The 240595-nt window shown below is 39.8% G+C and overlaps 3 protein-coding genes across 5 annotated transcripts; 2 read left to right on the top strand and 1 right to left on the bottom strand.

Moving 5' to 3' along the window:
- Nucleotides 1–74095: 74095 nt before the first annotated feature.
- LOC105932638 (dedicator of cytokinesis protein 2) lies at nt 74096–201983 on the bottom strand. The gene is made up of 51 exons (XM_036127187.1): nt 201941–201983; nt 199616–199699; nt 197914–197954; nt 197734–197789; nt 197550–197646; nt 197279–197427; nt 196910–197045; nt 194496–194653; nt 191933–192014; nt 191621–191756; nt 190618–190693; nt 190318–190394; nt 187793–188043; nt 187433–187531; nt 187207–187279; nt 186823–186926; nt 182554–182752; nt 179268–179365; nt 179087–179176; nt 178740–178840; nt 175112–175246; nt 170767–170875; nt 170374–170444; nt 168455–168561; nt 149826–149968; nt 143259–143354; nt 104666–104764; nt 104463–104557; nt 101892–101970; nt 101660–101760; nt 101326–101384; nt 99762–99910; nt 99436–99521; nt 99058–99214; nt 91459–91499; nt 86656–86746; nt 85888–85998; nt 84849–84938; nt 83945–84049; nt 83615–83756; nt 81262–81343; nt 80997–81081; nt 80619–80705; nt 79938–80114; nt 78605–78688; nt 78363–78500; nt 77634–77761; nt 75888–76092; nt 75622–75727; nt 74894–75042; nt 74096–74667 (listed from the first exon to the last, which is right to left on the bottom strand). Exons 1-51 carry the CDS (start codon nt 201981–201983, stop codon nt 74605–74607), a joined length of 5520 nt encoding a protein of 1839 aa, XP_035983080.1. The 3' UTR covers nt 74096–74604.
- On the top strand, nt 113765–142741 carry LOC105932699 (protein INSYN2B). The gene is made up of 4 exons (XM_012871948.3): nt 113765–113910; nt 131325–133204; nt 135775–135849; nt 140832–142741. Exons 2-4 carry the CDS (start codon nt 131661–131663, stop codon nt 141013–141015), a joined length of 1803 nt encoding a protein of 600 aa, XP_012727402.2. The 5' UTR covers nt 113765–113910; nt 131325–131660; the 3' UTR covers nt 141016–142741.
- A 9727-nt stretch (nt 201984–211710) lies between the features above and the next one.
- Nucleotides 211711–227586, top strand: hrh2a (histamine receptor H2a). Of its 3 annotated transcripts, XR_004927922.1 has the most exons (6): nt 211711–211800; nt 222111–222151; nt 222464–223918; nt 224040–224211; nt 224370–224512; nt 227083–227586. XR_004927922.1 is itself a non-coding variant. In XM_036127775.1 (5 exons), exons 3-5 carry the CDS (start codon nt 222913–222915, stop codon nt 227158–227160), a joined length of 1239 nt encoding a protein of 412 aa, XP_035983668.1. In that variant the 5' UTR covers nt 211711–211800; nt 222111–222151; nt 222464–222912; the 3' UTR covers nt 227161–227586. The 3 variants fall into 3 exon arrangements, 2 of the variants coding, with proteins under 2 accessions (XP_035983668.1, XP_021176888.2); XM_036127775.1 differs by lacking the exon at nt 224370–224512 and having other exon boundaries at nt 224040–224194; XM_021321213.2 differs by lacking the exon at nt 224370–224512 and having other exon boundaries at nt 227083–227169.
- Nucleotides 227587–240595: the final 13009 nt, after the last annotated feature.

Below are 240595 nucleotides of genomic sequence, written 5' to 3'. Positions count from 1 at the left end.
ACCTTTTCTTTAAACTTTCCTTTTCTATACCTTTTTTGGGAGGGGTGGGGGTCGTTGTAACTTGTAATTTAATGGAATCCCCAAAAAACAGCTTCAATACACAGATCAGCCAAAAAGTTGAATGGTGCCCAGCCCAGAATGTGCTTTGGAAGCGAACTTGCCTATAAGGCCACTGTCCATTAGACACAAACCTGTATGGATTGACTGTGTGCACAATTGTGTATTTAAGGGATGTGGCAGCACCAGACTGGATGTTGAAATTGTTCACAGAGTTAAAAGCCACCTGATCAGCCCAACTATTGCGCCTCTTTTATGTAATTGACTCAAATGCACATAAAGGAGATGTACATTTCAAGTGTTTTTGTAAAATCCGAACTATCCCTACTTGATTACTCATCTGTTTTTATTGAATGTATACTTTACTATTTTTGGGAGAAAAAAATATCCTGAATTAAGTTTCAGGTGGAATGCTTTTTAATTTAAAGGCAAGCATTTTGAGAGTACAAACTTGGCCAGTAGCCCTCATTAGCACAGCTGTTTGTCACACTATTTTAAGTCAAAGCAAAATATTCATCGTTTTGTTGACCCGTTTCTAACATAAATCTCTGTTTAACCTAAGTGTTGCTTTTCACACAGCCGCACCGACTTTGGTGAGGGCAAAACAGAACACCATTTAAGGCTATTTTTATTGGAATTGAACAAGAAGATAATCCGTCGCTTGTATATCATCCTTTTTATGTGTGTGTGTTTGTGTCTGTGTGTATTAGTGTGTGTGTTCGGTCCTCTAATTAGAGGCGCAGACCCATTAGTCACGATGGAGACTTCCTGCACCCACACACAGACAATAACCAGTCCTGACCCAGCTCTTTGATCCGCTATTATGTTTATGCACCGGACGCATCCACTCGCAGCACCTGTTTTCATTGGTGATTACATGTGGGAAGAAAATCATTCACAAAACTCCCTGAAGTCTGAAGACTATTTGGCAAAGGAAAGCTTCATATAGTGCACATATTAAAATAAATGTTGCATTGACTGTGCGATTAGACTTTTTAAGCATTCAGTTACAAATTAAATACATACTTTTCCGTAAGTTTAAAAGCACAGATTATATATATATATATATATATATATATATATATATATATATATATATATATATATATATATATATATATTCTCTGAACATTATTTTTTCACAGTCCATGAGTTCCAAAGCTAACATGGAAGATTTGGAACTGCTTAACGACACAGTTCTTTCTACTAAACGCTTCAAGAAATTCTTGCCCCACATACTCTATTTCTTCTCCACCACAAGATAAGATTATGAGACTAATTCATTATGTCTGTGTATCCACAAGGTTTTTACATTAAAATGCTATAACATGTAAAATTAGTGAAGCAGCTCGACTGGATAGAATTTAAAAACAATAAAAATAAACATTTACTTGATACTGTTCAACCTTTTAACCTCATCTCTGTTATTTTTAACTTTGTAAAGAAATAATATTGGCAAAGCATCTTCAGCATCACCAAGGAATACACAAAATATGCTAATTATCAAACCAATGGTTGGCACAAGAGAAAAATCTGAACATTAAAAAATTAAATGTCTTTTTGTTACTTTAGAAGCAGCAATCAATAAAGTTTTAAACACAAGCATTTTTTCCAAACCTTTTTGCTATGACTCCCATCTTTAAGGTGCTAATTCTACCTGGCACACAAGAAAGTGATGATTTGTGTAAAATTGTGACAGCGTTAGCATCTTTGTCTATGAGAAAAATACACCACTTTATTTATAAGTGCATCATTTTCATATTTTCTGCTTTACAGTCTAATTTTAAGTGAAAATGTCCTGTTTAATTGCGTTGCTGTATCTCCCACTACCGTTAGTTAAAGCAATATATCCCCCCTTGATTTTGCACCACAGATTGAAACTGGAGTACCCAGAGAAAACTTTTAGATCCACAGAGAGAAAATGCAAAAACAACACAGAAAAGCCCGCATCTTGTTACTCTGAGGCCAAAGTGATGACAATTATGTCTCATGTATTCATTTACAACTAAGTTTTACTTTCACCTGCATTACCTGATGAGACAGTTTGATCCGGGTATTTATAGGAAGTGAATAAAGTTGATAAAAAGGTTTGTAAGCTTAAACTGACATTTTATGTAAACAGAAAAAAAAAATCCTAAAATAAGAAAATAAAACGGTAATAACACTATGACCCTAAGATCCCAAAGCAAACAATTCCCACCATAAAACTAAAACAAAAGAGTCAATTTAAAACGCTTATTAGATGCTACACATATCAGGCCTGATTCGAGCGTACATCACAAAGTCCAATATTGCCAATATTGAAAAACTAATCTTTATCCCGGGCACAATCTTGCTTATGAATGGGGATTAGCCTAATGTTTTTCAAGAGCTACATTGAAAGGCGCTCTTCTTGATGTAGCACTCTAAATACGCCTCCAAGGAAAACTCCTAAGCTTGCAAGCCTATAAAAAATAATCCACTTTGCCGTTGATTTCCATAACTTTGAATACTCCTATTGGTCACTTTCCCAGGAGGGCAAGTTAGGTTTATCTGTTGCTCGTGTAATAGTAGGTTGTGCAAAAGAGAGCTGCTTTGTATTTCAGCTGTTATTCGAGTTATTAGCATCAAGTAATCATTTCATGTTTTGAGCAACTAAAGTCCAGACTTAAATCAAGTATTAATTAAAAAAATCATCTTTTCATTCATTTCCTTCATCTTTTCTTTTTCATTCATGGCTCAAAATACTAATTGTATTAACAAATGTGACTTTCCCCAGTCAGTGGGAGTTGAAAGGTGATTTAGATTCATTCCAGTCAGAGAAGCGAGGTGCAGCACAGGATAAATGAACACGATGGACAGATTAGTGAGAGTTTATTCAACAGTGAAAAAGAAAACACAAGACAACAGAAAAAATACTTTAAAGGGGCCATGACAGCAATCTCATTTTCTGAGATTTTGGGGTTATGATATGATCTGTTGTACACTGACGTGTCAATGTCAAAAGTGAATCCCAAAGGACCTGCTCAGGGGCAGTCAGCATTGTTGCTTTGCTCAAAAACGGTCAGATCAGAAAACGGGGTTGTCTTTCTATGTAATGCCGGAGTATGTCGGAGGGTAAGAAAAATAGATAGAGGTTTCCACTCGCTTCAGACAGAAGAGTGGCCGAAGTTCATTTATGGAGACTTTACTGAGGACGGTTTCCTGTGGGGGAATTCAAATCGTGGTGTTTGAACTAAAGGATTTTGAAAAAAAACAACTTGTGTACCAACACGGAAGGTGGCGAAGACAACGCTGTCATTACCCACAAGTTTATTTCATTTCTAATTGCTGTCAAATGTAAGGAAGGTGTGTTCGTAACTAAAAAAACAGGTTGACGAGCCAAACTGCTGCCGGTTCCTGTCATGGCTGGGGAGCAGTGACTGTGCTGTCAGAGCGAGCTCCCCACCGCGCCACGGTCGATGTGGCTATGTATTTCAGTCCCACCCTGTTGAAGCCTTTGGTCAGTTTGACCTCACCTGTCTGTCATCCTGCAACACAAACACTTCTACTAGTCATAATGGATTTGTGATAGAGTATTGCCTTGAGAAGGGCGGTGTGGATGGAGGAGGAAAACAACAAACTGACATTATTTTTTAACTGAAATTCAAAAAAGTTATGAACAGAATCAGTGACAAAGGGCAACCTTGGCGGAGTCCAACTCTCACTGGAAACGAGTCCGACTTACTGCCGGCAATGCGGACCAGATTCTGACACCGGTCGTACAGAGACCTGACAGCCCTTATTAAAGGGTCCGGTACTCCATACTCCCGGAGTACCCCCCACAGGATCCCCCGGGGGACACAGTCGAATGCCTTCTCCAGATCCACAAAGCACATGTAGACTGGTTGGGCAAACTCCCATGCCCCCTCAAGAATCCTGCTGAGGGTATAGAGCTGGTCCAGTGTTCCACGGCCAGGACGAAAACCACACTGCTCTTCCTGAATCCGAGATTCGACTGTCCGACGGACCCTCCTTTCCAGAACCCCTGAATAGACCTTACCAGGGAGGCTTAAGAGTGTGATTCCTCTGTAGTTGGAACACACCTTCTGGTTCCCCTTTTTAAATAGGGGGACCACCACCCCAGTCTGCCAATCCAGGGGAACTGCCCCTGATGTCCACGCAATGCTGCAGAGCCGCGTTAACCAACACAGCCCCACAGCATCCAGAGCCTTAAGGTACTCAGGGCGAATCTTGGCCTTGCCACCGAGGAGCTTTTTAACAACCTCGGCAACCTCAGCACCAGAGATGGGAGAACCCGACCCAGAGTCCTCAGGCTCCGCTTCTGCAATGGAAGACGTGTTGGTGGGATTAAGGAGGTCTTCGAAGTATTCCGCCCACCGATGCACAACGTCCCGAGTCGAGGTCAGCAGCACACCACCCCCACTATAAACAGTGTTGGTACCGCACTCCTTCCCCCTCCTGAGACGCCGGATAGTGGACCAGAATCGCTTCAAAGCCGTACGGAGGTCTTTCTCCATGGCCTCTCCGAACTCTTCCCACGCCTGAGTTTTTGCCTCGGCGACCAGCCGAGCCGCCTGCCGCTTTGACTGCCGGTACACTACTGGCAGGATTCAGTATGTGAGGTAAATATGCACCTCATTTAAATATAGATAAAAAGATAGATATATGGCAACAACCAGAATGTAACACCTTGTTAACAGCACAAAAGTCACATAAAATTGACAAAATGTCCTCCTAGCGCTACCATTGCAACTCATTCTGGCAAAGAAGAGCCATGCTTCAAGATCATCTGCAGCATCATGAGGAGGAAACAAATTTAGAATGACAATTAAGATCGAAAATGAAAAGTTGAATTTATTGATCCCCATGTTCATTGCAGAAATGAGTTATTGTATATTTTGATATGGTGGTTATTCTGTACAATAAAGGATGGGTAATGTACCATCTCACCCCCACCACACACACACACACACACACACACACAGACACAGACACACATATGCACACTCCTATGCAGGATAATTTGCTAATGTTGAGTACATAGATGTTTGCACCACAGCATACCTTTAAACATGAGCCTGTTGAAATACCGCCTTGCTGTTCACATTTTGTGATGCCATAACCACAAACATAAGTAGATATGATTGGCATCTTGTAATAAACAAATGGTTAGTACATGATTGAGCTGTGAAATGAAGAAAAGCTACATGGATTTTAACTTTCATTGTCTTTTCTTTCATTTTAAAACAAACCTTTTGAGTGGTGAGTTGGCAAGTGTGTTGTATTCCTCTCAGTCTTAATAACCCTTTTACGGATTGTTTTCTACTTTGGCATTAAAACTTCAAATAGTCTGAATCTTTCACTTAGCCGCTTGCTTATTCTCTGAACATTATAATAATGGATGCCTAGAAGACGACGCTGAGAAATTGCTAGCTGCTTGTAATTGTCCTGATCACTGGGTTTAAGGGTTTTGTGTACCACTTTTGTTTTGTAGTGAACTACTTTGGTTTAATTTTTGATACTTGGAGTTCTCTGTACACAGTACGTCTTAGTTTTTTTTATTTTTAATCTTTTGTCAATTTTTTGTGCATGTGTTGGTTTAGATTCATACTTTATTGTTGGTCTTTACTTTTTGTTTTTATCAGATTCCTTTTTCTGTCCCATTAAATCCCACCACGGTTTTCCATGTGTTAATCGGACCTTTCCCTAAACTCATCTGTCAAGGTTCTCAACCAACTGCACCACAATTCACTGATTAGTCTTACTTGGTCCTCATGTCATTCATTCACCTCCCAAGCTGATAAAAGTCAGTCGGATTCTTCACTTGTAGGTTTTCTGCCATCAGTGCTTACCTGTCCTCCTGTTGCCACCTGTTCGCCTTTGTTCTCAAGCTCTCCTCGTGTCTCATCTGCAATTGTAAGTACTGTTATCAAGCAGAAATGATGGCCGTCATGCTGAAACCTGAGAGAACAGCACAAAAACTGAGGCAGTGCTTCCCAAAAAGTAACTTTTCCTCATTTCCATGTATCACATTTCATCCACAAATATCGATGCAGTTGGAGATTTTATGTGACAGGCCAACGCAAATGAGTCTAAACTTGAAAAGTAAGAAGTAAGCAAAGCAATTTATGGATCTGAAATACTTTTACAATTTAAAATCTGAATAGTGTGGCGTCCATTTGTATTTAAACATTTTTACTCTATTACCCCCAAATAAGATCATGTGTAACCACTTGGCCTAATGAGACTGATGAGGCCAAATGATTACTTATGATTTTAAATGGAGTCCACCTGTTTCTAATTTAAGTTCTATACAAATCCAGCTGTTCTGTGAAGGCCTCGGAGGGTTGCTAGAGATCACGAGTGAACAAACAGCAACACCAAGAGACCCATGGTAGTTCTGGAGGAGCAGCAGACATCCACAGGCCATGATGGAATATCTATTGACAGTACAACCATCAGTGGTGGACTCTACAAATCTGGCCTTTGAAGAAAAAGGGCTTCAAGAAGAAAGAAAGTCATGAAAAGTCATGTTGAAGTTTGCCACAAGCTGAGATTGGGCCACAGGCAAACTCGTACACTGATTAGAAAAGTGCAAGACTGAACTTTTTGGCCAACATCCACAGAGCACTATGTGGCAGAAAACTAAAGGCTCCCACATACTCGGGTGTAATGTGCGCATACTCTGAGCTGTGCGAACTCCGCACTGACTCTCCGCGGACGTTTTATCCTTCATAGCCGAGCGTATCCATTACTTACAGTTTTTGTGACACTTCCTACAAATCCCACTCTTTCTGTCAGTGGGTCGAAGCAGCGGAAAGGATGGTGAAATATTTTAGTAGCTAGTTGAGCACCCAGAGCTGTTTTCCAGCAGGCTCCTATAGCACACCTGTCAATGAGAACAGAGAGGGAGTGTCGTGCGACTGCCTGCTCGGAGCAGCTCAGTGTATCAAGCTCTGTGTTACATATAAAACAGTTTGATGTAAAGACTTCTTGCTGCCGAGCAGTTCTTAGTGTGTGACACCATGTATGCGGTCATATAAATTGAGCTCTGCACCTGCCTGTCTGCGTGGAGTGTGCCTTGAGTGTGCGCGGAGGCCTTAACACTGAACACCACTCTAAAACCCTGAGGCCCACAGTGAAACATGGTGGTGGAAGTATCATAATGCTGTGTGTATGTTATAATTTTTTTATCACCAAAGAACATGAAACAGGCCATGGTTTATTGAAAGAATTATGGAGCCCAATACATGAAGATAACTTCAAATGAGACCGCTGCAGCGAGTGGACCCTGAATACACAGCCAGAACTACAATATATTGGTCCAGCCAAAGTCCTGATCTTAATCAACTTGAGAAGACAAGTCTTAAAAATTGATACTCAAGCAAACTCTCTCCATCCAGTCTTAACAATGTTGAGGTATTTGGCAAATTACATCAGCAGTCTCATGATGATTCAGGTGACCAAGTCCTCCACTCACACCAAGCAATAGCTTCAAATGACCCAGGACAGTGGTGGGTGGATCATTGATTTGCATCTGACTTGCAATGTGTCTAGGAGGATGGACCTCCATGTCCCTAAAAACAGTAGCGCTCCAACTTTAGGTTGCTCATGTGCGAGCCGCCAGAATTGACAAAGTCTCCTGGATAGGTGTAGAAAAGTTTTCAGAAAGAAGTGAACGAAAGACCGTCTGCCTCCGATTTGAGCCTGATTGCTGTAGAATAATGGGGCATTTTCTTCATTACATTTTGAAATAGTAAAAAAAAAAAAAGTTTGAAGGCAGTTTCACAAGGAATGACCTTTCCTTTCACTTCAAAATGATGTGGCGCTTAGTGTTATTAATAACATTAAATCCATAATAAAAATATATAAAAGTTTGTATTTTAATAAGACAAAATGTCAAAAGGTTAAACAGATTTTTTTTAAGAAACTTACATGTGGCTAAAATAAAATAAATCACTGCCCTGTTCTTAAGAATCTACTAATTTGTGTTAGCCTTTTGAAATGTGGAGAACAATTATACCGTGTTTCATTATTCAAAGGGGTAACTCAGGTTTTGGATAATGTGAAGACTCCGTGTGTGTCTGAAATCTGGCCTCAACCCAATCACTTTGTCACAGTGGGGAGGTTTTATTGTCTATCACAAGTGGGAGCCCATACTGTGAAATCTCTGATTGGGTGATAATAGAAAACCAACAAGCTTGTGCAGAGCATTTTTCTGTCCAGTGTGATTTGGCGTGAAATTGCCATCATAAAAGACATTTTTAGATGAATACCCCTACTTATAAGGATTTATTACTCCTCAAACATTGCATTGCATGTTACTGAAGTTACAATTTTCCTTTAGTTTGGTTATAAATAAGACCGAATTTATATATGATCATATCAGCCATTATATATTTTTTTCTCAGCAGGATGACAACTTCTCATATTTATTATGAACACGGGGAGGCTATCTAAAATCGTTACTCACGCAAAACACAGTTTAACACACAAAAGAAGTAGGGGGCAATCTGCTGAGACCACGTCTAATTTTCAGTTTCACCTTTCTTCATTTGAATAAACCAAGTGAAAATTAGCCCCGGCACACACAATAATCCCTCATATGTGCAGCGCAGCCACTGCTTAGACTTGATTCCTACATTGTCAACAGCTAGCCGCCTGCAGCATCTGATGGAAAACCAAGCAGACGTTCCTCTCAGACAGTTAAGTCAGTTCAGTCTGTTGGACAGGTTGTCAGGGGGGGTTCCTTCCTCTTGTGTCAGTGAACAGCCGAATGGCCAGAGAGTTGATGTGAGTGATCACTTACTCTGGAATAAAGCTTCCAAGTCCTGGCTCCAAATCTGACAGTTGTTTTCCCTCCACAATCCTTTGGCATCCTTACAGAAAGCTCCACCAGAAACAACTGACAGATCATTAAGACTGGACTTGTTTGTGGTATTGGCAGGAGAAGGAAAGCTGCAATCCTGCGGTTCCAGCGCTGTCTTCAATCTCTTTTCTTTTCGTTTAAGTTTGTGAAAGGCTACAGGGCGTAACGGTGTTCTACTTCACTGGAAATGGAAAAGAGAAGTGGTTTTAAGGCTCTGATAAATTATTGTTTTGTTTTAAGGTTGTTTGGTGCAGAGGAAGCAGTGAGATGGTCCAAAAACTAGTAAAGGTTAAACATTTACAAAATAACAGAAAAAGAACAATGGGTTTTGTGTGAGGGAAAAATATTTAAATGTGATTAGAAACTTATTTGGTTTTACCTTTTAGCCATCATAAATGTGGTAGCAGATCCGTTGTGTGATATTTCCATTACATTTTATAGTTTTTATAAATATTAAATAAATTGTATGTTATACTAAATATATTCATTTAAGTCACTGCTGTTCTCCTAATGTTTGTATTTTCTTTAAAAGGGGGACATATCGTGCCTTTCAATTCATTCACATTGAAATCATTCAGTTGTGGTCTGTATAAGGTGGACCTGTAAATCTTTACTCTGAATGCCTTGTTATTTAAAGCCACATGGCCCCTTTTTGGCCGTGTTCTGAGGCCCGTCTGAGAGCAACTTGTTTTGGTGCCGTGTCTTTCGATCTAAAAGAAGTACTTCAGACCCCGGCCACCTCCCGGTTCCACTCCGCCCCGTTTCATCATTTATGCAGGATGCTGTCGTGAACAACTGATCATTTTCACTTATCAACTTGTAGCTTCAACATCCTTGAGCTTGGGCTACAAAATTGCTCCAAGAAATAAAAAACGATGCAATCGTTCAAAAAACATTATAGAGAAAAATACAACCCAAAAAAAATATAAAGACATTTATTTAACTCCTGGACAAACTACACTCAACTTTTCTGCATTCCTAGGGGCTCCAAGTACACTCATCATCAGCCAAGTACAATTTGAGTTACCTTTTTATTAGATTTTATCTACTTTTATTGTAGATTTTATTAAACACCTCTGTAGGGTATATTTCTTAACCTGCTTATTTTGTTTTGCAGCCTTTTCTTGAGATTTTTCATCCATTAATTTGTGTTACTATAGCAAGTATTCAAGACATCCACACAGCCATAAAGCATTTGCAATAACTAGCAATGAGTCTTTTTTTTTAATCACTTCAGAGCACGGCCCAAGGCAGCAGAGGTGTATATCTCTAAGGTGGCTCCCTGTAAAACCATCCCCAGTCTGTGCTTTTAAAACAGTCCAGTAATGTTCCAGGGAAGCCCCGACTCCATTCCTGTACTGTTCTCACAGGTGGTCTACTGTAAAGAAGTCAGCATCAAGGAAATGTGATCAGATGAGGCAAGATGTGGCAATGGTGCATCTTTGTATTTCCCTGGGATATTCGTACACACTTGATCCAGGATTTTGTCTCTGGTTGGGAAAGCCTACATTTTTATGGAGCTTGGGTAATACTGTTCTCAGATGTGAATGATTAAAATCTCCTGCAACAATCACAGCCCCTCCGTGATGAACATTATTCTAGATGGTAATAAAGCTATGCAGCTCTTCAAGTGCTATCTTATTCTTAGCTTGCAGTGATAAACAGCTATAAGATGAATAGCAGTAATCTTGTTGGCTTGGTGGAGTAAAAAGGGCCTGCATTTCACAGCCTTTTACTCCTAAAGCAGAGATAAGGGTTTCCCAACTACATTTATTACAGTTACTGTAGTACACAATCATTGTTGATATCCATACTAACTCAACCCTCTCTAGACTTGCAGGAGTCTTTAGTCCTTTCTGCCCTACGGACAATATGTCCAGCTAACCCAACAGCCTCGCTAAGTCTCCACGAACACAGTCACACAGCTATTCATGTTCCGCAACATAATCCTTAGCCCAATTTTGTCAATGTTGTTGGCAAGCAAACAGCAGTTGGCAAAAAAGAGGCTCGGCAGTGCTGGCCGGTGCAGGTTATCCCGGCGCTGTGGTCCCATATGAAGGAGATCAGCTCCTTCATAATATGTAAGAGCCTCAGCTTCCAACCTAAAATAGATACAAAACAACAACAAAAACATAAAAAATGCCAAACTAATCTGATTTAAATTCAGATGTTGTCTAGATCACTATATAATCTTCATTTTGTGCTTTGGTCATGGTGCGCTCTCATAGGGTTTTCTCCCCCTAAAACATTTTCCTTATTTAACCAAACAAATGCGTTTCAGTTTATCGTTGAAATCAGTGTGTTGAAAAAACCCTTGCTGAGTACTTTCGGATGGCTGGCCATCGCTCTGAGCGTTCACAGCGATTCCATGTTTTCTCCTTATGTGGATGTCATCTCTCACTGTGGTTGGTTTGCGTCTCAAAGCCTGAGAAATGGCTTTTAATCCCTTTCCAAACGAATTGCTGCTAATGACTTTGTTTCTCATCTGTTCTTGAATTTGTCTAGTTTGAGCAGAATGTGCTGCTTTTTGAGATGCGTCGACATACTTCACTAGTTTCTAAAAAGGTGTTTCTTGATTCAACAGGTACGGTTGCCAAATCCTTGAAAAATAAATAAAGGGATGCTTCTTGGCCAGGCATTCTCTTCCACCCTACTGACACGATTGATCTTTTTGAGCCTTTCCTTCTGTGTTGGAAATGATTTTGTTAACATTTGACTCAAACCTGAATTGCCTAGCACAAATTATCGGGTCAATAGCAAGGCTGTGGAGAACTTGACTACATATTGAGGAAGTAATTCTGCCATGTCATTCAGGTGTGTTAGACAAGGGACACATCTAAAGGTTCCAGGACGTTGGACCTTGAGGACAAGAACTGAAGACCCCTGTTCTAGATTGTGAATATTTTGATTGTGCTTCTGCAGCGGTTTCCTGAATTGTAGGCTTCCACCAGGATAAGGATATAATGATATTCAGATTTAATTTTTAACATTCATTTTTAACAAATTGTTTAACAGACTTTGTTATTGTTTCATATCATAATTTGTATTTCCTCTCTCTGCAAACTAGTCTTACTCTATATCAGCGGTTCTCAATTCCAGTTCTCAGGACCCACTGTCCTGCATAATTTTGGATGTGTCTCTGCTCCAGCACACCTGAAAAAAATGATTTCATTACTTCCTCAGCAGCCATGAAGGGCTGCAGAGGGCTCTTCATCGTCAGTTTCTTTAAGACGGGTGTGTGGAGGCATGCATATTGCATATTATATCAAGTTCTGTAAATAGGCTGGAGTTTTTTTTCACTGTTAAACTTCAACATTTAATTTTATTACCTGAGTGTGCCGTATTATCGATAATTGTGCAGTATTTGATATTTACTCTGGTATTTACTTTTTGATTTTTATTCTTGGCATTTCTTTAGAGCTAACTTAGATTAGCGAGGGGCGCTGGTGCCTATCTCCAGCTAAGATCACTGCTGTTCCTTATGCATCTTTCATTGGATGTTGGCAAATCAAATTTAAGAGTATGTAGACAGTGTTGACTTCACTGTTATTTTATTAGTCTCTTGATCATTTTTTTATCGCATCTGCAGGAGCCAGATTCCCCTAAAGGCTAAAGATTTGGTTCTGATTTGTGTTTCTAGTTTCATTTTCACAGACAGGACTTTATAGCAGGTAAAGACCATTATTCAAACACAATGTGTGCACGTCACTAGCAGACCACAATAGCAGGGCTGAAATACAGCAGATGTACATAATGTCTGCCTGCTGGATTTTGATTAATGACTTTTGACAGAGGTGACGATGAGATTTTCTACTAACTAGTCTTCATTAAATGCACAGGTGTCTGTGCCACGCACACAACACACCGTTTCATGCCACGCAGAAAGCAATCAAAACGAATGCAAATGAACACCGAGGGGAGAAAGGTTCTCTTGATCAGTGTTGTCTGTTATTACAGCCAAGGGTGATGCCGCAAAAACATTTTGATGTTATTTAAAAAAGAAAATATCACACTGAGGTGAGTAATGATTGGCAGTTATTATTTATAGCACTGGAAGACACAGAGCTTCGGTGCATTTGAAGCACTTTTATTAGCCAGTAAACAGCACATCCAGTGCCTTGAACCAGTGTGTTTTTTGACTCTGGTCCTCAGGGCAGACTACACTGCCTTGTAGGTTGTAGAGGTTTCTCTGCTTTAACTCACCTGATTCAGGTGATTTCACCTCTAGCCTGTTAATCAGCCATCACTTAAAATCAGGTGTGCTGAAGCAGGAAAACACCTAAAATGGGGTTATCTAACTCTGGTCCTCGAGGTCCGGTGTCCTTCAACTTTTATAAGTGTGTCTGCTTCATTACAGTTGAGTCAAATAATCAGCTCATCATCAGGACTCTGGAGAACTTGACTGCAGACTGAGGAAGTAATTCAGCCCTTTGATTCAGGCTTGTCGGACCAAGTGAAACATCTAAAACACCTCGAGGAATGGAGTTGCAGACCCCTGACCTAAAACATGCAGAGCAGGGTGCCTTGAGGGCCAGGGTAGAAAAAGACTGCCTTAAACTATTTACAGGGAGTAGCTGAACTAGATCAGTAATGTGCTATAAATAACTAATATTGCATCTATGAAAAATTTTATATTCTGTTTATTCATTCACATAAAGGACAACAGAAATAGTTTAATGGAATAAGACTCACTAAGAAGGTTTTTATTTATTTGTTTATTCTTAAAATCATGTCCAACCCAGTCTGTGGATATTTTCTCAAAACAGGGTAACATATCTATCTACAAGCAAAAAAATCATGTCTACACAAGCCCATTAAATCTTTTTGAACATCTGTTGAATCACAGGCCAATTTATTTTATTTTTTACAAGACTGAAACAAGCTTGATTTTTAGTATTTACATAAGTTTGAAAACAGAACATTTTGACAGTTTGAAGAAAAAAATAGAATCTTAAAACTGTTAAGATTGAAACTATAAAACAACCAGACTTTGACTCCTGCTCCTTGATGTTTCCTAAAATGTGACATTGAGAATGATATATTCTATTCAAATGTATAGCAGTAGGGTGAATCCCCTTTTTCCAACCCAAAACACTGCCTGTTTAGTAAATCAGGTTATAAACTAGTCCTTTGGCACACTTGCTTGTAGCCTTCATATAGAAAACCTAACACTATATGTTGTATATTGTTGTGGTAAATCAGCCCAGGCATAGATTTAATTATATTTAAAAACAGAACCGGTTTAGCAGATGGAGAAAAAACTAAAAATCAAACTGGGTTGAACATTTTGCAATTGTCTTAAAATTTTATACTGACGTTTAAAAATTTGACCGCACTGTTCGCAAGTACATTATCATGGCTTTATGGCAGTGGTGTGTGTTTAAGAGAGCTTCATTAAAAAAATATATATTTGAAAAAGAAAATCCTAAATATTTACCTTATTCTTGATATGAGGTAATCTTTTCAGTGCTACCCACAAAACATCCATTAAAAAGGAAACGCATTAGCTCCTAATGTAAGTACCCTGAAAACATGTAGAGAAGAGAAGCTCTATAGCAAATAACACAGTTGTCAATGGCCCAGCCAAAGGGAGGAGTATGGAATGGTAAATAGTAAATGGACTGAACTTATATAGTGCTTTTCCAGTCATACAAGACCACCCAAAGAGCTGTACACTAGAGCCACATTCACCCAATAACTCTCACTAACGCACACACATTCATACACCGATACGCAACTTGGTAGGCAACTTGTGATTTATTTATTTATAATAATATGATTTTTTGTCCTTTATAGTGCCTCTTTTTAAGTGTCTGTCACTCACTCCTGGTCTGGTCTTTGCATAATACAAAGATCTCATATTCAGGAGACTTAAGAGTATCTAAAGCTAAAGTTGAAAACACATTTTTCTGACATATTGGATCTGCAAACTTTAGGATCTAAAACATCTAGAGCTCTGTTATGGCTTTTGATTTCAGTGTGCTCTACCTCAAGATAATTATTAGCTCCCATCATGCCACCAGTTAGACATTTGTCTGGAGGCACAGAGTAGTATTGTTGTCAAACACTCTGATAAACATATTTCTGAAAAATGCCAATAGTAATTTTAATACATTCTGTATTTGTATTTTCAATGTCGTCATATTAGACATTGTTTTAATTTTTGCAGCGATATCCTTATTGGAAATAGTTATATTTGGATTCATGCTCTAACTTCTGTGCTCACTATTTAAAAGTGCAGTTTGGGACTTGTGACAAACTGCAACTATCCACCCATGCAAAGTGGGGCAATGCAGCTTCATTGCCACATGTGAAGCAGAACATTGAAACCTGGCATCAATTATCCCCACCAGTGGCCTTTACTGGGAGGATCAACTCTGGCCGTGGGTCCAAGGCTGCTCCCTCCGCTGGAGGACTGGATGCCACCGCTCTGTGGTCCGAAGAAGACAGATCCCCAACCAACAATCACCTCAGGCCAATATTATGTATTTGGAGTAATTTCAGAGTGTTTCCCTGGTGGCTTAAATGTCAATAGACAAAAGCAACTCAAGTAATGACATTCAAATCTCTGAGGAGGCGCAGATAAAAGCCCTCACAGACACGAACACAAACCAATACTTGATCTGGAGTTGCATTTTGAATATCCGCAGAGATTTCAATCTACTGCACTCGCTGAAATGCGCCACCTGTTGCATTTCATATTAACAGAACAAAATACCATCATTACAGCCTCTCCGGAGGAGCGTGAACAGAGTTATTTGGGTCCGTTAGGACCCTCAGTGTTGTTGCGTCCCAACCCACAGCCACATGCTGCTTCCCTCTGAACTGTGAATGACTCCACATTTCCAGCACAGTGCTGAACCCACAATAACCTCACATGTGGCTTGTTACACATCTGATTTCTCTGCCAAAACCCTTCATCTCAGTCTCACCCTTCTTTTGACAGCCATGGGAAATCCATGCTTCAAATTGAAAGAGGTCCAGAGAGACCAAAGTGGCAGGCTATAGATTTCCCTTTTGACAGAGCCGAGCGAAGACGAGACAATGACACAGGGCTTCGACGGATGTGAGAATTACCATGACAGCTGGACAGCAAGCTGCAAAAGGTTTTTAATTAAGAAGTAAATCCCACAAAAATAGGCATGACAAAAAAACAAAAAACAAAAACAAAGCTTAACTCTGATGGTAAAACATTTCTGATTGGTTTGCTTTAAAAAATTGAAGCTTTCTTTATTATTCTCAGAGTGAATGTTTTTGCACTAAGCATTCAGATACAGTTTGTATTGAAAGGAATTTCTTGGATTTAAAGCCTGATTATTCTGCTCTTAATAAATGAGTGATGTAATTGTTTCAGATTCTATTTAATTGATGGAAATGTGCTTTATTTGATGACATTGTTTAGCCAAGTTGGGTCTTTTTGAGGGCACATTTATTTTTATATATAAATTACCAATATTCCAATAATGTAAAGGCAATGCAACTTGTCCTATTTTATAAATACTCTCGAGGTTTTTAACAATTGAAACTAATAAATTATAAACGCGTCCACTGTCATCATGCCTGAACAATCCCTTTGTTAGCTTCAGAATATTTTTACTCACTTGCTTTTTATATACACTGTATTATGGAACTTGTGATCTGGAAATTTTCTCTGGTCATACTTTTGGAAATCTAATGCCGTTAAATAACTTATATGTAAATCAAATCCCCTTTAGCAACATAATTATCATATTTCTCCTCGGCTGCTCAAGCCATCCACTAAAGAAAGTTTAACAGCGCAAAGATGGACTGCTAAAAAAATGTTTCATTGTTACAGGAAGTTTCATTTTAGATATGAATCAAGTTAACTTCAATTATATACACTATCTGGAGCACAGTCAAATAATATGGGCTCATAGCCATGAGTTTTTCCACAACATAATTATAAAAGAATGAACCTGGTGTACTGTGACTGCTGAAGTTAAAAGGAGATTTCGCCCCAGCATTTCTGTCAGATGAAGTGTCATCATTACCCTAAAAAATGTAATTAAAAAGCCTCTCTAGTGATATATGCTGACTTTATGATTACACAAAAAGGGGTTCTCTCTGCAGAAGATTTTATTTAAACCGTCACTGTCTAATGGAAAAAAATCCAGACTCATTTCTTTAGCAGGACACCTCATGAAGGACGGGTTTGCCGTTTCGATTTTCCTCCCAACGTGAATTCAGAGTCTGGCACTGCAGCTGTACTCTTCATCCACCATGGGTTTGTTGGCATCAGTATGCAACATCAGCAAGAGCTGTTAACAAATGAACACATGATGATGAGGATGATAATGATAAGATCCAGCATGCATCAGTTGATTTTATATCAGTCTACAGCATCAAACATTTGCATCATAAGTCAATTTATTGTGTAAATGCACCTGCTTAGAAAGTAGGTAATGTTCACATAAGAAACTAAATGGTCAGGCAGGTTATGGAACATTTAATCTGTTGTTCTTAATGAAAACAAGGTTTAAAGTTGTTTTGAGCAATCTTGGTCTGAAAACACAGGGTAGAAAAGTACGCCAACGCTCCTAATTCACTGAGTCTTTTTCTCCATCTAACTTTAAATTATTCTTCTATTGATTCGTGAGAGGAAAGTCAAACTCTTTTTGGTACTTTAAATTCTCTTTGACAATTATACACCTCAATAACCACAACGTAACCTTTTACAACACACTGGGAACTTTTGGTCAGATAATACAATTCTGTTGTTTGTTTAAACAGATTTAGTAAAAGAAAACAAGCAAAAGATAAATAAATGAAAAGATCTTAAAAAAAATTAAACTAATGCACAGACTGCCAAACACAAAAAGATTGTAGAAAGATCAGTTCTTTAGAAACAGGATAACATTTAAACAACTCACTCTTGTCCAACCATAGGAAGTTTGGTTGGACAACACCTCTTATGCTGTTTTGTTATATAAAAAAAAAAATATATTTTTTTTTTTTGCTTTGTTACTTTTGCTTAGATACTGCCCTGAAAATTGGATCAACTTAATGTGTTAATTTATAAGCTGAATTTCCATTCAAAGTCAAATAAACACCAGCTGTTGTGGCTGTCGCAGATATTTCAACAGGACCTCGGGCATTTTTGTAAATATTTTTTTTCTAAGCTGTACATCAAGAGATGTTTTCTTCCTGAATAAATATTAGATGCTTTTATTTTTTTTTTAAAAATCTGTCTTTTTTTATTGCACCAATTTCTTCCTGATAGATGAGACGAATTATACCATGGTGAAGTACACATGCAAACACTGAACATGGCTGTTATCCACTGATGTGTTACCATATTTCTTAAAAAAAAAGAAAAAAAAAAAGACTGGAAGAATTGCACAAGCTAAAATGTATACAGCGTACCAAATAAAAAAAAAAAAAACTTATTTTGGTTTGTAGCGAGAGACAGAACAGACCAGGAATTGCACAGATATTTTAAATTTTATTTACACAAATGCAAAATCCCTAATTATCTATTAAAACACCTTTTCCCTTTACTGGTCGGTGTATCACCATCTTCTCTCAGAATAAGAAAATTATCTATAAGCAGAAGCTTTTTGCAAGTTTGATCTTTATGAAAACTAGTCTAAGTCAATATTTTTAGCAATATGAGGAAACAATGTATTTTCTTTTTTTATTTTGTGTAGGGCAGAATAGTTATTAATGACAGAAAAAAGTAATCATTTATGGAAAATCTTGGTTATGTAAGATTTGTCATACTGCTGGTCTGGGTGCAGGCCTGGTCTCTCTCTCTCTCTCTCTCCGCTGCAGGGTGTGACTGGCAGGTGTGTTGCATCTCGGCCAATTAAGGCTCGTACTTAAGGAGCTGAGACCAGGAGGAGGGCGTCAGTTCTTTCTCGCTTCCAGAGTGGTACTTGACCAACTTAAGCTAAGTTCCGAGTTTTTTCCGAGCCGATCCTAATTCTGTGTTCTGGTCTCTTATAGAGACTCAAAGAATCCGAGAAACCTTCAAGCCTGGACCCTCCTCGAAACCTGCAGCTCTCCTACCGTAAACCCACCTTGACCCTCCTCTTGGTGCTCACCTACCTGTCCACCCTCCAACACAAACAGCATCGCAGAGAGAACCACTGGAATACACCCGGACCCAGGACACCCCCCTCCCAGACTTCTGCCAAGCACTGCCTCTAACCCAGAACGAGCCAACCAGACGCACACCCCGTCCTTTGTTTAATAAAGACCATTTTTTTGACTCAACCTGACTGTCTCTGTGGTTGCTCTGATCCAGAGTCGTTCTGCTCAATTATGACAGAAAGAACTGACCAACCTGACTCTGGGGAGCAACTACGGAGCGCGGTCACACATCAAGGGCAGTTGTTGGGACAACATGAAACCCTTCTCCAATCCATGAGCCAACAACAGACCCAACTAATGCAGATGATGAGTGTCTTAACCCATGGGTTTCAGGACTTAAGAGCACAATTAGATGTGATTCGACCTACCTCCACTCCACCACCGGCAGCTCAGCCTCCCGCTGGTTCCTCCGTTGGTTCCCCCGCTGGTCCCGCGCTCAGTCCCCGGCGTCGGGGTCTCCACCCCCACTCCCGAACCCTTCTTCGGTGAGTTGAATAAATCCAGGGGTTTTTTATTGCAATGTTCCTTGGTGTTTAGCAGGGCTCCTCAGTCGTTTCCGGATGACGCCGGAAAGATCTTGTATATTGTCGGGCTTCTTCGTGGTAGAGCCCTGAGCTGGGCGGAGTCGTTTATTGACGAAACCAGCATTAACAGCCTAAGTTATTCTGATTTCCTCGCCAGTTTTAAAAGAACGTTCGCTTCCTCAATATCTGAGGAGGAGGCGGCTAAGAGACTATGGTCCTTGAAACAAGGAAGTAAATCAGTGGCCGATTACGCGGTCGACTTCCGAACCCTGGCGCCTCAGACCGGCTGGAACGCTATCGCTCTAAAAGCGGCGTTTTTAAACGGCCTGTCTGAGAAGGTTAAAGACGAACTTGCCAGCCGGGACAAGCCCGGGAATTTAGAGGATCTAATTGAGCTAGCCGTTAGACTAGATGATCGGCTCCGGGAAAGAGCTTGTGAGAGGCGGGGTCTGGCTCCACCCCCGACACCGCGGCTCTCAGTCCCCACTACGGTGACGTCACCCAGGCTTCGTCCGGTTTCCCCGGAGAGTCAACCGTCAGACGAACCTATGCAGCTAGGAAACACCAAATTGACCCCTGAAGAAAGGGAGAGGCGCATGGGGACAAAGTGATGTCTTTATTGTGGCGCTTTTGGGCACTTTAGATTAGCGTGTCCGGTTCGCCCAAAAGACTCCGCCCACCAGTAGCCCAGGGGATACTGGTGGGCACATGCTCTGAAAACCGGACCCCCTGGTTAACATTACAGTCTGTGATTAGTTTCCAAGACACTCAACACCCAGTGGTGGCCCTAGTTGATTCTGGCTCTGAACAGAGCCTTATTGATCCTAGTTTAGTTACTAAATTGCACATTCCCGTACGTCCTTTACCCTCTCCAATCTCAGTCACCGCCTTAGATGGCAGTCCCTTAGCCACGATTACCCACCAGATAATTCCCCTGAAGTTAATTTCTTCTGGTAACCACCACGAGAACATTGCCCTTTTTGTGTTTCCCACCAAACACTCACCTGTTGTTTTGGGGTACCCATGGTTGGCTGCTCACAACCCTCATATTAATTGGAAGGAGTCCCGCATTGAAACTTGGAGCACCAGTTGCCTGGCCTCGTGTTTACAGTCGGCCCTTCCTCGTTGCCCGGAGGGTCCTGTTTGTCCTGAAGCTTCCCCTGATCTCTCCCAGGTTCCCCCCGAGTATCATGACCTCCAGCGGGTATTCAGTAAGGATTTGGCCCTTAGTCTACCACCTCACCGCCCTTATGATTGTTCTATAAACCTTCTCCCTGGAGCTCCCTTGCCATCTGCACGACTTTATAAACTGTCTCAATCAGAACTGGGCGCTATGGAGAAGTACATTGCCGAGTCGCTGAAGGCGGGCATAATTCGCCCTTCATCCTCCCCTGTTGGGGCAGGTTTTTTTTTCGTTGCAAAGAAAGATGGGTCACTGCGTCCCTGTATAGATTATCGAGGGCTCAATCAAATAACAGTTAAAAACAAGTACTCTTTACCCCTTTTGGCTTCTGCGTTTGAGACTGTTAGGGGCGCCACTGTCTTCACCAAATTGGACCTTCGTAATGCCTACCATCTGGTTCGCATCCGTGAGGGAGACGAGTGGAAGACGGCCTTTAAGACCCCGCTCGGCCACTTCGAATACCTGGTCATGCCTTTCGGTCTTACCAATGCACCCGCTGTTTTTCAAGCTCTTATAAATGACATTCTGAGAGACTTCATCAACCACTTTGTTTTCGTTTATCTAGATGATATCCTTATTTTTTCTAAGGAACCCAGTAAGCACCAGCAGCATGTCCGTCAGGTCCTCCAGAGACTTCTCGAGAACCGTCTGTTCGTCAAGGCTGAAAAATGCGAATTCCATCGAAGGTCCATCAGTTTCCTTGGGTACGTTTTCGAGGGTGGACAGGTGAAGACCGATCCAGCCAAGATCAGAGCTGTGGAGGACTGGCCTACACCCAAGTCCCGGAAGGACCTCCAGCGCTTCTTGGGGTTTGCCAACTTTTATTGTGTCTTTATCAAAAACTTCAGTATTGTTGCCTCACCCCTCTCCGCCCTCACCTCCACAAAACAGACTTTTACCTGGACACCCGCTGCGGATCAGGCCTTCCACCTCCTCAAGGAAAGGTTCACCCAGGCCCCTATCCTCATCTATCCTGACCCAACGGCCCAGTTTACCCTGGAGGTCGACGCCTCTGATTCTGGAGCTGGAGCTATTCTCTCGCAAATGGCTTCCTCTGATGGGAAGCTTCATCCTTGTGCCTTCTTTTCTAGGCGTTTTTCCCCAGCCGAGAAGAATTATGATGTGGGAGACCGTGAACTTCTGGCCATCAAGCTGGCCCTGGAAGAGTGGCGTCACTGGCTGGAGGGCACTGAATTACCCATCATAATCTGGACAGACCACAAGAATCTTTCATACATTCAATCTGCCAAACGACTCAACTCCCGCCAAAGCCGCTGGGCATTGTTCTTCTCGCGCTTCCATTTCATTATTACTTATCGCCCAGGTTCCAAGAACATCAAGCCCGACGCCCTATCACGACAGTTCTCATCCACCTCTGAACCCATAGATCCTGAACCCATTGTTCCAACGTCCTGTATCGTTGGTGGTCTCACCTGGGAACTAGAGAGACAGGTCCGGCGGGCACAGGAGAGCGAGCCGGATCCTGGAGGCGGTCCCCCCCGACGACTGTACGTGCCGTCTGCAGTTCGTTCCCAAGTACTCAGGTGGGGGCACTCCTCCAAGTTCTCCATCGCGCTCCTCAGGCGATACTTCTGGTGGCCGTCTCTAAACAAGGATGTGTCCGAGTTTGTCTCGGCCTGCCACATTTGCGCCCGCAATAAGGGGTCCTATAAACCGCCAGCCGGTCTCCTCCAACCACTGTCCACACCCAGTCGGCCTTGGTCACATATTGCCCTAGATTTTGTCACCGGTCTCCCCCCGTCCAGCCACAAGACCGTTATCCTTTCTGTCATTGATAGGTTCTCCAAGGCCTGCCATCTGGTTGCACTCACCAAGCTCCCCTCTGCTCACCAGACAGCCAGGTTATTGGTCAACCACGTGTTCAGACTCCATGGCCTCCCTGTTGAAATCATCTCAGACCGGGGTCCGCAATTTATCTCCCAGGTCTGGCGTGATTTCTGCCAATGCTTAGGATTTAAAGCATCTCTCACCTCTGGTTTTCATCCCCAATCTAATGGACAGTGCGAGAGACTCAACCAGGAGATCGAGAACACCCTTCGCTGTCTCTGCTCCCACAACCCAACCACCTGGAGTCAGCATCTCGCCTGGGTAGAGTACTGCCACAATTCTCACGTCTCTGCTGCCACAGGGTTGTCCCCTTTTGAGGCGTCTGTCGGATTTCAGCCATCTCTCCTGCCCTCTTCCTTCCCAGATTCAGTCCTTCCATCCGTCCGGTCACACCTCCATCAATGCCGTAAAGTCTGGGACCAGACCAAAGCCGCCCTGGAACGCACCTCCACCCAAAACAAGAGGTACGCCGACCGCAAACGTTTACCGGCACCCACTTACACCCCCGGTCAGGAGGTATGGCTATCATCCAGAGACTTCCCGTTGAAGGCTGTGTCTAGGAAGCTTGGTCCCAAGTTCCTTGGCCCTTTCAAGGTCGACCGAATCATCAGCCCCACAGCAGTCCGGCTCAAGCTCCCACCTCACCTCCGTGTTCACCCTACCTTCCATGTTTCCCAGATTAAACCTGTTTCTTCTAGCCCCTTGTGCCCTCCTCCAAGGCCCCCTCCACCCGCCCGGATCGTGGACGGTCATCCCGCCTTTACGGTGGATCGTATTGTGGCGTCCAGGCCGCGTGGTCGCGGTCTCCAGTACCTGGTGGATTGGGCTGGTTACGGTCCTGAAGAACGTTCCTGGGTTCCACGTTCATTCATTTTGGACCCTGATCTCATCTCCGCCTTTGAGGCATCCTCCGGACGGCCGCCAGGGGGCGTCCGTTAGAGGGGGGGTGCTGTCATACTGCTGGTCTGGGTGCAGGCCTGGTCTCTCTCTCTCTCTCTCTCTCTCCGCTGCAGGGTGTGACTGGCAGGTGTGTTGCATCTCGGCCAATTAAGGCTCGTACTTAAGGAGCTGAGACCAGGAGGAGGGCGTCAGTTCTTTCTCGCTTCCAGAGTGGTACTTGACCAACTTAAGCTAAGTTCCGAGTTTTTTCCGAGCCGATCCTAATTCTGTGTTCTGGTCTCTTATAGAAACTCAAAGAATCCGAGAAACCTTCAAGCCTGGACCCTCCTCGAAACCTGCAGCTCTCCTACCGTAAACCCACCTTGACCCTCCTCTTGGTGCTCACCTGCCTGTCCACCCTCCAACACAAACAGCATCGCAGAGAGAACCACTGGAATACACCCGGACCCAGGACACCCCCCTCCCAGACTTCTGCCAAGCACTGCCTCTAACCCAGAACGAGCCAACCAGACGCACACCCCGTCCTTTGTTTAATAAAGACCATTTTTTTGACTCAACCTGACTGTCTCTGTGGTTGCTCTGATCCAGAGTCGTTCTGCTCAATTATGACAAGATTTGATTGAAACGATACCAGTTATTAAACCAAGTAGAAATTTGTCGTTCAACGTAGCAGTCAGTAGTTTCCATTTTTAAATTTCTCACTGAGACCTATTTGCAGCTACAGTAATCAGTTAAATTAATATATCTTCTTACACGGATGGAGACTGGTCAGAATTAGATACTTGATGAAGAATCTAAAAAACTAATAAGTTGGAAGACCAGATGTAAAGACACACAATAAATCTAATATAAAGCAAATATAAAGCAAACATCTCCACAAAAACAACATTTGTGCTGTTAACTCTGCCGACTTGATGGTCAGGTTAAAAGCCTTATCAAACAGGATTTGTAGTGTTGTTGGTATATCTGACTAGTGGTGAACAGAAGCTGAATTTCAATCGCCCATTGCTGCTGTCAGCTAGACACTTTCTTCTGACATCTAAAAAGGAAAAAGTTGAGGTTAAGTTACATGAATTGAAAGCATGCTTGAAATATGGCTCAGAACCACTCCAGCCTGAGGTATTGGCTTTAAAGCATTTGAAAGGTATATATCTGAGTTTGATTTATTTAAAGCAGTGATGAGCAAAATTTCTATATTTTAGATAGAAAGAACAAAATATGAATGATGTGAAGAACTAAAGGTGATATTTCAGATGGACTATGGTATGACGTCACACTGCAGCTCTCTGCGTTGTTGCCTCTTGTCTTCTGAACAGTGATGCTGTTTTTGCTGTGTTTTTATCCTTTACAAATATGCCCATAGAAGGTGACTCGTGAAAAGGGAAAGGAGGAGCTGAGTGGCATTCAGAGCCGAGCTAAAGAGAGGCACGGCTTGTCACACATCTTGTTTTGGTCTACAGACAGCGCTCAAGCACCGCCTAGTGGTGAAATATCAGCTAAACGCTCCCTTAATTATAACCTTTTGGTGGGGAACACATTGCTTACTCACAATGAATGTTTCATAGATCTGGTACTTCGTCAGATATCTACACGTTCAGTTCAAAGAAAAAGATTAAATTGCAAATACTGTATTTTAGACTGGAAAAATAAAATCTTGAAAATATGTATGAAAAACAAATATCACTATGTATGAATTTTTTTTTTCCCTCAAGTAATATTTCATAAATGGTGTCCAAAGTAAAAAAAAAAATAAAAAAAAATAAGAAACAACACAAAGCTGAGGGAGGCAAAGGCAATATAGCGTATGACTACCACACACAGCTTGACCCCAGCTTCTGCTGAGGGTACCATTTGTGAACATTGGGTTTATAAGGTAAGAACATACGTTCCTTTACCATTGTTTTTACATTTTACAAGTCCTCTATTAGTTCAACATATCTGCCTATGGCCCCGTTATTGAAAAAAACAATAACTGCTTTTACTGCATGTTTACCCATGATCATTGTCTCCAGCAACAATTAGTTTTTTTACTTTTTGTTTGAGCCAACTGAAGAAAGGTGGATGTCCTTAGGGTAATATTTGAAAGTTGCAGTTGAATCCAGTTGAGTAAGGATGTGTGGAAAAAAAAAAAGTGTGCAATGAGTGCATGGCTTCCTAATATCAAGTATTCTTGTCATGCTGTTTGGAAAAGCTGAAGGACTGACCCCCATTGGAATCAAAGTAATAATGCTATCCAGAATTGGAGCAGAAATTTCCACCTGAATGTTGCCAGAATGTTTTATTTTTTATTTTAATGAATTAAAATAATTAAAATACTTGCCACAAGCACTCATTCATCCCTGTTGTGAGACAAAGACTGGGCTAAAAACAGTATTTTCAGTCTTTTGGTACACTGCAAGCTACTGCTCTTAGCATTCCTCCAGATTTGGGCCTTGTTCACATGTCAGATATCTAGGACATTTTTTTTATTTTTATTTTTATAAAACAATTTATCTGAAAACCCGTATGTTTGATATTATTTCATATAAATGATCTGAGGCTACGAGGCTTGTCCTCCTCACTCAAAGGATGTTAAATATTTATGAACTAATATTTGAGCTGCAAACTACAACTACAACTAATGCTTTTGGTGGCCATTATGTCATGCATCGATGTCTGAGATCACTCTTTTGCAACTGTGTTCTTGGCTGGCCTGTGTCCACTTTTTCGCTTTCAATCTTTTCTACACATTTACTGATTTTGGATATGAAATAGCAGATAACGTTTGTGTAAAAAGAAGTTGTACTAAGTTGTACTAATCATATATATATATATATATATATATATATATATATATATATATATATATATATATATATGATTATATATATATATTAAAAATTAACTGTTTTTTCAACTTGTGATTCACATAATGCAAAATAACTATTGAACCATTTACTCAGAAGTTTCACCCTTTTTCTGATTCTCTTTATTTGAAGAGAGCTTAACGAATGAGGGTCTTCCATTTCTTAACTATAGACAAGGAATGGCTATTTTGAGTAATTAGGATCATTTGCTAGACCATAAAGAAAGAAGTTGTCCCCCAATGCAGTTGTCCATTTTAAGTCTTGACACTGTAGCTCAAAGTCAGGGTGTTTTGTTATATAAAAATTTCACTGCAAAAGGTCTCCATTGTGTGACACCAGACATCACAGGAATGTAGAGGTTGTGTGGGAGAGGAAGAATGTGAAAATAACTACCCAAGAATGTGAGGCTAATTTCATGGAGAAAAATAAAACAGGACCACAGCAGGACAGAACAAAGAATACAAATTAAACAAAAACGAGAGTAGGGATTTCAAAGCTAAAAATAAAAGCAACAGACTGCATAAGGGTGAAACCCTGCATTGATCACATAGCACTGATGAAATCCATTAAAACAGGGGTGCCCAACTCCCAGCATGGAGAGCTACTATCCTGCAACTTTTGCATCTTTAGAAAATGTACTGGCTTGACCAATTAAAGTATCAAATCTGGCAGGAAGGAAAGATGTGTGGAAAATATTTTATAGCTTACAATTAGGAAAATGTATCAAAGGAGGCTATATGACAGAAGTAAAGAACTGGCTTACCTGTCATGGTGCAGTGCTCTATGTTGTTCTCCAACTCTCATTTGCCTTTTCGTGGATTTTTCTTCAGTTTCATTTCTCTTTATTTTGATAGAAACTCTGAATGATGAATGTATGTGTAGTATTTGCATCTCTGATAACCCTTTTCAGGAATGTTTATTGCAATTGCCGTTGAAAATAAAAGGAAATCATGCAAAAAAGAAATAATGGCACAATTTTGCACCTTTCAGATATGATGCTATAGTGTTTAGATACTTAGCAACTTAAGAGAACGGGTGATTTAAATTATACTAAAAGGATTATGATCTGAAGATGTCCATATTTTTTTAAACTTTCTCTCTACCAAATATCTATATTTGTATATTTGTACAAAATAAACTGGACTTCTTAATAAACTTAAGTTTGTTCCTTTGTGCACACCATTTTGTCAGCAATTTTTGGCACTAATGTCCTTTATTAGACAGTAAGAATGACAGGAAACGGGATCAAGAGAGAAGACTAGCAGCTAAGGTCCACAGGATGGGACTCGATCCTGGGAAGGCCGTGTTGAGGACTGAGGCCTCAGAATATGGGTTACTTCTAAGATTTTCTACAAGTTTGATGCTCTACTTCAATACAGCGATAATAGAGTATTGCCACCCAAACAGAAAGTTCTGAGAAACAGAGTAAAGAACCTAAGTGTGTGGGTCAGCATATCTCCCAGCATTTCATGATCTTCAGAAGAATTAATCAGCAGACGGAGCTAAATCAGCAGGAAACCATAGTGTTGCTAACAAATAAATATATTGTGTCAGATAATTACTAAACCAATATAATCCACTCAAGGGAGAGGCCATGGGTTATTCATTTTAATAACAGTAAAACATATTTTTAATAAGTTTTTTGAAGGCTTATTTACCTTTAAAAAAAAAAAGGAAAATTGACGGGGTTTATGTCAGTGGTGAGCAAACAGTCTTCAAAAAGCTGCTCAAAGAATAAACAGTAGGTGACGCACGCTGCTATCCTTGCTGTTTGCCAGCAACAGTACAGGTTGTTGGTACTTTTTGTCCAAGTAAACAGATGTAAGGGGCAAGTCACGGTTCATTATGGCCTCTTGTGATTATGGATTACCTGGTGGACTCATTTACAGTAGCTTACGGTGCTTATCAAGAAAGATCCAACAAGCAGAGCGAGATTGTAACAGCTGTTTCCCTAGCTCTGCCTAAGCAATAAAGATAACAACCATGATGTTTGTTCTGCAAAAATTAGCTTTTTAAATTCTGCTTATGATTTTACACACTGTATATATATATATATATATATATATATATATATATATATATATATATATATATATATATATATATATATATATATATATATATATATATATATATATATATATATATAGTTGGTGCAGCTGGGGCTCATTTTCATTTTAGATCAAGTGAGAACATTATATAAATGTGTGCTTGACTGGGAGAGGACACAACGACAACAGCTAAAGAATTTAAATTTTCCTGCTTGGCAGAGCCCAATCCAGTTAATTAAAGTGTGGGACTTGTCTAACATAGTTTAAAATATTTATTAAGGCCATTGTTAAGAGGAAATGGGAACAGTCTTAAATATTCTCCTTTATTTCACCGTCCTGAGTCATTTGTGGACTTTTTCTATTATTCTAAGAATTGAATTTCACTTGCACTAGCAGATAATCTGTCAAACCACTACACACACACACACACACACACACACACACACACATATACACCCTTATGTACTTGTTTATCACAAAACCATGGAAAATTATAATAATAATGCTGTCAGTTATAATTATATCATAATTAACATCAACGAAATACCCTTTCAGTAACTGTCATCATATGTTTAACATTGAAAATAATATTTGCAATAAACTACCTCGACCAAAACATTAGCAGTAACAGTAAAAATGTTAATGTTTTCAACATCACCAAAACCATTTTTTAAATAAAATGAAAAGAAAATCATAATAGCGGATAGACATCACTGCCCCTCATTTTTGTACTTATTGAAGACCATTTTCTTATATTGTAACCTTTTATGTTGCTGAAATGAGTTGCTTTCCACATCGTTGATGCAGGAGAAAGTTTAGATTCAAAGGCATCTGATTTGAATGAACGATAAATAAATAAATTAGATAACTAAAGACATGTTCACAGGCCTTGCACATTGTGTATTCTGTATGATCTGAATGAGTTTTGAACAATGGGATCAAGTTATCAAGTTGACATATTCTGAACTCGGTTAAAGATGAAAGGCAGATGGTTCACGCTTAGTGCTTCCAAGAAGAGAGCTTCTCTCATTTTAAATGTCAGAAGTTTGATGTCCTACAGCGTACATATCTGGGAGTTATAATTGTTTGGCTACTACCTTCTCTGTAAATCAATACAGAGTGAAAATAACTCCTTGTGTGCACATGCACATTGCTGTCACTGCCAGCAGTCAAACATGGCAAAAACAGATTTTTTTTCTGTTTCTAGTTTTATTACTTAAAAAAAAAAAATCACCAAATCATCCCTTTTAAAAAGTAACAAAAGATAAAATGATTCAGTTTTAGTTTTAAAAAGATTCCAGAGATGACCCCGTTTATACAAGTAATTTTTTTTAACTCCTCCAGTTCATTAGCATTTATTATTTGTAAGCTGATGATATCTTGTTTGAGGCATTTTCCCCATTTGTCCCGCAGCTAGTTTTATCTTCTCACAGATTGTCTTAAGCAGGCGTCTCCTTTGACTTCTGTCTGGGTTTTTTTTTTTCAGCCGCCATCATGTTAGATAGTGTGTTTTGCATTTTTCTTCTCGCTCACATGTTAACCGTGGGCAAAATCTGTTGCGATAGCACAAAACCTAAGAATTCAAGTGAAGCTGGATCTTTATATACATTATGAAAAAAAAATTGTATAACTTCAGTTTAAATGGGCTATATTGTGCAAAAAACAACTTTGAGCTTTGAGCTAGGCAAGTTTATTTATATAGCACTTCAGTAACAAGACGATTCACAGTGCTGTACATGAACAGAAAAACATTTCATAGGAAAAAACAAATTACATTAACAAAGGAAGAAGCTAAGTAATTCCTTGATGACTTCTTTCATATATTAAATATACAGAAAGACTTTATGTTTCTATTCATAAGAAATAATCTAAGTATATCCTTGGGGATTCCTGATCTAAAGTAATTTTTCTAAAGTTACAACTAAATAATGTTTCATTGTTTCACTGGAACGAGGTTTCTCACTAAAAATTAAAAGCTTGATTGTTTCTGTTGATGCATTACTCAAATGTAGAGCTTTAGGTCTCTGATCTGAATTTTCTAAACCACAGCTAAAATGGGAGAATTGTTTCTATTCATAGTAAAGTTTCACTGGAACGAGCTTCATCACTAATTTGTTTCTATTCATAAAGCTACAACTTGAGGTTTCTGATATGACTTTCTGACACTACAGCTAAAACAGAAAGCAGCAGAGTAAGCAGGTGGTGTGTGTGTGCCAGTGTGTTTTGGTGTAATCATGTGTGTGTTAGTCTGGGAACTGTGGTAGAACGCTCCCGCAGCCAGAGTCGGATAGTGATGACGTTATCAGGCAGTTCAGTAGCGCTCTGTTCCAGGTCACAGAGCATCTTGTTCACCTAACATCCAGGAGAAAATAAGGTTGTTTGCCTTTTAAGTCTGACGCGGAGGCCAGATTCTGATAATAGCATTTGCTTTGGGCAGGCAGATTATTGTTTTTCTGCCTGCCTTAAAGTCTCAGTGGTACATCTCAATGGCAATTCCAACACAGCCAAAACTGTGGTCATTCTGCCAGGGTCCAGCTTCCAGCTTCCACCAAAATCATTTCCATTCTGCCAGAAAGTTCAGGAATCACAGCTGGCCTGCAGTTCTCCTTACACAGCATTTCAACCTGAGTGCTGGTGGTGGACATATCCCTCACATGGATCAGGCAGAAAAAGCTGCCGATGTTTTCAGAATTTCCCAATACTCCAGGTAACCGCCAGCTCCAAAAAGCAGAAATCCTTTGATCATAAATCCAATTTTGAACAGATTTTCAACATTCTCGACTGACAAAAGGACAGACACATGATCCTCCTCTCACCATGTATCCAGCTGCATATGTCCCGTCGGGCACAGGGGGGGGCTTTCTTTCGCCCATTATTCACATTGAGAAATGTTATCATTTGCTTTGAGAGTCCAGCTTACCAGATCCACTATTTACAATTAGGAATATACGTAAAAAGAGGCTCGAAAAAGATTAATAGAAGCAGGCAGGGAAACAGAGGAGGGAGAGGTGAGAGAAAGGAGAGAAAAGCTATTTTCTGATGCTATTCCTTCATCAGAATCATGCCCAAAGTGGTGTTTTGCTTTATTCATGCTCTCTGAGCAGCAACCCCTCCCTGTCCTGGAACATGGCCATGACCAGTCTACGTAGAGTGATTATCCGCTTCCTCCAGGAAGAACCTTCCTTGACCACACCACCCTTGCCCACTAAACAACATGCCCAAGACCAATGATGTGAGGCAGAGCACGACCATTTCTGCTTAAAGTTGAGACAAAGTGGCTTTTTTAGCACCTAATCAGCACAGCGACTGCTCTTTTTTTGATAGCATGCTGCAGCAACTCCAGGGCTACCCCACTTGGCAGGAGAGGCGTCACTGCAGTGAACTCCATCCAAGTTAGAAAAGTAGAACCAGAAAAAAACTAATATTTCATAGCAATTGAATACTTTGTTATACCAAAGGCAATATTTAATCATGTATATGCCTATAGTTAACTTTGGAAGGCTTGAAAAAGCATGATATAGAACCTTTAATCCATGTTTGACAGCAGTCTCACTGACATTTTTCTGCTTGTCCCTTAGGATTACTAAAATTATTTCTATTTTTCAAATTTATATTGGATTGATGAGAGAAAATTCTTTAAAGTCAGAAGTCTCCATGCATATAAGATATCCAATAGGAACTTCAGAAAGCACGTTATAATATGTTAGCTCCCGACATTTGAGCTTATTTGATTCACCACTGTGGATGCAATTTAAGGCAACACCTCAAACACACTGCTTCCGTGTGTGAAATAATGGGTAAATCAAAAGGAAAATAAGCCAAGATATCAGGAAGAGAACTGAGGACTTCCACATATCCAGTCTATCCATGTGTGCAGTTTGGAGATGCCTGAAGGTGCCATATTTATCGTTTGAAACAAATTACAAATATAAGCACGATAGGATGTCCAACCAGAAGTTGATGGTTTTGTGTAACAAGAGCAAATGTATGTGTGAAATGTGTCAATTCCAGAATAAAAGCAAAATATAAAGTGAAGATACTGACCTAAACTGGTATGTAAATTTATATATCCAGTCTTGTACAGATGGTGAAAGACTTCTCAGAAGAAGCCAAAACAGTTTGTGATTAGAGCTTAGGGCTTTAGAAGAAATACATAAATGCAATGCTAAGAATACGTGTATAATCAATCCTAAACTAGACAAACTCACTAACCTCCAGAATCTCTGGTAATTTATTTCCAACTGACTTTATCTCGGCACCGCACAGCATTTACTGTTTTGACCTCGGTATCGATATGTCAAAGTAAAAACGTACATGGAACATGATACCAAAATACAGCTGGTCCAGCCGCTTTTTCTGTTTGTTTTTACAAGCCCAGCTGCTCTAATACACTTTTATTTTGAAGGACTGACTGGCTGACATAGGTTTTAGCTTTGCGGTACACTGTCCCCTATGTGTCTGGCATGTTTAAAACAATGGCCAGTGGAAAATTCACGCAGGTTTGTGTGGATGAAAACTTTTCTAAAAACAATCCTGTGTTTATGGTATTGTTTTTAAAAACGATGTGGGAGATATATTTGTTTTTTATATATATTCGGCTCTGATATACAAGGCCTTGTATTCCTCCAATAACAATCACAGTCAAGTATATGCATATGGATTTACAATAATCACTCATGTTTACACCTTTATTAGAAGCCAGGCAGCTGTACTCACTGAACACACATCAGTTCAAACTTCTGCTGGGTAAAAGGGCTTCACCCATATTTCGAATGCGTTCATATCTTCAACAAGATAAGAATACAACACATTTTTGCTTTACAAACATAAAAAAAGATCTAAAAAAGAAAAATAATAGTCTTAGGATAATTTCCTTTAAGTACTGTTGTGTGGCATTGATGTACTTGCAACACTTCATCCTGATCATGAGTCCATTTAGTAGGAAGGAACAGGCAGGTGTAACATCTGAGAAAGATTTCTTAACACTGCATGTTTTGCATCAAAGACGGATTTGAAACTGTATTTGCACCAAACTGGGCTGTTCTTATGTTCCAGGACAGACAATTAGTAGGAGCTGTTGTGCTCAGTGACCAGGCTAGCAGTCAACAATGCAAATCCATGACAATGTCTTTGTATCCCTACTGTTTGACTAATTTAATAAGACACACAAAGCCAGAAAATTGCAAAAAAAACTTCTTACAGGCATGCCTTTCATAACCTTTAAGCATCTGGCAGTCATATTTGATTCTGATAAGAAATGTTACTATTACATAAACATGTGGGTGAGTCCTCAGATAGATAGCTAAAGCCACAACAGGTGACAACAAAAGCTTTCAGCATATTGGATTTTACTGTGCATTAAGTATGCATAACTAGATTTTAATTAGACTAACCAAGACAAAAAGAAATACCCAGTGCATTAAAAACGTGATGAAAACAGTGATCAAACATAAGTCAAAATCACTTAGAATTATTTTTACCTGGTTTAAAAAAAAAAAAAAACATAAAATATCATTCCTTTCATCAAACTAAATCAAAAAAAGAGGTACAATTTCTCAATTCAGAACATTTTTTTTTCTTCATGACATCCTAAAATTGTTCTGTAATCATGAAGTTATGACCTGAATGTTCATTAAATAAAAATTATAGCTTTGAAACTGCTTTTAAGCAATAGTTTGGTGTTTGAAGTACATTGAATGTGCCAACAACTCTTTGCAGACAATTTGCTTTAGTTAAGATAAAATGTTAGAGGCAAATTATCACATTTGTCAGGTTGTGATTCTGGAGTTGGGCCCCAAATGCAGACAAAGCAGCACAGTGAGATCAAGTTTTTTCATAAAAATAACAACAAAAACTTACTAGGCAGACAGGAGGGGAATGAGGCACGAGCAAAGAACAGGCACAGACTTGTGCAGGTGAGACACCAACAGGTGTTTAACGTAATGAGGGAAACAGGTGAGTGGCATCAGTGATAATGAGCAGATGAAGATGAACTGAATGAGCAGGAAAGCAGAGTGGCAGAGAATGGGAAACAGGGGGTTAGAGATGACTAAACATTGGATAAAAAGGACAGGAAACAGAAGAAAAATATATATTAAATATCTAGTAGAGATGTCACAGAAAAAAAACCTGAATAAAAAAAAAATACTAGAATAAACTCAATAAATAACCTCATAATGAAAATTCCAAACAAATAATAAGCACTGGAAAGTGAATAAAAGAAGGCAAGACTTTGCAAGGCAAAATAAACCGCCAGGAAAGAGACCAAATAATCCACCAAAAAAGAACAAAAATGCAGACCTCTAAATAATGACAAGACTTGTGAAACTCTCTTATGTCAGAGGGGAAAACTCTTCGTAATTGGCTAAATTCAGACTTCCCTTTGTTTAATATGAAGCAGCCCCCATGTTGGTAAAAAGTCCTCTTTAGATTGGCTGCTCACTCAGTCCCTCATGATGGTCGCCAGGAAGCTTCGCCTGACACGAAGGAGTGGTGTGTTTGAAGAAACACACAGAACCAACCTCTCAGAAAAGGTTTTCTGTCCATCAAAGCAGCAGGTTCTGGCCAAGTCATGAGGCCTGATCAGCCTCTGCAGACTGTAGTTTCATTAGATGATTGATTCACATCATATGCAATGCCAGATTGACTATTTATTTGTAAAGCTTTACTCTTTATTTGTTTTTCACATCTTAGATGTCTTCAGTTACCTTTTGAGTATACCATCTTTGCTCTAAACAACTCGGTTCTGAATCCAAGTATCTCTAGGACATCCAAAAAAAAAAAAAGAAAAAAAGCTTAACCAGAAGAAGTAAAGAAAACAGAACCGATAGTCCCTTCACCCAAGGGAGATATGGACCTGGAGGAACCCTAGAGCAGAAACCAGTGTAAATGTTGACTCAAAGAAAATAGACAGTTCTTCTGAACCACAATTCTGCTGGGCTTTGAAACTTTGGACCTACCTTATTTGATTTCCAGTCTCATTTAAACATATATAATAATTCATTAAAGAAACCACTGAGTAACACCAGCATTTAATTTTCTTTTGGCATCAATAAAGTATCTTTGAATTGAATTTTACTGGTCTGAACTTGGTTATACAAGTCTACATTAGATGCCAAAAATAAGATAAGATAAGATAGACTTTATTGATCTGACAGTGGAGAAATTCACATGTCACATCAGCTCAATAATCAAAAGAAGGTGCCAAAAGGAGGAAAAGGTGCATGAGGTATATACAGTGCGTCCACTTTTATACAGTAAATCGAGAAAAAAAAGAAAGAAATAAAGCAGAGATTTAAGATGGCTTATGTACATTTAAGGTGACTTATATACATATGGATTTGATTAATGTGTTGTCCATGATGGATGTGAGCTTGGACAGCACCCTCCTCTCAGCCACTTCCTCCACCGAGTCCAGAGTGCAGCCTAGGACAGAAGTGGCCTTCCTCACCAGCTTATTCAGCCTCATTCTGTCCCGCTCTGCGCTGCCAGGGGCCCAGCAGACGACAGCGTAGAGGAGAGCTGAGGCCACCACAGAGTCATAAAAAGTTTTAAGCAGGGGCCTGCTCACTCCAAAGGACCTCAGCCTCCTCAGGAGGTGGAGGTGGCTCTGGCCCATCTTGTACAGAGCGTCTGTGTTATAAGTCCAGTCCAGTTTATTGTTGACGTGAACACCCAGGTATTTGACACTCTCCACAGTTTCTATGTCCTGCCCCTGGATGTTCACAGGTGAGTGAGGTGGGGGTCTTCTCCTGAAGTCGATCACCATCTCCTTGGTCTTACTGGTGTTTAAGCACAGATGGTTTTTCTCACACCAGTCCACAAAGTTCATGATGACCGACCGGTACTCCAGCTCGTTCCCCTCAGACACACAGCCCAAAATGGCCGAGTCATTGGAGAACTTCTGAAGATGGCAGCTGTCCGTGTTGTAGGTGAAGTCCTAGGTGTAGAGGGTGAAAAGAAACGGAGACAGGATGGTGCCCTGCGGGGCCCCGGTGCTGTAGAGTGCCACCTCTGACTGACAGCTGTGCAGCCGCGCGTACTGAGGGCGGTCAGTGAGGTAGTCGATGGTCCAGTCAGCTAGATGTTTGTCCACTCCAGCGTCCTCCAGCTTCTCCCTCAGCAGCACCAGTCTGATGGTGTTGAAAGCGCTGGAGAAGTCAAAGAACATGACCCTCACTGCGCTCCCGGTGGTCTCCAAATAACCTTCCTGCTGATCTTTGGTCAACGAGTCTTGATAACTATTAGGTCTTTCTTCAACTCTGATTTTGACACAAAAATGTATATCTCTTGGTTACATATTCCTCACTAAAAGGTGTCTAAATGAGAATTTTCAAAATTTTCTTTCTTTAGTTTTAGTTCCAGATTAGTGGTTATATTATTTTGTTTATTATGGATGTGATGTTTCTGGGTATAATTTTTTGCTGATTCTATTCATAATTTTCAATCCCAAAAATACAACAAATTGAATCAAATTACCATGAGTGTAGAGAGTTGGAATTTCTGCTTCAACTGTTCTGTTGTTTCAACTTGATTTGCATGATTTGCATGGATTGCATTAATAAGTTGTTTTTTTTTTTTCAGCTTGTTTACTGAAACTTAGCTGTATTGCTTTTTTTGCATACTACTTTTTAAAAAGGTTGTTTAAAATATTTATACTAGAGAAATTAGCACAAATGTAAAGGTATACACACCAAAGCTATTCAATTTATTAATATGCTATACAAAGCCAGACATAAATTATTTGCATCCTGTTAAAAGCATCACAGTGGACTCTGGACTCTGATTTTAATTGGGTCAAATGATACAAAAAAACACTTTTGAGTCTCAGAGTTGATACACGGTGGATTTTCTCACACCAAACTAATCTTAGCTATCAGCTTTCACTGCTTTATAAATTTGCATAATAAAAGATAAAAAATAGGACAATATGTTGTGCACAGTTGAGTTCTGATTAACTTCTGAAATCACACAAAAATAATTGCTTGAGTAAATCTGAAATAGTTGGCGTTTGATAAGAAAGTGTTTCCTGTAAAACTAAGTATCTTTGTGAGGCGATGTGAGGTAAATTTTCCAACATTTATTTATTTTATTTATTTATTTATAAACATTTATTAGAGGATCAGCCCCATGAGATGAAGCATCTCGTATTCATGGGGGTCCTCAGTAACATATCCAAACAATGTAGAAAGGAAAACAACAAAGTAGATACAATATACAAGATACAAGAAAAAGACCACACCGCACTCGCGCGCACACACACACACACACACACACACACACACACACACACACACACACACACACACACACACAAGCTCTCACTAACCCCTCAACACAGAAAGAGTAAAGTAAATCACAGTAATTCCCAAACCGCAGTATTTATACCACTAAACAATAAAACCTTATATAATCTTAGACTCAGCATGATGGTGATCTGAAAGTCAAGCATTTCAGAAATGGTAATAAGTAGGGCATAATACTCCCAAATATAACTGACAGAGTTGACATTACTAGATACGTATATTTCTACAGATAAACACATTCATACAACCATAATTTATTGTTACTTTTTCCACTTACCCTTAATTTATTAAAGAAAGCAGGTAGCTAACAAACAGAGAGTTTTAGAAAAAAAAAAGGATATAATAGTGGGCTCCGAGAAATTTTCATAAGCTATTTGCACTAAAGGCTCTGTTCTCACAGCCAATTAAATTATTTCAAAGATGGGCTCGAAACTAATAAATAACTCATTGGTGGATATTAGAAAACCTTCCATCATTGTTGCCCCCTACTTGCCTCAATATCCGCTGGTCTTCAAAGAGAAAGACTGAGGGAAAGTGACAGAAACCGAAAGACTGAATGATAATGGTTTACAGGAAGTGAGAGGAGGACGAGAGAGGAATGACAATTGAGGCAGGCGTTTGCGGCTTCTTGTCTGCTGTCAAATCTTATTTTCAGCTAGAATTGTTTTTCATTAGCCTTCACCACAGATTTCTGATCTGCAGACACACACACACACACACACAACCTCTGCCGTACCTCTCCTCCATCGGTTGTCACGCTTTTGTTTCAGTATCACTGCCCCTCACACAAAGGGGGCCTCTTCCCTATGTTAATTAACACGGAGAAACGTACAGTCCCTCTTATGGGAGAGAGACAGAAATCCGTCAGGTTACAGTTTTATGTGGGAGCTCCAACACTCAATAACAACTGAGGTGAGAATGGACAAAAGACAGCTGGCAGCAGTTTATATATAGCATCATCCCGCTGAGGAGAAGCAGTTGGGAAACCACCTAAATAAGCAAGACAGAAAAAAAACCCCAATTTAAAGCAAAAGGAAAAATCCGAATGTCCTGGTTTCTGTGGCGATGAATATTGACCTGTTGGAGAGCAAACCCAGACCCTTATAACTGGACTAACAATGTTGACCGCTGCAGATCGATCGAACCTTCAAATTGAACAGTCCTTTAGGGTCTGTTTATGGCTGACACTTTTCAACCTGTGACAACAGATTGTGTTTCGTGGCAAACACACAGGACAACTTGAAGTAACCAGTAGTGATCAGGAAGACAAAAATAAGAAGAAATGCAAACAAATCCAATATGTTGACACTGAAGAGATACATATGATTACTGTTTTTATTTACTTCTCTGACAAAGACTGAATTGCACAGCTTGGAATCATAGTTAAGATAAGTTTCGACACTTTACCTTCTTGTCTGACGTCTGGTCACTCCAGCCTGGCATTGACGAATGTATCATCCACCACCTACATCGTTCCCTCTCTCACCAGGACAGCAGCAGGTCGTCAGCAGCACTGTGAGGATCCCATTTTTTTTTTTATTTCTCCAGTCCATTTAAACACCATCTGACCAACAATCCTAAGGGACATGCTGGAGTACCCAGGAGTGGACCACCACCTCGCCTAGATCCTGGACCAGATCACTAAACAAACACAATATATGAGAACTCAGTGCTGTGCATCAGGCAGGGTCGTCTGCAGTACAGGGGCACCACAGGGAATGGTTTTAGCAAGATCGTTTTCACCATCTACCCTGCTGAATTGCTCCACCAGCCTATTCTAATAAAAGTTCTCTAATAATAGTCGGCCTATTACTAATGGGGAAGACAAAGAGTATAGATAACTGACTCAGGACTTGTGCAAGCAGAACAACCTCTAGATCAATACTGGAATTCGATTTCCGCAGGGACAAACATCCTCCACTGCAACCACTGAACATCCAAGGTATGGACACTGAGGTTGTGGAGAGCAACAAGAACCTTGGAATGGACCCATAATATAAAAGCAGTCTACAAAAAAGGGCAGAGCAGGCTGTATTGGCTGCGGAGGCTCAGGTCTTTTCTGGCAGATCCAGAGGGCCAGCTCTATTTTAGGATGTTTTCTACACAGTGGTGGTGGTGGTGAGTGACAGGAGAGTGGTGGCTAAGCGGTCCTCCCTGTTGGACAACATCTCCCACCACATGCAGGGGACTCAGATGGCACTGAGCAGCTCCTTCAGTGGCAGGCCGCTACATCCACAGAGTGGGAGGAGAGATTCAGAAGGTCTCCCCTTCCATCTACTGTCAGACTCTTCATCAAAACAGAGATTAGCAAAGGCACATACGCAATACACATGGCAGTTTTCTGCTTAGGCGTAACATTTCTCTGAATGCAATTACGTTTAAATATAAGATAAGATAAGAAATTCCTTTGTTGTCCCGCACAATGGGGACACCCGGGCGTGACAGTGGCAAGGACACACATTTTATAGCAGTGCAAAAACAAACTAATCCAATCTAAAGCTAGTTCTAAAGGAAAAGCGCGTGAGCTTTATCAGAAATGTCAACAATATGCTTGTATATATATATATATATATATATATATATATATATATATATATATATATATATATATATATACATTTTGGTTGGAAAATCAAATCAACTTGGTGCCTTGTCAATGTATATGAAAAAGCATGCTTGGATCTATGACAGGTTAGTCTTATAAAAAGCAAATGGAGAGCCCTAGGTAGAACAAAATAGTTTAATATTGAACCCAATACAAAAAAAGCTGATAGTCATAACTGCTTGATGTAGAAAACGTAGGGTTCTGGTGGTTCACCCTGTTCCTGCAGCAGCTTTGAAGCAGATCCTAAGAAGGTGGTCAGGAGGTCCATGAAGACTGAACACACTCCTCTCTGCAAACAGGGGGAGGTGGTGAAGCGTGGACAGCATAAAGTTCCTGGATATTTTTCTCTGCCCTTTCCTGGACTGTGGACACCTCCCACCTGGTAAAGAAGGCCCAACAGTGTGGTATAGGAGCTGCACGGTGCAGGAGAGGAACGATTTAGCATGGATGGGGAGGACAGCACAGGGAATTGTGGGATGCTGCACAAGTCCAGAAAAGGGCCAGACATATTGCCACAGTACATTGTCCACCTGGGCATTGCACTGTTTCTCCCACTCCAATCAGGGAAACGATTCAGGAACATTAAAGCAAGAACTAAGAAACTTAAAAAGAGCTTATTTCCTAAAGCTGTGAAAGTCCCTGCAGAAAATCTACAAACCATCAGCTCAGTTCATAATCTGGTACATGTTACAAACACACTACTGGTCACAAAACACCATCCTTTTCAGAGAAATGTCTAACAATATAGGACAAAAACCTAAAACAATATATGCTAAGTAGTTGGTTTCACATGAAACACCATGATATTATTGTTATGCAAAATGTAATTGAAGCATACAATGCAAAAAAAAAAAGGATAGAATAAGTTCACATCCACTAACATTTCAACTGCAACAATACTACTTTTACTTTAAATTGTCATTGAAGATTGATTCTTTTTTTATGTAGTTGATTTTGACTTCGTAAATTCCCCTTCCGCTGCCTTGCCCAGTGGATTTCAGACACATCTAAATTTAAATTAAAGCTTTATATTAGCTCTTTTCACCTCAGCCATGAAGTAGAACACGTTAATAAAAATATATTTTATCCGCGGTGAAATTATTTTATCGGCTTGATTAGGCGTGGACTTCCTCGCTACGGCCAGCGGTGAAGGCCTGAGAGCATTGACAGAGACCAAGCTTCTGGATGGACACTTCAAAATCTTAACTACTTTCAATGTGATGAGAGAATGAGAGAAACCCTTCATAATACAGCTGGTCTGGGTATAGAAAGCTGAAGTGTCCTTTTTCTTTTCTTTTTTACCCTTTAGGTATGGTTCATGGTTTGAAAATAATAAAATGATATTTCGGTTTGACCCACTTTGTTCATAGTGGTCCTTAATATTAATGTTGCTCTTCAGTTTTTCTGGACTTCCTCGGAGAAAACCTTCTCATTTATCTTCACCCCACGGTCAGTCACTGAAAAGAAATGTGTTCACTCAAAACTCCTCTCGAGTCAGCTTGCTTTGGCCTTACTCTTCAGCAGAGCTGCAAAAACCTGGGCTGGCCCTGGTTAAAAACTGTTACTGAATCACTCAAAAGTGAGCGGACCTGCGGGGTGCGAGGCCAGTACGAGCCAGTGGAACTGGACCTTTTGTAGTTTCTCGCAACTGTTGAGACCCATGGAGAACATGTTAATGTTCGGTGGGCCCGTCTTTCTGCTGTGCCCAACCAAATAAAATGTAATACATTTTCTGGAATCCTGTGGTGGGACAATTGCAGTGCAGTCTTGCACAAAGCGCGTTACCTGGCCTGCAAATTCTCAGCAGCAAGGAGGAGGCACCTACTCAACACACACAGTAGCCAAAACCCATTTGACTGTGCGTGCATACAAGCAATACAAATTGTGACTAAGGTGCATCTGATGCTTAAGTTACAACTTCTTATTTAATGCTTCAGCACCTTATCTCTAATGGTTCCCTGAGCAACAACCAATATGGGCCAATTTAAAAAGAAGAAGTCACTGCTTGTCTTTTACTCATGATATGGCAGTAGAATACTGTGCAGTAACTACACAGGAAGGAAAGGACATCAGCAGATCATGAAATTCATTTTCAACTACAGTATATTAGCCTAAGCAATTTATTTTTAATCAAGTGTAATGAAATATTTCCCTTGGTGGGCAGAGCAAACACTGTTACAAGGGGACAGATCAAGCTTGCTTATAACTAACAGTAGCAGAGTAAAAGTTGCAAGCTGCCCCGGTGGTTCTGCCAAATTGAAGCCAAAGCTTGCTGGCAGCCAAAATTACCTTTACAATTTGAGCATGTACTACTTTTCCAAAAGTACTGTTTCATAGATGTATGACTGGGCGGCTCACTCAAGTACGAACCGCTAGAATTGACAAATACTCCTGGATTGGTGTTGAAACGTTTTTTTTAGAAAACTCGGAGAAAGTGTGGTGGCCTCTCATTTAAGCCTGTTAGCTGTTAATATGACCTGGATAACTTGAAATGTAGCAGACACTGATTAAAAACAAAGTAGCAAATCCTTGATCTTTTGATATGCTTAACGTTACCTTGGAAGCGTTTACTAATCAAGACACTCTCTAAGTGTTTGACTTTTGGTTTTCTTTTGTGTAATTGTGAAACTTCATAATTTCCTTGTTGTGTTCTTTGGCTCTTACTATATAGTTCATTCCTTTGTGTTTGATTCATTTGTTTATTCCTGTCTTCTGTTCACTCAGCTTTAGGGTTTACCTCTCTGAGATCAGTGTTAAATGAGCAATAAGCAAATTTTCAATATTTTAGATAGAAAGAACTAAAAAATAATGATATGAAGAACTAAAGGTAATAATTTAGATGGACTATGGTATGACGTCACACCGTAGCTCTCTGCAGTGTTCTCCAGTCTCTTGTTTACATGCCCGGGCCAGACCGTGCATGTACGTGCAAGTGCACGTACGTGCAAATGAACAGCTGCCACTCAGGGTTCAGCCCCTCCCAGCCCTAAAATATCACAGTCAAAGCAGTGCAGTGTTGGAGCAACATGGTGGCGAGCACCCCAGCAGATCAAAATGCTCCTCACCTTCCTCCGAAAGGTGATGCTGTTATGCTGTGTTTTTATACTTTAGGAATATGCCCATAGAAGGCGATGCCGTGATAGGGCTGAGAAATGGCTTCTTCTCAGTTTTACATTTCTCAGATTCAAGCGGACCAAACAAAGATGAAGAATTAGGGTGAAAATCGGTCGAGCTTTTGAGTGTTGGTGCCAACTTAAGGAAGCAAAGGGGCTCAGAAGCAACGCGGAGGTTGCCACTCTCCTTCTGGACAGGTAAGCTGAATGTTTGCTAATGCTAACCTAACAAATTGGTAAGTTTAATGGTTATATCTACCGCTCATCCACTGATTGGAGTAAACCTAATTCAATCTGACCAACAGCGCAAAACATGAAGAACAGTGGATAACATTGCTTTCTATTGCCATATGAACATGTCAAGTAAATTGCGGTATTTGAAAAACTTAATATTACCCACCTCTGCTTTGGCCACAGAAGATATAAAAGGAATCCCATAACAAAAATATTGATTTGCTAGCTAGTGAAGAAAACTTCTGACATTTTTAGGCTTACAAGGATTGTATATAGTCATGTGAATTTTTACTCTGCAAAGTACTTTTCAAACACTGGTCTACTGTGTGTAAGATGTAACTTTACAATTTGAGAACATAGGGGGATTTTTTTTAGATGCAGGTTGTTTAAGTTGCTGCATGTTCTACAATAATCTAGTCATAGCATGTTGGACACACTGTTTAGTTTGTCTGGGACTTTAAGAATACACCGTTACTGCAGTAATATTCTAACTATAACTGCCTTCTTCATACAAACTCATCTGCAACATCTCCACACCAGCAGATACCTCCCAATACAACTGGGACTCCCACAAATCTCTTAGTAAATCTAAAAGCTGTGGTTTATCTAATCTGATGTCAGCTTCTATCGCTTTAATTTGATTTACGTATTACTTAGACATGAGACACATGGAGCAGATACAATTTAAAATAGAAGATGAAAGGACTATGTGTCCTGATTTGAAAGAGACAAAGTGAACGACATCAGAGAACAGCAGCAGTTCAACGAGCAACACCCCCAGGCCTCATTTCCTAATCACCACTCTAATAAAGATGAATCTGTAGTCTGTGCGTGCTCACAGGCAAGCAGTTTTATTTTAGTAGGAGTATTCCTAAGCATCCTCTTTGAGTTATAACAGAAAAAAACAATAATTCATCATTACTCACTAGCGCCATTGTTTGCTGTTGCAACCTGATATCCATTCAATAGTCAACATAAGCAATGTCTCTGAGCATTGTCGGAAACATTTATCTTTGATTGATTTACACATGAATACAACTAATCTGCTGAACAAAAAAAAAAAAAAAACATTTGTAAAAACAAAGTTACACTACACCTTGCATGTTCACATTGATCATTTTATTTCTGAGAGCAAAACTAAATAACAGTGATAGTAAAATCTCAGTTGGTCAGGCCAGCTAAACAGCAAGGCATTAGCTGAGCTGTAGTTCTTGGGAAGCCTTGCGTGTTTTTAGATTCACTGCTCATTAGTTTGCTGCAGAGACACAAGGTAACAGCCGTATTATCACTGTCCAAAAGTGCAGAGCGTTTGGAGTTTCATAAATTGCATTTCAGTGTATGCTTTCTGCTTTGAATTTATAAACACGTAACACAAAATGGAACATGGACTATATATATATATATATATATATATATATATATATATATATGTATATATATATATATATATATATATATATATATATATATATATATATATATAATCACAAAGGCAATGGACTCGAGAAGAAAATAAGGCACTATTGGAATGCTACTACTCCAGTAACCCTAGTCCACGGGGCTTGATGAAAAGACTGTGGGAAACATGGATACTCCAATACCCACAGTCTAGACTCTAGACTAACATAGAAACAGCTAGTAACTCAGTGTTCCAACATCCACAAACAGTAAATGCTTTCACAACTAGAGATCCCAACAGATAGTTTCACAACTAGAGCAAGGGGGAACCAAGACATACAATCAAGAGGACAGGAGTTAACGTCAACACCCTAGAGTTTGGGTATCAAGCCCCAATGATGCAAGAACAACTGAATAGGAGAACATCTGACCTAAGAGATAAGATTGTGGCTAAATTAGGAGTGGAGTGCCTCCACAGGATGTCCTAGATGAAATAAAAATTGACAAAACAGGTCTTTACTGTGAAAAACAGAGCAGCGCTTCCATCATTTAGTTATTTTTTTTTCTCTGTTTTATGCTGCGGTTGTTTCCAGGGGTCTGCTGGCCACTTATTGGAATTTAATGCCAGTGCAAAATTTGGCTGGTGATATTACATGCATGACCTCTTGTTATACAAATTGGAGATGTAATAATTGGTTGCATCAGAATAGCTTGTAGAATGCTTTAATGACAGCATCCATCACTCCAAAGAAAATCACAAAGCAAATATGAGCAAACACATCAAGGAACAATTGAATGGGGTAAAGCAACTGAGTCATCCCACAATCCTCAGTATATAGACAATAAAAAATAACAGGTACTTACTCTGTAACTTATTACAGGTATCAGAACGCATCAAAGATATGTTACATTTTTATTCAAACACAAATGTGCACTTAGAGGTACACGCCTCACTGAAATAATCATACGTAAGTGCTCATAGAACCCCTGGAGGGGCATACCAGCTGATTAACCATCAGATTCTGTAAGGACCTCCTGGTAATTTATGAAAGCTATTATCACTGTCAGGTTTCAAGTGTGCACGATACAATCATATACACACAAACACACACTCTTAATAAAGAAAGTAGAAACATAAGAATGCTTAGATGTGTTAGTATGTTTATCAAAAAGGAAGCACGGAGAAAATCCAAGCAGATATTTCTCAGCAAGTTTGAAAATTAAACCCCAAATTTCTATTTAATTCTGTTTTTTGATAGTGTTTCCCTTTTTTCACGGTCTGCCTGTCAAGACCAGCAGCAGCGTAACAGAAACTCTATTAAAGTGCTGAATACCAGCTGTAATTTATGGTTTTGTGTGAGAAGCAGTTTATAGTGGAGTCTGGAGTGATTCAACTGAAATGCACTGATATTTGGGTTTTGTTAGAAAAACAAACAATGGGTTTGGTTTTCATTTCTTGGAAGCAATTATAATATGTTGACGTGAGCACAGCTGTTGCAATGCTAAACTGAGTGAGGGGAATGTGCATATTTTGTAAACCAGCCTTATTTGCAGTTATTTACAGAAATTCCCCCACGCAACCTGAGGTGGAAGTACCTCTTAGAATATTGTCATCTTCTGGTAAAGTCTGTCTCTGCCCGCATCGTCTGGTCAGTTGGTCCATCTTCACTCTTACCGTCAGCCACCACCAGCCACTCCAGTTATCAGCTGCTTAGGTTGCTTGTCACTCACCCATCTATTATAATAAACTTTTAAAACACAACTCAGTGTCGGGTTTGAATGTTGGGTTCGCTGCACTCTTTAACATTACACCATCTCTATCTTTTAACATTGCAATTTTAAAAGTAGTTTATCTCGTTACGTCCAGTGGCCTTTGTCTGTTTTGTTTTTCTTTCCTGGTGTATGTTTGCAGGTGTAGTTGCATCTTCCTGCCAGCTGGTGCCACTGTGGGAACTTCTCCTGTGTCTCTTCCTGGTTTGCCTTCAGTCACTCCCTGTTGCAATCATACTCATCTGGATTGGACATTGACCTGATTGCCCCACCAATCTGTGGAGAGACCTTCTTATTTAAACCCAGCTCTCCCACACAGACAAGGCATATTCCTGAACTAGGTGTATTTATGAAACAAAGAACATCTGACCATTTAGCTGTGTATATAGCAATACTCATGTCCTTACAGTGGGTAGAGCAAAATTATATTGAAAAGTTCTTATATGTTCAGATTCATTATCATCACTAATGTCTATTTTAAATGTCTCATCTGAAAGTCGTATGGAGTTGGTTTATGAAATTTATGAAGTTTTATTTAGAATGACACAAACTGAAACAAATATTAGGTTTATGTGGGTACCTGCTCATAAAGATATAGAAGGGAATGATATGGCAGATCATTTAGCTAAAGTGTCTTTAAAACAAAGTAGAATTATGGAAATAGCGTATTGTAAATCTGAAATAAAATCAATTATTAAGAGCAAAATTTAATCTGAATGGCAACAATCGTGAGAGGAAGGAACTAAAGGTCGTCATTTATTTCAAATACAAAAGAAAGTAGGGAATATGGGAATAATAGGAGAAAATCGAAAAGAACAAGTAGTAATGACAAGATTGCAGCTCGGACGTATTGGATTAAATAAAACTTTACATTTGATAGGTAAACATCCAACAGGTAGTTGTGAGTGTGTTATGGATATGGAAACAGTAGAACATGTAATAATTCATTGTGAAAAATATACAGTAAGTAGAGAGAAGCTAAAACAAGAAATAAGGAAATATGATATAGAGACATTAAAACTTAATAGGATATTAATTAAACATAAAATAAATAGAGCAGTTATTGATTTTTTTTTTTGAAGGAAACATGATTATATATAACAATTTAGATCAAAGAGTGATCCTCTGGTCCACACTCCAGCATAGTACATGGTAATAATACATCTTAACGTTAGATGTCACCCGCCAGTAAAAATCACAAAGAAGAAGAAGACAGACAAGGCAGCTGTGTTTTAGAGCAGCTCACCTCTTTGCTGGGTGGTTTAGCTTGTTGAGCCTTAAAACATTATTGTTTCGCTGTGACACTCTGTGAACCTGTTAACTGATGGTTGTGTTACTAGGTCTTGTTGAAGGTAGCTGTCTTTTGAAGTGGTGTATGCTTTGTTTATTTTGCTTTTTGCCTTCTTTGTTTTGCTTAAGTGTTGATGCTGTTTGGAGCATCAGGACTAGGTTTTGTGGCCTTAAGTCATTCTGGGTTTTTCCTTTATTTGAGTTGTGTTCCTTTTATTGTTTCAACCTATTTTGTTCATAACCCAAACTAGACAATAAATCATTTATTTTTTTTTAAGCCTTCCCTTGTTTGATTTAAATGTTACTACCTCTTCCCCCTAGATGAGTTGGGAGTTAACAACCTTTATTAGTTTTACCATTCTAAAAGTAAAACCAAGACTTCATAAAGGCTTGTTTTTACTTTTGGCTAAATCTGCTGTCCTACTTCTGTATTTTAGCGAATATTTATTTAGTTCATAGAGCAACCGTTGCATTCTGTATAGTCGTCGTGATAGTACTGTTACAGGGTTTACTCACAATAACAAATATATATATATATATATATATATATATATATATATATATATATATATATATATATATATATATATATATATATATATACCCATGACCTTAGCACATTATTTTATTTTAGATACATCATCTGACTGGAAGCAATATTAACTCGAGCTAGAGTCCTGACTTGAATCTAGTCGAAGATCTGTGGAGATTGTCAAAGTTTAGGGTGATGGCAAGGAGGCTCTCCACACACCTTTGGAAACATGCAAACAGCTTGTTAGCAACTACAGGAAGCAATAATGTTCTGCCATGACAAAAAATACTTTTTCACTGGTAAGTGAAATCCAACATGCATTTATTTGCTAAAAAGTAAATAAAATCATGTTGCATTGTTTTTGTGATAATTTTTCTCAACGTGTTACTGTTTCAATAGCTGCTAAATGTTCAGTAGTTTCCATCCAACCATTCTCTGCCTCTCTTTTTTTTTTCTCTCATGTTTGATCGAAGGCACGGACTGACCCAAGAACCTGACAGCTGGAAATATGAGATCTCCTCTTTTTGGATAACTTGTGGTTTGCGAGCCTTTATCACCATTTGAAACAGCAACACTCACATACAGTCTCCAGAAATGCTCCTTATCTGTTTTGGTTTTCTCACTACGCAAAATGCAGAGCCAGAACTGAATTTGTCTCAGCAATGTTGTCTGTCTGTCCATAGTCTACATACATAAACAAGCTAACCCGAAAACAGGGCGGACACAATCGCAAGCTTCAGCTGGACAAGAGGAAAGTAATTAACTACACAGCGTCCTCATGTGTACCAGCACAGATGTGCTCCAAATGTGGAAGCCGCAGATGTTTTTATATACCTGTCACACAGCAAGGAAAAATCTTTAGCAATCAGTTGCAATATCCCACTGAAACCTATCTCCACCTGCATGTTTTTTTTAAATTGATCAATACAGTTTAGAGGAAGAGCAGCTGTTGCACAATAAATTTGATTTTTGTCCCCCTAAAACAAGTGCATGAAAATGTTAGTCAAACATTTACACCCTTTGTTTGACCCCTCATTTTCAATGGTTATATGAAACATGAAATCTACAGTTGATAGACCCAAACCCTAATTTCATAAGAGACTTGTGCTTTATTCTCTAACCTCTAATCCCTGATTCATAACTTTGACTCTGAACTTTTATCAATTAACCTCTCAGTTTTCCATCTCTCCATCTCTATTCATTTGTCCCTCTTGCTGCCACGCTCTCCAGCTTCTAATAACATTGTTCCACTCGGGGTAGATAAGCACAGCTGCCATGATAAGGAGCTCGGCGAGGGAATGATGTAATCTGTCTCCATCTCCTCCCACAGTCAAAGCAGCTCAGATCCACAAGCAGATACAAATGGCGACCGAATGAATGTGCAGCACAATGTGGCCGGTATCTGTCTTTCACAGAGGGAAACAATGCTACGGACAACAGACGCTCTTCTTACTCCCTTAGTTATGATGGCTGCAGAATGGTGGTAAATAGAATGTAGTCTTTTGTTGTGCTGAATTAGCCCAGTCAGCTTCTTTTTGTTTCATTTATTTGAAGTAAACAAATTTTTCTTAGCAACCACGCATAATTTTTCTTTAGGAGTACATCAAAAGCCCCTCCTCCCCAGGCCTAGATCCAGGTGTGTGCGTGCGCCCTGGTGTACCTAATCCAGGCCAGGTTTGCTAATATCTGTGATCTTTTGCTGGTTGTTCACTATCAAGATCCTAAACTCACTGTTAATCTAATCTTTCCCTAAGGCTAATTGGCCATAGGGGACCCCCCCGGGGGTAAAATCCCATGACAGCATAGCCACTATCCAGTTTATTTCTTGAACCCATGATGCTTTGCGTGAATATGATTTAAGACTTTTGGATCAGTATTAAATAAAGGGTGTCCCACAGAGGAAATAAATTTGAGAATTTCATTTAGATTCATTTAGTGTAAATAGTAATATGGATGACTGACATTCTTGAAAGATTGCAAATTTCAAAAAGCTTTTCTTTAGCTAGCCTGTAGTTGCATTAAGATTTAACCTTCCAAAGATGATGATGTTATTTGTGTGACTTGTCGCAATTTAAACACATGAAGCCATACAAACACTTTTTGACTTACAATCAAGTTGTTGTGTTTTTGACTAATTCTTGCACACATGTCCGAAAATCATTTGATCTTCTGCCATTTTTAAACTTGCTTTCTGCTCCTCTCTTTTTCATCAGATTTTTTTGTTCTTCATCTCTCCAGCTTACTCGCAGATTTTTAAACTGTCAGCTCCCTCATGATGTAACCCCCCCCCCCCGCCATCATCCTGTTCACCTACATTATACGTGCCAGTTTTATGACCTTTTTCCCAGCAAACATTTTGTCACAATTAGAAAGACTTATACCAAAAAGTCAAACAAACAAAAATATATTGAAAAAAAGTGTTTCTCCACCAAAAACCATGCCAGATTCTTTGAAATCATTTGAGCAAATCCCAAATGGTTGCAGACAATTTGTATTTTGCCACTGCTATAATTATAGTTGTAATTGAATTTCAGGACAGCTGAACAAGCCAAAAGGAGATATATATATAAAAGTCTGATATTCGGCTTCTTTTCCAACCCGCTTTGGTCTGCGTGTATTCCTCTGGGAAATATCTGCCTCTTTAGTTGGGTAATGCCTCACAACAGACTACACTATCGTTGAAAACAGATGCTTGCTGCAAAGCCCCAGATGCGAGGAGCGAAAGAGTGCAAAAACAGTAAGGCGGAAAGACATGAAAAGAAAAAAACAACTAACAGCAGAGCAAGAGCCTGTGAGTAATCTCAGAGAAGTCAGTTCAAGCAACGGCATCTCTGAAAATGAAATGAAATAATTGATTTAGTTGTTTTCTTTTTAAGTCTTGTGTCCAGGAAAAGTCTTTCATGAAGTTATGTAAACATCACCTCTCCCTTCTGATAAGCAGGACCTGTTAATGCTCCGCCGCAGGGCAACACATCACCTCCAGCAAGAGACTTGAAGAAAACGGGGAAATTCTTTTGAGAAGTCTTCCCACTGATCTCCACATGAAGCACTTCTTTCAAAACATTGAGTGTTTAACCTTTGCCACATTCTTTCAGCTGTTCAATTTCACGCTTTTAATACACAACAATTTACTTCACTATGAGGCTGTGATGTTATTTTCCCAAGCCTCTTATCCTCAACAAGGCACCTATTGCCCCCTTAGTGTCTTAATGTGATTCCAGTACCTGAGTGCATATTTTTACATTACCTGTCACGGGAACATTTTGTTAAAGTCATTTTTCTAGATACAAATCACACTGCAAACATATTTTTTTTTTTATTTTGTGTGGGGATTGATGATATATTTACCTTCAGCATAATCTGTTTGTAATTAGATCATAAAATCAAAGTTTCACCAGCTGTTTGCTTGTTTTCTACCCTGTGAACAGAGGTTTCCCTTTCACTCTGTACCCACTGACAGCTTTTCATTACAACAGCGCAGGTTCGCTGTAAAATAACACATCTTAAGAAAATAGGAGAATCAAAAGTGTCACAAGGTACAAGAAAGGCCCTTTTTTCTAAAAAAAAAAAAAAAAGAAAAAAGAAAGAAAAAGAAAATCTTGTTACAATCAAGATAAAAGGATTTTTCTTTGCAGTATATGAATAATATAGACTCATCATGAGACATATTTGGACCAAATTCAGGTAACTTAAGTAATGTGGAAATGTATGCTCCCCACTGTTGTTTGTGTATCAAAAACAATAGTGCAACTTCTGACAGGCTTTAGCTCTTTATCTTATTTTTATGTTTTTTCATCCCGTCAGGCACATCCTGATTTGCAACTCATGTACATGATTGGCTCTCACTAAGCACACTGCAGATGGACAGCATGGCAAAGTGTGAAAGCATATTCATTTTAACATATGCATGGTTTAACATAGACACAGAAGGATGACTCATTTTATATTTTATAAGTGTCTGAAAGGATTCTGACAAACTATTGAACAGTTGTGTGTTAGGAATGTATTTCTTTTAGACTCTTACACTACCACTTGTTGTGCAGAGGTAGATTTCTTTCCTGCAGCAAAATAGAGAACAGGTGTGGGCATCATGCCCTGAAATTAGACACTTAAATGAAAAAAAAGGTAACTTTGCACTTTTTGATTGCAGGACCTGTGCTCTAGCACAACCCTACCTCGAAGGTCTCCAGATACTTTACACTGACCATGGAGGGCAGGTATGGATGACAATGTTTACCCTGCACAGGCTTGATTATTAAGGGGGCAGTAAGGCAAATGGGAATGTATGAATTCACTTTTATAACAGCCCATTTTATCACAATGCAGTGTTTTGTTGGGAAATCCTTAGACTCCTGTGGTAGCTGCCACAGTACCCAATGGCAGAGAGTTTTAGGTGTCCATCTGGCCTCTAATCATCAAAAAGGGTGCCCGGTCTTGTCTGATGGAAGTAAATCCACTTCTCCATCCATCCATCAGCCAATTGAAAGAGTTAAAGGATCAACAGCTGCCTTTACAATAGCAGACACTCAAAGATACTTGTGTCTTTGAGTGTCTTTGTCATTGTATGTAATGATGAAACAATGTTCATTTCAGGGGAGTTTTGTCAAAACCTTTTAGTAGTATTATTATTTTTTTTAAACCTAATTAAGCCTGAGTTGGAGTAGCACACTGAGGCTGACCTGAAGAAACTCTGGTAGTTACATTATATCAGTCACAGTGCAACCCGTAGTGAATTCAACATCATATTTGTTATTGGTGAGTTGAACATAGTGGTTTTAGTGCATATCAAAATGACAAATGCCTCATGATTGGTCGATGCCTACCGCTTCTTATCGGGACATTTTTATATATATTGTTAGTTATGAACAATGTAAGAAATGTGAAAATAAACCCAGATATTCATAAAAGAAGAAATGTGCTTTGTTCATCCTTAAAACCCAGACATTTTGCTCGGTGGCGGCACAGGGGTCTAGCGTGTGAACCATGTTCAGAGGCCTCAGTCCAACCCAAGTCCTGGCCCGTGGACATTTGCCACATGACTTTCCCCTTTGTCTCATCTCCATTTCCTGTCAGCTTACTGTCAAATAAATGCCACTAGTGCCAAAAAACAAAACTCAGGCATTATTATTATTATGCCTTGGAAAGTCTGAGTGGACAGAATCATTAAGGGCAAATATAGGGTAGCCTACTTAAATTAAATGAGCTGTACTAGTAGTTTACCTGATCTGATAAAATCTTGCTCTATCATTCAGTACAGTGGTCGTTAATGGCAGTCCAGAATTTTTTTTTAAAGAAACCGGCCAGTTGAGGAGTGACAAAATATGAAATTTTTTCACACTTTTGAAATACAGAAAGAATCAATTGACAAAAAAAGATCCTCTGAACATTTTTGCCTCAGTTACAGCCAATCTGGATTTCTAAGAAATCTTTGTAACCGGCTGGTGGCAACATATACGCATAACAATCCCGTTAAAAACTGCTAAAAGGACAATCTATTGTCCCCTAAAAGTGCTAGTAATGATTTTGCCAATGCACATGCAGTATTAACCAAAACCACCTTGAAGGAGTTATTTTATACAGTTTTTACATTAGGGAATAGCACTTCGTAGAAGCTTTTAGTCATCCCATCCCCATTTCGTCTAGACCTTTACAAGAACTTTTACAGTTTTCATGGAAGTTGTCTCCTTCTTTTCTTTTTCTTATTGGAAAAAGCAGTCTTCTGATTATGTCCACCTGCCTTAGTTTTTTTTAAGCCCTGGACTTAATCACTTATGCAGCGAGGGGATGACAGTAGGACTCAGAAAGCTTAGACAGAACTATCAACCAAGACCACCTTAAAAGATTTGAGGGATATTTGGTTAGTTGGAAGCAAAAGAGAAACCAATATGGAGGATTTCTTTTTTTATATTGCACACTACTGCACTTTATTCAAATGTTATATCACCCTCAAACTAAAACTGACCACTTTTTATAACATAAAATATCTTGATGCTGCTGACAATTTATTGACAGATGATCTCTGATACGAGCCAAATCCAGCTCAGATTTGTCGTTCTGATGTTTTCATTATGTTTTTTTCCCTCACATGACCATGCAACTCCTGAGGAAACCTGACCTGTTTTCCACCTCATATTCCCTCCATATTGTTCTATTTTCCCCCTTCAGCATTTTCTGAAACCTCGTCTCAGTCTGTCCAGAATTTGCAGACCACATAAATCGAGCAAAGGTGTGTTGAGTCCCTATAGATTTATAATTGGTAGTCATTCAGTACAAACCTCGCGGACCCACTCCAAGACAAAACACCCTTCATCTCCAGTCACATTTTCTCTAACATTTTTGAAAAGTTCAGTCTTTGCCCCCCTGCCAGGATTTTATTCAGCTGTGCACATTGTCTGCATCCTGGGTTGTGCAGGATTTGTTTTGAGTGAGTGAACCAGCCTGCCTCTTTTGCCTTTGTTGTTTTCTTGCTTGTATTTTTTTTTTTTTGCCTCCCTTTTATCTTTCTGGTCGTCTGATAACAGTCGGAGAGATGAGAGCTGGCTGTGCACTTGTGACTCAAACCTGAGAGAACTGGCCAAGATGGTGCCTGCACACTTTACATCAAAGAAGCACACGTACAAACACTCTATTCATATTAAAATGCAGCAGACCACCATCTGGATAAAAGAGGAACAACTAAAAAAAAACACAAGGGGGCACTATATCGTCCTTTGATTACATAACAGTGGTAATGTAAAGAGCTCACTTCCACGTGTGCTTGTACGATCCCGCCTGCTGATCTGTAACCTCCAGAGTGATTAATAAGGCCTGTTTGCATCACAGGGAGGGAAGTGGGAGGAGGAGAAAGAGGAGGGATGCCAATAAGAACGTTGTGTTTAATTAGACACATGCAGAGAAATGTCCATCTTGTGAAACCTGCAGGTCATCCATAATCTGTTAAACCGATTAACAATCTGCCGAGAAAAAAGAGAAATAGGCAGACAGAAAAAAATGGACAAATCTGTCAAAGCAACATGATTAGTGGATGATAGTATAGCACAGAGTTCTGGTCAGAGGTTTAGATTTACTTATTATGGGCGTAAAGGGGATACAAATGTTGTGCTTTTAATTAACAGTTTTTATTACAGCTGGGTGGGCATGTTTGAATTTATTGTGGCTTCTCCCTGATTCAAAAAGTGTAGAAAGTATACTTTATACACATGTCAGGGTTCAGTCTTTGGCCTGCCTCTCTCTGGACAGTTCTAGACTTTCCCACGTCAGATCATTTCCACCTGCTGCCTCTAATTAAGGTTACTCAATCCACCTGTCCACCAACCTACATAAACCCTCCTCAGTCTGATTCCTAAACCACTCTTTCACAATTTAAGCCCGATTTATCCTGGCATTGTCATCTCAGAATATGCCATGCCATCAGGGAAGAAAAAAAATCCATTGATGGAATAACCTGGTCGTTCAGTATATTAAAGTAGTCAGCTGATCTCATTCTTTAAGCACATATTGTTGCTGAACCTAGCCCTGACCAGCTGCAGGAATCCCAGATCATAGCACTGTCCCTACAGACCTGTACAGTAGACACTAGGCATCGCTTCACCTGCCTCTCTTCTTACACTGATGCACCCATCACTCAGGAACAGGGATGGGTTCCCGCTATCCTTACAGTTTTTAATAATGCATTGGACAGGTCTTAACCCAATTTGAGATGTTTTCTCCGCTTGATGCATGCCAATGATTTGACCTTTCTTAAACAGACTGACATCTTTTTCTACATGGTTGTTTAAGAAATAAGAAGCAACTAATTGCACCAATATGGGTTAAATAACTTGATCAATAACTGAAACATAATCGGCCATGCAATAATTATCCAATGGGAGGCTCGTGCCAATTTGCTTAGTTAAATCCAGGTGGTGAATTTTTTTTTTGGTCTGGCAGTGTATCAGTAGGATGCATGCATCACTTGTATAAATGAATAAAAATGATAATTGTGTGTAAATAATTGCTTTGTGTTTTAGCATCCATCACTTGCCCATCAGATTTGCTACTTTGCAACAATCTTTCCAGTTCTATGAGTTTCAGATCATTGTCACGAGGAAATAGGCTAAACCAACATTTTGGTGAAAAACATATGAAAACAGCTAAACAGCTGGACCGTGAGATAGGAAAATGATCTGCTATCCTCACATTTGGCGGCAGTTAGCGGTGACTCTCGGTCTGTCTCTCTGTGATACGGGCCCGGACAGAGCTCAGCATCCATCTGGCAGCCGAACAAGGGGGGGTACGATGGGGGAGGGGGGGTGGATTGCTTTGTCTAAGGTACCACCTCTCATGGATCTAGATGTCCAGGAGTTTTTGTTGGCAAGGTGCAATTCAGATCTCACCATGCGAAACAGCTTTCGGTATCTGCTTTAATTCATCGGTGTGTGTTGCTCGACTTAGACCAATCTTCCTGTCATCTCCACAGATCTGTGTGTTCTCCAGGACAAAAAGATTTTCTCTTACACTGATACGTTTAGGTGCAACTGAGAGGCCTTTCTATGGAAACAGCACCAGCAGCACCAAGTCAATTATCTGATTTATCCTATATTTGTCCAATGGTCTCACACATTGAGTTCTGTTATCTATTGTTTTTAGTTGTGAACAGGTTTTTAAGTCCTCAGTAATGTCACCAGAGAAACATACCTCTATTACGTTCCTTTGAAGCTTGTTCTTCCTTCATGCTGTTGTTAAAGTAGAACAACAGTGAAAGCAAAGTAACTGAACATAATACCAAACAGGTATTTAATAATGCTCACAGCAATAAAAAGAGGAAAACCTGTCTCATCCACTTGCCTTTAGCAGATTCTATACACATCAGGGCTGCAACGTTACTTTTTCCACACATTTTCACTAGAGCCCCTTTGGCTCAGACTTGTTTTAATCCTGTACGCCTGCAGAGCAGCAGTGTATGTTTCACCGTACATCTATAAAAACTGGCCCCATAACTAAACAATGAGAGCTCCCGGCTATCACTGAAGTTTACTATTTGGAAACATTAAAGTTCTTTATTCTGCCACATTGACGGTGCAGGTGAAAGGTGATCCGAAGCAAAAAGCTTTATGTTTTTCAACACAAATATGGCACATAGCTTGCTCTACATCAAAATGACCCACCTGGAACAACATTCAGCCCAACATCCAACACAGTAGAACCAGAGAAATCTGTTCAGTCCTAACCCAGATGTCTGCAACACTTAACCGCCTCTGAATAAAATGGGAGTCTTAATGGCAGCAGATATGTGCTGTATGGTATTGATAGACGTCTGTCCATCAGGGAAGGTTTTACCTGCTTGCTGTTTCATTAAAGAACCACTTTTACACTTAATGACTCCAGAGCCGCAGGTGGCTCTTTGGTCCTTCCACAATGGCTCCTAATAATTATGGCAGAAATGATAAAGAACCAACCAACCTTTTAAAATAGACATAATACAAATGCAAGTTTTAGCAGTTCTTTTTTCATGGAATAATTGCATTAAATGTTTACAACAAAATGACAAAAAGTACCAGTATTGTTATTTGTTTTTTTAGTCATGACGTTGGGAAATATGTCCTTTTTTATAATTTTCCATAAATTGTATTTATATAGCGCCAATTCGCAACACACGTCATCTCAATGCACTTTACAAAATCAAATTCAATCAAATCATCCAGACAGATTGGTTAAAAATATTCCTCTCTAAGGAAACCCAGCAGATTGGAGTCTTGACAAGCAGCATTTACTCCTGAAAGAGCGTAGAGCCACAGTGGACAGTTGTCTGCATTGTCCAAGGCTTTTCAGCAATCCCTCATACTGAGCACGCATGAAGCGACAGTGGAGAGAAAAACTCCAACAGAACCAGACTCAGTGTGAACGGTCATCTGCTACGGCCGACAAGAGGTTTGAGAAGACAGAGCAGAGACACGAAAAAGCACAGAATCACTGATCCAGCAATCCCTTCTATGTTGGTAATGGCAGATGATCTGTCCCCCTAGATGGTGTCACAGCTAACAGAATATCAACATCTTGTATCCAGCCTTTTTGGTAAATGTTTTATGTTTTACCTTTATTTAAAAACCTAAAAATAGAAATAAAATAGTGTTTTTTTTCCAATTGACAATAAATTTCCCATTGTAGATATTTATCTAAAAATAAGTTATCTTTCTTTTAAAAGAAATGATATAACATGCAGTGTTAAAAAAAAGTTTTATTTCTCTGAACAAAGCCCAAAAATTCTCTTTAGATTGATAAGTTTGCAGACCGCAGGTGTATAATTAAAAACAGAGGCACCCATTTATAATTATTAAATGTTTGGATGGTCTGGATGTTTCATAATTTAAATTCCTAAACCCCATTTTTAAGGGTTTTATGGCTGTATAACGATTTTATAAATTGACAAAATTAAAATAAATCCCCTGTCACTTATGTCAAATATTGGCACAAAATTTAAGCGTTCTTATTTCACAGTTGAATAGAGCTAAGATTAAACTGTACAATGCTCAGAGGAAGAAAAAAAACACATTGCATTTAACACTTAGCATGTTAAATGCAAAACATCATAAATGAATTACTACGGCTTGTATGAATGCGTTATCAGAAAAGAAAAGAACAATTTCGCTATGGTGCATCTGAGCAGATCAGGAGACTCTGAAGCTAAGATGTTTAGTGAAAATCACACACAGGACTTGTAGTTAATTTTAGCTGTTATGCAGGAAGGTGGAGGTTGGATGACATGCAGTTGTTTTACAGTCACAGACCGGGGCACCTTGATCTTAATTAGCCAGCCCATACGCTCTCACAATACAAGTTTTCGCTAATTCATGTGTGAAGTCATCCTTCTGACCGCTGAAGCATGGCTAAAATAATGTCATGCTGCAGGATGATAATCACAAGTATAGTCAATCTACAGGATAATGGCCTGGAAAACAAAACAATTAAACTGTAACTAATTGAAATCCTGAGGTGAAATCCTGAAGGGGCCACTGAACTAAACGTTCTCAAAAAGAAGTTGTACGAGTGTGTTACACTTCAGGCCCTTAACAACAAAACATGATGGTAGTTCTACGTTAAAATCTCACGTTATTTTTACGGAATAATACCAAAGCACCATGTGACATGCCTCATTGGTCTGAGCTTCATCTGACCTATAGTCCTATTTTAACAAAATATAAACTGAAAGAAACACTTTGGACACAATTGCAAGACAACAGAAACCAGAGCAAAAGAGACACTAGTGAGAGGAGGGGGGGGGGATTCTTAGTTGGCAGAGAAGGAAGAATAATGTGGGAATGTCTTATTTTCTGTCCGTTCAGTTTGGTCCTGACACACTTCAGCTGCTGCAACAGATTGGCATCACCAGGGAAAGCAATGGCCACCCAGGGTGACTGATAACACAACTGTCCCCATCCGCACGCTGTCAGTTCAAAAAAAAAAAAGAAAAGTGCAAAAGCACAGGCACAGCCAGAGCCGCTTCACAAGCATTTGTCCTTTTGGAAACAAAAAGAAAATTAGAGCATTTAAAAAGAGCAGAAACAGGGCAGATACTGAGAATCAGCAGGAAAGCGAACGAGACGGCGAAGTGACAGAGGACAGTTACTGTGGCAACCGGGCCTCTGGTGGCGACCGCCTAATCAGAGAGCAGACTGTCGGATACCCATGATAATTCCCCCCAGGACGTATGCTCATTTCGCCCGTGGATCACTGGAGCCATTTTACATTAATGACAGCTTGGAACTGCTTTCTAATGACAACCACATTTCCGCACAAACCTTTAAACACACATCTGGAGCGTCTCATCCCTACGTCGGACAAGTTCTTATTATTTATCAAAATAAAACAAATCAATGCTGTGGAGTTGCACCAAGTGGTTAGACCGCCCACCAGCAAACACAAGGGAGGCACGTTGGAAATACTTCAACCGCATGGGCTCGAAAAAAACAAAACAAAAAAAAAAAACGCTGACGGAAATCAATGAAAGCGGAATTACAACGAGGAAGATTACAAGCTTGACATGGGTTGGTAACAAGACGATCTGACAACGAACTGAGAGAAACAGTGGATGTGATTGCTGGATGACTGGGAGATGTGCTGATTACTGATGAATGGGAGGTGAGGGGAGCCGGCAACTGAGACAGCTATAAGGGAATCTAATGAGGGAGAATGGCAGGAGAAAACTTACAGAGCGAAACAAAACAAAGATGAAAACCCAAACAATATATCATAAAACACCATAAATCTCGCCATACCACAATACATCCATTAGAGAGTAAAAAAAAAAAAAAAAAAGTACAATCCAGAACTGGGTGGCTGGAAGGGTGGACCAGGGAGGCAGAACAATCTAAACTGCAAGAGCTGAATTTGGCAGAGGTGACGGTGGCCTGTCATTATTAATCCTCTCAGGGCATAGCACTGAAAGCGAGCTCGGGCTGCTGGGAGCTGAGTGTCCTGAAGGTGCGTCAAGTTCCCCAAAGGGTGACTCCTCGACTTCTGTATTTATGAGGCCATGCAGGCACTTCTAACCCCGATAAAATATATAAGACAGAAGGAGACAAACGGTTGTTATTCAGTGATTGCAGGTTAACCCCCCCCCCCCCCCTCCCTCCCGGGCTTCATCAAGTGGGAATCTCCAGCTCTCATTGGAGCATTTGCAGCCAAGAGTGTAGAAGCTGCCATGAAATGAAGATTAGTTTATCAACGTCTGAAGTCAATCAAACTTTGACATGGAAATTAGTCATTGCTCAGAGTGGAGTTGTTGAAGTTTTTGGGATTCCTGCACATAAGTGGAAACAGAACGGAGTCAGAGACTGAAACACGGAGCGGGACGGTTGAATGCAGACGCTGTGCTGGTTTGTGTCTGTCAAAAAACATCTGAGCCAAAAAAGGGGAAGCTTTAAAATTAATTTTGCTGTTTCATTCCTGACTTATGGCCGCAAGCTGTGGGTGGTGACAAAAATGGAATCGTGAAAACAAAGAGCTAAGACAAACCTTACTCTTCAGAAAAGCTGGACCAACACTTCGGAAAATGACGAAGGGCTCAGGTATTTAAAAAAAGCACAGAACAAAGCTACTGCTGCTGCTGCTGCTGCTCCTCTTCTTTGAGGGAAGGCCATTAAGCTGGTGTGGGCATCTGGTCAGGATCCTTTCTCGGGAAGGTATTAAGTTACTGCCCCTGCATCAAAATCTTAAAAAGGTTTTGATATGTGAAAATAAAAAAAGTGCACCAGCAGAAGGTATGGTCTTGTGATTTATAACTCACAATTTCCACAGATTCCCTCTAAATTCACAGTTATCCATCAGAAATCTGTGAATAAGTAATATCTATGAACAGAATTACAGGGGGGGGGATGGTAATTATCCACTCACTTAGGCAAAAGACAGATAAAATAATATTACACTAAATATTGTCTATACTTCAACCAGCTGTAAACTTTAGTCTCCTCAAGTCCCGATCTTAACTCGTCTTCACAGTTTTCAAGCACGAAGGAGCGTCGCTTGTGGCCGGGTTGACCATATCCCCTGATAGAGTAAGCAATCACAGGCCACGGCCTAGAAGGCCAGGCAATTTGCAGACCCAAAAACACAGCTGGTTCCAATATCTTGGAGATAAATCGAGCTGTACATAAATCTGATTTAATACTAGAAAGAGTAGAGAGAATATAAAAGCTTAGTGTGACATCCAGTCAGCAGCATTTCTTCATGTAAACTACAGCTGAAACCAGATATTTAAACGCATGTTTAACTCATACGATTTTTTTTACTCGTCCTGGAAACTTAACCCGTTTTGAGTCATTTAGTAATGCAAGGATTATTTATTTTATTATTTTCAGCCTTTTGGAGAAATCTTACACTGTCTTCAAATTAAGAAGTTGACAAATATTTCTTTAGCGTTTCACACAGTTGAATTCTGATCTAAATGATTTGGGTCAGATCTTTTGGGTATCATTCAATGAGGTTTCCACGATATTTTCCTTGGCAGTTGCTGGCAGGCCTCCTCAAACTTCACAGTTGGGGAATCAATTTTAGTTTTGTTGGGTCGACCGTCACCAAAAACTCTTTGTCCCCGAGAAACTGTACTTCTGGACCCTAGCCTAGCCTGGTCTACGGATTCCCTTTCTGCCTCAGTCCCTCTGTTTGCTCATTCTAGGAAGTAGTTTTCCCCACTGCAGGGAGCAGCTTGTCTGGAGGCCTCGGCATGCCCCTACAGGAACCACATCATCCCTGCTTTTAAAAAGGTTGGTGGCTTTCATACAGTGCTGTTGTCACCAGCCACTAACCTGTCTCTCTTCCCCTGCAGTGATTACTGAGGACGTCGGCTTGTTCTGCGCTTAAATAAAGGCTCTGATTCCACTCCTGTTTCCAGCTGAATAATTGGGTTTCAAATCCCTTTGTTCATTAGACATTTCAATGCAAGAATGTGTAATTCTAATTCCCCGAAAGAACAAACATTTAGTCTGATTTAACGTCAAACAATGAAGAAAAAAAAAAAATTACTTACACTTACAAAGTGTAAGTAAATATTTGGTCTCTCTGTCTTCCAAAAACATTTCCTTTTGTTTGCACCTCCGTCTTCTTCCGTCTCCATTTCCTCTTTTGCGGAGCCAGTGTTTGGCTGACACAAAGACCATCATCACGATGGGTCAGGGTGCCAAGCAGACATCTGATAGGAGATTTAGTGCCAAAGAGCCCACATACACACAAACAGATCCACTGTGGAATCTCCTCACTGCATCAGCTCACAGACAGTACAGCCATCGGCAATTACGCGGTCGATATCTAACCCACCGAAACCGCTCCGCTGCTGTCGGATCCCCGCTGCTACCTGTGAACGTCATGCTTGTTAGTTTCCCTGTAATGAAACGAATTTCAGGATGACACGGACTCTGCTTTCCACACTTTAATTTCAACCACCGGTGAGCTGTCCAATCAAAACTCGGAGGAAGGTGCTGACCTCACAGTGCTTGTCTTGTAGACAATAAGCGCGTTTTAGCTTTGGACAGCTGTTTCAGTTTTCAAATTAGGACTGAATTTAGGTTCAAATGTACCATATTAAAAAAAAAAAAAACTACAGTTGTAAAAAGAGCTTGGAAAAATATTGGACCGTAAATAATGGTAGCCGAATTCAGTTTTCCATACGCAATATTATCCATTATCTGTCTAACTAGTTAAGTGCTTTTCGTTATTTAAGGATACAAAAAGAAATACTGGGCAAAAATGGCCCGTCCCATATTTACCAAACAAACATCTGTATGGTCCTTAAGACATTTGGCTTAATATTATGTGCATTACCACGTTGTAAAGTATGTCATGTTGCCTGTTGTGTAAAACCAACATGTCAGTATAGAAGAACAATGTCATACCACCAGTCAAACATGTTGGTGGTAGTTTGATGATCAGACAGCGCTTTGCTGTTTTTTGATGGAGCTATCAGTTCTGCTCTCTACCAGTAAGTCCTGAAGGAAAAGGAAATGTCCTGAAGGTGTTTTGAGCGGCTAACCATGGAAACGGGAACTGTGGCTGACAACTTTGAAGCCGGTGAGCATCCTGGAAGGTTTTCTAAAAATTGAGGACATGACTTGTGGCTCAAGGTGAGTTGAAGGCATCAACTGCTTCTTGATTCCCAGGCAGCTTAATGATGTGTTTGCTGCCAGGTGTGGGTGGTGCAGCCTGCAGGAAAAAAGGTTTGCGTTTTTAGAAGGGAACACTTCAACCTATTATTTGCTGAACATATCTACCACCACTAATGCATATTTATTTATTATAGCAGGTGTGAGTTCAGCAAAATCCATCGTTACAGGTTGAAAGGGTCTGTCGGGTGGAGGGTGTGTTGCTTGAGAGGTGTGTGTTGCCTTGGCTGTTTTGTGTGTTGCACGGATCATACATTTTGTGCAGGTTAACTGAAACCTTTTGCTAACCCAGACCGAATCGGGTTAGCAGATGTACAGCAGCTTCCTCAGTATCTTGACTGGACCAGGACCGGAAAAGTCCCCATAACCTCGATTATAGGTGCAGTCAGCACAGCCCCTTGGGTCTTTCCATCCCCTTCTTTATTCTTATCGCTTTAAACACTTTGAATGCGATTTTGTAGTTACACTGGTTATGTTTGAAGTAAATATTCATTGGATGATCTGAAACGGTTAAGTAGATAAAATAAGCAGAAACAAGAAATCTGCGAGGGGGCAAAGACTTTTTCCAAGACTTTGCTTGGGGAAATTGGGATCTATTAAATCAAAATAGTTACTTGGAGCAACGCATTATGTTCACAGATTATGATTTCCATGGAACATTAGTTTAGCATATCGTTACTGTTAGAGAGAAAGCCTGTATCTGCAAAAATGAAAGGAAATGGTAATAAAGCAAAAATAAAACATTATAAAATAAAATGCCTTGCTTCTAAGCATAAATCCACACTGTTTGGAGAAACTTGAATGCTCTTTTGAATGATTTTCACTGGATATTTATTAATGGAGCCACAGACAGATGTGAAGTTTCATTGCCTGTGTTTTTACATCTGTTACAACACTAGCTCTAAGTCCTTCTTCAGTCTATTTAAAGATTCTTCTCTACACCATTACCATACTGGGCTATAGATTAATAGCTCTCCTGGGGCACGTACTGCACCTTTGCTTTGTGTAAATTTTAAATTTTGCAATCTAATAAAACAATGATTTACATTGAAAATAAAATCAATAGTTTCAGTTTCTGCCCAGCCTATGGTCCTACACTGTGAAGGAAAACAGATATCTAGCTGTGTGGATCACACATTTCTGTTTGTAAAAAGTCAGAAATTACATTTTGTAAATGATGTTTACACTTCTCAGTTATGGTCATTCCAGTGACACTACAGCATCAGGACTTTTTCTCAAATCCTGGTGCTGAAAATGCAACTTTCATGTGCATGTTATAAAAATTATGTTTGAAGGGCACACTGGAAGTCGACACAACAATAAACAATAAACTGCTTAAACGTAAACCCATCCACTGTAATAATAATAATAATAATAATAATAATAATAATAATAATAATAATAATAACTTTATTTATAAAGCGCTTTCATTCAAAGTGCTGAACTTTTGGAAAAAGCGAGCCACTAGAGCCGCAAGAAAATCCCCCCCCCAAAAAAAAAAAAAAAAGAAGAAATAAAACAATGCAATTTAAAAACAGATACAAACATAAGAACAAAAGGAAACACCAACATTAAAACAATATAATTTAGGCATTAAATTTGGCTGCATAAGATCGGGTGAACAACTGAGTCTTAAGCTTAGCTTTAAAAACCTCCACAGAACATGCCCGCCGAATGTCTTGAGGGAGATTGTTCCACAGAGATTGAGCAAGAAAGGAAAAAGCCTCTTCTGTATTGTCGTTGTCCAACATTGTCGTCTGAATGCTGTTTCGTTCCTATGCTTTTTGGTGAAGTCATTCTCAGTCATCCAGTTCACGATCAATCCAAAAAAAAAAAAAAAAGGTTGAAAAAAATAGAACAACTGGACCTCTATACCAAAGCTGAAGATGTTTCGCTTCTCATCCTGGAAGCTTCCTCAATTAAAAATGTCTGGAATAGTGTGGAGTTTAAAGCTTTACAGACCTCTCAGCGACTAACATGTAGATTAACCTGGAAGTGATCGCCCCTCACAATGGAGAGTCATTAGACTCGTTTGCCTGGCTCACAGGATGGAGGCGTGAATTGGGGTGAAACTTAGTAGGAATCAAACCTTCTGCTGTATTCTAAGTTTTTGAAAGTTGAAACCTAAGCCCTCCTCCTCTGTTTAAAGTTGTTTTTTCTTGTTTTACATATAGGGCTTCCTTCACCCCTCTCTCAAACAATCTGTCTTCTCTGTCCAAAATGCAAACATTTTGGTCCTCAAAAGAGTGTCCTTTGCCCTTGAGGGGCAGGTGGACGGCTGAGTCTTGTCCCGAAGAGGTAGCTCTCCTGTGTTGAGCAATGCGTCTGTGGAGAGGTTGTTTGGTTTCTCCAATATAAAGATCAGAACATTCCTCACTGCACTGAACTGCATACACCACTCCGCTCATGTTAGGTTTGGGATTTTGTCCTTAGGATGCACCAGCCTCTGTCTGAGGGTCCTGTTAGGTTTAAAATGTCCTGGGATCTTGTGTTTACAGAAAATCCTCCTGAGTTTTGCAGAGACTCCAGTAAAAATTAGATGACAATGTTTCTGCCCATCTTCAGCTTTTACTTTTTGTTCTCTCTTTTTTTTCTTCATAGTAGGTACACCTGGTCTAGCGTTCTGTTAGCTGTGACATCATCCAGCGAAGACAGATCACCGGCTATTACCATCTAATGTAGAACATATTACTGGATCAATGTGTGCTTCTGTGCTTTTTTGTCTCTCTTGTTGTGTCTCCCGTTAAAGGGGAGTTTTTCTTTCCACTGTTGCTTCATGCTTACTCAGTATGAAGGATTGCTGCAAAGCCATGTACAATGCAGACGACTCTACCTGTGGCTCTACGCTTCTCCAGGAGTGAATGCTGCTTGTCGGGACTTTGATGGAATCAACTGGTCCCCTTATACAGGAAATTTTTGACCAATCTGTATAATCTGTTTGAATTTGACTTGGTAAAGTACCTTGAGATGACATGTTTCATGAATTGGCGCTATATAAATAAAATTTAATTGAATTGAAATAGGATAGAATAGCTGATCATTCTTTTCATACTGCTTTATATCCTTTACCAGACACCTGAGTTGCTGAAACGTTCTCTGAAGGCTTTGGGCCGCCCTTTGCGTCTCACTATAGTGCTCTCATTTTAACAGTCAGGTTTGCACCAAACTTAAATATCGGAGGTTTAAAAAGGACATCCTTCACTTAAAAGGTGGAGTAACAATCTTCTAACAATCCAATCTGTCACATGCTACATGTTCCTTTGTTTGAGTTTAGTCGCCAGGGGCACTTTCACTAGTCTGATGGCCCCAAAGTGCTTTACACTACATCAGTCATTCATCATACATTCACACCCTTACAGTGGTGAGCAATGTTAGTAGCCACAGCTGTGCTGGGCAGGCTGACAGAAGCGAGGATACGTCGGCGCAACCCTGACCACTCTGGTGAAGTGTCAAGGACACAACGGGGGATCAAACCAGCAACCCTTCAATCGTAAGACAAATTCCCTAACTCCTGTGCCACTGTCGTCAAGAACTGCACCCATAAGAGAATCTTTAAGTATCCAGTTAAAACCCAGCATGAAGTCACATGGAAGCTAAAGGTTCAGGAACATATATACCTAATCATCTGGCCAATGCCTCTCAACATTAAGAATTATGAATTTAGACTTCCACACACAAAAATAACCTCAAACAAAACCAAAATGGAATGGGAATACTAGGCGCCCAACCCTGAGCGCCACTCTGATGCATGTACATGGAGCACAGATCGCAGGCACACATTACCGGGGTGTATTACTTCCATTCAACCTTCTGCATGATCCCTTAGTGAGGGAATGTAAGCAACATGGTCGTCCTTGATCAGCTGTCAGATAGCGGTTTATCTAGGAGCCCCATTAAATACACACTACTGTTCCCCTGCCTGCTTCCCTATCAGCTGTTTGTCAGAGAGAGCAGAAGGAGAATCACAGGAAAGGGCAAATGGGCAAAGGCGAGTCAAGGGAGGGGAAAAGAGTTGACAAAGGAAGAACCAGGCAATTACAGAGCGGCGTGGGGAGGAGAGTGAACTGACACTAAAGAAGTCCAGGACGAGGATCGTTGGACATGTTATCTGCCTTGATTTACAGAGTTCTGCAGGGTATTCAACGCTCTGTGCTCCAAACAAACTTCTGCTTGCCAAGCATTGATCAAGAGAGAATCCGTCGCTGGGATGTTTCAACACTGCACTCTAGAGGCTGAAGAGAAAATGTAAAATCTGACCACGGATACTAAGAGCACCAATATCAATTAACCCCTTTGAAGTGTTCTAAAAACAGATTATCATCGAAAGCAGAATTTAACCTCTCACCAATCTGGGAAAACGCATTTATAGTTTACTTACTCTGAAAAACAAGGACCAGGAGGTTGTGTGCTTCATTTGATAAAGGTTATGTTTCTCATCTGTTACCAAGGACAAAACGATATGATGCCACTGACCCAGAGTCCTCCGTTTCCCTGCTTCACAAACACTCAGAAGACTACCAGATTAGACTTTAAGACCTTGGCTGGAACAAGAGAGGCTTAATTGAAAATACTGCTGAGAAAAGCCAATCTGCAAGAGCAGCAATACTGCCCTTTATACACAAGTTTAACTTTGTTCTTGCCTCTTGACTATTAAACAGAAGCTGCAATGCATTTCATGTATAAAATATAAAGGATAGCACTGACTGTGCCCTTTGTTCTTTCCATTGTAGAAAGCAGAGCCACAAGCGGCAACATAAGTAGTTAGAGCTTGCAAGGTTGTTCAGTGGTCAGCAGTGGAGTAGTATTTAATTAATACAACAAATCCACAGACAAGTTCTCCTTTCATGATGGAGGTGATGTGTGGAAACTTGAAAAAAATGATGCTGGCTGGCTACGGAGGTGTGTTGAAATGTGTCCCGATGCAGGAGTAGATGCTGTTCTGTGGACGTAACCTCGGGTAGAAGTGAGAACTCGCTGAAGTTTTTATTCTCCAGGGACAGCAAGCATTCAAACTCTCTGGACAGGTAAAAAAAATCCACTTTTGTTTTGTTTATATCTAACACTCTTGTACCACATCACGAAGGGCATATTGGATCATCTATGTTTGTAATGTGTGAATATTTTCAGCGCTTTGTGCAGACGTTATTCAGATATTTTGAGAATTTCAATTTGTCCTTTATAAACTAAACACCGGCTTGTGGATGGTCTGAATAATTACCCGAAAGTCTGTAGCGATATTTTACTGCCCCCTTGTGGACACATATTGTAACTACTAGCCTTGACTTTCACTCATTCAATTATAACAAATAATTAGATATGTAAAGGTATAATCTTTAATTTTCTTGAAACAAGCTGTATTTTTACCAGGTGTCACTGCAACATATTTTTGCACCAATGTATTCAAATTAGAACCTTCTTTATTCTCCCATCGTAACATGGGGAACTGCTCAGCCATGTCACTCCTTTCTCCTGCTGCCAGGCTGTTACAACAAACAATACTGAATACTGGCGGCACTAAGGTTTATTACAGCTGTTCTCAGACATATAGAAAAATAGAAATTTATCATTTTTAACAACTTTACCATTAATATTTAGCTGTAACTAGACTGAAGTCTTTAGGCATGCAGGGATTGCTCCAAAATACCTTTTTTTTTTTTTTTTACTCTGTGGTGGCATCAGCCATCTTCTACGTCATAGTTTGATGGAGCTGCAGCTGATCTACAGCTGAGATAAACGTGATTCGATAAGTTCCTCGGGAAGGCCAGCTCTGTTCCAGGATGCCCCCCTCCCACTCAACCCAGTGCAGGTGGAGGGAGACAGCAGGACTCTGGTGAAAATAACATCGCTGTTGGGAAATGTTTCCCACCACATGCATGAAGCTGCTGCAGAGTTGGAGAGCTCCTTCAGGGACAGACTGCTGCATCTTCCCAGCAGTTGTTAGCCTTTATAACCATCACTACTCCCAACAAGCTCAATAAGTACTTACATCCCTGTGGTGATTTTCAAGTTTTTTCTTTTTCATTCCTAGTAAAAAGTAATAAGTTTATTTTTATGCACACACGTGCATACATTTTTTAAATTACCCTACAGAGTTGCACTTTTTTATCCGAGTATGCTATTCCTAATAACTACAGTATTATTTTCCTTATGTTGTAAATTTGCTGCTACTTTACGGTCCCTTCTTATATTTCTGTTTTTATATTTTTTACCTTTGGGTGTATCCGCATGGTCCCACTTGCCTTTCACTGTACTGCTGGTACAATGACATCTCCCCACTGTTGGACAATAAAAGACATTCTTTTATCTCCTTCTCATACATATAAAGATAAAAATATTTGATATGCAAACTCCACGCACAAAGGCCCTGGCTTGGATTTAAACCCCGGCATTTCATGCTGCAAGGCAGCCGTGCTAATGACTTGGCCGCCGTGTGATCCCGTCCATCCATATATGTGACATTATATCAATTACAGCATCAAAAATATGCAAATGAAAACCATGATCCAGGAGGAAATTCTTTGCCCGTTGGAGCCAGAAGCAGCGTGTAGAAGCCTACAAATCTGATGGATTAACTGTCAGAGAAATCTCAGCTGCCAACTCGGAGGATTGTGATTTTTTTTTGCATGCGTTTAAAGGCTGTTTTTCATGTCAGGTAATTTTGTTTTAGCTCAACTGATACAGGAGATTTTTTTTGTGCATTGGATTCCACAAATGCACGAAATGTTGAGAATAATCTTGTCGGTAATCAATCACTCCATCAGTCAAGCAATGCACCATTATTATTTCCTATGAGAATAGATCGCAATCCACTTTGCCACTAACTCAATCCATCTTTCTTTTTTTTTTTTGTAAGATGTATGTCTTTGAGAGTGAAATCACTGACTGGTGTCGTGTTTTAATCAAAAACTCCATGTTCTGGACCAGAGAGTCACAGGGCAGGACTTTGCAAGAGTTTTAAATGGCTACAGTGCAACTTTAAATTGGCTGTGGGGAAGCCTTGTGGTCAGTGTGAAAGCAGCTAATGGTAGCATTAATAAGGTAGGGAAGCCATGCTTCGGCTGCTCTTAATCACCTCCTGACTATATGTAGTTGCAAAGTACTGAGCCCAGAGAGAGTCGCAAGGAAATAAAACCTCCAGAGGGCAAATGTGAGATACTCGTCCAATCTATGAATCATTAAAACAGCCTAATCTGAAATTATATTTTCTCACTTAATGTCACTCTGCCAGAGGAGGAGAGGTATTAACTTCCCATCTGACTACACTGGCTACTAATTTAAATTCACCAAATGCAGTCTGTCTGCTCCTTTTATCAAGTGAGCAACATGTCTGTATTAAAATGTCACTAAATTCAATGAAGAAGGTAGGATGAGTGCCAAAAACCCCTGCCCACTCCATTTGCTCGCTATCTGTCAGGACTTTGAGTGGTTTAGCTGTGTGGATTTTAAATAAGCCAGGACCAACAAACAGGTGATTGAAATAGCAAACTCTAAGCCACACAACCAACCTCGGGGAACTCAAGTCTCTCTCAGATTTCTTTTTAAAGGACAAAAGAAGAAAACTGCTCACCACCCACAGTGCTGCTTTTTGTTGTTTTGTTTTTCTGGCCCATTGTAGCTCTTCAGACACTGTGTGGTTTGCCAACATCATCCATGCTGACTGGTCTTATTCTAGGCTGCTCTTTCATTCTTAATGATCCCTTTCACTCACAGAGAAAATTATTTTCCCTGGGCAGAAAGCCTGAATAAAGAATTAGAAAATAAAATGCCTGACTTTACTCTTAAGGCAACCTGAGTACTTTTGTGAAAGGCCAGTGAATCACAAGGTCAGTGCTCCATTTTACAAAGAGACAGTTAACCTTAGGCCTAAATGTCTTTGAAATAAAAATGCAGTGGCTTGCAAAAGAATAAATGAAGTCTAACACATCTTATCATGTCACAACCCCACACAAACCTCAATGAATTGCTGGGATTTTATGAGATAGATCATCACAAAGTGGTAAATATTAGTGATGACGAATGGAAATGTTTTCCAAGTGTTGTGTGCATTTCCATCCAGCCCCTTTTATTTTGATGCCCCTAAGTGAAACTAAATACAAGCTGCATCGTGAAGATCAAGGAACACGCCGGCCAGGCCGGGGAGAACGATATGGAGAAGTTTGAAGCAGGGTTAGGTTATAAAAAAATATCCAGAGGCCTTGGACCACTCATGGAGCACTGCGTAATCAATCATCAGAAAATGAAAAAGAGTACGACACAACTACCAACCAGGCAAACTGAAAGGTCGAGCAAAGAGATGATTAATCAGATAAGCAGCTAAGAAACTCATGATAACTCTGGAGTAGATGCAGAGATCCACAGCAATGGACTGGGACAACCTGTTGACAACACATCTATTAGTTGTGCACTCCATAAATCTGCTCTTTAGGGAAGAATCGCAAAAGACAAATTTCATTGCAATGACAAATAAAAACTTCTTCTTCTGCCAAATTCAGCTTATTGTGAAATCGGCCTCTGAGTTTGTGGACACTAAAAGTCAGAGACCTGAGGCAAAGATGGAAAGGCAGGGATTATTTGCCTTGGCCTCTGTTACCGTTTTTTTAAAATTGGCATGATATGCAATACTCTTTGGTGCTGGTGCTTATAGCTTCTCTCTTGTGTAAATGTTAGGTTTTTCCACCAAACATGTATAAACATAAGGCCACTGAATACTGGGCCACTTGCTCATGTCATGCTTCCGTACAGTTACTGTCTACGGTTCTGAAAGCCCGATTCCATTGGTTAAAGTTAGTTTTTTTAAAGTAAGCTTCACGATCTGTCGTAAATAATGTACTCGCGTACATTGATAACACTGGGCTAGCCTCCATCGTCCCGTTGCCAGGCTGTTTCTCTGTAAATGGGTCTATAGTGGAATGGTTTAGATGTGTGCGGTGAGACTGTTTCCAGCATCTTTTCTCATGTATGGTTATGCGTGTTTGTATGTGGGGGCATTATGGTGGGAATGTGTGAATGTGACTGCATGTCTGTGATTATGTGTTTGTCTTTTTGTCAGGTTGGGTTCTGGAGTGACCCCCCTCTCTCGGGGCATCTCAGGTCTCACTAAGTGTGGAGCCCATCCTCCCGTCTGGGTCCCCTGCGGTGGCGGGTGCCTTGACCCGCTGCCGCATTGGTGGTCCTCGGGGGTGTCCTGTTTTCTATTTGTTCTTTGGCTAAATAAATGCCTGAATTATTTCCATCGTTTTAACTCAGAGGCGTTTGAACCAACAGAACATTTAAAACACGCAGAACATCAGCTATCAAGAACTGGAGCCGGCCGCCACTGGTTTAGATCAAAGCATCTTATTGTGTCGAAGGGACAAGGTCGGTCCAGAGCTGAATCTAATAAGGAATCTGGGGCAAGATTTGAAAATATCTGTTCACAGCTGCTCTACTTCTAAGCTGAGTTTGAGCTATCTATAGGGCTAATAAGAATATGCAGCAAATTCTGTATATGTGCGAAGCTGTCGGAGGAATGCCCCTAAAGACGAGTTTCTATGAAATATTGTCTCGGGGGGCTAAATGCAACAGCCTTTCTTAGTTTCTACTGTGCAGTTATGCCTTCCTCTGGATTTGCCTGCCACATAAAATCCTGTTAAAAGAAGTTTAAGTTAGTGGTTGGAATATGAGATGCTTCAAGGGTTATGAAGACCTGTATGTAAAACCACCATCATTCAGAATTCCCCCCCAAAAAACTATAGCTCTCTCCATATTGACATGTCTTTTACACAAACCCAAGCTCACTGTACCACTTATTTTATTTTAAGGAAATGTTTTTTGAAGGATAGAAAGAAAAACACAGCACAGCAGTTTAATTCCACTGTTTGTTGACAGCATTTTATTCCTCTTTTCCTTATTTGTTGAATCAGTGCATCAGACTTGTTTGCCATGTAATTTCAGCTCAGAGTCCTACGTGAGGACATGGTACCCTTTGCGCTTTACTGAATTATCACTTTCTCATTACTGTCCATCACAACTGGGCTGAAAACCATATAATAGGAAGCTTTTCAATCAGCAGCATCGGCTGGTTTGTCTTTGCTCGTTCTTGTAGAAGCTGAATTGATTTAAAAGCTGTAATGTGGCGCCTGGCTTCCGCGGACCCATCATTCGTATTACCATGGGGGAAAAAAAAAGGTCACCCAACAAAAATAACCTATTGACAGGGCGACTCAATTAGATTAAGGTGACAGAGATGCTGAGAGTGACAGACAGACAGAGTGAGTGCGGATATTTTGGATATGGAAGGAGATTTTAAACTTTGTCGTAAAATACATGCAAATCAAAGAGCAAAAGTAAACAAAGCGTTAAGGAAGAACGTTTCAAAAATGATTGTCAGAGTCTTTGACCGGATCACTGGGCTTTGGGTCTTCTGATCTGGAGCTCTGTTAAAAACACACAAGACGATTTAACGCAAATTAGTTTTTTTTGGTTGAAGGCGATTGGAATCAAAATCAATATAAATGAATAAAATGTAATATTTGACTATTTTCATGTAAGTGGAAAATGCAACGTAAACATATGTTTTTTCACTCTAGTCAGTTTTTTTTTACCGGGTACCAAATTAATATGCTCTTGACAAGGATTAAACCTGTCGTCTCGTTTGCCTACCTTGGACTTAAAGAGCAGGTTAATGACGCCCTTTGAGCGTCTGTCTGCTGTCCGGTCTGATGTCCCGCTGGCAGACATGTTCTTACTGTCCCTCTTGGCTTTGGCTGCGTCCCCCTCGTCTCCCCCGCCGGCCACTGACAGGGACAGACCTACAGACAGGAAGGAGCAGGACTCAGCGCTTCATGATCTTCATGATCTTAAAACGACTCAGCTGCCTTTTTTTTTCTTCCCCCCACTCACATAATTTTATTTTTGGGCGAAGATTTTTGCTGTTCAGCCATTCTCTGCTTGTGCTAGAGATGTGTGTCGGCTCAGTTGTGGCCAGCAGTACTAATCACAGTTAGTGAATTAACACCGCCGCCTGTGCTGGCTCAGCTTGTCTGAAAGTGGCGGGAGGCCAGCAGAGCATCAGTGAACAGCGCTTGCTACAAGTGCAAGGTCATGTAACTGATGAAATGACAGCAGCCCTACGCAATTGCAACATGCTTAGGAAATCTTACAGCATTTGTGGTTTTCAGCTTCACGTCTGGCTAAGTGTTATGTTCTAGGTGCCACATTTCCTCGCTTGCCAGGAGTAAACAAGTAATTTTCTCCGCATGGCCTGGCCCGTGTTTCTCCACTCAGACCTGTCTCTCAGGCCGTGACTTTCTGTTTTGACACTGTCATCCAGCACAGGTAAATTACTGTGTGTGTGTGTGTGTGTGTGTGTGTGTGTGTGTGTGTGTCACCTGTGATGGCTGGCAGGGATCGAGAGTTGGCATTGGTCAGCGGCACATTTTCATTATTTGGCTCGGACAAGTTGGTGTCGCTGCGAAACTCCTGCTTCTTGGACAGCTAGAGGGAGACAGAGATCACAGAACGCTCGACGACAGCTTGACGTATGCTCTGCGTTTTTCTGGCTCGAGCATTCCCACACAAGCTCCCCCCCCCCCCCCTGCCCCATCTGTCCGTGCTTATAAATCTCCTGTCTTGTTCTACAGCCAACGGCTCTCACCCGTTTGCAGTCCAGCGTGCTCGTCCTTTCTCTCTCCTCTGTGATAAAAATCATGCTGCTTCTCTTCTTCTTCTTCTTGCTCTTCCTCAGTTTGACCTCTGCGTCGCCCACCGTCACCACGCCCTCCTCCCCTATGCTCACGCTAACGCTGCCGCTGGAGCGGGGCAGGGTGGAGGACCAGGAGTTTGGTGACTCTGGGATGTCCCTTAAAGGGAGACAGAAAGAAACATGAGCATTAAAACACTGTCTTAGGTTACACCACTGTCTGACACTGCTCAAAAGACATATTAAAGGAGCACTTTTTATTCAGGTTATAACTTCAAGTCAGTTCAATACCCAGAATGGTGACCTTATCAGCTAAGTAGCAGAATTGGTAGTCAATCAGTTTCAGAGACTTTAAGTATAATAAAACTTACTACATTTGAATTAGACCGGCAACAATGAGACAGCCACACTGACAGGAACGCTATCACAGGTAGACAACTAAGACATCTCTACTTCTCAACTTTTATGGCTTATTTTCACTAGTTCTAGGTCAGAGGAACCCCCTGCCAGCGTAAGACGATACCTGAACTCTACAGAGGATGCACAGTTAGTCCAACCTCTAAAGGTGTGCTATGTTTCCCTGCACAGAAGACAGCTGGTTACTCTAGGGAAGCTGGACACTGCAACAGAAGATCCTTAACTCCATAGCAGGAGCACTATCTGCACCTTTGTGCGGGGAGGAACAGGACAGGCTCAACCAGACCCTACAAAAGGACCTCCAACAATCTCTCTGACCAAACAATCAGAAATACTTTATGAGGTGTGGCATGAAGGCCAAATGACTTCTTGTAGGCTCTTTGCTCGCTATGCTTTTCACACAGGAGAAAAGGTTCACCCTGTGCACTTAACACAGATGTGAAATGGCCTCTAGGAGCTAAGCAGAAGGCTATGCTCCCTCTTTCATCATTATGAGCAGTTTGTTGGGGGTCGGTGATGACTTGAGGGAAGCGTATACATGGAGGGAAGCCCAGACCTGTACAGGCTAGCCAATGGCATGCCGACTGTCATTAGGGAACTGGATGGAATCCACAAACCCATTTGTCAGACCCTACACTGGTTCAATCGGTCCCGGATTCCTCCTGTGACCAACAATGCTTCAGGTGAGGAGAATAAGCGCGCAATTCTTGGAGGATGAAGGAATCAATACCACTGACTGTCCCCCACACTCTCCCAATCTAAACCCAGCAGAATTTCACTAGAACACTGTGTTAAATGCAGGTCTGGTTGCACCTCAGACTATCCAGGAGCTCAGTGACATCCTGGTCCATAACTGGGGGAAGACTGGCCAGGACACAAGCCGCTGTTGCATTAGGATCATGTTTTCAAATATGTTGAGGATTATAAAAAAAAATGTATTTGTGATTTTCAGTTCCTGCCATTGAACGTCTGGTATTTTGTTGACCTTTATTTTTGGTGGTGTCTTCGAATTCAGACCTCTACGGGTTGATATATTTAATTTATATCAAATGATGTGCATATCCATCTCTACCCAACACATCACCCTCTCCATGTCAGTACAGTTATATAAATTAATTAACCCATTGCGATCAGATTTGTTTTCAAAATATTATTTTTTTTTGTGTTTCTTTGGTGTATTCATCATTGTTGACTTATTTAACTTTGTTGGTTAAAAAAAAAAATGCAGTATTGTAGTTTGTCATGAGAGGTCAGATGTCCAAAAGCTATGAACTCCTATTCTACCTGTCTGCATGAGACTTGGTTGGGGTTCCACATTCAGATCCCTGCAGCGAAGAGATGGAGATGATGGACTGCCGGAAGGAGCGCAGCATTGAGCGAGGACGTGAGGACTTTCTCCCGTCAAGATCCGGCTGCAGAAACACAGAGGAATAGAAATACGTAGAAAAATATGTGAGTGTATATTGCCATAGTGTTGACTGTGCATAAAAGGGTGGACCTTCACAATAACTGACTTTCACAAGCAGAAAAAGAAACTGATGTGGAGCGGAAATTATATGCTGTTTTATGCATGCATTAATTGGATGTTTTTTTTGTTTAAGCACCTTCTAAAGTTATCGGCATCACTGGTAATGGTGTGTAAAAAAGCCAAATGATGAATTAATATTTGATCTTTATTTACAATCCCACGCAGTAAGTTTCAGAAAATGTGTGCCCATCTCCAGCAGTCAGCGGGCGAGATGTGGGGTAGGCTCAGATACTTCAGCTGTCCCATTAAAACTGATTCAACTTTGCTTTGGCCGTAGAAACATTTTAGAAACTGCGAGACCCAATCGATGCTCCACTAAAGAGTATTTTAATTGCTAAGTTTGCCTGAGTAGACTAATTTACAACTCCACAGTGAAGCCCTACCACAGTAACTCTTTCGTCCAGCCCTGCAGAGGCAGCCTGGGGGATTTCACAAGTAGTACGTTTAGGTCTTCCCTCCTTATATTATTTCTAATTAATTCTTACCAACTCTCTCACTCCATACTCCTTCTCCACTTTTTTCTTCAGCTGTTTGAAACACTCCTCCATGCGCTCGTGGAAAGGCCGCAGGTCATCTGTTACTCTCTTGCCATGCAGAGAGATTCCTCCGCCGAGCAACGGGATCTACGAATGAAAAGGTTTCAATTTAAACGGAACAAAGACATATGTGGAACGAAGACCACAGAAAATGGCGGATGTCCGTATGTTGGGTTGAACGTGCTCTCTACCTGCCATGCGATGAGGTCTTTGAGCCGCAGGAGTTTTTCCCGATCTTCTGGGTGCTGCTGATTGTACTCTTCAGTAAAGAATGCCTGATGTGGAATAAATATTCAGCCATTAGCCAAAGAATACCACATTGCAATGTTGACCTTTCAGATTCAAGTGGTAAAGATTTTTTTGCACCAACTATTATCCACAGAAGTGCATGCTGGGAGGAATAAAAATCGAACATACTGTATCTGACAAAATTAATGGTTGCACAGTCCGACTGAACATGCTAATGTCAACAGCGTTGCAGGAAGGCCAGCTCTGGAAGTTCAGTAATTTGTAAAGAACCACTCTGCCTTCAGATTTTGTCAGAGGATCTACCTCTAATACTAAATTAATTCCTACAGTGCCTCGTTAAAGTACTCATAGCCCTTGCTTTATTGTTTTTCCATTACTTAAATGTAATGTATTAATTATCATGTCTATTTACTACTTTTATGCAACAGACAGTTGCAAAGTAGTGAAGTTGCGAAGGGAAACGATACTTAGCTTTTATTGGGTTTTTTTTCACAAATCAAAATCTGAAAAGCTTGCCCTGCATTTAAATTCAATTAAAATGATAAGTTTGGTTTGAGAGCTCGGCCGCTCCTCGTCCACACCTCAGATCTCTCAGCAGTCTACTTGTAGCCAGTTCAACCATCCTTCACAGCCTGTCATGTTATTTCAACCCCACCCTTCCTCACTCTCAGCCCTCTTCCTCCTATTAATCACATCACCCTCATCCCCACTTTCTACTTTAATTTTTTCTTCCACTCCTCTTAGTTGCATGTTCCATTTTAGGGGTTCCTGGGTGGGCTTGGGGGAAGCCATATATGACCACTCATTACTGCAGTTGCAGCTTCAAGTCTTAAGGTATGACTCTACAAGCTTTATAAGTCTAGAGATTGAAATTGAAGCGTATTCTTCTTTACCAAATACTGGTGCAGTACAACTCATTAGTCTCAGCCAGATCAGGCACAAAGAGTCCGTGACCATCTGTTTCCAGGTCCTGCCACAGATTCTCCCTTGGATTTAAGTCTGGACTTTGACCGGGCCATACCAGCACATGTATATTCGTTAATCCAAATCCCTCAAAACTAGGTCTGGTTGTATGTTCAGGGTTGTTGTCCTGCTGGAAGGTAAAACATTGCTCCAGTGCTTTTGCTGCCTTTAACAGGTGCTCTTCCAGTCAGGAGCATTTAAAAGGGGTAAAATGTAAATGGACTTTTACACACTGAAGCAATTTCCGTCATCTGAGGGTAAACCATCGTGTTTGCCGAAGATGATGCCATGGAATCTAGTTTGAATATTTACCTTTTCATATTTAGCGAAACCTCCCATGACAGCTGGATCGACGATGCCATTGAGCAACATGGAGAGCGGGTTGATGGGAAGGCTCCAGTCAGCCTGATACTGGTTGATCATGGTAAGAATCTTGTCATTGGTGGACTCCATGGTTTCTATGGCATTCTCTAATGGAGACAGAGTAGTCTGGAGATGGAAAGAAGAGGGGGAAAAAAATCAGAAAATGCAGGTTTTAATATAAAAATGGCAATTTTTGACATAGGCCCATGTGGTTCACTGTCCAGGGGGGCATGTTACAGGGGACAGCAGTCCCTTTGAGGATGAGGGTTTGGGGGTAACAATCTTGGAGGTTCATCTATCACTCGAACAGAGAAGAAATCTTCTGCTTTCTTACTGTTTTCTGATTTTCTTCCGTTAAATTAAAAGTCAATCCATTTTTTTGAGGATCTAAATCGGAGATGCTGCTAGTTTTGAATATTTAGATTTGTCAAACCTAAACTGGATATTTCTGCACTGAGCAGAGATATATTAAAATACATATTGGGGCTGAAGGGACCTTCATACTGTTCTGTAGTTTATTACAGTGCAAACGAAGAGGCCTACCTCAGGCATCATTTGTGACATAAAAAAAGAAGAAAGATATGCTGGGAAAACGCAGGGGAAAAAAAACAATGTGCTCCACAGACTCACATGTTTTATGTCCGTAGCCTCAAACCAGCGCAGGATCCCGGGCAGCTTATAGACTGTGGTGAAAGTGGTGCGTTCGATCCACATGGACTGAAACAGAAAGGAGCAGGGGAGAGAAAACGAGAAGAAAACCGTTGATGAGTCGCAACCCTTGTCAAACACTTTCTCCGCCATCTCATCAAATCATATCAGCAGCATAAGCTGGTGTTTTATTCTGTGATTGCGTACTTTACGTCCCGCTGTATGCTATAAAACTGTTCTCCACCGAGGAAGGAAGTCTTCATTTGAGGGTGAAGACAATGCACATTTACAACAGCCCATGAAGTACTTTCACAGTCCCAGTGGCAGGAGCTGTAAATCGACATTCAAGTAGTAACTCACAGCAAATTCATTGTTTGGGTCCACAGGTCCTTTCCTCACAGGCCTTGAATAATGGAAACGCTGCACATAGTTGGACTTGTAAAAGCTACATTATGTAACAGAGAGAAACAGAGATGAGGATTAAATACTTAATTCATTAAAGGTACAAAGAAATTATTGAGATTCAAGAAGGATGTAGTAAATTAGCATAGTCCAAACTATCGACGTTGAATTCACAAGAATGCACACTTCTTTGCATTAGAATATGTTGTTTGAGAGCACTGACTTGATGATCTGGTCAGGGACAGGCTTGTTTTTCAGGCGAGGAGGGATCTCCAGAACCGGTTGCACAGTAAAACACTGGATATCTGGTTCAAGCCGGTCAGAAAAAATATATATACATATTCTGCTTCATACACATGGTCCCACTATTCCTGTGACATCCTCATTCATGAAATGTATTAAACAAGTTGTTACAAAAAGGTTTAAAGGATTCATGCTTTAATGTCTTGTCTTCTGAGTTTTTTTTATTTTTTGTCATTTTATAAAACAAGAGATTTCCACATATCCTAAAGTGAGCATGAAACATGAGCGCTCTTATCCCAGGAACACAACATATATTTCGTTTTCCAAAGTCACAAACAGCTAACATCTTAGCCGTGGGCACACAAAATGCTTTCCTGGCTAGAGGTGGGCAGACTGACCCAAACGTTGTTTAAACCACCTCTGGTTGGGACCTGGGGGATTGGATCTCAGTCTACTGTGGACTTTTTATACCTATTTTCAGGCAAGTAGATTTGCTGAGGGCATACTGACCCCTCAGCATCTTGTGTTTGATACTGTAAACTCTTAGGCTTCGGGACACTGCTAAAGTTTTTGGACTGCTTGAACTTTTTCACATTTTCTTCATTTCACTATCACAAATTCCCATGGATTGTATTGGGACTCTTATTCAAGGCAAGAATAAAGTCGTTGTTGAAAAAGGACATTAGGATTCCAGTTAAATGTTTAATACAGAACATCATGTATTTCTTTACAGAGAGGTTTTAAAGATGATGGGAGGATGGATGAAGCTAACAAGGACAATACTGAATAAGAAGCTCTCAGAGTTAGCAAAACACTTAAGACATGGGTGGATAAGATCAAAACAAAACAAAAAAATAAAATAAAAATTATTGTCATACAATGGGGAAATTTGTATGACCAAAAGAGTCCCAGATTTTTATGGTCTAGTCAAAGTCTAGCACTTATATCAACTGTTAATCTGTAGCAAGACTTGAAAACTCATATTCACACAAACTCCCCACCTACGCTGACTGGATTTGAGCTTTTCATCATCATCATCATCATCATCATCATCATCATCATCATCATCATCATCATCATCGCTCATTTATAAAGCACTTTAAAAACCAAAGTGCTTTACAGGTAGGCCTGCATAAGAACTAAAAAATAAATTAATTATTATTATTATTATTATTATTATTATTATTATTATTATTATTATTATTATTATTATTATTATTAATATTAATGATAATATTAATAATTTGCCCTGCGACAGACTGGTGACCTGTCCAGGGTGTACCCTGCCTCTCGCCTAGTGAACACTGGAGATAGGCACCAGCAACCCCCGCGACCCCATGAGGGATTAAGCGGGTCAGAAAATGGATGGATGGATGTATGGATGAATAATATTGTTGAAAATAATAATAATAATAATAATAATAATAATAATAATAATAATAATAATAATAATAATAATAATAATAATAATAATAATACAAAAGCGACACACAAAATACAAGGTTGATAGTATGCGTAATTAATCCTGGCTGTCTTAATGGCCGTGCTCTCTGGAATTATAAACCTGCTTAAAAATATGTTTTTAAAATAGATTTAAAATCATTTAAAGATCCAGCAGACCTCACAGAAAGAGGGAGTCGGTTCTGTTTTTGGTAAAGAATAGTTGCCAAAAAGTTTTCCATAAGCAAAAAAGATGCTACAGATATATTTCAAAAGACAAGTACTTGCAGCCAATAGTCAATCTATGATGTTTTCAATTGGGGGCTGAATTCAAAGGCCCTCTCCACATTTCAGATTTTAATTATTATCATTGAAAACCGTAGATCATTTTCTATTTGCTTTACTATTACTCAGTACTTTGTGTTTTGTTTTGTTTGTTTTTTTCCACCAAATATGATTGGCAAAAAAAAAAAAAAAAACAGTCAGTGTTGGCGGTTTATAAAATAATTAAATGTGAAAACCTTCCAGCGATATGCGTATCAGTCATTTATTCCTTTCTCATAACAACTTCTACAAAATAAGCTCTCAAAAGAAAGATCACGTTTGTTTTGTAGTATTTTGAATGTAGCATGTCAGAGATTTGTTTTAAGCCTGCTGCAAGTTGTGTCACTTTGTCAAAACAAAGCCCTTATTTCTAATTTAATATAACTGCTATTGATTCCGAGTCTTCAAGTGATCCAATCACTAATATCCCCAGCTACTGTGAGTTATTACGTGTGCATTCCTGCCTTCATTTGCCTGTGAAGGCTGCAGTCCATGTGCTCCATTTCTATGTCTTTTTTGCTTTGTATGCACTTATAAAGATTAAAGCAGATTAGCTTCTTTAAGGATACACTGCAGCGGAGAGTTCTTGATGTCATCTCCCGGCATGGTGGTGGTGTTAAGGCGCACAGAGCTGGGAAACTGGCTCATCAGCTGGTTCTGGAAATCCTCTCTGCGCTCATACTCTTTACCCCGGTGGATAAACACCTTGTTCTGAAGCAGAAAGAAAATAACACATAGTGGTGATACTGATAACCCTAATGAATAGACTCGACTCTATGAAACTCAATGTCAACTCATTTACTTTAAGTATTGATAACGGCTTTTTTTAAAATAACACCAAAAAAATGGGTATATACCCTTTAATTTGAATAATTTGTACCATACGTATAAATACAAACCCTGAGGAAAGGTGGGTAGCCTTGTCCGTAGTAGCCCACTGCAAAGTAGTCTGGCTTGGGTCTCAAGATCTTCATAATATTCTCATAGAACTTGGCTTGTTTTTCCTGCAGGGAGAGATAAAGAGAGAAACCAAGGATGGGTCCAGGGGGAGAGTTTCAGATGTGCAATGTGTGCAGTCAGGGCAGTTTAATCAGCTCACGCCAATGACAAAGCTACCATCAGCAGAATGCTGGACCGGTGAGGGTGATAGATGCAGAAAAAAAAAAATCCCTGCACCCTATCCAAGGGCAATGTCTGTCATTTATATAACCACATAAATTCAGCAACAGCTGAGAAAGCCACTGCTGCAGTCATATAAGGAGAAGAAATGTATTGTTTTCATTTTTAGAAAATGTGCGGTTTTCTTTTGAGACGGAAACAGCGGAACAAGAAAGGAGCTACAAGTTAGGATGTGACCTGGTGCATTTAGGATTCGAAACAAGCAATTACAGGAAATGCAATTACGGCAGGTTAATGGGTGGCTTAGGCATGGTGATTAAAATGGCGATTAGATACCAAACAGCAAAAGAAAATTCTTGATTTTAAAGTTGGGTCAAAAGGGAGAACTACTACATGAATAAGCTGTGTATGCAAGTGTAAAATGTATCTGTACACTGAGAAGTTGAGCTCAAACATACGTGTTTAGACTGTGTTCCCTTAATTTAACACGGTCCAAACAAGCAGCAGCTATGGAGAATTTAACCACCACCATTTCCAAGCCGTTTCCTTCAAGTGATCTAACAACATTTGAAAATATCAATAAAGAAAATAAAGAGAAGACAGCTGGGGGAATGGGAAGCAGCCAACCCATTGATCATGGCTGCTGTGAAGCTGATTTAAAAGTTTAAAGCGATGAAGTATTACCAGTCTCCTGCTGAGTAGCTCGTAGTCAAAGATCTCGTTCTCATACTGCTCAGCAAGCTCCTTGCACAGAGTGATGGCCTCTTCCCACATCTAAAACATAACAAAAAGAAGAGAAACAGAACAGTGTGTTTATGCACAATCTGCACATAAACTTGGTGCAGAGCAGCCATAATTTCCTGAAAATAGAGTCAAGACCAGTTCTCAGGCTTTTACTTTTTTTTTTTAGATTTATTATTATTTTAGATTTATTTCCTAAGCTACTGAGAATGATGAATGAATCATTCAGCCAGAAATAGCTCCACGAACACAAGGGGTGACCCCATGTTGTGACAACACAAAACAGAAAACTTGAACAATTATTGTTAAATTGTATCTTTGAGTTATTCTGTATGTTGGTGTGATGTGTAATGGTCTATTAAAGACCATTCTATTGTAACGAAACAGATGGGGGAGGGGCTTTGTTCTCAAAATGTTCTTTATTATTGTACACCTAATATAATGACTTTAATCTTGTGATTTTCTTCCCAAGAATTGTTTTAAGTTTATTGTATAATAAAGACAATTAATTATTGGCCACATTTCTACATAAAATGTAATGTTTTCTGTCGAAAAGTCAAAAATTCTGCAGTAAAAAATATTTTCCACAGTCAAAGTTATCAATTTCCTATATTAAAACAAATATCTCTCTGACATCATGAAATCAGGAATTTAAATAATGATTTGGATCATCTCGTGACCCACATTTTGGGAACCGCTGCTCTAAACCTAAATGTATGAACATAGGGTAAATAGAAATGCTAACATACAGTAATCTTGTTGCATTCTGACAGTATTCCTTAGAGCATGTCATAACAATTTTTTAGGGTCTTATCAAATCATGTCAGCCTATGAATAACAGTTCTAATGAGTTGTACCGCACCAGTCACCAGAAACTTTGCTTATGCATTTTTCCACAGCACCAAATAATTACACAGCACCGTTGGTGCGTGGTAAATCTGCATACAGTTAGCAAGTTAAAGTTTAAGCCTTCAGTACAAACCTTGCCCTTGTCGAAGTAGTCAATGATGGTGTCATAGAGCGTCTCTTTGAGCTGCCGCTGCGTTTGGGATCCGTGAAACTCAAACTGGGGGCTGCACATGTCATCAGACCACTGGAACAGAGAGAACTCTATTATTTATTATTATTTCACAATATCTAGTTTTATTGCCAGTTCACCTTTTGTGACTCAACCAAGCCACACAGAATACGATCCACCAAAACATCAAAATGCATCTATTGATTACATAAATTGTGTCATATGTGTTAATTATTTCAGCTTCCACTAATGTGAACGGCCTCCTATGCAAAGAAACTGAGCTTTGCAAAAAAAAAAAAAACAAAGAAAAGAAAACCTGAGGGGTTCTGCTTCTCTGATGTAGTAACACAACACAAAGAAATTCCTTGTGCCTCCTTGTGAGCTTGTAAACGTCCCATAACAATGATCAGGGGACAAAAGAGGTGAAACACAGTCCAGCACGCGCGTGCACGTCTGCTCGCTCGCGCACAAACACACTCACTGTGCAAGCGTGCTGCATCAATCACCATAGCGATGTGGCTGCAGCGGCCGACGCAGAGCCATAAACTAACCTCGGGGCTTCATCATTTGGAGGCCAGCGACGTAGCAACCATTTATCAGCAAGTAAAGAAGTCTCTCATTTGTTGCGGGCAGACAAGTGATTAGGCCCAGCGAGGTAGTGGGTGCAGCCTTTACGCAACAAAACATTTCCTCTTGTGTGTGCGTGTGTGTGTGTGCGTGTGCGTGGCTTGCCTTGAGCAGGCGGGAGTGCAGCAGCAGGGTGTAGGCTGCCTCTGTGTAGTTTTCGCCCTCCAGGTGAAGGTCCCTTAACTTGTACAGATACCTGAACACACACAAATCCAAAGAAACCCCTTTAGACATCACTCCACTAGATGCCAGTGTTGGGCAGCTTCAACATCTGCAAATGAAGCATTAGGCACAGCGCACAGCGGGTGTCAGCACTGTGCTCTGCTCACAAACCTTGAAATTTGAGCACCGCACAAGGTCATTCAAGAGCACACGCATGCAGACAAAGCAGGATGCTTTCCCTTTTTAGAGATATGACCGAGTCTTTTCTGTGCTGGAGGTGAAATAACGTAACCCAGAAAAGCTCATTTAAATGTTTAAGGGCATGCCAGAGGGAAAAACATTGTTTTTGTTATGAGCGACTTGCTTTTATGAAAAAAAAAAAAAAGGAAATCTCTAATTTGTGCTCATTTCATCTGGGAGGAGGCTTACATAAAACATTGGAAGTGCATCAAAGAAGGAAACTCTTTATCTTCAGACTGTTCATGAAGCTTTGTAGAATTTGAAATATTTAAAAAAACAAAGTATGTTGAAATTCATTGAAAAACAACTTGAATAGTGCTTTGACAAGGCAACATGGGATGTTTCCCCCCCGGTTTTCAGTATAAAGGTAAACTGGCTGTGCAATCCTGAAAATTTGCTCACTGAGCCGGAACATCTGAATCCATGTCTTCTATCAAATATTCATATATGTTTATGTAATATTTAGTGTTGTAATGGTCCATGGGGGGAAACATTTTTTTTCCCCCCAATTATTCGTCTTGGCTCAGGATGTGCGCAACATGCAGCAAAAAAAAGCCATGTTCACGGGGCTAAGGAGTGATGACGCACAAACAGCATCATTGTTTCAGTCAGGATTTTTCATAATTCAGTGACTTATATCTCTGATATGCCCTTTCACCCATTTAAATAAGTAATTGTCCAGGTAGTGTAAAGCAAGACACATACAATCTTGCACTGTTGCTAGTGCAGCTGCCATGATCCTTATGTGTTTGAGTATTTGGGTCTCTTTATGTTTCTGCCCTTTTCTGTTTATATTTTCTAGTTGCTGTCATTTCAATACACTTGTGGATAAATTCTTAGTTTATTCTTTGTACATTTTGTATTATTTCTGTTAGATTCCTCCCATGTCCGTTTGTGCTTCAGTGCCTATTATTTACTTATCCCCTCAGCTCTTCTGTCTTTATTAGTATCAGCTGTTCCTCATGTCCACCTGATTGCTTTCACCTGTTTCTGCCTCACCTTTGTTCCACTCATCCCTCAGTATTTGAGCTCCCTGGTTGTCATTTTTCATCGCTGGTTTCTTTTGTTGATTTCATGCTTCCTGTTGCACCATCACTCTGCCTGATTTTTTTAATTTTTCTTCTTCTTGTGCCTGCTGTAAGTCTGCTCTTTAATTTAATCCTCGTTTTTTTTTTTTAAACATGCGGCTCCCGAATTCTTGTCTGCCTTTAGTCCTGTTAAAGCCTCCCGAAAAATTATAGCAACTTCCTCAGTAAAATAAGTTAATGCTAACTTACAAGTGTGTCCGGTCATTAGTTCATGGCACTGTTGGGCAGGTGTTCATAATAGTAAAACTGTCTTGCAAGCACAATGCAACGTGTGCTGCCAACACTAAATTGCCACAACATGTCAAATAAGTTGACTAATATATGTAAAGACCACAGGTTTGCATTTTTACCTCCACAGGTTTTACATTTCATTTTAGTGAAATGTGAATCAGGGCAAAAGCCTGCGACGGAAAGATTGTTTCTTGCTAAAATCACATGACTTAATTATTTTCTACTATTTCATGACCATGAACCAATGGTTTATTGCGCTTATGAGACTGATGAGATGGGCTTCTCTTTTCTGCCACGCTGAAGGTGCCAGAGGTTGTTTTTTTCTAGGTAGCTGCAGAGGAGAAAGAGAAACAGTTTGTTCTCAGTCACTTACTGAGAAGTTAGTTTCTCAGCATTTGCGTTGCAAATATTTTGGATTTCGGCTGTCTTGGGTACTAAAGCATCGTACTAACTCTGCATGTCAGAGCAAACACTCTGACACATTTATGGTCATCTTCCAACAATAATTTATTAAACCTAACTGGGTGGGTTTCATTATAACACTGCTTAGATAATTGTATTTTTTACACGGAAAGCCTCAACCAGAATGAGACTTTTTGGCTGAAACTGTTGTTTTTGAGAATGCAGTATTTCTGTGAAAAACGTGTTACAGCTGTGGTAACGCTTGTTTTAATGTGTAATCATCAAATTAGGTGTGGGCATACTGGAGACATAGAAAACTTAAGCAATCCAGTGTTTAAGAGGCTCGTTGAAGTCAGCCATCCCAAGTGGAACAAATGGAAATTTAGTGGCATAGTTCAAATGTTTCCAAGTGTGAACATTTACATTTTTATAAACTTCCAGACAAGGCACACTGCATTAACGCTTCCGATGGATAAATCGGAACAATTGTCGAGTGGGATCCCTACATTTAGTACTGGTTACATGCCATGAATCAACAGTTACAGGGCTGTGAAAATGTCAAGTGGTCAATCCCACCCAGAACCAAGGGCGTCAATCCCACCCACCCTGCCACTGCAAAAATATCTTTGGGCAGGTTTGGTTTTTAGAAAAGATTAAGAAAATCCTATCACTATATGTTATAAAACGTAACCTTGCATACATTATTAGTTCATTATTTGTCATGCAGCTGTTTGCTTATGATGTGATTTGGTATAATTTTTGATTTTTACATGAATTTCATGAGAGGTTGAGATTGGGGCTGGTTTTATTAAGGTAAGGAGGTTTTATGTAGTGTTTAGGCTGAAAAGCTGTCAGCCCTGGTAACCCTGCCAGTCAACCGCTGCGCACCCATAATTCAGATGCATTTGTCCTTCTTCCAGCCAGCCACTACCAGGCTGCATGACAACTCTGCACACTTTGACTCAGCTGCCGCCACACAGAGAGGCGATAAGCCACTAGACTGTCAGACGGTAGTCACAAACACAAGCAGCTCACCCCGTGCCTCTGCTCACTCACCAAAATAAGCCATCAAGCTAAATCAGGCTACTGTAAAACATAGAGATGGTGACTGACTGTAGCTCTTTCATCGCACTAATTGTAAACCGGTCTGTGGATGATTATTCTTGTTCTATGTGTGTCTGTCTTGTTTCTGCAGCTCTGTTTGGATTAGTCTTCCTGCTCTGTGTGAGGGTGTTGCTTGCACTGCTTGGGAGTTTTTTACTTTGCTTTTCTTGTCTATTTGTTCAAAGTTTAGTTGGCTTCCAAGCCATTAAAATATGTCAAGTCCTCAGATTTGGGCTGAAGACCAGAGAGTTAATGATACAGTAGCTGGATATGTGATGTTGGGAAGTCCTTGATCCAGCTTCCAACCAATAGTTCTTTTATATGGATCGTTGTTCCCAATTTAATGCAGTTCTCCATGATAAAGCTCTTCCTGGTAGGCTGTTTTACCAAATATATCAGTAGTAAGCAAACAAAGCGTTACTTATTGCACTTAGTACATCCAGTATAGCCGCACATCCAGGAATTAAAAAAATTGATGACTTGAAATAAAACATTTTTTTATTTTAAATATTATTATTATTGTTATTATTATTATTATTATTATTTAGAAAGGGCTATTGAATAGCCTTTTATAAAATCTTATTTTAAGACTCACCTCTTCTCTTTGGCTTTTGACCTGATTCGGCTCTTTAGTTTTTGATTTTCTTCATGTTTCATGTTTTCTTGTTATTGCTTTTACTTGTATGTTATTCAGCTTTCTAAGTATGTTACGTTTTTATTAATTATATTAATTTTAATTCTAATGTTTTATCCATTTATGACATTCGTTCTTTATGTCCTGCAATTTTTTGCCATTTACTGTGTTTCATGAATAAAGTTGGCTTGGCTGAAGCTTCAGCAACTCGATAATTCACAAATGTTTTGAAGAAGCAGGAGGAGGAATTGTCAAAGAATTGCATGAAATAAACAAATTCAGCCTATTAAGTGATTTCAGTATTATTCATGAAACGGGTCTCAGATATGGCAATTCATATGCAATTTAGTGCAAAACAAATTCCTGACTAAGTTAAGTATCTGCTGGAGATAGGCACCAGCCCCATCCAAGACTCTGCACGTATAAGTGAGTATAAACAATGGATGCGTGGCTTGAGATAAGTAAAGTATTTCTGTTCTAAATAAGAATATAAGACAGCTGTAAAACCATTCACCATACACATAAAAAGCTGTTTGAAACCATGCCCACAAGACTGCAAACCAGACTGAAATATGGATGTTGTGAACCATTGAAGTCCTAGTTCTATTCAACTTTTGTGTCAAACTAACCCTGACTGGTTAGTGTGCCCTAGTTCCTCAGCAAGAATCAGAATCATTTGTAAACCGTTCTAACTCAAAGGCTACCAAAATCAAAACTAGCTACATGACCTGACACAAACTGTATAACCTGGGTCTCTGTCATTTTTGCCTCCCCTTGCAAACATCCTGCCTTTTCCTGTCTTTGCACCTCACTGGTGCTCATCATTTCTCCCTCTGCTCTCTCTGCAGTCAGACCGCCACCTGATCTGTTGGATTTTGACATCAATTCAGCAGAACCCATATAATCCCTTGTCAGATTATGAAGCACACACACACACACATAGAAGTACACAGATCTAGACATGCATACGGCTGCATGCAGACTGTGCGAAACAGACGAGCAGCATTTAAAAGCATTTAGGTCAAATCAAGCGCATAGTGCAAATACCTGATGTACATCCCTTCACGGTTGATGTCTTTGTAGAAGTTCTGCAACAACAAAAAAATTACTTTTAGTTAATTTTGAATGTTTGTGTGATAGAATAAAATATTGAGAACAAGCGTGGGGGGGCTGCATAAACTTTAAGATTACAATTTTGCATTTGCACATTGTGAGTTTGTCCAAAAGGCTACATATGTGTCCGACAGCATGAGTGTTGCACTGCATGCTTGTGGTATCTTAAGTGTGTTAATGTGCAGCTGTGTCGGCATTTCCCAGTTTAATTAAGTTTAATGACATCTACAGAGAACTGAGAAGTGGAACAAAGTGATTCAACCCCGCCTCTCATTACCAGTAAAAGAGACACAAAATATAAACACATATACACAATACCAGACATGCAAACAGTGAAAGGCCAAAAAGTTGGAAGACTTGGATGTAAACACACATATACCGAGAGTTACACATACCACTAATTGTTTTGGGCAATTTGAATTCTGTAAGCCTACTGTGTCAGGTAACTTTTCAACAACAGGGCCAAGAAGAACGTCTGCTGTTTTGCTTTTTGCATCAGATCACATTTTCTGTTTCCCACATAAAATACAATGAGGGGAGTTTGCAACTGAATGTTAAACAGCCTGAATAACAATGAACACTTCCAAGCCTCCTTATTGGTCCTCAGTTGGAAAAGTATTGTTTTCCCACTCTGTGTTGGGAGAAAGTCGCCTCCGAGAGGGACACTGTAAGTGTCTTGTTTGTCATTGGCGATAGAACAGAGCAGGAGATTGACAGGGGAGTTGGTTCTGCATTTACTGAGATGAAGACATTATGTACACATCTGTTTTGGTTGAAAAGGGATCTGACACAACGGATGAAGCTGTCGATTAACATTTCAGCCAATAGGAACAACGATTAGTGACCAGATAAATTAAGCATATAACAAAAGCAAAAATTTATGTTTTATGTGCTAAAGCAAAGGAATGGAATAAGGTAAGTATGGGGGAACCAGAAGATTGTATATTGATTGAATATTGAAGATTGTAAAATAAATACCAGTTTTCACATGCCCTGATGCATCTCAATAATCCAGGAAAAAAAAACAAAACAAAAAAAACATTTCAAACCAACGTTTCTCTCTGTCCCAGATGCAAACATCTTCTTCCCTAAAAGAGCGACGTAAACTGCAGAATCTTGGCCTGATGATGTTGCTCTTCTGTGGTGGCCCTTTCTTGTGGCCAGTGGCTGCTTTGTTTCCCTGATTTATAACCGATCACAGCCCTCTTGGTACTTAACTGCATACACAACATTGCTCTGTTTGTGCCGGGGGATCAGATCTTTGGGCTGAACCAGTCTTTGCGCTTTGATGTATTTTGGGGTTTCAAAGCCACTGGGATGTCATGTTTCAAAAATAAACGTCTCAGAGTTCTAAAAGTACCGCAACATAAGGGATGACTGCTGGTCTGCGTCAGGGTTTGGGGTCGTTCTTTTTACCCTATGGCTGACTGGAGTCCTGTTTGGGTTTCTCCTTTGCTTTGAGGAATACCCAGTTAGGATAACCATATTGGTCTAGGGCCTGTCCTTTGTGTGAGCAACGGCTTGGTGGTGTCCCTAAAAAAGACACTAGGGGCTTTTATAAAGAGTTTATCAGTAACTCTTCAGACTGAAGAAGACCCAAGAAGACTCTTTTTGAGAAGAGAAACAATATTTCAACCAAGAAGAACCTGTCCAGAGGACCTACTGATTTATGATAAGATACAATAAGATAAGATAGGCTTTATTGATCTCACAATGGAGAAATTCACTTGCCACATCGGCTCATACAAGAAGGTGCAGAGCAGGAAAAGTGTATTCAGTTATATACAGTGAATCTTCATATATACAATGGATCAAAAAGGATACAAAAGAAATAGGAATGGGCATATGGTGTCTTATTTACATTCATAGTGATATATATATATATATATATATATATATATATATATATATATATATATATATATATATATATATATATATATATATATACCTATGCGCCTACAGCACCTATGTACAAATGTATGCACCTATACATACGTGCATACATTTGTACATACATACATACATGTGTACTGACATATGTTCAGGTGGTGATAGCAGCAGAAGTCACTACATCAGGATTATTGCACGGGTTGTAGCCCAGTGTATTAAATAGATTATTACACATTAGTCATTGCACATTAGTTATTACTATTGTGGTTACAGTTATAGTGCAGCATTGTAAAATCTGATAGCAGCAGGAATGAATGACCTGCGGTAGCGCTCCTTTTTACAGACAGGATGTCTAAGTCTTGCACTGAAGGAGCCGCTCAGCTCCTCTACAGTCTGGTGCAGGGGGTGGAAGGTGTTGTCCACGATGGATGTGAGCTTGGACAGCACCCTCCTCTCAGCCACTTCCTCCAGAGTGCAGCCCAGGACAGAAGTGGCCTTCCTCACCAGCTTTATTCAGCCTCTTTCTGTCCCGCTCTGTGCTGCCAGGAGCCCAGCAGACGACCGCATAGAGGAGAGCTGAGGCCACCACAGAGTCATAAAAAGTTTTTAGCAGGGGCCTGCTCACACCAAAGGATCTCAGCCTCCTCAGGAGGTGGAAGCGGCTCTGGCCCTTCTTGTATATTGTGTCGGTGTTATGAGTCCAGTCCAGTTTATTGTTGACATGAACACCCAGGTATTTGAAACTTTCCAACTTTATGTTCACAGTTTTCAGACTTCAAGGGTGTATTTTAATCAGTAATTTTATGTGCATGATATCAAAACCTTTAAAAAAATCAAGTTCAAGGCAGGGCCAACTGACAGTACTCATGCAAACCTTGGCAAAATATCCAACCAACCATTCTACGATCCTGGAAGGTACACAGCGTGATATGTCGTAGCACTACAAGCTGATATCATCGCCATCTTGAGGAAAGAGATCCCCTCGGTGATGAGAGAGAGAATTTAAAATAGGCCCTGACTGATGATTTTTAATCACTGAAAAAGGAAACACAAGAGCTAAAAACCGAAGTCATTAGTATCTTTGTTGGTATCCACATGGAATTGGACCAGATAGAAAGTAATGTAAAGTAGAGGACGGCCTTTATGTCAGGTCGGAGGAAATTTTGGCTGTTCAATTCACTGTAATAAACCTCAAAAAGCAAGTCAATATATTACGTGGAGGTTTGTATCCTCAGAGGAAGATACAAATCACAGGTGAGCCCAAGCAACAAAGATTGAGCGCCCCGGCGACAATGTCTCAAGTATTACAGAAGGTTTATCCAATTGGAGAAAAATATAATTATTGCACTTCACATCGAAGCGTGCCACAGAGAAAAGCCAGAGACAAACCCCGAGTTATCATCACCAGGCCGTGTAATGAGGGGGGCGCAGCCAACATCCTGAGGAGAACCAGAGATAAGAGGGGTTCAATTACCTCCAGAGGGAATCCATGATCTCCATTTTTCTGGACTACACAGACGAGGATGCCAAAGCCAGGGTAGCATTCACACACATTAGAAAAATACTGAGAGGGAATTAAGTCTGTTTCAAGCAACACTCTGCATCACATATAACAATGATCAAAAGGAGTCTCTGGATCCAGAGAAAGCCTGGCACCGTGTGAGAAAGGTGATGATATCAGACACAGACAACGAGGATTGACTGCATTTATAAGTGCTGATATGTCATAATGTCGTGCTTTATCGTAGGCCTTTCTCTTCTGACCTGCCATAATCAATCATCTGTTCTCGACTGATTATTGTGCATCTGTTGAAATATTGTATATAATCGATAATATCACAGTTAATGCTTCCTAAGGCCTTGCAGTAGCTCAAATGGGTGAGCTGGCTTTCTGAGTTCTGTTTGCTTTACCCAAGCAAAAGTGAGCGACTTAGTTTTCCTGCAAATCTGTGTCCCCCTCTTGCTATATTGGACTATATCCTTTTTTTTATAATTTCTCCCTCATTATTTACCTTTGTTTTTTTTTTTTTTTTCGATATTGACAACCTTTTAGCTTACCATATTTTATGGTATCGCATTCTATTAAAAAAAAAGAGCGAGATTTTGAGACAGTTTAAAACATAAAATAAATCACAAGTGCCACATAACCAGATAAAGTAGTTTACGCCTCTCACCAGTCTGGAACAAAAATAGAGGTGTATCCATCCTAACACAGAGACAAGTCTATTCCACTGGAACCCACAAAAACCCAGAGGGGACATGTATCATTGTAAATGGCTCTATAAATTGATTTAATGTTTCACTTATGAATGTTTGTATTCTCCTTGCAAGGATGAACTGGGTTTCATTCAAACAGCCTTTTGCTGTATTTCCATCTATCATCATGGGAAACGTAAGATCCATCACAAATAAAGTGGAGGAGTTAGATGTTCTAACAAGACACCAAAGACTGTATAGAGAGGCTAACTTACTGATGCTAACCAAGAACTGGCTAATAGAGCAAATCCCTGACTCCAGTGTCAACATGACTGCTTCCATCAAATCAGAGCCGACAATTAAAGAGACCCTTTGCACAAAAGATTTTGAGCTGCTAGCTGTTGGGTTCAGACCTTTCACATCAGTTCTTGCACGTTATCGCGATAGCACCATATGTTCCCCGACTGCAAACCATGAAGCAGCTTGTGACGTCATCCACGCTGTTGTGAGCAGAATGCAAACAAAGTACCCCCAGGCTCTTTTACTGTTCTCTGGGGACTGTAACCATATATCCTTGTCCTCTACCCTCCTCACATTTAAGCAGTATGTTACCTGCAAAACTAGAGAGAATGAAATACTGCACTTCCTGTATGTAAATTGCAAAGGGGCATATAATAAAGGGACAATAAAGGACTTTCTTATCTTATTTTACCACTGTCCTCTCATATGGCTCAGGTATCCTGACACATAAGGATATACCACAACCTTTAAAGATCACTACTTTCAAAATGGGAGCATTGAAACATTTGTCAGAATATTCTGGTGTGGTAGACATATGGTAAAGTACATTTACTGAGGATAGAGATTACACTTTTTTCAAATAGGAACTCATCCTACTCCAGAAGTGACACTTTCTTCACCCCCAAATAACTACTACATAAGGTGGAGGATATGAAGATTTCACCAATAACTATCTCTGATCATGCACCTCTTGCCTTGACATGGGATGTTGGCCAAAGACCAGCAATCAAGCTCTGATTATGAAAACAACAAAGAGTTTGTCAGCTATAACAAATTAAATCAAAACCTACCTAGGGACCAACTTATTATACAATACGCTTCCTCTCACTCTTTGGGAGTGTGCTAAGGCTTACATAAAAGCACAAATAATCTAATTTTCTTATGTACGCAAATGGTAAATGGCCTGTACTGTTATAGCACTTTATCATGTCTGACGACCCCAAAGGCGCTTTACACTACAGTCAGTCATTCAGTCATTCACCCAATCACCTTCACACTCTGACGGTGATAAGTTACATTGTAGCCACAGCTGCCCTGGGCCAGACTGACAGAAACGAGGCTGACATACATCGGCACTACCGGGCCCTCTGACCACCGCCAGCAAAAGAGAGGCAGAAGAGAGGAAATATGTGTTGAATTAGAAGGCAAAGTCAGGCGATTGGAACCACAATAACTCTGATCAAGATGTCCTAATTTGCTCCAAGCCCTAAAACAAGCAAGTCAAGGATTGTCGAGGACACTTTGTCCTGGAGAGATGCAACAATAGTTGCAATCCATAAGGAAGACAATTATCCAATTAAATATCAATCACACAGCCCTATGTCACTGCTAAATACAGATCTGCATTGATTGACAGATCTGTATTTATTGACATCCATTTTGCCTTCACATATTAATAAAATCATGACACGTGTTATTCATCCAGACCAGACCGCATTCATCCCTGTATTATGGTGGCAATATTAGTACATTTAGAGCAGCCAAATTTCAAGGAAGAAAAAAAACGTGTCCTCAGATGCTGCTAGGGCATTTGACAAGTTTCTTGGAAATATAAAAAAGCTGCATTAGAGTTGATTAAACTTGTTCTCATATTCCAAAATGGAATAGACACTATATTCAAACCCAGAATCAGCCGTTAAAGTGAGCACAAATTACTCAGTAAATTGGAACATGGAAAAACTTTTGGTAAAAAGCTGGCAGCAAAAAAGATGTCCTCAAAACTTTTATGCCAAAGTTAGAAGAGGTTTTTTTTTTTTTTTTTTTTAGCCAGAGGAGGATAAATGCCTTTACATTCAGAAGTACATTTTGGTTCCTTTGAAAATGCATTTGCATCAGGAGACCTGACAAACACTATATGTGAAAGACTTAGTGTTAGCCTGGGGAGGGCTGTAAATACGAGAGTGCATGCTGGCCTGGAGAAAGGATTTTCCAGCCAATGAAATAAATTAAAAAGAATACCTAATGGGCAACTGCCACAAGCTTTAAGCTAAACACTTCAGCCATTTGCCGGCAGCGTTCTTCTACAAAGGACAATATAAGATGTGAACACCAATGCAAAGATTCATCTTTATGAAATTTTACTAAATGTTTTTACTACAGTTTGGTAATAAATTATTTATTAAAGGAAGCAGAACAAAGATATAGTCTGAAATGGTGATTTAACTTTTTTTAAATAAATAATGACTAACCTTGAGATTACTGCGTGCAACAATTTATTTGGACATTTAAAAGGGAAGGATTTAAAAAGGGCCTAGGCTGATGAAACCTAGAGTAAACAGGCGAAGGCTGAAGATTGAAAACTCTCTTTAGATCAATCACTTCAAAAATCAAATGAGGTAAAAGCCAGGTAATAATTACAAAAAAAAAAGCATATAATTGGAGAGATCATGGTGATGATGTTAGATAGAACAAAATCACCAATACATTTAGATGTTTTTTTCCATAATGCCACAGAAAATAAAAGCAAAGTATAATAAAAAATGACATTACAATATATTACAGAAACACCACATTTATTCCCACTGAAACTTGCTAATATGAAAATGAGATGTAACAGGTCGGATTGTTAGAAGATTGATGCTCTTTCAAGTGAAGGATGTCCTTTTTAAACCTCCGAAATTTTAGTTTGGTGCAAACCTGACTGTTAAAATGAGAGCACTATAGTGAAATGCAAAGGACGGCCCAAATCCTTCAGAGAACGTTTCAGCAACTCAGGTGTCTGGTAAAGGATATAAAGCAGTATGAAAAGAATGATCAGCTATTCTATCCTATTTAAAGTAGTATATAAATGAAGTATACTGTATACTGAATAGAAAAAAAGAGCTGAAACTGAAATTACTGCAACCAAAGGTGGTAGCACTAACTCATTTTTCCTTCTGCTAGAAAACCTTTTTTTTAATCTTTTATTTAAAGAGTAACAGAAGGTTATTTTTTGTTGTTTCAGTGAGATTAAATCACTTTCATTTCCGAAGATGAATAAAAAATTAGGATGAACTTCACTATGTGATCACTTCCTAAAAAGCAGCACATTTCATGACGTTTCACATGATTTGCATGACTAGATGTGCTTATAAGTCTTTTTAAAAGCAAGTTACCTGGCAGCTCTTACACTGAACAGCTTGTTTCAGGGGTGTCTTTACTTACCAGAAGATTTACAGTGCAGCTCATGCGGTTGTTGCGGCTGTCATCACTCATCACAGCCCGGTAGTCAAGGAGACGAGTGAGAAGACCCTTAACCAAAGACACAAAGTGCTGCACCTGTGGCTTCAGTGTTGATTTCTCAGCTGTACAGTCCAACAAGCTGGAAGGAAAGAATCAGCAGCTCAATCATCAACAACCTAAAAATGGCTTTGATTTTCAGTGCTGATAGGTTTCTGTCTCTCTCTACTTTTGGGAGATCAAGAAAAAAACAACAACACTAAACACACAACCTATTTCCCAACAGCAAATATACAGTATACCCTAAGCTGAATTATTTATTTTTCACATTTGGATCTGAGATTCTAAAATTATCAGGCCTACATGGTTTCTAGAAGTTGCATGTATCGTTCATCTCCTCCTCCACCTTCCACCTCGTGGTCCAACTTCAGGATGATCTCATTTTCAAACTGTTGAAAAACAACCACAGGCGGGGAAAAAAATGCAAAGGAGTGGAGGAATCGGGGAAAGGAGAAAAGAAGCAATAATAGAAAACTCAATTATGCAACGGCAATTAAGATTTGCTATGTGTTACATTCAGCGTTGCAGGAAATCTGCATCATTTTAAACTGTGAAATCTCCACCGATTCACTGTAACATTATGAAAGATTTTGACTCCTGCATGATTCTCACGCTTGGCATCTATGCACCTTTTGGAAGTTTCCAAACTGGGCATGCTCGCAGGAGATCATGTCAAAAAAGATGGGAATCGTGGCTTTTCTCAGGTCCTCCTCAGGAATCAAAGTCATCTCCAGGATCGGACCCACCATACCAGGGATAAAACAGATCTTGTGACTTCCTACAAAAGACAAATATTTGCATGTGACCTAAGGATGGGTGATTTTTGCATTGTCTATCATTGTTGGCAAAAAAAAAAAAAAAAGATTATTATGACAAGAACTTTGATTTATCAAATCAATGCTAAACCCTAACTGGTGATGTTGGTGAATCCCAAAATTTGACAGACAGGTTAAGCTTGTTGGATGATTCTTTTTCACTATTGGATCCATGAGAACATGTATAATTATGAAAATATAAGTGAACACAGTTCTTGAGAGCTGTTTAACAATACAGTTGCACATCTTAAACCTGAAGTAGCCTACAGGCTATGTGATAATGCTTTATTGATAGGAGAGTATTGGTGGTTTTGGGGCTCTGAAGCATCGGCATATAGACTCTGATGGATCATAACTTTTATTGCTCTCGTTGTAAATACCAGAAAATAATCTTCATAAAAGCTGAAGCTCATAACCCATCTGTAAAATTCCAACTAATGTTATTACTATTCTTTTACGTGTTGTGGTGGTAATATGTATTGATTACAGCCACTCTGTAATTTCTCCCTGAAGAAATTTCTCTTTACCAACGTTCAACCAACCACTTTGAACTTGGGGTATTTACCTGATTGATCAAAAGATATTTACATGAGGAAATCTAAATAGGAATTAAAGGGGGAAAAAAACGGATGCAGAAAAACCAGGACTACAAAACGAAAAAATGTGTTTACTTTAAAAAAATTTGGAGTTTTGAACAATAAAAACATCATTAGGTTGTTGTTGTTTTCTTGCATGTGACCAAGGGCATTTCATTTGCAGAAAGCATGAAAAACAATTCAGTTGATGAAATTTAAGCTCTGTTAAACCTAATCTTATACTACCTATAAAATTAGAGTGCTTCTCATGCTTTGCTGTTAAAAAAAAAAGAGCACCTTGGGGGCCACAAAAAACACTCATTGGCAAGAAGAGTCATTTCTTTCGCTTTCAATCCATAAGAAATTTTCATTTAAAAAAGGTTATGTTCTAAAGTGCTTTTTTGTAGCTTTGACCTGATCTCCAAATCACATTTAAACCTCTGAACTTGAAGTTTGAGAATCCCTGAACTACACCCTTCAAGTAGCTCAGAGATTACGTTTTCTGTGCCTGGATTTGGGGTTTGCAAGACGGAAGGATAACGAAAACATGAAAGAAACAAAAGAAAGCCAAAATATATCCTGCGGTATCAATTCACAAAAGTGAAGGAATGTTGTCTTCTACTTCTAACTCTGGTTCTCACAGTATTCACCACATTTACATCTATTTCAGCACACAGCATCACCCGGGTTCTCTAGATTTTAAATTTAAATGTGTAAACCCTCTGTAAAAAAAAAAAAAAGAAGGTAAATAAAAAGTAATGACCATATCAGAATATTGAATTAAAGCTTTTTTAATTTCTCACCAAGTTTGTACCAGATGTCACGTATAGCAAAGCCAATGAGCCCTCTCATATCTCCATATCTGGGGGGGAAAAAATAAATAAAGATGAAAAGGAATAGTACAAATACACGGATAAGAGAAGCCAGCCTCTCAGTTTGTAAGCAATTATTTAATCAATACTTATTTTCACCTTCAGAAACTGAACAACCCCTTTGGAAAGATAATGCTGCGCTGCTCTACCTCAACTGCATTGATCGCCTGTCTACAGGTAACAAAGCCTTTTAATAGGTGATACTATTAGTGGCGGCGGAGCAGGTGCGGTAAAGAGGGGGGAAATTAAATGTTTACAGTCTCACTTGACCAGAATCTTGTTCCTCTTGGTATGAGAGAAATGCTGAAGTTGCAGAGACTCCTGAGTAATAAATGCCACTGCCAGATGAAAGTAGTTATTCCACAGCTAGGGACACAGAGAGAGGGAGAGGGATCAGGGAACGTCTATGAGAAGCCTACTAGGTGTGCTACAGTGAAAGAGAAAAATTACTACAAACAACATAACATTTATGCATACTGCACACAAAACGCACTTACCTGCACTTCAAAGTCATCGTTGGTGAGAAACTTTTTGTTCATTGTGTCAGCATAGGTATTGATGGCTCTCAGGAACACCCTAATAGACACATCATCACATATGTTGCTTATTTAGAAACCTGTTATGGGATATTTCCATGTTGCATTGTCAATCTTTCATTTGACTAGGCAGACATAATGTTTCATTTACAAAGCAGAACCTTTTTTGTTTTGTCATGAGTCTAAGTCCAAATGTTAACTTTTTTTAGTGGCTAAGATGATTGTTATTTTCATTAAACTTAATACCAGAAAAGATCAGAGGAGTTGTTTTTCTTAACTTGGCACCACTACTGAACAACAGGTACACTGCTGGTGAAAAGTTTGCACTCACTTATCATGGCGATGAATGTCATGTTAATTCCAATCCTTTTAAAGATGGATTTGAGTCGTTCTTTTTTTTTTTTTTTAGGGTGGAACGATCATTCAACAGCTTCACATAATTTCAATAAGAATTGAGTGCACAATATACAACCTATAGCGGGTTTTCCATATTCCACACATGCAGGATCAAATACATACACTTCCACTAATATGGGAATAAATTCTTGTTAGCAAGTTGCAAAGAAACAAACAAACAAAAAACTTTTTGCAACCATCAAGATCTTATGAGGGGATGTTTGGCCACACTTGGTATCAGAAAAGGTGAAATTAATTAACAACGGCTGATTTCCTGGTCAGTTAAGGTGGTCTAGGCGTCTGATCAGGACGCCTAGACCCCTTTGGGGGTTTTCTGTACACGTCCCATTAGGAGGAGACCCCAGGGAAGAGCCAGAACTTGCTGGAGAGACTATATATCCCGTCTGGCCTTGAAACGACTTATGGTCCCCCAGAATGAGCTGGAGGATGTCGCTAGAGAGAGGGATGTCTGGGTTTCTTTCCTGGACCTGTTGTCCCCCACAACCCAATCTCAGATGGAAGACAATGGATGGATGATTTCCCAGCGTTGACCCATCTTTTATATTTCACAAATTTTTTTGTTGGATTAAGATCGAGGCCTTCCCAAAAGCTTTATATTGTAACCAGTTAGGTGTGCGCTTCGGATTGTTTTTCAGCTGAAGGACCAGCTGGAAAACTAAATTTAAAGTTTCTAGATTTAAACCATCTAAATGTTGAGTTGAAGTGCATTTTGAGATTTGGAAGTTCCCTCTTGATTGTTCAACCCACTCAACGCAATTGCAGAAGTAAAACTGGTGGCTAAATAGCCCCTCGGTATGATACTACCACCCCTAGGTGGAGCGTGAGCACACTCTGTAAACCAAAACAAGATGTGTGTCAAGCCACGCCTTTCTCTAACTCGCTCCAGCACTTATCACCCATTTCCCCTCCTCCCCCATTGGCTCGTATTTGCAAAGGATAAATACACAGCAGAACAGGATCACCTTTCAAAGGAACATGTCTAGTGAAGAAGTAAGTTATTCATAACTTTACAACGTATTGAATGTTTGACCACTTTTTCCAATCATAAGAGTGGTCAAACATCCAGTTGGAATGATGTCAGAAGCTCGTTGATGACTACATAATGTATGTCGCTTATCTGCCACTTATGTGGGGTAAGATGTGGATGCGGTAAAAATTTGCACCTGATTCTTGTTTGTGAAAATCATTAGAATTTTAACTTGTATGAGGATTTCCTCCCTGTAAAAAAAATAATCATTAAAATGCATCCGACGGAAAATTCAGGTCCATGATAAATGTATGTAACCTTTTCATCTCCACTGTTAATGTTCAGTAACATATAAAACTAACCTTGTGGGAGAAAGAAAATCCAACAAATAAAAAGACGTAATGCATCGAAACAGAAGGAATTTCATGGCTTTTCACACTGTAAACTGCTTTTCATGGATTTTTTTTGTTTTAGTATAGTATTACTATTCTTCTATCTCAGTAAAAGCATGACAGCAGCTCGACACAGAGTGCAGAGTTATCAGTGAGATGTTATTTAATGCATTTTTGAACTTAAGGAGAAACTGCTTCCAGCCTCTTTTGGCCCAAACACTATCTGTCATCATTATCCAGAGCCAAATGACACCCCCCCCCTCTCTCTCATTCCCCCTCCTCCTACATTTTCTATGTAGTGGGACTCGCTTGCTATATTTGAACACTTCTCCCCAAACCTTAGTCTGCAGAGCCTGATGTCCCTTCAACTTCACTTTCTCTTCTACCTATTGGCCTCTTCTTTCGCCACAGCTTTAGCCTCCCCTCTAGCTTCTATCGTTGATAGATTTCGCTCTATCAACCCGCGCACTCCAGCGTATTTGTCACATCAGCCGTTTTCATCATCACAGCCTTGATCCCAGCTTTACTATCTCTAACTCATCCCAGTGTGGGTTAGTGCTGATGAACAATTCATTGTGGATGTTGACAGTCCTTTAAGATGCAGCGCCATGCCTCACGGGCTGAACAGCAGGTCAGACCAGGCCTGCTATATGTCCTATCCAGCAGAATGAAGATATCTCCTAATGTGTACCCTCCAAACTCTGGCCCCCTGTATTAATGCAAGCATGTGTGTTTGCTCATGTGGAAGTACGCTACCTGTTCTGCACCATGATCATGGCCATCCAGTCAGAAGGATACACATGTTTCCCAATCAGGTCCTTAAAAAGCAGGAAGGACTCCATCAGGAAGTCCTGCGATAAAAAGAGTTAAAAAGTTAAATAACTTTTATAAAACCTAAAGCGGTGTAGTTGCAAAGTCGTTTATTACCATCAAATTTGGAGGCGTGTGTATGAACTTACCACCAGATCAGTAGTCCCTGTGAAGGTTTCTATGTATGTGGCGTAATGCCGATCATCCATCTGACTCAGGATAGCTGTCATGCAGGCAACGACTCTTGACTAAAGAGGTAAAGCAAAAATAAAAGATGAGGGAGGGGGGAGGCAACATTACTTTTGTTGTAGGATTTTCATCTGAAACCAAGGTTTGAGCAAGCAATTGTAGCTGCATCTTGTTCAAGGCAACTATAAGTAAACACCTGCAGACCAGCTCTGCCGCTTTCTAATTTATGTCATTAGCATTCCAGTCAAAAAGCATCAACAGCAACGAGTTGCAAGACGGCAGTCTCGGCAGGAAAAACGTGTTGTTCCTGATGTTATTTTTAAAGCGGCTGCATGTGCCAACAAGAGGGCAACGCATCGTCATTCCCGAATTATCATAATTGCTATAAACAAACAAAGCTATTGCCAATGGGACTGGCGCTCTTTTCTATTTCTAAATGACATTCATTGGTTCGGATGAGGTGGGGTAAAGATTTATCAGCTGTTGCTGCATGAGTCAAACAAAGAAGGCACAAAAGCTGTTTGAATTTGAATAGAGGTTAGGGGTGCGCTTCCTATAACAATTTGGTGTTATTATGGTAACAATAGAGCATATTATGTAATGATTGAAACTGTTTTAAAACTGCTACTGCGTAATGGTGGTAACAATTCGTAATAAAATGGTAGCAGCAGGGCAATGGTTTCAATTTGAAAAGAATTACAGTAATAATGCATACTTCAACTTTTATTTTAATTCAATTCAATTCCATCAACGTAAATACAAGGATAAGGTTTAAATTGTCAGTGGTATCAGGGAACTTCAGTCTATGCTCATTCAACACCCTTAATGTATTTGAACTACTGCAGTCGGTCACCAGTACTCTTTGTTCTAATGTTGGCGAGGTGCAAACTTGCACTGAAACAGAAACAGCTACTTTATCACTTCAAAACAAGCATCCATGGCTATTATTTCCAAGCTCTACTTCCCTGGTAACATTTGGGATTTTTCCCAGCATCAAACAGTAACCCTCTCTGATGCAGTTCTGACTGCAGCAGACACAAACAATTCTCTTTGACAGCATTGACTTTATGTGCTTTGTTAGTATCTTGAGATGGCAGAGATGCCATTTTGGTAATGCATAATATAACAGAGAATCACTAAATTGTTTGGATCCTATTACAAGCTGTTACAGCTGCCAAGTAACTGCACTTTGCAATTATATTGGTAACTAGGAAGAATTACCAAACTCATACATTGCTATTTCTCAATCCTATATTTTACCGTGAAACTTTATCTACCAAATTTGCATAAAAAGCTGTCACTGAATGACATGTCATTATATCTGTAAAAACAAAATGTTACAAAAGACTATATTATTAGACCACAATTGCTATTTTCCTATTAAATAGTTACTCCGTTTATATTATATTATAACATTATATTACAGCCAGGTGGTTAAATTGTAGTAACTTTGGTAATTACATTGTGTTACCAAAATTGTGCATTATTAGAATTATATAAAGTTATTGTTAAAATCTCATTGTGAGCTGTTAATGCCATACTATTATATTATAATTATTTTGGTAAGTACACAATATTACTGAATGTTTCATTTTAATTACATTATTATCACATTTTAACTATTGAACATTTCGTCCTTCATTACCATCTTACCACAAGTCTTTACTGCTAGGTAGTTACATTGTATTTCAGTATTTACACAAAATTACCAACTACCACAGTATTATTATAAAGGCAATGCCTGATTGTTTCTAAATTATAACTGTCCCCTCCTCCCTTAGATTATGAGTTGAACAAAACATCTACAAATGTATGCATGTAAAGCTATGGCTTAGTTCTTATTAGGAGCATTTGCATTAAAAGTAAGAACACGTAGAGCCCACATGGCTAAATTTGTGTTTTGATTTTATTAACAGTAAACAGCAAGCAAAAATCACGACCACCTAATTTGAATAATAAAGGGAGGCTGGCAAGAACAGAGCACAGTATCAATAACCTTGGTTTAAGGCTGTTTTTATCAGCCTTTTTTCTTCCTCTGCAGCAGCGCTTTCTGATCTTTTCCTCGATCATTGCTTCCCCCATGAAGTCTACATAAAGTTCAGAGATCTGTTTCAGGGAACACCACAGATGTACAGGTATTTCTGCAAGCCAGCACTTGGATTAAATTATCCCCCAGAGTTGGCAGCAAAGAAACAAGGGAAACATGCAACAGAGATGGGAGATGATGGATGGCTAATTGGAGATGAAAGATGAACGGCATCCCGTGTGATGACAGCTTTCACCTCACCTCGTCGCGTCAACATAAGCAGGGTTTGTGTCTGTGCCTTTTTTTTTTTTTTTTTTTGCTCCAAAGGGGAAAACAAGAGGCTTCTCGCAATAATAAATCAAACACAGACCCACAAACCGACACCGGAGCATTGTTTCAATGACGTGAAAAGGTTCATTAAATGAATATCTGACTGGGTATGGAGGCTCTAAGGTTCTAGGAAGCATTTGTTTGAACTTAATGCATGAGAAGTCACATACTCATCCTAACTTTTGCAATTTAATGACACCAGAGACCACTTCAGAAGACTCACATCTTTTATATCTCCCCTCTCCTTGTCTACCTCTCCTCTCCTGCATGCTCCCCTATTAAATGTGCCAGGAGACCATTTTAGTCTGACATCTAAGCGCTGACTAATTGCCGGAAGTATTGGTTACTCAACCGCCTCAGTTTTCTTTGAGAACTCAATTGTTATATTTATATAATTAACTTCTGGCATTAAAACCCAACTTTGGCATGGGAAAACACTGTTATTGGTTGTTCCAATGACATCATTGTGGGAGTTTAACCTAATTATACAATTTTATGAGTGCACCACCGCCCAAATAGCCGGCATCTAAAGACGGGGCAGAACAGCACAATTAACTCCCTCTGCCTTTCTCCTCTATCTTTTCCTCTTTAGTGTGCAGTCACTGAACAGTAACGCGATTAGGAACCCACCCGCGCACTTGGTCACTTACCAGTATTACTCCACAGAGAAGTTTCGCCTCCATGATCACGGCGTGCATTTGTTTGCGCGCGTTTGTGTTTTAAAGTGAAGGTTGTGTGCCGTATTGTCCTACTTCACTGCAATTAACGTTCTCCGAGGAGCCGTCGTCAATATCTCTTTTAAAACTCCATCTAAATGCTCAAGGGGGCAAAAATGTTTTTTTTTTATTTTTTTCTCCTCTCAAAATAATGTGTTTCACTAACACCTTCAAGGAGATGCTAAATAGCACAGAGAGCACATTTGCCCGCTGTGTATTAATAATGCCGTCATTGATGTCACGATAGAGAAAGAGGGATCTCAGGGCCTGTTGAGGCAAAGTCCTTCGCTTCTGTTCTCTCAGTCTGGGCAGAGTCGATTAAAGTATATTAAAAGCTGTAATTTCTGAGTTTACTGCAGTGCAACCAGCCAGGAGCCGCAATGTTCACTAAACTTTATGATAGAAATTGGCTGAATTTTACAACATAATGAATTTTTTTTTGTTGTTTTTTTTTTGTTTTAGTTTATCCATAGCAGTGACAGGGCTTTATAAATATTTAAGCCTTACTGTGGCAGTAAAAAAAAAAAAGAGGTTAGGAAAAGGGTACAATCAAAATTCTGAAAAACTTATTTAGAAGGAGAACTTTTAGTCATTGTACGGTAACAGGCAAAGTGAAAATGTGTTGTTGTTTTTTGACACCGCTCTTGCTGCATAGACAGAAAATAAATGTGCTCACTAACGGTGAAGGCAGATATATTTGTGTAAACCTCACTCATGGTGTCAAGCAGACAAAATCAGCACACGTAAATGTTAAAACCGTGTGATCTTCTAAACTGACAAGTGTAAACAAATGTATTAACGTGCCAACTTACAGCTCCATAAGAGACAAACAAACTGGTAATCTCTTCTAAATGTGAAATGCAGCCCAACTAGAAACAGATCACTGCACCAGTGGAGCACACTGGTCTTTACCGGCTAATTAGATATATATTGCTTAAAATACGCCAGGCAATTTAAATTACAATTATACAGCAAAATAAATTCAATATCACAATCTAGTGGCTAAACTTTGACTTTTTGTGATGATTCACTGGAACGTATGATTAATACAATTAAATATGCAGTGGCTTTCCCTGCAAATAAAACATCTAGGCCTGACTAAAATCACCCAAAACCTTCAAGGAAAATGTGTCAAGGTCAGGTGAACCCAAAAGTTCTGTGCTGCAATTTTTAAATGTGTGTTTGTCACAAAAGCAACCCTGCACCTCACCAAAACACATTGCTGGAAGTGTCATGCTGCAGGCCTCCTTTGCTTTGCTAAGGCTGTTAAAATTGCAAACAACTACAAATACACTGCCAGCCATACGTGATCTGAAACTTTCAAGCATCTGTTTGAAGACTGAGGAAGAAGGTCCAGTGAGTCCGGTAACGCACAGAAATCAACAACACAATGTTTTTACCTGAGGAAAATACAGGTTTTGGAATGGTGTAGCAACGGGCAAGAACAAACTAACTTGCTTGTTCACTTTCTTACTCTCATTCTGAACAATTACAAATTCAATAACAGAAAATGGAAAATATGAATGAATAGTTTCTAAACAAAATGATCTGTGAAATAAAAACAAAGCTGCTCAAAAATGAGCAGGAAGAAGCAGTCCTGTGTGCATATGTGTGTATATACACATAATATGAACTACCCGCCGCAAGTTTGGACTCACCTTTGTCATTCAATGGCTTTTTCTTATTTTTAGCACTTTCTACATTGTAAATACATAGGACGTCAAAACAATGACACAAAAGTCTATTGAATTAGCACATCAAGCACAGCATTGTGAAATAATTACATAAATCTTGTATATTTTAGCTTTTTCTAAATACCCCTCATGATCATCATTGATTAGTGCTTTGGTCACTCTTTGCCTTCTCTTGATGAGCTTCTTGAGGTCAGTCACCTGAAATGGTTTTCCAACTGTCTTAAAGGAGTTTACAGAGATTAGTTATAAAAATAAAGACAAACCATTGAATGAAAAGATGAGTCAAAACTTTTGACTGGTATGTACATCCACACACACATTTATATATATATATATATATATATATAATATATATATATATATATATATATATATATATATATTATATATAGATATAGATATAGATATAGATAGATAGATAGATAGATAGATAGATAGATAGATAGATAGATAGATAGATAGATAGATAGATAGATAGATAGATAGATAGATATGTAGATATACGCGCATGTGTATGTGATGACTTAAACAGGGCAGTGGACAAGACAATCTGATCAACACAGAGAACTTTTGCAAGCTATGGTAGGCAAATATTGGCAAATCAGCACACATCATAATAACCAAAAGACACTACAATGAAGGGTGTGCATAAATATTGCTTCAGTTAATGCTATCTCACCTTTTCATGTCACACAGATCTGGCATTTTAATAGCAGTATGCAACCATTTGATATTTACAGTCCCAAAATTTGTTTATCAGTAAAGGTTATCTTCCACTTGCAGTTGATTTAAAAGTTAAGCAGCCAAGTTTAAATTCTCTGCCTGAAGTGTCCCCCAGAGATGTCCGGAGGGATAAACAATGAAAGGCGATTGATGCAATCTAATATGATTAACATATCATTACTTTTAAAATAAGGTGAGTGAGCTAAGTATTAACTGCGAGAACTTAAATGGAAGACTTTATTACACAAAAAGGGCCACAAGGGCAAGCATAATTCTTGTTAGTGTGGAAAAGGAAGACTGATTAATTGTTGGTGATTCTGGCGTCTCGATTTGTTTTCATTTTTAAAATTGCAGTTGTATGAGGCACTTTGACTTTTGATGGTTTAAAAAAAAAAAGACAGGATGTCATAATACATCTAAAAACACGAATACAGGCGTCGAAGTTTAAAGCAAACAAAACCCGATTCGATTGAAACAAATAATTCAACATCAGGGGAATGGCTGCCTTTAACAAGCAGCGAGTTTAGGTTTGAATGCTGCCTGTGCTCTCCTTTTCACCTTTTCCTCTGTTCTTTTCGTCTTCCATCCTTTATTGCTCCATTTGAGGCATCCTCCCAGGTGGGAGGTCGTTACATGGCTCTCAGCTGTGATTTTCCAATATTTATTTTTTTTTAAACAGAACATCTAAAAAAACTATATTCTCACTGGGAGCCTGCGGCACTGCTCCGCAGACACATGCTCGTATTTGACCCCGCTCTGTTACACCCAAACACACATGAGCTGGCATGTGTTCCGACGCCCAGAGGCTGAGCTAGAAAGCCGAGGGGGTTAAAGGTAGAGACTTATTGCCAGGAGGTTTAATTAGAGCTGTTGTCCGAGATGAAGATTTAGGGGGTCGCTATGCATTTGGAGCATGAACGTGAACATAGAAGTTTGGTAAGGAAACAGATCAATGTGGCCTCGTTCTCTTTTCTTTTTTCTTTTTTTTCCCCTTTCTCAAGTCAAGTGCGAGGAGACAAATTCAGGTGATACTAATAGGAGAGAGAACAGCTAGGAAGGGAGGGAGTTCAAGGACAAAGGAACAAAAGGAGCAATGAAAACGTGGAGATGAGAGGACAGGAGGAATAGAGAGATGGCTAGAACAAAGTATTTGCAGGCTAAAAGAAGGAAATTTCCCCTTTTCTCCACCCTAGACAGCATACTCCTCCTCCTCCTCCTCGATCTCCCTCTTCGACAATGACATGCTTCTCCTCTCATCCTGCACTCCAGAATCAAATAGCTGTGACCATGCTCTAGCACGGCTATCGCTCGCATCGAACCCCGTCTGCTGCTCGGCCCGCACGTGTTTATGCACAAAGTCATTTGCATCGCCACAAGCAGACATACACGGGCTATCCTCTGTCTTATTAGAGGTCAGCGGAAAACAACACAAGGTGAGTCAACCACTTTGCTGTGGTGCATATATCACCGGTTATTCTCAGGTGGGAAAGGAGGTCACCAGGGACATCCATGAGGGTGCAGCATGCGAGAAACAATAGCACGCTTAAACTCTCACTCTGGCTGTTCGGAAAGTCTTAGAAACATTTTAAAAAAGCATTTCACTGTCTGATACGACTCCAAATGGCGCATCTCCAAAAAATACTCCTAGCTCTCGAATGTTTAAAAATTTCACCACGTCAGAACCACAGATTTCGGTGGGTATTGATGGGATTTTATGCGACCGGATCGGCACAAAGTAGTGCATCATTGTGAAGTGGAACCAAAATGGTACACGGTTTTCAGAGTTTTGACAAATACAAATCTGAAAAAGCGTTTCACCCATTTGCATTCAGATTGCACGAGGAGCATCTGTGACAATCGGCTTTGTAGTTTTGCATTCGGTTGCACACAATTATCATGTTTCTCAGACAGATTTAGGTGTGGATTTGGAACGGCCCGTTCTAACATCTGAACATGATTAACAAACATATTCAGAGGTTCGGCTGCATATTAAGGGTTATGGTCCTTCTGCAAGGTGAACCTCAAGCCCAGACTCAAGTCTATTTGCAACCTTTGTTATGTTTTCATCCATGGCACTTTTTTTTTTTAGCTGCTCCAACATTTCAATCAACTCTGACTGACTTTCCTATCTCTGGTGAGAAAAAAATAACAATAAGCAACCACACAGTGTGATGCTGCCTCCACCATGTTTGGATGGTTTGTTGGGGTTGTATATTGTGCCCTTTACTTTGCATGCAGCAAAGCAAAAATGTGAGTTCTCATGGCTTTCTTTTAGCAATGTAACAATTTTGCCACACTTCCATAAAGGCCAAATCTGTAGATTTATTTTGGATTAAAGCTTTGCTTGCCTGACATGTTTGCTTATGCTGCTGTGTTGCTTTATAACCTAACCCTTCTTCAAACTTCCCTGACTTGTCTTGACTAGCGCTTACATTGGTCTTGTTCATGCAGTTTACCATCTTATGTTCTCTGACAAACTTACAAGGCATTCAAAGAACCTCAGCATCAATTAATTAAGTGACTCCTAAAGGCAGCTGGCTGCACTGGATTTACTTTGGGTGTCAGTGTAAAGTTTTGCGTGCGTGCGATAAGGAAACAATATGGGGAAAAAAAGTTAAAGAATATAGGTACTTTTGCAATTAATTGTGTGTCATTCAACAATGTGTGTTCAAAGCATGTTTGAAATATTAATTGGATAAAAAAAAAGAAACCGCAAACAGCTGTGCGATATTTTCATCTTTTTGCCGTGTCAGACAAATGCTGAAAATTAATTAGCAATCAGAGAGTTTCTGTCATGCTGGGAAGACAAAGTAATAATCATTAAGCATAATTAGAGCCGTATGCAATGTCGTGTTTACATTCGCTGTCACTTATTGTCAAAAGAAAGTGAGGTCACCCTCAAGTGGAATGAATGTTAGCGCAGACAGAAGCCTGCAGATCAAAGCGGGATGAGTGGCAGCAAAGTCAAAGGCAGACAATTAGGTGAGTGTGAGACGCTAAGATAAAAGAGCAGAACCGGATGGCAACACGAGGCTGAAACGGGCCAAAGGAGGAGGCTAAAAAGCTCCGAGAATGTGTCAGAGAAAGGGAGTCACTAAGTGAGCAGTGGTAGACTGTTCAGCCAGAAAAGCAAAGGTATAAATAAAGGGAGCGACCCGAGCAGGAGTGTCTGTGTGTGTCCTGGCTCGACTCCCGGGAGCAGACACTTCTGCGCTGCCAAACTTTCACTGGCTCCGCTCTCATGCCCGGCTCGGTGTAGTGAAACCCACAAACACGGAAGTCACAACTGCAGCATTACACTGGGATAAGCCCCTAATAGGGAATAACACGAAAAAAAAAAACGATTGAGTCAAAGCGGGTGACCTAACAACAGAGCGACGGGATGTTTTTTTTTTTTTAAAGAGAAATATGTGAGAGTTAATGAGAAAATCGCAGTGGGTAGAAGCAGAGATAGAAATCGATTGAGAAGAGGACGAATTAGTGGGAGGTAGAGAGAAAGAGAGAGAGAGAGAGAGAGAGAGAGAGAGAGATGGAGGGAGGAGAGAGAGGATCACTGGGCTCCGCGAGCAGGCAAGGATTAGCATCATCAGAATGAGAAGGGGAGAGACAGAGAGCGCTAAAGAGTCAGAGGAGAGGAGAGCGCCGCTGAGGACTGAAGGGCTACCAGCTAAAAGAGGGAGGAGAAGCATGCGGACCAAAGAGGAGCGCGAGAAAAGGTAAGTGACTCTGAAAGCAAGAGCAAAGACCGCTTTTAAGAAATATTACTGAGTGTGTGGAGTGGGATTTGTGTGGAGGAGGGAGGGCACAAGAGCTTCAAGGGTACTTTTATTTCCAGGTCTATATTGACCCTCTCAGGAATGTCCCCGGTCTGACAGCCCGCAGCTATTACTTTCTATTCCGAAGCACTTCATTTAAGATTAAAGACACGGGTTGGCTATTTGAATGGAGGAGTGGGGGATTGTTTGGAAGCGGCTGCAACAGTAGTTAAAACCTCTGGACCGTACTGCTAAATATATATATAAAAAAACACTATCTGACCTGCCTCTGTATTGTTTTTTTATAGTTAGTCTTTTATGAACCAGTCTATTTCCACTCATGAAACCTGTGCGCTGAGTATAAACTGTGCCTTAGCGCACTTTCATTAAAGAGGTGGTGTGAGCACGTCACCACTGAGCTTGGCTGTAAATGTGGAGCAGGTATGAAATCCCATCCGTCTGAAACAGCAGGATCTGATGCGTATGAATGCATTGGCGTACACTGTGTGTCGTTGTGATCAGTGGGTGCCTTATTTGCCTGTTCTGGTGTACAATGTTAATGGATTACTTTTAGTTTTTAATAAGGATTGTAAACCATTATGTGCCTGAGTGTGGGTGTGTGTTTCCTAAATGTTATTAAAAGCCTGCGAACTGGTCTTGAGGGCAGCTGGCGTAGCTTAGAAATCATCTGGCGCACACTAATGTGTTCAATTTGAATCTGCGGGTGTTGTCTAGGTAAGACTTTGACTGTGGAGACATAAATCTCGTTAATGTGGTCCCATCATCCTTTCTTAAGTCCCACTAATGTATGTAATTGAATCCTAATGTTCAATTTAGGCCAAAGTACTTAGCAGCTAGCGTCGACGTTAGGTCAACAGGAGGTAAAATGCCTCCTAAAATGATTTAAACAGAACCACGAGCACAGTATACGAGCACACAGGGATGAACTGCAGAGAGAGAGTCTGGATAAATAAGACCCGTTTCCCTAAAATGTATGTAATGTTATGACTCAGTTAAGAAAAGCACTTGAAAAAAGCTGCGCATACATATTTATGAGTTAAAATCTCTCGGCACAAGGTTTCCTCGACTTGTTCAAACAAAGTGTGAAACTGGAAAGTGACAGCTTCCCGCTTCTTCTTTCAATTGTCTTAAATTGTCTGACTAAGTGCATGATGGTGAAATCCCGAATTTGCTGATAATCTGTTTTGTCTGAGCAGAATTTCCCCTGGCACAGGCTCCCGCAAAAAGCCGTAAGAGCAGTGTTTTTCCCTAAATACACAAGAGATGTCAAAGTTGTTTTGCTTCGTTCGTTCTTTTATCCTAAAAAGATATTTGTTGATTGCTGCAAAGTGCTCAGTTCCAAATTCGCTTTTATGCAGCACCAACTTTTTCAAAATGAGGACTCCTTCAGATATTCTTTTCTGGTTGTAAAAAAAAAAAAAGCGAGGCTGGATTCTGTGTTGGATTGAGGGTGCAGTCTCACTCTTCCACGTACAAACAGCTGCTGTATGTACATCGCTCCGCCGCAGTTTAATGGTGCAACAGTGCGTCTATACCAGCATACAAACATTTAAGGTTTTTTTTGCTCTCATTGTGGGTTCTGCTCTCAATTTCTGCCCAGCAGATCCACATTTTTATCAGAATGTTTCCTGGATTGTTAAGCTTTTTGCAGCTTAATTTCTAACTAGATTTTTTTTTTTATACTGTCTATTGCTACAATTTTTATATTGTTTGACCGATTCTTTCAGTTTCTGCTGCATTACATCCTTTCCAATTTGCTCAGAGAAGCAACTTATTTTGCTGCAACACAAAGTTTAAAGAATAGAGATTTTGTGCATTATTATGAGCTGATTTCTCCAACAAAGTTGAACGTTATTAGTCAAAGCCTCAGAAAAGCTGTGTCTAACGAGTAAAATCAAGAGATGCACCCATCTGGTTTTTAATGGACGATACCGATAGTCATTAATTTAAGGTGTGAGCTGCCGATTTTGAATTAGACTGATTCTGATTTTCTCTTAAAAGGCTACCCAGCACATACAGCAAACGAATGAAACTTTGCCACAGGTTAACCATCCGCGGTAATATTTTCCAAAATTAACAAAAATTAAAAGAATGACAAAAGCAAATTACAGGATTATCTACATGTTTGTACCAAAGCACATCTGCTAATCTTTATCTGACTTTTTTGGGAAACCAAAAAAAAGTGTATCAAGTGTTTTTGGTTGGTATGTTTATAAATCCAAGATAGTGGGAGTTTGTAGATTTGATGCATCTATCAACATGGTGGATTTTTTTTTTTCTGTATTTATCTCACTGGTCACTGATTAGAGATCAGCAAGATCATCTAAAACTTTTGCCTATCAAAAGAAAAATTCCTAAGTTAATGAATTACTTGATAGGTTTCTTGTAAACATTTTTTAATGTCATAATAATGATTATCTGTCATAATTGTTTTTAATAGTTTTTACCTGTTTTACTTCAACTACGGGTTATTATATAGGTCTACTGGTACTGAAGTTAATCAATACATTTTTTTTAATCACAGATGAGGAACTTGCCTGCCTGTCTGTCAGTAAAAACATTGTCAAAGATAACAGAGTCAAGACTGAGGGGAAAGTTAAAATCTGAAAAGTAGTTCAATGCAAATCACAGCAGACAAACCTCATCAATAGGTGATGACATTAAACCCGCATTTGCTTTCAGTCCACTGGTTTTCCCCAGAGAGTGACGGATGATGGAGAGAAAGAGCAAATGGAGGTTAAAGGAGGACTGACAGGCAGACAAGGGGGAAGAAAAAGAAAAAAAACGGGGCCTGTATGTGTGTGTGTGTGTGTGTGTGTTGCTGGCACCTTAGATGCTCTGTTAGCCAGACAGACTGTGATATAGTGAGGAGACACAGATGAGATGCAGGGAAAGAGAGGAGGACTAAAAAGTCAGAAGGGTAGAAAGATAAGAATGAAGGAGAGAAGCTGGGATGGATGATACAGAGATATAAGAAAAGGTAATAAACCAAAGGTCGCTGGTTGTTTTAAACTTCTTGACTAACAGCAGCAAACCACAATTTGCTGATAATCTGTTTACCTGTGCAGTGTTTCCTCTGGAGCTGGCTTCTGCAAAACCCTTAGGGGAGAATTTTCCCTAATACTTAAGAGTTGTCAACAGGCACACATTTTTTGGGGGGGGCAGGTGCTCAAGCCAAAAACAACAACAACAAAAAGCAGGATTGCTGTGGATCAGGTCGATGCAGAGTTCTCACAAACACTTAAATAAATGCTCGTCCAATCTCAAAATACGTTCGGGGGTCACTATGTCACAGAGATTCCTGATTATTTTTACATTTTGACGAATGAAGAAGAAAAAAAAAAATGGGCTCCAGCAGAGAGGGCACTTTTCTCATCCAGGGCAAAAGGGCGAGTGCTTGAGCACCGCTACAAATCTATGCATTCATGCGCCTGGTTCCCAAAGGGGTAAACGAATAAAGATGAGAAAACTGATAAGCGAGTCATCAGGAGAATAGGAGGCCACAAATTTGGAGCAGAGTTGAAACAAGAGCGGAAATAAACCCATTACGGTACAAAAAGCCCACCTATCACACTTTAGTGCCCAAGGGAGTTGTTTTGATGTGCACCTGAGGTTGTGTCCCTTTAGTCTGACATTTTATCTCTGTGTGTTAGCTCACCGGAACGACTTCTTCACTATATCAAGTTTATCTCCCATTATCGGATGTTTGGGTGCAAATAGCTCATAAATATTCAACCTTTCATTTGTTTCTCTGCTCTGCTGCTCAACCAACAGAACACATACATTGCTCCAGCCAGCAACAAAGCAAATGGATCAGACCAGAAGATGGATTTGTCAATATTGGTCTCTTTTTCGAAATGAATTCTTGTTTGTTGTCAGGAGTCTGAGGGTTTTTCAATTGAAATAGCGCACTGCTTCTCAAACCATCCTATTTCTAATTCCGTCTTATAAAAGGCAGCCGAATGAGGCTCTGAATCTGTAATAAAACTGATGATGAGTTTGTTTTTGTGTCATTATAGCATTAGCATAATGCAGCATTACCTCTTGACCTCTGATGCAGCATTAGACTCTAAGACTATAAGACATGTTTTTTATCTCATTTTATTTTAACTACCCAACTTATCGGGAAATAATTTTTTTTTCCCCCAGTCATTTTTCACCCTTATGTTGTTTCTGAGCGGATGCAAATGAGGAAAAACGCGAAGCAATCCCTGCCGATATCTATTTCCACTTCTTATGGATGCTAAATATAACTGCATTCACAAGTTCTGTAGAAGGACTTCCAGCTGGAACGTGTTTTTCCCTAATCTGAGGATTTCTCAAAGAAAAATATAATTATCTCTGCTCCATAGGCTGCTATTTTATTTATTCTCAGCTTTTATGCATACCAGGAAAACAAAAAAAAACAAATCAAACCCTGTGCTCACAAAGAAAATTACAACACGAGGAGCAGGGGGGCAATGGTATGGACCCCCATTTGGTTATTTGCAAAACAAATGGGATTAGAAGATTTGTGTTTATGAACACTCATTAAAATCTTATGTTGCATGTTGAGCAGTTTCAATGGACTATAGCGAGGGTCTTGAAGATACATTTGCATCCTTTCGTATCTGTGCTTCACAGAGACTTAGTATCTGTGAAGCACAGAGACTTCCTATCTGTGCTTCACAGAGACATTCGGCTCTTGTGATATGAACATCAACCTTTCATGGCAGCTGGCCGTCCCCGTAAAGTGCTGATTAAAGTGCACTGCCTTTACACAATACAGCTGGACTAAATCAAGATGCATAAGAAACCAGATGCAGAAAAAGGCTGAGCCAGTTTCTTGTTTCTTTCCAATGACCATTACCAGAGTTGCGCTCCTGTCAGGCAAAACAAACAGTTACGACACGACACTTAAAAACAGATTAGATCAGCAGCCGATTACAGAAAGAAAAGCCAGCAGCGATCCAGGATCCAGAGCATAGATGTTTTACATCTGCACACTAACCTGTGGCCAAGCAGGCATCATGATTAGACACGTTCCTCTGTATTTTTGTGCACCATGACACAAGTGAAAAGCTGATTTTTAAATGATCATTTTACTTAATACAAAAAAAAGAAGCTAAAAATAACCTGGTGCCGTGTGAAAAAGTAATTGCATCCAATATCTAAAACCTACTTATGTCACCCTTGGCAGCAACGACTGCTGCAATATCTGGCAATGAGTAATTTACTTCACTGTGAGGAAACTTTGGCACCACATTTCAGGCATATTTGTTTTATTTTAATCCCCGCTGCATGGTTTTTGAGCATGAAAGGCATGTTTAAGGTCATACCACAAAATTTTAATTGGATGCAAGTCAGGCATAAGCCATTGATAAAAAAAGAATTAGTTTTCTTTCATTGTTTCATTCTTTTTTCTTTATTTATTATTGCAATTTAGAAGGGGACTATCTGATGTGCTTCTGTTTGGTGTCCTACTGCACAACTCAAGTGAGTCTGGGGTCCTTAGCTGATGACAACAGATTTTGCTTCAAACTTTACTGATAGAGAATACAATTCACGGTTCAACCAACTACTGCAAAATATCCACATCCTGAAGCAGTAAAGAGCCACAGACCATCACACTACCACCACTATGTTTGACTGATAAAATTAGATTCTCTTTCCAAAACATTTTGTTTTCCAGAAATAACAGGATGAATGACTTCCAAAAAAGTCACACTTTTCTCTTTGCATTGCATATCACCTTTTTTCTAAATATTTTGAGACTGTCAGTTTTTGGTAAATGCGAGTGTTGTCTCTGTTTTCTTATCAGCCTGGGTGAAACTCTACAATAAAAGCCATTTTTGCCTAGTCTTTTTTTATTGCTGAATCCTGAACACTGACCTAAATAAAGGCAATGGGGCCTTTAACGCTTCAGTACTGGGTTATTTTGTGACCTCCAGTATAAGTCATCTATATGCTACTGAAGTAATTTTGGTAGGCAAATCCCTCCTGGAAAGGTTCAACACTATACCGTGTTGCCTTAAAGCTGCGGTAAGGAATTTTGAGAAAGTCATTGACTTCGCCTGAAATGTTTAAAATGTTACAGCTCCCACACCCTTGCTCTCTGCTGTGCTCCATCCCTGCTCCTCCCCCACAGCAGAGCCTTGTTGCTGCAATGTTTACCCTCATTTTGTTTCGTGCTCGGTCTGATCCCTTCGTTTTAAACTTGGTTTTTATCATCTGCCTCTTCTGTTTACCAGTCTTTGTTTTCTGAGCAGGTGCCACTTAAGAAATTAGCAGTATTTCTGTATTGTTAGGTTGTCTCTCCAGTATTTGTAAAGCTGCAGCACACAGCGTAATTGACACTGCTGATACGTTCCTCCTGCTCTGATTGGTTGTTTCTGTCTGGGAGCGGTGTAGTTCAGCTAATAGCAGTAGGGTTACAGGGAAGAGTCAGAGGAGGTTGATATTTTTCACAGATTATCAGCCTCATGTTTTACTTTCAGCACATAGTGACAGTTTTAGAAAATATGTAAACATTTTTTTTTTTACAAAAGTTACCTCCTGCAGCTTTAAGTTGTAGAAAATTACTCTCAGTATGATTTGCAGCAGTCCCAAATCCTTATCTATTACCTAGGGCTGTTAAAATTACTGCGTTAACTATTTGCTTTATTATTCTTTTTTTTACTTTAACATGAAAAAATACATTAACACAATGATTATTATTAAAAGAGGCCCCTATGATTGTCATATACACTTCTCTTTACTCAGTAAAGCTAGTGAAAGACAAAAACACTCCACCTATTTATCTACACAGCAAGGCATAATATCCAAAAGAGAGAAGTTGTACCCAAACCAGAAAAAAAACCAAAGCAAAGCCTGTTCAGAGAAAGCGTCATACATCGTTCTCTCGTGCGATCATCATACTTCTGCTAGCAATGATAAATATTTGAGTGTTACGGCTCACTTTATTAATGCCAACTAGTGTCTGCCCCCCTTTGCATTGACTGTAAGTCTACGGAGCGCCACGATGCAGAGGACATAAAAAGCTGTCGCACAAGAATGGACGATAGGGAAAAAGTTGACAACGCTTGGGCAAGAAAACATGACAGGAGCTGCAAAACCCTTTCCACATGCACATCTACTTCAGCAAACGCTTTACAGTGAGCAGTAACTGTGTTACTAGGTGACAGTGGATTGTAGGCTGTTTTAACCAAATGTCAAAAAATTGTTGTTCTACTTGACCACAGCCCATCTAATTTTTTTAATTCATAGTTTTTAAAAAGTATATCAAAGGTAACAAAAAACAACAACAATAAAAGTCATTTTTGTTTATTGGATGACTTATCTTAATATATCTTTATTATGAGCTGATTTGAAAAGTCATTAATTGTGATTATCCATGATTATTTTTTTAACAGATCTGCGATTTATTCATTTTTATTATTTGATTAATAGTCCTACTATTAATATTTGTTTGATGATTTGAGACATTTGAGTGTGATAGAAAAAAAGAAGAAATCTGTAAGGGAGGACATTTTTTTTTTCACATTGTCGTATGTCTTTCATGTTTGTAAGAATAGGACGAAGACATTCAAGTTTAGCTTGATGCAAAATGGCTGCATCACTTGCTGTAAAGCTAAATTAATAAATCACACCCTGAAGTAAAGAAATGAACATAAAGTCCTGCTAGAAGTGATGAACCTCCTACAGAGTTCTGATCTCAGCATCACTTACTCACTGAGAGATTACATGAAGACAGTTTAAAGGAGTGCAGCGAGATCCCAAAGAGCTTGGAACATCCTCCCAAGATAATTGGAAATGTTTTAAAGGGAGGTTTTAAAGGGTACTCAATGGCACAGCGAGAATGGATTTGGGTGAATGTGATTAAGGCATGCTTGTATTGCCATTCACCTCATAACCGGTTAGAATGTATTACTAGAGTGGTACATCTGTAAAAGTCCAACTAACCTAAACACAGGGAACTGACTGAACCTTTGTAATTTTTTAAATAGTGAATGGCTTTAAAAACTGGACAAAAAGAAGGTTACTTGATTATTACCTAGACAAAGGGACACATGATGCCTTCAGGACTTGTTCTTTTTTTCATTACTGATTATTGTGTGTAACTATATCTGTGTCTTTGCCACTGTTACACCCAAGGTTCCCTATTGTGGAACAATAAAGGAATTACTTATCTTACATTATCTTAATTATACTGTATTCAAATACATTTATATGGAGAGAAAAAAAAAACTTATGCTGGAAGCTACTACATTTTCTATGTCTAAAGCATTAAAGGAAAGAATTTTTCTTTGCCAATGAGTAGTTAAATCTGAGACATTGTCTTAATAAAACAGTAATCTATTTTGTTATATTCACAAAATATCAAAAGGGAACACGTGACAAGATCCAGCCTCTAGCTTGAGTACATATATCCTGTAAGGCAGAAAAAAAAAAATCACACAATAATAGATAATTGCTTATTACACAATCCCAGGTCCGCCATCATTGACCCGGATTTGTTTTACGGATAAGCACATTGTGTGGCATGGATATTTGGAAAAGCACCCCTGTTAGGTATGGTGGAGGACCTTTGATTCTGTGGGCCTTGGCCACAGGAGTGTTGTTAGAGTGAATAGTATCATGAACTCTTTGAAATGGCAGAACATTTTAGATGAATATTTTGTGGACCTCTACCAGTTAACTGATGGTTGATCATCACCGGTTGATCATTGCTGGCAACATCCTTTAGCAATGATTTAGGGACTTTTGGACAAAGGATGCTTGCAAAGGTTGCAGGACACCAGCCATCAAGGACAAGAGCATATTAGTACGTCTTATCCACATCCACAAAATGCTTGTGAAGTTGATTATTACAACCCAGTCAGAATGTCCAAAAGGGTAAAATCTCGGTCCACTCTTCCACAGCCAGGGCCAAAGCCCCTTCTCCTCGTGAATCCGAGGTTCATTCAATGCAATCGAACAGAGCTTTCACACCACAATTGTAGAGTACAGTATCTTTAGACAAAATATTGGTGTCTCCAAATAAAACAATGGCCTAAAAGATATGCCCAACTTAACACATATAAGGTTCACGAGACTCAAAACCAAACTTTTTATATAGCTATTTTAATCCATCCATCCATTATCTCACATTGCCTATCCCTTGTGGGATTGCGAGTAGTACTGGTGCCTATCTCCAGCTGTCAATGGGTGAGATCAATATCCAATTAAAAAAAAAAAACTGCAGGGTGAACTATTGAGAGCAGAACAGAAGACCAGATCTAGACCCATGACTCTTGACCACCTAGCGAGACTGTGTAATGAAAACTGAGCAAAGACTGATTTGTCGGAATGCTCCAACGTCATGAAATATCATAGAAGAAGAACAAATCCCATCCTAATGACAGGCAGAATTACGTTACAGGAACAATAAGTAATAATGAGACCTAGTGGTTAAAACCTGAACAACACATAAACAGTGCCTTTCACAGACAACCGACATTTACCCACCGGTCTGTTGTTGGACTGTTTTTTTTTACTTTCACTGTACAGGTCAATGATGTTGTATTTTGTTCTATTTCTGGTCCGTTTCTCTTACTGGCTCCCATGTTTGCAGGCTGCTGCTCCTTTGCCAATATAAAATACCAAATGCTGCGCTCTGTTCTGGGGACTCACATATGATTGGTTCAGGAACCAGGAAGTAAACACGGGCTACACTCTGAACCGAAGTAGTTCTGGACCATACCTCTAGGTTTGAATGTAGAAAAACTTGATTAAGACGTCGTTGATGGAGAGGAGCGATAGTTTAACATCCCAGGTGACAAATGAGAATGATTTAGGTTGATTTTATAGTAAATATCTTACTTATTGCCACTTTAAGCATTAACAGAAGGGAAATAGATTTTTAATTATATTTTCTCCCAATAATTAATATATCTAAAGCTGGATTTCTCTGCATTTTACAGTTTGATATCATTCTACTGCATTACAATATTATTTTAGGGCTTATTAAACACCTTTACCAAATTAGTTACACGGTTCTAAAAAGGGGTAGTTGAGACCCGAACAACAAAGGAGACTGCTGTGCTGTGTTTGTTCTGTTCTGGCAGTGAGTGGGTGAGAGATAGTTACTGGGAGAAGCAGCGTGATTACAGAGCAGTAAAGCAAACCTCAGTCACCGTAACACACACACCCAACCGCACAAACCAAGGGCCTGTCAATCGGCAGTTGAAAAATGAGGCTCACCTTGAAACGACAGGGGGGACTTGACTCACTGGAGCATTCAGTGCTCTGTTGCCACTGCAAAGATGTAGGTACGCGCTCACACACGCATGAAGACCCAGAGGGCCTCGCGTACACGGGCTGTTTTGTAGACAGTTCTCTAAAAATGCAAAGCCACCAACTGGTAAATTAAACTCATTGTGTTTATAAAGCGGTGTCATAAAAAAGCAGCGCCCTGTCAAGATGCTCCCTGTGGCGCTTAAAAGCTGTGTGACTTTGCATGCAAGGAAACAGATGCTTAAACATGCTTGTAGTGTGTAATGATTTCTGGGAAGCACATTTTTGACCCTTCCTTTCTTTTGTTTTTCTCCTTGAGCGTCTCTGTGAGGCGGAGATTTCTCGGCATTATTTCATATTGCCGATCACTGAGCCTCACAGGTTAAAACTTGCCGTTAAACCAGGTCTTGAACGTCTTTCTTTGACAAAGATAAATGCGCGACCACACATCCAATTTACCTTGTTTGTGATTCTTCTCCATCTGTAATCCTTCCTCCACCTTTCAGCTCCTTTCGTCTCCCCCTGTTCAACCCCCTGTAGCTTCACCTTAATCCTACAGCTGACAGTGTTTCCTCCCCTTCTCCTCCCTGTTCATTTAGCACAGCACGAGGTGCAGTGTGGGCGAAAGACTAAGATGAAATATAGAGACGGAGGGCGGCGATAGAGAAAAACAGCGTATTAGAGACAGCATGACAGCAATGGAAAAGGGGGCCGTTGTGTAGGAAAGTGCGACAACAAACAGAGGTAATGATGAGAGAGTGACAGGAGGAGAGGGGGTTTTATCTGATGGGACTTAAAGGAGACAGGAAATCCAAAGTCAGAGAGTAGAAAGACGGAGAATGACAGGGGAATGAACACTGATTTCTGAGGACACGGTGTCTCTTTCTGCCTGACAGCCCTCAGGTCAGAGGTGAAGAGTGAGACCCGAGACAGACACACACAAACAAATGGGTGCAGACAGATTCTGACTTAACAGAGAGAAAAAAAAAAAAAGGAAGGTGAAATGGGATGGATGGCAGGTCTCTGCTCTCTTGCATGCCTACTGAAGCGATGACAAAGAAAAACTTGGAAAAAGGCAGCGGGGGCAAAAAAAAAGAGATATTCGACTGAGTTAAGCTGAATCCTGCAAAACCTGCTCTCTGCTCATGACCGAGATGAAATAGAAGCTTGTATTTTAACACATCTCCTGTCCCACTCATGTCTGCAGTCAATGTTTTTTTTTTTCTGTAAGCAGTAATCATCGTTTTCTTCCTAGATAAATATTCTCTGCTGGCAGAGGCAAGCTGCACCCCGCAGTCACCTTCTCATCCACCTTGCAATTTTTGATTGCTTAGAAGATAAATAATAATCATTTTTTTTAAAAAAACATCTTCTTACAGTGCATCTCAAAAGGGGAGTGATTGTTTTAAAGGCTCCTTTAATGTAACATATAGCCCCAAATATATTTTGGGGGAAATGTAAAAAAAAATAAAAAATAGGTGCAAAACCCTGATTGCATAAGTCTGCACCTTGTTATACTAATATTAATAAAGTGAATTTAGTGAATCTGAATAACCTGAAATAAAGTTCAGCCGTCTCCATAATATGTTTCTGACCTTTTCATGTTTGCGCTCTTCAGCAAAAGTCATAATTTGCAGAGAAGTTGAAAGGAATCAAAATTTTACAATTGTACAAAGGTATCAGTGAGAACAAGAGTACAATGTATTATAAATAGCAAAGTTAATACAAAACTGGAGAACATGTGTGAAAGTGACATTACAGATTGTAAGATTTTCTGAAGTTAATAAAAACTGATACACAGACGCTGAACAGGGAGGCTTGTTTAAGGGAAGCAACACTGAAAGAGATGTAGAAATTTAGGGCAAATACTAGGTGTGATCAAAATCTATAAAGAATATTTTGCAGTCTGGGGTAAGGCTGCACAGCACAAGTATTTTAACTCAAAAAAGGGGAAAAAGATTTGGATCTGACTACAGATTTGCCCAAATCGTTTTGGAGAAATCTGATCAATCCAAACCAGATTTCCAAACAAACCAAAAATGAAAATATGAATTTTTGGAAAAACCCAATCAGAGTCCAGAACTAAATCTGTCAGAGAATCTACAGGATCCTCTGGAAACAGCTGTGGACATAAGATGTTTTATAATATGTGAGGTAGGTAGAGTGGGCAGATGTTGCTAAGTCAACATATGGGATGCTTGCCAGCTCCTCCCATAGGAGACTAAGGTTGAAGCAGCTTTTAGTGAAATACGGCTTAAACAGAAAGTATTATTTTAAGGGTGCACATACTTAACCAGGGTATGGAACCTCTTTTATACAAAAAAAAATCTCCAAATGAATGTGTATATTTTTAAGTTAAATAGTATAAGACATACATCATAATATAGGTGGACATATATTTTATATATTTTACCATTGTCTTATTTTTACTTCATGAAACCTGGCTTTTTTTCAGGGGTGTGCACCCATCTCTGATTGTTAGATCACCAGGATTTGCTTTAATCAGCCATAACAACTCTTGAAACACTATTTTCAGTCAGTTTTATGGAAGACATGGTAAACTGCAACCACACTATAATATGCAACACTAGTTCAAACCCCGCCACCCCCCGAAAGACAAACAAACAATAAAGGTAAAAGTTGCAGAGTAATGCAGACTGAGTGCAGCCTAAACTTACAATGCTCCCTGTTCAATAGCGCTGCCCCTTAGCGTGTGCCACAAATCACAATAGTGTGGATTAATTCAGTTTTAATATTTAATACAGGAGTCTTGAATGAAAACCGATACCCTAAAGAGTGGGACCATTTTCGTTTCACTCCCAGCCAAAGAAGGAAAATAAAGTGCACATTGTCATTCTGCGCCACAGCATGGCAATATCAGCCTTTCAAATGAGTCACTATAAATCAAGACGGGCCATTGGTATGAGAGGGTGTGTGCGTGACTGGTTCTGAATACATAAGAACAATTAGAGAAGCTCGTTGCAGTCAGAGTGAGTTAAGTGTTGTCAGCTAATGAAAAGATATGTGTAATTACTGCTTACTGTAGGACCTCTATTACTCTTTGATTTTATTTATGCCGCCTTTAGGGCAATGTTTGCCTCCTTTTGTCAATAATGCCAGTGATGAAATTTTCTTTTATAGCTCCCTCTACAAATATTTTGTCATGTTTTCATGATTTCAAAAAGATTTAATCTTAATTAAGTAATTAATTAATTAAGTCTTGCATAAAAAGTCTCCCCAACACAACCAAACATCATATATTTTGTTTTAGCTGTAGTTTTGAACTATTTCCCTATTAGCTGTGCAAACTGAGCTCCTCTGCTGCTATCTTCACATTGCCACATGAAATTTTCTCATTTCATAATGCCTTCCTTTGGAGGCATGATAAGGATACGGAAACATTGGTGGTTTAGCCCAGAAACATGTACACAGATATGAAATAATTTTTAATTTAACTAAGAGTAAATCTCTGTGACACTGATTTGCATTTGCCTAATTTTAAATGATATCAAAGAAAATAAGTACAGCTTGAGCTCTCTTTTAACTTTGTGATAATAGCTCAGGAAATTTAAACACTATCTCTGATGACAAAATCATGTCTTAAAAGATACAATTAACCATACGATGCCTCAAAGTTTCTACTTCTGCAAGGGATTTTTTTAGCAGTCACATCCCAAGTCCAGATCATACAGCATGTTCCACATCTGCCTTCCTCCATCGTTCTTCATCTCCTCTGCAACTTCTGTTCTCCTCTACGCTTTTAAGCCACACTGATACAAATAACTACATTGTACAGCAATAAAATCTTATCAAATGTTCTACTTGTTTATCAATATTGTCCTGAATACAATATTTATTAATATGTGTGTTTCAAAATGTGCACACTTTTCATAACATGCATTTTGGAATTGTAGAAAATTCTAGTGATGTGTTATCATTTTATCTTCCAGAGCTATGTTTAGAGTGATAAGTGTAATGAACCAGTTATTAATCTATCCATCCTCTCCAACAACATATTTTATGAAATAAACAAAGGCTCTCACTTGCATTTCATTATAGATTTGATAATGTTGTCACATTTGCTTTCATGAAGAGATTTTCCTTATTTGAAATAAACATTCAAAAGTATTGAGCCAGACTAGCTAGATAAGGACTCCTTCTTTTACCACATTGGATCTATAGATTAAGCAGCGTCACTCTGTTTCTGCTGCAAGTAGGCAGCTCATCCTCATATTCCAATAAAAGCATGCTTCTCTTGATCTAAAATCTGCGACTCAACAAGCTACCAACAATGTCTTGCCTGGTGTTCTTTCTCCCCCTTAGTCGATCTCCTTTCTTCTCTGTTGCAAAGTGGAAACATGCGCATAGTGTGAGGCACTGTGCATAAGATCCTGTTTGCATTCTATCCTCTTTTTCTGAGCAAACTTAGACTTTTAGAGAACATTTCGGGAAGCGCTTCTATGTGCTCAGGTCTGGCGATGCTAATGTTGGCAGCAATAAAGCCGGTTTGTTGACAGAAGAAATAAGCAGGAACCTTAATTAAAAAAAAATAAAAGCAATTCAGCACTCTCCAGTTGTAAAGAGCAGCATCGTTGGTCATGTATAATATGAAGAGATAAGAGGAAACACACAACAAAAGGAATTTGTTTTCCATTTGGAATTTGAACACGTCTAAAATCTATCAGGGATTTCATGTTGAGCAGAGTGAGAAAGCTAACTCTCCAAATTGCCAATTACACTAAGAGATAAATTTGTCTAACACCATGATTCAATTAACCCAGATGAAAGATACCAAAACAAATGAGGCTTCAATCACTTTTAAATGCGCTTAAATACAAAACGGATTTGATATGCATATTCAAATGACCACCATTTGCTTTGTCTCAATTAGTTTATGGTAAGGGAGCTAATGTATTATATTTACCCATTTTATTATCCCGACAGTTTGACAACACATTTTGAGTCAGCTTTCTGAGGACTGTAATGACTCATACTGTTAGCCCTGCTAAATGTAGTTTTGGATGGATATCCCAACATATGCTGGTTTCTGCCTGAACAAATGAAAAACTCTCTGGTTTAAACCAACCATCTGCACTCTTTTATGAAACAGAGGATCCTGGAAGCATACACCATAACACATGAATTCCACTTGCTTATGGTTATGGTGACATGAACCTAAGATAAGATTTGATTTACCCTAAAAGAAATGCCATTATTGGACATTTGAAGACGGACAACACTCAAGATAAATTATTTTCCAATCAATGCACTTTTTCATGCTTTTCAGACAGTCAGTCCCACTGGCAACATGTGCAGGGCTAAAACCCAGACATCCCTCTTTCCACCAGCTCCTCCCTCTGAGGGGTTCTTTAAATTGACCCTTCAGTGAGTTTTGGGTCAGACTTCAGGCACCTCTCCTGGGGGAATATATCTGGAAAACCTCCAAACTGATGTGTCCACCAGGCAAAGGGGATAAGATGATCAAACCGCCTCAGCAGTAGCTTTTTTTTTACCAATTGTACTACACGTGGCAGAGCTCCTCACTTGATCTACAGAGGAAGCTCATTTCAGTTTGTTGCTGCTGGGATCTCCTTCTTTCGGCCATTACCTACAGTATTTATCTCCTGAGCATAGACGAAGATTGGTATGTAGCTGGACCAGAGTTCAGCCTTGTGGCTTCGCTCTGTCTACACCATGACAGAACACAGGAACAACTATATTACAGCAGATAAGACCCCAGTATGTAGCTCCAGTCCACTGTCACTCAAGAGCAAGACTGCAATAAATTTAAACGTTTCCACTTGAGGCAAAGAATCGCCCCCAAATGAGCCGTCCAACGTTGATGCTTGGAAGAAAAGGCCTCAGAGGAGCTGATTCTCATCCTCCGCCTCACGCTCAGCTGCAAACGACTCCAGTTCACGCTGGAAGTCATTCGCTTGATGATGCCAACAAAAACTACATCATTTAAAAGATATGACCCAAGACGATTCCCGAAAGAGACATTCCCCTCTCCTTGACTACTCCTGTCACTGATTTTGTCCATGGACACAGCAAACAAGATTGGAAATAGAAGCAGCCCTGGCAGAGCATAACCCACATTTGGAATAAATGTTTTGCGTTGCGTTGAGATTTTTGATTTTTTCATGTTACTATACAAATGGGCAATTAATGAATGAATGGATGGATGGATGGATGGATGGATGGATGGATGGATGGATGGATGGATGGATGGATGGATGGATGGATGGATGGATGGATGGATGGATGGATGGATGGATGGATGGATGGATGGATGGATGGATTTCTGTGCCACTCGTTTACGTATTTTGAACTTGCATCTTAAGCCACAAAAGCAAAATCTTGAAGCTCTATTTGTATTCAGTCTTTACAATTTCACCAACTGGTAATAAACAGAGAACCAAACTTTATAGTTGGCCTTGTTAGAGTAAAAATTAGGATGAAAAAATAAAATCTGCATAATCACAAATTTCTACCCTTCCCTGGGAGCACCATAAAAAGAAAATGCATTGATTGTCTTTGTGTAAACAGGGTCCAAACAAATATGGGGATTTATTGGTGTCTTATCAGGATTTGGATTCCATTAAGTCATTAACATAAAAAACACAGACATTTACACAGACAGGGGCCTAGACGGGGAATGTTGCAGAAATTCTAGTGAATCTATTTTGTTTCCTATATTTCATATCGCATATTGCAAGCACCACTGTGTCACCGTGTGATAAAAGACTCCACCAACATCTGCAGCAAAATGTTTGTAAGATTTATTGAGGAGTCAGTTGTGTGTGTAAGTACCAGATATGCATCATGACTTTTAAAGGGTCTCTAGAAAATCTACACATTTTCTTAAATGAGATGGAAAGATTTACCACTGTAAATGCAATTCTCATTCCTGGTTATAAGAACCTGATACACTTCTATTGATCTGCTCTGTGGGAGCATTCGGTCGACGTCGAAGATTTTATGCGGTGCTTAATGTGCCTAATGTCTTTGTCTTCTTGCCCGTTTTACCATTTATTACCTCTGTCCTTTCTTTTATTTCTCTCATTAATTGTCTCTTTCTCTCTTTCTTTTCTGCCTAGAACTAATCAGGAACGCCCAAAGAAGTCGTCGCCTGCGGGCCACTGGTCAGAAAGTGAGATATGCTCTGACAGTGATGTCCAGTCAGAGTTGGTTAAACAACTAAGGAGGTCAATAACAGAAGAATCCCCAGAGTTAATTGTACATTGAATTCCTCTCCACAACGTCTATACAAAACTCTCAGTCTGCCACGGCAACACTTGGATTTATTTTGGTAAACAAAAGCTTGAACTTTTTTCCCTTTCTGTTGGATATAACCTTGCTGAGGCTGGCTGATGTCATCGCTTGCCTCCATCCCTTTCAGCTCCTCCGGGGGCTGAGCCAACCTACGGAGGAGCATGGGCAGGAGAGTGGCGGATCCCACTAATCCGGTGCCTGCCCTGGGAGTTCCTCTGGCTGGCGGGCGATGGGGTCCACTTTGCAGCATTGGGGTGCAGACATCTCCCAGACTGCAGACTCTGCCCGCCATCAAGCGACACAGCAGCCAAAAGACCAACACGCACCAGCCCCTCAACATGGCGACAGAACAAGCACTGGCAGCAGACACGCGAGGAGCCATCAGAAGTGAGAGCAAGAGCCTGCCGGTGTCCAAAGAGACGTCTCAGAACGAAATCAACAGCCTCACGCAGGACGACATGGGGTCGCAAGGGTCAGGCAGCGGAGTTTATTGCCAGATCAGGACCGTTCAAACAAACCCCAAGGACTCAAAAGACAAAAGGACACATCGGTATATAAATGGGAGTGTGGTCACGTCGGATTTGGTGGGAGGGGTTTGCAGTGCAGCAACAGAGGATAAGGAGCCAGCCCAAGAGAAGAGAAGGGTGCAATCTCTGCGAGGGGAGAGCCATCGCTCGGTGTTAAAGACAGCGAGTGCCTGTCCAGCCACACACGCTACCACGCCTCGGCCCTGTCGAATAATGACAACCTCGCCGCAACGTCTTTGTGCGACGTGTGGGAGGAGACGGTCGCAGATTACGCAGTGCACAGGTGCATGTCGCAGGAGAGCAGTCAATCAAATAACAGCGAGCCAGACTTTACCTAATCCTGCACGGAAAACATCTGTAGCTCCCCCCCAGTCGAGAAAAGCCTCTGCTGCTCTGAGTTCGCCGTCTTGTTCCAAAAGCACAGACAGAGCCAACCCACAGCATCACACATCAATAAAGAGCGCTCCAACACCCCAGCTGTCCCACACCATGCCAAAAAGACACAGTTCACAGTTTAACCACACAGCACATACTCACAACCAGACAAAAGAGTCTAAGCTGCAGACAAGACCACATTCAGCAGACTTTACCTGTTATAAGGACTCAGCCACACAGACGTCAGAAACACACGCGCGCTCCGACACAGACAGCACAGCAGCTAACACACCGCACACACAAAACACAGAGGCAACCCAACCGCATCCAACAGAAAAACCAAATCAGGGTCAAATCCGGAACACTGATGAATCAATCCGCAGCTTTTCTAGGCCTCAAACACCTTCCTCTCTCAGCGACTCAAAATCCAGCAGCATCCCACCTCTTCCACCGAAACACTCTCCTAAGGCGACCCATTTTAAACCAGCAGCACCCGCGATGCAGACTACAAACCAAGAGAACACAAAGTCACCCAAACAACCCTCGGAACGTATCAAATTCAAAGACACAAAGCAGAAGAGCAAATCATTCGACGACAACACTCTGCCTTGTAAGACTCATATGAAAGCACAATGCAATGGGGCACCGGGAGGACTTTTAGATGGACACGCAGTGAATGTGCCACCTGGGCTGGAGAGGCAGCTCCAGAGTGTGGAGGAGAACCTTCTGTCCAATCAGGAGAAGATCAAGGTGCTCCTCAATGTGATTCAAGACCTGGAGAAGAGCAAAGCTTTAAGCGAAGGGTGAGAGCGTCGAGACATTAAGAAATGAGCAGCGAGCAGAAAAGGGACCTAAGGGAAATGAAAAGAAGAAAGATTAGAAGTTTAAGGAAAGGAAAATAAGGGTTGAACTCAATAAAGACGAGGCACTTAAAAAGAAAAGGAAAAAGGGAAGTGATGGTGTCAATGATAAAGAAAAAGAAAAAAAAATGAAAGGAATTCACTGCAAGAGTAAGTGCTCCAGCAAGAGTGGGATAGAGTGATAAAAAGAGTAAATAGAGAAATCGAAGAAATTGTCAAGGGAGTGCAAAAAAATTGAGAAGAGAGTATATTTGAGTTTTATCAATATTCTGTATACTGACAGGCTTTAATTTTTTTCCTAGAGCTTTTTAAATTTTAGGTCTGTAGAGAATAGTCGTGCTGTGCATGCACAAGGCCAGCTGTGTGATGCAATCTCACAGAATTACTTGTTTACATTTTGTCAATATTAGTACTGTTATATCTCCCTTGTTATTTCATTTATTCCCCTTTTAGAGCAACTGTTGCAGTTTAACTTGTATGATTTCCCAGAAAACCACAATAATCCCTTTCTGTTTATCTGCACATTTTTGATTCCTTTCTATTCCAATCCTGTCATGCAATTTGTTTATCTTCCACCAATATATCTTAATCCACTTCATTGTTAGTATCTGGCATTCTTTCCTGATCTTAATTTTCATGGGTATGAACCAAATGCATGTATTGTTCACATATGAACAATATATGCATCTAAAAACCATAGAGTAGGATAACAATTTATCATAAGATAATATTTTATAAATTCTGTTGACACTCATATACTGAATTATGTGCTATTAAGTAAATGTCATAGTTATACGGCTATGTACATTTGTGTGTCATCTGCATAGTGCACTAATAGCACAGTAATTTGAAAAATAAGAAGTTTGCAAAGTTGCATTAAGGGAAATTTAAATAAATGCCTGTATTTTGACTAATCCTTATTCCACAGAAATCTAAATTTGTGCCCGTCCCATCTTCTCTGCCAATCATCAGTTTCTTAAAAGGCTACATCTTCACCTTTACGTGTGTTTAGCCCATTTTTATTACATGTCCTTCTGGTTAACAGATGGTTTTGTCTCAAGACTAATCCCTACAAGATTACCCTGCAATTAATGATTAAGCTGCACAATAAGACTCCTAAACCTAGTGTTTAAGCTGCCGTGCCCTGTCTAATATCCTGAATCCATTCTTTAGGGTGTGCCTGTGGGTGTGAGGGTGTTTAGTTATGTCTGACATTAGCAGACAGACTGAGAGACAGAAAGATGAGAGTCAGTGAGATACAAAGAGCAGAAATGAGAGACAGATAGACATGAAAGACCAAGCAGAACCACCCGTGTTGGAGGGTCTGTAGCAGCACCAGCAGTGACAGGGCTCCAAGTGGACTGCTGTGATAAAAGCTTCAGTGGAGCTTAAAGGTTGCAGCAGTGTTCTGCTTCGTGTACTATTTTCTTTCCTACAGCCAATACTTGTCTTCAGTGCTGTTGCCTCTGATAAGAGGTTAGTTGGATAGGAGAAGAATGATGCCGTTTGTCCTCACATAACTGTAATTAAAATGTCAATTTTATCAACATAAATCAGTTAGTCTTTCATCTAATCAGTTCAGCCAAAGGCCAACCAAAGCATCTCGGCAAAACGAAGACTTTTAATTACACGGCAGTGATCATCAGCCTAACACATTCTTACACTCTATGCTTTTATGTCCTTGTTTACATGTGATAACATGGTGAGCCTGTGCAATATTTACATATTTTTTTAGCTTTGATTTTGTATTTGTAAGTTAACATTTCTTGACCAGACCTCCAGTATGTTGCTCATTTCTCTCTCAGATAGATCAGACAGAAAGGTAATAGATAGATAGATTAGATCAGATAGATCGATAGATCAGATAGATCGATAGATAGATAGATAGATAGATAGATAGATAGATAGATAGATAGACCTGCTACTAAATTTATTTTATTTTATGATACACCATGCACACACTATGTCTGCACTGATGAATATTTCACTCAAACCTACATCTACAAACCTACAAACCTTCTTGATGCTTGGAATGGCTAAAGTAGCATAAGGTTTGACTCTTCTTTCTAATCATTTCGGTTAACAATTATCTGACAACTTTGAGGCACTCAGACTGTTTACTGAGCATCCTGTGGCCCTACATGGTCAGGTGACTATGAAGTATGGGGAAATGTAGTGAAACAAACAAAGTAAAATTATCCAAAATGCCAACATGCAGTGACTGGCTGCATGTAAAGAAGTATGCAGTTTTATATTTTGCAGTTCACAAAATACTTTTAATTTCGTCCAGTTTAAACCCACGTAAAAAAAAAAAAAAGTTTTTAGACACAGCAACAAATATAAAGCAATATATTAAAATCCATATCTAAAAATCTTAAAGATTAATTGCTTAAAAACAATGTAGAAAAACAAAACACGCATTTACCGTTGTGAAACACAACATGCTTCATGGTTCTTTTTCTGTGTTTATGAGTGTTAACATTTATGAGTGTCAACATTTGTCCCATCTGCAGTCGCAGCTCATACCGAACAGGCCAAGACATAAACAACTGTCCGACCTGCCAGAAGACAGCCTGCATCATCTACAGGTAACAAAATGAAACAATGAGCTGAATGTATATCATATCCAAAGGAAAGACAACTTAAAACTACCTGGACTTTTGTTTGTTTGTTTTATCGTTTGTTATTGTTTTTTAGCTTTTTAGCTCGTTGGTACTCAACCTCGCTCCATCGTTTCTTTGCACTTATATGACTAATTACTCCTACATTTTTATTTATAAGAAAACAGATTACTAAAGTAATACTTAAAATGCAAACTCTATATAGGAGGGTGTTGCTTTATCCACAAAGGTTATTTACATTTAAAGATGTATTATTCAAGCGAGGCAAATATTTAGTGACATAGAAGATGCATCTTTCCAGCTACAGTCATCTAATATGAAACTTACCCAAATAAATAATAGAACAGTTCGATGCAATTTGTAAAGCTGCTCTTTTACATCTGCTGTATTTTAATCCTTTCATCCCTTACGTCTGATCTTCTATTTCATTCACATATTTCAATTATGGATATTATTCCATCTGTTCACCCTGTGCTTGCAGCATCTTTGTCATCAGTGCCCCACATTAAGCCATGAGATGCACGTATAAGACAGAAATACGGATTGTCGTTTGTGGCTTCATAATAAAGACAAAGAAAAAAAACTAAATATTTAGAGACCTACAGCAAGCTAGAGACAAATGCATCTAGTTTACTATCAAAAGAACATCTTCCTTGCAGGCCAGGATTTCCCATAAGACTTATAAATTACAGTAGCTCTGTGTGTCTAACCCTGCGGACAAAGAGATGTTTCTAAACAAGGTTGCTTCTCTTTAACTTTGTTAGCCATTTACTTCAAGGCAGCACAGCTTTTTTTCTATACATTCATGCACCTCTTTTCTTTATATCTTCATCACAGCTGATTTCCTTTGTCTCTTCATCCTTTTCTTCACTCCCTATTGTCTGAAGCAGCAGCAGAATTATTTTCCAAGTAAATCAGGATTAGCATCAAGGGGTAAGGAGAGTTATATAATAACATATGCCACATAGTTATCCAGACTAATCAACACTCATGCCTACATATGGATATATGGTTAGAATTACACGCTACATTACATAGAACATGGTGAATCTTTAAGAGTTTTCAAATTACCTAGTCTTGACCCTAAACATAAACTGAGTGTGTCCTTTCAGCTGCTCCATTTTTCATGGGTCACCACAGCAAGTTATTACTACTTGCACATAGACTTGGCAGAGTTTTTACACTGGGCACCTTTCCTGACGTAGATAGAATTTGAACATGGGTCCCTTTCATCAAAGACACAGGCATAGCCCACTTCACCACAGTGAAACTTTACCTAAAACATGACGATACATGTAGAGAAATGAATACAAGGGACTAACACATATAAATAGTTCCAGTGAGATCCACTTTGTGTTTTTCTGTCAAATGTAAAAGTTTAGAGTGCAATTTTGTTCTGTTTTTTTTCTGAGCCAGGTCGCAAAACTTTCAGCTTGACAAACAGTAACCACAATCTTTTGAAAATAAATTAGGACGTGGCTGCACTTTAAATTACACAACATTTTACTTAAATGGAAAAGACAGAAAAAGCTTTTGTATGCAAAATTAATCCCATCCCCAAGGGCTTTTTGAAAGACAGTGAAATGGTAATAAATATAATGAAACTACAGAACAATGTAAGAGAAAAAGGGCTTTTAAGAAGCACCTAAATGCACTGAACACAAAAAGTGGCCACTTAAAAACATAAATAAAAAAATGAATTACTCTAAAACCACAGGACAATAACTGGGTGGATGTCAGATCTGCTCAGCTGATTGAACCCACTTAAATATTCCACTACGTGGAGAACAAAGAAAGCTATATTAGATTAAAGAGTTGAGTTCTTGAAAAAAAAAGTTTCACATTTTACAATATGTTCTGTGTCTCCAAAAACTATACTGTGTCTTTATTCTCTGCTAAATGTTATTTTTTTCTGCTCCACTTCTGTTGGACACGTGCATATTTAAATTATAGAAATGTTGATCAACTCAACAAAAAGTCCCTCTAGTTGGATACAATGCAAACATATATATGGGCCAATCTTTTGATTGGAAAAATATTCATAACTTTGAGAGAGACATGCTGCTGTATACGCAATTATTATTCTCCTTTGGTAGGTGTTATTATTAAATTACATAGGTTTGTTTCAAGTACTGACAAATATATTTTCAGATTTTTTTCACTCAAACAAAGTGAGATGTGATTTGTTTGAGAAGACAGTAAAAGCTTTTCTTAAAACCAGTAAGAGCTTTCTTAAAACTCAGGAATTCAGGATGAAAAGGAAAGGATAGCAAATTTCACCTACAAGCACAGAATAATTTATGTGCAGGAAAGACACATCCATCTACATGATTTGCATTGGAAAAACGGGGGTCTCACATGGGCTGGCTGAAAGAAGATATTTTACTGCTGTCAATTCTAATGAATATCCATGATGTGAAAAAAATGTTGCTAACTCCTGTTTTTTTTTCCACCGTAGCTTAAACATCGTAAACATGCATGAAATATATACAAGCTCTTCTGCAAACCTACGAATCAAATATTTACCGTCACCTTCTTCTCAGGCAATGAATTACTGGGGAAACATAAATTCTGCATCATATCCACCAATGCAAAGTATTAAATATTTGCTGTTTACAATAACACAGTGCAACTTACACCTTGCAGCAAAAACATATATATATATTATAATGTAAAAATGTTTGCATGATTTAAAAAAAAAAACATTAACCGGAGCCATACGTCATGATCTCAAGTAATTATAGCTAGCCACGTTAAAAAGTAGTTATGGAGACTTGCAGTTCATAAATGTTCTACCTTGTTTGCAGACAGTTAACAAAGTAGCAGTAATTAAAACTAACATTTACTGCCCGAACAATGAGCTGTCACAGGAAAGCACAACTCATCTACTTGTCTTACTTCAAAATAAGAGTCTTAAACTTGGATATGTGGGGTCATTCTTGAGGCCTCACATCCATGTTTCATTAAAAATGACTTATTTATGTAGTTAGAGGAAGTCGCAAAACAGCTTATGTAACACTTACCCCTACTAAATGTGAATAAAAAATGTCAAACGCTGAAACCTGTCAACGTTACGATGTTTATTGATGTGTAATTCGGGTATTAAAGTTGTTTTAAAAGACTGATTTAATGGCATTAAAAAATGCCAAATAGTTCTCTGGGCATAACAAACTCAACAATTAGCAATAAAAAAATGCATATATACCATACATGCAGTTTTTCGAGGATCAATCAAAAGTAATAATTAAGGTTTAAAATATATATTTTAAGAAATGTTCCTCTTGCAATGAAAAACGTCCCTTTCTCAGTTCAGATATCTAAATAGTTTTTGTTCTCAGGGTCAAATGATGGTAACAACCTAAGGTGCTAATGTTATCGTTAGCATGGCCTGTCAGTTCTTTTGCTACAAATGCAGGATGGTCAGTTTCTTCTCATTTACTGTCCAGCTTCAGTACTGGACTTCCGGGGCAGAATGGGATGAGTTTTGCGCAAAATAAAAAATAAAACAATTTACTCAATCAGATGTAGAGATTGAGTTGACATTTCGAACAGCTTTGGAGACACAGTAAGGCATAAAAGGAGATATGTCAAAGAAAAAAAAAATCCATCCCAAGACAGTTTAGATAGCTAAGAATAAATGTTGGTAAAAAAAAAAAAAGTTATCTTCATGTATTGCATGTTGTATAGTTTCCTCTGGGAGCTGTATCCTTGTGTTTATGTAGTCTGGATTTTAAATCCTGTCGCTATCATTTCTTTATGAAGACATCCCTCTTCCTCTATGGCCGGTAGAGCTTTAACTTGCTCTTCTACAAAATGATTCCCCTCTTAAGTGCACAGTAACTGATCTTTTTCTTCTCAGGGAGCCCAGACAGGTAATCTTTTACTTTGTCAATATCTCTGTTAGCACTCATCCTCCTCAATTTATTTCCCCCCCTCGTTTATCCTGCAGCAGGCTCTTGTTTTATTTACTCAGCATCGCATGTTTCAAACGTCCAACACCTTCACTCTTCCTCGTTACTTTATTGCGGGACGTGCTGTACGTGTTGTTTAACAGAGCAGCACATCTGTGCCTTTCTACTTTGTGTTCCTCAGTGAGTATTTCTGTTGTGGCGTTTGGGATACAGCAGGAGGGAAGGATGCTTAGTTGTGTCTGCTCTCCTTGCCTCATCATGTGCCTCATTAACTCCAGATGCCAGGCCCCATTCAGCTCCACCCCTTTAATCCGGCTCAGCACACACCCGCCCACATACAAACACACAAATAACGTTACCAGAATGGAGCGAGAAGCTCATAGACTACTACATTATGACCTGCAGCGGTGGACACTTCAGAGAGAGAGAGAGAGAGAGAGAGAGAGAGAGAGGGGAAGGGGGATGAGAGCATAGAAAAAGAAAGCCAAGAGGGTCTTGCTTTGAACATTTCTGAAGAGTAAGGAAGTTCCTCCCTTACTCCTTCCTTAAGCTCCTCCATTGTGCAAATGTCCCTCTCTTCTCTTTTCCAGTTCCTCTTTTCATTCTCCTCCCACTCTCATCTCACCAGTCTGTGATGTACTGGTGCATGAAGTGGAGAAGAATACTCCGGACGTGAAATGAGTGCTGAGTTGAGGCCTGCTTGAAAGCATGGGTGTGTGCTGAAGGTGCATACATCCTAAGTTGAAAGCGCAGTATCATTTCAAACGCATGCTGCAACCCTCTTCAGTGCGTTGTCTGCGTTTTATGACAATCTGTTTAAATCACAGAGACTGTTTTGCTTACCTTTAGTACTTCTCCTAACATCTTTCATTGCACATTGTTTTTTTTTTCTTTTTCCACAGTTTAACTGCAATATCATTTCCTCAGAAATATGTGCTACTTGATTATACAGAAACCCAACCTCAAAGCGTAATCCTACTTTATCTCTTTTTTTCCCTCCTTCCTTTTTTTCACTCGCTCTCTGCCTCCCCTCTCCAGTGTGGAGCATGATTTCCGACAGCAGGAGGGACGCTTCCAAGGGGTGATTGAAGCCCTCGAGGGTGAATACGATGTGCCTGCCCCTACTCAGACCAAGCCCACGCCGGTCCCCTTGTCCTCCAACCGCCCCAGTACCAAGGCACGCGTGAAGAAACTGAGAAAGAAGTGTTTCTGGTGGCTCTAAACGTCACGGAAATCAAAAACACCTTTTTTTTTGGCCAGCAGGTGCATAAGGCACTTGATTATATTTCACGTGAAGCAAAAATGTTCTGTTGTGGAGGAAAGCAACTTTTTTCATATGGATGTGCAAAGAGCCCAAGTTTTATCAGATCGAAACCCAAATTTTCTCTCCAACGTTTTCCATGTAAATGGATTTTATTTCCACAGCTGCTCATCCTAAAGGCCCGAGAGAATATAACGGTAGCCGTGAAGACGAAAATCGGAGATGGGAAGGAAAGTATATTATAATAGCCACAGAGATTTTCCCTCAGCCTTGGAAGATGATCCCTTCTTTTGCAGCAGGAAAAAAGACTCCATGGGATCATTTCTCAACTAACTTACAACTAGAGTAAGGATGCTATTTTTTTAAACCAAAGCTGAAGAGGATAAATGAGAAAGAACTGAGACTTCTGACATCAAATAGCTTCAGAAGCCAACTAAATAAACGGACCAAACTCTAGGCTGTCACAGCAATAAGCAAAAGACTTGATGTAAATCCAAGGAATTTAACCACATGGAATATTCATTTGGAGGCATAGGCAGCTGAAATGTGAATGTAGCATTACAAAATAACTACAGACACGCCGGGGAATACGAGCTGATGACCCATCTGGAAACAGGAGCGCTTGCTCAATGGATAAACAGCATAATGGAGATTGAACTAAGAATACATTGAGAGACAATTGGATAGGCAGTGAAAGAAAGACTGACAAGTCTGTGTCAGATAATTAAAAACAAAGCTGTCAACACTTGCTGACAGAGTGATTGATTCTCTCTTTTATTTTTCATCCAAAATTGAAATTTGTTCTGTGGGCTCAATTTTCCTTCCCCAGGAGTTTCACACATTGCGCATACAAATACTTCCACAAAGAGGATTCATGACCACTGACTTACAACTTCAATAAACCAACTGAATTACACGACATACCTTCCCCTACATATGCATGCATAAAGTCCACATTTATTCCACTTGCGATCCAAGCCATCTATCACTTTGCTTTTAAAACCTAGCCAGCATTAATAATAGAGAACTGTGTCATTATTTATGAAATCGGGGCCAATAAAGTACCTTAGATTTAAGATTATGAGCGAAACTAAAAGTTGAGGCCTGAATTTTTTTTTTCTTGAATGAGACAAAATGCACAAAATGATTCTCTGTTTAAGCACTGCAATGTTTTTCAAAATGTACGAAAAGTGGTTAGGTGTTAAAATTTTCCGTGTTATTATTGAAGGTTGTTTGGGTCTTTTTCAACCAAATAGACCTGTTGTTTAAAATTACTCTACACTTGGCAAAATTACAATGAAATCACAATTTAAATTTGAAGACATGCATAAAGTATTAAAAGCTAAATCTGTGACAGCTCTGCTTTGTTCTATTCTCTTCCGTGAATGTACAAATAGTTTTGTTTTTTATTCGCTTAGACACATTATTTGTACAACGCTTGCTCCCTTGCCATCGAGGACAGAACCACTAATCTTACAAAAGCCTACTTCAGCATCCTGTGGCCGACAAGTTGCCCCCAGTTAGAATCCTGGATGACAGCACACTTACTAATTATTCAATCTATATCCAGAATGCCCCGTCATACCATTTTTATAATCTGTCCATTAACAGTGCTGAGCTCCAACAAAGCCCTTTCCTCTGATCTTCCACTTGTATGTCCAATAAAACGTGTATTTTGAACAAATGATGCTGTTGTGGCCATGCTTTGTGTTTCAGATTGACACAGAATGTTGTACCATTAATAGAGAAGTGGAGGTTTCCTCAGGTCAACCTTCAATAACAGATGGAATGATGAAGACAAAATAACAAAAGAGCTTAAGATCCTTTATAGATTTATATGACGCCAGTCTATAATAAATGATCTACAGGATTCCTTCGCAGTTAAAATACTTTTTAATTTTCCAGACTCACATTTCTCAAGCTCTTATTCATGTTTAGAATTTTTTTTTTTAACTATGACTACAAAGTTATCTATAAAGTCATGCAGCATGCAAATATGCAGCATAAAACTGATGGATGAATGGATGGATGGCATGGGTAGAAACTTGATTCTGGAAATTCAATGTTTTTCAGTCAACGTTCCTTTTTTTGATGCTTATTCAGACTTGGTAAATACTTTGATTAAATGTTATGCTTTTCCACCGTATCCAATCCTGTGTAGGAACCCTGGATCTGAATGTGAAGGAATGATAGTATGTACTTACAATCAGGGCGTGCTCTCGGCCCATCGTGATCACTGTTCGGTTGATTATCCGCAGCAGAGACACCACTATGTCCTGGATATGTTTAAAGGTTTCTCCCTGATGGAAACAGATGATAAAGCAGAACAATAAGAGAAAGAAAATCCATAGGAAAATAATTTATCTGATGAAAATACCAAAAAAAAAAAAACACACATCCAGATAAGTGTACTACAAACTAAAAACAGTGTTATTTTATATTTAAACTTTTTCCCCTACTAATAATATTGTCATTCATGTCATAGAACTTTATTCAGCAAGATGACATGTCTGTAACTACGTTTACATGGAAAAAAGTAATCGGAATAAAGGGCTGGTTGGAATAAAAACGCGTCATGTAAACTAGCCATACGGAATATTATGATCGGATTAAGCTCAATCAGAATGAAATTGTAATCTGAATGAGTTAGGTGGTTTATGTCGATTGATAATCTGATCTGTATAAATGTAAACGCTGGTCAGGGTCAAGTTGTTCCCAATGTGGCAAACTGACCCGAGTGCGCCTGATGTAAATGTGATGTATTTCCGCGTTGTTGAGTGGCGGAAATACGTCGGGAAGCAAAACCGTCAGGGCTCCCGATACAACCTTTCTATTCGAAACATTAGAAGAGCTCAAAATCGTTATTTGCTCAGTAACATTTCAACAGTAATTAGAAGCTGGTGCAAGTCCAGCCAGGTGCTCGGAAGACAAAGGAACTCACATAATACTGCTTTGTTTGCTATTTTTTGTTGTTTAGCAAAGACGGAAATTATTCTTCTGGTTTTTTTTCTCTCTTTTTGGAAATTTGATAATTGCGCATGTCAGAGGGGTTCTATTCTGATTAAAGCCAGATGTATTTAAACACGCAATATGATCTGATTGATTGTGCTCCCATATAAACAGTACGATCAGATTACTTTTTGTTTTTTAAATCCCAATACATTTAAATCGGATCGTGAAATTTTGTGCATGTAAATATAGCTAGGATACAGCAGGGATAACAGAATCAAAGGCAGAAAATGCATTTGATTAATAAAAAAAACCGCAACACCATATGACAGAGCTCTGTGTCGAGATCATCATGATGGATGGCTGTCCAAATTAATTCAGAACGTCAAATACAATCAAAGTCATTGTGTGGCATCCTCAGCATTTTATCGGCAGTAGAGTCCGCTGATTCACATCTTTATAGAGATCAGATCATCATTTGAGGATCATAAAGTTGCACAACTCTTTTTTTCATCGCCAAACTCATTTCCTTGTCACACTCGATCCGTGATCCCATCTTCCACTTACATCTTATGGTACATAAACCTACTGTAAGTCGCTACCTCATAAGGTGGGGAGGGTTTGCTTCAACTCACCCCAATTTGAACCGACACTTTTTAGCTGACCGTCACACCTGGGAAACATACTTTTCGATATATACATGTGGATTTTCTCCACAGGCCTCTCACCTTATCTTTTTCTCTCTCTTTGAAACCACTTTCCTATTACATTAGCACACCTCCTCTGTCCAGAGGGAAACACTGTGGACGAGATACCTTGACCAGGCTTTTCTATCTTTCTGATAAGACTTCTGGTCAGATTACTGTTTAATGGTAAGAGAGAGCCTGCAGGTTTAAATAAATACGTTTCGAGATGAAATATTAAAAAGGAATGAATTTAAAATATCTGTACTACCATCAAAGGTTGTTCATAATCATATAAAGTGTATTTATTAAATATTGTGTATACACACTTCACAAATAATTGTGTTTAAGTGGACAGAGTAGTATTATCAAACAATTTTTTTTTTCAAATTTGTAAAGTGACAGATTCAGAAAATGAGAAAAAAACACTTAAATCTTACTTTATGTGACACATTTGATTTTTAGGGTAGACATATTGGAAGAACAGTCGCCCCAGTTTCAAACTTTTCGCAGACATTAATAGATTTTCCGAATTTATCCAGCGTGCCAGTCCTTGATAAAGAAAAACATCTGCACAGCGTTGTGCTGCCACCATCAGCACTTTAGAAGAGGTCATGGTGATTTCAGAAGGATGTGTAGATATAGTTTGTTGTGGCAAACTCGGCATCTTCCTACAACGTCAATCGTATTGATATTCTTCCACAAAGGGCCAGGTTTGTCAAGACTAATACAACTCTCTCCAGCTTCTCCTGAGTAACTTTGGGCTTTTTTCTGCTTCTCAGATTAACGGTATATCTGCCTTTACCGATTCGGTTAGGTTAGGTTACCATGTCCTGATAGGTTTGCAGCTGTGTCATACTTTTTTCCATCGAATGACAGATCAAAGTGCTCTGGGAGATATTCAAACTTTGGCATAGAACTGTGCTTTCAACATCTCCCCATCTTTATCTCTGACTTGTCTGGTGTACTCCTCTCCCTTCATGATGCTGTTTCGTCAACAAACCTCAGAGACCTTCACAGAACAGCTGCGTTTTTACTCAGGTTAAATTCAACATAGGTGGGCTCTATTTAAGGTCATTTAAGGCTATTTTAGGTTCCTTATCCAGGCTATTGGCTGCTCTCAAGCTACATTTTTGTATTTATGGAATCCACAGAAAATATGTATTTTTTTCTATTTTTGCCACAGCTAAGAATGTGTCTAAGAACCATATCTAGAAGAAGTTCAGATATGTTTATGTATGTATGAATGACACTATATGCATTTATCTTTGCATGCACTGATAAGCTTTACATAAAAAGGGTCATCCAAACATAATGTAGACAGAAAAACACATATGTTTACCTTTTTACAATGTATTGTGTGCATGTGGGCCTGCATAATGGCAGATTATTTGAAGCGTTTGAGGAGAATTAGGTAGATATGATTAAACTACATTAAAAGCACTGACTCACCGCCCAGGGGCATTGACAAGATAAACAACAGTGTTTGTCCTGCTTTCCATCCACACACACACACACACACACGCACAGGGAAGGCTGAGGAGCAGCTGTTAAGACTAAATAAATCAGTAAATCTTTCTGGCTCACAGTGGGTATGTTGGCTTCCTGGAAAGACTTTCTCTAACATCAGCCAGCACTGAGAGCTAAACTGCTTCTTATCTTGGCCAAAGTATATTTTTCAAATCAATTGGCCCAACAACAAAGCTGTCAAAAACAGCAGCAAGAAATTACAATATTACACTAAACTCTGGAATTACTCATATTTGGGTTGAATAAATAATATACATTACAACAACAGTTGCACCTAATTTGGATGAAAGTTGCTGAGATGCCAAAACCCACAGGATGTTATGAGCGGTACAGTGTCAGAATGCAAAATATGCTATATGTTTATCACAAACACAATTCATATTGTTGAATAAGGTTTCTGTGTTTTGTTTTTTTGTTTTCCACTGAGATTGTTCGTCCTTGATACATATGAACATCCAATACTCTTACATACTTGTTATTCTAATGCGGAAGGTGAATTTCTGAAAATGTTTTTAATTATCAATAATGATAATGCATTTTATTTATAAGGACCTTTCCAGTCTTCCAAGGAGACCAGCAACAAATAAGATATAACTATTTCCAAAGCACAAAAGATTTCTGGCAAGACAACTAAACAAGGCTGTCATCTGACTGTCTGACTTTTGTGGTTTAGATCTGTTGTTTTTTAACAGTATCAGTAGGATGTTCTCAACAGTTCCTTTACAATGCCCAAATACTTTTTTTTTCTTTTACTACTTGCCAAATATTTCAAATTATACTACACCAGCTAAGTTTGGGACAATGTCGGGAAAAACAACATCATTAAGTGAGACACCAAACCAATTTCTTCCACAGATTTTTCAAATGTCCTCCACAACTAGCAAAAGCTTATATCATGAATTGGAAGAAACTCAAATACATGTTTTTTTTTTGTTTTTTTATGACATCTAGCTAGTATGCACTAAAAGCTACTATAAGTCAACGCATCTTTTGTCTCTGCTGCAGCTTCTGATCGTGTCCCCTCTCTAAGCAAAACGTAATGGTTCTCTAATAAGACAATTGTTTTTAGGTTTGTGGTCAAGGAAACTAAATAAATCTCTGCTGAATTATGTTTGTCTTTCTCTGTCAGCATCCTCCCTTTTTTAGACACATTCTCACAATCAGCCTACACAAGCACAAGCGACAGTCACCGGCAAACACTAACAGACGCAAGCATCTGTCTTTCACATAATCTTTTTGCTCTTCCTTTCTTTCTTTTTCTTTCTTTCTGAAAATCTATGTGGTTTGAGGACATCTGTGGTGTGACAATTTAATCAGGTACCGCCCAGAGTGAGAAACAGAGAAGAGTGAAAAATCAAGGAAAATGAGGGGGTAAAAGAAAGGCAACACTTATTAACATTGTTAATAAAGTGTTTTTTTCTTATATTTCTTCATGATACTTGCCACCCACTATTTTGGACAGATGGATACTTTTCCATATTTTTACTTTTTATGGTCATATCTAAGACATCATCCCCAGCTGCTTTAATTTTTGCATGCTGGCACCAGCCATGGCAGGGAACAAAGACACAGAGAACTAAAGAGACTGATAAGAAAAAACTCCCAGAATATCTGTTTTTATCTGTGTTTTCCATTCTTCTACTATTATTTTATGTCCCCGTACTCCTTCTAAATGTGTGAAATCGAGCCTTTGTTATCTCAGCTTCTAAAGCTATAGCCCTGCTTAAGCCTCCATTAGTTCTGCTGTGTTTTGGACGTAGCTTGTTCTGTTCGCTCCCCTGTCGGCCGTGGTGGTGCTTAAAGGTATGAGTGGGACTTAGAGGGCAACGCAGCAACGCCTGTCTCTTGGTTCGCCATCTTGTGAGTCCATGAAAGTATTTTGCTACCGTCTTGGTAGTTCATCACTCCATTTGATCAGTCACTGTGATGGCTAATTAACACAACATTATGAATCAGTTGTACAAAACGGTATTGATTTCTAATTCAGAAAATGATGTTTAAAACATTATTCTATTAAAATGTTTTTCTTCCCCCTTCTGCTTTGCTTTGTGAACTGTTTGCTTGAACACACAGCAACCGTTGTTGTCTGTTAGGCTTTCAAACTAATTAGGCCTCACTACCAATTCCCTGAAAACACACCCTGGTTTGTAAATATGCATAGGCCAATTCCCACTCAACTGTAATATCACAGTATCTATTTATTATTTGTTTATTGTTCTGTTTTATTCTCATTGGTTCCTATTTATTATTTTTAGTTTTCCCTATTCTTTTTATTTTTACTTAGTAGTTAAGTTAAGCGTTACTAGCCTAGTAAACTATTTCCTTGACTGAAATGATTTAACTGGAAGTTGGAGTATTTTGTTATTAAATTCTTGTATTTTGGGGATAAGTTGTTTATGTTTATCCTGTATCTGTGTGCAGTTCTTGATGTTTGAGAATACCAGTGTGTGAATTCACTCCATCCATTGTTCCATAATGTCCCGCCTCACCTGGCAGGTATTCAGAAACAATAACTGATCAATACTGAGAACTGTTTGGCTATCGTCTCTTGATATTCAGGTGGTGCCCCAACTTGTTTGTATTGAAATTAACTTTGTTAACAATTGCCTTGGGCCACTTATTAATAGTTATTTATAGCCAAACCAAAATATTATATGTTACACAACTTGTATCTCATCAAATTAACTCCACTCCAGTTCATATATTACGTTTGCTAATTTTTTTTTTTCCTCAATGCCGCTGTTCTCTTGGCTCATGCTTCATTAGCACACTGGAATAAACAGAGCCGAAAAAAGCCATATCTTCACTTCAAAGTCTAGGCAGGCTGTCAACAACTTGCAGGCAATTAAAAAGCCCTCATCCTGATGCTGGTGATATATTTGTTTTGCATTTGAGTGTGCCTGTGTGTGTGTTGATATCAAAAGTGTTTCGTTCTAGAGCTAACTTTGATTTGTTTTAATAAATGACATGCAACGTGTCAGACAACATTAAGTGGTCAAGGCCAGTTGAGATCTGCTTAACGCACAACTGGATGACAAGGAGGCCAAACCATTAAAAGGGCATGAATACATGCAGGTTCAATTGAGCACTAATAAAGAGAAAAAAAGTTGACAAATATCACACAAATCTGATTACATCATATACCAGATAATATTGGAAATTAAAACTAAATCAGGCACAGAGAGACGATTCAATCCTCAGTTATGCTTGCAGATCTGCCTTCACTGTCACCAGATACAGTTGCTTTTATAGCTGTGGCTGACAGCATAGTTTTTTAATCTTATATCTCATCTATTATTAAAGTTAGGCTAGGACCACACATACTTTTTTTTATTATTGCTGCTTGAGCACATCTCAAGCGACCACTTAGGATTTTGTAATTCTGTGGCCCTATTGACAACGGAAGAAAAAGCAGGAGAAAACCTTTTTTTCTCCTGAGATTTATGGTGAAAGCATTGGGATCAAACTGTTCTCGTCCAACAGCTTGAAACTCTACAGTATACTGTATCTTTATTGCAAGGAGGGATCAAATAGCATTATGTTCTGAGTCAATATCTGGTGTGAGATGAGTATCTTTCTAATAAACGAATTGCTCGTTGTGTAACTTACCACATTTCCTCTGCTAAGGACCTCCAGGATATTGTTGAGAAGCTCCAAACTGTTTCTCCTCTCATCATGAGGACCATCGGCCATGCTGACAAGTGCACCACTCAGCTCCCGCAGCATCATGGGTAGCAACACGTCACGGCATTCTGTGAAAACAGAAGTAAGATCATCTGTTTGATAGGCAGACTAAATACACAATACAGGTTCTCAAAATGGAGACAGGTGGCAAAATGTTACAAAGAAATTCTCAAGGCACGACATCAAGGTTGCATCCAAAGTGATTCATCCGCGGAGAACCTTTGAAAACGCACAAGCCGATGATTTACATCTAGTGCTGCTGCACCTGGAAACAAAGGAGAGCCCACACAGCAATGAAAAATGATGCTACTGGACCCTGAAGAAGAGCGTCAAATCCACCTTCAGACGGCAATGGAGTTGTATCAATCAAGAGTATTTACAGTGAAACTCATGTCACTCCCCTGCTTTGTCAGATGCAAAGTAAACACATTAATCTTAATCAGTTTATTTTTTCTTTCCATATATCTCAGATTAATCTTAGTTTTCACTCCCTCAGCTAGCCAGGAGTTGAGGGAGTTTGTTATTGTGCTGCCTTATTAGCTGTGAAGAGTAGATACATGCTACCAAGTAAAACAGTGACTTAAAGAATGGCTTCGGCAGAATTTGTGCTCTTATTACATTTCTTGTGTGTATATTGACGTATTGTCATAGATCCATCATCTTCACCAAACCTGCTGACAAAAGAAAAAGGGAAAATCTAATGCGTCAATGTCTCTTTAAGAAACTGTTTAGGTTTAGCATAAAGGAATGTTTTGTCAGGGTTTTTTCCTTGATGTAGAAGATTAGCAATACCTTCTACCTCAAGGTAACAACTTAAAAGCAGAAAAAATATATATATTTATTATCAGTGACAATATGTTCTGCTTTAATAGGTGATGTAATGCTAAAGATGCTTTCTGAGTCACTCAGCCCTGTTTACAGGATGTAGTTTGGTAAAAACAGAAACGTTTTTTATGCTTATTTGTGTAAACCACAAAGGAGTGCGTTTTCTCTGGAAACGGCATGATCTGAAAACAGGTTCCTGAATGTAACTTTTTACAAAAAATTTGCTCTCCGTCATGTCACGTAAACAGGAAAAATGGGATCTGTCGGTATGGAGAAGCCACATGTGCAGTATTAACCTGGCATGCCAGATTGATAATGTGCAGAACCAGTCTGGGACATTCAGCAGAACGTTCTGAGCTGATTAGATGAAGCAATACCTAGATTTCAGCCAATCACGCTGTCAAATGAAAATGTTGTAAGCCTTTGGTGCCATGAGAAACAACAAGTTCAGCTAGTCAAGGCGCCCTTGTGTGGATATTGACACTCGTAGCAATCGTGGGTTCTGACGAAACAGATGTGATAGCAGCAGCTACGCGTGCGTCCTCCTGCTCTGCCATGTTTATGTTAGTTTGACTGTGGAACCTTCTGCTTTCATCACAGCTGTATATCTTGTATGTCTTTAACCATAATATTGCTGCGAGAATTCAGCTTGCAGAACAGGTGAGCGCAGTATGACTTGTTGCATGTTGCTGGGTTTTAAAGCCGTCCTGTGGCATGGCGGAGAAATTACTCTACGTTTGCTGTTTCCACTAGTGTCTTTTGCACAGAGGTCATAAATAAAATGTGTTGTAGATGATTTAACATAAACAGTAAAACATGCTCGTTTTAACGAATCATTGTCCTGTGCACTACAGGGGCTCAGGCTGAGTTCAGCCTGTAACTAGAAGTAGTTACTGAATTAACTGTGTTTTTGAAAACAAATCATCCCTTGTGCAAAATGTTAAAAGTTCTCCACAAAAGCACAAGAGAACATTTTCAATATTTTGTGGTTATTCTTCGAACCGACTTAAGAAAAAAGTTGAGATATCGCTATCCATTTTTCCAGATGAGTTCTATGTACTGGCTTCAACTTGCTATGCAATGTTGCTCCAATGCATAACCAAACATGGAAGAGTTTTTTTTAGCTGACCTCCAAGACATACGCCTAACTTGACCGAAAGCACTAAAATAGTCAGCTACAATTTGCTCTCAACTTTGTAAATTAGTGCAAGACGATTTTGGATTCCATCTTATTAAGCAATCAGGCCTTTGGAGCACCATTACCTCTGGAGAAAGAAGAAGGAAGCAGTATGCTGAAAAAGAGCACTACACATATAAAATATGGCAATGGCTCAGCTATGATGTGAGGCTACCTTGTTTGAAGTAGTAATGGAATGAATGAATTCAAGCAAATGTTAGGATATCCTAGGAGAAAATGGCACGCTGTCAGGGTGCTGAAGCTTCAGGAAAATGATCCCCCACGTAAAAAAAAAAAAAAAAAATGTTTGGTGGGGCAGGAAAAAGGATATTGCAGAACAGCTCTTTTTAGGTCAGAACAGCAAAAAGGATGCTAAGTTCAAAAGATGTTTGTCATAAAGGGGTCTCATAATTTTGGGAGTATAGTCATCATTTTAAATGGAGATGTGTGTTTAATTTGCAGAAACCGCTTGTAATATTAGTTGTCTGAGTTATAAAGTTATAAGTTGTTGAGCTATAAAAATTGCCCTTTTTGTCTCGCAAATAAGAGATTGCTTCTGTAGTTTGCATACAAACATAATTAAAAGTGGCATTTGAATTTGTTTTCTTTATCAGAATCAGCTTTATTTGCCACGTTTGTGCACGCAAAGAAGAAATGTGTCCATGGTTCCACTTTGCTCCCAGGGTAGATACTGTATTTAGACCTATGTGCATTTTTTCTTTTGCTTCTGCTTCTGTTTGCATTTATACAGTATATTTAAATTTTGGTTTTAGAAACTATTTTTCATTTGAATCAAAAACTTGTTCCCTGATCTATTGCTTCTTGGTTTAGTCTGTATTTGAATCCTTTGTCTATAGCTGTTATCAGAACTTTACACATTTTAGCAGAATGTGATTATTTGAACTTGTTGGAGAATATAATGACATTTACTTTAAAAGCTAGATAAAATATACATTCCAACCAGAGCAGTGAACGTCTTGGATGAATGTTGCCGGTGAAAGAATAGATGCTCACAATGTAATGTTATCAGTGTTAATGGTGTTCTTTTGATGAAGCATCGTCATCAAAAGAACAAATGTTTCAGCTTAGGCATCAGTTGTGTTTAGCAAGTTTAAAGTCCGAATTGGTTTTGGAGACATACCGAAATCATTTTTTGAACTAATGGTCTCCCAGAAGGTACGAAAAACAGCAGTACCTTTTGCATTAACAGCTGCCTTCATGTACTGCAAGCTGAGAGTACACAATATTTGCAGAGCTGGCTGCCAGTAGAAATGAATGTAATGCTCCTTTAACAAGGCTATCCTTTTAATATTTGTTGAAATCAGCAGAACGAAAGCCCTTTTACGATCCAGCGTGAGCACAATCTATCAGCAGAAGATATTTATCATCCGGTTACAACTAGAAGCAAAATACATCCCCAATGTGTTTAGTATTAACTGATCCTTCTTCCAGCCTTGACCCCTCCCTTGCACGTCTTCTTTCTCCATCTTTCTGCTTCTTCACATTATCCACCCCATGCCTCTCCATAGCCTTAGGTAGTCAGAGACCATTAAAAGCTCATTTGAGCTCATGCTCATTAGGCCCATTATTAACTGAGCCAAGTCTTTATGCCTGCTGTTGGACTCTCACCACGAACTAATCACAAAAACACAAGCTCATGCAGGTGAATCACCGACAGTTGCTGGGCGAAATACATTTAAGTAAAGCAATGGGAAGGCAAAGATGTACAATAATACATAAAGCACCAATAAATGAGGATATATTCCGGTTTGGTAATTATAGACAGCAGTTGGCGTCATAGGTGCTACCAGCCGAGTATTTATCCACAAACCCTGCTAAATCTGGTTAATCCATGACAGCAGAAATTCATCTTTTGCCCTTCCAGATAGAACACAGTGGGTTGTACTTTATGCTACTGTTGTTGCACGAGCTTAAGGTTTAATCCATCCGCCCTCTGGGGAGGATGTAACTCTGAACCTGTGGACCCGCACGCTCCGTTCCGTCGCCAAAGGAAAACCCGGTTTCACACATTTTGTTTGTCATACTGACATAACAACCAAACTCAGTTGTTATTTGGGTGCATTGTGGGTCGATGAGTGCATCTACTGTATGAAGGTAGCAAAATGGATTTAAAAACAGACCTCTGAATTGATGCATTTCATTATTTACATCTATACCGACTTGTGTTTTATTAACATCTTATTTTGCAAGCTTGCACTACAGCAGACTGTTCATCTAATTCAATTTCAAGTCCAGTCCAAAGTTAATCTTCTCACAGTTAAATAACAATGTGCAAAGCAAAACAAATGTATTAAATGCACCAGTCTATGACCTCAATTAACTCATGCTTGCACTTCAAACATTCATCAGGAAATTTGGACTGCTCTGTATTATTGTTCTTTCTACTTTACTCTGGCCGAGAAAACGACAGCTTTATTTAGTTGTGTTCTGACAAACCACTGAAATGACTAATACATGACTTAATGTGGTACAAACATGAATAATGTGGCAAAGCGACGACGTAGTAGCAGTGAACGAGGATTGTAGTGACCCATTTTCTCAATAAAATCACTGAGTTCAGTGTTGTTAAAAATATGGTTAGTTGATGTATATATTTATGCTTCACAGTCATGCAGGCCACACCTGCAGTATGGGAACCTTACACACGGCTGCAATTTCTCTGTCCACAAGCTCAACAATGGCAATTTTTTTTAATTGAAAATTTAAATTATATTCATATATTTTCCCCCAACCTGATAAGTAATGGTAATAACACTGACGAATCAGCCAGAACCTACAATAAGATCAGGTGAACACCTTTCATTTAGTCTGCAGCTGCATCCAGCTCTAAATCTTACAAAACAAATGATCTATGAATACCCTTACATTCTGCGTATATCAGACATCCTTGGATTTTGATGGATTTAAGAGTGTGTGTCTCTTTGAGTTTAATGCAGGCCCTTCCTTCGCTGCATACCTGAAACTCATAAATATGTAAAATATGAAGGAGCACAGCTTCCTGATAGCGTTCATTCAGATTTTCACCCAAAAGGTGTTTCTCATTTTTAATGCGTGACATAGAATAACATCTGGCATATTAGGACCTGTCTCAGTCAAAAACACTGAAGACTTCTTTGATCTGGGCTTTCATTCCTCTTATTCTTTCATGACTGTGAGGTAGAGTTGTGTGTGTGTATATATATATATATATATATATATATATATATATATATATATATATATATATATATATATATAGACTGGCGACCTGTCCAGGGTGTACCCCGCCTCTCGCCCAGTGAATGCTGGAGATAGGCACCAGCACCCCCCGCGACCCCATGAGGGATAAAGCAGTTCGGAAAATGGATGGATGGATGGATATATATATATATATATATATATATATATATATATATATATATATATATATATATATATACTGTATATATTTCATATATACATACGTACATACAAACATGGGGATCTGCATGTCTGTGTCTAAATCCTAATCTATGCTCTCATTCTGTTTTTTTTTCTTAATTATCTTTGATCCATTCTCCAAAATCAATTTTGCAATTTCAGCTTATTTTAATGTCTTCTGTTTTCCTTTATCGACTCCACTTTTATTAACAAGAGACAAAACACTGTAAATCCCTATTAACCTTATATTAGTACTATGACTGCAGTTTAGCCTAACAGTGCATTTTGTTACCACAATACCTCTGATATAATTTATTGCAGCTGATATATTTGCTGTTGTACAGTAACCCAGTAAGCCAAAAGAGATTATTAAGCTTTCAAAACTCAAAGAAACACGGAACAGCCCAAGGTTTTGCATAATGTTCACAACAGCCAGCTACCAGGGTATCACACATACGTTTTAAATGATTCCCTTTTTAACTGTAATGTATTGTAAAACAGGGCGACAAGTGCTATGGGTTTACCTTTGCTGTTGTTAAAGTTAAAACTAGTCCACGACTTTTAGAAAGATTGCAAAAATGTAACTCCCAATTTAATAAACTTAAACCGTACTTGCACAGGTTCACAGGCTGCCCCTTTGCCCTACTGCAGGCAAGACAGAGAGATTTTCTAGGAGCCTTAACCTGGGTAAGGAGTCGACATATTCTACCCATCTGTGAAGCTACCTGATGTTAGCTCAGATCATTTACTCCTTTCCAGTACCTGCTGCACTGGCTGGGGTCTTTCTCTGCTGGGACTGGGCACGCCCTCAGTCCTTTTCAGTTTACAAAAATAAACACAAATTAAAACGCATATTAACGTATTTTCCATACCTGCTCAATCTTACAGGTACACAGTGGAATCAATACATTATCTGCAGCATGTAATGACGAAGATGCAGGCGTCACCCTGGACTGGAGACTAGTCCATCACAGAGTAACGGAGACATTCAGGATAGGCAAGCATGCACACTCACACCAGAAGGTAGTTTTGTGTGGCCAGATAACCCGAACATGAATGTTTACGGACTGGAGTACAAGAGAAAGCCGAGGCATTCACATCAAAATCCTCAAAGAAAAACCTCAGACCTTTATGAACTCAGGACCTTCTTTTTTCAAGGCGACAGTGCTAACAACTAAAACACAACCAAAACCCATTTCAGCGGTCACAAATTCTGACATCCACCTAATTCCTATACTGGTTTTAATCTTGTAGGGCTGCAGAGGGGGTGATCTTCAGCGGCCAATGGTCGATAGGTGGGGTACGTCCTGGAAAGGTCGCCAGTCTGTCCACTGGCAGAGTTCATATAAGTTATCTAATTAAATTTGTTCATAAAGTTTGAAAATCACAAACACTGTTACTGTGTCTCTGACTGAGGAGAACATTAGTTAATTCGCTAATGTAAGCGCTTTGAAACATTCCAGCGTTTCTAAGTTCCAGTTGCCTGTTTGATTTACTTACATGTTGCAGGTCATTGCCTGTGGTGCAACGGTGCAATAAATCAGTTCAGCCATGCTGTGTAAAAAGGCTTTTCCAACTTGCTCTGACAGATAAATTAAAACCAGGATCTGGCTGTGGACACTGGAATGAATTTTACCCTTTTTTTTGGCTTTTGCTGAATTGCGTGAGTGTATTTGTGCCAACGCACCGGCGGGTACATGCATCTGCACAGATCACTGTGCAACTGCGGACAGGCACACAGGTACTGACGTACAGCACAAAGCACACACCAACAGAGCCCGGTGAACTCATTTACATTCAAATCAATTTCTCTATTTTCTAACTTTATACCCAGACGGTGACTATTAATTCGGCCACATGTGTGTACCCGGTCTGAATAGCTCCGTGTGCGTCTGATTTGGTGCCTTATTGTCATTTGATGTGCGAGCGCTTGGATCTGTTGGATGTGTGAAAATGTGGTTATGTGTTTGGGTTACAAAGTTTGAAACGGCAGACAGTCGCCAGCGTTGGCATGTCGCCTCACCGGGAGCAGCTTTGATGGCTCAGCAGCCAGCTCATTCCTTCTTTCTTCCATTTTTCCCCTCTTTTTTTTCTTCTTTTTTTTTTTTTTGCAGCCAAACACAATAATCTGCCGCACATAATAATGAGATGCAATCTCAGTTTCTAAGAGGTATGTAAATCAGACTTTTCCTCCTCTGTCTCTCCATCCCTGTCTCATCCCTCTTTTGGCTGTCGTGCCCTGCTGTCGGGAAGATAGAGTGATAGGAAAGATGATAATGAGGAGGTTCAGAGGAGCAACGACAAGTAAATCTTCTGAGCTGAAAGGGGGATGGGACCATGCCAAATGTCGTCTCGGTCTGCGAAGACTAAATGTCTCTTTCATGTCACTGTGGGTGTTTCCTACCATCCATTCTCCCTCCATTTTTCATTTGTATTCCTTCCTCCTTTCTTACTGTCTTTTTCCTTGCACCATCTCAAGGTGTCACTTTGCATTTGAAGTCACACGTTTTACTTGTTTATATTTAGACTTCAGCCGTCTGTACGCACATATGTGCCGCGCGCGCTTCGACAAGAGGAAGAATAGATGTGTTAAGATTTTGACAAAGAACAGCATATTGTTTTGTGAGAGAACCGCCTACAAATGTGCTTGAGTGAATGGCGTTAATGCAAAATGGCAGTGATGCTTTAAAGAAGGTTTTTCGCCCAGTTTCTTGCTGTGATGCTGATAAGACTGGGCAGAACAAATGCTGAGAGTGAAATCATAGTAAATAGAGTGACTTCGAAGGATGCTTTCATGAATTAAACGGCTGTTCATTATGATTTACTGTCATGATTTTCACATTATGCAGTTGCAAAGATAGTGACTGTTACAAATATAATAAAAGGAAAGGGTGTGCAACAATAAATGAGGTTTAAGTCTTGTTTCTATTTTTTTCCTTTTGCTTGTTTGACCCTTCATTTTTTTATTACTTATTTTTTTTACTGTGGCTTATAAAAAAAAAACATTAGCTTTGAACCTTTTCACAGTTTGTCACATTAAGACCATCAACATTTAATAACTTTAAGGACATTACTCGACAACACACTGCACAAAGTTCATTATTGAATACTGTAAGGAAAAGTGTGGCATGCATGAGTCCAGCCATCGTGAGTAAATGTTTTGTAAAACCACTTTTTAAGGCAAGTATTTTGCAAATCCGAAGGTTGAGTGTCACTGTTGCAAAGTTCAAAGCCAGTCAGCTTGGATGGAAAGCTCAAACACATTCTAACTTAGATATAGTTCAGTAGTTTTCTTCGAGGATTGTCCAACCGTTTTGGTCTGTAACTCAATCATATGTCACATAACATTTTGATCCCATTTAATGACTGAAGCCATGGTCTCCATTACAGTACTATTAGTCCTTGGAACATTGCTATCAATTTAACCCAAGAAGATCAATAGTAGATGAATTCAGTGCATCTAAGTCACTGCCTTGGCTGATAAAGCTGATTTATTCCACAACCAGAAAGCCTTATGTCACAAAGCTGCTGGCTCGAGCTGCGCCCGCATCTGATCTTTCTTCTCAAATCCAGCTTTGTGTGAGTTCTGATTGAATAACAGGGCAGGCACTTATGCTCGAGCGCTAAATCTCTGCTCGTGATATATTAGTGAAGTATATCCAGTTGCTACTGTATATCTGCTGCAACTGTTACTGCGGCTTGTGTACAACGAGAGAGCGTCCAATCAGACTATGTTTAGATTTAAGCTCTCCCAGAAATGACTGTTTCTCTAAGCTCAAAAACATACCTAAGAGTGCTATAGACCAAACCAGAGTGCTCTGTTATGTTACTCCCATCTGTGTTTAACATGAACACGTTTGCACATCTGTACCAGATGAATTATGGGTAAGTGTGGTCCAACGTCGTGTCCCTATCTGCGGCTCTTTTCCGCGTTCAGTTTCCGCTGAAATCACCCCACGGGCGCAGGCAACAGGAATATAAATGAGACGGAAGGAAGGTGCGAGGCAGAGGCATTTCCCCAAATGATTAAACTCCCTTCACTTTACTCCATTAGTCTCATCCATCCCTCGTTTTGTCCGATCACATCCTCCCAAACTGTGGTCTCTGCAGAGATTGAATGACAGCCACTACCTCTTTCACTCTCATTAACCTTCTAAGCCCATCAAGCCAAAAGCCCCACAATAAGTGCCGCTATTTTGGGTCAGCCTGAGCAACATTTTAAAATCACAGGCAGCAGATGGCTCGTCCGCTGTCAAACCTCGGCATAGATTTTTTTTACGAACACATGTCACTGCTCGGACGTCGTTTACATTTATAACTCTGGCCATCGCTCTTGATGGCTGTCTGGGAGCATTACAGAAAAGCATGACCTGAGCCCTATGATACACCCTGTGATATAACAAACGCTAATGTGATCTTGTACAGTATTTATTCCAAAAAGTAATGGCAGGAAAGGGGATGAGAACTAAATACATGTCAGCTCATAAGCAGAAAAAAATGTGAGAGCTGTAACTGGCTACAGTCTGCGGGGACCGCGACTTGACTACTGTGTTATATGTTTGCAGCTCTGATTCGAACTTCCAAATGCGGCATGACGCACAGGAGAGCTCTCTGACGAACAAGCAACCTGTTACATATGCTTATGCCCACACACTCTCTGCTGCAGTTCAGGAGACAGAAATTACAGCTCCAGCTGCTGCGTCGTTGATGTGGCAAGCGCTAGAAATACATCCCGGTAATTGCAAGACTCTTGAGATGCGTGCATACACTAGCTGAGATACAAGCCGGACCCTTATGTGGAGCACAACCTCATTGCACCCTTCAATAAAATGAGTGTAGAAGGTTTGGGTGGGTTTTTTTTTTGTCGGCAGCTACCCCAAAAGCTGCAAGTTTACTTTGTCAGTTAAAGCTCTTTTAGAGCCACGAGGGGCCCAAAAGTGACATATCGACATTACTGATTGGTTGAGAAAGTAGGCACAACTGTGAACACTCAGCAATGATTAAATCCTGAAAAATAATAACCTCACAGTGCATCATTCCCCCATATTCATCAAGCACTTGTACACCTCTGCTAAGTAATTAAATCAGGGGAGATAGACGTACTCGTACATACTCAACGGTGTTCCGTGATGTGTGGCAGTAAAACAAAAGCAATCCAAGTAATGACTCGGCTGCCTTTTATTTTAATTGAGAAAACACAGAGAAACGCACACTGTGATGCAGCCAGCATCTAATTTTTCAGCAATATGAGGCTATTTTTGCATTAGTTTTACAAGAACATTGTGCTTTGCGAATGTGCTCATGCCTTTAAAAAAATTTCTACATTTAATGGGGGAAGCTGGAACTGAACCAACAACCATCCTTCTTTTTGCAAGGGTCTTCTGTTCCACAACCACCCCAGTCTTCAGTTGTGGCAAGTGTCTAAATCTTTTGCACATATACAGATGGGCATCTTTATCCATTCTGTTTTGCAAAAAAAAAAAAAAAAAAAAAAAAAAAAAACCTAAAGCTCAAATAGATTAAATGGGAGACTTTAAGAATTGTTGCAGATTCTGAACTGGATTGGTTTCTGGGCCATTTTAAAACATGAATATGTTTAAATATGCCATGGCTGCATGTTTAGAGCTGTTCTGCTGGAATGAGAACCTCCACCCTAGTCTCAAGTCTGTTGCATCCCCTAACAAGGTTAAATACAGGATTCCCACATGCTTAACTCCATCCATCCATCCATCCATCCATCCATCCACTCTAACCAGTTCCTTGTCCATACTTAATAAAACCATCCCAAGAGCATCATGCTGCCACCAACATATAACACTGCAAGAATAGTGGCTTCTGATGTGCAGCGTTAGTTTCCTTCCAAATATAGCATTTTATATGCTCGAAGTAATGGGTGTCTAATCTGAACAAGGAATCTTATATGTATTTGCTGTGTCCCTCTACATGGCTTTTAGCTCCCTTTAATGGTTTCTTAAAGCCAGATTTGTGCAGTACTGCATATGACAAACATCTGAGCAGTGCACCTCTGCAGCTCCTCCAGAGACTCTATGGTCCTCTTAACCACTTATTTGATGCTGATGCTCACATTGCCCAGTTTGTCAATTTTCTGATTATTTGTTTAAAACATTGAAAACACTTTAGTAACAAACGCTGCTTTGCCTTACTCTGCCATATAAGCTTCTAATGAAATATGCTGAAGGTGTGATTAAGCTAAATGTATAACAGTTGTGTGACTAACTTTTTAAGCCACTTTATCTTTCAACATGTGAAGTTTGCTTTTAGCCATTTCTGTTCTGATTACACGGGAGATGACAGCTGGACGTGGGGAGACACGGCCCTTCCTCGCGGAAATAAGACCGAATGTGACTAGCTTTGTTGGATGGGAAGGCAAAAAATGACTGACTCATCTTTTGCAATTAGTTCACGTCCTCCTTGATCTCCCGTTCTTTTTCTTTTTTTTTTCACTTCATCAGAGTTGATGCTTTCAATCTGTCACAGTGATTGCCTGATGAAATAATAATTTGCCCAAATTGAGCCATAATGCGCCTTGTGAATTTAATTTGGTCTCAAAGCCAGATTAACCCACATGACAGGACGCACATGTCTGTCAGCGCATGTGGACTGGACTGGAGTATGTACACATTGAGCATGTTTGTGGGTGTGTGGGGATAGGCTCTGTGCTTGCCAAGACTTTTAATCCCTGCGGCGTATGCTGAATAAGTCCAACGAGCATTTCTGAGTGAGTGTGGGGCGAAGAGTCTAAATCTCTTCAAATACTGCCCCTGGATGAAACCTGTCATTGCAGAGTCAAGCACGTGGGCAGATGCCTTTAGTAAGACAGACACACAGGTGCTGGTATTTTAAACCGGAATTTAGAGGGAAATGAAGACAAATATAGAAACTGCCCTTGAACAGACCATTTAAAAAATATATAGATTTGAACATTCCTATGATTTTAAGATAATGGCACATATGTTATTTAGGGGCAAAGCACTATTCTGTCTTTCACAGAATCTCAGCCAAATGGGCTCATATTAATGTGACCGAGGTGTGCGTTAACTCCCCATTTCAGTTTAATCCAAAGTAGCTTGCGGCAAAACAACCCTCACACGCAGAGAAAACCCCTCCTAAACTTGTTCACCAACAGTGCAGGAAAAACAAACTCATGCTGCTGAGTTAAATCTGAACAAGCCTCCCTTCCCTGTTCAACACCCAGTCCCCTTCCGCAGCGCTCAAGGAGTCAGTGGATTCAATATTTTTCCCTCAAGAGTGAGCTTGGCAGGCCTTTTTTGGACAGACAGGTGGGGGTATTAAATATGTATTACCGCGCAGTGATAGGACACCCAGCCATTAGCTATTATAAATACGTAATTTAACTGTGCCGCATATATTCTCCATGCCGAACGAAGGGGCCGTGACTATACAAGCCCACTGATTAGCATCCCACCACCAAAATGCATCTCAATTAGACTCAGTGTCACCCTTCATTTGGGGGAGCAGGATTGAAATGGAATGAGCTGATAGATACAAGAAAAAAAAAAACGTTAGAGCACCGTGTAAAAAAAGAAAAAGGTGATACCAGCTGCTGCAAAATAACACCTTTTAGATTTTCTGATAGATGTCTTAGCCTGTTTTAAATGTGATGAAATGCTTTATGAAAAATATTTAAACTTGCATTGCAAATTATTTGATTACAACTCAGGAAATTCTCATAATTTAAGGTTTTGTGGAAAACATGCACAGTTAGGGCCACATATATACAGACAGTGTAATGGAAAAAAGAAAAAAAAAACTTTCAGCAAGTTTTTGCCATTGTAGGTCAACTGGAATTACTTACTTAAATAATACCAGAACACAGTGAAAAGTGTTTTTTTTTTTTTTTTGTTTTTTTTTTATAGTGTAATCTGGGTCAAATGTTTCTAGTCCTTCCCCAAAGCTCTCACCATTGTTTGCTCGACTTTTGGTCCATTCATGACGAAGGAACTGGTGTAACCGAGTTCCTACACCTTTTCAGCTCTGCCCACAAATCCTTTACGCTAATAAGGCCCCGTCCACACAGAGATGAGATAATGTGTACCCGCAAAAGTATTTTGTCATTTAGGTTGTGTGTCCACATGGATGTGACGTCTTGGGAGATCGTAAGTTACAATTTTTTTTAACAGGGTCCATGAGTGGATACGTTTCGAAAAACACCGGATTCGTTTTTTCATGTGAACATGCAAGCCACATCTCTTCTTCACCGATGACGTTGTAGCTTTGTCTCCTGCTGTAACCCGCAGGCGCCCCACTCTCACAAATCACGACAAATGTGGCGCCATCACGCGTTGCATTCATGCTGAGGCAAATACTGGCTGTGTTATGGCCATTAGTAGCCTCTTCTTCTATTAACGAGCCCGCTCTACGCGCCGGGTCCTCCGCCAACCAACACAAAGATCACGTCTAGCGTGTGTAAATGTCCCCCGTCATGGTGCTGTGATTACTTCAGGTGAATTGTCTGCAAATGCCCCGTGTTTTTTTGCACGTTTTTTTGGCTGTGTCACAGCGCCACCAGTGGGCTCGACATACCTACCGCGGCGTTTTCAGTCGTGCTGCGTCCTCTCATGTGGACGCAGATTTCTTTTGTAGTCATTTATGAAAATTTTAACCGTTCCTCTTCATTGGGACGGGGGTCTGCGTTAAACCATTTTTGATGACTGCTCCAAAACATTGACCTCATTCCCCTTGAGGCGATATGTAGCAATATGTAATTTGGTGTTGGTCTTAAAGTCATTGCCGATTCGGCAGAACCGTTTTTGCCCAAGCTTTAATTTGTGGACGGGTGAATTGGGATGTTGCTTTTATATTGCCACAAAATATTTATTCCTCATGATGGCAGCTCTTTTGTGCATTACACTGGCCCCATGTACAGCATAACATCCACAAAGAATGATGCTTCTACCATTGTTCACATCTTAAATTCACACTTAGGATGCTGCTTTCAGGCCTGCAAGTAATGATACTCACTTTAACCAGCGCTAAAATTTTAGCTTTACCAGACAACAAGATATTTCTCTAAAAACCATAACCTTTGTGCCTCGGTGTATTTGCAAACTCCAATATGTTTTTCTATATTGCTTTTGGGCATTGCCGCTTTCCTTTCTGAATGTCCTGCACACTCATACTGAGCTAATTTCACTGCGGAAAATGATTGTCACAAGCATCAGCCAGCATCCTAAAAAGATTTTTAGCCTTTGTTCAGGTGTTGCATCTTACATTTCCCAGCACATCACATTCATCTGTGGGACACAGAACCTGTCTCTATCCTGAGCGGCATGATAGCCGGGCATTATCATAGTTGTTATGCTTGTTGGATCAGATGTTTTCCACCTACCTTCAGGTATTTTGAAATTGCACCCAAAGATGAGCCTGTTTAGTGGAGGTTCACAATTCTGATGTCTTTTGATTTTTCCATGAGGTGACAAAATAAATCAATGTGTTTGAGTTGTTGTCTAGAAATGCACCAAAGATTGGCAGTGAGCAATCTCGATGTAAGTACGGTAGTATTCTGAACTAAAAAAAAAAAGTAATAAAATAAATAAATAAATAATCATTTAGCGAATTGAAATAATCTGTGTAATCCTAACCAGCCTAAAGCTAGAATGAATAATTCATATTCAATGTCAAATAGTGAGTAAAGATAGGTCCTGAGTCTTTTAAACAGAGAATACCTGTTTTTTAAAACTACAAATGACATGTGAAGATGAGTGATGGAAAGGTCTGAGGGCAAAGAGAGTGAGCTAGAGTCTATATGTTGCTTAATATAGGAAACATAACAAGTCATAGATAAGATGAGAAGCTATACGGAATAGAAAGGAAAACCAGGCCTGAGTTCTTGTGGTCGTTGGGGGATTTTTGAATAAATCACGATAACTGGCACAGTGCCTGAAAATGGACGCAATACATGTACATCTTTGAGAAACAGACTTAAATTGTGACTTTCTTTTTATTTAAAAGTGTATTAAACAGGTTCACTACCTTGTGACCAATTTAAAGTATGAATAATATTTTGGGCTAAAAGAGAGAACAATTTACTCTTAAAAGGCTTTTGCTTTTTTCCTCATTGTGTTACATTTGTTTCCTGTTAATTTCCTTTAATTTCTTATTAATCCATCATCCATTTTTCACATTCCTTCATAATCACTTTGCCTGATCCATCTTTACTGACCATCACTGGCTCTCTATGGCTAACAGTCCAGGTTTTTTAAAATACACATCAACTACCTCTTGAATGTCTCTGGGATGATTCTCATCCAAGGCGTTATGACATTCAAACAGATGCTGTAATGGAGATGCTCGATGATTTAACAACTGAGATTGATGTGCATTTATATAGCTTCAGGTGCAGCTTGATGCAGATTTCTGGCATCCTTTTCTGCGTATCCTTTCACTGCTTTATTTTCTTTCTCCCTCTGTTCCTAGTGACAGAATATAACTCAGAGCGTTTTGACAGCAAGCCAGAGGGCTGTACCCCAGGGGAATCAATCATCTGAGCCAGAATCAATACCAAAGAACCATATCCTGGACCCATGTTGCTAGCTACAAATTTGGGTTGCAGCAGCTGTCAGGCAAAAATCCTCAGTGCAGTGCTAACTTCACAACAACTGCTTTACAAACTAGGAGAACCTGAATAGTTAATCAGGTTTTCCGCGAGCTCATTTAACACAGACAAGCTTCTGTTTTAAAGTGTATCGGTCCACCACAACCTTTTAGGGTCTACCACAGAAATCTGATTATGGTCCCAATTATTTTGCACGCAGCATCAAAACATCTGATCAATCTTAGTGGGGAAAAAAACACCATTTATCCGCTCAGTAATAGGAAATTAAATTCCTTTGACAGCTCTAAAAAGATCCTGCGAGGTAGGGGGTGTGATCACATTGAAGGCTTTAAAGGCTTTCCATCAATGAGAAAAAAAGTATTTGAATGTTTTAAAGTAGAAGCAGTCATGGTCTAAAATCGGACAGGTTTATAAAAGTCAAAATGCAGAGCGCTGGAAACACTTTCTGACCTATTCCTTCATGATCAATGCGTGATTTACCTCCGTTGACAGGTACTACTGGTAAGAGACATTTGACATTCTGTCAAGACCTACCGCTGTGTTTGAATAGTCCACAATTAAAAAGTCCAGACATATTGTTAGAATAGAGCTAGAAATGAGAAAACCTGAAGTCAGAAGCAACTGTAACCCTGCAAATATCTGGTTATTGTGTTATTTTTAACCTCCAGACAGGTTAATTGCTGAGAGAGTGACTTAAAGTGACATTTACCATCAGTGGAAGGTCTACGTTAACGGCGCCACTTGGACTGATTGTAATAAGATGGTATCTAACTGTTTTCTTTGCTCTGATTATGATATGATTGTGGGTAAAGCTTACAGTCCTAAAATTGTATGTTATGATATCAATATCCAACATCTGTATTCAAAATATAAAAATAGTTGGAGCAAAATGAGACGTTGATCAAATTGTAACTGCAGATGAAAACAATTGACCTTATTAAAGTGAATTAAAAAATAATCTACTGGTTTAAATAATACTTTCCCCATTTCTTAAGGGGTTAACGGTGTTGCAGTGTAAACCGCAAGAAGAAAAACATAAAAGAAAGAAAAAGCTAAATAAATGTACCATCTGAGGTCTAAGCAGTTAGGCATTACAGAATAAAGTTGAAATCTATTTGCAGTGAAATAAACATACATGCAGTCATGGCATAAAAAAAAATTCTCCCCTCTTTCAAATTCAGGCTCTCATGTATCAAAGTGCACCAATCAGGGTTTTCCTGTCTGAGGCTGATTTTTGATTTTCTTCAAGGTCTGAGGATTTCAATTTTGACAAGCTCTGCTTTTTTTTCTTAAGAATAAAATAGAAAAAATAAGCTGCAGGGTCGTTGATAGAGGCAGCGGTTTTGAATTCCCATTTATGTATCTTCTTAAATCCAAAAAAGGTGCATTAACGTACAGTCTGCTGGCTCATTTATAGCACATGGCACATTTAATGAGGATATATATATATATAAAATATTGAGATTGTTTTAGAATGGACGGGCCTATCAGGGATTAGAGAATATAAAAGGCAGGTCTTAATTTCGATGTCTGGCCAGTTGATTGGTGCAACTCTGACCAGACGATGATAAAAAGTATCCAGCTCTCTTCCAGGTTGCAGATTATTTCAACCTAATCTCAAGAGCACAAAGACACAACAAATTCCACACTGTCTTTACTCAATAAACAAACATTAAGCCATAATGGGAAAGTTATCGTGAGAAAAACTAAATAAGCAGTTGCTTGTTTTAGGGATTTTAAAGAGAAAAGTTGAAGAAGCTACTAAAGAAAAAAAAAACACTTAACCTGATCATGGTTAATATAGTTTCCAAACTATATTAACCATGATCCAAAGATTTGTGCTGATCTGTTTGACCATAATGCACCATGCTTAGCAAAAGATACGGGGGTGAAAGGGGGATGATTTGCGCAGGTTTTGCAGACACAGGAGCGCGTCACCTCGCACTCATTGAGAGAACCAAGAGCTCTGCTCTACATGAAAATAATCTAGAGTCAAACACGAGGCAGTTTGACAGAGAAAGCGTAGATAAAACTGGGTCATGCAAGCCATAAAGCAATATTGTACAAAATGTGTGGCCCAGCATTCAACCATGAATTGGCTCAAAGGGCTCATACTCCTTATCTGTTTGGCTTATATTTTTATGTATTATGCTTGACTAAGTAGTCCACAAATAAAATGGAACATTAAACCTTCAGTGTAACCAAGATAAAGACATTGTATTAGAGCTAAAAAAACACTTTTACTGGCCATATAGCAGAGCAGAGACAGTGTTGAACTATTCAGTAGGGATTAATGATGATGAGGAGGTTTCACAGACTTTTTGCTGCCATTGATTACATCACGTGACAAGAAATAAATGTTCAGACAGATTCCCTGGGGTTAAACAGTGACTCAGCTAACTTTTTTTTTTCTGAACATATATATTTTATGACTGGTTCTCCACACAGGATCAGGCCTGCTGTTTAATGCCGCAGCATTCAGGCAAAAAAAAAAAAAAAAAAACAGGAAAACAAACCGACAACAATAGTACACACCTTGTCTCTGGAAGAGCTGGCTGCTGACGATTTCAGTCATGGAGGCAACCTTCTGTTTCTGGAGCTTCTCAGGTGGGATGCAGGAGTAAAAGTCATGCAGCAGCTTGCTGAGGGAAGAAAGCAACAGCAGGGAGGGATTGATAACGGTTAATTACATGTGGGGACAGCGATGCTCTTTTTTTTTTCACCCTTCCTTGAAATAAAGCAAACAATTAATATTTGTCGAGACATTCCTTTTAATGCATACGTTTAATTTTGTCTGCGACCATCCCTTGCACGTACCCGAAGCTGAGATCAGCATGTTAAGCACCTTGTTAGTATGTCTAGCTCTAATCATCTCACCTCAGAGGTTAAAAACTACGCTGCCTCTTGAAGGATCGCTTGTAGAAGGGAGAAAACACGAGCCAGGAACACGAGGCGAGCGGTGTTTGCCGCATGAAAACAAATGAGCCAGAACATGCACACTCTTTAATGAAGCCAACGCCACTAATTCAATTTCTCAATAATTAAACAGCCCGGTTGGTAGCCCTGACGCCACTTTAGAAAAGACTGAACACGCGGACCACAGCAGTCCTTCTGTCCCTGGCTTTTCTCTTTCGCTCTCTAAACTGATCAATGCTCTTCTCATCTAATGCCACCCGGGACGGTATCATTTTCATTAACGGTGTGAAATTATGAAACGCGCACCATCTGCTCTAGAAAATAAAAAAAAATAAAAATAGCTGAAAGGTTTTGCGCGCCGTTTGATGCGTGCGAGCTGACATGGGCTCACACTGAGGCACCGAGGGCCGTCGGAGACTTATCAGGCAAACTAATAATCGGAGCTGAATGTAATTAAAATCTGAAATGCCAAGCAAAGGACAGTACAACTCGGGCACAGATGACAAAATATTTGCAAGCAGCGCCACGCGGATCAGACTGAAGCTAAGTTTACAAATGTGTAGAAACTATAGAGGATAGAAGAAAGCTTTGATGTCCACCTCCTGCACTGTGATTGTAATTCAAACAGTTTGCTTGTGGAAAATGCTTGGGGCAAATCCTATCAGAAATGCGGTGGGGACCTTACTTTTAAGTTCAGATGGCTCTGATAGGCTTGTGTGTGAGAGCATAAGGAAGTGTGAGGAGATTTGTGTTACAGAAGGAGGAAAAGGGGGGAAAAAAAATGAATGATAGGAGACAGAATTTGAGGATGCATGTCCTGACTTTCAACTTTACACGTCAGTGCCTTTGCATTGCTGTGTGAGGCTGTGAGTCAGGTGGTAGGGAAAAAAAAAACTGAAGCTGTAAAAAGATAAACAGGTGGCTACAGACAATGTACAGCCCTTAAAATAACACACACGGGTCAGAGAAAGGTGAAATGAGAAATTATAAGGACAAAAGGCCTCGAAATGGAACCGTGATAGTCAAGTAAACATCGGTTAATGTCGCATTTCTCTAAAGTAAAAAGGTCATCCTAAGGAAATGGATCTATTGGTCGGTGGCCTCCCAAAGGATGAATAAAGAAATGCTAAAGAAAGATGAAGCTAAAACAGTAATATAGGTGAAGGGCATTGGGAAAACATGCCACTTTCTGAATAAAGAGTACAATGCACGTTTGAATCCGCCTCAATAAGAGGTTAAGTGGGTCATTCCAAGTAGTTTCGCTCTTTAAGAGACAGAAATACAGAACAGTTAAGTTGCAAAGGCGCGTACATAAAGAGCAGCACAACGGCCGGGAGCGTTTGTCCTTGTTTCTGCATCGGTTTGAGATTTATATCACCCAGTGAAGGAGGAAAAAAAAGGTAAGGCTTAAGCACCGAGGAGTGTGGAGGAGAATGGGGTTAACAGAGGTCAGTAAACAAAACTAAGAGAAATCTGAGCGCTCCCACACACCCGATCCCTCTAACCAACTGGATGACACTTGTGTGTCTTTTTCTTACCTGAGGAGTTTAGCGTCGAAAACTTTCTCGACATCATGCAACACTGTCGGCAGGTACTTCAGAGCAGCAACCTGATGACGCACACATACCGAAACACATTAAAATCACCGGTCTACTCCCTGTGGCAGGGCACTCTGCCATCGCACCGGCTCTTTTTACATATGAGAACTGATCCATCTCATTTCTCGACCACGCCGATTCTCTATTGACTACCTGGACCTGTTTCACTGCCTTGATGGACACGGTCATAATAGAGGAAAGACGTTAAGCAGCGGATTTACTGACGTGGTCCGAATCGGGAACGAGCAGAAGTGGGAAAAGATGACACAGAGAAAGACGGGGAAACGGGGTAGAAGCGAAAGAGGCAGAGAGGATTAGAGGACAAGTAATTACCCTTAGCAGGAGCGTGGTGGTGTAGTCTGTTCTCATCAAGTTGTTGATGGACTCAAAAAGCCTCCTCAGCGAGTCCTCAAACTCGGTCTGCTCCTTCCCCTCGTAGAGTCTGAGAAGGCAGGAAATAGTTTACACCAAACGCAGTTAAAGAAATTCAGCAAAAAACATTCAATAAAATATTATCTGTCACACAGAGAGAGAGGACACAACAGAATGCAGCATGAATGTGGAAGAAGGGCCAGAGCATCAACCTTTTAAGGAGGCAAGGCGAAGGCAGACAACAGGTGTGGTAAATATTTATTCAAACTGGATGTGGAAGGAAAGACAAACAGACTGAGAAACGAGAAGGAGCCTCATCTGTATTTTGCTTTAGTAAGACGTGTCTGTTAAGATTTCTCCCCCTGGTGTAGAAAACAAAAAGCTTACAGCAAAGCGTATTTGGACAGGATTCCACTATCACGGTATTTTATCTTTCACTTGCAACAGGAGTCCAAACAGAACATTATTCTTGCGGTGAACACACGAGAGGAGGATCATGAATCATCAGCTGACATTTTTTTGAGAAAATTTCAGACAGAGTAGCTTTTATTAAACCATATAGTTCATGAGGGGCTGTGAAGCGGCATATTCTCACACTTAAAATTGCTTTTAAAAAAAACACCAACTTGTAATATTAGTGCATGGGTAAGAAGGGTGATTAAATGAATGTACCCAACAATATTTGTTTTTACATTTTATTTCACTATTTTTTTTTTCCCCCATAACTGAGCAAAATCTCTAGGAAGCTTTATGTAATGATCCCTGCCTTCTTGTTTCCCTGTGGTATAAATAGGATGTGACACAGAGGGCCATTTTTCATAGCCACCGGCCACTAGCCTGGAAAACAACCCAAGCTTATCGTGCTTACATGCACAGGGGAAAAGGATGCAAGGGAGGCACAAAAAAGCTGAACTTCAGAAAGGAGTGGCATATTGGGGTCTCCACAACAACCATTCACAGGACAGGGGACGATCCTATTCTGTCTAATACTGAAAATCTAATACACAGCTACTATATCTGAGTGTTTTACTCCAATTAAAACGAGAGCAAGGAATTGATTTGACTATGAGAAAGCTTAGTTGCTTTATTGTTTTATGGTCTGTTACACACTGGTTAATTTGATGGAGCTCTGCAAGGACGGTCTGTTTGTTTGACCCCAAGGTTATTAAGGGGCAAAGTTATTCAAGCTAGGAGGACAGTTTGATCCTGATCATTTCCAGGTGCTACAGAGGGGGAAAAAAATCAACCATCCTCTATAGTTTTAGCACTTTGTCAGGGTATATCTGTGTGAGAAGAGCTCAGAAAGCTCAGAGCAGATGTGCATGCTGTTGTGTACATGTGTTATCTCTGTATAAAGGTCGATTAAAAGGTATAAAAGGTTTACTCTCTTTCCTCTGGTTATGTAATACTAGTTTTGCCACCACACGTCGCACATGCAGACGCTAGTTGGACTTTGACGGTCAAGAAACCGGAGGGATAGCGGACGATTTGTAATGGTGCTGGTCCGTTGCTCACCTCCAGAGTCCAGAAACCGTGTGTGTTTCAAAAGTAAACTCTTAAGTAAAAATGTAACAGAATTTGCTGGAAAAAAAATGGAAATGAAAACACTTATATTTAGCAATATAATCAACCAAAAACAGGAACAAACTAATGCGGAAATGCTTCTACAGACAAACAAATATATACATATCTTTTTTTTGCATGGCCATCACAGTTCCCAGAGAGGTTCAGGGAGCTGGACAGAGATTAGTAAAGACCCAGTGCATTGGATGAAGACAGGTTGTGCACAGAGGATTGATCAAAGATCCCTCTAGCTGCCACTCCAACAGTGTTAAATGTTACGTAAATGTTCACAGAGAATCCTGAGTGGTGAAGGGAGGTTGTACAAGGTATTGCCTATAAGTGTAGCACACACATTTCCATGTAACATATATAAACCTTTACATTTGTTAGAAAATGAAAGCTTTGATTTTTCTAATTAAGTGTGTGGTCATGCCACACAGTAACACCTGTACCCTCATGGCAGTCCTTCGAAACATTTAGTTGTTGTTGGTTTTTATTCTCGAATGCATAAATTATCTTTCCATCTTTGTTTTAATCCATAGCCTAAGCGGATGGTGATGATAATCAGTAGAGCCAGGGCTAACTCTCCAACTACAGTAATTAGGTACTGAAATCATACCTAAAGTCTCGTGTTTGTTATTGGAACGTGACATCAGAGTCGGACTGCCTGAGTAATTACACAGCAGAGCAACACAGGTAATTTGGTGCTGGAAATTGCACAACAGGGAGACACAAACAAATACACAATTATGCTAACAAGACATTATGCTGCCAAGATAAAGGTAAATATTTATAGGCACCAACCGCTGCGTTGACAACGACTATTAACTTAAAAAAAACTGAGTTATCTTTGTCGCTGCTATTTACAATCTTTTTAAACACCCACACCGGCCATTATCTATTAAACTTCTCTTCCACCAACCCTTACGCTCATCTATCTCCCCATCCCTCCTGCTACTCACTATCTTTGTGTGGATTCAGTTGTGCTGCACATTTGTTAATTATAATTGTGAGAGCTGGAGGGATGGATTAGTGGCTCACAGTGAATTTAGCACGGGGGGGGGGGGAGAGAGATTAGGCAGTAATGCACAGAGGTATTATCACTGGGCTCTTTGCAGAGTATAGTTATGATTACAGAAGCATTGTCCCGTTTAATCCATGAACTCTATCTGTGTTTAACGGTGTGTTTAGAGCGATATCCGGTTGTATCAGGGTCAGTGTTTGTGTTATCGCAGTCGGCTCTGCAGTAACACCACACATTTATGCTCAGCTAAAACGGCTGCACCTTGGAGGAAAAAAATTACTTTTTCCTAATTGAAAATATGCTCGCGGAAGTAGAAAAAAATCCAACAAACAAGGGAAAAACATGACTGTCAGGTTATACTTCTTGAATCAGGACTAGTGAGTATTTTTTTTTTACAGACGGCCCAAATAGTTACAGGACTACAAACAAAGCAGAGAGTAAAGAGGTAAGAATAAAAGAATGGAGCGGGACAGAAAGTATATAAAGCACAATTAATCTAAAGATATTTAGACCTGGGACATGTTTAAAAAACTCTGTCATGGCTACAAGTGTAGTTCAAGTGCACAGGTACGTCCTATTCATAAAGCAGCAAGGCATTTCACAAAAATACACACTTTAAATGCTAATAAGTATTTCTTAATTTTACTTATGTTAACAAGATCAAGTTGCATTCATGGTTTTCTGTTATTAATGATGTTTACAAAGGTCTTTAGCTGAAAAGATCTTTATATTTTCTATCAATCAATCAAACCATGCTATAGGTTAACTGACAGGGCTTACTAAAAGTATTTAAACATACTAAAACAAAACTGATAAAGTTGCTCCCTTTTGACTGAAAAGACAATGAAATTACTACAGTCGTGGTAAAAAAAAAGAGATGAATCTCTGTGAATAATAGGGTATTAAATATAGAAATGATTTGCTCTTGGCCAGGTGCTAAGGTAATACCAAAACAAACAAACCACACATCATAGATTCCATCTCGTCATTATTTGTCAGATAAAGACAAAGACGCCTGTGAATATCACACCCCAGAGACCCAACACATGTGGGAGAAATACAACAAACCCAAGAATGTGGAAGGACCAATGTGTCTGTACATAACCAAATTCAAAGATTTAAATCATAACGGCCCAAATACTCATGTCTTTAAAAGTTTAATATCAACTAATTTTCTACTATAGAATGGCGTGGGTCGGGCCCCAAATAAGATTATCTCATCCCAGGGGCAAGGCTGTCAGCTGGCCTGCATACATGTTTGAACACAGAACTGCGATGATCGCTGATTGCCTAATATTCCCTCTGCTCTTCTCAACCGTTACAACCCAAGTCATCCCAGGCAGGGCAGACCTTTTGAAATTAAGTGTTTGCATTCATTACATGATGCAGCTCTGGAAGCTCTCCAAGCGGAGAGAGCATCTTCCCTGGCGGAGCTTTTGTTTGCTGGCCGCAGTCCTGTACCGAGATTAGCTTTAATTTGGTTGCCGCACTTCATCAACGATGCTTATTAGGAAAATTTGTGCTGTTATCAGCAGCATCTTCTCCCAGAGCCGTCAAACACGATCACCTGAACAATGAAAAGTCACAGGCCGCTGCTTACATTCAAATAAACTTTTTCTTTTTTTCTTTTTTTCCCCCATTCTTGAAAGAAGAAGAACCGAATCTTGGGTGATTACAATAAAGACCGGTCAAGAGAAAAAAAAAAAACAAAGAACTTACTGGGAATAGAGCATGCGCGAGCGGACAATGAATTTGAAGATGTACTCGAGCGCTTTAAGGGTTCGCAGGATGGGCTCGCACTGCTCTCCACGACTGGACACATCCAGGTACCGCTTCAGGACGGACATCAGCTTTCTGTGGGAAAAGGGAGGGAGAGAGGGACAGAAGTGAATCAAAACCATCTAGACTTTTTTTTTTCCCCTGATGTTGCACAGTTTGAAACGCTAACCTCCAACCAACTATTTTTTCATCCCAAAGGCAGAAAGAAAAAAGCGAACGAGTGAAACGGAACAACCCGACGGGAAGCAGGTGATTGTGGCATGAAAGTCAAATAGCTCTCCCCACATTAACAGATGTACCTGTCACACTCAGACATTTTTATTTGAACTCAGAGGCATTGTGGGGGGGGAAAAAAAAAGAAAAATCCTTCCAACAAATGTGCACCCTACAGGCGTCTTTAGTTACAGACAGAAATACCTCAGTGTGTCAGAGCAGCTGGAGAGAGGTGTGGGAGGCACAGAGTTTATGACCTACCAAAGCTCCCCGGCAAATCCCCCTTTCCGAGACGTCTCAATGGGCATATAATACAACACATATCTGCCGTGGGAGTACAAAAGGTTAAAAAGTTTGTCTGTGTCACAGCTCCGTTTTCAAGAAATTGAAAAGGGACCCCCCTCCTAACCAACTTAATCCTTTTAAACAACAGGAAATCAGTGATTAAACGCTCACTGGGATTCAGCCGCGCTGCCGTCGTCGCGGCACTAAAAATGTTCTCCAATTAATACCATTTAGCCTTGTTTACATTCGTCTGGCTTTAGGACCGACGCGGGAGGATTTACTCTTTTTTGAGAGCAGTTTAAGAGGGAGTTAAAGACTTTTACATAACAGCCTCTTAGCTGACAGGCAATAAACTGCGATGCCTTATTTAAACAGGGTGAAAACCAGCACACAAGGAGCGGAGTCATCGCGCTGTGATGCCAACACAGATAGAAATTTAAATGGGATGGGGACAAGAAGGACGCGCCATGAGGAGGAGGAGATAGAGGAGGAGGAAGAGAGGAAGGAGGAGGATGAGGAGGACAGGGGTGTGAATAACTGGTTACAACAAGGATAAGATATGGAGTAAACAGCTAGAGCAAGAAATTAGGAAAGCAGGAGTCTTTTTAAATGTTTAAACAAAGAAATTGGCATCTGGTATAATATCAGTGCAACAGAACCTTTTTGTTACACGACATAAAGCCATAGCGGGGCATATATCTGAATATATAGAGAAAGGGAAAGAGAATTATAGTTTAAGTAAAGTCATTTATTAAGATGTTGTTATCAATGTGCACAGAACACACAATAAGCTGGACACAGGACCATGGTAGGAGAGACGGTGATAAAACTTTTTGTTTTAGAGATGTTTTACATTCCAAGTTTATAATGTTAATAACAGGATATAATCAGGATTGTTTTTTAAACCATTCTCCCATTTACTGGTGAAATAGACATGTTGGCTACCTCATATCTGTAAAGTAGTAATAATACCATTTATATGTAACATTCCTTAACTGTGTTGAACATTTATGGTGTAATTTGTTTTAAATATAACTGATTTTTACAATTCAGTCCGATCTATTTCATTATTCCTTTGCCTTTTCCTTCCAACCAGGCAGACTTGCTTACATTCTGTTAAAGTGAATCTTTTGACATTTTGCCGTCATCTTTTGTTTACATTTGATCAGGAATTTTACTTCGGCACAGATAACATATCTTACAGCAGCAGTAAAATGGATTTGGTGACACGTACACGTCATCAAAATGTAATTTATTCTTTTTCCATCAAATCCTCTCCGGCCAATGCGCAGACAAATGGCTGTTTAAACAGTCTTTGAAGGCACTTTCATTTGACATGAATTATGAGCATCATGAGGTGAATCAAAAGGGACATATTTGGACCTAAAAGACACAGGCTGTGTAAAGAATCTGATCTTAAACTAATGTCCAATGGATTTTAGCCGTGATGAAATGAAGACCAACTCTAGGTGAATAACAAAAGCTGGATTGATGGTACTTATTTTCTAATTACCTTCAACCTTTATGTGAATTCAAATGTACAGAAATAACTACATTCAAAGAATTCTTCTATAAATATGCAGAGAAAGAGCCGACGCAGCTTCAGAAACACCCACCACTACAGTGAGCATTTTACATCTGCTAGTTTCCTTAAATTCATAACACAAAAAGAGAAACATATTCCCAGCTTGGTGCTCCATCTCTGGCTCTAAATACAGTACCTGCCAGCAAGTGTGAGTGTAGCCTTCTTATTTGCACTTTGCATTACCTAACAGAATATTTTGGCACTGATAAATTACTTTCGCTCTCTTTGGTTTGCTAATTTTATTCATTTTTATAACTGTGAAAGCTGTCAGACAACAGTCGGCATGTAACACTAAATATAACGGCTTACTCTGGTGACTTTGGAGCATATTTTGAAACATTTGATTTCTAGCAATGGGGTAAACAAACGGTAATGCGGTGAATAAAAACACCGACTACAGAATAAAGCACAGGCCATTATAATAACTTCTGTTATTTTTCGGACCTACAGCAGATAAAAATACAGGATTTTCTGAAATCAAATGTGTTTTTGTCTACATCATGCCACGCTCTAATTCATCAATCTTTTGCAACTTTTATCAAAAGGAGCAAACACGAAGAGCACAATGAGAGCTGTAATGATAAGCATGAAAAAAATATTAATTTTCAATCAATTACTTCCAGGCCTGCAGGGAACAGTTAAATCAGTGTAGAGAAACGAATATCAGGATGTTCAGGAATTGATTGTTTTGGATCTTGTATTCACTTGTTTGTCTTTAGATTTGCCTGTTTTTGTTCTTTTTTTTTACCTCAATCAATAGAGCTTCAAGACTCTGATTTATAACAACTTTAATTGTCGAATTTAGTGCTTGCTTGCGCTTGCAGATTTAGCTTATTATGTTAAAAGTGTGTAAAGTGAAAGGAGGCATATACAAAGATCTTGTTTTCCTTCAAATGTGCTAAACGTCAACATCACACACTGAAAGTAAATAATTGAGATCAATTTTGAAATCATGAGCCAGGTTTATATTTTAATGGATCATGGAAATCAATAGTCAATAACAGAGGTCACCAACATGGGGGTCCCGACCCCCTAAGGGACCGCAGAGGAACCGCAAGGGGGACCGCAAGATTTGACGTACCTCCATCATGCTAAAATACCAAAAGATTAAAACTGTGGTTGATGTCATTGGGCTACAATATATATTTATAAAAAAAAAAAAATCCATCTCTAACAGTATTGCAAAAGTTAGACTACATCCATCAAGTGACATGTGCTCAGTTGGCACATATGTCTCAAGGTGATTGGCTGAGCTGTTACAAGGAGATCACTGAAATCCTGATCAAAATGTCGATAAATGAAATACGTTCCCTAATCTTATTTGCCCTGTGCTCTGCTCTATCTGCGCAAATCAGCACATTCCAAACAGCAACGATGCCCAAAGATCTGCTGCTCTCACACAACTGTTTCAATGCCAGAGGCGTGGCTGCATGTAGAACGCACCGGGGCGAGACAGGAAAACAAGAGGCTCAAAACGTCACCTACTTGTAGGCCAGGGTGGCGCTGAAATGCTGCTTTATGTAGGCCTCCAGAACCGTGTTAAAATGCTGGAACTTTCTGTCGGCGATCAGCCCGATGATATAAATCTGCCAAGGAAAAAGGGAAATAGGCCAGAGGAAGAGTTAGTGACACGTTTCCATACAGCAGCAAGCGTATGTTTACAAGGCAGATAAGAGTTACGTACAACCGTCTGAGGCACACGGTTCGTTTGGAAAGGATGGGCACACAGATACGTTAGACTCCAGACAGCTTGTCAAGAAGTCCTGCTGTGTGAGCTGACACGCCACACATGCAGAGTCATACCTGTAAAGGTTTGCACCCCGCACACTCACCAAGGCGTCAAACACCAGGATGTCGTAGTCGTCAGTCTGGGAGTGCTCCATCATGATGTTGAATAAGGCATCGAGCGTGTCCTGCAGGAACTACGCGCAAACAAAACAGAGCCGGTGTGAACAAACACTCCACGGTTGTTGTTTTGTTTTAGTTTGCTTGCGTGTTTTCTGCAACACTGACCTTGACCACCTCCTCTCCATCAATGATTTTCAGTTTCTCCAGGTTTTCTTTGAGGAGTTCAGGCCTGGTTCTCCATTTGAGCAACCCCAGAAGACCCACTGAAATCACAAACAGAATATTTTTAGTTCATATGGATTTCCTGTACACAGGTGGGTTCATATACTGCCTGGCTGATAAAGTAGCTCAAAACATAAAACATAAACAATAAAAAAATGATTCTAACCCACTGGGAAAACTTTTCAAAGGTGTAAAATGACTTTGCTGTTTTACTAAAAAATAGGCTAATAGTGTCTTATTGTTTTTTTTTTATATATATATATGAATAGAACAAATGTTGACAATTTAGGAAACAGGCAGGTTGCTCCTTTTCACTGATTTTTATCAGAGGTAAATGAATTTCTTCTGGTTGTGAATTCACAGTGATATGCAGGATGGACATAAAGATGGATGCATACCATACACCATACCATAGCTTTATTTATAGAGTGTTTAAAATTTAATTTATTTAAGTGTTTAAAAACAGCCAACTGTTGAAATAAAGTATTGTACATCACTACAAAACAAAAGACATCCATTAAAAAAACTAAAATAAAAAGAAAATGCATTAAAAACACTTAAACAATAAAATCTATTTAAAACAAAAACTAACTCTTGCTATTGGTAAACGCCAAAGAATAATAGTAGCCGAGTTTAAAGGTGGCCCATGAAGGGGCCTCTCTTATGTGAAGGGGCAGGCTATTCCATAATTGAGGACCAACAATAGAAAAGGCCCCGCCCCCTCTGAGCATCCTATTAGACCTAAGTACCTCCAGGAGATGCAGTTCAGCTAACCCGAGGGGCCGAGAGGGTGAGCAGGGATAAAGAAGCTCAGAGAGGTACGGCGGGGCTAGATCACACAACCACTTAAAAACCAAAATAAGAATTTTAAAATGAACTCTAAAATGCACTGGGAGCTAATGAACTGAGGCTAGAATAGGGGTAAATAGCTCTGTTTCTGGAGTACCTGTTAGAAGATGCGCAGCAGCATTTTGAACCAGCAGCAAACGAGAGAGCAAAGACTGATTCACTCCAGCATAGAGTCCATTACTGTAACCCAGGCGGGATGATATAAAAGCACGGATTATCGTTTCAAGGAGTTGTCTTGACAAAAAGAATTTCTATTTTACCAGCTGCCCTAAGTGATAAAAACATGATCTAACAGCTGCTCTGATCTGACCATCTAATTTGAAATCACTGTCTAATTTAAAACCCAAATCGGTGACACTTGGTTTAACACTTGCTGTGAGGGATGCAGCGCCCTGGGAAGGTTTTCATACACCTTGAACTTCACACCTTGTCACGGTGTAACCACAAACCTGATTTTGCAGGTGTTTTAGGTGACAGACCAGCACAAAGCAGCTCAACAAAAACATGTCTTGCAAATAGACCGATAGTAATATGTGTTTGTATTCAGGCTCCGAAAATCAGTATGCCGCACAACCACCTCTCCTTCCAATTAGAGCTGGAAGCCATTTGGGGTAGACGTCTACCAGCTTTGCACATCGGTTGTTCTTTGCAAAACAGCTCATGTTCAGTCATCCTATATCAAGTCCTGCTATAGATTATCAATTGGATTTAGTTCTTGGCTTCGACCGGCCCACTGTAACACATGACTGCGCTTTGATCTGAGCCATTCCTGAGTAGCTCCGTCTGCATGTTCAGGATGAAAGCTGAGACTCCTCGCTGCAGAAAAACATCACCAGCAGCATGGTGCTGGTTAACGTGATGCTGTCTTCTTTCCGGTTTTGGGTTAATGGATTTATTGGTGCTGCTCAGTAAGATGTCCAAAGCTTGCCATATTGTTTTATTGCTTTAAACTTCTCAACAGCTTGATCCCTGATCTGTCTACTGTATTTCTTAGTTTTCTGACTCTTTTTGTTTACTAATGTTCTCTGGCAGACCTCTGAGGCCTTCACACAACAGATTGATTTATCGTGAGATTAAATTACGCTAGGGTGGACTCTATTGACTAATGAAATGACTTCTGAGAGTTGAGGGGCGACCCAATACGTTTTAGCAAAACAGTGTAGCAAAATAGGAATACAAGAAATACAGGACGCACAGATATGTTTGCAGTATGCTTTATCCTGCGCTTAAACAATGTTAACATCTTTTTGTGCGTTTTCCCTTTCTAGGACACCAACATAGCATTCTCGTGAGTGATAGTTTATCAAATGGTCAGCAGAAAGGAAGAAAAAAATACCACCATTGTGGTAATTCTTTAAACCTTTGTCCATTTACAGCCTGGCAACTATGGATAAAAGTAAAAGCCAAATTGTCTTGAATAGTTAATCCAATATTTTTCACTGTTTGAAATACCAAACAGTTGGCCGGGTAAAACATCTGCTTATTTAAATGTAGGAGTTTTTTCCCTATGCCAATCATTTCATATTTAGTCAGCAAACAGCCTGCTTTAAATATGCAAAGTGTCCCTGCCTGTGTTTACACCTGAGCATCCAAATCCCATTTTTCAGTCATTAAATTTGTTACAGTGTTTGACTTGGGACAGATTTCTCTGTCTGCTACTTCTGGGCTCACTGTCCTCCTGGTCCAACCGTTTCCGAAACGCGGCGCCAAGCTGGCACATCTGGAGGGTGACCCTTAACGACCCCGTGAGCATTAAGGCCTGAGAGTCTGCGTGTGTGTGTTTGTGAATGAGGTAAAGGTGATTAATATTGCAGGAAAATGTTCATTATGGTGATGAACCGACTTCCTGAAGAACAGCTGTTGCGCTGCATCTGTGTTTGATGCACCTTTCTGTCTGGCGTGGATGTGCAATTAAGCACTCGTTGATGAGCTCCTTCTTGTGAATGCATCTAACCTGCGGCGCTGCGTGAGAGGGTATTTATAGACAAAGGCACAACACTCCTCAATGATAAAATCTATATAAACACAAACATGTCCAGTATTACTGAGAATGCTACACCTAAAATAAATCTGCATCTCATTACTTCTCTACTTCAGAGCAGAAATGCAAAGTTTTAATCATTTATATCCTCTGACTTGAAGAAACTTTCATTTGAAGCAGTGGGTTTGACCTTTGCCATCTTTTCAGCCAGCTGATTATTCATTGTCTTGGCTCAGCCTTATTTCCTTGTCGAAAGAAGGTGTTAATTAAAGTTTTTTTTTTTTTTTTCACAAGTCAGGTTTAATTTCAAGCATCCTCTCTGCCCCTAATTTCTGGCCTGTTTAATTTTCTGTGGTTCCACAAGCCCACACATGCCCAAGACCAACACTTTGCACGTACCGTTTTGGGTGAGTTTAGTGGAGCAGACCAGGGTGGAGATGCAAAAGCTGTCTCTGGAGCTCACTGATAGGCCTCCTCCTCCAGACAGACTGCTGCCGCTGCGGTTCAGCCCTGCCCCCTTGTGGTTGTCACTGTGATTGTAGCGGGTTGAAGGTAGGGACAAGTAGGAGTTGACATCCTCCATGCGCTTACTGTCGCCCTGGCGAGACGAGGCAAATTTGAATCCGTTACACAGAGTAGTGTTATGCCGTAGCTTTGGTAAAGAACATGTGTGACGGTATGATGGAGGGTGCTCCAGCAGGGGGACATGAACGATTCAGCTTTAACTGTCAAGGTTGTGCAAACACAGAAGAAATATGGTTTTGGTATCACTTTGCATTTAATTAAGACATTTTTAGTATAACTATATATAAAAATGAAATTTATTTCGCAAATATGCATATATTCAGTGTTTTAAAAATAAGACATGGCTGGATTGGGGCAAATAAGCATGGTATCAATCTGAGCACTCTGACTGTTAAGTGTTCGTCAGCCTGGTGAAAGAAACCATCTCTGAGGCAGCTAATTTTTGCTAGCAGTCCTGAGTAGCGCCATCCCTCTATATTCACCTTGTCAAGGCTAACATAACCTCCCTCCCAAAATCTGCCTTAAATCAAACTCCAACTTTACCCACCCTGGAGCCCAACAGCCTTCCGTCCTCACTAAAGCTTTGGAGAAACCAGTCTCAGTCTAGATCTGACCACTTGGTTGCATCAGCAGCTACGTGGTCTCATTTCATTGCTTTGCTGATGATACTTAGCTATACTTTAAGCTATACCATTCTCTGTTCATTTCACTGGCCTCTGCCCGGATATCCTGCATAATCGTCCTGCTTCCTCTCCACTGTTTACATGGTAATGTGCCATATGCTTACTGGAAGACCTTCTCACCTTCAATGTCCCTCGTCCACTCTCTGCTCCTCCAACACCAAAGCAAGGCACATTTATTTATATAGCACATATCAGTACAGAGACAATGCAAAGTGCTTTACATGATTAAAATACAGGGGGAAAAAACAGAATAAAAGCAAGTAGGAATAAAATGTAGAAACAAAATAGAACATGGAAAAATAGAAACTAAAAGCAAATATTAAAAACAGTTGGACTACAAAGCGGAACTAGTGATGTTTCAGTAAAACAGTTTAACTAGAACAGTCGAAGGCAATCCTAAACAAACGTGTTTTTAATCTTGTTTTAAAGGAACTCAGGCATTCAGCACTTTTATAGATTTCTGGAAGTTTGTTCCAGATAAGTGGAGCACAGGAACTGAATGCTGCTTCTCTGTGTTTTTGGTTCTGGTTCTAGGTATGCAGAGCAGGCTGGAGCCAGAAGACCTTAGTGGTCTGGAGGGTTTATACGCTGATAACAAGTCTGTGATGTATTTAGGTGCTAAGCCATTCAGGGATTTATAGACTAACAGAAGTATTTTAAAGTCTATTCTCTGAGATACAGGGAGCCAGTGTAAGGACTTTAGAACTGGGGTTATGTGCTCTACTTTCTTAGTCTTAGTGAGGACGCAGGCAGCAGCATTCTGGATCAGCTGCAGCTGTCTGATCCACTTTTTAGGCAGACCTGTGAGAACACCGTTGCAGTAATCAATTCTACTAAAAATAAACGCATGGATTCGTTTTTCCAGATCCTGCTAAGCACCAACCTTCTTCACTTTCCCAGGACTCTATCCAGCACCATAGGAGACTGGGCCCTTTCCTGTGCAGTGCTCTGCCTCCTCATCGAAGGGCTCCACAGACTGTGACATGCTTTTAAACAGGCCTGGAAACCTTTTTTTTTTTTTTTTTTTACAAATATTTTATGATATTTTTCATTTTTTGTCCGTTTTTTTCATTTTTTGTCTTTGCTTTTACTGTACTCTCCACTTTTATTGGTGTATTTCATGAGCATTTTATTGTTTGTGGTTTTTATTATATTAATTGTAGTTAATATTGATTGAAGTACTTTGAAATTGTCTTTAAATGTAAAGAGCATTCTAAATAAAATAGATTTTTGTTATTATTATTGATCACTGCCGTGAAATGCGCCTGCGCTCTGTTTTTAACACTAATCCTAGTCGTACACGCTTATTTTAATGATTGGTTGCTTTTCAGCAAGAACATATCGTGTACAAGTCAAATTAAACTCAGATTTTTCTAACAAAATATTTCAAACGTGATTTATGTGTTCATATAATATTTGTGAATAAAGTCATGGAACTTTTTGACAAAAAAAAAAAAAGCTCTGCTCTAGTTTTACCCACAGCAGTGGACTACAAGTGAGTCTCTGCAAGTGAGTAAGAGACAGAAGTCAAGAGGGGCAGAGAGATCAAGAGGAATGTAGGGACAACGAGAGATAATCGGCAAAGAGGGCACAGGGGGGCCATCCATTTGGTATTTGAGTGAATCATGAGTAATTAATCTTCACTGCCTTTGACACGTAATCAATATGGGGATTCAATCTTAGCTTGGGCTCATCAAACAGGAAGCTATTTGGCTTCACTCAACCTGTCAGCGAGGCCATAATCTCCTGTCCAAACTCACTATATCTTTAGTTCTGCTTTGATGGCTCTTATTACTGCAGTGACATTATAAAATGTTTTCGCTCGCTTATTAACTTTTGGATTTGCATCTGTATTCCAAGCATGTTGTAGGTAGAAATGTTTGTCCTCTGTTGTTTCTTGGGTTTCAACTTTCACTTTGACTGGTCGTATCTCTTTCAACATCTATGTCTAATTCACTGTATATCCAATGCTTGATCTGTAAAAGTTTGAAGTCACCACAGTTACAAATTCTTTGCACTACTGTGCAAGAGTAGAGCTTTATGCAGTGATCAGGAATGTCACTGTGCATGCATTCAGACAAAACCTTAACAGTACAGAGGGCACTTGCAGTCAGACCAGCCATGGGAAATCCCTGCCTTCATCCAGGAGTGTCATGATTTGGGTTTTGTCTTGGTTCAGGTTATCCGTTTTATTTAAGTTTCTGCTTTTGGGTTCTTTCTTGTTTTGGCTTTGTTTTAGACGTGTTGTTCTGTTTAGATTAACTGTTGTTTACCTGTCACTTTATCAGCTCGGTTTGTTCTCCCCTCAGCAATCAGTCAGCTCCCTTGCCCTGATTAGTTCCACCTGCTCACTTGTAATTAGTCTTCACTCCTGTTCACCTGCTCACTCCCCTATATAGTCCTGCCACAAACTCCTGCAATTGGCCAGATCAATCTGTCAGGAATCAGAGACAGAGGACCCAGTATTCAGCCAGACAAGAGAGGTTTTTAAGCAAAAGAACAGGATTTATTAATGATCAGGGACAGGCAAGGCTCAATGGTCAAAAAGGCAGTCCAAAATCCGGTACACAAAATGGCAATCCAAAAAGGCAGAAGTACAGACAAGGCTAAGGCAAAACTCACAATATCCCAAGGCCGGTCCAGGTCAGAAAAACAGGTAAGCAATCAACAGGGCTAACAGAAATAAAACGCTGGATAAGACTCACCATGTGGTTTGAATTGATCTGGCAGATTGCAGGAGTTTGTGGCAGGACTATATAGGGGAGTGAGCAGGTGAACAGGAGTGAAGACTAATTACAAGTGAGCAGGTGGAACTAATCAGGGCAAGGGAGCTGACTGATTGCTGAGGGGAGAACAAACCGAGCTGATAAAGTGACAGGTAAACAACAGTTAATCTAAACAGAACAACACGTCTAAAACAAAGCCAAAACAAGAAAGAACCCAAAAGCAGAAACTTAAATAAAACGGATAACCTGAACCAAGACAAAACCCAAATCATGACAAGGAGAGGATATGCACTTTTATTAAACAACAATATTTATCGAACCACAATCATTTCTAGTTTGGGGTTAGTTCCCCTTTATTTTGTTAAGAGGTACTGCTTAGTTAAATGTTCAAAAATGGCCCATTTTTAGGACAAGTCCTAAAGCAAGAGTTTGATTGTATTTGTTTGACAGTGCTATCTCTAAGTTACAAATAAGAGGAAAGAACGGCTAATATTTGACCTTCTGTTCAAATGATCCGATGCTGAACTGTGACCTCAAAGTCAGGGTACCTTACCCAGACTAATGTGCACCGCATCATGCTCTGTAATGTGCTGCACTGCTTGTGCAAAACACATGGCAAGGATTTCATCGCTATAATTTCGTGGATGAATGACAATAAGCAATAATCTGAACAAGCATGTTTAGTTTAACTGGCTTATCAGCAATAAAGACATAAGAAATTAATAAAGTCTCACCTTGAAGACAATCAGGTCATGCAGTCCATCCTGCAGAACTGTCCCATCCTCTTTCATCAGACGCACAAACGCCATGGCAAAATTCTTCTCACTTTTGTCCTTTGCTTTAGAGGAAGGAGAGATATGTGTAAACCAAACCGCAAAAACACAACAGGACAAAAGGGGATGAGGGGGGAAGGTAAGGAGGGTGAAGACTTCAGACTCCCCAGAAAGAAAAACTGCTCATTTAAATAATCAGGTGTGAGGAAAGAGGCCATGGGTCATTTCGCAAATTGGTTACAACCATTAGGTGCTGTCAGTATCGTAAAATGCTGCAGGGAACAGTGAAGAGGAGAGGTGTGGAGCTTATTGCTGGCGAAGAACATGCAAGTAGATGCTACTTACACTCCTGTGAAGAGCGGTGTCTGAACATGAATCGCAAATGAATTCTGTGCATTTCTTCCAGAGGGACCGTCACCTGCAGGACATCTCGTGTTAATAGAGAACATAATGCTACGCACGGCCTTATAGAACAAAGTGAAGTGAGTCATGCAAATGATGTATAGCCAGTCATTTCAAAGAGACTTAAAGAGGCGGCTGGGAGAGAAGAGAGCAACTCAGACGCACACACCTTAACTGTCTCCATCCAGCGGGGCTGTTTGATCTGGTAGTAGATGACGGACCTGTACTCACTGACTGGTTTATCCCCAGCTCCCAGACAGATGGAGTTCTATTAAAGCCGGCCAATGAAAAATATGTCAGTGTAACTTGTCAGATTTTATTTTGCAGCATATGCCTGTGTAAGGGAAGGTGCATTGGAAGAATTGCCATTCTGGGATAAAGATGCATGCCTCTGTGTACTGCTGACTAACAATACATGACACATAATTCTCCACCTGCAAGCTCAGCTTCAGATTGCCCCCGCACACAAGCTAAAATCCCTCAGTTCAAATCCCCTACCAGCCTGCATCGCTGGCTCTGTGCTGCTCACCTGTATGACTTTGCCCTCCTCATCACAGACCCACATGATGACTTCCACATTTTTCTGTGTCGTCTTGTTGTACTTGTCAAAGTCGCCGCCCTGTAAGGTGAGATAGATGTCGTTCCGGACGTCCCCCGGCATGATGATCTCCGGGAAGCCCAGCTTTCGTGCAACCACCGTGCTGCGGTCCACCAGGTGAGGGTATTCTTTTCGAATCTGAACTATGTCTCCCACCAGAGCCTTCATGGTGACCCATAATCCTGAAGGGCATAATTGGAGATGGAGAAAAGACTTAGAAAAGCAAAAAAAAAATTGCCCTGTGACACAATATTCTATGAAAAAAGTCTCAAAAACCTTTTACAATCATAACATTTGAGCACGTACGTCTTTTGATCCCTCTAAAATCGGATCCTTGCAAGCCAATAGTTAGTATAAAACAGAAACTTGTTTCATATTCTTTGTTCTTTCCCGGATGATTACACACCATTTGCATGCAGCACTATAAAATGTTAGCAGGTCCAGAGGGGAAAAACGAAGGTCTTTTCTGTGATATTGTCTGCATGCAGATAACCAAATGAAAATAAATTACATAAACTGAGACTATGCTAATGTTTGCTGGGGAACTTTAATTTTTGTTTTGTTTTTTGAGCCGGCAGTTTTTTAATGGCAGCTGGAAACGAGGTTTCAGCTCAGTGAGATGAAAAAGAAAAAATGTATAAGGTTATGACAGTTTAACAGAAAACTTCACAGAATTTAGGCAGATAGTATAACTACACATTAGTTGTAAAAAAAAAAAGAGCCCATGCCACCTGGCTTAAACAAAAACACTAAAGAAAGAAGCATTTCTGTGCTCTCTTTTTCAGGCAGAAGAACGAAATGGGCAAACAATTATTTTAATGCAACTTTCAATCTTTATCAAAACAGAGTTTGAAATTGCTTCCAAAACAAACTTAAGACGAGGCATGAGAGTTAAAGTATTTTTGTATTTTTTTTAATACAAATATAAAAACTGCTGCCCTCCCGTTTCTTATATTGCCATCATGTACGTCGGTGCATTTGAACACCGACCTTACCTGGGTCATAACCTGACACATAAAGAGTAAAATGAGGTGCATTTTGTGGAGCATCGCGCCCTCTTACATGTCTGAATCATGTGGGTCACTTCAAATGCACCGCTGGTTTGTAGCATACATTTGTATTGGGATGGAGAGTGTAACTCACAGGGTTATATCTTGCTTTAGGCAGGGACGTGTTAGTGTTGCGGTGACATCACCATCTGACTTTTTTTTCCCCTTTTTGTTACATAATCAAAGTTTGATGCAATATGCATAGTCTGGTGGCTTTAGAGCAGTCAAAAAATTAAAGGAGCAATAAGTGATAATGACACCTAGTGCCCCCCCTTCAGAGGGTCTCGCCCAGGTTGCCAAGTCAAGAGAGACGAGGACGTAGCACAGCTAAATTCAAGATGATGAGTCAAGACTATCCAGCCAATGTGAGTTGTTCTTGTTGAATAAACAGCTTCTGCCCATAAAGACGTGGAGATCCAAAAAGGGGCCAACAGCCTGCCCCTGACAACAGCCTATTATGCCGTTTCCTCAAAGGTCCGTCACTGTTGTGAAGCCCCACTGAACTTTTACTTTCACAGGACAGGTCTATGATGTTGTATTGTGTTCTATTTCTGGTCTACTTCTCTTAATGACTTCCATGTTTGCAGACTGCTGCTCTTTTGCAAACATATAATACCAAATGCTGTGCTCTGTTTTGGAAACCCTGGGAACTCTCATATGATTGGCTCACGAACCAGGAAGTAAACACGGGCTACACTCTGCGCCAAAGTAGTTCTGCACGGTTCCTCTAATTTTGACAGGAGACAAGCGTGACTAAGACATTGTTGAAAGAGAGGATTGACTGTTTATAGATGAATGTTACTTCCATCACAGGTGACAAATTGGAATGAGTTATGTTAATTATATGATTATACAGTACATTTTTTACTTATTGCTTCTTTAAGAGCAGAAAATAAGGCAGGTCAGGAGCTTGGTGGAGGTGAATTAAGTGAATCTTGCATGTTTGGAGCGTAATGTGTTGCATATATATATATATATATATATATATATATATATATATATATATATATATATATATATATATATATATATATATATATATATATATATATATAAAACAAAAAAAACAGTGCAGACTAACATGCAAAGTTAGACTTGGGTATGACAGCGTCTGCAACTCTGGTTGTATAAGCTAGCCTTGGGGTAGTAGGGAGTAGGGTTGGGGCTTTGCAAGATAAATAAAATACGGATCACATAAAATAAACAACTAAAGATCAAGGAACACTTTTTCTTGTTCCATTTAGAAGACCAGGATTCAGTTTGTGACTGACAGGTTCATCTGGCCCCAAACAACAGCAGCACACACAGACCTATGGACAACTTGGCTGCATATAGGACAACCTTCAGCAAGGATTGTCACATGGATGGAGAAACAGAAAGAAAAAGCCTGTTGGAGCTGAACGGTACCTTGGCCGCCGCTGTCTCCTCGTAACGCTGTCACTTTGTTCAGCAAAGTGTGGAGAAAGTCATTTTCAGCCACTACCCTGAAACCAAATTTACACAAAGAAATACAGTTGAATGTGCAAAAAAAAAAAAAAAAACTGTTTAAAAATCTTGTGGATGCTGACAGCTGCAAGAACACCAACCAGCAACATTTCAATTCTAACAACATAAGGGATCTTTAGGGAAATCCAAAAACAGCTTTGGAATACTTTACTGGTTATAGAAATATAGCATAGAGGAAAAAGCTGAAGAAACCAAACATACGGGAAGAAGGGAATGAAGAACTGCTTCTCCTCATCACACTCGATCTTCCCTTTGATGATGTCACTGATGTCCATCACTACCAAGAAGAGAAAGTAAATGCGTCAGTGTGGAGAAAAATCAAAGCAAACGCTTCGCGGTCATATTTTATATATGATGGATTCACCCCAGATAAATGGTAAATGGACTGAACTTAGATAACGCTTTTCCAGTCACACTGACCACTCAAAGCGCTGTACACTAGAGCCACATTCACCCAAACATACTCACTAACACACACATTCATACACAGACCTGATCCACAAACACTCCCCGACAGTTGTTTTCATAATAGGTTATGTGAGTATATCAGCACTTGTTTAAACAATAGTGAAGAGCAGCATAAATAGTAGAAAGGTCATGTCTCCTGCTCTAATGTTGCGTGTGTAAAAGACTTTAGCGCTGTAGTTCACTAATGAGGAAATATATCTGAAACTTAATTGTCCAAAAGAATAATAGTAATGCAATTATACTGAAGTGCAAACTCGGTGGCATAACTGGTAAAATCTGCTAAAATAGCAACAGCATTGATTACTCTGCTATAAATATTGCTAAACTTGGTTAGCAGCACATTACTGTTTTCTTAAGAATAAGGTTTATTTTATATGTTCAAAGTTACTAAAGATCCAATGGTCTCCCCTTACAAAAGGAATATTGACCAATTAAATTAGATTATTGAATATTTCTTTACATCATTGTTGGTGCATTAGTTTAGGTTACAGTGACACCATCACTGTTTGCAGTAATCTGTCTGGAGTCACCAACATGAGTGTTTGCATGAAATTAAATCACTGCTTCATTGTTGTAAACTCCTAACATAATCATGCATACAGGCAACATTTCTGAGAATAGCTTGTACATGCAGTATGTCCAGACACCACTAGCAAATTCACATGAGGACCACAGGGATTGTCATTTTAGCTCAACTTTGGGCCAAAACAAATTCAATTGTCTCCACTTGAAGTACCTGCCACCCCAAAAGGCCTCCGGAGGCCCAGGGTGCACTTCTTGTTGTTGGCTTCTTTCAAGTCCATCCTGCCCACTCTCACTATCTGACAGATCAGATAAATCTTCTCTCTGCTCAGGTCTTTGTTCCCCAAATCCTGGTGGACAAGGACAGAGAACAAGTAAGCAGAAGAAGCACCCGAGGAAAGCCAGAGATGGAAAATAAGTCAACACTGTAACCCTCTGACAGGTAACAAGTTAATTCATTGCCCTGTTGTGCAGGGTCCTGCCAAGCTAAGAAACGGTGTAGCAGTGCCCCCCTGTGGTCACTTACTGTGAAGACAACCTTCAGGTTGTTCAGCATCTCAATCTCTTTTGGAAAGCCACTGCTGCCCCAGCGAACCAAGTAGTTCTCACTGCAAAAAGAAAAAGAAAAAAATCACAAAATATTACAGCCACATTTAATCTAAATTGCTGCTTAACTATAATTTTATTTAGTACTGTATTAAACATCAAAAGAGTGATAAATAAAGGAAAAAATGTTTGAAACTTCAAATCACAGACAGGTTTTTCTCTTTTTTTTTCTTGTGGGGTAAACAAGACATGACCAGTAAAAATAGGTGAACAGACAAAAAGATAAACAGAATGTGTGGATATATTATTAAATTCAAGAGTCCAGTGAAGTCCATAAACTCAGTACAGTTTGTGTACTGATTGGTATAGTAAAATTATTTGATACTCTGGAATAAACTATAATGACTTCAACAACAACAAGAAAAAAAAAAGCTTCCAGAAAAAAAAAAGCTTCCTCACTTGCAGTGATACTAATAACTGTGCAAAAAATTATAATCAAAATAGTAAATACTATAAACAATTCTATTTAAATTACATGAGCTGCAAAAAATAAATAAATCAGTAAACTGACACGTTAATAAACAAATAAATAACTTAGTAAAAGGATGATTTTATAAAAATATGGTTTCCTTCTGGAACACTTGGCACTGCCAACTCCAGAGCTGCCAGGATAAAAAAAATAAAAATAAAACAGATAAGATTCAGTGCAAACAATGCATCAATAGCCACCTCATTTTTATATAGATAACTACACACAGTCCACTTGTGTGTCGTTGAATCTTAGTATAAATTCAGCTGTTCAGTGAGGGAACACCATCATGAAGAACATGGCAGATCAATTTATTGAGAGGTTTAAACCCCACTTAGGTCTCAAAACAATATCCCAAACGCTGAACATCTCACAGGCACTACTCCATCCATCATCTAAAACTGGAAGCAGTGTGGCATTACCAAAAACCTGCCATAACATGACCCTTTGCCTAAATGACACGGCCACACAAGGAATCCATACATCAGGGAAGTGGCCAAGAGAAGTCCCATTTTGCTTTTTATGACAAGCCATGTATAAGAAACAAAGAGCATGTGGAAGAAGATGCTCTAAACAGATTAGACCAAAACCGAACACTTTGGCCTCTATGCAAAACAAAAAAACCAAAAAAAAAAAAAAAAAAAACAGGACTCCTTCAGTGTAAAACAGCAGTGGCAGCATTATGCTGTGGGCATGTTTCCCTCCTGCAGGACACAAAAGCTGGTCTGAGTATATATGAGAAGAAATTTGTAGATAAATACAGGGCATTGCTGGAAAAAAGCCTGTTAGAGGCAGCAAAATACCAGAGATTGGGGCAGCGTTTTATCTTTCAACAACTCCAGGCATGCATCAGAGTCACAATGGAATGGTGTCAATTTAACCATATTTAAACCAGTTTAAATGTCTTAGATTTAAATCTAGTCTAGAATAGGTGGAAATAATGAATGTTCAGAGATGTCTTTTTTTTTTGCAAGCTTGTTGGACTTGGGCTATTTTGCTAAGAAAAATGGGCAAAGTTTGATCTTTATTTTACCAAGTCAGGTAAAATAGCAGACAACATTTGCAGCTATAACTCCACTGAAAGGTGCTTCTATACAGTACTGCCTCAGGGAGGCTTTAGATAAACCACACTTTTCAGATTTTATAGGTTAAGAAATAAAAAAAAATAAAAAAAATATGTTTCATGCAAAAGGTGTAAGAAAAACACAAAAGCACAAAGACAGAACAATAATAAAAAGTCTTTGGCTAAAAGCCAGTTGAAAGAAACACATAAGATGAAAGAGAATCAAACCTCTGATCAAATAGCACTGGAGGAACAATCTTATAGTAGTTGATATTTATTGAAAAAGCGATGACTGATTTAGACCTAACGTAATACTTGCAGCCTCTCCGGCTTAGACACAGATATAGCCGGCATGACAGTGAGTGACGGGGCTTAACATCAGCTCCGTCAGGCTCCATACAGCCCTGCCACTCAGCCTCTGCTGGCCTATAATTTTAATTTCCTTATGTCTATTTTTTGCAAATTGTCATAATTTAGTGTTGCTCAACAATGGAGGAGAAGGGAAGAGGGAAAGGTGTATGGACAGGGAAATAAAGAAAAGAGGGAGGGAAGTGTGTGTAGGTTGGAGAGTGAGTGTCCATACATGTTTTATACAGCTAAGAGATGGAGGCAGAGATAAAATGGTTTAAACTGAAATTTAGTGTTTTATCAACAACATTAAAATTAAACTCCAAAACATCCTCTTTTTTTGAACGCTTGTACGATTTTAGATAAAAATAGAAAACCTGCGTTCAATATATCACGTCTAAATCATAACATACAGTTTTGCTGCAATATCCTCCTAAAAAAAACATTTAATATTTGAAAACAAGTTGGGTTTCAAATGTACGACACATCAGTTATTTATGCCAGACTGATTTGGACAGGAATGTTTTCAAAACATTTCATCATGTGGTGAAATCCCTTGCGGGGGGGGGGGGGGCAAAGCTGAGGCAGGAGGACCACAGCTACCTGATGATGGCTTGTTTGACGGGGTCATACAGGGACATGAAAAGCTCCGAGTCTTCTCCGATGCGACACACAAAGTTCCTGACGAAGACGTAGAGGCTGTGGGTGGGGGAGGACTGAATCCGTGCAGAGATCCCACTGTGGTCGGTCTGGACGTTGGACTGCGGGGAAAAACATAGGATCACTATCTGAACTATAACCGTTTATTGAAGTATTATATACAAGCTGCTAGAAATGTTAGAAAAATTCACTCCTTATTTCAGTATGTCTCTTCAGGACAAAAAGTAACCCATGAGCCATGAATTCAAATAGCTATTAGCATCCCTGCTGTTAAAACTTGTGCCAGCAGCGCTCAGTCTTTTTCAACAATTCACAAGATTGGAGCAAACAGAATAATCTTTCACTTGGCTGCTCTTCAGCTCACCCCACGGGCTTTCTGTAAGATTTGGTCGCAGAGGCTGAGATGACAGGGGAGGAAGGTTATTTTGTGTGTGGTGTGCCTTTTGTGTTGATTTTTCTACATGCTTGGGATCATTATTCTGCTAAATGTTTCACTGATCACTCATTTTACAGATACAATACTGCATTCATCCAAATCTCCTGGTGTTTTAAAGAGTCCATGATGCCATGAACTCTGACCAGGTTTTCAGGGACAACCATTAATGACAGAGGGGAAGAGGGGCTGTCCTACACAGTCTTTGGTTCTTGCAGGAGCAACCAGGTGTTGCTGAATTTTAGTCCCATCTCACCAACGCACACGTTTTCCATTAACATCTGTGTTGCATTCAGCAACCCCACGTGCCTGTGGCCGCATGGAGCCGAATACTGTTTTCACACAGAAAAGATTGAGAGTAAAGGTGAAACCACACCAAGCCGGAGAGGCATTGTAACGCCTATGCCAAGAAGGAAGAAGATCAGGGTGAAAACAATGAATGCAGAAGAGAGAAAGGAGGCGCACAAAACACTGTAGAGGAGCAAAATGTGTCGGTGTGTGTGAAACGCAACTGCGACTCTGAAGTCCGCCACTGTTTTGGTCTGTGTTAGCGTATGCATGTTAAGCGAGGTCTGCAGTGACTCCCGCACGTCGGTTTGTAGGCGGTTATTTAGATGGGGGGGGGGGGGTCTAGACAGAATACCGCAGGGAGGCGGCTTCACACTTTCCCACTCTGACAGCTGTTTTCACAGCCGCTTCATCTGGATGGGACCCCTATGTGACTGAAAAGTTTGTTGGACAAAGTCAAACTCATCTTCATGTGTTGAAACTTAATTGTACTAGTAGGACTCCAAAACAAATGGTTGGTATGCAGATCAAATCCATTTTTATTAACAGTAGATTATCCCATTCTTTTTTCAGCAGTTCTCTCACAAAGACACATATTTTACCTCCTTACCTATCCTGTCCACTGTGTGCAGATAAGCTTGTTAATTACTGCCCTGGCTGTAGTTATGGGCAAGTACGGGTGATTAGCTATTGTCTTGTAGCCGTTTTCTGGGTTGTGCATGTTGTCCTTTCTTTCCCGTTTTCAAGCGAAATTTGCCCCTTTGACATGGCATAATGAAAGAGTGAAGTAGCAGTCATGAATGACTTTTTAAAAATTCCCACAAAGTATGTGACACTTAAAAAAATATATATAAATCATAAGATTGCTTCAAATAGATTTGTTTAAGAAGAAATGTTACTGTTGCCAGTATGTGTGGCTCTGGTAATTTTGTGAACATTTGTTTTTCCACCGTGGAATCTTTTTTGGCTCGTTTAATTTTGGAGGTTGGGTGTCCCATAAATGTTCTGAGTTCAATTTTGCTACTGCAATAGAAGACTTTTTTTTTAAACATTTTTACACATCCTTCTCAAAGGTGCTGATGAATCAGGCTGACGCTGTGTCTCAGAACTGAGAAGTCTGGTTGGCCGGCATAAAAATCTAAGTTAATTTGAAATAAATCAGCTGCAACATTGAGACTATTGGTGCATGCGAGAGAGAGGAAGATTTCTGTGTGGAAAAAAAGTCCTATTACATTGCCATTACAATTCAATCAGTGGTTAAATCAATGGTGAGATGTAGAAATATCTGGATGGAGGGAAACTGAAGTTAATTCAATTTGTAAGCAAGCGAACACCTAATTTATTTAGCTGGGAGACGACCGACATATAAGTATAACTCAATTAGTATCTGTGGGTTCAAACAGATAGTTTCAGTGAAGAGCTTTTCTCATGCTAAAAAAAAGGAAAGTGAGGATGAAATGAGAAAAATGTAATTTCATCGGAGCGTAACTCAGAACAGTTTTATATTTATAGATAGTGCTTCATTAAAAAGAAAATCTGAGATCTTTTTAAAATAATTGGACACCCACCAAATCACATTAGTGTCAAAGCTGTGAAACCCTTTGTGTAGCCCTCCCCTTCACATTTTGTCTTGTACCTGCTCCTCTTTGATGCGTTCATTGATTTTGGTTGTGGCCTCCTCGTGCGCTCTGAAGAGACTGATGACATTAGCCTGCTCGGGGTCCAGGATGTTCCCATCCTCGTCTCGAACAACCAGGTCCAGCTCAAGGATCCTTCAGTGGGAAATAGCAAAAGCAGCATTGATGGAATTAGATTCGAGGGTGAAGAAAGTAAAGAGATTTTACGAAGGAAGGCGATTAGTTGAAGAGACGGATGACCAGGAAAAAAGGAGTGGGAAAACAGAGTCTTCAGGTGAAAAAAAGCCAAAGGGTGAACAGATGCTTTTTACAGCTTGTGCTAAACTATGAGGGTAAAACCTAAGATTAAATCATCAGCGTAGACGTACTTGTTCCCATAATCAATCTTAGAAGTAACTTTTTGCTTGAGCTCCTTAAACTCGTCACTGGGCAGTGTTCCAGACAGGAGCTGGGAACGCCACTCCATCAATTCCCACATCAGCCTCTGGACCTGTTTCACACGCGCCTGTTTGTTGCTCTAGAAAGACAGGCGGGGCGTGGCAGGGGGGGGGAATAAAACGTGGTGTTAAGAAAATTTGATGTTAAAGACCCAGCCAAGCCGACTTTAAATAAAAACAACTGTAAAAGTTTGCTTCATACCACAAACAGCTGCTTCCATATGGTGCCCCACTCCCTCAGTGTGGTGGTCACCTCTTTCACCAGAGGCATCTCTGCAGATGTCACAATTTCCTCATATCTAAAGTTTGCCCAAACAAAGGCACATTAGGTCAGAACACATTGAAACTCCTCCACCTTTAAGGGATGGTCTACCAAATCCGCTCACCCTCGTTTTTCGATGGTGGTCTCCTTCAGGTGGATAAAACTTGAAGGGAATACTCCCTGGAGGGGGGAAATATGACACAAAGACAAACAGGAGAGAAAGTCAATAACAGCTCTCGACACCGACAATCGTGTTATTGCAAATGATGTCATTAAAATGCACGGTCAAAATGTGGCCTCTTACCTTTTGGGCTTTGTTTCTTGCCAGGTATCCTTTGTACCACCCTGAAAAACAGTCCCAACGTCATCATAAAGCTACACGAAAAACCAGTAAAGATTGTTCAATGTTGTAATAAAACAAAGGCATGAAGGCGGTCATCCCTGATGTAGTTTGCTTGTAATGAGAAATTTAAGAGTTCGGGACTTTTCTCCCCCTTTGCTCTTTGATACATGCATAGTTTTGGTCATTTTTTACTGAACTTTTTTTCGGGAATAAATTATAAAGATTCATATGCTGAGAAATGTTTTGCACATTTTGCACTGACTATATGTGGTTTTGTTTCCCTGTCTCATAGCAGCTTGGAAACATTTCTTTAATCTACTCATAATCTACTGCAAACTAAGTTAATATGGGTACGCCCAGTAAATAAGATCCACCAGCAGGAGGTCACTCATAGTTGTTTAGGTTTTCTCGGGATTTATAATCTATCATATATCATAAGACTCAACTGACGCAAATAGGGACTAGAATCACAATCAATTGAAATATTGTGTAATTTTGAAAGAATATACAATAACATTTGAATATAAAATAGCATTTTATGGTTTCTCATATAAGAATTCATTAAAAAAAATACTTGACTGCCAAAAAAAAATATACAAAGTATTTTCGTGCACTAGTGTAAAATGGAATGTGAAATGAGGGTATGAATACAAGAAGGGGCAAATTAATACAGAGCAGACAGATACTCAGGAAACAAATAGTTTGTTTTTGAGTTTACAAAGTAATTATGATGCAAAGTTTAAGAATATTTGCTTCCTACTATTTTATCTTCCCATATTACCATGCTTCAGACTTATGCTTTCATGGAGCTGTTTGAAGGGAACACATACAGAAGCACTGCATGGTGCATTTAAGCCGCCATTTTTAAACCAAAGATTCTCTAATAAATGTGCCTTAAAAATAATAATTCATTGTAAAGTTGAAAATTTACTAAACAGCTGCTTAAGGAAATTTATTTATTTCCAACTTGTTTTACAGAGTAAATTTGATGTTAATCTGCCAAAAGCATCAGTCTGTTGTATAGTGATAACTGTTCAAAATCATATTATCAGAAAGTTTAACCATGCTATTATACAGTAGCCTCTTAATGTCACGTATTAATAAACAAACATAAGGCTGCAAGTGCAGGTTTGTTTTTTAGCTGAAAAAAATATATCTTAAATTAATATTGACATCAAAATGACCAGCTGCATTACAGAGTGCTGCACCCTCAAAGGTCACTGCACATTAGAAATTATTGATGTAAGCGGCTTATTCTACTAATGTAACTAATTAGTACAGAATCCTTATTCCCATTTTTCTCAACATGTCCAATGTGCTTTTCAGTAATATCCGTCCAACTGATGTCTTCCTGTATGTAAAACAATCAGACAAATGTTAAATAACTTTGTTCCTAATCTTTTCTGCACCAAATTGTGCATTCCTTTTAGATCCTTTATGAGTCTTAAATTACCTTATACTCATAAATTGAGAAAAAAAAATTCTAAATGCTTAAGATCTTAAGCTGTTGCTGCTTCAGCATGACATGCTGTGTTAGGAGTGACTGTACGTCTGGTTTGACTTATTGTATATGCAAGTAAATTTATTTTTTTCCAGACTATATTAAAATAATTAAAGGCAGCAGACACGCCTTCGATTTCATTATGAACGAAATACAACTTACCTTCACAGACCTCTGTGATGTGGACCGTGTCTCCCACTTCCAGGGACAGATGCTTCTCTCCATGGCCGACAAAATTCCACTTAGCTGAAAAAGAAAATATGAATGGTACAACAAAATAAAAAAGCAAATTGCCCAAATGAAAAACATTCAGTTTCCGTTCAGTTTGTTTTTATTTGTACCGCACCAAATTCACCACCAAAGTCACCTGGGACTTACCTGACTCCGCCAGATAGATTTGCTCCGCATATCCATCTGGAAACCTTCCGTTGAAGTAATTTTGGGAAGGGGCGAAAATACTGGTTAGCTGATTGGCCTATGTTGGTGATAGACGGGCCAAATAAACCAATCAGATTCGTCGTCGCTCTGTTACGAGCGACGACGAAAACACAACCACAAGCCAAGCTACTCTTGCTGCTGCAAGTAAAGGCTCGTTAGCTCAGCAGAGAAATACTCTGTAATTCCGATAAAATTTGCTCGATAGCCGCGCTAACGCTAGTTTCATCGGCTGAAGCCGCCATGTTCTTTAGACTGAACTGACGCGCTTCCCGTTGCGTCACACCTCAACCCGCCTCAAAGCCAACGCTGATTGGACGTTCGTTTGGTGAACGGCTCCAAATTTTCTTCAACGGAGGGTATCCAGACTGATCTGCGAGTGAAACCTTGAAACCTCGCGAGATCAGGATGGTCTCACGAGGCTAACCTGGGACCACTTTACAAGAAAAATAGATTCAGCTCGTTTGCAATTTTTTAGATACCACGTTGGTCCAAATTCATGTCAAATAAATCCAGTCACAATGTCAGATTCAGATCCAATCCAGACCAAATTACGTTGCAAAACCATCAATTTCAGTTAATCAAAAATGATCAAACCACAAATGATCAATCTAAAGAAACCCAGAAAATTGCATTGAGCTGTTGAAGATGTCCTTATGCAAATATTAGCACAGGCACAAATTTAGCTTTATGAATGAGACACCAGAGTCTATTGCTAACCTTAGTAACAGCTGACAACTGCACATTCACTTTGAAGATCAACTGTTGCAAGAAATATATAGTTACTTTGAAACAAGTGAATATAAGAAAAATAGTTTTGAAATTAAAAACTAATACAAAAAAGCACTGTAAGGAATAAAAGCTAAAACGTTGGTGGTATCCATTGCAAAAAAATAGAAAGAAGAAATTGACATCCTTATGATGGTCAACATTATATATCTTTTCTCATTTTATTGCTATTTTGCTGATATGGTTGTTACAGTTAGGGGAAAAAGCTGCGTATTTCCTGCTCTGCATGTTATGAGTGTGAGTAACGGCTCAACATCAGTTTGAGGCTATTAGGTTGATGCATTAAAAAGAAAGGCAGAGAGTAGAACATTAGCATTAGCTTCTTCCCTACAGGTCTCAGGCTGTGCTCTAGGTATTTTGAGTAAAAGTATAACCCAAACAGGGTGACAATTAAAACCTATTAGCTCTGTGCGGTAACATAAGGCCAGCGTATATTAACATGGATCTTCAGCTCACATTTCAGCTTTAAAGCTTTAAACTCATACAAACTTCCTTCCTTTCTACCACCACTTCCTGTGTTCTAGACTCGCACAAACTAAGATCAACAGTTTTCCCACACACGGCGAACGTTGAAGCGATCCTTGTTTTAGGTAACGTTATCGGTCAATGCTCCTTTCATCGTCTCTCGGGTTAAAAGCTGCACTACCGGGTTGGTAAGAGGTTTGACTGACCCCCTCCTAAGAGATAAATACGCAACATTTTTATCAACAATTAACGGCAGCAGAATGCTTCTCAGTTACAGTCATTTCAACCCAGAATGAAGGTAAAAAAAAATAAAAATAAATCTGTGTCCTTAAAGTTTTTGGCAGCATCGCGTATCTAATGGAAACACAATGTGATAAGCTCCGCCATGTTAAACCACACGTCTCATTTACGCTGCACTGAGGTTGTTTGCAGAGTCTTGCTCCAAACCAAACCCTAACATCTTCCTTTGAAATACACATTTCAACTTCAATCTAGCTCCCAGCATTTATATTTCTGTTGCATTGTGTCTCAGGCGGTCTGAATTTTCACAAAGCACCGCCGCTCTACTGCAACTCCCCCTGGGGTTCCTTGTGTCGAAGGTTTATGTGTAGTGCTTGAGCTTTTCAAATCTCCAGGTTGGAGTTGAAAGACCTCTTAAGCTACTTACACCAGCTCGCACAGCATCAAACAGAAATGTGTCCATTTTTATTTGTCCTCAGTACAGCAAAATGTACTTTGGGAGTGTATGCACCCGCGCACGTACAAAGGAACTCAAAAATCGGGGACCTTTTAACTTACCTACACCATACCGCTCTGTAGTAGTCCTTGTCCAAGGAGCCATGATTTCATGTATTCTGCTCCGCAATAGCCACTGTTATAAATGTGTTTCTGCTTCCTTTCCTTTTTTTATCTCTCCCCTAAACTTCTCTTTTGCATTTTTTGTAGTTCAACTGAAAGCAACAGGCCCTACCCCTTTGGCCCTTCTTCCTCTTCTGTCTCTTCTCGCTTCCTGCCTTTTGCGCACTTAAGAGGAAGTGGTAGAATATGACAAGGTGGAGTCACACCCAGGTTACAGTGCCTCTGTGCTGCTAATTTAGAGTGTCATCAACCAGAGTCAGTTAAAAAGGAGCTAATGAAGCATTGTTGACTATATTCAAAGTCAAGCGTCAGCACAGGTGAAAATGTCAAAAGGATGTATAGTTAGGTTCATTTTGAAACTGAATATTTACATGCAACAATTCAAGCCATCTCAAGGTAACCTCCAGGTTGCTGTGGCTTGATGGGTTGAGTAGTTGTCTTGCAATCGGAAGGTTGTGGGTTTTACAATACGAACAGCGCCGGACCTGGACATCTGGAGGCCCTAAACAGAGTATGTTTTTTGGGCCCTATTTTATCTTAGAAAGACAGTTAAAGACTCTCCAAGCCAAATGCAATTATATACATTATGCATAACACTAGATCAGCATTGCTGCCTTGCAGCAAGAAAGTACTAGGTTTTCAACCCAGGCTTGGGGTCTTTCTGCATAGAGTTTGCATGTTCTCCCTGTGCATATGCGGGGTCACTCCGGGTACTCCTGGATTCCTCCCACAGTCCAAAAAACATGACTGTTAGGTTAATTGATCTCTCTAAACTGCCCTTAGGAGTGAGTGTGTGTGCAAGGTTTGTTTGTCCTGCGTGTCCCTGTGTTGCCCTGTGATGGACTGGCAACCTGTCCAGGATGTACCCCGCCTCTCGTCCAGTGACTGCTGGAGATAGGCACCAGCCCCCTGCGACCCTGCATAGATAAGGGGGTGTAGATGATAAATAGATGACATTTGACCTCTATGACTATAGTGTATCATAGCTAAGTGCTGAGCACTCACTGAAAATGATGTATGAATGCATGTGTGGATGTGTAAATGAGGGCACATGAGGTACTTTAAGTGGCCTGATTAGCTAAAAAGAAGCTATATATATATATATATATATATATATTTTTTTTTTTTTTTTTTTTTTTATTTCTTTTGGACCCAGTCAGTGGTCCTCAATTCCAGTCCTTGAAGGCAGGTGTCCTGAAATGTATTTATTACTCTGCTTCCACACACCTGAGTTAAATCATCTGGTCATCAGCAGGACTCTGAAGAACCTGACTGCATACTGAGGAGGTAATTCAGTGCTTCTAGTTGAAACTCATTAAATGTTTGTAACTCAATTTGACCATTAGAGGGCTAACATAATAAAAAGAAATGCAATAAAACATTATGGTATGTTTTCAGATTTATTCTTTCTAAATTATGACAAGTATCAAGCCATGTACGGCAAAACACTTAAATCCTAAAAAGATTCCTTCAAAACAAAATGTCAAACTCTAAACTATTGTAACCAGTAACTAACAGGACACACGTTGAAAGATGAACAAGATTAAAAACTATACGAATACATTTTCTCCAGATATAAAGTTAGAAAATAACCATAAAATCGTTGTTCTAATCTTAACAAAAACAAAAAAATTGCAAAAAATAAAAGGCAATGAACAACAAATAACCCCCCTCTGAAAAGGAAATAATTAGAAGTATGTACAAAAATATAAAAAAAAATAGTTTAAAACTCTAAATAAATAAAATTCGACTTTAAAATGCCTGTTCCTTTTAATAGGAATCATCAAAGTGTGGGTCTCCTTGCTTTTGTTATAGCAAAATCAGCTAATGTCATGAAGTGTGGCTTCCAACTGGTTGATACTGATTGTGGCCAGCCTTTCCTGCCCCATGGAGGACCTTTGGTATGTTTTAATCAGTTTTAGCTTTGAAAATCTATTTATATGCACATTTGACCAGCTGGTGATTAATGATTAACGTAGGCTCTGTTTTTTTGTTGCAAACAGTGGAACAGTGAGCCAGTTTACTCTCCGACTGGCCATGGGGCCATAAGCAGCTGCTTAATCCGCTTAATTACAGGTCCGTCTCTAGGTTCATCCCACATTCAGCAGTACAGTTAAATTGAAGTTAATACGTTTTGCATAATTAAGGAAATCTCCAACCTTTCATCCTTAGAACCCGAGAATCTAGTGTGAGCGACAACACAGACCCTGTGGGAATGATTTAACGGGTTTATTGTGAAATACGTACAAGGAGATGGATTTCTGGGTTTCGGACCTGATTCCAGGGTGGCACTAGCGGGAGAGTTGTTTGCTTAATAATCAGTATTGAGATGGTCAGGTCCGGAAAATCAGGAATGAAGAGGAGTCTCACTGGCAAGGAGGAGATTGAAGTTCCCGAGGGAGGCGAGTTCATCCACAGAGACCGAGGTTGGCAGGAGACTGGTGTATGGCAGAGTGTAATGTTTGTGTTTTCCTCCCAGGTTGATAGCTAGGACCAGTGACATGTTGGAGGGTAAGTGGACAGGAGGTGAGTGAAGAGAAGGTGGTAGGAAAATCAGACAGTTGTCCCCAGGAGAAGTGCTAGAGGAGCGGCGCAGATAAACCAGGAAGGGGAAGCTGAAAATCATTTCTCCACACAGACGATAGAAGCAAGGAAGCAGACTAAGGGAGCCCAGACAACTGACACCCAAGGAGAAATCTGGTTTCTGTCAAAGAGAAACAAAGGATGCAAGTGCAGGCAACTCTAGGGAGCAAAAACACAGCAAGAATGGGTACCTGGTTATCATTCACGTGAGCAAAACAATCTGTCATTTCTCTCAGGGAACCTGCTCCTCTTATAGCTGAAGAGCTTTAATGAGTTTCAGCTTCTGCACCTGCTGGTCACACAAGGGAAGCAGAGCAGGATGAGGCACACACACACACACACACACTGACCTGCACTAGGTATGACACAACCTAACTCACACCATTTCTGTCAGGAGGAGCAAAAAGCCAACATTTCACCAAACATTTTAAAGCACTTTTCAGTACTAAGATGATTTAAAGTGCTGAGCAAAAAAAAAAAAAAAAGTGGGGGGAAAAATCATCACAGAAGAAAGCATATTGCAGTGCAATAGTGGCAGTAAGTTAAGATATAAGACAAGTTGGACTACTAACATTCAAAAGCCACTCTAAACAAATAGGTTTATAACCTCGATGTAAATCAACTCAGGGTTTCAGCACTTTTACAGTCCCCTGGGAGTTTGTTTCAGATTAATGGAGTTTAAGATATCCAAAATGTTTAATCCAGGCCATACAGGTTAGAACCAATGATACCAAATATTAGGGACATGTTTCACTTTAAAGGAGCAATAAACCAAATTTCATTATTTTAGATAGAACTAAAAAAAAAAAAAAGTATGTGAAGAAGGTAAGATTTCAGATGGACTATGGTATGACGTCACACTGCATCTCTATTGTTCTCCAGCCTGTTGTTTACATAACCGGGCCGGCTGGGCAGTGCGTGTGAACAGGTGACACTCAGGGCTTAGCCCCTCCCTGCCCTAAAATACCACCGTCAGAGCAGCGCAGCATTGGAGCAACAAATGCAAAGCTCCAGCTTATCCCAGCAGATCAAAATGTTCTCTTGCTAACAGCATTATAAAATTTTGTTACTTACTTCACTAGAAAGGTTCCTCCCAAAGGTGATGCTGTTTAGGCGGCGACACGTGAGAAAGGAAAGGAGGTTCCGGGTGGCATCTTGAGTGAAGGTAAAGAGAGCCACGGTTTGTCACACATCTGGTTTTAGTCTACAGACTGTGTGGTATTGCTTATTGCTCCTTTAAAAACAGTGAGAAAAAAAATGTCAAGTGACTTTATGTAGTCCATGTAAAATAATATTTATACCTTATGGCCCTATTTCATATGAGGAACATGGATTTACTAGCAAACCTACTAGCAAACCTAGACATTTACTAACAAACCTCTTTTCAATAAGCTCTTTCACCAGGTAAAACCAGAGGAGGGTCCTAATTTCTGCAGTTGGCGTCATTGTGTTCCTCAGTAAATACATTTCCATGCATTGACAACAAAGTCACAATGTCAACTGCACCACAAATAATCCATACTTGCACTTCAGTCCACAAAGACCTTTTAGAAGGAACAGCAGTCACTGGTGCAAAAAGTAAAATCAAAGTGACCTTAACTAAAAATTCTTACTCATGCAAAAGATACTGATGACAGTAATGACCATGTAGGACTGTATAAAGAATCTAATTGAGTGCATAGAAGTACCCCTAGATTAGAACGTTTAAAATTTGAGAACAGTTTCTAAAATAAAATCCCACAAAATCATGATTTATTTCTAAATACAGGAGACAGCGTTAAGTTGTCATTGCCAAGAAAAGCTTTTCCACAAATGTCTTAATACATTCCCATTAGTCGATTCAATACTCATTCCCCATGTCGTTCCAGTGTTTTACCCATAACTTACTTTTTGCACCGATTTGCGTTTTTTTTAATTCAAGAATTACTTTTGTTGTCAACACGTGGTTTGAATTTCAGTTTAATAGTGGTGGTTTCATTACAGTGGAGTAAAAAAAAGTGTAATCAGCAGAACAATTGATTCTGAACCATAGTATCATCCAGTTATACCCCAAAGGTCTTTATTTTAACAAAATTCTCAGGAAACTTAAATGTTTCTTTCCTACTAAAAATATAGCAGTTTTTGTCATTTGCAGGAAACTTGCGACCCCCATGCAAGACGCTCTAGGGAGATAATAAAAGTCTTTAGTTTATTGAACACGTTGATAATGGTGAGAACGGTTTGTCAGAAGGAGTCTCTGAATCTGAGCAGCAGAGCAATGCGGGAGAAGAGGGGAGAAAGATGAGCAGAGCTGAAGAATAGCACAGTGTTGTAATCGTGAAAAAAGAAATTGGCCTTACTGGTTTGAGCTGTGGATAATTTGTCATGGAGGAGTGAGCAGAGTCCAAAGCTGCTTATCTGTGTGGCAGGCTGGTTTAGATAGGAAGCTGCAGGAGACAAGCTGTAAGGCTGGGAGGTTCTGATGGTGAGAGGAGAAAGCTGATTGTGGAAGCTGCTGTCCAGGGAGTTATGGCCTAAACAATACAGAGCAGAGGATCCAGGTAGAATCACTGGGAGGCCCGATGCAGTGGTGATCATGAGAGGAAACCTTGGAGAGAAATAGTAAGGGCGAATTAGCAACAGCCAGGACACTAAATACGTGACTCTACTGAGGAGAACAACAGAGACCTAGTGGTACCACTAAGGTAAAGAACGATCCGCTGCAGCTCCTCTTAAGTTCCAACGAACAAGGCTGACTGAAAGTAGATGTGCAGGAGCACGCTGCTCAGCCCCGCCCTCCTGGAGAAACCGCAGCTCTGGAAGAGAGTGCAAACAATCCCAGATCCAAGACAGTTTTCCTTTCATCCAACACAGTTTAATAGTATTTTGATGCATATTTAAAGTCAATCAAAGTGTTGATGGTACATTCAAATTCAAAAATAACATTGATGTTAACTTACAGATAAGTCCAAACGTCTTCAGGTTCAATTTGCTAAGCAGTGGTGACTGACAGAAACAAACTCTGGCTTTGACCCCATCTGCCGCACACTGTCTTCATTCAAGATTTATGTGCGGAGACGCTTCTGCAACACGAGGAAATATTTCTGAAGAAAGATTCCCTTTGTATACTTACATATCAATTTCTTATGAGACACGGATTTGAAATGAAAGTTTGGTTTGGTTATAATTTTTGCTTGGTGCGGGAATTATTTATAAAGCTCAAATACATTTCGACATTTCAAAGAAAATACTCCTTCATGTATCTTTTTTTTTCCCTGAACCCCTTCAGATCATGTTACCTTGGCAACCATCCCATCAAGTGAGGATCCTTGACAACATGGCTGGCAGCAATTGGTGTTATAGTTAAAAACCTTGTGGAAATATTACTGGCTTACTTTATTTGGCTTGTAATGAGCAACAATTTTGGATTAGATGAAGCTTGCTCTGAATAATAAATACAATTTATTTAAAGAGAATTATTACCATTTTTGTAAAGAGAATTGTATAATCTAGATATCTTTTAATTAAAAAAGGTCTCCAGTTCCTATAAATATATGTTTCTGCATAGGAACCCTTTATATGTCTGATATACACAGAAGTACAGTCTTTTAAAACAGGTTGGAGGCCATTATAGTCTTTGTCCTTTCTCCTCTGAGTAAACTCAATCATAATCTCAGCCTTTCATTGGAAGTGCCATCAATCATTATTCCCTTTTACAAAGTAATTATATTTTCAAAAGATAAACTGCCTGTAAAATGTCCTTATATTGTATGTATGACATGGGCTTTCCACATTTTATGTTACAACCTCAAACTTTAATGGATTTTGTTGTGATTTTATGAGAGAAAGGGGCAAAGTTGTACATATCTGTGATGTCAAAAACCAAAAGTGTGCACATTTAAAAAGAAACTATAAATACAATTCTGAAAGGTGTGGCATGCATCAGAACAAAGCAACCAACTCTCTAATACACTTAAAACGATTATGAGTGGACTTCATCCGTGTGTAATTTCACATCAGTTTAAATACTGCTTTTGTATTAAGTTTGTTAGTGGACATTGATGAACAAGCGGCACCATGAAGACCCAGAAGCTTTACAGATACATAGCAGTGATCAGTCCATCATCAAAAAACGGAAAGAGGATAGCATAACGGTAGATCTAGCAAGACAGAGGCCTCCATCTAAATTGGCAGGCAGGTAAGGGGAGCATTTATTAGAGAAACTGTTTGAGTGCATAGAAGTATAGAATATTTAAAATTTGAGAACAGTTTATAAAATAGGTAAAAAGCCCACCTAATCATGACTTATTTCCAAATACAGGAGATAGTGTTAAGTTGTCATTGCCCAGAAAAGCTTGAGAAGCCCAAGGTATCTCTGGAGGATCTGCAGGGTTCCACTGCTCAGTAGGGAGAAACTGTGTCATTTATGGGATTAATTAAGCCTTTGTCAGCCTTTCCTTTATTAACCCCCACTACCTCAGTGCAATCAAATGCATGTCATCCTAATGCGGCCCATTTAGTAAGAAACTAACTGTAATTCCCTCTCAAGTCGAAATCACGAAACCAAGTCGTTCTTAAAGTTACGGGCTTTAATCACACAAGGAGCGTGATAGTGTGCCACGAGAACTGTTTGACATACAGACAGAAAAGCAAATAAAAACAAATAATTTCCGTGTAAAGACATCAAAGAAACAACGTGACCATACATACATGACTCAACAGAAATTTGTCACATTACATCTTCACAGTCAAACAAAGATAACAGTGACAAAAACATAAATGTACCTCATTGGCCGCTTTCCCTTGAGAAAAAAATAGAAATCTTCAGTCCTTCAATGCACTTTGCACTTTATCCAATCTTCTTTAATAATTGCACAGTCTTAGGCAGAGGAATCAGTGAGGTATCTGTCTGCTAACTTGGTCCAGAATATTACTAATCAACAGGTAGCAACTCTCAAAAGTAACACCCCGTCAACTCGCGGCAGCAAACTTTGGTTCCCCCTATCAAAACAAACAATAAACATGAAATACATGAAATTAAGCCTTTAATTTTAGGCTATTTTTACTAGAAATGTATGTATTTATGGACTCTATATTTTTAACCTAATATTTATTAATCTATTATCTATTTATTTATTCTGATTTCGATGGCAGCTACACTAACATTTTGTTATATGACTTCATAGAAATAATACAAAAGCTTTGTTAAAATACAGTTTAACTGTACTGTATATATTTGTAAATGTTGGATTAGCCTACGAAAACAAATTTCCATTTGGAGACTGTAAAGTACGAATCTGAATCTGAAACTAAGGTTGATCTGTTTGATGGTAGTCTAATGGTATAATAAGATTGTATAGATATTTTTGCCAAATTCAGTGTATAGCAATTTTCTTATTGTCTCCATATGCAAACAAGCAATAAAGCAAATTTCAAGGACTGAGCTGAGTGATTATGATTTTTTTTTCTTGGCTTGTGGCTCAGCTGGATAAATGGCTACTTTAGCAGGTAGCCATACTGCAGACATCAAAACCAGAGACAAACAAAACAGCTACTATTCATGCACTCCACAAATATGGCCTTTATGGAAGAGAGGTAAGAACAAAGCTGTGCTGATAGAAAGCCAGTCCTGATTGCAGTTTGCCAAAAGCCATGTTGGGGACACGTGAAAAGAAAAGCTAAGGAGGAAACCAAAATTAAATGTTTTCATTTTTTTTTTTTTGCATACATCCAACTGGTTGTGTGGTGGAGAGCTAACAATTTACACCCTGAAGATGCCATGCTTACAGTAAGTCAAAATGTTTTACTGTATGCTCACTCCTGTCTTTGAAGAGGCTTTCCATTTGCAAGGGCAGGGACGCTGATCAGAGTTAATGGATAAATAAAAGGACAAATAATCAAAAGACTTACTGACAGAGGCAAAGCAACTATAACAATTGTTGTGACTTAACGAATAACCACAAATGATTCCTCATATTTATCTTTTAGTACAGCTCAGTCAAAGTCCAAAATCTATCTATCTATCTATCTATCTATCTATCTATCTATCTATCTATCTATCTATCTATCTATCTATCTATCTATCTATCTATCTATCTATCTATCTATCTATCTATCTATCTATCTATCTATCTATCTATCTATCATCCTAAAAGATAAACATCATATCATTAGATATTACAACAAAATCTTCTGAAAGGAAGAGAGAAAACTGGTAGGTGTGGGGAAACATCTGAGGATAAAGAAAAGTGAGATAAAGACAGATTCAATACAGAGCCTATCGTGACTTCCAGACAAAAAGATAAAGGCATAAAGAGAGGCGGGTGACACAAAACGAAACAGGGAATTAGTTAATTCAGCTTCAGCCAGGATGTCTGGGGGGTGGGGGGGGGGGGGGGGGGGGGGGGGGTTGAAGACATGGACAGAAAAGAAGAAATAAAATGGTTTGGATCCACTCTGGCAGAGTGATAAGAAGAGAGAGGAAAAAATGGACAAAGGCAATAAAAAGAGAAATGATAATGACTTTGCCTCGAGCTGAGAAGATGAATTGTCATTGGAAAGAAAAGGAGACCCGTCACAATGGTAACCTCAGCCCACGAAAAATAAAAAGGTTGAGGAAAGGGCTGAACTCAAGGACCTAACTTCACTCCCTTAGAACTGACACATAACTCAAAGATTTATCCAAATTCTTTTAAGATTAATTTATTTTACAGTGCAGATGTCTGCAAATGTTTTAAAACATAAACACGAGGGGGGGGGGGTAGAATTACTACAACATGTCAACCTCATAGACCTCCTCACCAGCACATTCACTGGGGCTTGAAAGTAGCAGGTTGCTTGACATAAAACGTGATGATGATAATAATAAGGAACCTTTTTTCTTTTTCACAGGAGAGCCGGCTTAATTGTAGCAGCTGCAGGTTGGAAGAGATGACAAGAGAATGAATAAGCTATTTAAAGTCCTAACCAAAGCAAATTGCCCAAAGAGAGGTGTAAAACAGAACAATAGTGCAGACTCAGAGACACAGAGAGAGAGAGAGAGAGAGAGAGAGAGAGAGAGAGAGAGAGAGAGAGAGAGAGAGAGAAAGAGAGAGAGACCTTCCTCGCTCGCTCTCTCTCCTCTCTCACTTCCTCAAGCCGTCGCTGCACACACTCTCGGTGAGACACACTGTGGTTCTCTCTGGGAGAGCAGCTGAGTAGCAGGAACATCAGCACAGCGAGAGACAAGAAGCCCTGAGGTGAGTTTAGATATTCATGTTTGCCGCTTATTTTACGTATGATGTGTTATTAGGTCTAAATGACCTGAGGGAGGAGATGACTGTACTGCTGTTGCTTTTCTATTTTTCAACCTTTCCTTTTCTGTGTTACTGCATAAGTAGGCTTTGTCAAGTATTTTCTTGGCTTATTAACAGAACTGTATTTCGACATTTCCACAATTGATTCTATTTAATATCCCTGAAGGGTGTGTTTTATTCTTTTTTTTAAACTGTGTCCACAATAATGACGGCACGTTTGACTTGATATGTGATTCAAGAGCCTTCTCACATGTATTTGCTCTCAAATGCAGATGCAAGGAAATGTCCATTTAGAGAAGCAGAATTTGTGGTTAGTTTGACGCGTCTTTACTCAGAAATTACGTGCTATGAATTGTAATCCACACATATGCATTTGTGAACCTGAGGTGAAAAAGCAAATCATCTTAGCAAGATTGTCTGTTTTATTTTATACCTTTTATAATACCAATTTTGTTTATCTTGTTTTGTTAGGCACTTTGGGTTACATTTGTGCTTTAAAAGTGTTATGTGTAATAATTTGGATAAATTGAAGAGAACAGGATGTAGACATCTACAAAAGAGGGTGGTGTGATCAGAATATTACAATATTCTACCTGTTCTTCTAATGAATCTTCTGGTCTGAATTTTAGCCTCTCCTTTAGACATATATGTTTGAAAAATGTAGCAGAATGAAACAAATATTCAGATAGGAAAAGTGAGGGGTTAAAGCAAACCTTTTGCGTCTTTACTGAAAGACAGAAAGAACTCAAACATATACTCATGCCCATGTTGGACTATTCATGCCTAGCTTTATAGTTTAAATTATATTACATGTTTGCTCAGGTTTCATTTAAAAAATAACTCACTAAGATTTGGGGAAAACGTCAGGTTGAAGGTTCAAATGTTGTCTATGGCCATTTTAAATTTACAAGAAAACACATCTCCACCTTTATTGATTTTTTTTCATGTATTAAACCTCTAGAGTAGCCATATATGTCACGTTATTTCTATCTATACTGTAAATACATACTTCTATAGACGTGAAGCAAAAAGAGGAACCTTCAATGGTAAACATCTCGACATGCACAGACGCTGTATGTGTCAAGGTAACCATAAGGAAAGGTTAAGGGTTGTCCTGTTTTCCCTCTTTTATTATTTTGAAGGACTAATTCAAAACTTTATTCCATGGCCATATTCCTCCACTGCGCTGAATAAACATTTATTGCAGGGAAGTCATTAGAACTTGAATTTCATGTCTGAAAGTGGAGACTTAATCGCTCTCACCAAGAAAAGCAAATATGCACAGTGAACCAGTCCAATGTTGAGACGATGCGGCTTAATCTCATGACACAGTCAGAGAGCGTCACGTCAAGCCAAGCCCCTTAGAGGAAGCATCTCTTTAAAAAGAGCTGGAAAAACAAACGTAAACACAAGGTTCAACAGAAAACCGGAAGATAGAAGAGCCACGTGCTTTTTTTTTTCCCCCCTCAATGAATGTTTTACCATGAGCTTTCTGCACAGCTGCATTGTTGGAATAATAGAAGTGCAGCAAGCCTGCCACTCTGAAGCCGATCAATTATCCCTACCTGACCTGCACTTGTTAGCGCACCTACTGTATGTGTCCCCGGGTGTGTGTGTGTGGCAAATACTTGCTGTTATTGTGCATTAATATTTGATTTGTTAGATCCCCCTCTCGGTCTCCGATAAGACCCGCATCGCTCAGTGTGCTTCAATTTCTCACTTCCAGAGTTTCCCTCGGCTGGGTAGTAGACACAACGGTTACCAAGCAACACCCTATCCCAGACCTTTTCTCTTCTCCGGCGTTTATATCTGTCCTTCTGTCAAGGAGCAAGCAAAAAAAAAAAAAAAAAAGACAAGCAGACAGATGTGTGCACACAAACAAGCACAAACCTTCACACACACACACACGCGCACTGTAAGAGTCACACACACATTGCTACAGACAGTTTATAGAAGCAAAGGAGCCTCCTGTTTCATTAATTCATTAAGATAAATACAGCATTCAGATAATTGAGTGCACTATACTAATTTCAATATAAAGCTTTTCAGTAATAAAAAAATAACAGAAAATAATTACTTACTGAAGCAAGTTAATCAATTCCTATAAATGTCTTATCTGAACTATTGTTTTACCAAGTGTAGTGGTTTTCAGATCCCCTTTTTCAGTCTTAGATCTGTTTATTCATAGTTTACATGTGTGTCTTTCTTCTCATCATGCTCAAAAGTAAACTACCATGTAAACATTTTAATAGACCAATATGGCAGAAAACATTTTGTTTTGAGGACACTCCTGGGCAGTCGCAATGTCTCCAGGAAATGAAATTGTACAGTGAATGATTTAAAAGAAAAAAAAGTTGTTTTCATGTTTTGTGAGGATGATCTTCAAGGAAAGGTTGATTTCCCAATCGACTGACAACTCAGCAAAGTGTGAAATTAACTACCATTTTCTTATCTCCACACAAACATGTTCAGAGAAATTAGTCTGCATTTCTGGCACAAGATGTGATCGCTCTGGTAACATCTTAGAGTTTTGCTTTGATGCTAATTTCATGAATCCCAATCAGGATGGTGAACAAAAAAGTCAATAGATGTACATCTGGTGTGCTCAAAACCTCAAGAATTAAACAACAAATCCTAGAGGAATGATAAATAACCCCATTACACATTTCAGATTTCAGATCATATGATCTAAAGCGTCGCTCCCGCAGGATTTTGTTTCTTTTTTTTCTTCTTTTTTCGTGCTCGCCTTTCATCATACGCAAAATTGGGCTCTTTTCACCAGAGACTTTCTAAGCTGCAGGGGCCTCCATAAAGCTGAATAAAACCTGTTGGGCTCATTTGCATATTTTTCTTGGGGGAAAGGCAAAAACTAAAGGAAGCCATCAACAAGCAACTAGAATTTAGTGCTTAAAATATGAGATTCCTCTTAGTTTTGCAAAATAGCAAATTATTCTATAAGTAACCGAAGGGGATTGGTTTCTGTATATTTTTTCCATGATGAAATCAAAATAAGGTGAATATATATATATATATATATATATATATATATATATATATATATATATATATATATATATATATATATATATATATATATATAAATAAATCAGGATGGATTTAAATAAATTTGAAACATGGAATTCCAATTCTTTTCTAAAAAGTCCACTTATTTTTATAACCCTCATTTATTTTTACTATTGAAGCTTGCAGATATAGATTCTGGTTGATGAAACATATGTTTGAGCCTGAAAAACAGAGATTACCGACCTGCTACAATGAGAGGCAGTTTGTAAATCAAACCTTTTTAAAACACAGACAGATGTAAGAGCAGTAATTATTTTTTCCAATGCTGAAAGCTTCAATGTTCCTCTTTGAAAAGAATAAATATTATTATATAAACTTTTGACCCAGTGTGGATCAACCAAAATCCACCATAAATTCAAAGTGTTCATTTTTAAAGTGGCTTCATGTTCAGTAATTCAATCTTTTTGATATATTAATAGAGAGTTTAAACTTTCAAGTTGAACCATAAACTGTTTGAGGTAATAGTGACATGTGTGCTATTCAGTAATGCATCTACCACAATTACCATAGTTAAATTTGGGCAATGTGTAAAGAACAGGAAACTAATTTTGTCCTGGTTACAAACACATGTTAAAACCTTAAATATTTTCTCAATTTAATGTGTTAAAAAAAGAAACTTAATTATTGCTAAAAAGCAATTTAGCTTTTTAGCATGGTAGGATGTGGTCAGGGTTGTTGCATGTGTGAACATTGCCATTAAATGGACAGGGTCACATTTGCTGATACATCATCTAACTGCATGAGAAAGATTGATTTGGGAGAATATAGGCCCTTAAAGCTTCAGCAGTTACTGACAGATAAAACAAGACTTTGTTCCCGTAGGGGAATCAGCCTGGAAACAGTTTCAGGTGTCAGTGTCCATCTAATAATTGACCGCAGGTTCAGTAAGCAGACCTATGAGAAGATTTTAAAACTAAAAACACACAGAGGTGTGAGAACAGGAAACAGTCTTACTCAGAAACCCTCTGAAAGCCTCACAGCCTTTGTGTCTTCAGAAAAACAGAGCACTCCACAGTCATTTCCAGCCCATTACAATCTTTAAAACCCATTACCCCAACATATGGTGCTGGTTGTGCAGGAGTGTCCGTCTGGGCCACCGTGACCATGCGTGCCTGGGTGCGATGATGAATAAAGATGCAGTGACAGCCGCGGCTGTTTTACTATTAGGGACAACCATAATGAGACGTGTCTGAGAAAAAGCAGATGGCCAGGTTTCAAACAGCACGGTGTAAATGAGTGATCAGCTTTTCCTTCTTTTTCAGCGCAGGGACAATGTCTCAGCATGGCTCGCTTGATTTTAGTTTTAATGAAGCACATCTGACAGGGGCATGTCACTGAATATAATGAAGGCAAGACTTGCGCATCGTTCTCTTAGACTTGCAGACAACACATTCCAACGACTGTCCGGCAAAGACAGACTATTATTAAGCTCCATTAAAACAAATCTGGCCTGGATCATAAACTGAATAAATACTGAATGCTCACATACACTAAAGAGAAAATAGAAACAGTCAATTAGATACTATAGCACGGGACATACACTGTGCATTCTAATCAATATTTTAACCTTATCATGTAAATTGCTATAAGATTTAATATGGTCTTGCATGTAAGATATTCAGTAAGTATCTTACATACTCGGTGAGAATTTTACAGGTCCCAACGTTGTAGCTCCTGCTTTCTGTCTGTGCGTTTTGAGCAATAAACTTTGAAAGTGCCCTCACAATGACATATTTTAATGATAAAGACTGGTGGAATTTCAGACTTATTAGTCCTGAATTCTCTTATCTCAAATGTTCCAGTCTTTATTTCCGTTTTTTTGCGAGGCGCTCCTCCTGCTCTGGTGGGCTGCTGGACTATCAGTGTTTGCTCTGGATGACGTTCAAAACTTCGTCCACTCCCAGAAATCTAAAAGTTAGAGTAAAGATTTCTGTAGCCGTAAATGTATGCTGTTGAGATGCTATTTTAGTCTCTTTCTTCTCGTCCTCATGTTAAGTCAATGTCCATCTATGTTTTTTCTTTACCAAGTATATTCACGAATCTTTATTGTCATCGTGTGTTAGCTTAATGACATGTTTGATGAGACGGACACCGGCTCAGGATGCACACAGATTACATAAAGACAGAATGTTTCAACACCTTTTCTTCTCCATGAAATCAGTTGATTGCACACTTTCTGAAGAGTATGCAAATAGTGCTTAGAATTTATAATAAGAGCCATATCTGAGTAAAAAAGTTAGATAGCGGTCCCTTTCCATACGATGTAGAATACTGTGCTGCTGCGTGAATTAAATCACCTGAACGCAAATTCATAAATTTGTTAAAGGAAACGAAAATAAAAGCATTACCCACCAATTACTGACTCAGACATACTCTCCAATGGACAGCTTTATTCTACCAGGCAAAGATTACTTTTACGTGCCTTCTAGGATTAGGAAGTTCACAGAGTCAAAAACGTAAAACTTAATTCGGCCTTAATTCAAGTTTTCTCTGGGCTTACTATATACTGACCATAGTTGAGCAGTTTTGGTGACAAAAGGCCAAAACCATCTACTTTATTTATCTATGCTTGAGCAATTGCTTGTGAACACAAATTGTTTAAAAAAATAACATGAGAGCAATTTAATAGACTTCAAACCAAGCAGCTGAATGGGGGAAAAGGGGATCTAAGTGATTTTGGACATGGCATGATTGTGAGTGCCAGACTCGCTGGTCGGGGTGATTCAGAGACTGCTGATGTAATGAGTTATACACACACAAAACGACCTTAGATTCACAGAAAATGGTCAGAAAAGAAGAAAATTTTCAAAGGTTGAATAAAATGCCTTGCTGATTGTTGTACAATAATAAGTATTTCGCAGTCAGGCCAAACCTGAGTGCCAGAGGCAATTATTAAAAAGTTACTAATTTTGATCAAAATTAAGAAATCGGAGCACCTTCCGACTTCCAGCAATTAATAGCCAAACAGTCAGTAATTGTTTTCTAAATACCTGCCTGGTGAGGTCTGGCATTACGGAACAACAGATGCATCCATCAGTTGTCTATACCTGCTTACCAGAGCAGCATCTCGGGGGCGCTGGTACCAATCTCCAGCAGTCATTGGGCAGAAAGGCGGGGTACAGCCTGGAGAAGTCGTCACTCTATCACAGGACAATAACAGAACAGATGGAGTGAATTTGTGTTCTGGTGTTCTCAAAGAGCAAGCCCTTCAGACAAGTAGTACAAAATAAACACAAATAAACTTCTTTCCAAAATAGAAAATAAGTTGTAAACAAGAAACTTCAACTCCAGTTCAGATAAGTCTAGAAAATAGTTACCTTAGCTAGTACCATTTAACTGAACTAATGGGTAAAAATGACCAGAAAAGGGAAAACTAATAGACTACAGGGAAACAAATATAAAAAGGGACAAATACGAATGAAACTGGAACCCTGACAGCTATTAAAGTGAAGCGCTGAAATCACGGTTCAGGGCAGAATTTAGTGAACACAAAAGCATGGATCCATTCTTCCTTGCATTAACAGTTCAGATTAGTTCTGGGAATGTAATTGTATGGTGATATTTTCTTTGCATACCTCCGTCCCCTTAGTTCTATCTAAGCATAATTTAAACACCACGGCTTCTATGTGTTTTTGCTAATTATGTCCGTCCCTTTACGACCCTTGCTTGCCCAGATTCTAATGACCTTGTCACAAAGCTCAAATCATCTCAAACAAGTTTCTTGAACATGACAATGACTTTACTCTCAAGTGGCCTCCACGGGTGGCAGGACTTGATCCAATACAGAAACTTTGGGACGTGGTTAAATGGGACTTTCACATCGTAGATGTGAACATATCTGAGGCAACCATGTGATGCTATCATGCCAAAAAGGATGAGAATCTCCAAGGACAATTCCTAATACCTTGTTGTGTCTATACCAGGGGTGGAAGCCCGTTCTAAAACTAGCACAACCCTCCAGTGAGATGCTTCTAAAATTGTACTTTTGTAATCACTCTTGCATTTATAGCAACATAAAAAAGGAGCATTGCAAATATGTTTATTGACTCTTCTAATTCAAAGATCAGTACTGGTAGCCCTTAATGTGTCACAGTACCAATGAAGTAGCTCTCATTTTCAAAAACGTTGGTGACCCCTGATCTATACCAACACAAATGAAAGCAGCTCTAAAGGACAGAAGGAGGTCCAACCTGTTACTAGCAAGGAGACTGAATAAAGTGGCCAGTGAAGGTAACATTTATGTAGAGTAATAGCTCCAAATAATACAGTACATTTTTTTATACAATAGAAACCAACACAACACTGAGCTAATGGGTCATTCAAGGGTAGAAAGCATCAAGTGTTTTAAGTGGACTGTATAATGGTAGCCCTGATACCACATCCTGATGTCAATTTGTATTTACAGAATGATAAGGAAAGATAAATGCTTGATTTTCACTCTGAGGCATGCTTCAAATTCTCCTTGTGTTCAAGTGTGACACATTTAGCTAACGTTAATGGAAAAAATATCTAGCCCCATCCATCAATTCTTAATAACCACAAGAGAGGAACAAATATCTGAGGTAAAGAGCGGGTGATTAATGTCACGGCAGGGAGTCTTTTTTGATTGATGCCAACAGGAGCGCGCAGCATCGGGAGCACGCATGCAGAGAACGGAAAGTACTTGGAAGTTAGCATAGACTAAGTTTCACTGAATGCAGGGGACGTAATCAAATTAACAAAAAAGTTTATAGACAATTTGATGAATGAGAAAGAATTTTCATCAGCAACACAAACCTGATGTATTAGATCAAAGTGGGCCCAAGACAAAGAGAGTAGACACAGAGGCTGAAGTAATATGAAAGTAGGTGTTAAGTCAGTCAACCCTTTTTTTATTGCACTCCATGCAGGCAATATAAATTGATTTTTATAAGCAAAATTGTACATCTAAAAATACACAGCTTTTGGAAGAGAAGAAATGTTAAAACGCACCTGAAACTGAATCCCCAGCACCATTTTGACTCCTTATAACATGCAAGCTAGTTTTAGCATTGCGACGCAGCTACTAGCTAGAACAGGAAGTTTGAAAAGTAGTTATTTAAACCTCCCATAGCTCTTGTTTTCTAAGCTGTCAGCCTGCTGATGAGGTGGCCATTAGTTTTGCCGCGCTGCAAGAACATCAGGATTGGAATCAATCCATAAAACTATAGCTATGGGAAGTATTACATGCAAGTATTTTTGTGAAATATGTTAGCTCTACAATAATCTGACCTCACCACTCATAGCGAAGACTGATTTCCTCCCTCCCTCAACCCTACGTAGTTCAAATTAAAGTATGACACATGACAACTGTTAGCCTCTAATCTAAAGAAATATTGGTAAAAAGAGTGGTAAGATGGAAGCTGTTACTTGCTTATAGTGAAACGCATAAAGATAAAAACAGAGGTTTGAGTTTGTGCAGACAATCTTATAATCATTCTGAAGATGCTGAGTGTCCACACTGACTCTTTAAGCCCTGTCTCAATGGTCAAACAGTGACAGATGAATGATGAGAAAGAACAAACAACAATTTGTTCATGAGCAGTAAGCAGACCTTCTCATAGGTCTCAATTACTGAAATAGAATGAAAAATGCAACATGAAGTCTCCAAAGATTATTAAACAAAGAGAGAACTGATAAACAATAAAACAAAATTAGGATCGGAAGTTATCTCTCTCTAGAAGTAAGTTAAACAAGCACCAGACCTTGTTTTGAAATTAATCAGGAATACAGACTTTGTGGTGTTTTAGTTGAGATTTTGAAGTTCAGGTGGAGGACAAATAGAGCCTCTCTTACGCTCCTATGACTTGGGAGAATGTACAAAAATGTGTGAGCATGAATGCATTTCCTAGACTCTAGGCAGAAATCAAGATACCTGGAACATAGAATATGATAACAAATGCATGCATGCTTCTGAGTAGACTCTGAGACCTAGCATTGACAATCTTATTTTGTTGAACTGTTCCCAGTGCTAAAATTCCCAGCTTAAACGTGGATAAAAAGAAAGGCGTACGTTATGATAGTGAATGAATTTAGTGATGGTTCGGATAACACATAAAACTTGCTTATGTTAAGCCAGCCAATTCATTAGTCACTACTTTTTTTAGGTTTTGATAACAGACTTTAGAATCAACAAACCTCTTCACACATAGCTGTGTGTCTTTTGTTTTCTCATCAGTAAGGCAAAAGCAATCTAAGGTGTTAGATTTAGTTTATTTATAGCTGACGTGCAGGTACACTCCACACTTCATTCAATCGCTCCCACCTTATCAAATTCTCAATAAACCCTTTGTTGACCCAGCATCACTGAATGCGTGGATGCATAGCATTCAATGATTATCACGCTGCCTCCGCATTTTTTTTTCCAGACAATGCTGTAGATTTTCATTTAAAAGCCTTTCTGACTATTGTTCATACTATTTTATCAGTCATTCTTGTATGTGACAGCCTTCTCTGGGTTTTTCTTTTCTTTAAATTAAATGCTGGTTCTGTTTGAGATTATGAGATTACAGAGACTGGACTGCAAAGTTGGTTAAAATGGAAATTACAGATAAACGGACTCTGGAGGCACAGAGTCTGACATACTGAGATTGGACAGAATGACCGATCAGGGGAAGAGGTGTCAGCCTGGACACGTCTACGTTATAGTGAGATCTTCTCCACCAATGTGATGACAGGAACACTGATATCATACTGGGCACGCCCCTGAATGGGTGGACACAATGAGTCCTACTTAATGTCTGTGGGAGGAATGAACGGGGCTCTCGGACGTCCGGAAATCTGCTCTTAGCGTTGTTGTTTATGAGAACCCAGAACTGAAGCTGTAAACATCCTTCTGCCTGTTAGATTATCCATCCATCCATTTTCTAACACGTTTATCCCTTGTGGGGTTGCGAGGGGTGCTGGTGCCTATCTTCAGCTGTCAATGGGTGAGAGGCGGGGTTCACCCTGGACAGGTCGCAGTCTATCGCAGGCCTTTTAGATTAAATATGGTAAAATATAGTTACAGTTTCAAGAGTCTTTTTATTACAACAGAAGTCTACAATAGTAAGACCACATTATTCATAAAAAGAACCTGGGGTGACCGCAAACTGGTCAAATTATTTAACATTTCTCTGATTCCTTTTTCCTCTTCTTCCTTTACCCTCTAGCGAGCCCTTCGTATTTGATCTGTCCCGCTTTCCCTTCAGAGGTAATGCATTTTCTACTTTGATGGTCACTAAATGCTGTGAAACTTTTTCGCTTTAATATACAGAGGGAAACATATTGTCACATTTTATCCCCATTACCCTCTATAAATGCATTCTTTTTTCTTGATTTTCTATATTTTTGTGTAATTTTAGGAGTAATGTGTTACGTTTTATCCAGTTCATATAGATTCAGATTTATAGGTGTTTTGTTGCATGGTGAACAAAAAAAAAATCTCCATGCAGTTTGCATTTCTTAATGGATTCAAAGAAACCTACTGCTCTTGCTAACTGTACTTATTATCCTTGTCCACTAGGTGTCACTACATCTACAGAAAATGGCATTGAAGCGAACACTGAGAGCCAGCCGGCAGAACGCAAAAGGTTGCGCCTCTAAGTCACAGTGCTTGTCTAGGAGGGAAAGCTGACTACCTTGCTTTGCTCTTGGATGAAAATGTTTGCAAAGACAGCAGTCATGAAACCAGAGAGTCAGAACCTTTAGGGGTTTTATCAGGAGAATAAGCACGTACTTGGAGGGAGAAGCTGAATGGACAGCATATTTTAAAGATCCTTTTGGAACACGGAGCCCCTGAACATCAGCGGAACATTTTTTAAATTATACCGTCAGCTTGAGGCTTGTAAAATGTGTCCGCTTCTTAAGCAGCGAGCATCTTTCATCAGATTAAAGGCAAAGCATAAATCGATGGTTCACCAGCAGCCTCAACAGCACTGACTTTAGGTTGTCTCCCGTCAAGCACCAGTAATAATGTTGTCAAAAGTGATGCTGGGTGTCATCCTGTCCCTCCTCATCCTGCTGACTGTGGGTGGTAATGTGCTGGTGTGTCTAGCTGTCTGCGCCTCACGACGCCTCCGCTGCCTCACTAACTGCTTCATTGTGTCGCTGGCGGTGACAGACCTCCTGCTCGGCCTCTTGGTCCTCCCGTTCTCCGCCCTCCTCCAGCTCAGCGACGAGTGGCCACTCGGCCCCGTCTTCTGCAACTTCTACATCTCCATGGATGTCATGCTGTGCACGGCCTCTATACTGACGCTGCTGGCTATAAGCGTGGACCGCTACATGGCGGTGACCATGCCTCTGAGGTACACCTCCCTGGTGTTGCCATGGAGAGTTGCTGTGGCCCTGGTGAGCGTCTGGACGGTTTCAGTGGCCGTGTCTTTCTTGCCAATTCAAATGGGATGGAACACGGTTAACGGGACGGTGCAGAATCACGGGCCGTGGGCGTCCGAGAGGAGATGTCGCTTCGAACTGAACCGGCCTTATGTACTCACAGACTCTCTTCTCACCTTCTATCTGCCTCTGTTGGCTATGTGCTGGACCTACCTTCAGATACTCCGCATAGCTCGGGCGCAGGCCAAGCGTATCATCAGCACCCGGCCTATTTGCATCACCAGCTACAACTGCAGGAACAGCCCCTCCACCAGTACGACTCTGGCGTCTGGTGTTACAGCCGTGGCACTGCGAGACCACAAAGCCACACTGACATTGGCAGCTGTGATCGGGGCTTTTGTTGTCTGCTGGTTGCCTTATTTCATATTATTCACAGTGCTGGGTCTAAAGGAGCATCCAGACCCCGGCATAGTACCAGAATTTCCTATTGTTTTGTGGTTGGGGTACGCCAACTCAGCCCTCAACCCTGTCATCTACGGAGCCCTGAACAGGGACTTCCGGTCAGCCTATGCCCATCTACTGAGATGTCGGCTCCATGCTCAGAGTGGCTGGAGAAGTCAGCAATCTTCTCCCACTTTTACCACAGGTGATGCAACCATTTTGGCACTCTTAAATGGGCCAAATCATTCTCTAACCAGATTATGCTGCATGTCTTTCACCATATTTGCCTCCTACGAATAACTTGTTTGTCCTCTTTCAACTCTTAGCAAGAAAGCAGCTCACAGAGGTGACGCTGCTGTGTGGTCACACCTCTGCCACCTGCACAGCGGCAGTGACAGCTCAAAACGTCATGCTCGAAGAAATGAGCAGCATAGGAGCCGCTCCAACCACTCACTCCACAAATGGGACGGCTACCACAGATGTCAGTGGCATTCACGGGTAATTTGATATTCGGCTTTTGGAACGTTGTGTATTTAAATTAAATGAGCGCTAAAACACTTAGATTAGCTTTGTTCCTTATGTCATTCTCTGAAATACGAAGTTCATTCACTTTTCTAAAGATGTGTGTGTTATTTCTTTGCATTAATTGAGCCAAGGCTGTAACGAGCCTGTGCTCAGCGTACACCCCTGATCCAGCGTCAGTCAGCCTGATGAAAGAGAGCAGCAAACAGAGGCCAACGGAGATGTTATAAACCCCCACATATTCAGTGCCGCACCAGAACCAACCATAATGCCACATGTAAGTAGATATATGCCACATACTGACATCACTATAGCCCCCGCAGGCCATATCTTGCCCAGAAAAAATGAACTGTGACACAGATCCTTGCTGTGTCATCCACGGTGCACTAGGCCATATGGCAAAATACGTATTAGGCCAAGAGGTTTGCTTTCAGCACTTGTCCAGTTTCATTGCTTGCTCTCATTTCCCCTGCAAAGATATTATGAGAAGTTTGGGGAGAGCAAATTAGTAAAGCCACAATGGGTTTCTTAAATAACCAAGTTATAAACACGAAAATGACGTTTTCCCTTCGATTTTCTGCATGTTTGAGTGTATTAAATATAGTGTAGATAGATAGATAGATAGATAGATAGATAGATAGATAGATAGATAGATAGATAGATAGATAGATAGATAGATAGATAGAAACAAAAAACAAGCAAAAGAAGAATAGAAAAGTGTATGAATATTTTATATACTGGTTGCTAAACATTTTGCAATAACAACTTTTGTGTCTTGTGGTTTCAACACCTTTCAAGAGTTTTTGTTATGTTTCTATTGTTTACCAAAGGACATTTCATAAAATGCTAAAGCTTTTAACAAGCAAACATCTCCACAAGTAAATAGTAAACCCTTTTTTTAATATTTCAACAGTTGAACATTTTAGCTTTTTTGTTTCACTGCAACAAATATTTGATGCATTCTGTTAAAACTGTATATGAGAGATCAACACAAGTTAATTGTGTGGCGTCTCAAGTTTTGAAAATCGACAATATTAAAATCCTGCAGTGCGAACCAGGCTTAAGGGTTTTTCAGAGTTCAGGTACTTTTTTTTTTTTTGGCCATCCTTACCTCATGACCATAGGTTGGAATGAAGACAGACATTTGAATAAAAAGCTAGCTTTTCGACTCATCTCTCTCTTCAGCACAACAAACTGGAGCACTACAGCAGACGTGTAATTCCTGAGGGTCTTTTCCATCTCCAGTTCCTTCCTACCAGTACTCAGTGATTCCCTAAGATACTTGAATGACTCCCCCGCTAAGAGGAAGTAGTCCACCTCTCTTTGGTTGAGAATCATGGCTTCAGACTAGGTTCTTAGAGTTCTGCATGTTTTAACTGTTTCCCTGTTGCCATCTGATTCATTGGAATTAGTAATATCCTGATGGCACATTGTGGAGGTAAAGCAGTCATTTAAATCAATTCTGACTGAGCAAAGACACAAGCAAAACATGAAGGGCCAGAGGGCCCTGGGGACCATGGTTGATGACCACTTTGTTAGATAACTTTAGTGAAGAGAGCATCACAAAGACCAAGAAACACACCAATGTAGGGATGAAGTTATGGAGAAATTTAAAAAGTGGGGTTGGGTTATAAAACAATCTCTTACACTTTGAACATCTCATTGATCATTGCTCAATCAATTATTTGAAATTTGAACCCCGACAAGAACTTCATTAGTCTGAAACTAAAAGGCTCAAAGAAACTGAAGCTGCTTAGATCAACAGCTATACGCTGGTGTCAGTAGCACAGCTTTTTGTTGTGTCGCCACAAACCTGAACTTTATTGAAAGCAAGCCAGACAAAGTCAAACGTAATGTTTGCCACAAGCCACATAGGAGACAAAGTAAACATGTAAAAGCAGGTGCTCTGGTCAGACGAAACCCAAATTCAGCTTGTCGGCTTGTACTCAAATGGCTACAGAGTATGTACTGGAAAATGAACACTCCACATTAGCCTGGACATCCCCACAATGAAACAATGCAGCAGGGACATGGAAGCCTGTCAGAGTTGAGGGACAAAGGAAAGTTGCTAAATATAGGGCAATCCTGGAAGAAAACGACCGGGGTGGGCATTCACCTTTAAGAAGCTCAACAACCCTTGTCATACAGCCAAACTCTACAAAGGAACGGCAAAGAAACATCTCACCTTGAAATAACACTTTCCTGATGGGATGATTGCAACTGTATTTTTTTTGCATGGTTTACTTGCAGTTATGATATAAACATAGTGACAAAAAGTTAGCTGACTATATTGTGCCAGAGGACCAAGAGAGAAAAAAAACATGTTTTTTTTTTTTTTTTTTTTGCTGTACTTGCGATAATAAAATACTGCAGTTCTTTACAACCAAATATTATGCAACTGATCTATCTGTGCAGCAAAAGAATGTAAGACGTCACCATCGAGATAAAATTGTTATAAAACATTGTTTTTCACTGCGGGATGTTTTGCTCTGTAGCCATAGCTCTATTTTAGTCAAATATGACTTTAAATTAAAACTATTTTCTCCTGACCTTACATTGAAATCAGGCTCTGTATAATAGACGGTGTAGCTTTAAAACTACCTCAGTTTATTAACAGCAACTCCTCTATTAACCTAGATAAAGGAGCCTCTGAGCACTTCTTCCAAGGTTTTGAACATCCCTTCTCAGACAACATAGTTCACTTTGAAACTGTGCCATAAATGGAAATGTATGCCCCAAAATAAATTATGTTCATCCAGTGACAGTTTTGTTTCTATTCATTTATTTTTTATGATACATTATGATGAATAGAGAAACCTTTTGTCGTCTTTCTGTTTTCTATTTTAGTATTCAACATGGCTAATCCAGAGCAAAGGAGAACCCAGGACCTCAACAACTCAAGACCTCATCAGTAAGAATCAATAAGCCCTCGCAGCAGGATTGCGAATGAAAAGAAATGAAGCTCTGCAGGAATAAATGACACCAGCCAATTAGCCGGTGTCACCACGTTCATTAACCAGTGGACATTTCTCATCCTGACTCCAGAGTGCACTCCAGTGGAAACATCAAGTAACACATCTTCAACTTGGAAAGAGACCTTTACCAGGAAATGTGTGTTCTATTAAAATAAGACTTTCAGTAAATGAGCCCATGAGTTGAATGTGTAGCATGCAATCCGATGTTATGTGTTCATTTTGAAAAATATACAACCCACGGACCTACTCATACATTATTGTTTATACTGCTGTGCAAAGTATGTATATATTAAATTGAAATATAAACACTACCAGTGACTGATAAACATATGTGTTGTTCCTACAAAATATTAGATAATAAAGGAATACATGTCAATAAAGAGCAAGCCGAAAGTAGAAAGTCTTACAGTACTGTTTTGGTGACAATACAGGTTGTTGAGCTCATGTGCACATGTATGTGTTTGGTGAGTGCAACAGAAACAACTCATATAGTCTGAAAAAGCTGCTTCAAAATGTCACACAGGCAGCAAGTTATTTCCTTTGAGGAACCCTTCGAAGGTGCACAAAATACATAAGAGATTGTGTATTTCACCACACAGAAGTATTAGTTGGATGTAATCACATTTCTAATACCTACTAAAAATCAAATCTGGCATTTAATCTGAAGAGGTTTTTTTATGCTACAGTTTTTTTTCTTTTGTTTTTTAGTGAATCATTTCAATAATTGTATGTATTTTCATCACTGTTGAAAAAATATATCCTGCCTACAGATTTGCTTGGAGCCCATTTTAAAATATCCATAATTCTGACTGCATTACCAATCCTGAAGTGGCCTTCTGACAGCTGATATGGCAAATGCGACTTGCATACTTTGCGGCAATGGACACTAATTTAACTGTAGTTCAAAGTGGCCGTGCAACTTCATACAAGAAACAAATACAAAACTTAGAACTTATTCTGATACTGCTAAAGCAGCAATCTGTCCAAGCCAAAAGGTAATTTACTGGAAAATTTACTTCTGGCAACCTTTGAGTAGCCCTGGAATGGACTGGCCACCTGTCCAGGGTGCGCCACGCCTCTCACCCAATGACTGCTGGAGATGACCAACCAATGAATGGAAAACAGCTCGGTAACGTGAACGTTGAATAAACCTTGCAGCTAGTGGTTAACAGGTAAATGCACGTTAATGCAAGTTCGGTTTACCGCCTTAATTTTGTTTTAATGCGCCATTAACACATATGCTTCTGTAGTTTTTGGGCCTCAACTGCACTGTAGTTTGAATTTTCTGCTTCAGCTGTTTCTCATGTGCCTCAGACCCCATCCACACGAAGACAAACTGCATAAATTTTCATGAACAGTTAAAAACAGAACGACTCAACGATGAAAACCCTGTAGTAGGTAAGCCGGGTCCACTGGTGGTGCTGTGAAACTGCAACAGAAACAGGCAAAAACACCGGACATGGCCCAACAGCTCACGTAAAGTAAACAGAGCAACATGGCGGGGGTTCAGACACGAACATCTGCGTGTGTTTAATATGACCTTTATGGTGTTTGGCAGGAGACAGGCTGTAGAGCGGCCTTGTTAAAAAGGAAGAATATGAGGACGCTATGAACAGCTATAACAAAGCCAGCGTTAGCATGAGCACAACACTGGGTGTCGCCATCTTTGCTGTTGTGTGTGAGAGTGAGGCTCATGCAGGTTACGGAGAGAGGCGAAGTTATAGGAAGTCATTTAAGGACAGATGTGCATGTACACACAGAAACATGAAACAGGAGTTTTGAAATTTCCATCTGGTTTCAAAAAGAATCTCCCAAAATGCCAGATCCGTGTGGACACACAGCCTAAACAACAAAATACCTTTGAGAATCTCGTTTCCGTGTGGACGGGGCCTCAAAAAGTCGAGGAGACAGCTCCACTCTGTCCCGCCTCCTGTCCATCGCTCCCACCCAGCGGCGCTCAGTAGCAGCTGACAGGATAAGACACACAAAGAACCTTTGGAGTTTTCTGCTGTTGTATACAAAAACACGTAGCAAAGCATCATTTCTCATGCAGTTGTTCCAAACTGAAACCACACTAAACCTCTTTGAATAAATAAAAAACATGAAAATGCCTAAACAACGAGGACGTTTTGTTTTTAGGGGTTTGCATAAAACTAATAAAACATGTGACAACAGCACAAAAAGAGGTATTGAACAGCATTTTATAGAATGAGTCCTGGTTCTGGATTACACTCCGCATTGTTGCATTTTATTCAATGTACTTTATTTGTGGTCCCTTTTAATGCCACTTAAAATATGTTGTATTTGTTAATTTTCCTTCACGATAGGTAAAACAGATACTTTATCCCGAGGAAAATTTGAGTATCCAGTCCAGTAGTATACATAACAAACAGTAAAACTATCAAAAAAAGTATTAGAAATGAAAAACTGATAACACAGTATTTATCATAAATGGCACATTGGTTCCAAAATAGGTTGGTGTTTTCTTACTTATTGCAACTGTTTTGAAAACAAATTATTTAGAAGTTTGTCTAACACAAAAACCTGAACTGCATAGGAAAACGTAATAAAACTGAATTACATCCTATAAATCATAATTTTTTTAGCAGTTTGTTGCCTAAATTTAGAGTTCTGTGTTTACATGCTTGACATTGTTTTACTTATTTAAGTAACCAAAAATGTTTTAACTGATACAATGTACAGTATTAGATTTATGATGGTGTGCTGGCCAGAGCCTGCTGCCGCAAAGCATCCCTGAACCTTGACATTTCAATGCTTCACAGTTAATACAAGATTGTTTGATAATATTTAGATGATACACCATTGAGTTGGGGTGTAGCAGCACTGTTGGATTGTGGAAAGAAAATCCCAGGTTCAAAGACCAAGTTCTGTCGATGCCTGGGTTCCCATTGGGTGCTCCAGTTTACTCCCACAGCCAAAAACATGACCTAAGTTAAATGGCCTCTCTGAATTGCTCTCAGGTGTTTGTGATGATGCTTTGTCCTGCATGTCTCTATGATGGACAGTCGACATGTCCAGGTGTACCGTGCCTCTTGCCCAATAACCACTGGAGATAGGCATCAACCCCGCCTGCAACCCTGCACAGATAACCGGCTATAAACAGATGGATTGGTGCCAAAACACCGATGCCCAACTTCATTTTGATCCGAGCAAAGATCAGCAAGATTATTTCAGAAGTCCTATACTTGGTCCATGTTCTCTCTGACAAACTTTTGAAGTTTTCATGTTTTTTTTCTTCAGAGAGCAGACATTTCCTAACCTGACGCCGCCAGATAGATTTGCTTCGCATATCCATCTGGAAACCTTCCGTTGAAGTAATTTTGGGAAGGGGCGAAAATACTGGTTAGCTGATTGGCCTATGTTGGTGATCAACGGGCCAAATAAACCAATCAGATCAACGAAGCATATGACGCACTCGAAAACACAACCACAAGCCAAGCTGCTCTTGCTGCTGCAGGTAAAGGCTCGTTAGCTTAGCAAAGAAATACTCTGTAATTCCGATAAAACTTGCTCGATAGCCACGCTAACGCTAGTTTCATTGGCTGAAGCCGCCATGTCTTTAGACTGAACTGTCGCGCTTCCCGTTGCGTCACACCTCAACCCGCCTCAAAGCCAACGCTGATTGGACATTTGTTTGGTGAACGGCTCCAAATTTTCTTTAACGGAGAGTAGCCAGACTGATCTGCGAGTGAAACCTTGAAAGCTCGCGAGATCAGGATGGTCTCACGAGGCTAGACATTTCCTTCTTGCACACCTCAATAATGTTAACGCATCCAGTCTCCTTGTGCTTGTACAGGTATACCTGTTCATGTCAGGAGTAGCAAGAGCTGGCTGTAGGTGCACTGAGGAAATTGTAGAGTTTTGGAGACTTCTTGTAGCATCCTGTGGTCTGCTTTCAGAATGAGCTACAAACTTTCTGAAGGCTGCAGAGAGCTATTTAGATGTTCCATTAAAAAATAATGTCGATATGTCGTGATTTTTGGTCATTTCCAAATCCATATGCAGAATCAACAGGCCACAGATCGTAAACGCAAAGTTGTTTATTAGAGAGAAAAAGTTATCCTGGGTTTGGAGATGGTGATGACGGGATAGTTCGAGGGGGTCCAAGGGGTTTCTGTGAAGGAAATTAATCCCTGAGGCTTCGGAAGCTGAAGGACAGGGTTACTGGGAAGCGGGCAGGCCAGGGGGAGAAGGCGCCGTGGTTGTCTACAGCAGAGGAATGAGATTCCAGGAGAGAGTTTGAGTGCGGCTGAGATCCAGAAGGAGGGAAGAACTGAACCTGGGAGCACAGAGCACAAGGGGAACATAGCAGAAGGTAAGTGTAACCAGCTAGCTCCATTTAGGACCTTTGAAAAGAACTCTAGGAATAATATCAAGAACACAGACTGCTTGACTCTACCCCATAGGATGATCTTCAGGCCAAGAGTGATAGGCCTGCAGCTCCTTATATTCCCGGTAGTAGATGAGGGTGATTGCTGTCAGGTGTGCTTGTCTGCTACCAGTCCGCCACGCCAACCAGACTCGTAGACACACACAAACTAACACCCGTGGATCACAGCAGTCTGATTAGTAAGGTTCAAACCATGCACATTCGTGAATGGTCAGAAGCCTGAGTGTTCGTAGACATTTTAAGTGCAAATAAATGAGGTGTCCAAAGTTATTCCTCCCCAAATGCTGCAATTTCTATTAAATTTTACAGAAATGTGCAAAGATACTTTCTCTTCAGTATTTATTGTTTTATTATATGACTTCAATTTTTCAGTATTGCTGCAGTTGATATTATCCATTTATCCAATATTTTAAACCAGCACACAGACTCAGGTCTAGGACAATCGTACGTTTTGTTTCAGGAGGAGTGAGAGAAAATGAGAAAATGTTTGGACCAAAGAATTGTAGTTGAGGCCCAAGGAAATACAGTCGCAGTTCTTGAACGCTGCTCATAAGTCAAACCAATATTTATCCGTCTGTGATCAGAACATGTTAAACATACAGGAAATGTCACAAAACTTCTATTTGGTCTCACGTTTCGTAGCCTTGGGTGAAAGTTTAGAGAAATGTTAATGTAATTTACAAACATTCATCAGTCATGGTTAAAAAACGCAAAAGTGCATAAAGAATAAAACCGTTTACTTGATTTTGGTGCAGAGGCTGCTGAAACCTCTTTAGCAGCCTTCGTTTGCACAGTAACTGTGGATTTTCTCCTTAAACGCTCCCACCAAAATAATGCTCGGAGGAGTAAGGAAGAATGATTACCGTACACAACTCTTGCCATCGATGCGAGGAGTGTGAGTATTTATTAGCAGCAAAACACCCAAACCCAAATTTAATAAGAGCCTTTAAAAAGATTTTTTAATCTAATTTCGCCTGTAGTGTGGAGGACAAGACAGGTGGACGCTGGTTAACTGCTCTTATTTGCCACAAATTGATTCAGCTTTCTTCTGCTTCTTTTTGCCAGAAAAACAACACCGCGTCCCTCGGTGATCCCGGTCACTTGACACCCTTTTCCTGTGACCACTGACATCTCAAACCCCATGAAAACCATTCATCACTGCTCCTTTAGCATCCGACGAAGGCGGCGCAACCGGAGCAGCGTACGCATGCATACTGAGGCACAAAAAGCGCACACACACACACACACACACGACTCGCTCCAGATAGGCTATCAATCATGGATATTGTCATTATTCTGTGTCATCGACAAGACACTTTTTCCCCTATCTCTATAGTCTGTCTTTCGCTTTATCCCCTTTTCTTTCCTCCGTCTCTCTCTTCAAGCACACACATGCAGACACACACACACACACACACAAACGGAGCGGATCATGAATCATAAATCTTATGAATGCCATCTAAAGACTGCTCAGCACTATGAGAAAGAGAGATGATTGATAGACGGGTGTAGCAGTGGCGGAAGGGAAGGGGATGGACGGATGGCTGTGAGAGGCAGCGGCGAGGTCGGGTGCCGTGGTCCAGGGTCAAACGCATCACAGCGACAGCGTGCAACATGGCCGAGAGACAAGGCGAAAAGGCTGAGGGACTTTAAGGGGGGGAGAGGAGAGAGAGAGGGGAGGGAGTAAAATGGTTGAAGAGGAGAGGGAGAGAGGAGGGGTGTGGTGTGCTGCCACAGTGAGGCTAAAGCCATAACTCATCTTTTATTAAAAATAATGAAAAAACTTAATGAGTTAATAATATCTGCAGAAGGAGATGGAGAGAAAGAGAAAGGAGATGGAGGAAGGGACAGGAGGACAATGGAGAAGGAAGGAGGAGAGAAAACAGCCTATATGAAGGAGAAAACAGGGTCAGAGTGGGTCTCCTCTTTGGTCATTTGTTTCACTTTCCAAAGTTCACTCAAGATTCATTAGACGGGCAGGGACGATCACGGCGAACAGCTCTCTTCCTGCACACCCAAATCCCAGAGCCTGCCTGGTAATTAAAGGCACTTAACAACCAATTAACAGTGATGAGCTAAATTAGCAGGATATTATCCGCTTTGAATCATCCACTGCATTATCAGTGTATTGAAACAGCAATGAACAAACCTCAGTGGCCTGCGTTTGCATGTAGGCAAATGACGGATTAATTACTATTAAAACAGCAGCATCTTAATGAGCTTGGAAACAATTAGAGGGGTCGTTAGCATGTGGAGGAAGGCTGAGAACAGCGGGGAACGGAGGGCGTGTGCAAAACGAGGGAAAATCTTCATTGGGAGGCAATACTGATTAAATGGACGTACGGTCGCACTCATCGCCCAATATCCACGGACTTATTAAATACATGACATCACCATTTGTCTTTTCTACCATCAAACTACTTTCCGGCTGCCATTAGCTTTCCCCCCTTCTTCTCAGGCTTCCCCAAGTCTGCCTTCGCTTCATCTCTCATAAAAAGCCTTTTTCTTGCTCTTCCATTTCTTTCTCCACTTTCTGCTTTTTTAACTCCCATCTCTCCCATCCCTCCTTTCATGCTTGGGGGGCACAGTCCTGTGGAGGAATTTAATATGCAACTTTTATATGAGAAACCAATCGCATACGTCTGGGTCTATTGGGCTCGCAATCTATCGGCCTGGACGGCTAATGCAATAGAGGGAGCCGGGGCTATTTATCACGCAGGGAGCTATCTTTTCCTCTATCTCTCCCACTCTGCCCTCGCTCTCTCTGTCTTTATTCAAGCCCGGATTCCTGGCTGCCACTAAATCAGGCCAACTATGAGCTATGGCTGCCCAGAGGGCATCTCCTCTTTTATGGGAGGATTTGGATTTTGTATCTACTGGTTCCTCAGTGGTCGTTGAGACTGTGCTAACGGAAGCTATAAACATTCAACAAACAAAGGCAACAACTTAAATGCCACCCCCACCAGCACCGCCGATCCCAGCAGTAATGACTGTGAACGTGCAGAGAAATACAGCAGGAGGAGGATGAATAAACCTGATGAATAAGATATCAGGGCCATTTACAATGATGCTGCGAGGATTTGTTTGCGTGCATGTCATCAAATGGAGAAAGAGAAACGATTGCACGTGCACAGACAAGAAAGTTTACATTCAGTCATCGCGCACATTAATCTCACCCCGACAGCGGGGTTTTTTTTTTTTTTGTTTTTTGTTTTTTTGCCAGCTACGCTTCAGAACGGGTCTCGTTTCTGAGCCACAACAAGTGAAAACATGCAGTTTAAAAAGAAGCAAAGGATTTTGTTAATGGGCTTTAACTTTCGCTGCTGGTTAAAAAAAAGAGTAGGTCCATGCCTAAAAAGATTCAATATTCCCCTGTTGCCTTAAATCTGAATCCAGCTTCATAGCACAAACTCTCAGCGCAGACCAAGTTTGCTTTGTTTATCTCAAAAATCATTTTTTATGATTACTTTTGTAATTGAGTTTGAAGTTATTGAACTTAAATGGTTTAAAGTTAGGCTGGAGAATTTAGCTCCGCTTTGTTATTTTATTTTTTTTCCATTCCCACTGACAGCAATTGGAGTCCAAAAGGATGAGGTTTCCAAATTCTCTGGAGATCCAGTACTTAGACTTTCCTCCCTCTTGTATGATTCTGTTCTTTGGAGCCAAACAACTTAGTTTTGCTTCACTTGATTGTATCGTTCTAGCTCAACAGCAGTTACAGTTGTACTTTAAGCGGCTGCATATTAGCAAACTCTCTGAATGTTCTTCATTTTCTGAAACTATTTATTTTTTCAAGTGAGGCTCAACATTTGATCTAGAACAAGAGCAGCCATCCCACCATGCTTCACCATTTTACTCAAATGTGTTTAAAACTCATTCGGTCAATGAAGCTGCAAAGCATCCGACCCTGTTGTGTTTTTTTCCAAGCAGTGGGAGCATTTTTTTTTGTTTTATTCCCAAGTTATGTACCCACTCATTGTAGTAATAGCCTGTGAGCAGATGCTGTAGGTTCTCTGTTTAGGTGTCATATAGGAAGTTAGATGTTCTGTTTGTAAGCCAATTACTGATTTGTAAAAGAAAATATACCAATGCAATGGTCTGCATGTAGAAAGTGAAGGCCAATTAAGTCCAATGGTGAGTGAGAGGTTTACATTCTGCAATGATTCTCAGTGCTCAATTATAAACAGCATCCAACATCTGTAAAGAGCTGATGGAAGTGTTTGCGTAAATATCTATCCATCCATCTTTCGCTTATTCAAGATTGGGTCATGGGGGCCACATTTCCGGGAGAGAAACCCAGACATCACTTCCCCAGTGACATCCTCCAGCTCCTGCTGCAGGATCCTAAGATGTTCCCAGACCAGACGGGATACGTCGTCCCTCCATTTGAGTTCTGGGTCTTCCCATTGGTCCCTAATGGAACATGGTTGGAAAACTTCTAAAGGAGGTCAGATGATCAGATGCCAATACTACCTCAACTGACTCCTTTTTTGATGCAGAGGTTACTTTATGCTCCCCCTGGATAACAGAGCTCCTCTCCCTATCTCTAAGGCTGAGCTCAAACATCCGCTGAAGGAAACTCATATTGGTCACTTGTTTCCGGGATCCTGAATACATCCATACCTCAGAACCATAGGAGAGGGCCAAAATGTAGACAGACCGGTAAATCGAGAGCTTTGCACGTTGGCTCAGCTCTTTCTTTGCCACGACAGACTGGAGCAGCACCCGCATTACTGCAGGCAAAGCCCCAATCCATCTGTCCATCTGTCGTTCCATCCTACCATCACTCATGAAAAAGACCCCCTGATGTCCAGAAATGGACATTGTATATCACCACAATCAGCGTGAGGTAAGAAAGTGGCAGTGACAAGTCAGGGTGTTTGTTTTTTTTCATGCTAAATGTAAAAGTTTATATATTTCTATATTTAATAGTCATAATGTTCAGAAGGTTTGATGTTACGTGTATGTTTTTTTTTTCTTAACAACACTGGTTGAACATCCTCCAAGTGTAGTTTTGAGCCCATTACATCAAAGAGTTGCAAAACTCTGCATTGAGCGGCTTTATTTCTTCACTCACGACTCTCCACAGGGTGGACTGGAGCAGACACAGTCGTGAGGTAAAGACTGCATCTTCGAAGAAACCTTGGGTCCAGACTAAAGTAAAGTCTGATGTTTGTGTATCTATGACCACACCCCAGCCGAAAACAAGAATAGAACCTGTCTTTGTGATTTCCTGCAGAAAAGAATGAATAAACAATTATTGGTTCTCCGAGAGGTTGCTGCTTCTGTGCATTAAAAGAAGTCAAGTTGATAGGAGACCCTGGGCAAGACCTCGTGCTCGCTGATGGATGGATGGATGGATGGATGGATGGATGGATGGATGGATGGATGGATGGATGGATGGATGGATGGATCAATGTTTATTTCAGAAAAAACTGGACATGGACATATTCCTGTGTTTGAAGCTATGCTATCATTTAATTCAAAAATGAGACTAAGAGCACAATTCGTCCTACTTTGTAGGCCGTGGCTCTAACAAAAAACTGCTGTCTGCAACAACGCATACTCAGATTATGTTGTGTAAATCACGCGCCGCTCACATAGCCGCAGCTGCATATCCTCAAAAGTTTCCTGCTGAAAGACAAAAGTGACAGCGTGCGGCGGACGCTGCCCACCTGCAGCAATTAAAATGCCCCAGAAAACCAAATTCATTTCAACAAATTAGCCACATTACTGGCCACTGTGTAATCGCTGATGGCAATTAATAAGAAATTAGTCACAATCAGCCCTATATTAACATCTCACCCAGGGGCCGCGGCTGGAAATTAATAACAAGAGATTCATCTCTCTTACTGTCTATTTGGCTCGCTCCCTCTCTCTCTCTCTCTCTCTCTCTCTCTCTCTCACACACACACACACACACACACCTATGCTCACCCACCTTTACTGTTCATGAATCACCTCTAAGACGCCCATTTTCTCTATGCAGATCATCTCCTTTGAGCCACAATCTGCTCGTGTAAGCCAGCCAGCTTCCTCTTTACCAGAGTGTGAAAACCCCCTGATAGACACAAGTGTGTGTGTGCATGTGTGTGTGTGTGTGTGTTCCCACTTCTTACCAATATAATCAACACATGTGCATGAGAACTGTGCGGACAAGCTTGTATATTTACAGATACAGCATATTGTATGTTTGTGTGATGTTTGCTGTGTTGTGCATGTGTGTGTGTGTGTCTAAGGTGCTACTCAAATGAGGAGGAGGGGGTGGGGGGGCGCTGGTGGAGACTGGGCCCGCCTCTAGGGGGGCTCACACCAATCAGCAAAGCACACCAAGAATCAATTAACACCAGTAGGAGGGGGCAAAGGCCACGCACACTTAGACACACGCACATGCACGCGCTGCACTGTCTGAGGAGATATCCATCAGATCAACGTACGGCGCTGGATGCCAAACTGCGTACGTGTGCGTCTTTGAGCCCTGTCCCAGTGTGCCCCAGCCTCTCGTGGTGTGAGGTTGGGGAACAGATTGGGGGTCAGCAGGGGGGTCAGGCCAGGGTCACCCCCCATCTGAGCTGTGTGTGTGTGCGCGTGTGCGCATGTGTTTGTGTGTGTGTGTGTGTGTCAGTCTGTCAGTGTGTGTGGACCAGCGCTTTCAGGGCTCGCTGGCAGGCAGAAGAGAACAAGATTGATGGTGTTGATTCAAGCTACAAATTCATTGTTGCCACCAAGTCCTGGGAGGATAAATACATCCGCAGAAATTATGACGGAAGGGACCAAAATGAGTATCTCACATTTCATATTCGTCTCTCGCTCCTTCCATTTTTTTCTTAAGCTTCTCTCTGGTGAGGGGACAGCTGCTGGCTACATGAAAACCATTCATCATTGCATCTTTACTGTAAAATTATTGACAGAAAGGAGCTCCAGCAGGTATATTGGCTGCGCTGTACAAGTCGGGGATTGAAGATATAGAAAACTTTTGATTTGAGCCGCCCGCAAACAGATTTTGGACGATTGGCTGAAACAGAGAGCGGAGAGAAGACATTTCCGCCAAATAAAGTGATCAAAGAGCGCCTACCATTTGCCCGTGACTGTTCCTCGGCAAAACCCCACCTCTTTCCTCTTCCTCTCCTTCTACATATTGCCGTCTCCATCTGTTGGCCCATTGCATTCGTCCGTCCACTAGCCCCCACTCTCTCCCTTACTCGTTTCCTCTCCTCTTCTGCTCCTCTCTGGCCTTCCTGCCCGCAGGGAGGTAAGGTGATCTCCCCGTGCTGCTGTAAGTGACTGGTATTAGTCTCCTTCTCTGTCTGTCTGTTTGATCCCGGCACTAATGACTCCACGGGGACTAAGGGTCTGATAATGGGAAATCAATATAGAGAATAGCACTCTGGAGTGGCCCCACTTAGCTATCGCTGTTTCACGCCTCTCAGCAAAGCGCCTCTGTGTATTCCTGCGTGTAGGAGTAGGGGCTTAGTGTTCAAGTGAGCACAGGAAATCTGTTTACACACATCGCCCTGCAAAAGTATTCATATCCCCTGACCATTTCACGTTTTGTCAGATTAGAACCATAGGCTTCAACGTTTTTTTCTCAGCTTTTGGGTCATAGACCAGGACAGAGCGGCGCTCATTTGTGATCATGGCTTTCAACGTTCCGGTTGCCTTTATCCCCCTGCCGAAACACTCTATGTATCTATTTCATGGTCTGTATGTATGTGGACATCCACGTGGAGACCAGATTGTCGTGACCACGCTACACTGCAAAAAGGGAACTAAAAGTAAGTAGGATTTCTAGAAATTTGTCTATTTTTCATTGATTTGAGCAGGTAAATAAGACTATTTGCCAATGGGATTAGAAGTGCTATCCCTAAAATAAGATAGTTAGATATCCTGCTCTTGAAACGTGATGATGGAGATAAATTGTTCCTACTTTAAGTGCAAAAATCTTATTCCATTGGCACATAATCTTATGTACCTGCTCAAATCAAGAAAAAATGCACTAATTTCAAGAAAAATTTACTTCATTTTAGTTCCCTTTTTGCAGTGTAACTGTGCATCCCTACAGCGACAACACAAAAATCTACGAGGCGGTACTAAAAGCAGTTCATCTCTGAGTCGAATGCTGATCCTCAGCTAAAAAAAAAAGAATTATGAAAATGAACATGTGCATATTTTAATAGCTGGAAAAAGACGGACGCAAGAGAGATGCAAAGCCCTACGGCTTTTTATCATGAACAGAGTCGCCCATGCAACAGGAACGGTATCCCACCTGGGCTGTGATCGCTGTGGTTCCTCCTGAGTAGGTCGCTTCTCTGATGAAAGTTCTCCTAGCCTAGACTGTCAGTGTAGGTGGACAGCTGCTGTATGTCTTCAGATGATGGAGCGCTCTCTGACAAGTTCAAAACTTGAGATGTTGTTGTAGAGCCTAACACTGCATGACAACCAATCCACCATGTCATCCCTGACCTGTGTTACTTGGCCTCTATGATGGAGTTTGTTTGTCTAAGTTTTTTTTTTCTTCAAAATCTCTAAGGCCTCCAATTACACATTAGGTAGCTTCTGAAGTCCTGCTCTGTTTATTTAGGGGTGCCAGAAGAAAGGGGGCTGACTAGAAATGCAAACAACATTGCTGCATTTTGGGGGGGCATGCTATATTTTGCTTCAGTATGCACTGCTTTGTGTTGTTCTGTTGCATACTATCCCAATAAAATAGACTGAAGGTTATGGTTTTTGAGGCAATTAAATGTAAAATTGGCCTTCTGTGTGTGTATGGTGCATGTGCGCATGACCCGTGTGGCTTTTGTAACAGTTTAAATTAAGACTCTCTGGATCAAACCGTGGTTAATGACATGTTTGAAGTCAGCTGGTTTTGAAATGCATGTGGCTGTGTGTATCTGTGTGCCTAATCGGTCGCACCGTGCCTGGGGCAAGACAGGTGGAGCTGGTGGCATGAGACAAACCCCCAACCCCCCCCCCA

Source organism: Fundulus heteroclitus, chromosome 23 (genome assembly GCF_011125445.2).
Source record: "Fundulus heteroclitus isolate FHET01 chromosome 23, MU-UCD_Fhet_4.1, whole genome shotgun sequence".
In the NCBI taxonomy this organism is placed as follows: Eukaryota; Metazoa; Chordata; class Actinopteri; order Cyprinodontiformes; family Fundulidae; genus Fundulus; species Fundulus heteroclitus.
The sequence above is the reverse complement of the archived record's forward strand: the minus strand, read 5'-3'. Positions and strand labels throughout refer to the sequence as shown.

Coding starts and splice junctions, on each gene's coding strand:
- LOC105932699 (XM_012871948.3), top strand. CDS start 131,661: ATGGGCAGGAGAGTGGCGGATCCCACTAATCCGGTGCCTGCCCTGGGA. Junction 133,205..135,774: donor AGCAAAGCTTTAAGCGAAGG/GTGAGAGCGTCG, acceptor TCCCATCTGCAG/TCGCAGCTCATACCGAACAG. Junction 135,850..140,831: donor ACAGCCTGCATCATCTACAG/GTAACAAAATGA, acceptor TCCCCTCTCCAG/TGTGGAGCATGATTTCCGAC.
- LOC105932638 (XM_036127187.1), bottom strand. CDS start 201,983: ATGGCTCCTTGGACAAGGACTACTACAGAGCGGTATGGTGTAG. Junction 104,765..143,258: donor GCCGAGAGCACGCCCTGATT/GTAAGTACATAC, acceptor TTACCTCTTTAG/TCAAGAGTCGTTGCCTGCAT. Junction 80,706..80,996: donor ACCCAAACAATGAATTTGCT/GTGAGTTACTAC, acceptor TTTCTGTTTCAG/TCCATGTGGATCGAACGCAC.
- hrh2a (XM_036127775.1), top strand. CDS start 222,913: ATGTTGTCAAAAGTGATGCTGGGTGTCATCCTGTCCCTCCTCATCCTG. Junction 223,919..224,039: donor TTCTCCCACTTTTACCACAG/GTGATGCAACCA, acceptor TTCAACTCTTAG/CAAGAAAGCAGCTCACAGAG. Junction 224,195..227,082: donor ATGGGACGGCTACCACAGAT/GTCAGTGGCATT, acceptor TTTCTATTTTAG/TATTCAACATGGCTAATCCA.